Source organism: Amphibalanus amphitrite, unplaced genomic scaffold (genome assembly GCF_019059575.1).
Source record: "Amphibalanus amphitrite isolate SeventyFive unplaced genomic scaffold, NRLGWU_Aamphi_draft 000716F_arrow, whole genome shotgun sequence".
In the NCBI taxonomy this organism is placed as follows: Eukaryota; Metazoa; Arthropoda; class Thecostraca; order Balanomorpha; family Balanidae; genus Amphibalanus; species Amphibalanus amphitrite.
Genome location: NW_024882210.1, coordinates 12,268 through 296,761, shown reverse-complemented (window position 1 = coordinate 296,761; position 284,494 = coordinate 12,268). Strand labels below are relative to the sequence as shown.

At 52.9% G+C, this 284,494-nt stretch overlaps 10 protein-coding genes and 1 long non-coding RNA gene across 29 annotated transcripts; 6 read left to right on the top strand and 5 right to left on the bottom strand.

Moving 5' to 3' along the window:
* The first annotated feature begins 22,595 nt into the window (after positions 1-22,595).
* LOC122365125 (homeotic protein empty spiracles-like) lies at positions 22,596-33,466 on the top strand. 2 transcript variants are annotated; one of them, XM_043336085.1, is made up of 4 exons: positions 22,620-23,206; positions 23,246-23,324; positions 31,569-31,741; positions 32,516-33,466. In XM_043336085.1, exons 1-4 carry the CDS (start codon positions 22,730-22,732, stop codon positions 32,711-32,713), a joined length of 927 nt encoding a protein of 308 aa, XP_043192020.1. In that variant the 5' UTR covers positions 22,620-22,729; the 3' UTR covers positions 32,714-33,466. The 2 variants fall into 2 exon arrangements, with proteins under 2 accessions (XP_043192019.1, XP_043192020.1); XM_043336084.1 differs by having other exon boundaries at positions 22,596-23,324.
* LOC122365126 lies at positions 30,217-46,708 on the bottom strand. The gene is made up of 3 exons (XR_006253681.1): positions 46,622-46,708; positions 31,293-31,406; positions 30,217-30,900 (listed from the first exon to the last, which is right to left on the bottom strand). It is a non-coding gene; the product is annotated as an uncharacterized LOC122365126 (long non-coding RNA).
* Positions 46,709-59,152: 12,444 nt separating this feature from the next.
* On the bottom strand, positions 59,153-76,817 carry LOC122365129 (protein ELYS-like). The gene is made up of 3 exons (XM_043336091.1): positions 76,721-76,817; positions 68,047-68,918; positions 59,153-67,599 (listed from the first exon to the last, which is right to left on the bottom strand). Exons 2-3 carry the CDS (start codon positions 68,905-68,907, stop codon positions 59,803-59,805), a joined length of 8,658 nt encoding a protein of 2,885 aa, XP_043192026.1. The 5' UTR covers positions 68,908-68,918; positions 76,721-76,817; the 3' UTR covers positions 59,153-59,802.
* Positions 71,365-80,343, top strand: LOC122365131 (nucleoporin SEH1-like). Of its 11 annotated transcripts, none has more exons than XM_043336096.1 (2): positions 71,365-71,537; positions 78,746-80,343. In XM_043336096.1, exon 2 carries the CDS (start codon positions 78,814-78,816, stop codon positions 79,903-79,905), a length of 1,092 nt encoding a protein of 363 aa, XP_043192031.1. In that variant the 5' UTR covers positions 71,365-71,537; positions 78,746-78,813; the 3' UTR covers positions 79,906-80,343. The 11 variants fall into 11 exon arrangements, with proteins under 11 accessions (XP_043192031.1, XP_043192034.1, XP_043192040.1 ...); XM_043336099.1 differs by lacking the exon at positions 71,365-71,537 and adding an exon at positions 77,021-77,057; XM_043336105.1 differs by lacking the exon at positions 71,365-71,537 and adding an exon at positions 77,032-77,061.
* Positions 80,344-80,623: 280 nt separating this feature from the next.
* LOC122365130 (mitochondrial proton/calcium exchanger protein-like) lies at positions 80,624-92,638 on the bottom strand. Its single transcript, XM_043336093.1, has 11 exons — positions 92,264-92,638; positions 89,286-89,795; positions 88,865-89,008; positions 87,822-87,959; positions 87,155-87,358; positions 86,487-86,633; positions 85,992-86,096; positions 85,213-85,638; positions 84,615-84,811; positions 83,323-83,473; positions 80,624-81,867 (listed from the first exon to the last, which is right to left on the bottom strand). The coding sequence occupies exons 2-11, from the start codon at positions 89,787-89,789 to the stop codon at positions 81,658-81,660; spliced, it is 2,226 nt and encodes a 741-aa protein (XP_043192028.1). The 5' UTR covers positions 89,790-89,795; positions 92,264-92,638; the 3' UTR covers positions 80,624-81,657.
* A 472-nt stretch (positions 92,639-93,110) lies between these two features.
* Positions 93,111-192,776, top strand: LOC122365127 (RNA-binding protein Musashi homolog 2-like). Of its 5 annotated transcripts, XM_043336086.1 has the most exons (5): positions 93,174-93,301; positions 127,207-127,324; positions 188,676-188,992; positions 189,186-190,028; positions 191,963-192,776. In XM_043336086.1, exons 1-4 carry the CDS (start codon positions 93,275-93,277, stop codon positions 189,990-189,992), a joined length of 1,269 nt encoding a protein of 422 aa, XP_043192021.1. In that variant the 5' UTR covers positions 93,174-93,274; the 3' UTR covers positions 189,993-190,028; positions 191,963-192,776. The 5 variants fall into 5 exon arrangements, with proteins under 5 accessions (XP_043192022.1, XP_043192021.1, XP_043192025.1 ...); XM_043336087.1 differs by having other exon boundaries at positions 93,111-93,514; positions 189,186-192,776; XM_043336089.1 differs by lacking the exons at positions 93,174-93,301; positions 127,207-127,324 and adding an exon at positions 178,497-178,711.
* Positions 192,777-204,972: 12,196 nt separating this feature from the next.
* Positions 204,973-208,469, bottom strand: LOC122365122. The gene is made up of 3 exons (XM_043336078.1): positions 207,682-208,469; positions 206,493-206,675; positions 204,973-206,248 (listed from the first exon to the last, which is right to left on the bottom strand). Exons 1-3 carry the CDS (start codon positions 207,801-207,803, stop codon positions 205,378-205,380), a joined length of 1,176 nt encoding a protein of 391 aa, XP_043192013.1. The 5' UTR covers positions 207,804-208,469; the 3' UTR covers positions 204,973-205,377.
* A 4,893-nt stretch (positions 208,470-213,362) lies between these two features.
* On the bottom strand, positions 213,363-236,248 carry LOC122365123 (oxysterol-binding protein-related protein 9-like). Of its 3 annotated transcripts, XM_043336081.1 has the most exons (16): positions 236,219-236,248; positions 235,029-235,180; positions 234,459-234,674; positions 233,807-233,983; positions 230,086-230,136; positions 229,400-229,505; positions 227,913-228,029; positions 227,131-227,245; positions 226,159-226,470; positions 219,510-219,641; positions 218,128-218,255; positions 216,720-216,894; positions 216,148-216,367; positions 215,101-215,222; positions 214,683-214,788; positions 213,363-214,341 (listed from the first exon to the last, which is right to left on the bottom strand). In XM_043336081.1, exons 2-16 carry the CDS (start codon positions 235,125-235,127, stop codon positions 214,261-214,263), a joined length of 2,157 nt encoding a protein of 718 aa, XP_043192016.1. In that variant the 5' UTR covers positions 235,128-235,180; positions 236,219-236,248; the 3' UTR covers positions 213,363-214,260. The 3 variants fall into 3 exon arrangements, with proteins under 3 accessions (XP_043192016.1, XP_043192015.1, XP_043192017.1); XM_043336080.1 differs by lacking the exon at positions 236,219-236,248 and having other exon boundaries at positions 235,029-235,470; XM_043336082.1 differs by lacking the exon at positions 236,219-236,248 and having other exon boundaries at positions 227,131-227,242; positions 235,029-235,470.
* Positions 220,399-222,496, top strand: LOC122365124 (uncharacterized PE-PGRS family protein PE_PGRS54-like). The gene has a single exon (XM_043336083.1). The coding sequence runs from the start codon at positions 220,435-220,437 to the stop codon at positions 222,238-222,240; it is 1,806 nt and encodes a 601-aa protein (XP_043192018.1). The 5' UTR covers positions 220,399-220,434; the 3' UTR covers positions 222,241-222,496.
* Positions 236,249-236,657: 409 nt separating the features above from the next.
* Positions 236,658-253,167, top strand: LOC122365132 (geminin-like). 2 transcript variants are annotated; one of them, XM_043336106.1, is made up of 6 exons: positions 236,658-236,828; positions 241,108-241,245; positions 241,543-241,595; positions 243,064-243,218; positions 244,999-245,177; positions 252,854-253,167. In XM_043336106.1, exons 2-6 carry the CDS (start codon positions 241,135-241,137, stop codon positions 252,884-252,886), a joined length of 531 nt encoding a protein of 176 aa, XP_043192041.1. In that variant the 5' UTR covers positions 236,658-236,828; positions 241,108-241,134; the 3' UTR covers positions 252,887-253,167. The 2 variants fall into 2 exon arrangements, with proteins under 2 accessions (XP_043192041.1, XP_043192042.1); XM_043336107.1 differs by having other exon boundaries at positions 241,095-241,245.
* A 17,221-nt stretch (positions 253,168-270,388) lies between these two features.
* Positions 270,389-274,982, top strand: LOC122365133 (target of rapamycin complex subunit lst8-like). Its single transcript, XM_043336108.1, has 2 exons — positions 270,389-270,483; positions 272,732-274,982. Exon 2 carries the CDS (start codon positions 272,752-272,754, stop codon positions 273,721-273,723), a length of 972 nt encoding a protein of 323 aa, XP_043192043.1. The 5' UTR covers positions 270,389-270,483; positions 272,732-272,751; the 3' UTR covers positions 273,724-274,982.
* The last annotated feature ends 9,512 nt before the right edge of the window (positions 274,983-284,494 follow it).

Sequence of the window (284,494 nt, the reverse complement as noted above, 5' to 3'; positions counted from 1 at the left end):
CCGATAACACATTTGAAGGAAAAACGCATCAAGGCTTACTCGGTTGTTCATATTCTGTAACAACTGGCCTCGGGCACTTACAGTTGAAGGCTGTCAACGCTATCAAAATCATTGAAATAAGCTTTCTGAGAGAAGAGCAAACATGCGTCCATTCTTCTGCATTATTTACTATTAAAACCGTCTTTCTAAGGCAGATTTTCCATATAACAACAAATTATTTCCGTGCTCCACTATCTCCTCGTTACGCTATTTGCTCTCCATCCTGCGCCGAGGAAGGTTCAGTTTACCTCCGGATCGCCGATCCCGCTCGCTGAGGTGGGGCGCGTGCCGGCGCGGCAGAACCGGCGCGCCCGGGACGCTGGCGGCGCTCCGCCCCTCGCCAGCGACGACAATGGCGCTGTTAATTTTGCATTGTGGCGCACAAGAATGGCGCGCGCCGAGGCCGTTGTGATCGCGCGGCGCGAATCGACTCCGCCGGCGCCCAGAGCTAATGGAGACTTTGGCCGCTCAATGAGCGCGCTAACAGAGCAAAAATGCCATTGTGCGCCGCCCTGGCGAATCACAAAACGGCGGACGCGTTCATCAATCTGGCGTCTCGTTATTGGTCCGTTCCGTCGTTTGAGCACGCCGTATGGGGCTCTGTGGGACAGAATAGGGGAGTCGGCGGGGAGCGCCGGCCGGCCGCTGGCAATGATACATGGCCCGTAAGAGAGTGCAGATAAAGTCACGGGGACACGACACGGCCAGAGGACGGGGAACCGACAGACACCGGGCTCCACAGTGCATGGTAGTTGGTGATGTGTGGATATTTGGAGACAATGGCGCTTTGGTGGGGGCCGGCGGACGACATGGATGCTCCATTTGGGACCGGTCGTTACAGGGGCTATTCAGAATTATGAAGCTGGTCTTTTCATGTAGTGAGATCGTTAAGTGCATTATCTGGTGAAGCGAACAACAGTGTGCGCTCTCTAAAGAGGAAAACGCGTGTAACCGACCACAGGGCTCAAATATTGATACCAGAAGTAGGGAAAGGCTCGGGAAGTATTTTGTGCTTGAACACCAAGAAATAAAGCTGTACAATGTACATTTAAGTTCCTCTTAACTGCCGAAGCGTAGGTTTTGTTGAATGGTGTCCAAGATTAGCCGGATAATACATCAGCAAAAATATTAATTTGATAAATTTTTATTTCTATTTCAGGTATTTTAATGCGTTGGAAAGCACAACAAGTGGCAAAGCCAGTTTTGTATCATTATATACAGCGTTTTGATACGGTCACCAAATATATGCTAGGGTAAAATAATCAAAAACTGCATAATTTTCATTCGCCATCCTGAACCTGAACTATATAGGTAACTGTTATATGGATGTGAATAAGAATTAGATTTATCTTCAACTTTATATTAATCCGATAGATGGTTTTCTCTATTCTACACCATTCCTGCGCCGATGTCGAATTCATCATCAGAGATGACATTGTGGCTATCAGTGGAGCCAAGCCCGGAGCCGGAGCCGCCCTGAGCCCGGCTGCGCGGCGCAGCGTGCGGTGATCGGAATATGAACGAGCCGATTACCATGGATACGGGACCGATCTCGGCACCGTCCGTCATCCGCCCCAACGCACCGGGCATAATTTCAATTATGGCGCTAAGCTTTATGATAAACCAACACAACAAGTCCATAACATTCTAATCACAGTCGTTTCACTCATTAAAATACTGAAATTAATAGGTTGGAACATCTATCTTGTGCCATTAAGATGTAGCGAAGCGCGGTGATACGGGACGGCTGGGAGCGGCGGGGTCTGAGCGTCCGACCGGGAGAACGAGCAGCGAACCACCTCTCAGGGGCCATTTCTCCGCACCGTATGCTAATACAAGCAAATGACGTGGGATTTATGTAAATTGGCACGGTTGCCGGCAAGAAAAATAATTTGTCATTGGTAATGCACTCGAGGAGTAATAAAGCGAGGCGCCCTGCAGTGCCGCGGGCAGGTACTCAGTCGACTGAGGGGGCTCAGCTCCGTTTGGAGTAGGCACCTCTCAGCCACTCCCCGCTGGTGAATGCGGCTCCATAAACCAACAATCCACCTTCTTCCACCTCCTGCCGGCTGGGAGAGCCGCACTGGATGTGTCTATTTACCTCCTGCATAAATAGAGAGCGAGGCATGATGGTGGCATACATGTCAGAAGTGGTTTTGAGAATGATTGCCGTAGATAAAGGAAAACCAACAACTTTTGTTGCAAATTGCAATTTTCAACTTTCATGGTCCGTCAAAGTATCCAAAGACGATACTGTGCCCCCGTTTGTTGCAGCTTGTCAGTGGTGTTCGCGAACCGCAGTCTCTTCTTTGGCACGTCTCTTTCCCTGCTGGGCAAACAATTAGGACCAGTAACGACCATCTGTGTCTCTTGTCGCCGGTCACACCAGTGCTCCTGAGTCCTGATCTCAGTCAGACAGACCAACATCTCTAATTGCAGGACAGTGTCTCTAATTGGTCGAGCTTGTTAGCGTCTGCCGTCCTTACGACAAATCAGCGTACCGATCCATCTACCTTTCCCAGGACAAAAGAGCCTCTCTGGCCACCACTCACAGGATAGACCAGCGCCTGCGTCCGCCGTTCCCAGGACAGAAGAAGTGAGTGGGAGCCGGGACGGATGGCGCTGCGGCAGAGACTCGAACCGGCACTTCGTCACTGACGGCGGCCGCGGCGGCGCGGGCCGCGGCATCCACACCGCGGCAGGGGCGGGTGACGTGGGAAAATGGCCGACCTGCAGGCTCTTCACTGATGGTGTGCGTTCTGTGCCGCTGTCACCAAACCGTGGCGACAAGGAGAATTTGTTTGATTGTATTTACAAAAGCCAGTGCCCGGTGAGAAATTGGAGCACTCTGACAGTCTATAAGTTGCGTCATCTTATAATCGTGCGCAACAGACTAATCAGCATTCAATAGAGACTGATTCACGAACAATCTCCATCGAACGTTGTCATTCGCAGTGCATAGGACCTAGTCACCTAGCACGTCATCTCACACTACCTTCCTGTTTTCCTTTCAATCAATCGTAGCAACACAAAGCTCGCGGAGCTCGCTTTTGTTATAATTGCCCGTACTCTCGTTATTATTGTGCATTTCCCTGCAACCGTTTCATCTCCTATGGACCGTGCCTTTTCTCCGACCATGCCTCATCTGCCCCCGTGGACAAGTGCCCCTCACGAATCTGCAGCCATTCTTCCGTATTTTCGTGGGTCCATACCCCGTTCCTTATCTTCCTTCGGTAATTATTATGTGCTTCTGAGTTTTCATCTTAATTCGTCCCATACCTACCACTAATCCCCCTCGTGTTTGCATGCTCTCATCCACCCACTACCCCGTCCCCGTGCCTTCTCCTTACGACCGCCCCGTACTCCCGTGGGCCCGTATCTTCCCCCGGCGGGTCGGCATCCAACAGCCCTATAAATTAGTGCATCGTTAGCCGGCGGTCCGGCCCGCTGCTCTAATTGGTGCAGCGTGATCACGTGACTCCCACACAACGTCCGCCATCGACCTACGTGATCCATACCGTGGCCGACAGCCATAAACAAATGCGCGCTCATTTGCGCACGAAGAGCAGCATGGCGGCGTGCGTCGCTGGCGTTAGGGGGGAGGGGGGGGGGTCAGACGCCAGCTCAGCGTCTGGGCGGGGGCGGGGGCGTCGCGCCGGTACGGCCCGTGCCGACCCGTATCATCAGCCAACTCGGACCGTGATTATCGGCTGAGTGAGTGCCGCCGGAGAGCCGTTAGCGCTCTGGTGGTCCGATCAGATGAGTATCGGGCTCCGTTTCATGGCAACTATGTGTATAATGTCGGTGATTTTCGGAGATCAATCTAATCGGTCACCATTAAGTTCCTTTAGAGGAGGCCACCCGGTCTGGCAGGCGGGCGGCGCACAAAAGCCGGCGCCGGCCATCTGTACTGCCAAGATAGTCATTAAGCATCGCTCTCTATACGAAAGTCTTCCAATCATTTTATGGTCTATGATTACATAGGGCCCAGTTGCGTTCAGATCCGCCGACTCCGACTCTGTGGTACGTAGACCGGCAGGCGCAAAGCCAGAGTCGCCGCTCGGCGCCGCGAACGGGCTCCTAATTGGCCTGGGCCGTGTTGGTTTGTATCCTCCACTTTGCGGTGATCAGTTATGACAAATGCCAGGCGACGAGCCTATAATGCCGGCATTGAAGGAATACAATCAATCCTCGCGCCCGGAATGCGACACGCCCCGGCCTTTGTTTATGGATGGTCCTCTTGCGGCGCTATTCCCTTTAAGACTAATGAGATCGGTTAGGAGCCATTATGTAGGCTCGAGAAACGATACCTAGGCAATTAACGAGTGCTGCATATACTGCGGAACAAGATGGAGTAAGGCACCGGTGCTCGATCACCGGCGGAGCGGCGCCGGCGCAGCGGCCGTCACCGCCAGCACACGCCGCCAACACGGCGCATGAATAGCTAATGGGCGCGCCGCCACCGGTGAGCGAAACACAGCGCATCCTAACGAGCCCGGTCGTTTATTTACACCCACGGCCGACCCGCGCCGGCCGCTGATGAGGCTTTTTCAGCCTAATGTGGGCCAGCTGGAGCGGCCCGTATATGGCGAGAGCCGGCCGGCTGCTGCCGCTGCCCCTGTCCGCCGCCCACTGACTGCTGTAACTCGTCCTTCGATAGACAGTGGAGCTCGCCCTTCCAACGCCTCGCGCCCCAGACTTGACATCACCCTTCCATCATCTCTTACCCACAACTCGGCACCCATCTTCTACCGTATCCCTTCCACCTCCTACAGCTCATCGCCTCCCGCCCGCCGCCTCTTGTCCACCGTCCGCCTAGCCCCTCCCGTCCTCCGCCGCCGTCCGCCGCCCAGCCGCCGTCCACCACCGCTGTTCAGAGCCGCCAAATACCTGCTTCTTCACAGCTATCACACTAATTCATGCTTGCCATTACAAGATAAATATTTGACTGGCCATTAAGTTAAGGTAAAATCAGCTAATGACAACCCCTTCCACGATGATTACAGTGATTGGGCGGCGCTGTTCAAGAGGAGGATCCCCGAAAAAACGAGCGACTCGGGCGCGGAGGACTGGCGAAGAGCCCCAGCCGGCCGCACCACAGCCCGTCAGGTCCCAGACACCACTACGGCCAACAAATAGGCAGCTGAGGCGTGCAAAAACGGACGAACACTGGTCGTCACATGTGTACCTGTCGTCAATGATACGGGCGCAGCGAACGAGCCCTCATGGCAGGGTGGCATTGGTCTGTGGGACTGGCTGTAGGATCCTGGGTGAGTGTGGACTGTGGGATCCTGGGTGGGGTGGACTGTGGTCTGTGAGACTGTGGATGGGTGTGAACTGTGGGAATCTAACTAGGTGGGTGTGGACTGTGGACTGTGGTCTGTGGGACTGTGGATGGGTGTGTACTGTGCAATCCTGGGATGAGTTGTGATGCTGAGGGTATAGGTACCGGGGACGTTTCTGCTAGCTCGGTCGGAGCTAGGTAAGGGATCAGGAGGTTAGTGTTACTGCTGGAGACTGATGGGAAAGTGCAATGATTGGGACAGCTGCAGGACTGCAGCAGGTTCCGTAGGACAGTCGCAGTTTGAGGGTCAATTTGCTGAACGGTCGTGGGGTCCCATCCCGAACAGGTTAGTCGCGCTCTTGCTTCCTCACACTTCACACACCAAGCAACCAAGCATCATTCAATCAACGAGCAAAATGACAACCATCTCGTACTTAAGTACATTTGGAAGTGAGGGCCATGGAATAATCCAGCCTTGTCATTCAGTGACATTGGTCAAAGGTAATGAATTCATGAAAGAGGAACACGCTATCGTATAAACTTTAATAGACATTGACCAGCGCTGTTCAATGAGGAGCCGCCAAAAGTGGGCTGAAATATAAAGCTAACTTGCCCTTGGCCAACAATGAACGCCATTGATGTCCGCGAGCCAATGATCAGCTCAGCCAAACCGTGAATTATGTTTCCACTGAATGAACAGCGCTGCGAAAGGAATTCATTAGCTACCTTTGTTCCTAGCCTCAAAGACCAATCACTGCTTTTCCCACAATGGCCCACATAATGGTTCTCACTCCGCATATTACGAAAGGTTAATATGATAACTTGTGAAACATAACGGGCTTTGAGTATCAGGAATGGAAACGATCGCCCTATAATTGTTTCCTCGTTACCCAAAGCCCAGACTGATTCATCCCGTGCGCCTCATTTCGTGAGATTCATCACTTTCTAATCATATTCCAGTGCGTGTAAGGCTCTGTTCGATATGATAATCGGGTAATACGAGCCAATCAGGCTTTCACCGACCAATGAGCGGCCGTGATGACGTCAGTGGAGCAGCGCCGTAAGGAGGGCGGAGTCTGATGAAGTTGCCGTGAGGGCGGCGGCTGCGGTCGCGCGCCGCTCGGGGCCTTTGAAGTGATCGCACCGATGGTGATTAGACGATTCACCGGCGAGTCGTTCGGCCGGTCCATAGCCGTCACGTTCAGAGGCCGTTTCGGTCGGTCGGCGCGCTCAGCTGCCACCCGGATGGCTCCATTGAGGCCGAACGAGCGGCCGAACGATCACCGTCCGTCCCCGCAGAGGCGACACTGCACGCTGCACAGCTGTGCTCCCACAGCTGTGCGATGTCGTGTCCAATACATTGTGGTGGGCTTTCCGAACGGCACAGGATGTGTTCTTCGAACGGATGGACTCGGCACATGGGCACCCATAGCGACCCGACCGCGTGGTCTGAGCATCCACAATGAATAGGTAATGAACAGGCACTCAAAGCACTCCTTCTTGGAGATTGCAAGACGCTTTTCCAGATACTAGAGAAAGCCGGTGATTCGTCCTTTCGAATTAGCAGACATTAATGAGCCATGCCTGGTCGGCAAGCACCCTCAAACCAGAACGATCAGGCGACCGGCCCGGTATCACGAAGTCCCAACAGTCCGCGGCGAATATCACACATTGCAGACCTTCGTATCACCACAGTCTCCGCCATAGCCTAGGTAAATATTTTTTGTAAGCTCCGTCGTATGACGTCTCCGTGCAGTGGCAGGCGCCGATGGAGGTCCCCGGCTCATCTGAGAGGCTGAACGCTGCCGCAGACCGTCAAGGGGTCGCCGCCGTCGAGGGGTCGGTGAGTGTCTTCGGCCACCCACGGCCGGCGTGCAGCCGGGCCCGGAGGCAGCAGCGCGGCCCGATTGAGATGTCACTGCACGACGCCGGTCGCATCGCGATCGGTTGGTGATGGAGTGAGCTGCGATACTCACAGTGCGCTGAGAGTCGAGACGGTTGCAGTGAGCCAGGATGGTTGCCACGGCCACAGTGCGTCAGGATGGTAGTAGTGCGCTGCGTATGATGTGACCGTAGGAACTAGGAAGGCAGGACGTTGGCAGACGCTGCTGCTGATGGAGCGTCCACCTGAGGAGGAATGAGCGGCGACCGACCGTGCTAGGGCCACCTCACCCCACCCGGAGTGGCAGGACAGCAGTGAGCAGACAGCCTGGACAGCATGCGGCAGAGCGGAGACTGACCAGTGCAGCGGCAGAACGGGCTGCAAACGATCAGATCAGCAATTCACCCTGATGAGCCGAAACATTTTTCCGTGGAGGAAGGAGCAGAAGCATGCTGACGTTTAAAAATATAGCCTTCTTAGTTGAGCTTGGGTGTTCGTGGTTTTCAGGACTCAGAATATTTGAGTCTTTAAGTCACGGTTCTTCGGTGCAGCAGGCTTCACATCACAAGCACTAGTCGATCAGACCGAAGCCACCGATCATAGAGGTCACAGGGCACCGCTTTCCAAAACAGACTACCAGACTACATATGACTACATACATACATATGTATATGAAATTTGGTCTTGACTTTGTTTAGAAGAGAAATTCTGAAACCAACGTCGGTAAGAAGCCTTCCAGATTCTATAACTGAGGAAGCGTCCATCGAAAACCATCCACAATGGGACGGCTGTGTGTGAGGTAAGTGGTAACTCTCCGGGACTGTGGAGCGGTACGGTCAGTGACTAGGAGACTGCCTTCCTATCAGAAGCCGTCAAATTCCGGGACCGGACGGGATCACGTAACCTGCTGAGGTCACGACTTGACCGGACATGGTTGGGAGCGGGTCGGCGCCGGCCGGTCCGGCAGACGCCACCACACGGGGCCGATTAATACATCTTGCGCCGCATTAATTGATGGTGTCGCTCATTGTTGTACTGCACACGAGATTCTCGCCTAATAAGCAGGCCGTCTCTCTCGCCTGGCTCTGTTACACATTCTCCCTGACAATCGGGCCCGCCCACTAATTTATGACGCCTGAAAAGCGCGCCGACAAATTACTGTTTGGACGACGGCATCCTTCAGTACTTATTACATGATATTTGCGCTGTGATGAAGCACCGCGGCGAGTGTTAACCCGCGCCGTGCTGGGGGGGGCGTTTTTACGCCCCCCCCTCAGGTTTTTCGCGAATATCTCAAAAACGGCGGCGCGCAGCGCCGCCGTTTTTGGTACACGTGTTCCTACATCATTTCCGCACATGTTGTGAAAATTTCAGACCTAGGCCGTTCAAGGTCAGGTCACCAGGTCACGTCAAGTGACCTTACCTCAGAAAAAGTTCAAAGGCTCGCTATAGCTACACCGACTGAACGATCACTTTGAAACTTTCAGCGATTGATATGAGTAACAGTATGTATAAAATGTATATCTCGGATTTTTGATATCTGTGACCTAAGGTCAGGTCAATTTTGCGACCTCTCCATTATAAGTCAATGGGAGAAAATTGAAATGCGCCTCTTTTGGACGAATATCGTTCAAAACGCTCTCAAACATCGGTTCATAGGTAAACATGACACACTGAATAGGAAAAATGCACCTGTGACCCCTCTGTGTGCCCCTGAGGTCATCTCAGGTCATGAACGGTCGCCAGCAGTTTTTTGGCTATAACTTTTGATAGAGACGTGCTAGAGCGGTGAAAACACGTCAGATGTGTTCAGCTCGACGATACGGATCGACTGATATGCAACATGACCCTTTTCGGTCAGGTCATGACCTTGACCTGAGGTCAAATTTTCAAAATGACCTTTCAAGGTCAACAAATAGTTCATTCGACGCGTCTCGACGAGAGGAACACGATGCTGGCAAAAGTAATGTCATGGCGCTTATGAGTCAAAAGTTATTGACGAAAAAACGTTTTTCGTAAAAACGGCTATTTTTGGAGCTTTTGCCCTCTAGAGGCTAAACCGTTGACCTGAGGTCAAATCTGAGAACATTACTCAGAAAGGTCTGTAAAAGGGCTATCGAATGCGCTTTTCCGCGGCGCTGTAGCTCTATCGGTTCCCGAGATAGCCGTTGGCAGTTTCCAAAATGTTGAAATAGTCAACATTTTACCTTTGGTGACCTCTGGTGACCTGACCTTTGACCTGACCCAAAAAATGACCGAAGTGTTTTCGTCCTTATTTTTGACGCTCTTTCGAATGCCGCTTACCGCGTGTCGCTACGTGGCCCAGGAGCCGAGTTAGACGGGGGGGCGTGAAAACGCCCCCCCCCCAGCACTCGGCGGAAAGTTCAGGCCACCAGCACGGCGCGGGTTAATTTTGTGTTTGCCTTTGGCCGGCGCGGGGCGGGCGGCGGTGTCGGCCCGTCTGGGCGTCCATTGTCCGGCCGCTGAGCGGTGTCCGGGGCGGTATACTGCGGTCGGCGGCGGATGTAGCGGCAGCCGGGCAGTGGGCGGAGGTGGGGCGGACACCGTCTCACCGCCGCCCGGTCCCGCTCTGAGCACCGCCGCCGCCGCCGCCGCCGCCGCCGCCGCCGCCGCCGCCGCCGCCGCCGCCGGCGCCGGCCCCGACATTGAATTTAAGGGCGCATACAGCCGCGAAGCACTGTAATGACCGCTGATCCACAGCCACTAACTTGGCCTGACTCACTGTGATCACATAGGAAATCTCGCCGAAAATTGGACAGCTATGGCAGGTGGTGCACTATCATTTATAACGGGCATGGCTTAAGTGATTACACAATTTATCTCATAGCCTTATTGCTATGTTTTATGGTACTTATCTTAGTATACGATCGCTAAATAACCAAGCGTGCATATGCTTTCACTCCTATCGGTAATATTCACGTGCAGGTCTTAATATGAAATTGCAATTTGCAGGCAACCTTGCATTAATTATACACGTGGACCCGGAACATCGACTTATGTACATGTATGCACGCTACAGCCTTCTACACTTCTAGTAAAACATCTTGTACAAAAAGAAAAGTCCATATTTTGAGTCGCCAGTTCTGATCATTAACACATTAAAAAGCACCAACGAAAACTTTTCCACCTTTCTTTTTCTTGAAACCACTTAAGGTGCTAGAAGGCTGGAGACTGGGGGATGCACGCTGTTTGGTTCGTGAGTCGTGAGCTTCTGCTAGTGCAGCATCAATCAATGTAGGTATGTACGCTGTAGCATACATTATTCCCCTGCCTGCGAGACCAGGGAAGAGGGTCGCTTTTGGTTCTCAAGGAGTGTGAAATAATTCTTGCATGGCACAGCATGTATTATCTTCCGTTTATATAAATTTTCAAGCGAGTACCTATATCCGTACCAGTAAAAAGACGCAGGCGGAGTGTTCAGATAATGCCTGCGTAGAACGCAGTGCTACGCAATAAGCTCTGCTTAGCGGGCATTCTATCATCTAGTGCGCACGGTGCGGACTACATTTCCGTAAAAAGTAAAACACAAAACCACATCCGTACCCAGACCGGTGTGCCTCCCCGAAAAAGTTTCATGTTGCGGTCATTGTCGTGTCACAGGGCAACAGACAAAGGGCAGCCCTCGCTGATTATACGTCAGTCACATTAACCGTTAACACAGTCTTAATGACAATTAAAATGGGTTCACACACTGAAGCAGTGTGGGACAACTTTCTGGCCTGTAAAAACCCAGCGGCAGGCTGCCAGCCGTGCACTCACTGCTGTTCTTGCTAGTTTTCGGCTTTGTTCAGCTTTGTTCTAACTGCGTCTTTGTGTTCGGTAGAGCAACCCCATTAACGTCTGTTTGGAGCGTCACGTCTGCTGTGACAGGTCACTTCGGGGTCAGGTCTGCCATGACTGGTCACTGCGTCAGGTCTGCTGTGATAGGTTACTTTGGTGTGAGGTCTGCTGTATTCACAAGTCATTCACTGTCAGGTCTTGCGTGTCAGGTCGCTGTGGTGTCAGGTCTGTCGTGACAGACCACTGTGTCAGATCTACTGTGACAGGTCGCTGTAAAATCAGGGCTGTTGGTGTCACCACAGTTCGCCTGTCTAATGTGGGACCAATTGCCACGCAATGCAGTGAGCTAGCTCCACCTGACCAATGATCACTCTGGTCGACAATCAAGGGCGCACACAAGGGGGGGGGCACACGGGCCCGTGCCCCCCCCCCATTCGAGTTGGGGGGGCCCAACTCGAAGGAAGGGGCCCATTTGAGGCGGCCGAAGGCCGCCTCAAATGGGCCTCTAACTAATCCTTAGACCACCGAAGACCGTGTACAAAGGACCCTCAAATGGCTTAAAGGGCCCTCAGATGGCCTCGAAGGGCCCTCAGTTAGCGTCATAGGGCCCTCATCTGGTGTCAAAGGGCCCTTAGATGGTGTAAAAGGGCCCTCAGATGGCCTTAAGGAGCCCTCAGATGACCTCAAAGGACTCTCAGATGGCTTTAAAGGGCCCTCAGATAGCCTCAAAGGGCCCTCAGCTAACGTCAAACGGACGTCAGAAGGCCTTAAAGGGTGTCAAAGGTCCCTGAGCTAGCGTCAGAGGGCCATGCCCTTGCGTCAAACGGCTCTCCGAAGGCTCTAAAGGGTCCTTTGCTGGTGACAGATGGCCCCCAGCTGGTGCCAGATGGCCCCCAGCTGGCGCCAAATGGCCATCAGAAGGTCTCAAACGGTCCTCAGCTGGCGTCAAGCGGCCCTCAAAAAGCCTCAAGGAGCCCTTAGAAAGCCTCAAGGGGCCCTTAGAAGACCTCAAGGGCCAAGGCCTTAAAGAGCGTCAAAGGGCCTTGAGCTAGCGTCAGAGGGCCCCCCAGCTAATGCCAGATGGCCCTGAGCTAGCGTCAAACTTAAAGTGCCCTTAGCTGGTGTCAGAGGGCCCCAGTTGGTGTCAGAGGGTCATCCATTGGCGTCTAATGGCCATCAGAAGGCCCAAAAACACGATCCTCAGCTGGCGTCCAACGGTCCTCAGCTGACGTCAAGAGGCCCTCAAAAGGCCTCAAAGGCCCCTCGACTGCTCAAAGGGCCCTTAGAATGCCTCAATGGGAACTCAAGAGACGTTAAACGGCCCTCAAAAGGCTTGGAAGGGCCCTCTGCTGATGGCAAAGGGCTCGCACCTGAGTCAATAAGAGCCTTGTCAAAAAACGGACCTGAGAAACCTTGCCGGCCCTGGTTATCTGCGGGACTCCTACACTTACCTGAGTGGCCCCCCGTTTACTGAGGGGTCCTGGTTATTGATGGGGTCCCTGGTTACTTAAGGGGCGCCTGGTTACCAGAGGGGCCCATGGTTACCTGGTGAGCCCCTGATCAATTGAAAACCCCTGGTCATCTGAAACGCCCCTGATTACCTAAAGGGTCCCTAATCAGCTTGGATTCAGTGACATAGCAAGGGAGCGAGGGGGTACGTGCCCGTTCTCGGGTTTAGGGTTCCTTCGAAACCGAGGGGCCCTGCGGCGCCAGTTGGTAGCAGAGGGTTCGCGCTGGCCGCACTTCAACTCGGAAGGACACCACAGGGCTTGTGAGGGCACGTTATTGGCTCCTATGTAGCCACAGTTATCTTGATAAAGGCCCAATGCCGGTTTCTGAGAGACCTCGCCGGCCGCTCAGGGCCCTAGTAACGGCCAACGAGGCTGCTATGGCTCCACATCCGTCTGTGATAGACACACGGTCCACACTAGTGTTTCTAAAGGCACCCACAACGGCAACTGCGAGGCCCCTCGCCCCACCTCCAAGGGACCCCCACCAGCGCATCTTAACCCTCGCCCGTATTGGTGTTTTTCCAGCCGCGAACGTATAAGGGGGGGGGTCCGTTGGACCCCCCCCCCTTGCCGTTTCGCCCCTGATCGAGCTAGAGCTTCGCGGAAAAAACGAGCGTGTTGCCCGTGACGAGAGGAAGCCGATGATACCCAGTTTTAAGGTCCTAGGTCATTGATTGACCTTGCAGGTCAGGTCAATGACCCAAAAGTCGGGATTATCGGGACCTGTTAGAACGTCGTAAAGTGTGGCTGCTATGGGGTTTTTCGGGGCGCTGATCACGAATATCATGTTAGTTTTGACCACAGATGATGTCTTTATGCATTTAGTCCAGGTCGGGTCAGGTCAGGTCAGGTCAACCAGTAGGGGTCCCGCCGGGTATTCCTAGTAGGTGTCAACCGCCTCTGACAGCTTCGTAACATGTTACGAAGGCACCAAAACTACTTCGTAAATGTTCATATGGTTGCTAAATTCGAATTCAGCTCCAAAAACTGGCCTAGAAACATGTAAAACTCGAAAAAGTGAACCGAGGTCACCAAAGGTCAATGACCTGACCTGACCTTCAGGTGACCTTGACACCCACCCTAATGCATGGGGGCAACATCATATCACATGTTTGAACGCTTGAAACCACGAAAAGACTGCAAACGCGCGGCTAATGCGAGCCGACATACGCCGAATCGCGATTCCGGCCAAACATGGTCTCGAAAAGTAGGTCACAGGTCAAAGGTCATTGGGGTCAGGGTCATGAAATTTGCAGGGTAGGTGTAAAATTGATTAACGCGAGGGTACTGAAAGTTTCGTTGCGATCGGCCGCTTTTTACGCGAGTAATTCGCGAAAAACCATGGGGGTTGGTCCGTTCGACCCCCCCCCCCCCCTATACGGGCGAGGGTTAAGGGCCTACATCGGCGGCTCTGAGAGTCCCCACACCGACGCCTCTGAGGGCCACGTACCAGTGACTCTGAGGGCCTCTTACCAGCCTCCGAGTGTCCTTGCCAGCCTATGACGGGCCACTTTCCACTTGCAGGCCATTTTGCAGGGCCACACACATGCCAATGATGGCCCCACCAGTGTCTCTAAGCCATAAGACCCCGCAACGGTGCCTGTGAGGACCCAACACCAGCGCATCTGACGGCCTTTCACTGGCACCTCTGAGCGCGCCACACACCGGTGACTCTGAGGAGCTCGCTCGCTTCGCTCGCTCGTAAAATACCATGTAGGCATTAGTGTACATTAGGCACACTCCTCGGGCATAAATGATACTTTTGCTTGCCGATTTTCCACATTTTCTCATGCAAACACAGTTTTAAATAGACCCGTCTGCCAGTGAGACTGGACCCACCGTGCCTCCCTCCTCCCATCGAAAGGTCCTGGATACATCCTTGCCTGAGCTGACCCCGGGCCCCCGGGTGACTCGCGGGCCCGAGGTCCGCGAAAAAAAACATGCTAAAAAAACATGCTAGCGTAAAAATATATATGTTTTGAAAATTAACCTGGTACCGAAGTAATTGTTTTACCTACCATGCATTGACAAACCAATTGCTCAGCTTCAAACCAACCGAAATATAGCCCCGGGGCCGTAATTTTTTTTTTTTTTTGGGGGGGGGGGGCCTTTGGCATGGGAGCCCAGTTCAAAGGTCGTGCCCCCCCCCCATTCAAAAATCCTGTGTGCGCGCCTGTCGACAATTGATCACTCTCCGTCTACTGCACTGGGCGGAGTGGCCGCCCGTCTCGACTGTCACTCCAGTTAGTCCCCACAGTTAGCTCAATCAGTGGACCACGGCACCGCCCCTCTGAAATCCGAGCAGGAACCGAGCCACCCGCCGGCACTAACCAGAGGGAGGGAGAGCAGGAGCAATCACACGGCTCACGGAATGCGTCCCATTTGCGGTGAAATGTCGGCCGTGACGCGCCGCCGCCGCCGCCGCCGCCGCCGCCGCCGCTCTCCGAGACGCCGCTAATTGGGGCTGACGGGAAGTCTCGGCGGTCAGATGCTGCCGCTCGCACTTCCTCGGTATTGACGCACAATGGCAGCGCGCTCTCGTGGCCATTCTTCGTGACGGCAATCACCCAATGATTTAATTGGTAATTGGCCTCTGGGACGGGCGGCGGGCGTCGATTTGTCCCGGCACGCCCCCCGCCGCGCCCTGAGCCCGCACGCGTCCCCAGCGCTCGGGCCGCGGCGTGTAATCAAATTTGCACGCCTCCGGTAGGGCGTCGCGAGCGGCACAAAAACGACGCAGCGCGTCACGTTCGGCGCAGGGCGCAGAGACTGCCGCCGTCGGCCGACCGCTAACGTGGTCACGGTGTGTCAGAGCAGGGCGGCCCGGGGCGGACGGGGTCACACGAGAGGGAGGCACTCGGCGGGCCTGTTAGTGGGAAACTGGGGCCGTCTGCTGGGGAAGCGGAGCTCGCCGAGGGCGGAGCTGACAGAGCTGCGGCAACTTGCACAAGTTGTGCTGTGTCTTTGAGTTGAAAGACCCTCTCTACTTATGAAAATTCATCTCTAAGAAGACGCTTTGTGAAAGTCTTGCTGGATGTTTTGTAATTGGAGTCGAATCGAAAAGAATTCATATATCAACTGGTGCTGTAGGGGCGCAGAAGGCCAGAGAAACGACCAAAATAAATCATTCCAACCGTTCGGCCGTACGTACCTCTCCTTCCACACCCCTATCCTATCACAATGGACTAGCACTGAGATGTCTCAATAGAAAATGTAGAGCATAGACCTTTGACCTCGCCATACAACGGTCTATGGTAGAAGGTACTAGAGATGTCAATCGGATACCAGCTTTTTGGTATACCGATACCAAACCGATACCAACTCGGTATTTGGTACTTCAATCCTAATGTGTTTGGTATTTTGTTGGTATCATGAACCCTCGCTAATGTTTAAGCGGCTAAGAAATCGGTAAAAAGTTGGTATTTTCCTCATGTTCCCAAGTTGGTTTGGTTTCGGTATTTCTCCACGGTTTTGGTTGGTATTTGGTTTGGTATCGGTATTCCGATTTTCCGTAATTGACATCACTAGAAGGTACAGGTCTCGCGGGTTTTAGCGGTAGGTTTTGCACCTAGAAAATTTAGTGTACTTCAGGCTATATCTTCGTCGCCTTAAGCTTTTAACTGTTGAAGATGCGATCGACTTGTTGGTTCACAAGCCGGCCATGATCCTTTGAAATGGCTTCATCGTAGATCGATTAGTTTCTGAGATATAACCGGAAATGTAAAAGTGCAAAACCTACCGCTTAATCTCGCGAGACCTGTACCTACAGGCAAAAACTAAAAAGGGTAAAAAGTGGCTTCAGCTTTTCACCTCGCTCGAATACTCGTTATATCCATGAGCCCACAAATATGTACTATTCTTGAGACACTGCCAAAACCATTTAATTACGAATAGATTGCTACTGTCACGGCAAGCTTTGCATTTCATCAACTAGCTGATGGTTGATGGCCTTCCTACCTAAAGTAGGTAACTGGTGAGCATCAGACGGTAAGAAAACAATCACTATAAGCCTCTACATATTTTCGAGAAATGAAGAGATTACCAGCGTAAACTGCCTTAATTGCTAAGACAAGCATGCCGTTATTTTCGTCTGATGTGCACCTACGTGACATACCGATGTGAGCAAGCAAAGCTGCTGTCTCTGTGCATAACTAGGCGTCTTTGTGCACTTGATGATTATGAAGAATTGGTAACTGCTTGTGTCTTAGTTGCATTAACCCACGCCCCACTGGGGTCTGCGTATAACACGCCCTACTGGGGGGGGGGGGGCTATTCATAGCCCCCCCTCCTAACTCCGAAACTACTGGGCCGATCGTCAAAATTCAAACGGCGTCTGATAGCCCCGGAAAAACTGTCGAGCGAAACCTAATTTCATTGACCTCGAGGTCACCGATAACGTCACAGGTCAGGTCAAAGTAAAAATTATTAGCATTTTGGCTTGTTTACGTTTTGGGCTCTGGCCGCCGTCTTACAAGTCAGATCAGGTTCATTTTTGGCTCAAACACTCATGAATAGATGCTCTAGATACCCTGAGGGTACCAAACTTGTACTTTGATTTTCAGGTCAAGGTCAGGTCATCACAGGTCACGAAAATATTACATCATGCGTCGGTCACGTGACGCATGTTTTATGGTCCATTTAGGCCAAAGATTTCGAATTTGATGTCGTCTGTGTCATTCGAGGTCATTTTGAGTCGAATTTACCCTAGGTCAGGCCACGTTCAGGTAAAAAAAGGTCAATTTTGGAAGTTATAATTTTTCAACAGAAAAGGTGTCTATTGGAAGCAGTTTGAGCTCAGGAACACGATGGTGCTATTTATATTGGCGTACGATGTCAAATACGTGGTGAAAAATCGATTTGAAAAATTAATAATTGTGAATTTTTTGCAATAATGCGTATAACTTGGCCATTTTTGAAGATATTTGGCTAAAACTTGCTAGGGCTAGTTATAATAACGCGTTCTATCACATATATTCCGTTTTTTTTTTTCGAAAAGTCAAAAACTTTTTGAAAAAAATGTAAAAATGTAAATTTTCAATTTTATTATAAAAAAATACAAAATTTTCAAAATTTCGAAAATCCGAGATAGCAGTGTGATAGTGCAGTCTATTCTAAGTCCTCTCAACCAAAGAAATTGGATCTAGATTAAAAACTGAGCCCTTGGGAGCGATTGCCGTGGTTCAATGTTTTGCGTCGAAATCGGCCGAACATGACGTCACTCTGACGTCATTTCCGGCCGACCTGTGGTAGCTACGAAGTTCAAATTTTGTCAAAAGGTGTCAAATTGATGCATCCGAAGGTACTGAAAGTTTGGCGTCGATACATCAAGTGGTTTGGAAGTTATTGCAGAAAAACGGGAGGGGGGCTATAAATAGCCCCCCCCCCCCCAGTGGAGCGCGGGTTAACCATATGAATTGCTCGCAACTCAACATGCAGGCCTTGCAAGGCTAAACATTTCTGCATATGTAGTATGGCTAGTGGCTACCTGAAAGATATCGGGTTTGCGCACTCTGAGCATTTTTCTTCTAACGGGCACGCCTTAGCCCGTCCAACGGCTATGAGTGCTTGGACCGCTAGAATCAAATTTCAAACATCACCAATTATCGAATGATTGTTAAAGTTACATGCAGTAGCGCCTGTCTGTTTTACTCAAAAATGTGTAAGTCTGGGGTAAGGGCTGACAGTTTGCGGTCGGTCTAATCGGTGACATGGGGATCTTATGCGGCTGACAGCTTCTAGTATTTGTTGATTGATCGGAACTACTTAATAATGCAGCTGAGGATGCAGCCGATCTCTGGACCACACGTATGTGACTCCAGCTTTGAGTGGAACTTAAAGAAGAATGAACAGTTTTGTTATCCAATTACATTGTAAAAAGGAAAGGTAATGAGCTACAGATTCGATTGAGGTTGAATGGGAAGACATATTCGATTTGTGGCATCTTGTGGAGGACTTTGCGTTAAATGTCTGACTTTATTTTTGGTTTTAGATCTCCTGGTTTTACGGTCTTGCCTAGCCAGTTGGTTTCGCCGTTATTATGTGGTTCTTGTTGTATTCTTTTATTCTGTGGCTTGTTTTTTATTTTAGGTCTCCTGGGTTTTACGGTCTTGCCCAGTCAGTTGGCTTTGCCCCTATTTTGTGGCTCGTGTTGCATGTTCTTTTTATATTCATACGATTATAAAAGATTTTAGTTGAGATTTGTTTCTAGCGATTCAAACACCCACAGACGTTGGATGGGCTAATCGTAGCCAAGAGTTTCCAGACTAACGTCCCCAGATTGGTTGGTGATGAACTGAAAACATTGCAAACTGTTGTTGCCTGACTGATTTGGCATTTGTGTAATTGCTTCGTGAAAATTAGCTGTTAGTTTATATAATGTATGTGCATAATGCCTAGCGAACTGATTCGAAATTAACTTCAAGCATAAAACGATTCATGACGTTTTAACCCGCGCCCAGATGGGGTCTGCCGAGCAACGCGGTCTGATGGGGGGGACCATTTTGGCCCCCCCCCTCAGATCTCGAGAACCACGCAACGTAGCGACAAGCGGTAAACGGTGTTGGATAGCCCCAACGGGGAACTACCTTGTGACCCAATTTCATTGACCTCGGTCAAACCGATGACGTCACAGGTCAGGTCAAAGGTCGAATTTTCACCGTTTACAGGCATTTCAAGAAATGCGTTGTAAAATCGAGTAAAATGCATTTCATTGAAAATCATCGATGGGAAAGTGTTCTTCAAACACATATTTTGCTATTTGAGGTCACTGATACCAGGTCAGGTCACAGAGGTCAGGTCACTGGGGGGTCACAATATGAAAGTGTCGTGTGATACATGTTTTATGGTCCATTTTACATGACAAATGCGATTATGTGGGTCAGACAGACTTTAGGGCCAGCTTAGGTCACGTTTTGGTCAAGGTCAGGTCAAGGTCAGGTCAAAGTCAGGTCAAATTAGGTCAAATTTCAAAGTTGATATTTTTGCATAAAATGGGTATCGATTCGATGCAGCTCGTCACGGGGAGTTCAATGGTGGTCTTCGTTTTGCGCTACAAGGTCTAGAATTGCTAAAAATTGAGTTCAAAAATTTGACGTCATCAATTTTTAACAGTTTTTTTCGCTATAACTTGGCCAAAAAAAGAGGTATCGATCTAAAATTTGGTATGTATATCGAAGAGCGCAGGGACTATCACATATATTCCAGTTTTTTCGAAATTCGAAAATTTTTTGGAAATTTTTTGAGTTTTTCTAAAAAAATCAATTTTTTGATTTTTGGGGGTCAAAATCCCAAAATTTCGAAAATCCGAGATAGCAGTTTTGTAGCGCCGTCTTTTGTCTACACAACCACATAAAGAACTTTAAAATTGCTTGTTAACTGTAGAATTTGTGAGCGTTTAAAGATGTCGTGTTTTTTGCTCATTTTTACTCGAACATGACCTCAGTTTGACCTCAATAACTCCTGACCTGAGGTGACCTGTGACTTGAAATTTTGTGTGAAGGTGTCAAATTGATGCCCAGTAAGGTACCCAAAATTTGGCGGCGCTGCGCGCCGCCGTTTTCTCGCTATTTAAGAAAAACCACAGGGGGGGCAAAAATGCCCCCCCCCCCATCAGGGCGCGGGTTAATAATCGTTCTAACGTAAAATGAACATGGTTATTTTGCTTATTATTTGGCAGGGCAAATGGTACATTCGAACAGCAACAAATTCGAAGAATAGCTTGAGTACCAGCAATGCCACCAAAATCTGGCGTTTTGATAGAGCCTCCTCAGTCCTTTAGAAACAAAATAGGATCACTGATTTTTGGCTGTCGGATTTCGTCCCCGTCTTGAGTTGAAATGTTTATAGTTTCACAAGATGTGGACGAAAGTCCGACAACCAACATCAGTGGACAGTGATACACCTCGTCTAAAGCATTCCGAAGAATCACACAAAATAGTTTATACAATGCATACCAATGCTGGGCAAGGGTTCCACACTGACACAAGCCGAATGTTTAGGGACCCACGGCATTAGCGTGGTTTTACAGAACCAAGCAGAAGCCAGGAACACCACAAGAACAATAGAAAATTAGCATGGGCGCGGGAACCGGGGGGCAGTGGGGGCAGCTTGCCCCCCTAGCTTTAGGGCCGTGGGGGCGGTGCCCCCACAACTTTAAGACGGAATACCGCACTTTTTTGCAAATGTTTTCGTTTTTGTTGAAAAAGCCGAGGGATGAAAAATAAGTGGCCTAAAACCGGCGAGAAAACTAAATTTGGGGGTAACCTAGGTTTATCTCTATCATGGTGTGCCCCCCCCCCCCCAGTATGAAAGTAGTTCCCGCGCCCCTGAAAATTAGTCAACACTCTGGGCACAGAAACAGAAACGGCAGTATAGTGCCTTGAACTTAGTGCGATAAGCGCAGTACAGATTTAACGTCACTCAGTAGCTCAGTAAATACACCGGAACACTGGGTGCAGACTACACCAGTTGCTAAGAAAATATAGCAACACATTAGATACTGACTACATGAGTAACTAGCAAAGTACCTACACCGAAACACTGGGTTCTAAGCACGGACTAAATGAGCAGCCTAGTCACGAATACCCCGAACCACTGGGTACGACCTACTCTACATAGAAGCGTAGTTAATGCACCGAAACACTTGTACACAGGGATGCGGAGCCGTAAAAATTTCAGACGGCTCCGGCTCCAGCTCCGCCTCTGGAGAAAAAAAATCGGCTCCAGCTCCGGCTCCGGATCCGGGTGAATTGTCATGGCGGCTCCGGCTCCGGCTCCGGCTCAGAGTAAAATGGTCCGGCTCCGGCGGCTCCGGCTCCGGCTCCGGCTCAGAGTAAAATGGTCCGGCTCCGGCAGCTCCGGCTCCGGCTCCGGCTCCAACTCAGTACATCCCCTATGCGCAGGGATGTACTTTCCACGGAGCCGTGGAAATTTCAGACAGCTCCGGCTCCGGCTCCGGCTTCGGAGAAAAAATCGACTCCGGCTCCGGCTCCGGCTCCGGGTGAAATGTCATGGCGGCTCCGGCTCCAGCTCCGGCTCCGGGCAAAATGTGCCGGCTCCGGCGGCTCTGCTCCGGCTCCGGCTCCGCATCCCTGCTTGTACATATTACATGATTAGCGCAGTTGTTACACCAAAACACTGGGAACGGACTGCACATCTATCTCAGTGAAAACATCAAGACACTGGGGATAAAATACATCAGTAGTGCAGTGGCTACACCGAAACACTCGTTTAGAACTGTGTAAGTAACGCAGGCAATGCAGCGAAACACTGGGTAGGTACGGAGTACGGATTACAGCAGTAGCGCAGGGAATACACCAAAATGTTGTGCACTAAGGACGGGCTTCACTGCAGTAGCGGGGTGGGGAAATACACCCAAACACTGGCTATATACGGGACTACACCAGTCGGTCGGCCGGCTCTCGCTGGGACGGCCGTGGACCCAGAGCGACAGGCAGGGGGACGGGTGGAGGGCGCCGTCTGCGGCACTCGCCGTCAGCGACGCTCGACGCTCGACGTCAGCCGCCACCGCCGCCTCAAAGGCCGCCGCTGCCGACGCCGTGTGCCGACACGGACGTGCCACTAATCACAACATTACCATACGGCCTGCACCGTGCGCCGTTTTATCCTTATGTCATTACGGCAGTGATAGATGGTCATTGCCGGCTAATGGCAGCGGCCAGGCCACGCCCCCGCAGGTGCGCCGAGGCGTGGCCTGCACGCCGCCGGCGGCGGGGCGGGGGAAGCCGCCCGGGGCGCCGGGCCGGGGCCCTGTCGCCCCTCTGTGTTCGCAGCTGCTGTTTCTGCCCTATCAGTCGCCGTCCCCCGGCCGGCCCACGCGGCCCGCGCTGCCTGCCCGCTCAATTGGCACACTAAATCGCATTAATTTCAATCTGGCACGGCGTAACCAGCCCTGTCGAATCCGCCTCCGGTGTCGCCTGGCGCCGGCGCCGGCTCAACTGCGGCACTGCCACCTGGCGACGGGACGAGGAACTGTGCAGGCTCCGCCCAGCGCGCTCTCGACCAATCGGAGGCCGGTATTAGGCCGGCTCAGATTGTGCGGGAGATAATGAACCAATCCGTGTCGAGTTTTAGATGTGTAATAGCCGCTAAAGAAATTGTTAAGTGTTTGTTAGCTAGTCTTGCCCCGACCGGCCGGCGGAGGGTAGTGTCGCCGCGTGCTCTCGCTCTGTGCCGCCGCCGCCGTCGTCCGAGATGATGGCACCGCTGAACTTCTCCGCGCCGGCCGCCAAGCCCAAGATCGGCTTCTCGATCGACTCTATCGTCGGCGACGACTCGCCGGCCGAGGAGAAGCCGCGTGTGTCGGCCGCCGGACGCGTGTCCCCGGCTCGCTCTCCTCGCTCTCCTCGCTCGCCGCGCTCGCCCGGCTCGCCGGCCGGAGCCGCCTGGTCGCCGTCGAGCCGGCCCCGCTCGCCGCTGCGCTCGCGCTCGCCGGTGTGGCAGCGCGGCGGCGGCGGCGGGCCCAAGTCGCCGCCGGTGGACCTCGAGTCGGCCAAGCTGGCCGCCTTCCACCACCTGCAGAGCATGCAGCAGCTGCACAGTATGCGGCTGCACGCGCCGGAGCCGCTGCACCCGGCCGCGCTGCGGACGCCGGTGCCCGGTCTGCCCGGGTTCGGTCTGGCGCACCCGCTGGCTCTGCCGCGGCCGGCGGTGTCGGCAGCCGGTCAGCCGCTGCCGCCGGCGTTCGGACCGCCGCACCTGGGCGCCGGCCTGCCGCCGCAGACGGAGTACCCGCTGCTGCCGTGGCTCTACTCGCGACAGGGACGCCTCTTCCCCTCTCGGTTCCCAGGTGAGTGCAGACTGCTGCTCGTGGTTGTGATCGTGAAGTGTCAGAACCGACCAGTCTGGTCTGGTTCGTAGCGCGAACTGCGTCTTGCGTAGTGTCATGTGTCATACGGTTGTCAACTGAGTCGTGTAGTGTCGTGTTGGCTCTGGTGGCAAGGCTGCAAGCTGGGTAGATTTGGTTTCCGTTTAATGCTGTTCTCGGTCAGATGCTGTTTTGGGTTCTGTCAGATGCTGTTCATGGGTCAGACTGTCTTGTCGACTCCGTCGTGATCATGAATTGTCAGTTGTGCACTGCGGCACGCTCAGAGCAGGTCAGTCTCAGGTCAGGTCAGGTCGAGTAAAACTGAATCAGGTCAGGCTGGGTCAGATCGAGCCCCGTACCCATCAGGCCGATCCAGGCTGGTTCAAGTCAGGTCAGATCTTCCCTGTCGACAGTCAACCAGTCTCGCCATCCCATGTGCCGTGTTCCCCGCCGCCACCACCGCGTGCATCCGTCCCGACTCAGACTGTGGAAGGGCTGCGCACCGCGGCCCGCTGACGCCGGATCGCTCTCCGGCCAATGTCAGATGTCGCCCGATGTCAGATGTCAGATGTCGATGTCAGATGTCAGATGTCGTCCATCATAGGCGGACGCCGCCGCCGACTCCGTATGGGGAGGACAGTGCAGCTCGCGCGGAGACGGACGCCGTTTTTGCCTGTCTGCTATGACGTACAAGCCAAATTGATTTGGTCCGAGTCCACTATCCATCATGGAGAGATGCGAATAGATCCTGTGCGGTGGCTGCCCGTCTCACTTTTGTGTATTAAAGCTTAGGTTTTTGCAACAGAAGGCTGGTAATCGGATGGATCAAGCAGGATTATGCTAAAACGTTTCAAGCGGGCGGTTGCTACACATTTTTGGCACACTACATTACCTGAGATCCTAAAGCTAGTGGCTTTTTGTTATCACATTCAACCAACCAAAGTCAAACTCGGACGTGCTCGCCGATAGGAATGCACCAATGGGAATCACCAAGGAATGTCTTACCATGTGGCAATCATTTACGCATGCGGCACCTGTAACAATATTTAGCAGCAGTTCGTAAGTGGTGCTTTTTGTGTGCGCGACATGTAGGTATACGCGAAGAGCGCCAAAGAAAACGTTCATATGCTATTCGAATGTCTATTATATTTGCTTTGATATAGCTAGTCACATATGTGGACGTCATTAAGAGACTCAATATAAAAACTGTCAATTTTCAGCAAGTTCTTTTGCTTCGAGAGTACATGAACCTCCAGGCTTCACGAATCAAACAGTTACATTAAAGGCTTACCGGTTTCGTCTATTGACTTCTTCAGCGCCGTGAAGTCAACGGCGCTTCTTCAGCGCCGTGAAGTCAACGGCGCTGAAGAAGTCAATAGACGAAACCGGTAAGCCTTTAATGTAACTGTTTTAATAGTTTGATTCGTGGAGCCTGGAGGGTCATGTACTCTCGATACAATACTTGTCCATTTATAACTACAAAAGTTCTTTTGCGTAGGCATCAGTATCATTTCGGTCTTTTCGCCGAGCATTTGCACTTAAAGCCCAAAAGCACATCGGACAGCTGCGACAGAAATTATGTCATCTGTCTTCTGTTGACCTGACATGACCTGATAACTTTGACGGCAGAGGGACTGCGTTTGTTTCCAATACCATCTGTTTGCACCATGTGGAACACATTGATGCTACACCGTTCCTACCTTATGTAAGACAGCACACCGTTTACCGGTGAACTTATATGTAGGTATGGTTGCAGTTGAATCTGGGAATGCCACCAGTGTGTAGGTATATCTTGAATCTTTATTTGCTGAGCACCGAGCCTATGATGTGACATCTTCCACGTTATAAGTAGGCTGGTGAGGTCTAGCTTGCTCTATTGATCTAAAAGCGAGAAAGCAGGAGGAAGTGGCTTAAGCGCAGTAAATTTATTTTATTTAGAAATTTAATTGTTTATTCAGAACGTGGTAATTACATTGCTCGATTTGTGCCAGCTGTTTGTCGCTTATTCGAGGCAAAGGCACTATAGAACGATGGTTATTAATGTTAATTGTTGAGGTAAAATGTGTTTTATATGTTCATTGATTTGCGGTTGTTGCCATTTGGGCGAGGGTGCATTTGTTTATGTATCCCAAGGGTAGTGAGCTGGTGTCATTAATCAGCTCTAATGTCAGGGACCAAGGAGACACCCCCATTGTTTGGCCAGTAGCCATTCATAATCTTCTATGACTTGTCACATATATGGAATGTACCCATCACTTTTTCCACACAATGCACCATTTGAGCAGATATGTTGACAAATGATTGTAAAATACTTAAGTGGTTAATGAAATACAGACGTGTTAAAGTTTGCAACATTTGTGTAGCTTTTAGGAAACCTGCAGTAGCGGCGGAACACCTTCAATTAGGGGGGGGGGGGGCACTGCCGACTTTTGGTCCCATTCTTTCCATGCAACGCCCATAGGGCTTATGTCAAAATGCCAAAATCAAAGGGGGCACGGTGCCCCGGTGCCCTCCCCGTTCCGCCGCCTATGGAAATCTGCACTGTGCACAGGTGCTTAGCATCCTAAGACCTTTGGCGTTTCAAGGCGCGGCCGAAATTTCGTTTCTTTCTTGCTTTTGTGGATATTTATAACAACGCAGACCTTATAGAGCGCTAAGTAGCGTAGGAAGTGCTACGTCCTCAGAATTGAGATATTGTAAAACATATGCATAATAACGCATACGTGCGCATACATGTAAATACATATCATATCTGTATGTATGTCAGCTAAATTTGAAGCCATCAGTTTATTCTGTGATTGACTATTGACATTTACAATGGTGCATTTAATGCATAAATAAACGAGCGGAACGGAATGACAAAAAACATGTTACAATCTGTAGTATTCATTCAACATACAAAAGTTGAAATGGCATAATACAGTGGATGATAAATTATCTATAGGTATGCGAGCACAATTACATTCATTTTGTTTGTTTCTGTACTTATAACAGAGACAAGACTTGGTCTTTATAGATGGCATGTCAAGCGATACTTTAATTGAGCAATTATACATTGCTTAATGCTTATTTCCAAATTTCTCACAAAGGCACACCTCGCGTGCTGCTGTCGTATGACAGAAAAAAAATGCCACCTACCCTTGTCACTTTTTAGACCTGCTTCTCATATTCCGTAATTTATTATGCACTTTTGTACTTGCTTGTCATTCGTGTTGTTGATGTTTGACTGGTGGGAATGGGAAAGCAAATCATCTGCGGGAAAAACAACGAATTAAGACGAATTCATGTGTAACGAAATATTTTACTGACGGAAATGGAGGTGATTTTAACCCAAAAGGTGCGGAGAGTCGAGAGAAGCATACGTGGTTTAAGATTATTGTATCATTGTCTTAGCTTTTCATTGGATCCAATCAACCCTTTGCAATCAGAGCTTTGAAATCCGGCATAATATGAAATTGGTCAAGCAGGTAAAAATATGTAAACTTATCCATCATTCATCGTTATTGTCGCCCATCTTTTATTTGCTTGTATTACAACTTGACTTATGTTCAATTTTTCGACTGCATTTATTGTCAAACACGGGTATTCAATTATCAATTGTTGTAAACTGATAGGTAGGTAGCATGTACCGTGTGTCCTTTACCTGTTAGGACTTTTACCAACCACTTCTTCGTATAAGATATGACTCTTTCTTGAGATCAGGTATTCTTTATTCTGGCAATGAAAAGCTATCGCACTGTTTACGATTGTGACAATGAATGCAGATAGTGCACACTTGGCTTACTTTAATAGGAATCGCCGTTATACAGCATATTTACTCACATGTTCGTCGCATTGAATTTAAAAATATGCCATGAAACGTGAATCACTTTATATGTTCGCGTCTCATCTGCCCATGCGTCCACTTCAATGAGTGTTACCTGCAGCACAGTGGATACAAATATTGTTGTAACTAAATACAGTTACCATCCGGAGCACATGGCTCATGGACAAAAAACGCTAGCAGGATGGATGACAAATTCAAAACGATCGACCAAACTTCCCAGCCCTCTTCCGTCCTATGACTCTCCCCCTCCCCCCCCCCCCCCACACACACACACATCCTCCTCCAATGGTGGTAACGTTGTTCTGTTAGAGATGCAGCTTGGAGGCTGGAGCACTTCCCACTGTTTCCCATGGCGATGGCTGTTCCAAGCCGAACACTGCTTTCCCTTAGCTGCGACTGGGCTGACCAGACCAAACGCACGCAGCCACCCAATCAAGCGCCACGCCGTAACTTCATAGGCTTAACCCGCGCCCCGTAGGGCTACCGGCGGACCCTACCACCCGTAGGGGGGGGGCCGTTTCGGCCCCCCCTAAGATCTCGGAAAGTTACCGGCCGATTTTCAAAATTCAAACGGTGTTCGATAGCCCCACCCGGGAACTACCTTGTGACCAAATTTCATTGACCTAGGTCAAACCGATGACGTCACAGGTCAGGTCAAAGGTCAGATTTTCACCGTTCACAGGCATTTCAAGAAATGTGTTGTGAAATCGAGTTAATTGGTAATTTATTGAAAACCATCGATGGTACATTGTTCGTCAAACACATACTTTGCTATCTGAGGTCACTGATACCAGGTCAGGTCACAGCGAGGTCAGGTCACCGGGGTCACAATATGAAAGTGTCGTGTGATACATGTTTTATGGTCCATTTTACATGACAAATGCGATTATGTGGGTTAGACAGCCTTTGGGGCCAGCCTAGGTCACGTTTTGGTGAAGGTCAGGTCAAGGTCAGGTCAAATAAGGTCAAATTTCAAAGTTGATATTTTTGTATAAAATGGGTATCGATTCGATGCAGCTCGTCACAGGGAGTCTAATGGTGGTCTTTGTTTTGCTCTACGAGGTCTAGAACTGCCAAAAATTGAGTTTGAAAATTTGACGTCATCAATTTTGAACAGTTTTTTCGCTATAACTTGGCCAAAAAACGAGGTATCGATCTGAAATTCGGTATGTAGATAGAAGACGGTAGGTACTATCACATATATTCCGTTTTTTTTGAAACTCAAAAAACTTTTTGGATTTTTTGGCTAATATATCCAAAAAAAATGTTTTTTTGATTTTTGGGGTTCAAAACTCAAAAATTTCAAAAATTCGAGATAGCAGTTTTGTAGCCCTGTCAATTCTACACCTTTTATGTCTTGATCATTTTTCTGTATCTTCAAAGCTGTAGGCCTGACAGGTCTTCTCGCGAAGGTCTTTTTTCGGTCGAAAATGACAGAACATGACGTCATTCTGACGTCATTTGTGGCCAACCTATCATAGCTTCTGGAAAATTTTTGGTCACAATGTGTAAAATTGATGCCCGGAGGGGTCCTGAAAGTTTGGTGGCGATATCTGAAGCGGTTTAGGAGATATCGACCGAAAAGTACAGGGGGGGCCGTTTCGCCCCCCCCCCCCCTACGGGGCGCGGGTTAAGTAAACGTTGTTTATGAACGCCGGCCTAAACATGATGATTAGGGGAGACGCGCGCGCCGCGCGGGCGTCCATTTTGGCGTCAGTGACGCCGGCGAGCGGTCGGCGGCGGCCGCCACCTGTCCTACTGCGACTCATTATAACTGTAATCGGAACATTGGCGCCGAATTAATGTAAACAGCCGGGACAGTTTGATTATAGCCGGCCGCGAGCGGGCGCCGCGAATAGCGCCTGACGCTCTCCGCTCAGCGCGGAATGCACACAAAACGACGCGACGGCATTCTTGGGGCATTAATGGCCGGCAGAACCCTTTGTAAGCGGTGGCTAATAACAGGGCACGGCGCGGCCTCAGCCGCCGCCGGCCGTGTCCCCGCAGCGCCGCGCGGCGCGGCCCAGCGCGGCCCAAACAGCCGGCAGAGCGACGGGGCGTCCTGTCGCCGACACTAATGAGAAACACGGCGTATTACTGGCGACCGGGGGCGGTCGGCGGCGGACATACCCGGCCCGCCCCTCCGGCTGACCCGCTCCCCTCCCCACGGCCGGTCAGGGGAGCAGAGGGGACAAAAAATCCGTGTCGCTGTCGCCCGCCGGCCCCGTCGTTACCGAGCCGCGTCGGGCTCCTGGCACTGTGTTTAGCGACCGTCGCTGGACTGAGTGTCTGGACGACCTGGAGAGACCCACTGGAAGAGCGCCACGTTGACTAAGGCCACTGGAATTCCGTCCCCACCGCCACTCAGACACGCGGATACTCCCTCCCAGACAGGCCGGCGATCGCTCGCTGCCGCCGGCTCAGTTGTTTTCGCGTCGGCCAGTCATTTAGCCGATAAGGAATGTGTAATTCAATCAGATGTGCAGCATGCGTGATAAGCTGGGCTTATTCACCGGACTTGATTGGTAAATATCGGTTGTTCTTTCACAGTCGATAACCATACAGTCCTTGAAACGTGACTGGATTTCTGAAAGCCACTTTACGGAGTTTAATCAGCATTGGTGTGTATATCACCAGGCTTACAAGGAAAAAGCCATCCAAAAGAATGCATCTAAAATACAATTAAAAACACCATTAGAATTATGTCTTGCCATAGCAACTTTCTGTATGCGTATTTGGTGTTAGCTGTCGAGAATGAGATACTCAAAACTGTCGTCCGTTGTATGCAGCTGATCATAAAACTCATTTCGCCAGACAACTTGTATCGAAACGATGTTTGAGTTATTAGGTATGCTTTACCAAACGTTTTGAAGGCGGTAATGATCTCGTTAAGACGTGTTAGAATCACCTTTGAAGTGACCGGTTGTTATGACGTGCCAAGGAATGTAACAGGAATATTAGAGCGCGTAACTGGGTTTATCTTTTCTCAAAAACTAACACCTCCTCGGTGTTATGTTCATGAATTGGAAGCTTCGCGGTCGCGAAAAATCTAATTCTCATGGTATATTCAGCTGCACGGAAACAGTCCCGCTTCAACCTCAAAGGCTGTTGTCGATGGCGAAAATTACGCTGCATAATCCATGCGTTTAATAATGAGTTCGTCACTTCGCGGAAGTTCAACACGGCCTTCTCGTGCCAGCACCGCCTTAGCCAACCAGTTTTGTGGTGGAAACATTACTTAATTATTATTGAAATTTGACAAATGACATGGTAACTGTTTGATGGGGCACGGACCCAATGTGCGGCGCCGGCCGCACGTCTTAAATCCACACGATATTGGCCGACAGTGCTGAGTCATAAGTTAGAGCCGGTGACTGCTCATGCCATTTGGCCGAATAAGGCTGTTATTCCGCGGAACGTCCCCCAATGTGGCGATTTCCTGCGGCCATAAAATGCTCATAGTCTTCTATCAACGAAAATGGCCCATAAAGTCATCACCATCAAGACATAGGACGTTTAAAATGATCCTAGATAAGTCGTCAAATTTGCAGCGCGAATGGCTGAGCCGTTTCGGATGGCACCGGGGAGCGGCGACGGAGCGCTGAATCGGCCGTCGGTGCCGACTATAGCCGGACAGCTCAGCGACGGTCGACGGTCGGCCGACGTCGGCGACCGTCAGTGGACGCCCATCCCGGGTCGGTTCAGCCGGGAGAACCACCTCCCCCGGCACGGCTGTGAACCATGCAAATTACTTCATGCTCCACACAAGTGGCGAGCACAGAGAAGGTATAATAGCACGCAACATTACAAACTGGGAGCTAATTCGCCTTTGTTGCTTCATGCAGGCAATTATTTAACCACTCGTGTCTTCAAAGTGATTTATTCTCGTCACATTGAGAAAAAGACCATGGGGTGTTTGAGAATGGGACGAGCGAGTATAATGCAAATGGCTCTCAGCTGGCTGCCGATGGGTCTCGTCACGCGATCGAGACGCGGCTAGCGGCAGCAGCCGCTGAGCAGGGCCTCATGGCAACCCACCCGGCCAGGCGGGCATACCGATCCGGAGAACCGACAGTAGCGGCGCTAATTAACGGTACGGCGACTGTGCAGCGCCGGCTACTCACCTGTGGATGGTGTCGCCATTGTTGCGGTCTTCCTGTGGCAGTTGACATATCGCCCGACAGTCAGAGCTTCGTTTTCATTCATTCGCCTGTTGTTCCCCTTGGTGTATCCGGTAGCTGTGCAACACAAAGAATTTGTGTCACGTTTGCAGTCGTGACATTCATGTCAACACTGTGTCACGATGTGATATGACACCCGTTAACAGCCCCCCCCCCCGTTGTACCCATAAAGCCAGTGTCTGTTCAATACGTCTGACCCTTCTCTCTGTTCTCCCGCAGGTCCCGAGTTTCCTGCGTTTCTCCTGCAGCCCTTCCGGAAACCCAAGCGGATCCGGACGGCGTTCTCTCCGAGTCAGTTGCTGAAGCTGGAGCACGCCTTCGAGAACAACCACTACGTGGTGGGCCAGGAGCGCAAGCAGCTGGCGCAGGCGCTCAACCTCTCTGAGACACAGGTAAGGAGAGCGGTCGGGGATAGGGGCGAAGGCTGGCTGCTAGTAGGGCGGCTAACTCATGGGGGGGGGGGTATCATAAAACAGACACGCACACTGCACAGTCTCACAGAAGGCTCAGTTATGATCTGTGGACTGTGCGTGCCTCCGTGGCGTTCTTTTTGCCGGCAGCTGGTCTGTGACCCTGTTGGTCTGTGACCGCCGGCTGTTGGTCTGTGCCCGCCAGCTGTTGGTCTGTGACCACCAGTCGGACTGCCCGTATCTGGGAGCGTTCTCGGCTCCCGGTCGGACCGTCAGCGACCGCTCAGCCGCCGGTGGCACTCGATGACGGCTCATGCATTCCACATGAGCGGCGCGCCACTGCGGGCCAGCCGCCGCTCGGGGACCCTAAAGCCGCCCAAAGTAATCTGCGCCGCCGCCGACCGGCGCGCCACATATGAATCGTCGCGCCGCGCCGGCGGCCATTTTAGCGTCCGAGTGCGCCGTTATCGCCGCAAAGAACGAGCAAATAGTCTAATAAAACTAACGACAGCGCCGAGATCCATGCCGGCGGCGATAAATGAGATAAAAACCATTAGGCCGATTCCGAAAGGATGTTCTCCCGGGGAGAATGGTGCCGAAGAATAGGCCGCCATCCAGCTGCCGGCGCTGTCATAAATCGACGGTCTCGACGAGCACGTCCCACATAATGGCGGCACGATCACGTCGCTGACGATGATTGCGCGCCGGAAGCGGGTCGACGCCACTCGCTAACGACGTCTCTTTGGTCTGTTCCAGGTCAAAGTGTGGTTCCAGAACCGACGCACCAAGCACAAGCGCGTGCAGGACGAGGAGGGCGGCCCGACCAAGTCCCCGGGCGCGTCGGTCGCCGCCGCCGACGCCGCCGACGATCAGACCGACAGTCTGCTCACCTACGAGGAGTCGGACGACGAGAACATCGACGTCGACGCTGCTGATAAACCCGAGCAGCAGTGAGAGCTATAGGACCGATACCGCGTCCGTGCGCGCCGGTGGTGGTGCTGACGTCACGCTAGCTGAAGCTGCCGGCGTTAATGCTGGAGCTGATGCTGGCGCTGACGCTGACACCACTGGCGCTGACGCCACTGAATCTGGCACTGACGCATCTGACGCCGTCATTAGTGCTGGTGCTGAGCTGCCCAGAGGTAGCTGGATCACCAGCCAGAGACTGGACGGCAGACTGGGTGCACCGCAACACTATTTATTTGGCCTAGGCGGCCGTATGGACAGAGGCTGGTGCCCAGTGCCGACTGAATAACCCCTATACCATGTGATATTAATTTCCCAGATGCTACTCTATCGAACTCTGATAGGGCGTTCGTATTGTGTGCTCGACTCTAGAGGTGCCCGACCGTGGTGAAACCAGAGACCGTTGCCAGTCTGATTATTTTCCCAATGTGATATTTGTTGTAGACTAGACTAGAGTATAGTATTTCTTGGCCGTTCAGTGGCAGCTGTGTGCGTGTGTGTATGTGCCAGTTCGGTGTTGTACATATGTCTGTGTCTGGTGACGACCCGCCATCTTTGGGCCCACTACGACCGAATTTGGTGCTTACTGACATATGTACAAAATGACGTATATGTGTGTATGTATTGGTTATTAGGAACGCTGATGTTAGAAGATGATAAGAAAGTCTTTTGGGACCTATATATGTAAAATGTGTGTCGGTGGTCCTATCGAACAAATAAAACAATGATAGATAAAGAAAATCTGGCAGTTTTAGGTATATGGGTTTGATAGGGTACACTTTGTAGTTCAAACACAGCGGTCTCGTCACTTACATACACCACAATCTAAGCGTAGGTATGAATCATGTCCAAGAAGGAATTCAGTTGCGCAAATGCTTCAAGTATTCTCAAAATGAAGTCGACTTTGATCATAATTAAGCCTCATTGATGATCGATCATGAGCGTTTTTACAGACAGCCTATCTAACGGCGATAACAGAAAAATGACCGTGTGTCGATCACTTCAGAAGGACAAGTTCTAACTTAAAATAGTAAGAAGTCAAAAGATTACCGTCTAAGTCAACTATTTCTTCAGGCGAGCTAATTAAAGGGCAAAGTTTTTAAAAGTTGAATGATAACATTGGGTGCAGTGATAACGAAAGCAGACTTTTAAGAGTACCTGTCCAGTAACGGCTACCAAATGTCCGAGGAGCTTCAGTTAGAGACAAAACATTTTTCAACCTGGCACCACCAGAATTGTGCAGCTATTAGGCTGAGGCCAACAGCAAAACCCTTCTGTACACTTTGACAAATCCAAGTAATCCAAGTGATAAGTGGCCGCGCTTCATCACAAACTCAAGTCACTGAGCCTGGCTCGACACTCAGCAGCGCACGTCACCAGCAACATAACGTTACAACGACTATCACCTCAACGCACGATGCCTGTATTTCGCTTTTAATGCTTTAACCTACTCTTACACAACGGTAGACATTAGCGCATGTACCAAAATGTTAGGGTAGATGCCTAACTGCCTAATCTGTCCAGAATTGGGCAGCGTTTGACAAATGCACATGGGTGCAAGCTTATCTTTAAAGTTTTTTCTTACTGTTCGGTAACTGTGCTTAGGCAAATGCTGATAACGTTGACAGATGGCTTTATCTGGACAGTTTCTTTGACAAATGATTTATTGTTAATATGCCTTATAAACAAGAGGTGCTCGTATCATCAATAACTATCGCCGCCAATGACTTACCCATCTAAATACAAACTAGTTTTGACGGAATCATTACCCTAACCAGTAACCATGAATCAAGACACTTTATTTCAGGCTAATTATATCGAATTCATCTATGAATGAAGTGAGACAATTTTTTTTTACTTTTTTGAACATATATTTTTGCAAAGTTCCCATGTTTTGTCTATTGAAGTCTGGTTCGATCAGTTGCATTATTAGCAATCATGTAAACTAGGGTTTGGGATCCATTAAAAAATCAAATGTTTCATATATGTGTTTCCAATCACACACCAGGCATCAATATCAAATCAAATAAAAACAGTCAAATCTTAACTATCAAGCCTAATTTTCACTTATCATGATTTACAGCGTACTTGATACAATTCCATGCTCTGTGATTGGCTAAGTAACGTGGAAGCAAAGTCTAAATCATGATAATATGTGGTAGAATTCATCTTATCCATATAAGTAAAACAGTGACAGAATTACGCTTGAACCAATCTTAGGTTACAAATGATTGTGACCGTACTGATAGAGCAGAGTCGTTCCAAACTCTTCATATGTCTGACCATCACTCCCACTGGTTACTGCCGACGAATGAAAAATATACGTTTTTGCGTAGCACGATTCATGTGAACAAAGAGAAAGGTTCCATGGGTCGCCCAAAATAGACACAAACAGATGACCGATTTAACGACGTTCTGGTCAGTCGGACATTTTTAGCACCGACTCCAGATTGTGGAGGACTGACGTCACGCTACGGAAGATTTGGTTCACCGCTCATGAATGGCAGTCGCCTTATCTTGTATTGCATTCTACGCCGGTGACAGGTAAGGCTACGGATCCATTAATCAGGCTTTGAGTTCCGGAAACGATTGCGCGACATTCCAGACATGAGCTGTTGTGTGGTAGGACCGGGGACAGCGGACGGTCGCCGAGGGTCCTGCGTGTCTCGTGGACCACGTGGACCACGTGGGCGTACGTCCCCTGTCTGACGGACCCCCTGGCCGTCTGACGGACCCCGGCCGGTATCGTGTCCCCCATCAGCCCCCCACGCCGACCCCGGGAGCCCGATCGGACGGCCGACTGTGATCCCAGTCACGCCCAGGCGACTTCCGTAACCCATTGTCTTTCAATCAGAGGGGACCTTTTAAAGCGACATAATCTGGTGTGAAGCCGTGGTCTATGAGCTGTCTGTCCCATCACTAGAGGCCCGCCGCTCGCCGCCCGCCCGGACGGACGGACGGACGGGCGACCGCTGCCGCCATCTTTGTCGCCGGTGCGCCGCGTGTCACTGGAACAGCTGACACTGACACCTCTGGCCTGACACAGCACGGCCTGACTTGACCTGACCAGGGACACCGCCTGAGCTACGAACGGGCACGACATGAACGCAGCCACCATTTCACCGTGAGGGCGCCCCTCTCCCCCTCCCCCTCCCCATCACCACATCGTGAGACAGAGGCAGTGTGACGTCATCCCTGGGGCGAGCTGCCCACGTCACAACCGGTGTAAGCAAACAGGTCTGCTGTCAAAGGCTGCCGAGTGACGGTGTCGGACGGCTTAGGAAACACGTAGGGGCAGCGGGGGAGTCGGATACACGGTGATTGGCTAGTTACACGGGAGATTGCGTTAAACAGCAATTGGTTGGTTACACGGGGATTGGTTGCAACTTGCACGGCGATTGGTTAGTTACACGGGGGAGTGGGGCACACAGCGATTGGTTAGTTCCATGGGGGAGTGGGGCACACGGCGATTGGTTAGTTGCAAGGGGGAGAGGAGTACACCCGCTACACCGTGATTGGTTACCACAGGGGAGTGGGGTACATACATGGCGATTGGCAGCAAACTCTTTTGGAAAATGTGAAGAAATGGAGAGGGTGTTTTAGGCGGCTTCCAATACGGGAGAGGAAGAGAGAAAAGAAGGAAAGAGGGTACTTGCATGCTGCGGTTGACTGGCACCAGCTATCGATGCATCCCATATACCTACAGAAAATTCCCAGAGATACAGCAAGCCAATGCAGTTCAATGTTTGAGGAAATCAGATAGGGTGATCGCCTGCTACGACAGCTTCGGCGCGTGTCAATAATAAACAAATGTTTATCGGCCTATATTGGATCATGTAGCAGTAGTAGCCCAACGGCAAAAGAAAGGGAGGAATGCGACTTATCTATCGATGCCCTTTTCACGATGCATTGGCGGTTTTGGGTCCAAACAGGCAACGGGTAGCATGGTAAAGTCTGAATATCTTGTATTGCAGGTATCAATGCTGATAAATTTCCTTTATACAAATCAGGGCATATTTTAACATACTGACTGCGTCCCATTTTGGGACGCAGCCCCCTGCCTTTGGGACGTAGCCCTCGCGAAATTTGGACCACTGCGTCCCACACTGAAATGCCACGGTTTCAGCCGAAAAGTGCGAGCAAAAATAAGTAATATGCCTCGGTCTTTTACTGTGTAAAAGATGTTGGCTTTCCGATTGCTTTGTGCCCTGATTTACTATGTACCTAAGCACATACATGCCCTCTCCAGTCCTTGTGCCCTGCCCTACCCTTGGTCATACACCTTATTATGTTCTTCCCTACTATACCCCTAAGATATGTGCCCTGCCCAGTGCCCTGTCCTTAGGTCTTGTACCTTGCCCTGTCCTTTCTTCAGGCCCTGTGCCCTGCTCTGCATTCAGGCCCTGTGCCCCGCTCTGCCCTGCCCTCAAACACGATACTTTATATATTCTGCCTGGAAATTTGATGCGCTGCCTTCCCGTCTTTTGGCCCCGTGCCCTGCCCTACCCTAGTTTGGGGCCCCTGCCCTTCTCTGCCCTCAAGCCTTGTGACACGTCCTGCCATCAGACCCCGTGCCGCTGCCTTGTCTTCAGGTACTGTGCCCTGCCCTGCCATCAGGCCTTGTGCCTTCCCATGTCCTCATGCCCCGGCCCCGCGCCCATCCTCGAGCCTAATGCCTTGCCCTGCCTCAGGCCCTGTCCTGTCATGTTCTGCTTCCAGGCCTCATGTGCATTGCCCTGCCCTTAGACCCTGTGCCCTATTCTGCCATTAAGCCTTATGCGTTATATCGCCCTCAGGCCCGTGCCCTGCCTCGCCCTAAGTTGCTGTGCTCTGCCCTGTCGTCAGGCCTTGTGCCGTCCCATGCCATGAGACCCTGTCTCCTACTCTGCCCTCAAGCCCTGTATTCTGCATTGCCCTAAGGTCTCGTGTCCCATGCCCGCTCTCAGGCGCTGTGCCCTGCCCTGTCATCAGGCCCTGTGGTGTCTCCCGCCCTCAGGTCCCGTGCCGTTTCCCGTCCTCATGCCCCGTGCCCTTACCTGTCCTCAGAACCCGTGCTTTGTTCTGCCTTCATGCCCTGAGCCTTGCACTGCCCTCAGGCCCCATACCCTGGCCCTGTTTCACCGGTGATAGCAGCACGCTGCTATTACACGTGTCAAATTGGGTTTCCATGGAGACATCAACAGGCCCATTGCTCAAACACTACCACAAGTATGACGTCAGCTCGCGGAATTTGATAGCAGCGTCCGTGAAACACCGCCCACGTCTTGTCATACCTTCGGGGCCCGAAGGTATGACAAGACGTGGGCGGTGTTTCGGGCCTTGTGCCATACCTGTGTCTTATGTCTTGCTCTACCTTGGCTTTAGGTACTATTTCTTGCCCTGCTCTGAGATCCTGCGTGTTGCCCTGCCACCAGGTGTGTTGATCATCAGGTGTTCTAAGGCCCTGTGTCTTACACTGCTCTCCGGCCTTGTGTAATGATAGCCTCAGACCCGCGCCTTGCCTTGCCCTCGGACCCTGCATCCTACCCAGCCCTCAAGTATCCGTCTTATCTTAGCTTCATGGCCTGAGCCTGCCCTGTCCTTAGGGCTCAGACTCTGTGTCCTGCCCTTCCCTAAAGTCCTGTTTAGAGATGTCAAGTTGGAGCCCGCAGGCCCGGAGTCTGGCCCAAAATCCGGCCCTACAGGGCTTTTGCATGCACAGTGGATTGTATCATTGTTTTGAGGTACCTCATCGAAACGCATCGACTGATATGCGACATGATCTATCTTGGTCACGAAATGACCTTAATGTGAGGTCAAGTTCTGACCTTGACATTTCGAGGTAAAAATGAGAGAAGAACGATCGTGCAAACGAAAATTCTCTACCTTTTTTTAGTTTAAAAGCTTTTCATGAAACCTATATTGACAAAAATTGTAATTTTACCCGTTTTTGGCTATGGAGCCTTAACCGTTGATCTGAACTCAATTCTGACGAAATATTGACGAAAGAGCTGTTCAAGATATATCGATTGCTTTTCTCCTATCGATTGCGCCCTCCTAGCTATCATAGTTTTTGAGACACCGGCACGTTTTCCGAAAAAAAATATCGCATCATTGCGAAGTTTGACATTTGATGGCATACGGTCAGATCAGGGCCGTCATGGCCGTCTGGCCATAGGAGGATATAGAGGGGGCCACGGGGCCATGCTCCCCCCCCCCCCCAAAGCGCCCGGAAATGGCACAAAATCGACACATTTCTGGGCATAATAATTAAACAAAGGAACTTCCATTGGGAAAAGTTTGGGTTATATTACGTGATAGGCAGTAAGGAAGCGAAATCCGAAGCATCCAAAGCATCCGTTCATCCAAAGCATTAATCTATGATGGATTTTTTATGTAGCTTTAAAATCCGATGATTTCTTGTCACAACTTGGGTACTGTAAACTGTTTGACCTTACGTCATCTAATTTTTTCAAACACATAGTATCTTCAATGCAAATTGGCAATGTTTCACACGTCAACTTCTATTTTGAATCGATTGATAAGGGTGAAAAACGCATGAAGAGACGTAGGTATGTATCACATTTTAATCATGTGCATATTCATTTTTATTCTCTAAGCATAGGTACAATTTGGTGCGTCAAGGGAGGTCAAACACGCCCAACGCCGTTCAGGAAAACGAGTGACTAACAACAATGTAAATGTCATTAAATCGCCGGTCCGCCCTTTGAATGCGGATAAAGAACGCACTACGACTGGGCGAATTTCGAGACTGGCCAAAAGCAATCACAGCCCGCTCCCAATATCCCGCTTGCAGTGCCCCTCCACCAGCACAGTACACAATGTATCTGTATGTACATTATCTCACTTGCATTATATACTATTTCGCTTGCAATGTGCCCTTTCCGATCAAAGCGTGTGCCCTATGCCACCTTTGGGACGCAGTGAAAAATCCTTAAAATATGCCCTGATACAAATGGTTAGAAGTAGCAATCGGAAGCAGACTCTTTCTTGTTAACTGTAAAGGCCTCTTGAATGGGCTCATGTCTTAATTAAAATGTTAAACGGCTTCAAAATTCCACGTCATCTGTGTCCAGGTTACCAGGGCATCCCAGCCAGGAAGCCTGACTTATAAAAACAGACTCCATTGGTCCGTAGAATTGAGTGGATGACCTGAATTGTTAAAAGGTTGATGGGGTTACAATTGACCGCATACTGCATATCCTACCTCATGGAACCGAGAGACAGAAGTGAGTAAAAATGGACTCAGTTTTATAGAATGTCGCTGGTTTGAGGGGCAAAGGTATGACTTGGACGCAAGGACTGGTTTTATGCTGAGGATCCACGTCTCCTCCGCCAGGACGCGACCTTGGACCAGCAGAGAGAGAGAGGCCCTTTTCGAATGCGTCGCTCGATGTCCACCTGTTCTGTCCACTTATTCACCCGGAACTGAGGAGTTCGGTCCGACCGGTAATAGCGTCCGAGTAATTAGACTGGCAGCGCGGCGGCGCCCGACCATCACTCAGAGGCCGCGACCCGAGACCCCTGTACCCCTTCCCCTGCACCCCTGCACCCCTGCCCCCCCCCCCCAGTAACGGTCACCAGTGACGGTGTCACCAGACCAGCCTTCATTAGAGGCGCGCGGCTATTTTCGGCGGCACCGCTGAGACGCACCGCCAGCGACGGCGCCGGGCTGCGGTGACGATCGCCGCCCTGTCCACCCGTGATGGGCTCACCCTAATTGAGGGGATCACAGGAGTCGGCGCCGGGGTCAGTGCCGCCGCCGCCGCCGCCGACCGCCCGTGGAGCCGCGTGGACGGCGCCGAGCTGATACCAAGTGTCGTTCCTTGTCGCCGAGTGTCATCAAGTGTTGAGGTCTCCGGGCCGGCGCACCGCCGGCGCCCACTATACGTGCTTTGGCTGATAATGATCGATCCCTCGTTGGCGCTGCCGCCACCGAGTTCACGACGAATAGGTAGGAAAAAAGGAGGGGAGAAAAAAAAATATGGAGTAGGTCCCTGTGTCGCGCCGTCACTCCTCTCCTCTCGCGGTCGCGGCCGCTCCCCGACTGAGCTCCCCATGTTATTGCCCGCCCGTCGTGTTTGCGCGCGTCCGTCCCCCGGCTCAGTGCCGGCTGGTCGCGGCTGGAGCCCTCAACGGGTCTTATCGGCGGCGGCCGATAAGACGGTCATTGAGGTCTCCGGGCCGGCGCACCGCCGGCGCCCACTATACGTGCTTTGGCTGATAATGATCGATCCCTCGTTGGCGCTGCCGCCACCGCCAAACCCGCCAAACGGAGAACCCTTCGCAACATAGGGCAATCGACACCCCGGAAACACCAGGGCAGCGTGACTCGCTGGATCTCGTTCTTGTGCTCAACATGAAGTTGCAAGAGTGTCTTTCGAAATGGCTAGAAGCAGATGGCTGGCCAGCTTATGCAAACGACACAGCTATATATAAGTAAAGGTGATAATAGCATGTGGGATGCCCAAGCAGATACCTAAAGCGCGGAATACCTAATAAGCATGAACATTACGGTCACTTGGGTGAAACATCAATAAACCAAATCGTTCAAACGCCATCAGCACGTTCTTACGTGTAACCGCCTGGGGATATCCAGTGATACGCCGTAACTCGCGGGACAAGGAAAAGTCCGCTACTTGGGACGTCACACGACGAAGCGGCTCGCCGAGGGACACGCTGACACAGGGCAGGCCACGCCGCCGACCTGACCTAACCCACCAGGGCATTGTCGAGCGGACCCCTGCTAGACCAAGTCACCGAACGGACCGAACATGCCAGGCCCCGGCCGCCCGGACCTTGTCAGGTCACGCCACTCGCCGAACCGCCCGAAGTTCCCAGGTCGGTCGCCGTCCGGGCCTCTGCCAGGGCACGTCACCGGACTAATCTAACTCCAGTTAATGGCCACGCCACTCGCCCCAGGTCATTGCCGTTCGGACCCCTGCCAGACCACGCCACTTACCGTACGAACTGACCTTACACTTCAGGTCATGTCGAGCGGGCAAGGCCATGTCACCGAACCGATCCAGATTCCAAGGCATGCGGTCCGGACCCCTGTCAGGCCACGCCACTCACTGAACGGACCTAACTCCCAGGTCAGTCGCCGTCCGAGCTCCTGACAGGTCATATCACTCACCCAACTGGCCTGACCTACCTGATCATACGCCGGTCGAACCTCTACCAGGTTACGTCACCGAACTGACCTAACTTCCCCCGACCTCCTTGTCCCAGACCACTGGCGTGTTCCAGGCCTCCACCCCCGGGCGATAGATCGGAGCGGGTACCTACCGTCTCAACAGCCGTAATAGGCGCCGCTCTCGTGCCGCTGTCCCATCTCCTCCCCCCCCCCCTGGCCGGCCGAGCCCAGCGAAGGCACGCCGCGTTGGGCCGCGGTGCCGCCTGGGGCGCTCCGTCGCTCCCCCTACAGGCATATGACACTCGCTCCGAGCCCGCCGAGCCAGCCGGCGGGCGCCGGCCCGAAGTCCGCAGCTGTATGGGACACTCCAAGTCAGTCACGTGACACCCCCCGCCAGGCGCGAGGTGCCCAGACGCGTGCCCCAGAGAGTGTCCCGACCGACGCCGAGGGCCGACCTGCCGTAAAAGGGGCCAACGGTCATAATCAGCTGTAAGCGGCGGCCCGCTCGCGTCACCGCTGCCCGTTGACGCCCAGCGGCCGGCGCTGGGCCAATGAGAACAACGATCCCAGTGCCGGCGGTGCTCCGCCCGCCGCCTCGGCGCTCCCACGACGCGGCCGCTAGGAGGGGGGGGGGGAGGGGCATCCCGATCGCTAAGGCCGAGCCCACGGGCGATGAAGGCATCTCACTGCTGCCAGCGGCTGCTAGGTACTGGCCGCTGCCAGTCCCTCCGACTCATAACATATGTCTAGGGGCACATCACTGTTACACGGATGGCCGGGAGCCCGGCCCACCCGCTCGCCACCGCGACGGTCCGTATTGTCTCAGGACGGTCATACTCGTCCCGCCTTCCCCTCCCCCCGGGCCCCCCTCCTCCTCCCGGCCGACCGTCCAAGCCCAACGAGGGCGGCGACCCCGCCGAGCCGCCGCGCCGCGGCCGACCCGGCGCGGCGGTCGCCCGACGGTCATATAACACGTCCCGCGCCGCCCCGGTCGGCGCCGAATACGGCCTGCCAGAAAAGGACACCGTCGCTCATAAACCAGCTGTGGACACAAACCAGCGGATCCCGAGACGGTGACACGCCGTCTGCGGCGTGCCGCGCCCGTGGTGGACGCCCGCTTGCGCCGCAGCCAGCGTCCGCCGCTGGGCCGCTCTGGCCGGGTCGTGTGAGAATTATCCCCCAACCCACTCGTCGGGTCAGTCACTATTCTGGCGCAGGCCAGACCAGCCGGTAAGCCACCACGGCCAACCCGGCAGCCACCGGCCGGTTGGTCATCTGGCGTTACCAGGCCAGCCGCCTCAACCGATCCATTACCACGTAAAGCTGGGGCGCTATCCGATCACCCGCCGCGGTGACCTATGGCCCGCTCGCCCACCGGCCGGACCAGTTCCCAGGTCAGGGCCGATGCGACCGCTGCCAGGCCACGCACCGAAGTGACCTAACATTACCAGGCCATGTCGCTCAGACCCCTCCGTGTCGCCCGCCGTACTGACCTCTCATTCCCAGGTCCGTCGCCGATCCGGCCCCTGCCAGGTCTACCGAACTGACCTAACAATCCCAGGTCAGTTTTCGAGCCCGTCTATGGCAAGCCACGCGCCGCTGAAGTAACATTTCTCTGTAACCGGCCTCACCGAACCGGCCTCAGCCCGAACTGGCCTCCGCCAGGCGTCGTACCGAACTGACCTAACATTCCCAGGTCCGTCGCCGAACCCAAGTCAGTCACCGAACCGTTCCGGCCGAGCCGGCCTCGCCGAACCGGCCTCTGTCCGCACCGGCCTCTGCCAGGCCTCGCGCCGAGCTGACCTAATATTCCCAGGTCAGTCGCTGAACCGGCCTCGCCAACCGGCCTCTGTCCGCACCGGCCTCGCCGAACCGGCCTCTGTCCGCATCGGCCTCACCGGACCGGCCTCACCGAACCGGCCTCTGTCCGCACCGGCGCCGTCACTCCGCCGCGCCGGCGACTGTCGCAGCTAACGCAGGCAAACACCCCCGGGCCGGTCCGAGTGCCCGTCACCCCGGGCCGGTCCACAGCGCCCGTCCAAACAAGTCGGCGGGCACCCCCGCCGACGCCCCAGAAACCGCCCCGCGCGTGTCAACACCGGCGCCGCGCGGACGGGAGACCGCTGCCCCGCAACCCCCCCCCCCAGGCCGGCCGCCACGTGGACGGGAGAGATAGAGAGAGAGAGAGAGAGAGAGAGAGAGAGAGAGAGAGAGAGAGAGAGAGAGAGAAAGAGAGAGAGAGAGAGAGAGAGAGAGGGAGAGAGAGGGAGAGAGGCGATAACGTCTCGCGGAGCGTGAAATACAAGACGGTTCAGTTCGGCACGAACTCCGACCCGGCCAGAGGCGTGAGCACGACCACGCCGGTCCCGCCGCGTGCACGGCCAACAGCACGGACCCGGGCGACAGTTCCGCACTGACTCCTGCAATACGACCCAAGTCGGTGATTGCATAGCCCCCCCCCCCGGCCAGCGCCACCGCGCGCGCGCCACGCAATCCGACCCAAGTCGACGATTGCATAGCCTCCATCCAGCGCCACCGCGCGCGCGCCTTGCAAATCGACCCAAGTCGACGATTGCCTGCCTCCGTCCAGCGCCGCCGCGCGCGCGCCTTGCGATCCGACCCGAGTCGACGATTGCGTGCCTCCGCCAGCGCCACCCCGCGCGCCACCTTACCACTCGGCCCCGTCCGCCGCTGACCTTGTTCCGCACTGACTCCTGCAAACCGACCCAAGTCGGCGATTGCATAGCCCCCCCCCCCCGCCAGCGCCACCGCGCGCGCGCCATGCAATCCGACCCAAGTCGACGATTGCATAGCCTCCATCCGGCGCCGCCGCGCGCGCGCCTGCAATCCGACCCAAGTCGACAATTGCATCCGCCTTGCCATGCATATCGACCCAAGTCGACAGTTGCATGGCGCGCCAGCAATTCGACCCAAGTCGACAATTGCATAGCCTCCATCCAGCGCCGCCGCGCGCGCGCCTGCAACTCGACCCAAGTCGACAATTGCATCCGCCGCTTACCTTGCCATGCAATTCGACCCAAGTCGACAATTGCATAGCCTCCATCCAGCGCCGCCGCGCGCGCTCCTGCAATTCGACCCAAGTCGACAATTGCATCCGCCACTTACCTTGCCATGCAATTCGACCCAAGTCGACAATTGCATCCGCCACTTACCTTGCCATGCAATTCGACCCAAGTCGACAATTGCATAGCGCGCCAGCAATTCGACCCAAGTCGACAATTGCATGCCTCCATCCAGCGCCGCCGCGCGCGCTCCTGCAATTCGACCCAAGTCGACAATTGCATCCGCCACTTACCTTGCCATGCAATTCGACCCAAGTCGACAATTGCATGGCGCGCCAGCAATTCGACCCAAGTCGACAATTGCATAGCCTCCATCCAGCGCCGCCGCGCGCGCGCGCCTGCAACTCGACCCAAGTCGACAATTGCATGGCCTCCGTCCAGCGCCGCCGCGCGCGCTCCTGCAATTCGACCCAAGTCGACAATTGCATCCGCCACTTACCTTGCCATGCAATTCGACCCAAGTCGACAATTGCATGGCGCGCCAGCAATTCGACCCTAGTCGACAATTGCAAAGCCTCCATCCAGCGCCGCCGCGCGCGCGCCTGCAACTCGACCCAAGGCGACAATTGCGTCCGCCGCTTACCTGCCATGCAATTCGACCCAAGTCGACAATTGCATAGCCTCCATCCAGCGCCGCCGCGCGCGCGCCCGCAATCCGACCCAAGCCGACAATTGCATGCCTCCCCAGCGCCACCGCGCGCGCCACCTGCGACTCGGCCCCAGCCGCCAGACCCCTGCAATCCGACCCAAGTCGGCGATGCATAGCCCCCCCCCCCGCCAGCGCCACCGCGCGAGCGCCATGCAATCCGACCCAAGTCGACGATTGCATAGCCTCCATCCAGCGCCGCTGCGCGCGCGCCTGCAAATCCGACCCACGTCGACAATTGTATGCCTCCGCCAGCGCCACCGCGCGCGCCACCTCGCAACTCGGCCCCGGCCGCCACTTGCCTTGCCCCCCCCCCCCCCCCGGCGCCCGCCGCCCCCCCGGCGCCCGCGGCCTCCCTACCGCCGCGTACCCCCCTGCCCGCACCCGTGTTGCTTCCCCGCCCCGCAGCCTATCGCTGCGCCCACCTGCCACCGGTCATCCTGCTGTCCGCCACCTATCTCCATTGTCGTTGTCCTGTTGTTCGATCCACTAGGCCAAGTATCCGCCGTGCACACCGTGCAACACTCAACCGGCGTCTCCTAAGCCAGAGCACTGCTCTCCGCACTTCCATCACAAATATGGAGTAGGTCCCTGTGTCGCGCCGTCACTCCTCTCCTCTCGCGGTCGCGGCCGCTCCCCGACTGAGCTCCCCATGTTATTGCCCGCCCGTCGTGTTTGCGCGCGTCCGTCCCCCGGCTCAGTGCCGGCTGGTCGCGGCTGGAGCCCTCAACGGGTCTTATCGGCGGCGGCCGATAAGACGGTCATTACCGAAGGTCAAGGTCTCAGTTTTCAAAAGTATCTACATATGAAGCCCATCGGCAAAGCCGCGGACACGATATAATTACTTAGGAACTAGGAAGAGAAACCAAAACATTTACAAATAATGATTCATTGCTCAGTAAGCATACTTTTTATGTATGCTCAACTTTTATGAGCATAAATTACAATATTTTCATAAAACTAAGTTGAAAAGAAAAAAAGGAATTCACCAAAGGAATAAGGCGCATAACAATACTGAATAAAGTACCTACCTGTAAACCAGGTGTATTTCTCAGCGCGCGACACACGCAGCTACATAATCACAACTGTTCGGACCTCGGTCCACTCAGGTCGGCCGCCCGACCTTGACACCGGCTCGGGTCGGTCACGTGATCAGCGCCTCGCCTCGGGCGCCGTGGGCCACGCAGCGGTCCGGCACGAGCGGTGAGTCAAGGGGTCAGGGGATGGAGTCTGCTGCACCCGCTGGTAAAAAAGCCTACCCAGTATCCACTCTGATACATCAAATAAGCCGCCTTAGGATAATTACAGAATAAGCTTTGCATCAGCTGAAGAAATATCGGACGTGCCTCATTTATCCTCAATAACAGCTCAATTTCTTAGTGCAATGGCGGTTAACCTGCCGAAAGAATCTGATAGGCTGATAAAGATGTATCGATTATCGATAGCTATTACAGGAATTTACACAATCCTCCATTTATTAGTACTTCGGCTTTCAATAGCGTTGCCTGTATAAATGGAGAATAGCATTATCTGTGTCCGATTAAGTCGCGCGGAAGGTCGTGTGACTTGTTTAACAGCCCAACTTCTGGGAACACGACCATTTGCAACCGAACGGCACATGCCAGACTTCGAATCGCGAGATCATTAATCTATGTAGCTATCTACCTAAAAGCTAATCTATTCAGTAAACACTAGGCATGCGGTATGTTAGTGAGGTCTCAATTAGACCTGCTAATTTGTGGTAATGTCAGCATTGTATGCTAATTGAGAAAAAGCGAATGCCTTGTGATTGAATTCAAAAGGCACTCATGGAATACAGTAAAGTTGCACATCGCAAAGACCCGTCCTAGCGTTGATGCACATAGCTAACGATGCGACGTCGCTCTTTTACCCCGCCTACGCCTTCGGAATCCCGATAATGAGAGTGCGGGAAATCGAATTCAGGGAAATTAACTTTACCATATGCATCTTCTACCCGGTTTGTTTTGGCTTCGATACACGGCCAATTTGTTTGACCATTGCGTATTTATGTACTCCAGCACCCATTAACCTACAGATAATGCAGAAAATGTCACGGGCATGCGACTACTGAAGATCCACTGACGTTGCGCTGTTACATAGCACCGTCACAGCCCACAGCACTTTCGTTAATGCCCAATTGGGTAGGCATGTAAGCACTGGTGAATCCAGTGGTCTTGTGGTCTTGAACGGTGGAAACAAGAACGGTGGAAACAAGAACGAAACAAGAACAAGTGGAAACAAGAACGGTGGAACTTGAAAGGTGGTCTTGAACGTCGCGGCGGTTAGGTACCCGAAAAGAGCTTCTTCATGTTCTAAAAACTCATCGGATTAAATGCTCACTGCTGTGCAAGTTAAAACAAACTTTACCACATAAACGTTGTTTAGTTTTCCTTTTGTTCTCGAAAAAGGCATTTTTTGTCAATTTCTGGAATCTGGCGCCACAGCGAGGACATTTCCCCTACATAAGGCCCCCCCCCCGGATCTGCCAGTGTATGTATGTTGCAGCGGCTGCCGGCTCTTATAAGTCCCTCATCTTAGCGTGAATTATTTATTCGAGGAAGCCGGTGACATTTTGTTTTCAGGCAAATATCAACATCGATGAAAGATTTTCAAAAAAGCTAAGCGCTTGGACAGATTGACAAAAAAGGAGCAGTTTTGCTTGTTTCTTACTTTGAGGATGTTTCTAGTAATTGTCAGAGGGATGTGTGTGGTCGCCGGCCATGCGAGGACGTGATGCGATGTGGACATATGCCTGGTTATAATTATATGTAGTTTGTTCTTGTTTGTCATTTTTTCAAAATCAAATGGACGCAATTACTTATTGTAGCCGGCTGCATGCCTATTGACAATGACTCTCAACAGGCCTCTGAAGTCCTGTTCTTCCCTGAATGGTATGCTTAGTGCAATGATTGATGGCCGTTATTATGATAAATTAAATGAGAAATAATTCACCGGGATACAATAGTACTGCTGGCGCTGTTGTAATAATGTAATGCTATCCCTGAACCCTACTCCATGGGCTCTACCAGGCCATTTTCCAGGAGTAAATTATTACTATTCTAACTTCAATTGCCGTTTCATTGCTGTTTTGGTGTATTTGATCTACATATATGGTGATATACATTTACATATCAGTTCCTATAGCACTGGTCTTTAACCCTCGCGGAACCGGGTGGGGGGGGGGGGGGGATTTCGCCCCTCTCCCCTGGGAAATATTAGTGATAGCTCCCAAACGGTTAGGGATAGGAAAGAAAAACTTTTCACTGCCTTTTCCCCACCAACTTGACATCTTCTGGAGTAAACAAATTGGACCTAGCCCTCTTGATGAGGTCACAGGGTCGATTTTTTTGGACCCCTGCACGGCAAACTTTGGCGTCACAGACGTGAACTTAAAAAAGCTGCCAAAAATAAAGCTTTAGAGATAGAGATAAATTGCGAGGACGACTGTGTAGCGCTTGACCTTGTTAAAAAGGAAAAATGGTGAAGGTCAGAGGTCAGGTTAACGACCACGAGTTGGGTTTTAGTTGTTGTTGTTTTTTTAATAACTTCAACAAAATGATCCTGGAGCTCCGGCAGTAGCACCAACCCATTCATATTGTTAAGCAATTCATCTTGTCAACTCATCTTGTCATCTTGTCTAGTCGAATGACATTTGTTTGGCAAAGGTCAAGTTTTATGTTGAACTCACGTGATGTTGGGTCATTGGGTGCTTTAGAATCGTCACGTTAAGACGTTTTGTTTGGCACCGCTTATGGTTCCGTAGCTCCCTTATTTACGGAGTTAGACAAGCAGGCGAAAAAGGCCCCCGGCTGCGGTAGTTGAGATTTTCTCCGCCCCCGAAGTTTATCCCCCAGCTTGAAGTGTAAGCAATGCAGCATATTATTAGACTTTTGAAGTTCCTTTCAGAAAGTGCCAGCTGAATTCTGAAGGAAGGATGGCGGCATCCTACCCTGGCCCTGCCAACCCATTTTTCTGCTCTCGGAAAGGGAGGTCACCCACCACTGACCTGACCTGAAGGCTCAGCTCGACAAGCACAGCGGGGGGTGGGGGGGGGCACAGAACACAGGGAAAATGTGACCGGAACTTGCGCGCTTTGTAGATCGACATTCACTGAATGAATCCGGGCTGAAGCTGGGACGCATTTGCTGTTTTGATGGACACTATTTTATCAGACTAAGTGTGCAATCGGACAGCAAGGATGCTTAAAGGAAAAGGGCCACCTTCGTGAAATATGAAGATAGGTATCGTTGTTTTCCATTTTGACATTATTATTTTTCATTTTCTTTTTAAAACTGGTGCCAGAAGTGCACAATTCGCGAAAAAGTATTTAAAACTATTTAACATATTGGTACTATGTTGATACTCTCTACGGCACCTACTGTATGATGGCATAGCGATGACGTCACACTCAAGCCAATCAGCGTTCAGAAGACAGACTCGTCGGATTGTGTCAGATAAGCTGATTGGTTAAAGCTGAGCTGGTTGGAGCTGATTGGTAAAAAACCAAAGCCTCGCCGCGGGTGGCTGTATTGTCGGATAAGAACGCATTCCTGGGATAAGGACGCATTCCTGGCGTATTTTCTTTTAAAATTGCCGATAACTACGAATGGAGGCCGAAATCGGCCGTAAGGAGGTAAACAGATAGGTTTTCGGTCACGGGCTACAAGATGGCTATCTCAGTTTCAATCCCCATGTTAAAGGTGGCCCTTTTCCTTTAATTAACCCGGCACCGCCTGGGCTATTTCCGTACCCACGACAGCCGCGGGGGGGGGGGTCGGATCCGACCTCCCCCCCCCCCCTGTTATCTCGAGAACCAATGGTCGCATCGAGCCCCGCGAGGCGGCGTTCGAAAGGTCTCTACGAGACCTTCCCAAAGCACTCTTAAGATTTTAAGATTGAGGTCAAATTTTGGGTCAAGGTCAGGTCAAAGGTCAAATTCTGGGGTTTTGCATGATTAGGCTCACGGACAGCGGAATCGACAGCTGCTGCTCGAAACTCACCAAAAATGACCTCAAAGACCTAGTGAAGGTACCATGTGCGTATAGGGGTCATACTAAGTACGGGTCAAGGTCAGGTCAGGTCACGAAAGGTCACGGTTTTCACTTTCTGCTACATGGGCGTGCGACACATGCTTTATGGCTTATTTTTCACGCCGAATCCGATGGTAATGATTATATGTGACCCCAAGTCACTGTGCTGGTGATAAGTGTGCATTGAAAGCATAAAAAAATCGTTTATACCATACATAACTAAACGAGGGCTAAGAAAAAAGTTCAATTTTTCAACTTTTTATTTTTGACATAAAAATGCACTTTTCCAGACGAGCTTTGTCCCAGGAATCTAGTGGTGCCATTTGTTTTCACATGCGATGCTCAGAAGTGCCTCTAATTCACGAAAATGCTTATGACGTCACCATGCCCTATGCATATTGGAGCTATTTTTTACAATTTGGGGGTCAAAAATTAAGATAGAAAGTTGAAATTTGGGACATTTAATGTTCTAATAGAGCTCTATAACATATATTCCGTTTTTTTTGGAAATTCTCAAAATTTTGGATTTTATTAGCTGTTTTCCAAAAAATGTAGTTTTTTAAATTTTTAGGGGTAAAAAACGCATTTTATGGAAAATCCGAGATAGCCATTTTAAAGAACTCGTTGAGCTGCGTCTATTCATGTCCTTAATTTGCAACTTCCAAAACCCTGATTTTTGGCGATTTTTTAAACATTTACCACTTTTTGACTGAAAACGCCATGTAGTTACGTCACTAAAATCGATATATCTAAAAAAATTGGAATTTTTTTCTTAAAAATTGCACAGAAAACGTCAAATTGATGGGGGATAAGGTATGCCAAGTTTCAAGTCGATAGCGTAAGCGGTTCATAAGTTATTCAAGAAAAACCGAGGGGGGTCGGATCCGACCCCCCCCCCCAGGCGGTCGCGGGTTAAGAAGGGATGATTATTTGACTTTGGACGTCCAAAGTCTTTTCCAAGGTCCAAAGATTTAAGGTCCCTCCTCAGGGAAGACTTTGAGCGATTATTTTAAAACACGACAGACTGTGGATTCTGGTGACCGGTATCTACTCAGATGACATTTCAACTCTGTCCTTACGGTAAATACGTGCAATAATTTCAACGTGTCTGAATCATAAAAGTACGCTCTTTAAAACCGTATTCAACCATGTTCGGAGAGGTTCATTCATACCATGACCGACCCGTAATGGCGCCGTCCCAAACTGCCACTTTATTTCTATGGCTGGCTCGCTGCGACACATTGCATGAGGTGATACACTTTTAATCTATTCTAATTACCACCGTGTAACACCATGCAGCGTCCATTTGAGACAAATTGGCTCGTCCATGATGCTAATCGGATCCACCGGGTCTATTTGCCACGAGCCAATATGAGGACTGCACACGCTAACGACTGTCGGTGGCGCACGGCCTGGTCGGTCGCTGTGGGCGGCGGGCCCTGGCTGGGTGACCACTGACCACTCCTCGCTGGCTGCCGGGTGTGGACGGTTTGGTATAAGTACGGCTGACCGGTGGCAGTGGTCGCCAAGCAGGGCTGGGAAGCGGCTGTGGACTCACAGCCCGGCTAAGTGACCTCTGTGGATCACACAGCCCGGATGGGTGGACTAAACATTGTGGACGGTAGGCCGGGCCGGGCGGTCCACCGTATGCTGTGGACGGTAAGTCAGTAGGTGCGACAGCTCTAGACCACCTTATAACGGCGTGACGTGTAATGACAACTGACACCGCTTCAGTTCTGGAGAATACAGAGAGTGACAGCGGGCTTACATTGCATTGGGGAGACGTAACCACCAACCAACCGACGCCTGTGAGCTTGGCTGAGGGTCTTAGCGACTCGGATTGAGGTGTGGATCAGGGACAGCATCAGACCTCGGCGAACCACATATGGACCATGCTGGACCATATGTGGTTCGCCGTGGCCTGCCGCTGTCCCTTTTCCATGGACCACGTGGGAGTAGTAGCGGCGAAACACCTTCTTCAATTAAGGGGGTGGGGGCACTGCCGACTTTTGGCCCCATTCTTTCCATGCAACGCACATAGGTCTAATGTTAAAATGGCAAAATCCAGGGGGGCACGGTGCCCCGGTGCCCCCCCCCCCCGTTCCGCCGCCTATGCGTGGGAGAACGGACCACAGTCGACCACGTGGCACAAACTGGCTCATGGACCACGATCGACCATGCGGTACTTGCCTACAGACCATGACCAAACGCGGTCGGATTACGGTGGCTGGTCGGTCTGCTCAATTGCTTGTCGTTGAGTCGGTCGTTCCTTTGACCGGTTAATTTGTCGGTCCGTCTGTCCGTCGGTCGGTCAGTTGGTTGGAGGGTGGTCTGTAGTTTGGCTGGCGATATGTTCGTTGGTTGGTCAGTCTGTCGGTCGGTCCTGAGGTATAGTTCGGCTAGCGAGTGGCCACTGCAGCCCCGACTGTTCCGTCGCTCGCTCGGTTAGCGGATGGCCTGCAGCGCCGACTGTCCGTAGGTCGCTCGGTTAGCGGGTGGTCAGCCCAGCGGGTGGTCGAACACTCCTCCCCTCTCCGTGTGTGGACAGCTGTCGGCGTCGACGCCGGCACCGACGCAGATGGGGGCTCTAATGAGAGGTGACGACGCGTCGACATGTGCGAGGTCATCCATCGTCGAGAACGACGGGCGACACCGGCACGCGGTCAGCGGCGGCGCGGCAATTAGGGCTGATTTGCCGCCGCCGAGCAGCTGTGGAGACGCCCCCTTCCCCTCCCCATCGGCTCCCGGTCCCCTGAGGAGGAGGGGACGGGGAGAGAGTCAACACGACGCTCCTTCGGTGTCTTCAGTTGATCCGACAGCGGGAAGGGGCGGTGGAGCAGGGCGGGGATGGTGCGTGTTTGAAACGTGTCGTCTTCCGGTAATATGTTATTTCCGCATCTAAGCCAAAGGGAGTATAATGTTTTTTGTTCCATTAATCAAACTGTTCTAAAACCAAGCGATATGAACGGACCGCACTTTTCGAGGTTTTATATTGCAAGAATGGGGTTTCATGCGCTTAGAATCATATAACCTCGCTTACTATATTTTTGATCGTTGCCTGTATCTGTTATTGTCATATATTATAATATGCACATACCACACATATTAAGTCGTCTAAAAACGCCTTCTTTCGTACCATTCGCCGGCTGTCTATAGATCGATCCGTCCTCGCCACCAGCTGTGTAAAGGGAGAAGACCGTCCGTTCCGACCTCGACTCGGAATCTCCAGGAACGCAGGCAGCGGCCAGCCGTTTTACGAGTCCCCTCACATGCCCAGCGATATTGTTTTCCAGGCCGTAAAACTTCTTTTGTTCCGAGCTGGCCCAAGTCCTTAAAACTGTCCAACCGGGCGATAGATTGCCGCATGGTGTTGTCCAAAGCAGGTAAATGAGGTGATTTAGTCCACGGATACTATTTAACCCTTTACGGCGGTTTAATGAACCTGGGCGATGGAGTGTCGGCCGTCGGCTGGGGAGCCACAAGGCCGGTCCGTGCCCGAGTGAGACGTATCTGTCCGCCCGACAGCCGGTCACGGGACAGGGGAGCCACGGCCGGAGTGCCGCCATAAAACACCGGCACCAGCTGCCCTACTCGGCCGCGGGAACCATTCCTGTGGTTTGCTCGAGAAGCCGAACTAATTTAGAGCGTTTTAATAGTAGGTCTCAGATGCCTCTGCAAATTAGTTTCTACACGTTTTTGGAGAAGGATGCCAGCAACGGCGTGATGGGGTCCTTACCGTCGCAGCTGTTCTAGGCTTTCAATTTTTTATTCATTATCTTCTATCAAGTTTTTCTTCGTCAAATTCCCAATTCACTAACTGAAAATGTATGAGTAGGCAGACTTCCTCGCGATATACCTACAAATAAAAAGATCGTAAATAATAAAGATAAAAAGTGTAATGATTATTTGCTGCGCGGCTAAAAAGAGATCGGTTATAAATCGTGCCAATTATTGTAGGGATAAATGAAATACTACTGTTCACGCACTTCGTAGATAGGAATGACATACCTACATAGTAGGGTGTCTCGAAAAATAAAGTTGACATGCCTATAGTCCAAAACATTTGCAATCGAGTCTGCTGGTTTCGAAAATCGCAATTAAAAAATTATGAGCCATTGTCTTCAACAAGCGCAGTCGCGATTTCCAAAAGCTTGCACCTACTCTTCGGGCGTTGCAGTCTCCATTGGTTTTGCTTGGTGCTAGTGGCAGTAATAATACGGCGGTTTTCACGGAAGTCTCAGGCAGAGTTCGTGGGTAAAGAGTTTAATCGTAGTTTCAGGTCGGTAGTTAATTGACTTTATTTAGTGTAGACGTTGTCGATACACTTTTTAAAGTCACGCCTGTAATGCGACCTTCGCTTCAGCGCAGCTAAACTCTGGACAAACCACGTCCGGCACCAGCCCATAATCTCAGTTGGAACTCGGACCAGACACGCTAGGACGCCTAGTCGACACTCGAGCCCCTCGAGCCCAACCGCGGCAGCAGCACAGTGATAACTTTTGTCTGCTCTAACCCCATAATCATAGTACCCAAGCCACAATTGTGAGCCGTCTCGTGTCCAGAGCCTACTTGCCACTTGGCGAGGACGTGAACGACGCCCGCTGCCGCCTGGAGGCTTGGTGAGTTTCACCTCGAGGGGCTGCGGCCGCCAGTGTTGATTTAACTCTCGTGATGGTGTCGACAGTCGATGTATGCATTGGTGGTGAAGTTCCTCATTCATTCTCAGGCCATGGCAAAGCCCGGTCCAAGTACCCGTAACCAGACCGTGGTCCCGGTCCTGAATGTCCACCTAGCAGACCTTCCTCCAGCTCCAATGGTCTCTTACACTGGCGGATCTGCAGGGAGGGGGCATTTAGGGCTATGCAGTATGCGGCCTCAAAGGTTTGGCCGCATACTGCATTTAGGGCTGCAGTATGCGGTCATACCAAGCAGTATGCGGCCTCAAAGGCCTAAAGTGGCCTGTTTGCCCCCTCCCACAAACGATAATGAAACATAGTTCAATCAGTGCGTGGCCCAGGAGCCGAGTTAAACAGGGGGTGTTTTACCACCTCCCGGCCCGCAAAGGTTGCGCCAAGCACCGACCCGGAGCGGGTGAACTGGTCGACAAAAGCAATGTGAAGTGTTTACAAAGTGATATAAAGGCATGAGTCGGGTGGGTTACCATTTCTACATTTTTTTTTTAAGTGAAAAAATGTTCATCGTGTCAGGGCTGTGACGAAAAATAAGTGGCCTAAATCCGATGAGAAAATAGGATTTGGTGGTACGCTAGGTTTGGCTCCTGCATGAGTTGCCCCCCCCCAAAAAAAAAACAAATCTGGATCGGCGCCAGTCTTCCTCGCACGCAGCTTCCATGGAGAAGCGATGTTCTCCGATGATTCCTGAAGCAGAGGAATGCTGCTAGCGCAGAAGAGTGTCGCAGAAGCGTGTCGGCCATGACGGCCGATATCAATGTCAGCCGTGCGAAGTCAAGGCTCGACCTCCCACTTATCCGGACAAAAAAAAAAAATGGAATGGAGTGCGCTCAAGAGCAAGACAGAAACGTAGAAAACGCCGCCTATCATGTGTGTTGGCATTCTTACTGCATTTTACCTAGTCAGCGACATGGATATTAGCTTTTAGCATAACCTACTGTCAGCAGGATGAGTATCACTCAGGTTGGCAATTTTTGGATATGTTGGGCTAGGAAAGTGCTTTAGTAAATGTTTATGCAACAAATGTATTGATTCGTTGAAAGATCGCAAGCTGAAGCGAGAACGCATTTATACAGTTTACGTGAAAATAACAACGAAGAAAGTCTATGGAGACTGCAACGCCTGAAATTGTCAGGAAAGGGTTACGATAGACGAGGTGCGCTGGTTCTGAACATTAAATGAAAATTTTTTAATCATCATTTCATGTCATAATAAGGCTAGATGCAAGTGGTTTTTGCTATAGGAAGTGAATTAATTTTTTGACCCCACTTTCGAGACACCCTACTACATAGAGTCAGACCATTATTCGCCTTGGTCAGTGCTTCTTGAAATTCGTCTTCGCCTTGAACGAAGTTTGCTGTACTATCGAGCACACGTATCAAAACGGACAGGTTGACACTAATCACGTCTCACGATACCTGGACCACAATAAGGCGAAAACGAACAAATATCTACTGCTATTCCATTTTTGGAGAACACCGGTCCTGCTGGCCGACCAAATAACAACACCAGCCTTCCTACCCTGCCCGTGGTGGACCGGCCTCAGATAGAGAGATAGCCACTAATGAGCTCCAATAAGGCGTGATTAAGCACGCGGGCCCGACCGGTGCCAGGGAGGCGACTTGTTAGCGCGCGCCGAGCGGGTGTGTGTCGATTTATGGGGCCGGCGCCCGTTCACCCGCCCGGGACGGAGACGGCGGACGGTGGTCGGCGGGAAACCAGCCGCCTCGGGTGTCGGTGGGACTCGGGGTGGTGACCGACTGGTGAATGAGAACAATAAGTGACCGGTGGTGCACAATCCCGCGACAGGTCTTCAGCGCAAGCGGAGCTTGACCGTCGCCGACAGCGCCATACATTTATACCTATATGTACCTAGAAACCACAGGATGCGTTTTGTGGTGACCTACATATAGTTTATCAAAAGTCTGTCGTAGTCGTATGGGGCAAAAATGACAGCCCGACGGTTCAGCCAGAGACGTGAGACGGCACTGCAGCCCGGTTAGCTAGACCGGCGCGACCCGGTCCAGCCGATAGCATGGGTGACCTGGGCCAGTTCGTCCATTGATGCCGCTCATTCCGAACAGCAGTGGTCGCGCCGTTTTTTTGGCGCGAGCTAGGCATGCGTGCAAGGGCGGCACGTCTGCTCCCATTGAGGCACCGGAGGAACGGCCGTTTATGGAGAGAGAGAGAGAGAGAGAGAGAGAGAGAGAGAGAGAGAGAGAGAGAGAGAGAGAGAGAGAGAGAGAGAGAGAGAGACAAAGAGAGAAAGAGAGAGGAGAGGGAGAGGGAGAGGGAGAGAAAGAGAGAGAGAAAGAGAGAGAGAGAGAGAGAGAGAGAGAGAGAGAGAGAGAGAGAGAGAGAGAGAGAGAGAGAGAGAGAGAGAAAGGAAGAGAAAGAGAAGAGGGAGGGACGGAGGGGAGAGGAGAGATCGAGAAGAGAGAGCGAAGGAGAGAGGAGGGATAGGGAGAGGGACAGGAAACGGAGAGGGAGAGGAGGGAGAGAAAGAGCGAGAGAGGAAGAGAAGGAGAGAGAGGGAGGAGAAAGAGGAAAGGAGAGAGGGAGAGGGAGAGGGAGAGGGAGAGGAGAGATAGAGAGAGAGAGAGAGAGAGAGAGAGAGAGAGAGAGAGAGAGAGAGAGAGAGAGAGAGAGAGAGAGAGAGAGAGAGAGAGAGAGAGAGAGACCGAAGGAATGAATTGAAAGGGTAGAGTGAAGATGCTACGTTTGTTTAAAAACGAGAGGCATGCACATTACCCGGTGCCCCGTTAGGTAGAATGCAAGACTGAGGCCACTCGTGACGGCAGGCAGCTTCAGAAGCTGGCCCTTGAGAGGATTCGATGGTCTCAACTCAGGGTACTTACGATCTTTTGGGAGCAAATACCATAGAAGCGACAGATAAGTGTCGGTCCGTTGAAGCGGTTGGTACCGTCCTTCGGAAAGAGAGAGGCTATCAGGCCCTGCTATCCGAACTGATGCCCAGCCGGGTCAACTGGAGCTCCTGCCCTCCTCCGCGGGGGGAAGGGGGGGGGGGGGGGGGGTGGCTCAGGGCGGGGAGAGGAGTGCGCCGTGCCCAGTCGCTCGGAACAGCGCTCTAATAAAGCCATTCGGCGACGATTTACGGGCGTCCGAGCGGCGTTTAGCGCTGCGAATTAGGCCCGTGGCGGCGGATCGCTCACGGACGGCCAGTCTGACGGCCGCCGACAGACGGGGCAGCCCGGCGCGGTTCGTGTCCAACAGCGATTTGGCGGCGCGCGAACACCTCCCAGAGGCGCGGCCCGCCCCCGGCCGCCCAGAGGTCAAGCTGCTGACAGCCCGAACTGGGTTAGCGCCAGTTTAATGCCGTGACCTCTGGCCGACCGCGGTGTGGTCAGAAAGGTTCGTGACGGAGTCATGTGGCGAACGGCGGCCGCTCATCAGCCGAGCGATGGTGAGCGGGCGATGGGCCGCCGGCGGACCTGCTGACAGCTGAACTAACAGCTGACGGCGCCAGCTGCGGATCGTTCCTCCCTGGTTACCGAGCAGACAGACAGCCAGCAGTGCCCGGTCAGCTCCCATATCAGATCTGTGCGAACTTCTCGTCACCTGTCAAATCCGTGTGAACCTGTCACCCGCAGGGAGACAGCCGCCGACTCTGCACGCACTGCCTCCCAGCCCGGGGGCGCTACGAGCTGGCATTCATCATGCAGGGCGCTACACGCCCAACAGGCTCTCAGCCGCCACCGAGCCTCCGGCGCTCGAATTTGCACATGCCCATTTGTACAGACGTATCTGCAGACAGCAGCTCTCTGCGAGCACCGCTCACGGCCATTCGTACACTACAACAGGCGCTCCTCACGTTTATTGTAGTAACTCAACTTAAACACATTCACTGACAAGTTTTGGCGTCGGTGACAAATCGTTTAACAGAGACGGACAGCACTGCGAGCCACTGAACATTTCGCTATTCATGATACGAATCAAACGTCGTCGGACCACGCGGATGCAGCCGGTGACAGCGCTGAGAACGACAGTCCTGCGCGGCTCCCCACCGGCACTGACCGCCCAACGCCCCTGAATCTATCCCCAAATCACACCGTACACCATTGTATCTGAGCTCGGATCGCGTACAAAACCGACGCAAAACGACCGCAAAACCGAGCACACAACGCTATCAACTGAAACGTTCGTTCCCTGCGCTGAGAAAGCCACACGCGACGGGCCGGGCACGGGACAGGCGAGACGTTCGGAACGACTGCCCAGCGACGATGGCATGGACAGCGAGACGGTCGTTATCCAAAATACGTTTGACACATACAAGCGTGACCCGTGGTGGCCACTGAACAATGGACAGTCCCCCACCCCCTCCCTCCCCACGTTCCGACTACCTCACACATTCATACATGAACACACTGAGCAGCTGACCGACCATAGCCGGTCACAGTCGAACATCACTGACGGTACGCCGCAGATGGCGCCCCAGTCGCTCCCAGGCGACTACCAGAGCCGCACCGAGCGGCGGGGGCCAGTGCGCTGGCGGGTGCGCGCGATGGAGGCCCGGCGGTCGCGCGGCAGCGGCTCCTGCTCCGGCGAGTCCTCCGAGCGGCGCTGGATCTCCTCCAGCTGCTCCTCCGTGACCAGCACCAGCGGACTGCCGGCCTCCTGCGGCTCCGAGGGCAGGCGCGTCGTGCGGCGCCGCCGCCGACGGCCGGCAGCTGCGCCCGCCGGCGGCGGCATCGCCTCGGCCGCCGCCTCAGCGATAGCTGGCAGCGCCGAGCGGCGCGCGGCGGCACCCGCCTGACTGCGGCGGCCGACCGCGCGGCGCACAGGCGGCGACTGCTCTCCGTCCGACGGCGGGTCCTCGTCCTCGTCAGCCGCCGCTGCCGCCCTGCTCTTCTTCGTTCCGCGGCCTGTTTTCGTCGCGGTGGGTGGTGTGGTGGGCTCCGAGCCCTTGGCCGGCCGCCGTTTGCGCCCAGAGGCGGTGACGCGCGTCTCGGGCGGCTGCTCCGAGACCGCCCGTGTCGGCAGCCGAGCCGGCGAGGACGGCTGGACGGAGAGACTGCGCGCGCGGGTGCTGCGCGCCGGGGAGGCCGGAGGCGCCATGCCGTCGTCCTCATCATCCTCCACGTCCTCTGAGGAACCCCGCAGTCGGCGGGTCTTGGACGCCCGCTCGGGGCTACCGCCAGCCTCCGACGATTCACTCGCCTGGGACTGTTTTCTGGTGCGTTTGCTCGTAGAGGGAACAGGCACATCTGCTTCAGAGGACTCAGACATCTTCCTGGTCCGTGTGGCTCTCGCCGGAGTCGGCTCCTCAGCGGCCACACTCTCAGACGTCTTCCTCGTTCGCCTTCCGCTCTGTGTGGTGTCTGCCGCCGTATGTTCTTCCTGGCTCTCGGAGGTCTTCCTACTGCGTCTGGTCTTCTTAGCTGTATCCAAAACTAATGGTTCCTCTGGCTCCTCAGAAGCTTTTCTGGTACGTCTGGTCTTCTTTGTTGTGTCAAGAACCGTTGCTTCTTCTGGCTCCTCAGAAGCCTTTCTGGTGCGTCTGGTCTTCTTTGCTGTGTCCAAAACTGATGCTTCTTCTGGCTCCTCAGAAGTTTTTCTGGTACGTCTGGTCTTCTTTGCTGTGTCAAGAACCGTTGCTTCTTCTGGTTCCTCAGAAGCCTTTCTGGTGCGTCTGGTCTTCTTTGCTGTGTCCAGGACTGCTGCTTCTTCTGGCTCCTCAGAAGCTTTTCTGGTACGTCTGGTCTTTTTTGCTGTATCCGACACTGATTGTTCTTCCGGCTCCTCAGAGGCTTTTCTTGTACGTCTTGTTTTCTGAGCTGTGCTCTGGGCAGTCGGCTCTTCTGGTTCCTCAGAAACTTTTCTGGTACGCCTCGTTTTGACGGTGGTATCAGGGCTCGCCTTATCTTTGGGCTCTTCGGAGACATCTCTGGTTGCCGCTCCCTTCTTAGTGGTATCTTCAAACACCGAGTCATCACCATGTTCCGATTGAGAAGCCTTCCTCGTTCTCCTGCCCCTCGAGGTCGCGGGAGCGGTGGCCTGCTCGGGCTCCTCTGACACCTGTCGCGTCCTCAGCCGTCTGGATGGTGTGGAGACCGGCGACCCAGGCTCGATCGAGCCTCCCCGCAGCGAGTCTGTCTCTGCGCCCGCCTCCTCGGGCTCCTGCGAGACGCTGCGAGTCCGCGCGCTGCGTCGGAGAGGCGTGGCCGGACCCACCGAGCCCGCCCGCGACCGAGAGCTTTTCCTGGCGGAGATCGGCGCCTGCTCTGGCTCCGCTGAGGCGCTGCGGCGGGAGCTCTTCCGCGTGGAGGTCGGTGCCTGCTCCGGCTCCGCAGAGGTGCTGCGGCGGGCGCTCTTCCGCGTGGAGGTCGGCTCTGGCAGAGGCTCCTCAGTTTCGCCTTCTTGTTCCTCTGTGACAGCGGCGGTGTCCGGCTCAGCGGGCTCACCGCTCGCCGCTCCGACACTGCGCCCTTCGGGTACAGGTGAGAGAGGATCCACGGCCGCCAGAAGACTGAGTCGGGAGCGGGGAGTCACTCCACCAACGCTGCGCCGTACGCTGCGCCGCGCTCTGGACGGGGTGGTCAGAGTAGCGGCCGAGTCTGTCGGCGGCGATGAAGGAGCCTCCGAGGGGTGCTCCTCAGCCACCGGGGAGAGCGACGGCTCGGCACGCGCAGCCGCTGCCGCCGCCTGTCTCGTTGGTGGAGATGAGGTTGGCGTGGTGATCTTGGCAACGGGCGACGTGGACTGTCCTGCCTTCTCCGGAGATCGTACGACGGTCTTCTCTTTCTTCGGCGACGGTGTCGCTCGCCGAGTTTTTGGTGATGGCGTCGTGTCCTCCTCCGCTGAACCGACCTCCGGAGAGGACAGCGTCCCCGCAGCGGCGGCAGGCACCACCGGATCCGACCCACCTCCGTCCACTTCTACTGCAGGCTCAACGGCTGCCTCTGTGGACTCAGCAGCAGTCTCCCCGGACTCGACGGTTGCCTCAATGGTCTCAACAGCCGTCTCCTTGGACTCGACGGCTGCCTCCGTGGACTCAACAGCCGCCTCCATGGCTTCGACGGCTGTCTCTGTTGTCTCAACTGTCTTCGTGGCCACCACCGCGGTTGTCTCGACGGCTGCCTCTGTGGGCTCAGCAGCTGTCTCCTTGGACTCGACGGTTTCATCCATGGTCTCAGCGGCTGCCTCTGTGGACTCGACGGCTTCCTCTGTGGACTCAGCAGCAGTATCCGTGGCTTCGACGGCCGTCTCCACAGTTTCAACAGCTGTCTCCATTGTTTCCACTGTCTCCGTTGTCTCAACTGTCTTCGTGGTCACCACCGCGGTTGTCTCTGCAGTCTCGACGGCTGCCTCTAACGGCTCGGCGACTGTCTCCGTGGTTTCAACTGTCTCCGTGGTTTCAACTGTCTCCGAAGTCACCACGGTTGTCTCTGCAGTCTTAACGGCTCTCTTGGGCGACTCGCCAGCTGACTTGGTGGTTTCGACGGCCACCTTCTCCGTGGTTTCAACGGTCCTCTCCTCCGTGGCTTCAACAGCCATCCCCGTGGCTTTGACGATAGTCTCCGTGGACTCCACGACTGTCTTCGTGGTCTCTAAAGCCGCCTGGGTCTCCACGATTGTCTCGGCTGTCTTCTCAGTGATCTGTTCGGCGGCCCCCGAGCCGGCCCGCCGCCGAAGACTGCGCCGAGGGGTCAGCAGAGGCGACCCGGCCGTCGGACTGGGCCGGCGCAGCAGAGACGAGCGAGTCAGACGGTCGGCGGGCGGCGAGCGCGGCGGACTGGGCGCCGCCGGCTCGGCCGGCCCCTGCTGCAGCGAGGTGAAGCCGGTGAACTGCGCCGGCTCCTGCTCGTCTTCACTGTCCGACTCGAGCCGAAGAGTCATACTGGACACCGCCTCCGAGCTGTTTGAAAGCACACCAGAGGTGATGGCCGCTCCCTGCCCGATCGTCGTAGACAGATCAGGCAACTGGAGAGCCTGGTCGATCCTCTGCAGAGCTTCCTGCAAGCCAGCCGGCGGTGCCAAGTAACTCTCCGACATCGGTGATGCCTCCTCGTCGTCGTCGTCCGGGACGCCGGTCACCCACGCCGTCCGTCGCTCGACCGCAGACTCTCCGTCCGGTGTGGAGCGGCGGCGGAACTCGGTGCTTCCAGTGCTGACCTGATCACCACCCGACACCACCTGAGCCTCCAGCTCAGCCAGCCTGCGGTCCAACAAGTCACTCTCTGGCGTGCCGGTCACCCAGGCGGCCTCCCTCACAGCTACCGGCTCTGCTCCTGACGTCACCTCCGGCGCTGGCGACTCGCGCTCTGGCGTCTCCTTCCCAGCAGAGACCGTGCCGGGTCCCGTCAGAATCTGCGCTTCAAGCGTGCTCAGTGTGCGATCCTGCGTCTCACTCTCCTCTCCAGTGACCCAGGCAGTCCGCTTCACAACAAAAGGCTCTTCACCGGCCGCGTAAGTGGAGGTATTCTCTGGTGATTTCTCAGGGCACGGCTTCGCCCGCTGAGGGCTGCTGTCAGCTCCCGTCAAAATCTGGGCTCCCAGCGATTCCAAGGCACCCTCCGCCGGCTCGTCATCAGCCATTGCCGCCAGACTGGTGAACTTGTTACCGATCAGTGGGCTAAACTCTCCAGACGAGTTGGACTCACGCCGCTCGCTCTTCTCTGATGACGCAGCGGGTGTCTTATTGTCCTCGGACGGAGTGACGGGCTCCTCCTCATCTTTTTCTGACATGGCTGGTTCTTCTTCAGGCGCAGCAGTCTCCAACTCATTCTCTGAAGCCACTGATTTCTGATCTTCCTCGGACACGATCTGGTTCTGTTCGCTTTTCTCCAACAGTGCGGTCGGCTCGGTCGCTCGTGCACTCACGGACGATACCTCAGTGTGAACCACAGCACTGACCTCGCTACGCTCCACACGCACGCCCGACCTGTCACCAATGTCTTCAGTATCACAGACAGTCGCCCGGGTTGACCGATGCAGTTCTCGGCGCGGACTAGGGGTCACCAGATGAAGCTCTGTACGCGGACCGACGGCTTCTTCGTGCTCCTGGTCGCCGACGGTACGCCGCTGCAGCTCCTGCTGTGGAGTCGAGTGCCGCTGTCCAACTTCATCCTCATGCGCCGGAGAGCCCTCGCTCATCGTTTCGTCGTCGTCACCAGTATGTGATCTGCGCGACACATCGCCACCCATGGTCACCACGTCACTCTCATCATGCCAGGAACGCTCTACTAACTGCAGCTGCCGCTCGCGGCCGAAGAACTCGAGCGTCTGCTCAGCTACCGTCGGGCTCGCTTCGAAACTGTAGAACTCACTGTCATCTAGCTCACTAGCCAGCGATTGACGTTTGCTCGGCGGTGAGGCTGGTTCGGGTGTAGGCGGTTTTCGCTCGGCGGCAGCCAATACCTCAGCCATAGCGATCCGCGGCTCGGGCAGACGGCTGATGCGCGGCGCTAGCGGTGCCGGCGTCTTCCCAGGTGTGAACAGAGACGCCAGTCGGACCGGCGCGGGAGTCGACGGAGTCTGAGAGTGCTCGGGAGCCACCGGGGACGCGGACGAGAGGACCGGAGCACGCAGAGGAGCCGGCGTCTTCCCAGGGGTGAAAAGAGTGGCCAGCGGCGGGGGAGTATGATCAGCACGGCTCTCCTCCAACGAGCGGCGGCCGCGCAGCATGCCAAACCGCAGCTGCTTGGATGGCGTGTCCTCAGTGCGCGAGGCGCCGCTCGATTCCAGGTAACGGCGCACCTTGAGAATTGACTGCGGCGTCCTGGTGGCGGCTGGAGTGGTCATCTGGGGCGTGCCGGGCTCAATGTCGGAGCGGCGCGGCGCCCGGCGCACAGGCGGTGTCTGCAGCAGGCGCCGCACGTCGGGCCGCAGCGGACGTCGCTGGCCGCCAGCCGGACTGTCGAATACGTCATCATCCTCCGGCAGTTTCCGCTTGTGGCGAGGACGGAATGGCGTGGCGGCGACCGCCGGAGTCGCTGGTTTCTTGCCGTTCTGTTCGAGTACCTCTTGGATGAGGATGGCGCGCGAGCGGACGTCGGCCGGCACCTGGTGTAGCTGTGCCGAGAGTGGGCGGCGGCGACTCGCAATGGTGCTGTGACGGGGAACTCCAGCCGACGGCGAACCGTCGCGTCGGTGGATCAGCGTCGGTAGCAGCTGATGGAGCGACTGTCGAAACTCGGCCCGCGCCGGGGCAGGGGGCGCAGCGGCGGCCGCCAGTCTCCGCTGCAGGTCGCCCGCCTCCCGGTACCGGCCCCGCTGTAGGTAGAACACGTGCAGCAACTCGGCACACTCACGGTCGGCGTTCTTCTCCAGAAACTGGATGAACTGGCGCTCAAGCGCGGCGTCCAGCGGCTGACGCATCAGCTGCGTGAGCAGGCGGCGCTGCTTGCAGCCCTCCAGCAGCCACCCAGTGAGCTCGTCGCCTCCCAGAGGACGGTGGCGGCGCTCATAGCGCAGCGCCTCCGTCACCAGACCGTTATCCAGCAGCACGCGCAGGTGAAGCCGCAGATCGGCGGCGTGCGGCGCCGGTAGGTGGCGCGCCCGGGCGTACTGTAAGGCAGCGCGCGGCGCCTGCTGCGCCAACAGCGACTCAACCACGCGCCGGTGCTGCCAGGCGCTGAGGTCCGCCGGCCGGACCAGAGGGTCCATCAGGAACACCAGAGCAGAGTCCACATTGCCGTGGTCCAGGTGCCAGAAGGCGTGCGTCAGCTTGATCAGGCTGGGCGGCATGGCGAAGCTGGAGGGGAACGACTTGAGCGTGTCGTGGTGTTCGTCGGACACGAGTCGGCTGAGGTCGAGCAGCAGATAGTGCAGCAGGCGGTGTTTGCGCACGTCAGTCACTCCGTCCAGCAGATAGGCACGGGTCAGCGCCTGCAGTGAGCGCGGCGGGTACGCGCCGTCGCCGTCCTCCTGCCAGTAGGCGCGCAGCGGCTCACCCAGCTCCTCCACCAGGCCGTCCACCATGAGCAGGCGGCGACCCAGCTGTCTGCGCCGCTCGGCGTACCACTGCGCTAGCGCCGCGCCCGGGTACGCGAACTCGACTGACTCGCCGGCCTCCTCGTCAGCCTGCTCGGGCAGCAGGCCGGCGTGACACAGCCACAGGATCACACCCGTGTGCAGACTACGCACACGCAGCACGTAGCTCTTGGACTCGAGCTCTGCGCGGCCGCCGTCAGTGTTTGGGGTTCTGGCAGCCATAGTGTCTAGCACTGTGACCATACCGTCCAGCTGAGCGCGCAGTCCATGTAGAATGGCCAGATCTTCGTCAGAGAGATTCCCGGCGCTCATGTCAAACAGCGGTACACACGCTGCGTCGATGCGCGACACCACCTCGACGGCGTGCTGCCAAAGCCAGTTGAGTAGCGCGCGCAGGGTGCAGCCGCCCGGGTCGGAGTCGCCCGACGACCACCGTGTCGCACACGACGCCAACAGCGAGCTGAAGCCGCGCTCCAGCGCCAGAGTGAGCAGCGTCTCGCGCTGTTCGGCCGGGGAGACGGCACCGGCGGACACCAGACCGAGCCGGCGCGCAGCCTCGTACGCCTGCAGGGGCTGTGACAGCTGGGCGCCTCCAGTCGCCTGCAGAGCGCGTAGCAGCTGCTCCTGCGGTCCGCAGAACGACATGGTCTGCACACCCACGTCCAGCAGCAGGGTGGTCGTCAGCAGACCCGAGCGCGGCTCGGCGGCGCGCACCGACACGCCCATCACGATACCGTCGCTGGCGTCCAGCGAGAAGAAGCGCAGGTACTCACAGCGCTCCAGGCCGGCCGCGTCCACGCGGTGCGGCAGCTGCGCCTGGTACCAGCGGTTCAGGTCGAACAGCGCCAGACAGGTGCAGGCCGAGGCGCCGTCCTCGGTCCACGCCTCCCAGGCCAGCGCGCAGCAGGTGCCGTCTCGCGGCGCCAGGCTGTCGTCTCCGCCGCCGCTGCTCTCCAGGCCGGCAGCCGGCAGCGCGAAGGCCGACAGCAGGCAGCTGGCCGACACCCGACCGGCGTCCGGCTGCTCGGGCGTGGTGGTCAGATCGTACACCAGCTTCCGACCTGCCTGCTGGAGGCCGCGGTAGACGGGTATGCCTTGCTCCCAGGACCGTTCTGTGTAGAGTAACGCGTACAGCGCCGCGGAGGCCACAGAGCCGTTCATGTCGTGGTAGGCCGGCACGCTGTTGATGACCCACAGGTAGACGAAGCGGCGCGGGTCGTTCTCGGGTTCCAGAAAGACGCAGCCGACCACTGGCAGCTGGCCGGCCTCGTACCGACTGGCGAACTCTAGCTGAAGTGTCTCCAGACTCCACACCTGACGGTGGCACAATAGCAGCTCACAACGCAGTTTGAGAACCTAACACAGTATGGGAAATTCACAAAAATACAGACAAGATTGATTCTAAATGCAACAGGGAAATAACAAGGAGTACAGAACTGAGTTGTCTTGTTACGTTTTGCCTTAGGACTAAAACATTTCTGGCTACAGTGGTTCCACAAAATTTGCCCATACAAATAACAGCAATCGTTGGGAAGTTCAAAGTATAAATGTGTCAGCTGCCAGCCCTGTCACAGTTAACAATTTATCTATAATAACATACTGTAGAATCACAACAGCGAAGTAACACTAAGCAACACTAAGCGAGCAAAGTAAAACACAATAACATTCCACATTCTACCTCCTAGTTCAATTATGAGCAGCTGACAGAGAATACCGTCACCCCGCTCCCGCCCGTTCCTCCCCGCAGCCCCTCCTCCATACCTGGAAGCATCCGAAGCTGAGACCGACGACCAGGCTGCGCAGCTGGGGCAGCCAGTGCACGGTCGAAACCCAGGTGTCGTCGGCAGGCTGGGCGTGCTCGAGCCGGCCCGCCGCTGACCGGTGCTGGTACATGCCGCCCTCCACGGCCGCGTCGTTAAGCGGCAGACACAGGTGGTTTCCGAGCGCCGCCTGCTCGTGGCGCCGCTGCGCCGCCGCCGGCTCCAGTACAGTGACGTAAGTGGGCACGCCAGGGTTGCGTTCGTCTGTGTCCACTGGCCCGTCCAGGCAGAGGTCGAGCAGCAGCACGAAGCCGGCCTGCGTGCCGACGGCCGCCAGCACGCCCATGGCCTGTAGCGGCGGGCACAGGTCGACCGAGTCGGTCGGCGCGCGCAGCACGTGCAGAGCGGTCACCTGGTGGGGCAGTCGGACGGCGCGCACCACTGCCGCCGCCGACAGGTCGAACACGCACACCATGCCGCCGCCGGTAGCGCCGGACGAGTCGGAGCGGCCGCCGCAGTCGAGACCGACGGCCAGCAGATGGGCGGCGGCCGGGCCGACCGCCTCGGCCACGGAGCAGACGGCAGTCACCTGTGGCGGAGCGCCGTCCGTGCAGTGCGCGCCGAACGTCCAGGCGGCGCGACGCGCGCCCGTCCGGCAGCAGAGCACCTCGAGCGCGGCGCCGTTGGCCGCCCAGGCGAGCCGGCCGCCGGGCAGCGGCTGGCCGAACGGTGCACCGGGCGCCTGGTCAGCGGCGCCGGCGGGGTCGGCGCCGGGCCGCGCCGCCGCCTGATGTAGCCGCTGGTGGGTGACGGCCGAGAACGGCAGCAGCCGGTGGCCGCCGCTGGGCGTGACCACCACCATGGCTGCTCAGTCTGCCAACAGTACAGTCATAGACACATTAGGTAGGTACTCAGTTACATTCAGCATGACACAGCAGCACAACAGCACACACAGATAACACAGGAGCTGGGTCTGGGTTTTGTTTAGCATTGAAAGGTTGCTATTGAAAAATTGTCATTTCACCATAAAGAGGCATTACAAACACATTTAGAATACACTGTGATTGAGACATAATGCAGTTCTTACAGTTAACTCAATGTTCATTGTTCAGATGCTTGAAATGCTTGCTACTCAAATGATCAAATAAAAAAGTTCACATAAATTATGCAGAAATAAATATACAGCAGCCAGCATGAAATGAGATCCCAAAGACAGAACTTGCTCATACAATTCAAAAATAGACACTTTCATTGAAATTGTAACAAGTCCTATCAGCTACTACTATTAGACATAGTAAATAATAATGCAGTGACTCTCTAGGACATGGTCATTTTCCACAGTACCCAGAAATGCAGGCTCTGTATTCATGCATTGCAGCTCAGTAAGGGCTAAGGCAAGCACGAAACCATGGCCCATGGCATGGCTAATGCACAGAGAAGGTAGGTAGGTGTGTACCACAGGAAAGCTACAGCAGCCAACTGCCAAATTGAAGTAGTTGCACATGACAGACGTCAGACCTACTAATGTTGCCTGCTAATTGTTACAAAATTAAATTTGTCAGAAATTGCACAGATCCCAGGACAACCAATCACAAAAACTGAGATGGTCCAGGCCAATTGATGGTCTTCAAGCATGGAATAATGGTGAAAAGAATTGCCCATAGAAGCCTCTCATTGAACTAACTATTTTGCATTCATTCAGAGTTAACAGTTCTGAGAAAATCTCTCCACGCTACCTCAGATCTATGCCTCTCAATGAATCAGATCTATGATCACAGTCGGGCACACTGTGGTAATTCCGATCCATTTATGGAAACGTTTCCATTTTTGGAACAATGTTCCAAAAATGGATACGCCGTTTCCAAAAATAGAAACGATCTGTTCCATAAATGGAGACGCTGTGTGCATCGCTACCTTTAAAGCAAACTGGGCATTGATTGGTGCAATTTGGCATGCGCAGGATGCCACCAATCGACAGCCAGCATTCTAGTTTATATTCCTGTTCTCCGACTTTCCGATCAGAAAACCGGAAGTTGACGAACGAGGCGATGCTTATAACATGTTGATGTGATAAAAAAATTCACACGTTTTTCTAATCGAAAATAATAACATTTATGAATGTTTTGAACAAAAAATAACGTTTTTAACAGACTACTGAAAGACTGACCCATTGATTGGAACAACCACATCACCGGGAACTTCAGTTTTTCATTCATTTTCACGCTGCGTTTTCCGGTGTACCAGCGGCCTGGTGGTCGTCAATCTTTGATTAAATCGCATGAAAGTTGTTGCAAAGCCCTATTTGGAGACTTAAGTGGGCATTTTATGATATTTCAAATGTGCTGAATATGATCGTAGGCTCGGATCAACGTAAATATCCGTGCAAATACGTAAAAAGCAGGATGGAAATAAGGTCTGCACCGTCGTCACACCAAATACCGTTGTATTCTGACGATGAATTTATTCATTCTAGCTCATGTGTAACATTTATATTAATTTTATATATTGAAATGATATCTACGCTTTATGTATTGCCCACTTTGGACCACATCTGTCCAGTAGTTTCTGGGAAATCTTAGTTTTAGTTGACTTGAATGTGCTCCAGTTGCGGCGCGCAAGGTATTATTATCGAACCCGACGTCCAAGGTAACTGCCGAGAGCCGAGATGCTAAACCAGTCCCAAAACATCAAATTTTTAGTTTCATGTGAATTTTAAAAACACATTTAAGCTAAGTTTGCACACATTTGAACTTCAGCGTTTCTATTTTTGGAACATCGTCGTTTCCATTTTTGGAAACTAAGTCTCCATAAATGGATACGATTCAGGAGCATTTTAAAGACGTGAATTTTAATGCATACGACAGCTTTCCATGCAAGAAGACAAGTGCTTTTGGTGTATCTGAGCTTGTTTTACGGTAAACAGTTGTTATACATCGAATCCAGCCACCCTTGGCAAGAAAATATGTGTGGAGATGTTAGCGTTTCTATTTATGGAACGAGCGTTTCCATTTTTGGAACAGAAGAGTAGTCAAAATTGGAAACGTTTCCAATAATAGAAACGTCTCCATAAATGAATCGGAGATTTGGTCATTGGTCGCGGACTTTTGGCGGGAGCGGACGTCCCTCGAGAGCTCTGGCGATCTTGGATTATTGCATCGATCTTTTGTTTCTCAAGAATGTGGTCTATGAGTTTTTTATAGATACTCATCTCACATTCTGCACATAGCTAGTTGAACTGGAAGAGAATAATTTTGATCTTCACTCGAGAAGCAACCAGCCGTTAGGGGCGCTGGTATTCTCTGCGTTGGTATGCCGACACTCCGCTCCCCGGAGCGCCCGGGGCTACGGCGGAATAACAGGAACGAATCGGCGTCCCCGATGCGAAATGTGTCGACGAGAGGCGTTCGAGTGGCTGGAGGGGCAGTTGGGGATGCAAATGAATCTGTGAAAACTGCAACTAAGGGCAGAGGCGATCAGAAAGCTGCAAAGAAGGTAAGAGATCGGGGCTCGGCCAATTCTGATGTTGGAAAGGAGCAAGTATCGGGGGAAAGGCCTACTGGGCAGGATCAGGATGGGGACTGCGATCGCGGCCGAGACTCAGGATCAGTGGATCTTGATGGCGTTTCCCTTCGCGGTGCATGTTCTAATGTGATAGCTGATGTAAATGTGTCCCGAAAGGAGAAGCCCCAGGGGGCCAGGTCAAAGTTGAAGGGAAGAGAAGTCGGAAAACTAGAAAATGAGGTATTCAAACCATTCGGACCCCCATCTCGTACCTCCAGTGTAAGCGATGCAGTTGAGGCTGTGATTTGCTCGGGTGGCCCATCAAAATCCTGCGGCAGGCCAGTATCTGATGATGATGAGGGAATTCTCTGTGATGCATGCTGCCTATGGTTCCATGCCGACTGCCAGGGTGTTACCGAGATAGAGATGAAAGCTCTGAAGAGGCATAAGTCCCTGGCGTGGCTTTGCTCAGCATGTAAGGATGGTTTCTCAAAAACAGCCCACCGCTGTGGCTGCTGCACTCGTGTTGAGACCAGACTGTGCCACCTAGAGGAAGCTCTCTCTGAGCAAGCCAAAATACTCATGAAGGTGGGTGATGGACAAGAACACCTTGCAGATGTTGTCAAGGCCAGCAACCAGAAACTGGAATCCACAGTTCTCGATCACAACGTCACAGTGGTCCAGAAGGTCAGGGATGATGACGATAAGAGGCAGCAGTCCTACGCTGATATCGTCAGGGGATCCTGTGTTGAGGTGATTGAGTCTATCACATCCAAGATTGAAAAGATTGAAAAGTTACCAAAGGAGCAGCAAAAGACATCTGTTGGTCCCACACCCTCCCTGCAGATTGTGGGCATAGTGGACAGTGTCCTAGACAAGGAGAAGCGCAAGAACAATGTGGTTGTCCATAACCTGCCTGAATCACCAGCTGAAACCCATGCTGATAGAGTAGCTCAGGACAGATCCAGGTTTGTCCAGCTTGTTAAAGATGAGTTCCATCTAAGTGTCAGTGTGACCAAGTTATTCAGAGTTGGGAAGCCCATGACGGGCAAGCACCGCTTGCTGATTGTGACCCTCGACAGTGAGGAAACTAAATGGGAAATTCTCCGCCAGGCACCCCAGCTCCGCCACAGTGAGTTGTGGCCAAGGATCTACCTTTCCCCTGACTTAACGAGAGAGGAAAGAGAAGAAGGACGCAAGTTGAGAGAGGAACTGAAGAGACGCAAGGACAATGGGGAGCTAAATTTGGTGATTAAAAATCGCAAGATTGTAGAAGGAAGCAGAGTAATGAGACCTGGCTCTGGGTCCAGAAGAAGGGAGGCAGCAGCCCCTGAAGTCCAAGACCCACCTGCCGCGATGAACGGTGACCACCCCACACCTTTGCAGACAACCTTGGCTAATCATGGTGACAGGACCTCCTGACAGAATCAGGGTGTGGGAGGCAGTGAGGCCACAGCCCCATCAAACCGACCAACGCAAACTGCTCGGACGGCCTCGGTGGTCATCCCAGAAACTGTAGATGTTCCTGCAGTTGTTCCTTCTAGCTCTGAATCTGAATCTGAGGAAGCTGCATGACTGTCTCAAGACAGGAGAAGAGATGAGAAGGCTGGCCTCAGCTTTCTCTATACTAATGCTGACCAATTTCTCAACAAAAGGGATGAGCTGTGTATGCAAATTGCGGGCAGTCAGCCTGATGTTATATGTATCACCGAGGTCATCCCCAAGGCACAGACACTTCCCATAGCTCCAGCTCAGTTGGCCATTCCCGGATACATCCAGTACACCAACTTTGATCCCTCAACTCCAAATCTCGGGTCTAGTGGTATTCGTGGTGTATGTTTGTTCATTGCCAAAGGTATTCAGGCCTCAGAAATCTCTTTCTCTGGCAATGTTTTCACTGAGCAGCTTTGGCTCAAGATCAGGCTCCTTGGAAGTGATGCATTGATCTTAGGCGGCATATACCGAAGCCCATCAGCTGATGCTGCATTGACAGGCCACCTCTGCAACCTACTAGTTGAAGTCAGCAACGCCAAGCCATCGCACTTATTAATCATGGGTGATTTCAATTTTGGCACCATCGACTGGAACTGCAACATGTCTACAGCACCCCCCTCTCATCCCTCGCATACATTTCTTGAGGCTGTGCGGGATGCCTACCTATTCCAGCATGTGAGGCAGCCTACTCGCTTCAGACATGGATTTATTCCTCACACCCTTGACCTGATATTTTCAAATGAGGAGGGCATGGTCACAAATCTAGCCCACTTCCCTGCTCTAGGCAACAGTGACCACGAGATACTGCGGTTTAACCTGCACTGCTATACGTCCAGGAGAGACACCCTAGACAGCAGGCTCAACCTTCACAGAGGAGAGTATGAGAGCATGGCCAGAGACCTCCAGAGTGTTGCATGGAGGAGCATGGATCTAGCTCCCCTGGAAGATCACTACAAGTTCTTCTCGGACACCCTGAAGCTGACGATGACCAAGCACATCCCGAGGCTGAAACAGCACCGAAAGAAGAAAAGTATCTACATGACAAGAGAGGCATTGACACTCAGGAATAGAAAAACAAAACTGTGGAGGTGCTACATCAGGACACATGCCGAGGCCGATCACACCCGCTTCACTCGAGTTCGCAACGACTTGCGCAGTCTGACAAGAAGACTCAGGCGGGACTTCGAAAGGCAGCTTGTCAGCAACCTCAAAGAAGGGGTTAAGCCCTTCTGGCGATATGTCAACTCCCGGACCAAGACAAAGGCGGGGATCGAAGACCTCAAGAAGCCTGATGGCTCCTTGGCCTGCTCTGATGAGGAGAAAGCGGCTGTGCTCTCCGAGGCTTTTGCCAGTGTGTTCGTGAGTGAAGACTGCTCGAGCGTTCCTGGCCTGACATCTCAATGGGAAGGTCCCCTCCTCGAGAGAGTCGAGGTAACTCCTCACATGGTCGAGAGGAAGCTTCGCAACCTCAAAACGTCAACTTCCCCGGGTCCCGACGAGATCCCCTCGAGAGTCCTTCGTGAGCTGGCCATCCCACTATGTGTTCCCATCAGCTCGCTGTTTGGGAAATCGCTGGAGAGCGGCGAGCTCCCATCCGAGTGGAAGAAGGGCTCTGTAGTCCCTATCTACAAGAGTGGCAGCAGACAGGAGTCCACAAACTACCGGCCAATCAGCCTGACATCAGTCTTGTCAAAGATACTTGAAGGATTTGTCCGGGACAGGCTTATTCAGCACCTGACCGAAACGGGACAGCTGAATGATGCTCAGCATGGTTTTCTCCCGAAAAGATCATGTGCTACTCAACTCCTGTCATCCCTGGAGGACTGGACGCGGCTGATTGAGAATAAGGAGCCAGTTGACGTCGCCTACCTCGATTTCCGAAAGGCGTTCGACTCCGTCCCCCACCAGCGCCTACTTCGGAAGCTGCACGGCCTTGGGGTTCGAGGGAATCTGCTGAAGTGGATCGAGGCCTTCCTCACCGGACGCAGTCAGCAAGTAGTCGTGAACGGTGCCAGGTCTGCTCCTGTTTCAGTAAGGAGCGGCATCCCTCAAGGTTCGGTCCTGGGCCCGACTCTCTTCGTTGTCTTCGTCAACGACCTCCCCGATTGTGTCAAATGCCATATCAAGCTCTTCGCGGACGACGCAAAACTGTATGCGAGTCCTTGGCTGGAAGGAACCCAGGGCCGCACCCAGATGCAATTGGACCTGGAAAGACTCGAACACTGGTCCACGACTTGGCTGCTGCCTTTTAATCAGAGGAAATGTAAGGTCCTGCATCTGGGGTCCGGCAATCCCAGACACGAGTACTCCCTGCTTGGAGCCCCTGTCGCACAAGTTGGGGAGGAGAAGGATCTGGGAGTCATCGTCGACGAGCAGCTGAAGTTTCGGAAGCAGGCTGCCACGGCCATCAAGAAGGCAAACCAGATCCTGGGGATCATCAGGCGTTCCTTCGAGCTGCTGGACACTCAGACGTTACCCCTTCTCTTCAAGACGCTGGTGCGCCCCCACCTGGAGTATGGGAACATTGTCTGGGGACCCTTTAACAAGGAAGACCAGCTTCTTGTGGAGCGAGTACAGCGCCGAGCTACCCGGCTTGTCGCGGAGATCCGTCATCTTCCGTATCAGGAGCGCCTCAGCAAACTCAAGCTTCCATCCCTGCTCTACAGACGACGCAGAGGTGACGTCATCATGGTGTACATGCTGATGAACAACCACCTCAACCTGGCAAAGGACGACTTCTTCCAGCCGGCTCCTTCTACAAGCACCAGAGGTCACTCCATGAAGCTAGCGAAACCGACAGCGCTGACAAGAGCTCGGAGAAACCACTGGAGCGTCCGGGCGCTAAACGACTGGAACTCCCTGCCTCCCCACGTCGTGACGGCGACCTCTGCTAACGAGTTCAAGAACCGGCTTGATAGTCACTGGTCTGATCATATTTATGACATACCTACTTAAGCTAGAGCAATAACCGAGATTCAAAGAGCTCGATGAGAACGGGTCCAAAAGGCCTCTGGCCTCCCAAAGTCCCGCCAACAGTAAGGTAAGGTAAGGTAAGGAGATACCACAGTGCGCCCGACTGATCATGATCCCAGATCATGGATCCAAGATGGATCTTGAGGGTTTTTCTCAGAACTGTAAACTCTGAAGGAATGCAAAATAGTTGATTCATTGAGAGGCTTCTATTAGTCATATTTTCCACATTAATCCAAAGCTTGACCATCAATCTAATGGCCATCTGTTTTTGTGATTGGTTGTCCTGGGATCTGTGCCATGTCTGCTATTTGGTTTATGTGCCATGCCTAGTGGACCAAATGCTAACTGGAACTCTCATGCTGAACCAAATGGCCAAGTAGCTGCAATGTCGCATGCATTGCTTGGGAATTGAACCACCCTAGCTGCATTGCTTGGGAATTGAACCACCCTAGCTGGGTGGTTCAATGAACCACCCAGCTGGTGAGACAGCTCAGCCAGGAAAATAGGGAAATGTAGGCAAATACACATTTGATATAAATAACCAGATAACAGTACAGGAGTAATTTTCATGTATATTGATATTACACTAAACCTCGCAGATATATCATTTAAAATGTAGATCGAGATATCGAGATAGGCTCCGTGGCCGGAGACGGATTTGTAAGCGATCTTATTACAATTGTGAATGGAAATTACTACCAACTTACTTTAATTACGTGCAATAGTAGTCAGCTACTAGGGAAAGCAGCAAAACATCCCACTAACCCCTAAAAATCCCAAATATCGGCCCAACAAACCCCAACCCCATACAAAATTTACAAATCGTCCAGCGAGCTCCACGCGCGCTCCAACGGAAACTAAAAATCATATGTTAGCTTTTGGTGATGTCACGAAAAGTTAGTCAGCAAATCAGCATGCAGCATTTTGCCAAATATATGGAATATGACGTCATATTTAGCAAATAATATAGTTTGAGATAAAGCCATTGTTTTCTACAAAGCTGGCGCGTTTGTGTTAAATACCGGCGAAAGATTTGTATTGGTTGTAGGTATTGGATTGGTATTGGTATTTGATTGGTATTGCTTTGAAGCGAGCTGCTGTTTTTCGCGTGAAGAGTTTCAAGCCAAGATACGGTATATAGCTATATACTCTGGTATATAGGGCCTTGCAACTTGCAAGATACGTGATCTTGCGATAGGTAGCCGATAGGATGGCCTTGATAGAGGGTGCCGAAAGTAACTAACGCTATCTCGGATTTTCTTGGAGCATTGAATCCCTTCCCTTGACGGTTGATGTGTGAGTTGAAGCCTTATCTATTATGCATATTAAATTTTGGAGGGTTTGTTAATTTGTACTTACCCAACACTGCCGCTACTGGTTTAAGTGCTGAAAAGTCAGGAAGAAAAAGCTGTTAGCTGATTGATAACAGTGGTAGGTACCTACCCACCACACCAGCCTACACACTATAAGTTAAGCCCTGGGTGCTAAATGTGATGTTCAGTGTCCTTAATTTGCCTGCCTCACCACGCAGTAGACTCGAAGCCTAACATGCTCTATTTCCATTGAGTCCAACTCCAACTAATGCCCTTCTGAGGGACGCCGGTGAAAACAGGGCGCCGGAGGGCATATTAGTCATGTGATATTTGGAATTTACCCCGCTCCAAGGGCCTTCTATATGCCAAACGTCACGTGTAAATTTCACGAACCTTGATCAAATCGCCCCAGGCGCCCTGTTTTCACAGTCGTCCCTTCTGAGTTCTGCAGCAAGTTTGTCTGAGAATGCATTGAATGTAAACTCATGGATTCCGGTTTCCATCTCCCTCAGAACACAGAATCACTGACAGAAGCTGAGTAGCCACACTGGGCATGAATATCAGATGGCTCTAGTGTTAATGACAAGGTCCCAGCCACAGCCAGCAAACTTGGTCCAGGCCATATCTGGTTTTACTCTGGCAGCTGGCTAGCTCTGGCATTTACTCTATCCAAAGCATGGGCAAGGTCTGGAGCTGTACTGGAGCTGACTGGTATGATCCCAGAGCTTGCCCGCTTTACAGCCGGACTTATGCCATATCAGCCATGCCATACCTCAACCGTACTTCAGCCACAGTAAGCCAGAGCAGCTATGAGGCAACCGGACCTGGCCATAGCACGCCGTGGCAGGGAGCTCTAGGTACTTGAGCTGGACGACTTGGTGGTCCGAAACCATACCAACTCTGAAGCGCTACGCTTTACAGCTAAAGGCCTGGCTACACTATGCGTTTTCTGCGTGCGTTTTTGCAGGTTTGCGTGTTTTGCGTAATATCGTTCTAGGAAAAAAGTTATAAACAATATAATTTTTACTTTGGTTATATACAAAAGCTAATATAACTCTTATGTAACTAAAATTTAAGGTGAAAAACATCACAAAAACGTAATATCGTTCTTTTTTCTAGAACGATATCACGCAAAACACGCAAACACGCAAAAAACGCACGAAGAAAACGCATAGTGTAGCCAGGCCTTAAGACTGGCTAACTGGAATAGAGCCATCGACCCAAACCCCCTGTTCTGACTGCATTCCGTTTACACCAGCCCAAATCTGGCATGTTGGAGCTGCTGGGGTAAAACAAACTTGAGCCAAACCAAATTGCTGGCTGGGGCGATGCTAAGGTGATATCTTATCAACTCTGTATTGACACACATTTTCATTGATTGACCTGAGTCACTCACTTCTCAAACCTGTCTTGTTTCAGGAGTCAGGACCACAGCTGCTGTCCTGTTTGGCACAGGGCCTGTCTGACATCACGTCTGGGGCTCAGCCATGAGTACCTCCAAACATCGCAACTTTGAGTCAGGCCACCATGACCTGATCAATGATGTGGCATTTGACTTTTATGGCCGCCGGCTAGCCACCTGTTCCAGCGACCACACAGTCAAGGTGTGGGACCAGAATGAGCAGGACCAGTGGCAGTGCACGTGCTCGTGGCGCGCTCACTCTGGCGCCGTGTGGAAGGTGACCTGGGCACACCCAGAGTTCGGCCAGGTGCTGGCCACGTGCTCGTTCGACCGCACGGCCGCCGTCTGGGAGGAGATCGTCAGCGACGCATCCAGCGACCACCACCAGACGACGTGGATCCGGCGCGCGCCGCTGGTCGACTCGCGCACCTCCGTCTCGGACGTGCGCTTCTCGCCGCGCTATATGGGTCTCCAGCTGGCCACCGTCTCGGCCGACGGCGTCATCCGCATCTACGAGGCCATGGACGTGATGAACCTGAGTACGTGGTCGCTGGAGCACGAGCTCAACATGCGCTGCGCCGGCTCGTGCATCAGCTGGTCGCCGGCGCCGTCGTTTTTGTCTCAGCTCCTGGCGGCCGGGTCCGAGGAGCCGCCCAACGCCACAAACCCGCACACGGGCGGTGCTAAAGTGCTCGTCTTCGAGTACAGCAAGAGCGCGCGCAAGTGGAGCAAGGTGCAGAACCTGACAGCCATCACCGACAAAGTGCACGACATCGCGTTTGCGCCCAACATGGGCCGCTCATTCCACGTGCTGGGCATCGCGTCGTCGGCGGTGCAGATTGTCGCTCTGACTCCGCCGGCCGACGGCAGCGGGCCGCTGGAGGTACGTGAGCTGGCGCGGCTCGAGGACCACCGCTCGGTGGTGTGGCGTGTCGCCTGGAGCATCACCGGCACCATCCTGGGCTCCTCCGGGGACGACGGCTGCGTCCGACTCTGGAAGGCCAACTACCTGAACCACTGGAAGTGTGTGTGTAAGCTGCTAGCCGACAGCGGCTCGACGGCTGGTCGGGAGGGAGAGAAGAGTGCTGCGGGATCAGTGTCGGCCACCGCGCTGTCCACGGCCAAGTACTACAAAATGGGGACCATCAAACACCCGAACGAGGTGGCCTGGCACTGACAGCCAGCCCACTTCGCATCTTCAAGCACACGCAACTGTGCGGCGGCGATTGATACTTTTCGAACCATACGGCAGGGGCATAGCCGACAGTGATGGGTGAACCAGAACCGTGCTATTGCCGTATGTACAATGTACATGCATCACCGCCTCTGTCATAGCATTGTGTGTCGGTTGCGGTCGCCGACTCGCCACGCGAGTCAATTCGTGACAGCGGAAATGCGGAGCCTACGCCGGGATGTCCATACGATTTGTGTATCTTCGCTGACCGGGCCTGGTGTGCCATGGTGTATGTAGGTCGGCGTGTGCCGCAGCCTACCTCACACGGTATCGTATGGGTTCGAACTTGGGCTGTCTCAGGCTCGTTCAGTGTTCACCATTCAGTGATTATGGGATGATGTTCATGTATGGATGTGAGAGCAATGTGATCCGTAAAGTGAATGCTTGATGTTTGTGGAATGATGCTTGGCTGCGCACGGTTTCTGCGCGTACGAGGGAGGGAGGGAGAGGGTGAGGAGCGCCATTCACTGTTACAAGGGGCTACGATGACTGGGATACTGAGCTGCCCGCGCGCATACAATTACTCGCAGTGAATGCCAATAAAATGCAAACGATTTAGCTTACTATTTTCAATCGAGACCCCTTCTCAATTTACAACTGCTGGCATCAGACTTGCCTTAGTGCCGTCTGTTCCATCTGAAATGCATATCAAAAGTCCATATGCTGTTTATCTCGCAGTCTTTGTATTTTCCCTGGTATCCAGTCAGTCTGCGAGACATGGGTCGACGAGTTAGCGCCGCGAACGGCGGCGGTCGGCCACCGAAGAAGGCTACCGATTCACCAGAGCCTCGGCGACATACACAGCAACAAGGAAACTCTCGGACTTTGGCGACAAACGTGAACAAGCGTACCAAAGGCGGAGGAGTTTCTAGCGGCGGGTCGGCCGCGGTTCGCAGGGCCGGGGTGGAATCACTGCCGCGGCCGGAGCCATGGTCTGGGAGGCCGGTATTGACGTCCCGCCGGCGGTCACGAGGTAGGTGCAATACCCTCATCTGATGCCGTGGTGCGGAGCGCCGCCCGGCCACGCCCGCACGCCCTTCAACTCAAACTGGCGCACATAATCAGCACTGCGGTAGACAAGACGGTTAAATAAACATAACTTAGCGGACGCGCACGACTACAGGCCCCTACCAGCGAAGGCGACTCCGGCTTTCCTAATTCGCCGAGCTATCTAGATGCCTCCGCGGCGCTGCAACAAGTTCTCATCGCGCATTCATCACTTGACGTTCGGTACCAGAACCACGTAACAACCGGGTCGGCCTTCGCCGCCCACCCCCGCCGTATGGAGTCTCAGCATCTCAATCGCTCCATTCCCTCTTCCCCAGCAACCCCAGTACGACGGTCGGACCAGCCGCCCGACGAGACCATTGCACGCGCGGCTGGCAGGATCGTCCGCAGCCCGCAACCCCACCGGTGCCCTCACAGGCAAACAGTAGCATGGCCAGACCAACACAGCCGAGACAGGCCGATTCAGGCAATACCGGGTCCAAAAAGTCGGCATGTATCAACACATTTGAACCCAAAATGGTAGCCAACCATCCACTAAACAATTCATATCTCTCCAAGTACGGATTCAACAATGTGCGCTACTCGTTAGCGACAAATGCCGCTTTTCTATCCCCGCATACAATCTCATTGACTCCTACCCTCCCTCCCGTCCCGTCCCCATTCGTCCTAGATGCTCCCAGCACAGCGCTATTGCTTCTGCTCTTCCTGTTTCTCTTTCTCGAGCGCGGCGGCAGCCTCGGCAGCAGCGGCAGCGGCAATGTCCTCCGCCTCCTTCTGCAGCGCCTTCTCGATTCGGCGCTCGAGGTCGAGCACCTTCTCTCGATCGAGCAGTTCGATAATCTCCTCCATCTGTTTGCTGCTCAGCTTCAGGTTCTCTTGTCCCATTAGCTCGAGCACCTGTGGCAGAAAGACAGAGGGAGGACGGTCAAAGACGGAGGGCAACAGTCAGTGTCGGGCGGCGCTGGCGATATCAAGGGTGGACTAGTGTGCGAGTGCGAGGTCGGCAGATGGCGGGACCGTCGGAGGGCAGCAGACGGAGGGCAGCAGTCGGTGTCGGGCGGCGCTGGCGATATCGAGGGTGGGCTAGTGTGCGAGTGCGAGGTCGGCAGATGGCGGGACCGTCGGACTCAAACGGGGGATAATTGCACCATCACAACAGTGGGGTATTGGACGGACTTGAATGCCGCATAATTATAGTGCAAAACGTTTCTTAAACCATAACAATGGGAGGCAACCCGTGCAAAAGCTGTGCGCAAAACGAACTAAAAACACCACCGTAGTTTTAGTGTAAACTCTAGAATGAGCAGAGCGGGTTTCTGACTTGGCAACAACTCTGAACCAGACGGACAGCAACGATTCAGCAACTACAAACGGGATAAAACGAACTGGGGGACTCAATAAACAAAGAACGTAGATCAACCGAAATCAACCATTCAAAAGTCGCATGAAATCGTTCCATCACCAGTGTCAGTAAACTTTCAAACCACCGCAGTTCACAACTACGAAGGAGGTAATCTCCACCCGGTCCCTTCACGGAGCGGAGCGTCCCTTGGCCTGTGAACGGTCCTGTGAGCCACGTCATGGACACGAGAAAACACAGGCGCTACGAACACAGGAGTCACGGTGACCGGGCGGCCGGACGCTACCTCTCGCCAGGTATCACGGTAGCCTAGACCGTACGAATCGAGCAGCTGTTCACGGAGACGCTGCATGGACACCGGGCAGATCTGTCGACGGTCGCGAGTGCCCGCGTCACCGACCTACTATAGTTCACCGACCTCAGTTACAGTGATAACGGGCCTGTGTCACCGACCGTATTTACACCGAAACCGGGCAGATCTGCCCGCGGCCGCGAGCGCCGGCGTCACCAGATGACGCCACTGACCATCACCAGATGGCGCCACTGATCATCACCCGGCACAGTTACACTAGCACCGAATGGCGAATCGAGAAGTCGTCCGAGGCTAGCTCAGGTGTCTAGCCACAATTACGGAGCAGAACACTGTTTCAGAGAGCGCTGAAAAGCTGATGATGTCGCCCAACAGATATGCTTCGACACTATGTACCATACCAGGACGAATCGATCACTTCCTCGACAAGGACATTCACAAAGTGGTCCCGATAATAATGAAACATTGAAACACTAACCAGCAATGGTGATCTGGTTGTGCCAAGCACTTAACAGTGACAGTGGCACCACCGCTCACCGATACTTCAGTGAATCTGCACCCCTTGAGGGATTCAATACCAGGCCACATAAGGACCAATGATGTCCAGGCACGGGTCACGTGACAAACATTACCCATCCGCCGGGTTCATCCGTATTTTCCTTCCCCAGGATATCATACTCACATCATACACATCCTCGACGCGTATCGAGCCGTCCTGATTGTCATCCATCTTGGAGAGCACGTGCGCCATCGTGTTCAGCTTGGTCTTGTCGGGCACTGACTGGATGTGCTGTAGAGTCTGGATTAGCTCCTGAATGCCCACCTCTTCGTCACTGCAGAATGAAGACAGACATGTTACGAATATAGCATTTGCCAGTTACTGATCGGAGCGGAGTGAGAAGAGGTGAAAGGGACGGCTTATATAACAACAGACACAAAGGAAAGTCAGAAGGTTTCCACTGCGAGCATCTAAACGCTTTCAGATGGCTTATACCACCAGTAAAACGCCTTTTGGGCGACCAACGGAGCGAGCGAGAGGATGGGCCTTGCACGTGCGAAATTGCGAGGGGGTACCTCCAACTAGCTTGTGCACTGCACCCTACTAACCGGTCTTTAGCGATGTGCCAAATTTCAGCGCAATCGGCCTAGCCGTTCTCGAGATCTGGAAGCGGCACACTGCACGTGCGCACGTGCAAGCGGGGTCCAAACTGACTTTTGCACGGCACCCTACTAACTGGTCCCCAACCGTGTACCAAATTTGAGCGCAATCGGCCCAGCCGTTCTCGAGATCTGGGAGCGCCCCCTGCACGTGCGCACGTGCTGTAGCACCCCAACCTTAACACATGCAGATGAATTATCTGATGGAGACCTAACTGTGTACCGAGTTTCAATTCAATCGGCCCAACCGTTGTGCCGTTATTGAGGTTGCAATTTTGGGGGTTCTTAAAAAATGCCCAACTTTACCACGCGCCACGTGCGGTGGTTGGCAAGAACGCATGGTGGCCATCACACCACAGAACTTTTACGTCCAAGTGACATTCAGTAAAGAAGACCGCTTGTCAATCGGATGTCCCGTTCCTAAGATATTAGCTTTTGAAGAGAGTCCCCACGGCCGGCCGGCCGGCCGGCCGGCCGCTCATACTCAGGATTTTCCCTTAATTCAGTATGAGACTCCGCTCGCTTCGCTCGCTCCGTAACTAACACACAAAGTAAACAGAAACGCTCCTAGATCCAATACAGAACGCATAACAAGAAACATGTTAATGTTTCCATAAGCTTGTTCCTTCTTACCTCAGCTGCCTACGGAATCTGCTTATAAGAACTAAGTTCGCGATCACCAACCAGCCCCGGACCGTGCGTAACACAGTAACCGGCAGACCGACGCCAGCAGCTGACAGACCCAGCTGTTAATTACACTAGCAAGTGAACAAACACCCACCATGGATACAGACCAAACCGAGCGGCGGCACCGACCTGCGCTTGGCGTCGAAGCTATTGGCCTGCGCCACCTGCAGTTTCTTCTCCTTGGCCTGCAGCTTGTCGACCATCTTGTCTAGTGAGCGGATCATGCGGTTGACGCTGTACTGGAGGCCGCGCGCGGCACGTGTCTCCTTCAGGTCCGTCATGTCCTTGCCAGCCTTGTGCATGATATCGCGCAGATCTTGCAGGTCCTGAGGAGGGATGGAGGCGAGGGTCAGTCACCCAGCGTGCAGAATAAGTAACCACTGTCCACTAACAGCGATAGCTTAGTGCTAGCAAAGGAATTAGCACTGAGACAGTACGCAACAAATTCATCTACCGAGTTGCAACTTGCAAATGGTTTCGAAATTGGAATTCAACAATATTGACCTTCAAAATTATTAAGCTGAACTACCTACATCCCCCTTCGGCAATCGGCCTACAAAAGTGGACTGTTTGCTGCGATGGTTTACAATCAAAAGGCAAACGCCATTCGCCCCCGTCACAGTATACGTGAAACTATTATATGGCAAACTGTTGTGACGGCCGGGAGCCGTACTGTTCCACTGCACAACCCTCCGGAGAGCCCGCAGCCGTAGAGCACGTCACGTACCTCCTGGTAGTCTGCCATCTCCTCCTTGATGTCCTCGAGCTCCTCCTGTTCGAGCAGCGGCCGTCGCCGGGTGGCTGCCAGGGTCTCCAGCGCGCCCTCCAGCTCGGAGACGTCCTTGGAGGTGAGCTCGCTCTCCGCCGGCGCGCTGTCTGGCAGCGGCGCGGCGCGGTCCACCAGCGTGGTGGAGGGCGCGTCCCGCACCGGCTCGGCCGTATCCGCCGCCGCCGCCGCCGCGGCCTCCGCCTGCAGACGCTCCTGCGCCGCCTGCTCGGCCTGGAGCCGCTCCTGCGCGGCTGCCTCGGCCAGCGCGCGCGCCTCGGCGCGCTCCTCCAGGATCTTGCGCTCCTCGTCCTTAACGACGTCGACGCGCGTCTTGAAGTCGACGCGACCCTCCCTGTCGCCGATGGCGGCGCGGGTCGCCGTACCCTGGGGGCGGGAGGTGCGGTAAGTGGCAAGGAAACGCAGGTCGTCACGCAACAAGGTACTGGCCAGACGAGCTTGAGATCTTCGATCACTACCTTTGATCATGGAAATTAATATCGGCAAAACAGTGCATGACAAAAACAAATGTGGAGGTAAAATTGTATGACAAAACATCATTAAGCTTGATATTTTGATTTTCTTTGTAATTTCAAGAATTGTCAAAAGAGACCGCTACATCGAAGCCCACGATCACATTGCTCGATCCAGTACCCACCACTGTCATGCAAGATATGCACCACAGCCATACTCGCATCCCCTTTTCCCGCCAGCGCCAGGTCCCGGAGGGCGGTACGTACCACGGCGTCCGGCAGTCTGGAGATGGTGACCTTCAGCTGGTCACTGGTAGGCAGGTTCTCCGGCAGGTACAGCGCTCGGGAGAGGAGCAGTAGCGACGGCGGCACCTGGGAACGATCGGACGTCGTCAGACACAGACAGACAGACACGAGCATATTCCGCAGCAGCTCAAGGTGATGGGTGCTGAAAGATGCGTCCGGCATCCACCCGGCGACTGAATTGCAGGCTGACTGTGAACAACTCACGTAGATTTCAGCGATATACACCAAGTTATCTAGCTTCTAGATATGTATGCCTAATTCATAATTGCCTTGTCACCAACTAGTTAGAGCCTCACGATAGTTACTAGTTAGAGCTTCGCAGTTGAGAAAAGTCAAAAGGGCACGCACTGCTGATGCCTGACAGAACACGTCGACCCCAGCACACTCTAGTGGCGGATCCCGTGACTACTGCGGAGCGGAGTCGAGGTCAGGTGAAGCTGGCAGAGCCCGCCGTACCTTCTCGTTGAGGCTGAGGTCGAGCCACTGGGAGAGCTGAGAGCGCAGCCGCTGCTCGGAGACTCCGTAAGCGCGCATACCGCGGGCGCGACAGGCCGCCTGCAGCTCCTCTACGGTCAGCGTGTCGACCGACTCCCGCTGGATAATCTGGAAAAGAACAATGGGAGGGAAGGGATAGTCAACATCTATCGACTCCCGCTGGATAATCTGGGGAAGTGGAGGGATAATCTGTGTCAGCGTGCCGACCGATTCCCGCTGGACAATCTGGGGGAGAACATAGCAGGGGAAGGGAGAATTAGTTTTTATCGACTCCCGCTGGATAACCTGGGGAGGCGGAGAGGTGTCAATGTTTATTAACTCTCGCTGGATGATCTGGAAAATGAATTGGAAATTGGAAAGTCTATCTGTCGAACCTAACTGGAGTGCCGGAAAAGATCGATTAAAAACAAAAACAAAACAAAATTAGCACACCTGCATTAAAATCCACATAAAGGCGACCATCATCTTGAAAAGTTGTATTTAATTTGAGGCTGTAGGAAAAACATTTACGGGGCTCCAACAACGGTTCTTCGACCGTATCAATATCAAATACAGGTAAAAATACATGAGCAAGTGGCGTATAGTCGCGCGTGGCCGGACAGGCCGCCCCGCTCGCCCCGACTCCATACCCGGTCGTCGGCCTTCAGTCCTCGCAGTTTCATCTGTATGAGGAAGCGGAGGAAGTTGTTGGTGCCGAACGGCGGCACCTCCAGCACCCGACAGAGAGCCGCCAGCTGCGGCCGGTCCAGAGAGTCGAGAGTCACCTCGTCCTCAAACAGCTTCGAGAACTTGAGGATCTGTTCGTTGGAGGCCTGCTCGCCCGACGTCCGGATCTGAAGGCAGATGAGGGGGGCATGAGGAGCAAGACGACGGGGACGGGGAAGAGTCAGGCATAAGAGAAAGGACGGCATCGAGCTTAACTGTGGCCAAAGCACGCCGAGGGACAGTTGGTGTTTGCAACGTCTTGCAGATACGCACTACACACAACGCACACCAGCCACGAGATGGTGGCTTCCTGGCAACAAGTCTCGTGAAAAGCATTACACATACCCACCACCACACTGACGTATCCCTGCCAAGCGACCCACTGACATCAATATCATCCATCCATCGATGGCGAGAAACAGGGCAGGCCTGCGTAATCGTATATTTTATTTCTTCACGAAAGTAAAATTAATATAATTATATCAAATATTTGCAAGAATAAACGAAAAGTTCGAGTAACTTTCCCACATATGAGATCAATATTACTCCGCAATTTACTCATGGGCATGCGTTCTATGAACTAGGTCTCACCTCTTTGAAGAAGTCTGCGAACTCTCTGGCCGAGTCGGAGTAGTGACCCTTGCCCTTCAGCGCCATCGAGTCCAGCGTCTTCTGAAGGAACTTGGCCGTCTCCAGCTTCACCTTCAGCACCTGCTTCATCTTGGCGTCCTGAAAGGTACCTATATATCAGCCGAATCCATCATAATCTGCGTCTCTGAACCCTCAGAACTGTGCTGCAGGTATGGGCGAAAGTTTTCCGTTACAGCGAATATGCAACCTACGATATCATTATCACGCTATTTGTTTCATTACTTATTCGCTAAGTGATCTTGAGCAGTGCAACTAATGAAATCACTCCATGCATATCATCAAACTCTAAAAAATAGCGCTAACGGCTTGGTAGGTAACCAGAATGGAAAACGAAATTAGGCTGCCTATAGAATATGAGTCCGATGTCCACCGTTTACGAGTAGGCCACTTCACGATGAGCTATCACTTGTTTCGCTGTTTTATTGTCATTATCTTGTTTGTGCTCTCTGCGTGCTCATCTCTCAGCTGTTGTATATGCGCGCAGATCCGAACACTCTCCTCCCCCTCCCCACTTCCCCCTGTTCCGCGAATCGTGCCGTTAGCGCCAGGCGGCAACAGCGGCGCTCCTCTATTCCGAGATACGTGACGTCATAATAGTGATGACGTAACACGGTCCGACACGGAGGTGCAAATCAGACCGGCACACCGGACAAGACTGGTAGTCGCCAGTTCGTGCATACCCGGCGGGCGGGGGCAGGGGCGGGGGCGGGGACAGGGCCGGGTGCTGGGATGGGCGGGTAGCGGTAGTGAGGCGTCGTCAGCTAGAGCGGCTGAGCGGCGGGCGGTTCCTCGAAATTCGTCAGCTGGTTGGCGCTGCACTGGGCCGGCACGTGACCTACAGTCTGCTCATCACGCGAGCGGGGGGGGGGGGGGGGGGGGGGCAGGGAGAGGGTGGTGAGGCAAGCATCCACTCACCGTCTACAAAGGGCCCTCCACATACCGTCTGCTCAGACCGAGCCGTTGTTACCCAAGTTGCTACCCACCTCGGCGTTGGCTGTCTGGAAGGTGGACGGCAGCATGTTGGGGAACAGCTTGATGAAGACGGGCAGCAGCAGCTCCATGAACGGGATGATGATGAACACGGAGAAGGGCAGCACCCGGAAGAGATCGCCGACAGTGCGCACCAGCTGAAAAAGACGCGAAAATGCGTGATTATGTGTAGTACGGAACTTACTCGGAGTGGACATTTTGGAGCTGGGGATACATTTTTGGATTACGCATTAAGGAAAAGTTAGGAGTGAAAGAGGACTAAGGAAGGGAGGGGAAGTGAGAGAGTGGGAGAGTGAAGAGAAAATAATAGATAAAGGATAAGAGAAATGACAGACAGGAGCTGAGAAGTGAGAGAAGAGGGACAATACAAAGCAAAACAGCGAGAGAAGGTAGAATGAAAGAGAGAATGCTCACCTGTCGATTTTCTCGTCGGGACAAGCTTTCTCCGTTCAGTACCCGCCAAATGAGCCTTCTTGAGATGTTTATATTGATGAAGAGCAGCTTGAAGCCGTGGTAGTAGTGCTTCACCTCGTCGACGAACCGGATCCAGAGCGTCCTGCGCGGCGGCTCTTTGGGCTCCACGGCCAGCCGTTTCTCGGCGATGGGCTCCTGTACGATCACGGACGGCACGCGCTCCTGGGACGGCGGTTCGCGCGGCGGAGGGGGTCCCGGCGGCGGCTCGGACGAGTCCTTCAGCTGGCTGCGCAGCGACTCGACCGACTCCTCCACCTTGGAGGAGGGCCGGTGCAGCTCCTTGTCGAGCCGCGGTCGGCCCAGGTGCAGCGGCCGGTAGCCGGAGCTGGTGGGCGCCAGCAGGAGCACCAGGTCAGCGGGCCGCCGCCGGCGCACGGCCGGGTACAGCAGCAGGCCGCGGCCGGCCGCCCCGGCACGGCACACTGCCACCCAGCGGGCCGACATGGCCGCCTGACGAACAACGGCACTGAGCGTTAGTACAGCTAGTGCAGTCACGTGAAAAAAACATTGCTCCCAAGTCCCAGTCCCTCCATCCATTCAACCACAGAACACCACAGGCCAGTCACTGAACAGTGAACACTATCACAGGTTATACCTTGGCAGTGCCTAAACAGTCATGTCCAGCACAAGCAAACTGCAAAACCATACAATATAGCCACACAAACCACCTAACCTAACTCATTCCTGTTCTTGAATGTCATTGTGGATAATATCTACCAAGTACCAGCCAAAAGTGTCAACTGTCAATAACTTGTTACAGAATACAAGCTTCAGCCTTCATCCACCTACAGAATGCCAGGCTTTGTATACACTTTAACCCTCGCCGGCACGGCACAAGGGGGGGGGGGTTGGTACGACCCCCCCCTCGCGTTTGGCCCCTGATCGAGCTAGAGCTTCGCGGAAAAAACGAGCGTGTTGCCCGTCACGAGACGAAGCTGATGATACCCAATTTTAAGGTCCTAGGTCATCGGGTGACCTTCCAGGTCAGGTCAATGACCCGAAAACCGGGAAAATCGGGACCTGTTAGAAAGTCGTAAAGTGTGGCTGCTATGTGGTTTTCCAGGGTGCTGATCACGAATATCGTGTTAGTTTTGATCAGAGATGATGTCTTTAAGCATTTAGACCAGGTCGGGTCAGGTCAGGTCAGGTCAACCGGTAGGGGTTGTGACGGGTATTCGTACTACGTGTCAACCGCCTCGGACAGCTTCGTAACATGTTACGAAGGCACCAAAACTACTTCGTAAATGTTCAAATGGTTGCTAAATTCGAATTCAGCTCCAAAAACTAGCCTAGAAACATGTAAAACTCGAAAAAGTGAAACGAGGTCACCCGAGGTCACCAAAGGTCAATGACCTGACCTGACCTTCAGGTGACCTTGAAACCCACCCTAATGCATGGGAGCAACATCAAATCACATGTTTGAACGTTTGAAACCACGAAAAGCTTGCAAACGCGCGGTTAATGCGAGCCGACATGCGCCGAACCGCGATTTCGGCCAAACATGGTCACAGAAAAGAGGTCACAGGTCAAAGGTCATTGGGGTCAGGGTCATGAAATTTTCAGGGTAGGTGTAAAATTGATCAATGCGAGGGTACTGAAAGTTTCGTCGCGATCGGCCGCTTTTTACGCGAGTTATTCGCGAAAAAACCTTAGGGGGGGTTGCATCAACCCCCCCCCCTGTGCCGGCGAGGGTTAAAGTGCAGTAACTAGATTTTTTTTTCAAGAAACTGTCCTGATAATTCCTACCTTTGAATATTGCCTATTGGGCTTTGTGGTGCTAGCAGCATAGCTACTAATGTTGATCACCCACACCAATAACTAGCATTACATAATGCACATTGCACATTGCAGAGTATATGCAACCAGTGGTGAACCACTAGCATATACGATTTGATATCCACTATGTTATCCATTTTGATTATCCAATATCCATCTACCTTTGCAGCACACACTGTAGAACAGGTGAGCTGCACAGTGATCATATGTATCTACTTTTATCCACTACACAACCACTTTTTCTCTTCATAGAATGTTCGATATTTGAAATGTCACAAAACATAAGATAGATATCTTATAAAAAAGAGCTTTATTACCACCAAAACTACCAAATCTTATGTAACACTATCACAATAAACCCTGCAACTGGCAACGCACCATCAATTATTGCTTTTGACTACTCATCCCTTTGTTTGCTCATTGACTATGCTCATGTTTCACCTCTGTGCAATGTCCAGCAATAATGCATTTCTATTGTCTATCTAGAACAGAACTAATAAAACAGCAGATAAGCAGGAGAATGGCAAGGAGATAGCATGGCAGCAAAGCAAACAGCAGAAACACAGTAGATTTGTCTAATCATATCAATATCATGAATCCTTACTTCTAAGGTAAAACAAATGTTTTTATTATTCAGGCAGTCAACCACTATCAAGTAAAAAGCAGTAGGTACTTCCAGCACGACAACTGAAACCAGTTCAAGTTGTGGATTACGCCAAGTGGGGTGACTGTGAGCTTAAATACAAATTAATAATAACCAAATGCTTGAAAATATATAAATCTCTCTGCAAAACATCTCAACAACTAGGTACAGCCCACCGCTAAAGTAATGTAGGGTTTTACCAATCTCAACGGTTGGCTTTGACTGGCGATTGTTTAATGCGGAGTGATCGAAAAGAAGATGTCATGTCAATACCTAAAGTTGCAGCTGCAAGGGTGACGATACATAGGTATAAGCTACATTCAAAGTTTCACTGTAATCTGGCTAATCGTTCCTAAGCTTCAGAAGCAGAACATACCCATGACTGAAACCCCACATTACTTCTGCTGTGGACTGTACCTGGGTACCACTTACTTATCAATGAACAGAAAGCCGATAAATATTGTATCAATATTTGTTGAAGCATGGCCAGTTAGCTTACCTTTTTAAATAGGTTGCTCCTTGTAAGGAAGAAAATGCACACTTTTATGAACCTATATCAATAGTAAGCACTCTTCAGCCTTCAGGTACAATTTATATCGAAAAATGCTCACATAAGTAGACAAAATTGAATGCTCTTGTTTCGAGAATCCAAACCCTGAATTGGAATGAATATGCCTATCCTAATTAATGTAGTTGAAAGCTTTGCATGTTAATAAAGGCAGACGAAATTTCGAAAACACTTAAAATGAAAACGAGTAGCTAGACTTCAGCAATCAGAATCCAATCCAGAGTCATCTTGCCACTTTGACTTTGACTTGCAACCGCAACTCACAACACACACACACACACACACACACACACAAGAAGCAAAATATCGGCTTGCGTCATGTTGGCCGCAGCCGCATCGTGAAAAGTGGAAAATGCTAGTCTAAGGCGCTGCAAATTTTGAAAGAAAGTCATATTTGCAATTTGCAAGCATTGGATGCATCTTTTAAAGCCATTTTCATAAAACGAAGGCGTTTTTCACTATTTAAAGGGTATATCAATATTTCAGTCCAGAAAACCCTTAATATTTACCTAGAAAGAGTATAATCTATCTTGAAGCAACTTTCCTTTTCTGTGTTTTGATCGTCTTGATAAGTCATCATTTATGTTCTATAGATGGCTTTGGTTCAATGATTCCAGAAAACTAGATGGTTTTATTAAAAAAGTGAAAGATTAGTTGAGTTGTACAGTGTACACTTACAGTCACAGGATAATGGATATTGCCGAAGTCTACATATTTCACAGCATTTGATTTCAGTGAAATTAGAGACATCTGGCGGAGTGATATGAAGCTCTGCTTCGGCTTTCTGCTGCATGGTGCCGTGCTAAGTCACTTGTGAGCCGCGAATTGGCCGCGAACGGAAATGTTGTGAATTGTGATCAGCGCGGTGGCTGTTGAATGATGATTGGAGTCTCGGCAATCCGTGTGGACAGTTTGAGTTGTTAGAAAGGTGGATCAACATAAATGAAGATTTCGTGGAACTTGGAAGTGGTGAGTGCCGAGTGGTGACAACCTGAATCATGATTCTGTCTCGGTCAGTTCCTTGCTGAATGCTGCGCGCGTCTTCATCCCAGAGCCCAACCAGAGCCGCGCGCGCGGAGTTTTACCTAACTTGCAAGTTGCAAGTGTAGAAAGCCGATTTGTTTTTCAAATGATGTCCTTGAAATAACGATCGAAGACTGACGAACATTTACTCGCAAAATGGTAAGTATATCATTTCAATTCGATGTTAGGTATTTGATGTGATTGATAAATGATATGTGACTTGTGAGTGATGATAGGCATGCGATTTGTGAATTTGTTCCATTCCATTGGCTTCCATCTCGAGTCCTTTCTTCGTTTCAGCTTTTGATGACAATTTTCGTTTTAAGTCAACCATCCTCCTCGTGCTCTGGACCATTGACCGACCCATCCCATAAAATATTTGTACCACGCTTCGTTTCCAGTTTACCTGCGTGGCGGCACGGCTACTGTATTTTCTCACTCCTCCCTGCCGACAGCCGGCGTGCGCAATTCCAAAGCATTAACCCGCGCCGGGCCGGTGCTCTGAGATTCCGCGCCGGGCCGCGGGGGGGGGGGTGTTTGAACACCCCCCCCCCCTTCTAACTCGGCTCCTGGGCCACGTAGCGACACGCGGTAAGCGGCAATCGAAAGAACGTCAAAAATAAGGACGAAAACCACCAGAGGTCACCAAAGGTAAAATGTTGACTATTTCAACATTTTGGAAACTGCCAACGGCTATCTCGGGAACCGATAGAGCTACAGCGCCGCAAAAAAGCGCATTCGATAGCCCTGTTAAGCAGGGATGCGGAGCCGGAGCCGGAGTCGGAGCCGGAGCCGCCGGAGCCGGCATATTTTGCCCGGAGCCGGAGCCGGAGCCGGAGCCGTGAAACAATATAGCCCGGAGCCGGAGCCGGAGCCGGAGCCGCCAAAAAAGGGGGCGACTCCGGCTCCTTTTTATTTTTGAAGAGGAAAAACAATAATTGACCTAGTTCGGTTTGACAGTACAAGGCAGTAAAACATATCGTACTATTGGTCTCAATATAAGTGCCCAGGCGACCTGTAGTTTTGATGCGGTGAATACCCTCACCCTCGCCACAATGTGAGTGGGGGTGGCGCTGGCTGGGAGGAGGGGTGCACTCGGCCCGAGTTGTGGCGAGGGTAAGGGTATTCGCATCAAAACTACAGGTCGCCTGGGCCCTTATCTTGAGACCAGTAGTACGTCATGGGCCATCAAGTGAATGAAAAAGCCGAATATCCCCAGTATCCCACATGGTACGCAATCAACTTCCTGTCTGCTCCTCCCCCCCCCCCCCTCACGTCTACTGCATCCCCAGAACATGAGGACCGGTCATCAGGTGACGGCCATTGTTTTTAAAGGGACTATCCCACCTTCTAAAATGTTGTTAAAACCAGTTAAATTGTGCCCGACTTTATAGATTGGATGACAAGGAACACGGTTCTGGCATTTATTTTTTCATTAAACATCTTAGGCTTCCCATATTCCAAACACAAACTTTCAAATATGTGACGTCACAGCCCAAAATTACCTCCTTCCCCAGGCCACATTACTGTCATAAAGCTGATTCTTTTTACTCTGTAGGCACCACAACGAAGTTCAGACCAAGTTTTAAGCGATTTTTAAACGAACAAACCCATTTAAATCAGAATGACTAAACGAGGTGACGTCACACTAACGGTCGCTCCATGTTGAAGATAGGGCCTTGTACAAGGCCCATTTTCAAATGAAGGGAACGAATTTCTTCAACACCAAGAGGCCGCGGGGGTTGCAACCTAGATAGATAGTGGTTTCTGAACCTCGCCGCAAACTTGGCTATCTCAACTCAAACCCCATGTTAAAGGTGGGATAGTCCCTTTAAGCCAGTGCAGTGGACTGCGACTCCCAGCACCGTCTCTTCCCACCCCCACCCCCACCCCCCACCCCCCAATGCAGCCGAGATGGGTGTAAGCTTACGATGGTTCAGTGAACTCCGATTCGCGGCGACTGCGTTTCCAATGCCATCGCTTCCTAGTCCTTTGTTCTGCCAGTTCTCTCCGAGGTGCGTTTGCGCGGGGACGCGGTGAGCCGGTCATGGCAAGAGTAGGTAACGCGTATAACCAATCCAATTTTTCTTCCACCCGTATTTAATTGATTGCAAAGGGGATGTACTGAGTCGGAGCCGGAGCCGCCGGAGCCGGAGCCGCCGGAGCCGAACCATTTTACTCGGAGCCGGAGCCGGAGCCGGAGCCGCCATAACATTTCACCCGGAGCCGGAGCCGGAGCCGGAGCCAATTTTTTTCTCCGGAGCCGGAGCCGGAGCCGGAGCCGTTTGAAATTTCCACGGCTCCGCATCCCTGCTGTTAAGCACATGTCACACATAGGCGGCGGAACGGGGAGGGCACCGGGGCACCGTGCCCCCCTTTGATTTTGACATTTTAACATTAGCCCTATCCCTACACTGAGAAACACTCAAGCCTATCCATGGTTCTCGGAGACCATGCAGGGGTCGTTCTGGTCTTGTATGAGAGCCTCAATTGGGGAGAACTTTGTTTACAGTTGTTGGTCTCCAGTTTGGTAAAGTTCTCAGGTTTTTCCCGTAACGTTCTCGAGTGAGAATGGTGTGCTATCTTGAACGAAAACTTTGCCCGGATAAGGTACTCTTATACTGCGGGATGATCTCCCATGAGAACCTTTACCAGGTCATGAGATCATAAACGAACACAATGCCCGCTCATAATATGATCCTGTATGGTCTCCGAGAACTTTACAACTTAAGAGCGCCGGCTTTCCTTGCACGGCATTCGCGCTCACGACCCATTCCCCCCCCCCTCCCCTCCCTGTAGAGCGCCAGCTTTTCATGGCACAGCATCCGCGTTCTCGATCCTTCCCATTCCCTCCATGCACAAACAAGGTAAAGAACAGGCATGTATATTTATTGTGTCAGATGTCAAAAAACTCACTCTGGAACAGAACATGCGATGCAATTTTTCGATGCGAACATTTTGTTTCAAAAGCTGCCCAAACCCTCTCGCTTGCCGCCCCAGTCAGTACCGACCAGCGTGCTGAGTTTCAACTGAGTCGTTTAGCAAGAGACCATAATATCTCCCGGTGCACGACGGCTCAGTCCCTTTACTTTACTTTTAACACGGAATGCAGGTAAGTGCAAAAATGCATGTCAAGCGGCGCTCCCCACGGTCCACAGACTGTGCGAACGATGTACAATTCAAACACTGTTAAGTACAGGCACGTACAATAGTTACACAGGCACAGACATTAAAAAGTTAATGCAGGTAAAATGTATGGGCTGGCATGTGAACACTACCGACGGGAGTCCATGCGAGACCGAAGTCTAGCCATAGGAGCGGCGGAGGCGACGACAGCCGGTTGGCCGCTCTAGACAGTTTGCGCAGCTGGTACATCTGGCTGGGAAGGAGCTACTCCAGCATGGCAGCCTGCTGACTGCTGAACCATGAGCGCCATCAGACGCTCCAGCTGCTCGTTGTCTCCCATCACCGGTACGAGCGATCCGACACGACGGTGTTAACTTCTGTGCGTCTCTGAATCGGTGTCGCGCACAGGGTCAATCTCACTCGCGTACTGGCCACGCATATTATCGATTACACCACTATTTCACTATTTCACTGTGGCCGGACCGTCTCGGCGAACACGCCTCACCTCACCTCGCGGCACTCAGCTGTGTTGACACCAGCGCCGCTCGGACGATACTGACCCTCGGCCGCTCGGCCCGGCCCGGCCGGTCAAGGTCGTTCAAGGTCACGGCTGTCAAGGCGCGACACGCGTGACCCAGGCCAGGACACAACAGGGACATTTTGGCGTTGTGCCCGATGAGTTGCCTCACTTCGGTGTCCAACATTGAGAGCATCGTCTCCACGGCTTCTTGCTCTGAAAGGGAGAGTAAGACAAATATTAGAGAAACGGCAGATTTCTGTCGTTTAGAAACGTTCAGAAACGCTTAATTTCTGAGCCATATCCTCAAAGCACACGGATTGGTATTTAAGCAGATTTTGCTAACACTGGCAAACAGATGGCAATCGCAACTTAAATCCCAAAAATGGGCAATGGCACACAGATTTTGCCACCTCCCAGAGTAGGTAATTACCTTTGCTGTGGTTACTCTCAAGCTGTTAAGTGCACACAAAGACATACAGAAAACAAACTCACCATGAGACGTTCGCGCAGTGCGCCAGACACCAACTCGCGAAAGGAACAACCACGCTGCCGGCAGCCTTCGCAGTGCTTTCGAGAAAGGAAGGACCGGAAGCACTGAGGCATTATAGAGATGTTCCTTAGGGATATCCATTTAAAGTGGTTTGAACTGTTAAAATCGATAAACATCGTGTCATATAGTAAGGCTCTTTTTCATTAAAAATTATTTCTTCTACTGAAAAATACATGTTTTATTTTTATCAATAATTGCTATTTTCCTAAGCGAAAATGGAATCGCAGCACTTCAAACTGCTCTACTCTTAACACAGCGCCACCTACGCCTTAAGTTTCCTTCTGTGCTGACATCTGTCGTCAAAACACGTCAGCTGCGAGAACTATAAGGAAAAAAGTGAGAAGTTTACCATCCTTTCTGACCGAATGACTGCTGGTTCGAATCTCATCGCAGACCGACTGTTTGCGTTACACGGGTAGCTAGACAACTTCCAGTACTAAACTATCTCGGTCAAGACCAAATCCACTCCTGAAACCGAAGTGGAGACCATGCACAGTTCTCGAGAAAGACCAATTCCTCAAAGCGGCAAAATGGAAACCATCGAAGGTGCTCAGGTGAGTACTATCAGTATAAGTTCTAAAATGTGTTTCTCAGTGTATGGGCGTTGCATGGAAAGAATGGGACCAAAAGTCGGCAGTGCCCCCCCCCCCCCTTAACTGAAGGTGTTCCGCCGCTACTGATGTCACATGACCCTCCGAGATGACCGACGGCTGAGTCACTATTTGAGCGGATGGATGACCCGTCCCAAACTGGCGCGTTATTTCCAGAGGGCCCTCCGCCTGCTTCCAGTATTTGGCATGCTTTAGCCTGTACGAACCTAACCGCTCCCAAACGAAACCGTCAGAGGGTCAGGCGCGGATACAAGGGGGGGGGGCCATGGGGGCCATGGCCCCCCCTTGGCCGATTTTTTTCAAAAATAAAATAAAAAGTTAAAAAGCTGAAAAGGGGGCCTCCTGAAAATAAAGTGGCCGAAATCCGATGAGTTTTTTTTTTAACCTACCCACTTAGTTATTTCTTAGAAGACTAGCTGAGAAGACTTCTTTGTTAGAAGATTGGTAAAACTTTTCATAACTTGGAGGTCTCTTATACTCACAGAAATGACCACTTTTACAGGGCCTCCTAACCTGCACAGAGGGCCTCCAAGCCTGCACAGATGTTGAGATGTTGACTGAACAGCTAGATAAGCTCAATAGACGCAGTTTTTTTGGGGGGGAGGGGGGGGGGGGCCCAACAAGTGGGAAGATGGGGCCTCCAACAGGTGGGATTATGGGGGGGCCTCCTGGTTTCTAATGGCCCCTCCCTTGGAGATTTTCTGGATCCGCCCCTGCAGAGGGTCAAGCATTATGACTGACAACATTTTACTTTTTTGGAAGTGGCTTAAAGAAGAGACTTTTCTTTTAGCTGCTTTTTTGTGATGTTTCAGCTTCATTTGGTTAGGTAGGTATAGGTACATACCTACGCTAGTATGATCAGCGTCGTCAAGAATGCAGAATTTGATCTCAGATGACCTTAATGACCTGACTGAGCCTCGACCCGCCCTAAGATTGGCCTGATTACCTACTTAGGCAAGAAACCATTTTATGTTTTTACCATTTTCCCGCGTCCTACCAAACCTGTGGTTCTGCTATGCCTACACACATGCTCATACCGAGCGCACTCACCACACACTGGCAAGCCTGGCGACAGCACGGCTATGCCATTGTATAATGTAGGTATTCATGTCACCAGAGCTCAGCGGTCAGTCCATTGAATACATTTCATTGCTGGTGGGTGCGTGGTCACGACCGCTCGCAACAATAATCAATCGAGGTGCTTGCTCCGCGCCTGTCTCCATGTATCGGTACGCATACACAGTGTACATACGCAGCGCACATGTATTATGGCAGCATCGTTCCTGCCGCTGCCGTGTGGTGCCAATCGGTCAGCCATTCAGTCTTCATCAATGGAACGAATGGCGCCACCGTCTGATTGCGGCTCCGTAGGCTGTTATTAGTTTTTTTTTATTTCATTATATTTTGTAGAGAGCATGTGGCTATGGATGCGGTCGGCTGGGTGTGAAATAATGCTTGTGAGTATAACACACACACACCTTCGCCAGTTGAGACCCTTTTCTGCTTGCGACTGTAGCTGACGGCACAGCGCTCATCCCTGGGGTTAAATGATAAGTCTCCTCTGACTTGGCATGATATTCAGCATAACGCCCATCTTTGCTACGGCTATTATATCCTACGCCTTTATGCAATGCATGATAAAAAGTACAATTTTGTCAGCTACATGTCCTTTGAAAAGCTAGATGGTTGATTGTATGAATGACTCGACCTTGGACATTCGCCCGGCTGCGGCAGTGCGGCCTTGTGTGGTCATACATAGGCTCAGACTGATCCATATCGTGTCTAAAAGCCATTGGAGCTGAGGTCTGGGAAACCCTATTCATTCATGCTTTGAATACTCGTCTGAGGACGTTAAATCGTGCTTAAAAGATGCCTATTGTAATGCCGGGAACGATGTTAGTCGCGCTGTCCTTTACATTGCTTTTCGTTCCTGGCTGATTTTCTGAATGCTTGATACGATGTGATCGACCATAAAAACGGAGCCAGACAAATTTGACCCCGTAATCAGGGGGAGTGGGGCGGCCGGCCGGCGTGCTGACGTGAGGCCCTCCCGTGGCTCGCCTGATGGCTCCACCGGCTCCGGCCGACACCGCAGATCTATGGCCGTGGTCGGAGCCGCGCGGCCAGCCATTTGTCCGTCGCACGCGCCGCCACCGCCGGCCCGCGGTGCGCGGCCTGTTGTTGTTTTTCCACGGCCCGCCGGTGACGGGTGGCCGGCGTCCGTGACATGCCGTTCGTCTGCCGTGTGATCCCGGTCTAACCCCCTCGAGGGTCGGGTCGGCTCTCCTGCCGCTGGGGACCGACCGAGCGCAGACAGCAGGTCGACACCGCAGCGCGTCGCCGTCGTTTGGTCGATGGGCCACGCACACGCCACGTACCGGCGACGGTGACAGCTGGGGTTCGGAGACGGTCGTCCCTGCGGAGACAGCACTGCCTCGTCTACAGGAGAGCTTTTCCTCTTTCGCGGACGTCTTTGCCGGCGCTGACGGTCCAAGCCAATGTGGCGCACTTTCAGCTCAACATTCATTGGATATTGGCCTCGCTAGTGACTGTCGCTTCCGGCTATCACACGGACTCGACTCGTTCATGTTCGCGTAAGCTCCTCCACGGACGCACACGTTTCAGAGTCGGATGTCTTGCGGCACAGTCTGTATTCAGGCGTAGGTCTCTGGCGCCATCTATGAGCAGGACTATAAACTACTTGCCTGCCTTATTCCCTCGCGGCCCTCCAATCATCCGGTCAGTAAAAACGTCTGTATGTTGACAGAGTATACAGACGAATGAGCTGATGATGTTTGCGGCATTGCGATTTATTTGATTTGACGCTTTTGGCTGCTATATGGAGGAAGGAATACAAAGGGGTTTGTGAATAGAGGACGGAGGAGCAAAAGAATACGGTCCAGCATTTAATTGCACGCTTTCCTGAAACAAGCCATTTTTCAACATTGTCTATAAACATCCTTCCAGTTGTTTACACAAGTCTATAGCCTTTTCTAGGATTTTGTGAGATCGCAGTTATTTCAGCTATAGTCCTTTTTACTGCCTGTTGATGGCAGTTTATCCTCGCGGCCCGTATTTGTCTTGCCCTTGAGAAGCCGGCCGTAAGAGTTTGTTGATGGTGTGGCATTATCGGTGACACCCACACCGCTAGCGGCTGCTGCGCGAAGTGTAAACACCGCCATTACGGCGCGGTGACGCGGCCGGCCGGAACGCTGCGGTCTGTGGATAGACGGACTGGACGTCAGTCTGACGGTGGAGGCCGGCTCGGAGGTGCGGATGGTGTAGATTCCCTCAGCTGAGGGTGGCGGAAGGCCCCTCCCCTGCACCCTCCCTGTTTGTCGGCTACTCGGGGAGGGGTGATCTCTGACGGATGTGTCTGGCGCTCCCTCCCGCCGCCGCCGCCGCCGTCCTCACCCCGACCTTTACAGACGGGTGTCGGCGCTCACGGCTCTGCCCTGATCTGAATAAGAAGGCGGCCGGGCCTAGCCGAGGGCTCGACTGAAGCCTACTGAGCCGGCCGGCGTCTACGGGCGGATCACGGGCCTTTGTTGCTCGTGCCGCTGAATGCTTCATTAAAACTAAACACTCTGTCTGATATAGGTTAGCATAATAAGGCAGATGAATTATGCACATTAGCTTAAGAGGTGGGACTGCAATATGTTTTGGTGTTGACGCAATGTCGAACTGAAATATTCAAGCAGCGTCTTTGCAGGCAGATGAGTCACGAGTGTATTATTTTGTAACGCACTTAAAGTTGCAAACATCCATATGAGTCCCGGCCTCTTATGGTAGGTAATATCTGTTCCGCGACGGATTGTTATTTGTTTCCTAGCTTTACTACCGCGCGTCTGCGTGTACCACTGCTATAAGAGCACGCCGAAACGCTGTCTCCTGGGTATGCAATAACTGGGCCACAGTGCTGTTACCAGTCTGTGCTGGAGTCCCATCTGGTTGACACGCGCTACAAAGGAATGTAAAGGAATCTCCCAACGGGCCAAATGCCGGAACAGACGGAACGAGTGTTCAACCATACGGGACGAGTGAGATAAACACGTAAGTAAAAGTTTCGGGATGTAGGATCAGACGTGTCGAGTTCACCGTCAGGCTAGCGTCTAAAACCAATCTGGTCTCAGCCCGCTGCGGAATCCACTGCCACTGACTTATTCTCCTCTCCCCCTGTGCTGCTACGCGGCTGTGCTACTGCCTCGTTTCCGCTGTGCCGCTGCTGCAGGCCTGCCGTGCTGTTGCGTCTATATTGCGCTGCGTCGGCGACAGGCGCTCCCTGTAGGCGGCCGTGGCCGGTTTTTCACACCCTGTGCTCAAAGTACGCCATCCATCGGAGCTGTTGCCATGCCTCGGCCGGGGTGATGTGGCTCCGCTTCTCAGCATCGATCGGCCGCTCGGACGGCTGCCCCGCCGGCTACCGGCCGCTGCAGCCGCCGCGGCGGTCCGACGTTTGTGACGCTCTGCCGCTGCCCCCGGGTGGTCGGAGGCCTTGCTTGGAGCTACCGCGCCGGTCTGCCGCGGCAGGGTCAGACGGGGCCGGAGCTGGGCTGACTTGGTGGTGTCCGTATGGACTGTGGATTGTTCACTCATCAGACTTGTGATCAGCTCAGTTGAGCCGGCTCAAAAATCAGCTCAGCTCATGAGCCGGCTCAACATTTTGCCAAATTGTTGAGCTGTGAGCTGAGCCGGCTCAGTAATGCATTAAGCTGAGCTGCTGTCTGAGCTGAGCTGAATGAGCTTGAGCTGAGCTGAGCTGAATGAGCTTGAGCTGAGCTGAGCTGAATGAGCTTGAGCTGAGCTGAGCTGAGCTGAGCTGAGCTGAGCTGAGCTGAGCTGAGCTGAGCTGATTGAGCTGAGCTGAGCTGATTGAGCTGAGCTGAGCTGAGCGAGCTGAGCTGAGCGAGGTGAGCTGAGCTGAGCGAGGTGAGCTGAGCTGAGCGAGCTGAGCTGAGCGAGCTGAGCTGAGCGAGCTGAGCTGAGCTGATTGAGCTGAGCTGATTTAGCTGAGCTGAGCTGATCCAGTTCTAGTAGGTACACTGGAAGATGATGAGAACGGATAAAAATATAAAACCGAATGCAATGTGCATTGAATATTGATACACTATAAACACTAGAAACATGATAAACTGGAAATAATATTATATACAAACCAAAGACGTCACTAGGTGAAAGGCCATGTAGTTCGACACCGCAAACTGAAGCGATCGGTCGGGAAATCGCTACATTCCTCTATTGCACCCCGTTCGCACCGTTGTAAGCCGTTCGGTTGGTATCCTTATCCACTGCGGCGTGATGTCCCGACCTGTGTCCCGATGATTCGATGTCCATGACCAATCAGCACACGCATTGCCGTGACGTCATTGGCCGGACCCCGACACGTTACGGAGATATGGGTGGCATTCGGCATTCGGCAATGGGTGGCATTGAATTTAACTGAGCGGAAACTGAGCTGAGCTGAATTGAGCGGAAACTGAGCTGAGCTGAACGGGAACTAAGTTGAGCTGAGCTTAGCTGAGCGGAAACTGAGCTGAGCTGAACTGAGCTGAGCGGAAACTGAGCTGAGCTGAGCGGAAACTGAGCTGAGCGGAAACTGAACTGAGCTGAGCGGAAACTGAGCTGAGCTGAGCGGAAACTGAGCTGAGCGGAAACTGAGCGGAAACTGAGCTGAGCTGAGCTGAGCGGAAACTGAGCTGAGCTGAGCTGAGCGGAAACTGAGCTGAGCTGAGCTGAGCGTGAGCGGAGCGCAGCCGGTTTGAGCGGAACGTGAGCTGAGCTGAGCCGCGTTAAACTGAGCGGGAGCTGAGCGGGAGCGGATAAGACGGAGTTGAGCTGAGCGAGCTCACTTTTTTCTTGAGCTGTCACAAGTCTGTCACTCATCACTGATTTCCCGTAAATGGCCAACAATTGTTTAAACATCAGATATCAGTACACTGAGCCCGAATCTTGAATTCGGCTGACGCGGGCCGCCACAAATGCTTGCATATTGGCCCGGTACTGAGCTGGAAATGGAATTGCGGCTTTATTGCCTGCACTGCTCCGGAAAGTGGTTCGAAATTGAATGACAAAGCTATGTGGTACTAGAAGAATTTGTTGAAGATCGGGAAACAGGTTAATTTTCGAACGAACGGATTGATTTAAATCATGCTGGCCGTCAAATTACACGATAAGTGAAGTATCGATGATTCGATGAGCTATTCTGGCTCGGCCATGGGACTTTTAGCTGATGTGGCCCGTGCTGTTGGCTGCCCTGCCACTCCCATGTGTCACCCTGACCGGGCCCTCCCTGTCGCCCCGTGGGGTATTTACTGGGGCGGTCGGTATCAAACGCCTGCCGTCCTTATGAAGTGCCAGTGGTGTCTGGGCCGCGGCTGTATGTCTTCACGTCATGTGTATGGCTCCTGTGTGGTTATCAGAGCCGCACAGCAGCCCATAACTGCAGCGCCTGGGGCCGCCGAGGAGAGATGACTGACATGGGCAGTGCCTCGGATAATTTGCCGCCTCTTTTGTGTCCGACTCGTTATGATTTACTGCCTCCATTCGTTCGTTGACTAGTTGAGAATGCAATGCAACAAGAAAATATTATATTATATAATAGGCTTATAGAAAATAGCCTCCATTCGTTCGTTGACTAGTTGAGAATGCAATGCAACAAAAAAATATTATCTCATGCCCGTGAGTTTGTAGGCCGTTATACCATCATTAGGCATTAACATTCGTGCGAATCATCTTGCGGTAGTCTGGCCGTGCTATTTTAGAATGTTCGTGATCTTCTGGCTCATTGTCTTGCAGGCAAGTTGGTTGCCTATTCTTGTGCCTTGGTGGCACTTCTGTAATACCTTACACTGTCGGGCTTCACTCTATGGCCTTGTAACTTGGAATTGTGCGATATCTTTAGACGTTATTACCATCTATTGCTGTTTCTTGGACGTCTTAGGGCGTCGCCTTTGGGAAAATGACTATGGCGTTTTACCTTGCTGCTGATGTGGTTTTTTCAGGTGGTCACATAAGCATGCAGCTTGGAAAATGTTAACTCTAGTGGGACGGCTCTGTAAGTCGACTGCCTGAGCAGGCTCACCGCAACCCCGCCTTCCCCTTCCCCGTCTCCAGACCGGTGCGTGCAGCCAATAACGCCCGCAGGCAAAACAGATTCCAAATGAAAATAGCGCGCGTCTATTTCTGTGCGCGCGCGAGCCGAGTGAGACAGATGGCGGCGCCGACAATGGTGACGCCCGCGCGGCGCCTCCCGGCCGCGGAATGTCCCCCGGTGTCGGCAGCGACGAGCGACGGCGGCGCGCGCGGCACTCGGCGGCGACCGACAGGTCGCGCTGACGGATCGGGGCGCGCGCCGGTCGGAATGTGGCCCAGCGGTCTCCCCCGCACCGCCAGCGTCACCCCCGTGCCACCTCTCCGTCACTGGGCCCTCCCACCGTCCTCCTGCCCCGCCCCTTCATCAGCGTCGCCGCGGGGAGGGGTAAGGGGGATGTCGGACGGGCCCTCCGCGGTGACACACGCATTGGCACCGACGCCGGCGCCGGCGCCGGTCGCGTGGTAACCTCACGGCACTTCACATGTACTTCGTCTGAAGTACTTGTGACTGTTATTCCGTGGGGCCATCTGCGGGTACGGAAAAAGCCACTAGTCGCGATACTGGCTGGGCGCGATCTGACTAATTTCAATGGGTAGTTGTAACCTTAATTCTCCCACTATTTTGTTAAAATCAATGGTGAGCAAGCGGCGAAGGCTTGTGGCTCAACAGTAATAAATCGAGCAGATGTCGATGATTAATTAAGCTATCCTCGCCCTCACTCAACAACGATCAGTGCTGACTGAGTGTTGACTGAGTGTTGATCCAGTAGAGGCTGCAGACTGGGGCGTGAAGGTCCGCCAAGCTGTGGAGGCCGCGGTTGCGGCGGAACCGAACTGGGGGCTACCATGTCCTGCTGGCTGTCGTGCAGACGAAGCGATGGGTGAGTGGAACTAGAGAACAAACCACTCATCTCTCCCGGGGATCTGATCTACTCGAGCACGCACCGCAGTCGGTGGCCTGGTGGACGAGCTGCGGCTTTCTGAAGAGACTGAGACGAAATCGTGGCCGGACGCCAGTTGGGTGACAGACGGCAGCGCGTTGGTTTATCGGCTACGGCCCGCATGCGTTTGCAATGGTGATTATAACGCAGAAGCCCATACCGATGCTAAGGAATCTCAGCAAGATTCTATAGTCTCTGAAAAGCTCGACAGCCAACGCGTGCTTTTGCTCCTGATCATTTATGCTATGCCAGCTAAAAGCCAACAGCATCCCGGATTCCACAGATATGCCAAATGTATTACGTTGGTGTCGTGCGTGTCTCCACATCTGCAATCGGTATGTCTGCGTCTGCCCTCGTTAGTCCTACGCGTGCCCGGCGGCTGGGCCGCAGCTGCGGTCGCTCGGGCGGCGCCAGCGAACCGTTTATCGCTCACCGATCGCTCATAAACACCGAATCAGTCGGTAGCCTCTGCGGCCGCCGCCGGCTCATATATCAGAGAATGATGTTCCAAACAGGCCGCACGCCTATCGACCCTGACCAGAACGAACCGGTTTGATTGAAACCAATCAATCTGTGGGTGCTTGATGTTTTTTATCATTGTTGAATAATTTGTTTTTGAAGCTCATTAGTGCCTCAAGAAAATATAGTGAAATAAATGGCTGCAAATATTTGTGAATTGCCTGTTCAATTCATTATTTTATTTGTTTCTGTACGTAGTGCCTCGAAGAGCCTGTGACCAGACCACTGCCTGCTGGCAGGCGCGCAGTTTGACAATAACCCAGGCCACATTTCGCCGAGGCCGCCCAGTATTGACCACACCCGTATATAGTTAACATCTGCGTCGTCCGCTGCGCCGTCGGGGCCGACGACGGTCAGTGTTTCATGGCGCTGTGGACCGCCGCCGCTGATTGTATCTCCGGCCGATCTCGTTTGCCGCGCCGCTCGCTGATGAGCCGTGGCTCCGCTCCGGCGCGGCGTGCCGATTCTGGGGCGCTGCGCGGTTCCGGATTCCGTGCTGGGCCCGACCCTCCGACGGACGAGGCTGTTTTCCCGTCGGCAGTGCTCTGTTTTTGGAAGCGGCCGTCGACTGTTTGCGGTAATACCGCCGCTGGGAGCGGCAGGCGCGCGCGGTATTTGGTGTAATGACTGCCTGGGGTCGGAGATTTGTGGCCTGACGCTGACAGACTGGGAGCGTACGAGTACATGCATGCATACAGCAGCGGAAGAGGGAAATCGATCCCTGAGTTACATAGAGCTGTAGCGAAGTCAGTTCATGAGATCATTGGCTAAGGAGCACGGCTCAAACTCATCGGCTTCACTTTTGTTGGAATAAATCGGTAATCGTGTTACCCACACGGTTAGAAATGGTAGCTGCACCGGACGCACAATTCTTGCTTACGGTTATGTTGACAATCTTTTCGACAAATTTCCATTCCAAGAAGATAATGATTTTAAATTTGATTTCAGCAATATTGTCCACGAGAAAAGAATTTACGTTTTCGCACAGTGTTCCGTACGCAACCTAATGGTCCTGATCACGTTCGAATAGCTCGCATATTACGTTGATTCCCAATGTTCCATCTCTGATAAGTTTTCAACGTTAACTAATGCTCAAGGGGAAAGTTTTTCTCAATCTACTTTCTTCCAACTCGCCGGCTTCTCAGATCGGCTGTGCAGTTGTTTTTGTGAACTTCTTCCGTCACTGAAGTCTTCAGTGATCCGGCTCAGTCTTTGCAAGTTTCTCGAATCGTCTTTCGATCCTTCCCTTGGTCGGCGGCTTACTGAGATAGGCTCGCTTTTGTCCGTCCGTCAATCCGCTCACTTTCTCATCCCTCTGCCCCCTCGCTCCCGACTCTGCCTGATGTGAGCCGCTATCGCTCGATCCAATGTCTGAGTGGTTTTGGAATTCGTGAGTAAAGTACGGTGGAACATCTGGGTTAAATTGGCAACAGACTCGACACCTGGGTGCGGCTGCAGCACCAGTTTTGGCATTTTTTTCATCTGTAGGTGGTAGATCCAGTATTGAGGTACATATAACATTAGACCATTCATCTGAAAGGCCCCAGTCACTCATATTGACATGGTTGGCCTGCCTCATAATGGCTCGTTTTGCAGCGGGCGCCATTTTGACGCTGCCAGCATTATGTAGACTCGTCACACCAGTAGGTACGGCCTTCATTGCGGTCGTCAGCGGGCCCCTTCGGCACGGCTGGATGGGGACTCCGGCGGCGGCACGGCCCCATTCAGAGAGCAGCCGTCGCAGTATCACCCCAGTGGTCGTCCCCGGCCGGATATGGCCCATGACTCCGCCTCAGGGCTCTGACGTGGCACGATCAGCACCTGCCCCGGTGACTGATGGCCCATGGGCTGCTCAATGGCTGTACCGCTTGGCGACCGCCGCTGGCTGCTCTACGACATTGTCTGCAGCGCGTATATTTCCACAAACGACCTCCGTGAGACTGTGTGTCAGCCCTGAATGGAGTCAGTAAGGTTCTGTCGGACATTGGTCCGAACAGGGGCGGTCGGGATTCTGATGGTGGTCTGACTTCGCTTGGAACGTTGAAAAGTGGCTCGGGACTAAGCCACGCCCCTGGTCTCGTCCGTTCATTCCATGCCCAGCCGGGCAGCGGCTGCGTCGGCCACTGACCGTCGGACGTGAGTGGTAGTGAGCAGCAGTTAGGTCGTGCCGCTCGGCTATTTCGGCAGCTCAGCCCTCGGCGTTCGCAGAAGTCTGGTCAGTGAGCCGGGCGCCACGCCGTCTGGCGGGCTCCGGCCTCACAGCGCTCGGTGCCACGGCGCTCCACCCATCAATAAAGCGACAGCGGGCCAGCGAGCGTGGTCGGCCCACGCTCAGATAGGCCTGAAATCGGGCGACAATGGTGCAGTCTGGCTCTTAAGGGGCATGCAAAGCTAATTCACTGTTCTAGATTCTGTGGAATTGTGCGAACCGAATAGCAAACCCTACCGTATTTGGCGTTTTTGCCGGCTGCGCCCAGAGCGGCCATGCTGTCGATGTCCATCACCAGGTTTTACGTGGGCCGCTGCTGTCGAGCCGCAAATCTCCGACCGCAGAGTTGTATTCCGGGTTCCCGGTAGCGGGGTCGCCGTGGGACGCCATCGGCAGCGGTCGATGGTGTGCGGCTGAGGCGTCCGTCCGTGCCTGGCGCACCACCAGCAGCGGTGCACCACCCGGAGCCCTTTGCCGGGCCATCTCCGGCCGTGGGTCGAGTACACGCCGGTAACGAGGGCCCTGATGACCGGCTGCCTTCCGCCGGCCGCCGGTCGGCCCACCATTAGCAGTCGAGTCTCGGAGTGGCCTCTGCACACAGCGTGGCGGTCCGATCGCGCGCTAACACAAAGAGACTGACTCCGACCGTAGCACCGACCAACTGTACCAACCCTGACCAACGTACCGGTCTACAGAACTGACACCGGCCATCTTATCCTGCCCGTAAAACCAGCTCTCAATCACACACTCTGTCCTAGCTCAGCCCAGCGAACCAGTCCGAACCACATCAGCCCAGCAACGCTCTGGTCCGCCCACATTCCCCGTCCGCCAGTGTTGCTGGCCGAGCCTGTCTCCGGCCCTCTCAGTGACCATGCGGGGGCGTTACGGCTCATTTCGCCCGGATGGGTCGCCGGTGGGCGGGGACGGTATTGGAGTGGCCGCCGCCCGGCGCTGTCCTCTGTCCGGCCGTGCTCCCCGCTCGCCGCTAATGGAGCTGTCCGCCGCCGGGGTCGTCCGTACCAATGGGATGACGCTCTCAGCGCGGCCGGCCGGCTCTCTGACACGGGCACCGAGCTGTGCAGTTTCTGCGGCCCTCACCTGGGGATGACTCTGAGCGGATTGGACGGAGCGGGCCGGTAAAGACCAAACATCTCGGTACTTTTTGAGGTAAATGGATTTCTAAGGTAGAACGTCACGAATCCCGGCTTTTGTTTTATTAGCTCGGAAACGGTCAGGGGAGTTGACCGTCAAACGTCCAATGGACAGCTCAGTATATTGATTCTAGACGGCCACTTTTCGAGAGCCGTTAAGTTCTGTGTTCAGAGAAAATATAACAGTGAAACATTGCCCATTTACCGACCGGATGTTTCAAGTGCGCTGGCATCGGCGCACAATATCAGAACGTCTTCAATTGAAAAATATTTTCACAATGTCACGACTTCCTGTAGCCGTCCACCGCTCTGCTACTTTATCTCTGACAAACGGTCACTGCCCTCTGGATGTCTCCCTCAGACTAGAAGGGTCAGACGCCCCCGCTCTCCGCCTTCAATGGCTGTAATAACGTGCAATGCAGAGGCGGTCAGATACATCGACGCTGTCGGTATCCGCGATAATATTTGAGATATTGTCGGCATTGACGATATAATGATGTGTGTCGACACTGTCGAGAACAAAATGTCAGTTGCAGTTGCAAAGCCAACTTAGCTTACAGCCAATATGTACAGTAGCGGCGGAAGTCCCTCAATTAAGGGGGGGGGGGGGGGGCACTGCCGTCTTTTGGTCCCATTCTTTCCATGCAACACCCATAGGGCTAATGTTACAATGCCAAAATCAAAGGGGGGCACGGTGCCCCGGTGCCCTCCCCGTTCCGCCGCCTGTGAATATGTAGATAAAAGTGCGATGTAGAGAATCGCTTAGATGTTAACAACTAGCCATAATTTCTCAAATAAGATTTGCTTTTTTGTTTCTTTGTCATTTTATTTCTGTATAAGGAATACCTATTGTTTGTCTCATGACGAACTGACGAATGGGTGCAGGGCAATTGCAGCTGCTATTGTTCAGGGACCGGCAGCTACTACTGTTCTACGATCAGCAGTTGTACACAGTTGCCACTGGTCATAATAGATAGGTAGAGCTTAGAACAGTTTTATCCTGGCAACAATTCAGAAATATCCGCTTCCGCCTTCCACATAGGTGCATCTCGTCATTTCTACCTTGATCCTGCACATGTGTTTGAAATTGAATTAATGTAATGTTTCGTTGATGTTTTTATTGATTGAGCATTATCACTATACGTTTTCAAGATACGTTTGTCTATTACGACTTACGAGTCGATGGAAATCACGCAAATCGATGCATCTTTTTGCTGGATTGAATTGTTGACGTGCTTTAATATCAATGCAATCCTCAAATCAGAGCATATCGTCCGACTCCTTGCATGCGCCTTATCAAAGGGCTACGAATGACCTTTGTCACCTACCACCCAAATTAGTATAGCGAGCTCATTTAAGGTCATGTTTGATTTTCATAAATGGGAATTACCTCGTAAACACTCGGCTTTGCACACCTGCTTTGCATGTCATTAGACCGTACTGGATATGCTACGGGTCAGTGACTTGCGATGTGTACTGCGTAGCGTATGATGCTTACAGCCCTGGGGCCGTGGGGGACCCAGCCCTGAGGGACTGCCGAGACGCTCGCGGCCGAATAACGCCGAGCAACACGCTCTTGCTCGCTCATGCATATCAACACTTAGATTCAGTCGAGCGGCTTTCCTTTGTGACGCATTTCCTCCACTGAAATTGCCAACTTCCTGTGGAATGAGCTGTGAACCTTTTTCCAAGAAGTATCGCCTTTGACAGTGTTGCCTTCGCGCCCACATGCGCAGTCAATCAAAACGCGTGGAAGATGCGTCACAGTCAGCTTCATTTGAGCACCGCCATAACTCCAACAGCTCACATTGGCAAGACCGTAATATTGAGCGATGAACGTCAAACGGCTGTCCCGGCTGTCTGTGTGACAGTAGCGGTGCCGTGCATGCAGTCCAGTGCAAAATGCAAATACTTGCGACCGAATCTCTGCACGGCACACCGTGAAGCTAAGCTACTTAGTGTCAAGGTTCGTAAATAGGTTAGTGTCTGGGGTCGTTCGTGATGCGCTCTCATGGCACTTCGTCTCCCACGGAGACTCGTCTCGGTCTCCGACTGAGACGAAGGCACGCGGTGACACGCTGATATTGACACGACGGTGACACTGCTGTGGTAACACTGTCAGCGGCCCGGCCGGCCGGCCGATGACAGTATTACTCCTCCGAGTTAATCAGCCAGTACCGGCCTGATATTACGGCACCGGCGGGATTATTGGTGTGTGACGGAGACTATCCGGTCCTGCGGCCGTCCACTGAGAAAACAGTGTCCCGATTTTCGGGCTCAGAGACCAGTTTTCGGGCTAATGTACCATATTCAAAACAGACAGCACATTTCGAGAATACTTTCTGAGCTAGCGCCACATGGGCTCATACGATCCCTTAAATCGGCATCATTGATCGCAGAAACAGAGCTCAGTCAGTACCCATTATCGGTGTCAAGCTCTAAAACTAGTCTCACTATGATACCAGTTTTCAGCCTGATCCCCATTTTCGAGCTCACCTGATTCCAGTTTGAGGGCTCAAATTGTGTGGTGAAGCCAATATTAGGGCTCACGTCATCGCTTTTCGGGGCTTTGGTAAAAGCTGGATTGCGTCAGCTGGCTGGCCAGCTGACGACGCACGAAAGGTATTTAATTTTAGATATACCTACCTAAGCGCGGTAGTAGGATGGACATGAATATTTCAAATGGCTTTAAATGAAAAATTGATTGGTAAATATTCATTCTTTTATATCTAGCATTGATATGTAAGAAGCTCTGCTAGCGCCACCATACGGCGCCAGCTGGCAAAAAATCCAGTTAATACCAGAGCCCGCTTTTCGTCCGATGCAGCCCCTCCTCCCCCCTCCCCCGTGTCCAGCAGCTGCGAATAAGACGAAGCCGCGGACAAACTTTTTTTTTTGCTCGGCCAGCCTAGCGCCAGTCTCGAGCGGTGGGACAGTTAACCGGCAATTTTGGCCGGGATGCAAAAGTTACGTTAAACCGGTTTATGTTAACCCGGGAGCAAATAACAACGTGGGAGCCTATCTTAGGTGTGGCAAAGCTAACGGATTACTTACTTGTTGCCGAGGTGCCCAAAGAAGGTACTGGAACCGAAAACACAACATTGGTTCATGTATTTATTAACATTCATACACACAGTCATACTTGTGCAAGGTGTCAGTGTTCGGTTGTGGGGTGTAATAGCCAGGGAAAAAGTTCTATGAACTGAAAAACCCGGCGCCTATTACTTCGCAACATGGTTGTGTATTCAACATGAACTGCAAGGAGTGCAGACGACATTGCCTGTGCTAACTTAACGTCTCACGGGCAGCGCCGCGCTCTGACACCTTGGTCCCAGAAGCGGCGGCGTTTCTGACCGCAAATCGCCGGAGAGCCGGTCGACGCCGTTGAGGGGACTGAGCAGGCCGCTGCCAGCTCCACCTTCACGTCCGCGCGGCGCAGCTCGGTGTGCGGCGGCGGCTCATCGCGCGGGCCGCACCCGTCCGTCCGCTGCACGAGCCGCTTTTCGATCCGACAGCGCAACACCGGCACGCCATTGTGCTGGCTGAGCGGCGGCAGCGGCACGTAGGCAACAAAACAGTAGAAATCGATGGGCCTGGATCGGCGTTGCCAGCAACGCCGGCAGCGGCGCGGTGGGAGGCGCCAGTGCCGCCGTCGGGGACGTGTGCCCTTCGCTGCGCTCATTCGAGTTGGCCGGCCGGCCGCGCGGCGTAGTCCTTTTGACACGGTGCGAGAAGAGCCGGATGAAGGTGGACTTTTTATTGGCGTTGCTGGTGCTCACGCCGCCGGCGTCCAGTTTGGGCGGCAAGTCCGAGTACCAGGAGTCGGACAAGTCCCGCGCGAACGCCGCCAGCCGGTCGTCGTCACTGCTGGCGGCGGCCCGCCGACGGCGCTGCCTCAGAATCGGACGAGTCGGTGGTACTGAGCACCTCGCGGGACGGGTAGCTGGGAGTGGGCCGGCCGCGGCCCCTGCCAGGCCGCGCCACCTTCACCGGCGCAGCCGCCTTCAAACTGCCCTTGCTGGGCGGCGGGTTGGTCGGCGGAGGCGGCAGCGGTGCCTCGACGTCAGTCCGAGTCGCTGTCACTGGGCGGCCGCCGCGGAGACGGCTTCTGTTTGACCCGCAGCCGGCCTGGGCCGGCTCGGCGCCCTCGGCCGGCGGCGCGCGCCGTTTCGAGCGTTTCACCTTTTCACTGTTACTCTCGCCTGGTCCTCAGCGTCGAGCGGCTCGGCGCTGTTCGGTTTCATGTGGCCCATGCTGCTGGGAAACTCGGGTGGGGACAGCTTTCTGACTGGAGTGCCGTCGAAGATGGAGGAGACGGGGGTGCTCGCAGAGTCCTTGCCCAATGCCCATGATAGAGCCGAGGCTCCACTGGACGCCCAGCTTAATCGGGCTATCGCCGCCCTCCTTCTATGGTGGATTCTTCGGCCCCCTACAGCCACTAGGGCCATCATATACTCCCAGATGGCGGCACCTAGGGGATGAGGGGGGGGGGGGGTGTCTGGGCCACTTGTCCACCTCGTGGCGTCGCCAGCGACGCCTGCGAGTCGGAGCAAATGATTATGGGGTCTTCCTCGAAGGACGGGTGCTTCAGGAGATGTTGCTTTGCCGTTTTGGGCGCCACCATCTCAGATCGGTAAATGGAGCAAATCCTCCCCGCCGCCTCCCGCAGTACCAATGTTGTACTGTCTGGGTGCTCGGTGAGGACCCCAGCGCCGCCTTCCTATTACTCCCCCGGTCGCAGACCCGTCGACCCAGGCCCACGTCGCACGCTGGGGGAGCGCTCCCAGTCACGCCTCCGCAGCACTCCTCCTCGCTGTCGCGGACGCCCCGATCGGCAGCAGGTCCAGGTGGACCGTGACGCCGTCTGTTGGCGTCTACGGGGGCAGTCTCGTGGATAAGCGCGCCTCGGCGGGCAGCGCCACTCCAGTGGTCCCACACCGCTCCCCCGCGCTCTCTCCAGCCGGTCACTGACTTCAGTCACGGTTGGGGGGGGGGGCTTCCGCCACGACGCGGCGGGTCCTCCGACGGGAGGGAGAGCGCCTTCGCCAGTAGGCGCGATGCCAGCGCATCCCTCCTCATCTCTCCATCGGCACGACGCCCGCCTCGGCCCTCACGGCGAGTCTTGGAGCATGGAAATCGGGCAGCCAGTGATGACTCATGCCACCATCAGCATCTCCGCCTCCAGGACGCCAAGATGTGTGGCCGCAGCCGCAGGCAGCCACGCCGACCCCGCTGCCCGCATGCCCAAGTAGTCTCGAATCGCTGACACCTCTCCTGAAACAAGAGTGGTGTCGTAAACTTAAACCCCTTGCTGGAGCCCGCCAGCCGCGACAACACCGCCACACCAATTTTTGTGACCCCGGAACTTCCGTCCCGAGCCTTATTTCACGGCACGATGCTACAGTGCGCTACACGTATTGTGGTATTCAGCTTCCATGGAAACATCAACTAATTTGGACGCTCAAACATGGGAGTCAGGAGTGGTTAAGGCCCAGAGCGTTCTGTCTGGTTTATAAAACCTTGGCCAGCAGATGTAAATGTGCTTTTTGTATAAGTGGCTTAATTTTGACGCAAAAGGGCACTAACCTTCGGTGCAAATAATGCAGAAATTTCAGCGCAAATTGCAAAATAGCTTGCGCCGAACTTCGGCGCATGACGGCTTCACGGGCGTCCGGCGTACCATATGGATGTTTTCCAGTTTGGGCTGCAGGTTTTAGCTCTAGGTTTTAGACTATAGGTTTTGGGTTGGGTTGGGCTGGGCTGGGCTGGGCTGGGCTGGGCTGGTTGGGGTGGTTGGGTTGGGTTGGATTAGGTTAGGTAAGTTTAGGTTAGTTTAGTTTAGGATAGATATGAATACCTATTTTTTGTAAGTTGAATTACTTTTTTCATTTTGTAGCATCATATGCCTTCCATCTTTGAACTGCCATATTCAAGCACCAGAATAAGTATGGACTTGAACCTTTTCCAGTCTGGATGCCTGTATGGAAGTTGTGCAAAATCATGCAGTTGAAGGTATTGTAACCACAAATAAGAGCTCATGACTCAAGTCTCAACTTGTCCATAATTGGTTATCTTGATGTATACTTGTAGACCCTTCCTCTTACTTGGCACACAGGCATGGTGTCACAGTGTTCTAAAATTGGATTTCAATTGGGTGTCCCAATAAAAAAAATCTGAAGACAAAATGAGATAGATTTAGTCTTTCCGCAAAACTGCATAATGCCATTTTTTACCTGATTTTGTCAGAACCTTCACAGGATCTGAAATGAAATGATGTAGAGTAGATGCATCAACTGTCAAGTCATGCGTAACCTGGCAGCTGGCTGTTGAATCAAACTTTTGACATATTTTTTTAGGAAAGATGAAATAAAGCCACTTGTCATATTTTTAGGATGAAAATATTTTCCCCATCATGTGTGGTTATTCACCTAAAATTCTGAAACATGGAACACTGTCATACCAGCATTCCATCATGTCAACCAGCATTCCGCAGCATGTTAGCAGAAGCAGCAGCATGTTATAAGTATATGAAAGATCCAAATAGGTTGTAGGTTGGTAGGTATTGGTACTAAGTTTAACTTAATAGGTTAGTAGGCAAGGTTTAGGATTAATTTTAGTTGAGCATCAAGATAACCATTACGAACAAGTAACAAAATCCTTACCTACCCTTGAAAGCATTGCTTCAATCACATCATCACGAAGAACCAGACAAAAATTTTGCACATTCTTACACTATTTGACATCCTGAATCCAGATATGATGCTTTCATGTGGCGCAAATACAAGAAAAACGAATAATCAAACCCGTGCGTATTCGTATCAACGGCGCCACAATTGTAGATCAGACCTTTTTTTGAACAAATGCCACCACAATTTTAAGTGATAAGGGATTAAAATGGCATGAGCATCAACATCTTGATTTTTTCTAAAAGATAGCGATAACTGATAACTAATAACTTACCATTCATTTTGAAATCACGGCGGTAGGTACACCCAAGGCTATATAAACCAGGTAGAACGTTCCCGACGAAAAAGTACGTCTGTCAAACTAGCAGCGAGCAGCGAGCAGCGAGTCCAGCAGCGAGAAACGGGCCATCCCGATTTAGCTGAAATTTGGCTCACAGAGCCTTCTCAGCACGCTGATTCCGAAAATCATGGTCTCCAGGGTGGAAATATTGACCGTTCTCGAGATAGAACCCTCTAAAGTTCTTACCACCCATGACCGGGCCATCCCGATTTGGCTGAAAATTGGTTCACAGAGCCTTCTCAGCACGCTGATTCCGAAAATCATGGTCTCTAGGGTGGAAATATTGACCGTTCTCGAGATAGAACACTCGCAGCGAGTCCAGCAGCGAGAAACGGGCCATCCCGATTTGGCTGAAATTTGGCTCACAGAGCCTTCTCAGCACGCTGATTCCGAAAATCATGGTCTCTAGGGTGGAAATATTGACCGTTCTCGAGATAGAACCCTCTAAAGTTCTTACCACCCATGACCGGGCCATCCCGATTTGGCTGAAAATTGGCTCACAGAGCCTTCTCAGCACGCTGATTCCGAAAATCATGGTCTCTAGGGTGGAAATATTGACCGTTCTCGAGATAGAACCCTCTAAAGTTCTTACCACCCATGACCGGGCCATCCCGATTTGGCTGAAAATTGGCTCACAGAGGCTTCTCAGCACGGTGATTCCGAAAATCATGGTCTCAAGGGTGGAAATATTGACCGTTCTCGAGGTAGAACCCTCTAAAGTTCTTACCAGCCATGACCGGGCCATCCCGATTTGGCTGAAAATTGGCTCACAGAGCCTTCTCAGCACGCTGATTCCGAAAATCATGGTCTCTAGGGTGGAAATATTGACCGTTCTCGAGATAGAACCCTCGCAGCGAGTCCATTAGCGAGAAACGGGCCATCCCGATTTAGCTGAAATTTGGCTCACAGAGCTTTCTCAGCACGCTGATTCCGAAAATCATGGTCTCTAGGGTGGAAATATTGACCGTTCTCGAGATAGAACCCTCTAAAGTTCTTACCACCCATGACCGGGCCATCCCGATTTTGCTTAAAATTGGCTCACAGAGCCTTCTCAGCACGCTGATTCCGAAAATCATGGTCTCTAGGGTGGAAATATTGAGGGTTCTATCTCGAGAACGGTCAATATTTCCACCCTAGAGACCATGATTTTCGGAATCAGCGTGCTGAGAAGGCTCTGTGAGCCAAATTTCAGCTAAATCGGGATGGCCCGTTTCTCGCTGCTGGACTCGCTGCGAGGGTTCTATCTCGAGAACGGTCAATATTTCCACCCTAGAGACCATGATTTTCGGAATCAGGGTGCTGAGAAGGCTCTGTGAGCCAATTTTCAGCCAAATCGGGATGGCCCGGTCATGGGTGGTAAGAACTTTAGAGGGTTCTATCTCGAGAACGGTCAATATTTCCACCCTAAAGACCATGTTTTTCGGAATCAGCGTGCTGAGAAGGCTCTGTGAGCCAATTTTCAGCCAAATCGGGATGGCCCGGTCATGGGTGGTAAGAACTTTAGAGGGTTCTATCTCGAGAACGGTCAATATTTCCACCCTAGAGACCATGATTTTCGGAATCAGCGTGCTGAGAAGGCTCTGTGAGCCAAATTTCAGCTAAATCGGGATGGCCCGTTTCTCGCTGCTGGACTCGCTGCGAGGGTTCTATCTCGAGAACGGTCAATATTTCCACCCTAGAGACCATGATTTTCGGAATCAGCGTGCTGAGAAGGCTCTGTGAGCCAATTTTCAGCCAAATCGGGATGGCCCGGTCATGGATGGTAAAAACTATAGAGGGTTCTATCTCGAGAACGGTCAATATTTCCACCCTAGAGACCATGATTTTCGGAATCAGCGTGCTGAGAAGGCTCTGTGAGCCAATTTTCAGCCAAATCAGGATGGCCCGGTCATGGATGGTAAGAACTTTAGAGGGTTCTATCTCGAGAACGGTCAATATTTCCACCCTAGAGACCATGATTTTCGGAATCAGCGTGCTGAGAAGGCTCTGTGAGCCAATTTTCAGCCAAATCGGGATGGCCCGGCCATGGATGGTAAGAACTTTAGAGGGTTCTATCTCGAGAACGGTCAATATTTCCACCCTAGAGACCATGATTTTCGGAATCAGCGTGCTGAGAAGGCTCTGTGTGCCAAATTTCAGCTAAATCGGGATGGCCCGTTTCTCGCTGCTGGACTCGCTGCTCGCTGCTCGCTGCTAGTTTGACAGACGTCGAAAAAGTGGTGACAAGCGATAATTAGTAGCCGCGACCCTCACTTGTTCAAAACTATATCCGCAAGCAGCATTTACAGGCTAGCGGAAATCGACCAATCGGCGTTCGGCAATACTCGACGCTGATTGGCCCGATGCTCGTGACGAAATTGCGGGGGACTGTAGCTATTCCCCTATGGCGTTTAATAGGCTTACGGCTTTTGAAGGTGATTTATACCAGTTTTTGTTGGTTTTGAGGCCATTTTTGAGCTTGGATATTCTTTCTGTGACTTTTGACTGTGTAATAATGACATTTAATCATAACATTTCTATTTACTACCGGTGTCACATCGGCCAAAAAGACCGTAAGTACATGGCATAGACGGACCACTGCTGATGGGGCCACACATGCCGGCGTGTGGTCATCGGAGGTCCATGAGGGCTCGACATAGGCCCTTCATGGGTCGGTATAGGCCCGGTGGGTCCAGTGCAAGCCTATCAGGGGCCGGTGCTGACCCAACAGGGCCCAGTGGCATATAATGTAAGGCTGTCTAGGGACGTTGAGGGCTCATGGGGACCATATAGGACCAATAGGGACTACAAAAGTCAATCAGGGGCCATTTAGGCCAATAAAGGCACTTCAGGGGACTTGAAAAGGTCATTCAAGAGCTGCGGTGGGCCCATGAGGGGACGGCACTGGTCCAGCAGGTGCAGTCAGGGGATGTTGTACGGGTTTCTCAGTGGCCCATTTGGGCATATCAGTGACCAATTTGGACCCAGCAGGGGGCTTTGTAGACCCATCAGGGGCTGGTGATGGTTCATCAGGGGCCAGCGTTATAGTCCATCGGGGCACGGCATATGCCCATCAGAGGTAATTGCGAGCCCACGCTGAACAATGATGGCCCTTCAACGGCCCCTAATGAATCTACATTGACCCATGGGCCATAATGTGTCATATATGCCCCTATGACAGGCCTACTCAGACCCCTGATGGACATTCCCGGCGTCTAATGACCCTATACTGAATGCTGATGGGGCTCTAAGTTTCTCCAATAACCCTTCGTCAACCCATTATTACCATACGCTGGCACTAGGGGCCCCACATCAGCCGCAGGGCAGTCCGTGCCATGACAGCATGTCTTTTCGGCCGATATTACATCGGTAATATTTATTAAAATCATGATTTTATGGTGTCATTATATAGCTAACAGTCATAAGAAATATATTTCAACTCGAAAACAGCTCCAAACAGCATATAATTTTAAAGAACCCCCTCCGAAATCCAAAAGCCTATTCGGGTCCATAGAGAATAACTGCGGTCCCCCACAATTTCGTCACGAGCGTCGGACCAATCAGCGTCGAGTACGGCCGAGCGCTGATTGGTGAATTTTCCGCTAGCGTGTAAGTACTGCTCGCGGAACAAGAGTTCGTCGACAATCCTCCACAAACGTCTGTCACCATTTTTCGTAATGCTAAACAGCCGGAGCGTACCCCCCTGGGTACACCAACACATGGCACTGAAAACAGCAAAAGACGGAATGGCGGAATGTCGTATGGAGCCCTAAAACGCAGCTCGAATTGAGCCCGAAAAGGAAGACGAACTGATGCCGCTTTCGGGGCTCATGTACTTTAAGCCCGAAAAGGGCGCCTAACTGATCCCGATTTTAAAATCATACAGATTTGAGCCCTGTTTTGGCACTCATATGAGCCCTTATTCAAAAATGTTCTCAAAGTGTTTTCTGAGTGTCTCCGCTGTCGGGGAGCTCGGCTTTTCTTGGCAGCACTAATATTGGTCTGTGCTTATGACCTGGGTCTGTTGGATGGCCTGAGTTTGCTGTGACTTTGGTGCCAGTGGCTTGGATTTCTGTTCATCGAGATGTGTGCACAACGAGCCTAGTTGGCACTTGGCGTGGCGTGAGTCGATATGTGTCTGCAACAGTGTCCTGAGTCTTCAGACTGGCCTGTGGCAAGTACCTGGGTCTGCAGCATTCGTATCGCAGTAACTAGGGTGGGACCTGGATCCCGCGGCTTATGCTCGGCCCCTATCCCCTTCTAACCAGCGAATGGTCTATCTGCCTGGATCGTCTGGATAGGGGCAGTCGGCTCTTCCCCTAATGCGAGATAAAGACGGTTACGGCAGTCATCGGATGCAGCAACACGACGAAACACCCTTGACTGGTCTGACAAGCGCCAACTGCCGACCGCATCTCAGTCGTTCTGCCTCTGCCAGTGGTGCCGCAGCAGCTTGGCGCAGTTCTCTGACGGATGTTTTGGCCGCCATTCTGGACGCCGAGTTTCAATCGGTGTGTTTTTCTGACGGGGATCGACTCGGCGAGGCGACCGATGCGCCGCGACCGGCGCCGGAGTGCGCTCGGATGGAAATCACGGCACGGGATGCGCCGCTATGGAGCCAGCCGAACGATAAACCCGCCCTAAAACGGCCGTAAAAGCCAGACAATCCCATGTGAAATGCTGTTCGTGATAGACTGCTCCGCTGAGGGTTATACATGTATAAAATGTGGACCGAGCGTGCCGGTGCCGTGAAATAGTGCCATCTGAACAGGGTATCGCTGTTATTCCCATGTTGACAGAAAGCCAGGAAATTGACAGTAGTTGAGGAGGCTGATTTAATCTCATTTGGGAATATATCTGCCTACTGCCACAGAGTCACCGTGCCACAGGAGAGGCATCGCACTTCCTAGCTTTTTGTTATTGACCGTATCCCAAATCTTTCACATAAAACGAAGTGCATAATAATTAGTAAGAATAACACATCTATTCTCCCTTATCATGTATTCATACAATTTCACATAAAAAAACGAAGTGGCAGTGTTATTTTGCGCTGTTAATTTAGTCTCGGGCTCTTCCTTTTAATGCAAACAAAATACATTGATATGTCACTGAACAATTTTGTTACATTTTCAAATTATAATATTGGCAAAACAAGAACTATCCTACATATTGGGGTAGGTGAATGTTACAACGTCAGTAGGATGTTGGTGGTTATTTGCTTGAGTTGAGTACACCCGCCGGTACATCCCGGTCTGATGACAGCCGTAACCGAACCGGCAGTACTGTGCTCGTTGGTCGGGACTGTCGGATCTCTCCCAAATCCCGGAATGTCTGCCCCGGTTATCCAGTCGAATTGTGGGTCGGGTTTTCATGTGACTGCTGACGACATCAGTTGTGCAGAGTCTCGTCAGCGGTCAGATATGCGTGTTAGAGCTGCTCTGCGAAGCTCACGGACTTCAGTTTTACTATGCTCTGTCCTTCTAAAGGGTCAAAGCTGCTGGTGGACCTTGCCAATCAGCTACTGACCGGTCACTGCTGACGGGCAGTCTCTCGTCCGACCATCAGCCGATCTGCTGACCGGCCCTCAGGCCAGCTTAGCGGCCCTCGGCTGCTGACGCCTGCTGACCTCACTCAGTATCTCTGCCAACCATCAGCGGGCGTCATCAGTCATCGCGCCGTATCGCCAATCATCGGAGCCCGGTCATACGCCGCGGCGTTTTTACTGTGGAGATTCGACGGAGTACAATGGCCGGAACAAGGCGGAGATCAGCCCTTAAAAACGGACACGAGTCACTGCGCTCTGAAGGTCACATCGGGTGCGCAGGATACATTGCCAGTTTCTGATGCGTTGGTCAGCTTTATCCAGTCATTGCATTAAATTGCTGGAAGGAATCATTATTTTGATGTTTAAAAGACTTCAGTGCCAGTAAAGTGGACAATATATTTGAGAAGTTCATAAGCCATAGCATTCGTCCTCAACATCAAGACGAACGACCTGGATTAAAATCAATTTTTGCTTTTTCGCTTGTGGCTCAGTCCGCTTTGACGAGAGTCTGTGCCTCTGTCAGCGTCCGCTGTGAGTGGGTGTGTAGTTTTTGTCATGGTCCAGCGCTCGGTCCCCGGTTCTCAGAGTGCCCAGGTACTCGGAGCTCCTCCCTACCGTCCGTCGCCCCCGTCCGTCGTCGCCCGGCTCCCGGAATAATCAGGTACGTCGGCCAGAGGTCGGTCTCGATACTAACGGCCGGTCGCGCGGCGCGATGGGCCCGACGCTCGGAAATTGAGCGCGCCGTCGCCGCCATCGGCCTGGCAGAGCGCGATGCATTTGCATCCAGACGTGGGCCGATTGCCCCGATGCCGGAGCGGCCGGGCGGCGCGGCGGTGCGAGCGGTGCGCCCATTTACCTCCCGTTTCCCGCGTCCGCTCGTTTTGGCCGCGGCGCCGACTAGCTACCGTATTGAAGCAGTAACTCGCAGTTTTCAATTTGGCGCCGTTCCCGTCGCTTTTTTCGACGTCCAATGTTGCCTCCTCGGGGGACTGGAAATTCAACTGCTGCGCAGGCTCGCGCTGATTTGTGACTTTAATTTGACGCGCCGAACTGTTAAGCGTCTTATCCCTAATGGGAAATCATCTAGATTCATCCTGCGGGAAAAACACGATCCGAGGAGCTGTCCTCGTATGAAGCGAATCTTAAATTAACGATTACGTTGCATTAATGTGGATTGACGTAGTGCAGGCTGGATCCTGGTAATTAATTGGATGGAGGAGGGGAATCCCGCTCATCAAGCTGCTCATCAAGCTGCTCATCTGTAGAAACGCAATCCGCGCACTTTTTTGCTCGTTCTGAGGAAAAGGCCAATAATAAGGAGTTTTATTTTCAGTGCCTGTAAAACTTCTCCACAATCGGTCGCTTCTTCACGTCATTGCCACACTTTTTGCCGTTCTGCTTTGTTACGGAGCGAGCGAAGCGAGCGTAGTCTTTCCTTAGATTAACGGAAATTTCTGAGTATGAGCGGCCGGCCGGCCGGACGCTTTTGCGAGGCTTATATCTCAGCAACCACTTGACCGATTTACACGGGGTAATTTTTGTAGGGTAGCTTCATTCCTTCTACCAAGTATTGGACTATTCCCGAAGCGTGTGGGTGACCCCTTATGCACGTGCCACGTGCAAAACGAAGAGGTGTCAGTTTTGTAATTGTTGCAATATCTTGGTAACTACTTGGCCGATTGCGCTGAAAGTTGGCATGTAGGTAGGTACCCACTAGGCACTGCATATCCATGTGCCAGAGTTGGGGTGCTGCTGCACGTGCGCACGTGCAGGGGTCGTTTCCAGATCTCGAGAACGGCTCGACCGATTGCGCTCAAATTTGGTACACAGTTAGGGACCGGTTAGTAGGGTGCCGTGCACAAGTCAGTTGGGACCCATTTTGCACGTGCGCACGTGCAGGGTGCCTCTTCCAGATCTCGAGAACGGCTGGGCCGATTGTGCCCAAATTTGGCACATCGCTAGAGACCGGTTAGTAGGGTGCCGTGCACAAGTCAGTTGGAGGTACCCCCTCGCAATTTCGCACGTGCAAGGCCCACCCTCTCGCTCGCTCCGTTAGTCGCCCCAAAAGGCGTTATACTGGTAATTTTTACTTCGTTTTGCTATCTTGCCACTTTTTCATCTAGGTACCTTTTCTTTTTATGTAGCCCTCCTCCTCCTCCTCCTCCTCCTCCTCCTCCTCCTCTCTCTTCTGCGCGGTCGCGGACCGCGCCTTAAGGCGCGGCCGGCGGGGGCGGGTCGGTGGCGACCTGCACCCGCCCCACTCTCTTCAGATAACTGATGATGTGTTGGGCCGGCCCCGAGAGCACTTCCGCCAGGGTCGGACAGTGCCCCCAGAAGCCGGCCCTCGCCGCCACGTGTGCAGGGCACCCGGCCAGGAGGTGCTCCACGTCCTCCTCCTCCTCGCCGCAGGCTCGGCAGGTCGGGTCTTCGACCAGGCCGAGGCGATGAGCTGTGGCTCGCACCAGTGGGCAGTAGCCGGTGCGAAGCTGGGACAGGGTGGCCTGGCCCCACCTGTCCAGCTCATCGTGGCTCGGAGTAGGTTCTCGATGTGGGTGCCGCTGCGCCCTTGCGGAGGCCAGCTCCGATGTCCAGCGACGGATGGCTGTCCGCGCGCTGGAGAGGTCGATCGGGGCCTCCTCTTGAGCGCAGTCGGCGGCGGCTTGATTGGCGAGGCGGTCGGCTGCCTCGTTGCCGGCGAGGTCGGCGTGGCCCGGGACCCAGTGCAGGGTGATATCCTTCCCTGCGGCTGTCAGCGCGTCTATTAGGCCCCAGACGCGCTGACCGATGGCCGACTGTTGGTCGTCCGGGCCGCGGCTAAGTAGCTGGAGCCCCGACCGGGAGTCTGTGCAGAGCAGCACTCTCTTGATGAGTGCTTTAGAGGGGGCCGGTAGCTCATGGAGACACGTCAGGGCCTCCGTCATTGCCACCAGCTCCGCCCTCATACTGCTGCACACTCGACCGGCCGGTGCCACGCACTCTATTGTGCGTCCCTCGCGGTGAAGCTCCAGGATCGCTCCACCGCCGCCTTGGATGGTGCCTTCCTTGGCGGATCCGTCCGACCAGATGGTACAGTCTGGATCGGGGACGAGGGCCAGCGCCGCTAACGCCGCCTCCTTTCTCTTTTCCGGCAGGTCTGTCCTCCTTGTGGGCTGCGGCAGGTCCAGCACGAAACGGACGGCGTCTCCACAGTGGTGCCAGGGTGGTGCGCCCTGGTAAAGTGCCAGGGGCTCCACTGGGAGGTCGCTCAAGCCCGCCCTGTCGCAGACCCACCTACCGACCCGACGGAAGCATGGCTTGAATGAGAGGGTCGCGTCTTCGTCTGCCGGTGGCGGCGGTGGCAGACCCGCCTCTTCGGCAGACGTCACCGCGCGCCTCCATGCCTCGTGGGCCCGGTAGCGGAGTCTCGGTGGTGGTGTCTTGTCCAGTAGGTTGCGAGCGGGGTCTCCCGGAGGTAGACGGACTATGCGCGCGTACTCGCCGGCTGCTAGCTCCTTGGCACGGAGTGATAGCGGAGGGAGGCCTGCCTCCGCCACCAGGGTCTCCTTATCCGTGAGCTTGATGCAGCCGGTAATCAGGCGCGCACATTTCCGCTGCTCTACCTCCAGGCGCTCGCGAACAGCCGGTGCCGCATGGGTGAAGTAGATGGCCGCCCCGTAGTCGAAGAGGGAGCGCACGTAGCTCTTGTAGGCGATGCGGAGTGTGCTACGGTGGCTTCCGTAGCTCCTTCCGGCAATCGCTGACAGGCAAGCACGGCGCTTTGCCATCTTCTCTCTGAGGGCGGCGATGTGGGCGGCGAAGGTCAGCTGGCAGTCCAACTTCAGGCCGAGGAAGGTGGGCGTCTCCTCGTAGCCTAGCGGATGGTCGCAGAAGCTGAGCTGGGGCTTGACCTTGCCGCCGCACTCCTTGGGGTCCAGCGTGAAGGTGGTCATCACGCACTTGGATGGACTAGGTTGGACCTTCCAAGTCTTCACCCAGCGGCTGACCTCGTCCAGGGCCGGTTGGAGCCTGTCCGCACACTCCTGCAGAGAGCGGCCCGTCGCGAGAAGGGCCACATCATCCGCGAAGAGGGAGACCGTTGGGCTCGAGTCTCCGGCCCGGAGTTGGTCGTCGATGTCGTTGCAGTAGATGAGCCAGAGGAGAGGGGCGAGCACGCTGCCCTGCGGCAGGCCCTCCTGGAAGACCCGCCACCGGGAGGCTGTCGTACCCCATCTCACTCTAGCGCGCCGGTCGCTGAGTAGGGCCCTGATCCAGCGTGTGGCGCAACCCGGCACACCCAGTCGCCGCATCTTAGCGTACAGCGCATCCCGCCACACCCGGTCGTACGCTCGCGCGTAGTCCAGGAGGACGAGGATGGCTCCTCCTCCTCCTCCTCCTCCTCCTCCTCCTCCTCCTCCTCCTCCTCCTCCTCCTCCTCCTCCTCCTCCTCCTCCTCCTCCTCCTCCCTTCGTCGTCAGCTCGTTAGCGGCTGCCGAGTGCTGATCACCGGCCCGGCGCTGCCCGCGCGTGCCGATTACCCAAATTAGCCGGCCGGCGAGGGCGGGCGCTGGGCGTGTGATCTGACCGCGGTCCGTGTCTGCTCCAGGCCTCGGACCCCTGCCGGATCGCCGCGCCTACAGTGCTGGGCGGACGCCGACGGCAGATCGGCGTGCGACGCTTCACCGCCGCCGCCGGGGTTGCTGATATCGGCGAGGCCACTTGTGGTGAGTGCAGACCACCGCAATCGCGGGTACGTTTGGAAACATAGTTTGTTGTGTGCGTGTGTGTGTGCTCGTTTCTCTTTGATTTGCGGAGATGTTAAAGAAAAGCATTGGTGATGGATAAAAGTGGATCGAAATCTGCATTCACAACCTGTGAAAGGGAAAAGCAGAAACTTTTAGTGCATATACGACTGAGGGACTCGTATATTCTCGTACATTAGTGAAGGACACAGCTTTGACCCGTTAAATAATGCCATGTTGGTAATGTTTCTGATTTATTTACGTATGCACGTTGATGATCGCATTGCATATTTCTTGTTGCCTTCCTGTAATGGTGTGAGCTTAAGCAGGGCATGTTAAACCATCGAAAAGATTTGCAATTCACTTAAATCGTCGGAATGTGAAATGGGATATTGGCGGATACGGGGAACGGTGGTCGGTTGAGCCGTGTGACCTCAGCCCGGCGATTCTGGATTGTCTGCACGGCCAAGTGAGTGAGTCCGCTACTCCGGCCTGTGCGACTGACGCAGCCGGCAATTCTCCATTTGCCATTGGTCTGCTGTGAGCTCTCCGCTCCAGCCGAGAATATAATCGGCTCTGACGGCGGCCGGCGGTCCCGGTCGACTGGAACGTGCCCGATGACGCTGGGGACAATCGACCGGTACCTCCCGGGACGCTGCTCCGCCGCGGTCACAATCACACCGCCGCTGCTCCCCTCCTCTCCCCCTCTCCCGGCACGGAGCATGAAATCGCCGCACCGCCGCCGTGCAGTCTGACGCACCCACGCCTGCTCCACCGCGGCACCGACACAGCCTTATTGCCTCTCCGGCGGCAGGAATTAGCATTTTAGCTGCGTGGCCCCGACGGTCGCTGGTAGCCGCCGCCGCCACCGGCCGCAGGAGTTACGCCGCTTATCGTGTTTTATTTCGGAACGTTTGGCCCGCGGCGGAGACGACGGACGTTATGGGATGTCAGCGTGGGATTTAGAGTGGCCCATATATTTCAAATCTTGTTATTGTGCTTTATAGTTTGCAATTCGTTTTCATTTCGAAACTTTTCACTAATGCTGGCTCAAATGATAATATGAGACCTTGGATCGTTGTAGAGAAGACACATTGTTCGAAGTTAACATTAATTGTTGTGTGGAGTTTGAAGTTTCCGTACCTTAAGCGATGCCCTCGCATTGCCTCAAAGTCAACTTACAAATGGTATTTGCTGTATCTTGTTTAGCTCTAATTTCAACTTTAAAGTCGCAGTGTAAAAGGCATCTGCTCGATTAAAAAATACATTTTATATCAATTTAGCTCGAATAGATTGAATAGACGGATTGACAGAACCGAAGCCCACACGAAGCAGAGCTTGTTGCGCAGGCCCCGACCCCTGCCGTCCGAACGCGATATTAAAATGAACATTTATTTTTGTAATAATCCCTGCTTCGGTTTGGCATCACTTCTCCAATCTACCCTCTCAGTTTGTATAATGTGTATCTCTTCTAATCAGCACTACACTGTACCCTTCCAAGCACCACCTCCTTGCAGCCCTTCCTTTCAACCTTTCAACACTCGCCAGCACCTTCCTGTGCGCCATCCCAGGCCTTGCACCCCTTGACAATCCCCTACACCCTCCCTCTAACACGGTGACCGCTGTGGAGCCGACCGTCCAGCTGTCCAAACCAGTCCTGCAGTGCAGCGGGTCCGGCCGGCGCCTCGCCGTCTGCCGTAGCGGTGGCGGATCGGCCGGCCGGACGGCAGTGTCGCGGCCACCAATAGTATCGGCCTAGTCTTGGACATTGGACGTCCGAGTGCCTACTTACAGGATAGTGAGCCACGGCAGCCAATGGTACCGGCCGGATGGCAGTGTCACGGTAGTCATGGGTATGCGAGTACAGTCACCAGCACTTGCTACTAATCACCTCGTTTTTGTTCAGCAGTTTGAAGACCGATCAATTCTCAGTCGCGCAAGATACGTCAAACGATCCGTTTGGTCCTCCGATTTTCGAATATCTTACTTGTTTTTGTATATTCGAAGCATTTTGGGATGGGGAGCCAAAAAACCTCTTTTCTGCCCTGAAGTGTGCCCCAAGAAGTCGTAGAACCTAGCCCCGCCTCTGATCCACAGACCACTAGTGCCATCTCTTGTCAGCCGAACAAGCCGCAGAAGTAAATAATGTCACGTGACCTTTGCACACGCTACAATTACTACGCGGCTGTAGTGGGGGAAGCGGGGCGGAGGCGTGGAGAGGAACGCGATCGGTCGGCTGGGTTCAGGTCGCCGGGGTCAGAGGTCATCCGCCGGAGGGTGTTTGAGCGGTTGGGCCGTGTGGGCTGGCCTGCGGAGTGGGGAGCGCCGGGACCTGTCTGGAAACCAGCCCTACAACGCTGTGACAGTCGAGAATATTGTGAGGAAAGAGAGAGAGAGAGAGAGAGAGAGAGAGAGAGAGAGAGAGAGAGAGGGAGATGGACAGGGTGAGAGAGAGACAGGAAGAGAAAGAGAAAGAGAGAGAGAGAGAGAGAGAAAGAGAGAGGAGAGAGAGAAAGAGAGAGGAGGGAGAGAGACAAAGAGAGAGAGAGAGGGAGAGAGAGAGCGAGAGAGAGAGCAAGAGAGAGAGCGAGAGAGCGAGGAGAGAGCGAGAGAGAGAGAGAGAGAGAGAGAGAGAGAGAGAGAGAGAGAGAGAGAGAGAGAGAGAGAGAGAGAGAGAGAGAGAGAGAGAGAGAGAGAGAGAGAGAGAGAGAGAGAGAGAGAGAGAGAGAGAGAGAGAGAGAGAGAGAGAGCTAAGAAAGACTGGAGGGAAGGGGTAACGACGGGAGGAGAGAAAAGAGAGAAAACTGAAAAGGAAAGCCAGAGAGGGTAAAATGAGAAAGAAGGCAATGGGTAAATCAGTGAGAGGGAGCGAGAGAGGAAATATCTATTTGTGTCAGCTTGTTTCACATGTAAAATGTAAATTTGCTTTCCATCATTACAGCTTGGGATTGGAAATTAAATCTTACCATCCTTATGATAAACCCACGTTGACGGGATGCAGTAGCGGCGGAACACCTACAATTAAGGGAATGGGGCACTGCCGACTTTTGGTCCTATTATTTCCATGCAACGCTCATAGGGCTAATGTTGAAATGCCAAAATCAAAGGGGGTCACGGTGCCCCGGTGCCCTCCCCGTTCCGCCGCCTATGACGGGATGGGGACGCTTTTATGGTCGTCGTTGGGAGCTCGGGACTAATGGGGTCTGGGGATGATGTTGAAGGTTTCGCAAATGTTTCATAAAAGAGATGCTATTTTTTGCACAACCTATTAAACATTTTTTTACGTTTGCTATGAAAATGTTAGGCCCAGTTCCTTCAAGATCAGGTCCACGACTCCACAGCTTACAACAGGAGCTAGCTAACATAACAATTAACCCGCGCCGTGTTGGTGGCATGAACTTTCCATCGAGTGCTGGGGGGGGGGGGGGCGTTTCACGCCCCTCCGTCTAACTCGGGTCCTGGGCCACGTAACGACACGCGGTAAGCGGCAATCGAAAGAGCGTCAAAAATAAGGAGGAAAACACTCGGTCATTTTAAGGTCAGGGCAAAGGTCAGGTCACCAGGATTCAGCAAAGGTCAAATTTTGTTGATTTCAACGATTTCGAACAACCGACGGCTAACTCGGGAACCAATAGAGCTACAGCGCCGCGGAAAAGCGCATTCGATAGCTCTTTTAACGCTCTTTCGCCAACATGTCCTCAAATTTGACCTCAGATCAACGGTTTAGCCCCCAGAGGGCATCGCTCTGATTGACCTCAAATTTGACCTCAAATCAACGGTGTTTTTACCGCTCTAGCACGTCTCTGTCAAAAGTCAAAGAACTGCTGAAGACCTTTTATGTCCTAAAATGACCTCAGGGGCACACACAGGGGTCACAGGTGCAATTTTCCGATTCAGTGTGTCATGTTTACCTATGGACCGATGTTTGAGAGGGTGTAGAACGAAATTCGTCCAAAAAAGGCGCATTTCAATTTTCTCCTATTGACTTAGGGGAGAGTGGGGTAAGATGCCCAGGGTGGGAAAGACGCCCCACCCCCTCTAGCGACGAAACAAAGAATCGGACCTGGAAATTAATATTCTTAGCGTAAAGCGGAAGCCTGCCTTGTTAACGGCACAAAAAATTGCGAAGCTCAGTTGGGCAACGGCTGGCTGGTGACTGCATGTTTTTTATTTGCTTTCAAAAAATATTTTGGTGTCAGAACATTGTAAATATCAAAGAAGGTAAATAATTTTTGCGTCCCTTGCTATAGTCGTGATACATTAGCATGCGTGTACTGTGTCCCAAACAGTTTGTTTCATGGTGTATTTTTATGGCTAACAAATTGTACTGATTTAATGTTACTTCGGTACCTTGGGGTAAGATGCCCCCCTGTCCTGATGGGGAAAGACGCCCCCCTAAATCCGTAGGCTGTCCTTCAAGCAGCCCGTCAAATCATTTATTACATACTTGTGATGTAGACAAAAGCCGATCTGGGACTATTGAGAGTCCAGTACGGTCGGCTGCTCCCCATGCCGGTCTCTCGGCCCACATAGCGACTTTTTGGGCGGCATCTGACTCTGAGAGCCCTCACGACGGCCTCTGTGGGCCCAATTATTGGCTCCAGGGCCCCTCACGACATCCTTTGAGGGCTCCCACGTTGGCCCCACGGGCCGCACTGGCATTGGAGGTCCCCACGATGGGCTCGAGGGCCCTCAAGCATCACGAAGACCTATAAGAGCCCCACAGTGGTCTCCGAACGCCACCACGGAGGCTTGTTTGGCCGCGCTGGACTATGATGGCCCTAACGATGACCTCTGAAGCCCCTTACGACTACTTTTGAGGGCCCTTATGATGACGTTTGGTGTCTACTGCAGGCTCGAAGGGACTATTGATTCGTTCAGGCGATTCACGTGCCCATTTATGTCACTTATAGTGCAGGGGGCATCTTTCCCAACGTCAGGGGGCGTCTTTCCCACCCTGTGGGGTAAGATGCCCCCTTTCACTTCTTCAGGAAAATGCTTAATAGCAAAAAAAGTAATAATATTTCAGGCACGAAAGTGTGATATTTTTGGAGAAAAATGATGTCGGCTTCCATTGAAACTCCAAGTTTTTGCTTTCCCATCGTCATTTTCGAATAATATATGACATAGTAAAACCCTGGGCATCTTTCCCCACTCTCCCCGATACCTAATGTAGCAGTCGCAAAATTGACCTGACCTTAGGTCACAGACATAAAAATCCGAGGTATCCATCTTATATACATACTGTTACCAAAAGGATTTACTGAAAGTTTTAAAGTGATCGCTCAGTCGGTGTAGCTACGGCGGGCGAGCTTTCGATTTTTTTCTGAGGTAAGGTCACTTGACGTTACCTGGTGACCTGACCTTGAATGACGCTACGCGTCGCGTCGCCGTTTTTGAGATATTCGCGAAAAACTTGAGGGGAAGGGCGTAAAACGCCCCCCCCCCCCCCCCCCCCCCCCAGCACGGCGCGGGTGGTCGACATAGTGACTCGGACTGAACAAATGCCTTTAACGTTTCAACGGTTGAACAAGGTGAGAGGATTGAGGTAGGCTTGTATCGGATTTTCTTCTGCTTGTCGGTAGTTTAGGTTGAAGTTAATTTTGCGAGCTGTCCATAATCATTCAAGAGGGTAATTCAGCTGCACATCGTTCGGGTTAAAGAAATACCAAACATTTTCAAATTTTGCAGTAATGAGCCAGTAGTCTACGAATATATTCAAAAAACAATTAGAAAAAGAATAAGCGGACCGGTTTCATCTATCAAAGACTTCTTTAGCGCTTTTTCAAAAACGTATAAGAAGAAAACTAGCACAGTGAAAATCGTTTGAAATAAAATTGGATTCAGTAAGAACTAAGAACTTCATTGTCCGAAAACCGCTGATAGTTGATAGCTCAATGACACTTAGAGGCTAGAGCCGTGCATAAGAAGGCGTGAAAACACTCTCCTCATCTCGTTCTATTAGAGAGGACCATGTCATGGCGTGAGAAAGGTGTTCTCAAAATAAATGACACTGTATGAGTGAATAAATATTCCACGCCCCCTTGGGCTATTGACGGACCCTACCACCTGATCGGGTGGTGCAGCCGTTTCGCCCTCCACCTGAGATCTCGGAAAGTTACCGACCGATTTTAAACATTCAAAGAGCGTTCGATAGCCCCACCAGGGACCTACCTTGTTACCAGGTTTCGTTGACCTAGGTGCAACCCATGACGTCACAAGTCAGGTCAAAGGTCGCATTTTTTCACCGATTTAGTCTAAGGAATGCGTTACAGTCAGTTAACACATCAAATAAAAGGCATGTTATCGAAAAACATAGATGGAGCGTTGGTTGTCTAATACATATGTTGCCTAAAGAGGTCATTGATGCCAGGTCGGTTCACAGAGGTCAGGTCACTAAGGGTCACAATATGAACCCAACTATGCTAGGGTCGTGCGATACATGTTTTATGGCCAATTTTACATTTAAAATTCAATGGTGTGGGCTAGACAGCTATTAAGGCCAGTTTAGATTACATTCTGGTGGAGTTCAGGTCAAGGTCAGGTCAAAGAAGGTCAAATTTCAAAGTTGATATTTTGCATAAAAGGGCAGGCGCGGATCCAGGGGGGGGCGACGGGGGCGGCCGCCCCCCCCCCCCCCCCCCCCCCCGACATCCGAAAAAGGCGCCCATAGCCCGCGGCAGAGAGGGTGCCCCGAGCAAAACAGAGGCGACACAGCAAAGGTTGAGCAGAAATAGGGCACCTCCTGCAGAAGTTGGGCTCACCAAGCAGGAGAGCGACGCCCAATTGCCCATTTCCAGCAGATCAGAGTCGCCCCAGAAGCAGATGGGCGCCCCCAGCAGAAGAGGGGCGTCTTATTACAAGAATAAAAACATGCCTTCTGTTCAAGAGGGGCACTCCTGACAGGAGAGGTGTCCCCCTGAAGAGGAGCGACGCCCCAGCAAAAGCAGAGAGGCGCCCCCATTCCAAGAAGAATAGGGGCGCCCTAACAGCAGATAGGCGCCCCAACAAAAAAAAAGAGAAGCCCATAATAAAAAATGGGTGCCACTGGCAGAAAAGGGGCGCCCCCGGCAGCGGAGGGGGCCCAGCAGGAGAAAAGAGCCTCCAGCGGGAGACGGGCGCCCCAGCGAAGGGGGGCGCCCCAGCAGAAGAGAGGAGCCCCCTGCAGGAGAGGGGCGCCCCCAGCAGAAGAGGGGCGCCCCAGCAGAAGAGAGGCGCCACAGCAAAAGTTGATCAGAGATGGGGAGCCTTCAGCAGAGGTTGGGCTCGCCAAGCAGGATAGGGGCGCCCCATTGACAATATCCGGCAGACGAGAGACGCCCCAGCAGCAGATGGGCGCCCCAGCAGACAGTAGCTGTTGGGCGCCCCGGTAGAAGAGGGGCGCCTCATTACAAGAAGAAAAGGAGTATATTCTGCACAAGAGGGGCGCCCCTGATGCAGCGGAAAGGCAACCCCAGCAGAGGGGCTGTGCCCCAGTAAAAGGAGAGTGGTGCCCCGCTCCAAGCAGAAGAGGGGCGCCCAAGCAAAAAGAGGAGCCCCATAAGAAGAAAAGGGGTGCCTCTGGCAGGAGAGAGACGTCCCCCGCAGTGGAAGAGCGCCCCCAGAAGAGGCGTCTCTAGCAAAAGATAAGTGCCCCTGCAGGAGAGGGGCACCCCAGCAAAAGTTGGGCAGAAATGGGGCGCCCCCAGCAGAATTTGGGGTCGCCGAACAGGAAAGGGCCGCCCCATTCACAGTAGAAAAGGGACTCCCCAGCAGCAAAGGCGTGCCCTAACAGAAAAGGTGCACTCCCAGTAGAAGCGGGACGCATCAAGAAGAAGAGGGGCATTTCTAGCAAAAAATGGGCGTCCCAGATAAGTGGGCCGCCTACAGCAAATTGGTCGTTCTTAGAAGAAATGAGGCGACTTCAGCAAAGTGAGCCTCCCCATGACGATGACGGATTGGGCGATCCAAGCAGAGGTTGGGCGCCCCCGGGAGAAGTGAGGCATACCAGCATAGGTGAGACGCTTCCAGAAAAGAGGGACATCACCGGGAGAAGAAGGACGCACCAGCAAATGGAGGCCACCTTTTTGCTTATCTCTTTTGCTAACGAAGCGGCGCCAATCTACGACATTTAACCCGCGCCGTGCTAGTGGTCTAAGTTTTTCGTGCCGTGCTGGGGGGGGGGGGGGGGTCACGCTCCCTCGTCTAACTTGGCTCTTGGGCCGCGTAGCGACACGCGGTAAGCGGCATTCGAAAGATCGTCCAAAAACAGGACGAAAACAACGGTCATTTTTTAGGTCAGGTGAAAGGTCATGTCACCATAGGTCATCAAAAGTAAAATGTTGCCTATTTCAACATTTTTCTCGAAACACCGGCACATACCTAACTCGGATACCAATACAGCTATAGTGCAGCGGAAAAGCGCATTCGATAGCCCTTTCAAAGGTGTTTCCGTAACCTGTCCTCAGATATGACGCAAGGTTAACGGTTTAGTCTTCGGAGGGCAAAAACTCTAAAAATAGCCGTTTTACGAATTAACAATGTCTTCCTGTAATAACTTTTGACTCAAGAGAGTCTCGACGTTACCTTTGCCAGCTTCACGTTTCTGTTCGAGATGCGTCGAATGAACAATATGATGACTTTTAAAGGCAATTTTGAGAATTTGACCTCATGTCAAGTCATGACCTGACCGGGAAAGATCATATTGCATATCAGTCGATCCGTATCGTCGAGCTGAACACAACTGAGTTTTTTATCGCTCTAGCATGTATCTATCAAAAGTTATTTACAAAAAAAACAGCTGTGAACCTTTCATGACCTGGGATAACCTCTGGAACATAACTAATGAGTGGTCACACCTGTGCAATGTTCTTATTAAGTGTGTTAATTTTATCTGTATCCCAATGCTTGAGATTGTCTAGAATGGCGCTCGTCCAAAAGAGATGCCTTTCAATTTTCTCCCATAGACTTACCTATACATAATAGAGAGGTCGCAAAGCTGACCTGACCTTAGGTCACATATCAAAATTCCGAGATATACATTTCATGAATATTGTTGCTTTCATCAACTGCTGAAAGTTTCAAAGCGATCGTTCAGTCGGTATAGCAATGGTGAGCATTTGAACTTTTTCTAAGGTTAGGTCACGTGGAATAACCTGGTGACCTGACCTTGCATCACCCGGGTCTCACATTTTTACAACATGTGCAGAAAAGATATATGATAACTGATAATGTATACTAAAAACGGCGGCGCTGCGCGCAGCCATTTTAAACATATTTGCGAAAAACCTAGGGGGGACGTGACAACGCCCCCCCCCCTCACGGCGTGGTTAAACTCTCGATTTTGACGACGGTTTGGCGCCCCCGGGTTGCCAGGTCGCCCCTATTTCAACTTGCCGCCCCCCCTCCCGAAAATTCCTGGATCCGCCACTGTAAAAGGGGTATCTACTCGACGCAGCTCATCACAGGAAATCCAGTGGTGGTCTTTGGCTTGCTTTGTGTGTTCTGCGACGGCTAAAAATTGAAATTGAAACTTTTACGTACCTAATACATTTTAAATAGTTATTTTTTTGCCATAACTTTGCTAAAAATGGAGCTATCGAGTTTAAGTTTGGCATATCTAGAGCAGATAGTTATATAACATAAATTTCAGTTTTAATTTTGAAAGTTGTTGGTATTTTGGGGGTGTTATACTTCTATAGTTTTGATGGTCAAAATCAATTTTTGTTTGGAAATAAGAGTTAGCAGTTTGGTAGCGCTGTTTATTTTACATCTTGTTGATCTTGAATATTTTTCGTTATCTTCAAAACGGCAAGCGTGACAGCTCTTCCCGCTAAACCTTTTATTGAGTCGAAAATGACAGAGCATGAATCCCTCTGACGTCATTTGTGACTAACCTTTCATAAGAGCTCTGGAAAAATTTGGTCACAAGGTGTAAAAATGATGCCCGGAGGGGCCTTGGAAGTTTGGTGGCGACATTTGCTATACTTTAGGACAAGGCCCTAAATACACTTTAGGAGATATCGACTGAAAGGAGAGGGGGCCGTTTCGCGCCGCCCTTCCCCCCCTCAACCCTTCCCAACGCCCTTCCCTTTCAGTTGCTGCTCTCACAGAACTCTTGGTTATATTACAACGTAGTGGAATTGTAAGTGGCAGTATGAGCTTCCTGCCAGCGCCGGACCAGAGTTTAAACATGCAGGCTGAATTTTAACATTGAACTTTTGAATTTTTAAACCGTTGAGCTTTTTAGAAGATGTATAAAATGTTCAGCTCCTTTTTTGGTCCATCACAGCGGGTTTGTATGTCATTTGTCAACCAAAATCGAATTAAAAACTTTTTATTTGGCCTGGCTACCTCGCCAACTTCTTAACTGGATCGTTTAGTAGCTTTTGATTGGGCACTGCCCACGTTGTCTGTCTAGCTTTTCGTGTCATAGACACTGTCTATGACACGAGAGGAGGCTGCTGACATCGTTTGTCGCGGTTGGATAATACCAATCCACGTCCCAGTGGCTGCTCGATCGCACTTTCCCTGGCCCACCTCTCCCACCAGGCTAGACTTTGCCCGGCACAGCCGTCGCCTCAGTGCCTCGGGCGGTGACCCGTTCAAAGGGGCTCACAATTCGTATGGTGCCGTGGCTCTCAAACCAATACAGAACAGTGAAACGCAAAGGCTCACTTTCCATATAAGGCGAACGGCTGATTCTGGCGCCGGGGCTTCATTCATGCTAAGGCGCCCAATCACAGCGCCGCATTTCAGTTAGTGTCGGGCGCAAAAGCTACTATGCTCCGCCCCTCCATCACGTGACCCTGCCCTCACGTGGCCTCAGTCACGTGGTGTTTCCACTTCTTGGCGCATGGCGGCGCTAGTCTCGCAGGGGCGGTGGTAGCTTGCTCCCCCGCCGTCCGGGGGTGATGGGTAGCAACTGCTGGTGACTGTACTTACAGAATAGTGAGTCACGGACGGCCAATAGTGTCGGCCGGACGGCGGCTTCACAATGCGCCATTAGTGTCCGAGTTAGGGATAGTGAGTCACGGACGGCCAATAGTGCCGACCGGACGGCGGTTTCACGATGCGAAAATAGTGTCCGAGTTAAGGCCGCCCCACACTGGAACTCGCATGCGGGTTGCGAGTTTTTGGGTTTTCGGGTTTATTCAAGTTCAAATCATACAATCTAAGCTGAGTGACCCACACTACCATCTAACAGGCGAGTCTGCATGTTTTTAGCTTGCGAGCGACCTTGCATCGCATTCCAATAGTTGATTTTGAGTCAACTTTCGATTTTTCTCGCTGCGAGGTCTGCGAGTTCTGCGAGGTTTGCGGGTTTTTCGTTGGAGAGGAATTTTGGTTCGTTGCGCTGGTATTGCAACTATGTGTAATTTTCTGAAGGTGTACCGGCTTCACTGCATTCATGAAGTTACCATAAAGAACGATCTAATCACTCTATGAATTAGTATTATGCCCGCAAACTCAAAACCCGCAAACTCGCAACCCGCATGCGAGGTCCAGTGTGGGGCGGCCTTTAGGGATAGTGCGTCACGGATAGCCAATAGTGTCGGCCGGACGGTGGTGTCACGATGCGGAAATAGTGTCCAAGTGAGGGATAGTGAGTCACGGACGGCCAATAGTGTCGGGCGGACGGCGGTTTCACAATTCGCCAATAGTGTCCGATTTGATAGAGTCTCTGACGGCCAGTAGTGTCGACCGAACGGCGGTTTCACAATGCGCCAATAGTGTCCGAGTTAGGGATAGTGAGTCACGGACGGCCAACAGTGTCGACCGGATGGCGGCTTCACGATGCGACAATAGTGTCCGAGTTAGGGATAGTGAGTCTGGGGCTTCCAATGGTGTCGGCCGGACGGTGGTGTCACAATGCGACAATAGTGTGCGATTTGATAGTGAGTCACGGACGGCCAATATAAGTGTTGAGCGGACGGCGGCTTCACGATGCGAAAATAGCGTCCGAGCGAAGGACAGAGAATTACGGACAGCGGGTTACGGATAGCAAGTTACGGATGACGAGTTACGGATGGCGAGTTGTGGATTGCGAGCTACGTCCGATGTGGACGGCGAAATATGGAACTTTGGTTACGAACGGTGCCTACGGATGCAGGCCTACGGGTTGAACTACGGATTGCGAGCTACGAATGGAGAGTTGCGGATGATGGTTTACGGAGGGCTGTTACGGACAGCAGGTTACGAGCTCTTAGCCCGCGCCCCGTTGGGCTCTGCCGAGCAACGCGCCCCGTTGGGGGGGGGCATTTTGGCCCCCCCCCCCAAGATCTCGAGAACCACGCAACGTAGCGACAAGCGGCAAACGGTGTTGGATAGCCCTATCAGGGAACTACCTTGTGACCCAATTTTATTGACCTAGGTCAAACCGATGACGTCACAGGTCAGGTCAAAGGTCCAATTTTCACCGTTTACAGGCATTTCAAGAAATGCGTTGTACAATCGAGTAAAATGCATTTAATTGAAAATCATCGATGGGGAAATGTTCTTCAAACACATATTTTGCTAGTTGAGGTCACTGATACCAGGTCAGGTCACAGAGGTCAGGTCACTGGGGGGTCACAATATGAAAGTGTCGTGTGATACATGTTTTATGGTCCATTTTACATGACAAATGCGATTATGTGGGTCAGGCAGCCTTTGGGGCCAGCTTAAGTCACGTTTTGGTCAAGGTCAGGTCAAGGTCAGGTCAAATTAGGTCAAATTTCAAACTTGATATTTTGCACAAAATGGGTATCGAATCGATGCAGCTCGTCACGGGGAATTCAATGGTGGTCTTTTTTTTGACATACGAGGTCTAGAATCGCTAAAAATTGAGTTCAAAAATTTGACGTCATCATTTTTGAACAGTTTTTTCGCTATAACTTGGCCAAAAAACGAGATATCGATCTGAAATTTGGTATGTATATAGAAGAGCGCAGGGACTATCACATGTATTCCGGTTTATTAGAAATTCGGAAAATTTTGGATATTTTTCAGTTTTTCAAAAAAAAACAATTTTTTGAAAAAAAAATGGTCAAAAACCCAAAATTTTGAAAATCCGAGATAGCAGTTTTGTAGCGCCGCTTTTTGTCTACTAGACCATATAAAGAACTTTGAAATTGCTTGATAACTGTAGATTTGGTGAGCGTTTCAAGATTGCATGTTTTTTGCTCATTTTTGCTGGAACATGACCTCAGTTTGACCTCAATAACTCCTGACCTAAGGTGACCTAAGACTTGAAATTTGGTGTGAAGGTGTCAAATTGATGCCCGGGAAGGTGCTGAAAATTTGGCGGCGCTGCGCGCCGCCGTTTTCTTGCTATTCAGGAAAAACCACAGGGGGGGAGTGGCCAAAATGGCCCCCCCCCCCCAACGGGGCGAGGGTTAGTACTAATGCAATGTAACCATTGCGCAGTGTACTCAATCATCGGGCAAGTGGTTGAGCATTCGAGCAGTGGACACTGAACAGAGGACTAGGATTAGTTCGTTCCGAGTTCCATCTCGCTGACCTTGATCTAGGCCGCCGTAACTCGCGTAAGTCAATTCATCATCATGAAATGAATGGACCGACGAAAAGTTCCGACCGCCAGCCACACATTCAGACGCTTCAAATGATGAATTCGTGCATTCTCTTGCATAATGCTTTCGGCTCCATCAAATGTTCATCAACACCAGTTACTTTTTTGTCTATCGTGCTGTAATTCGATTTATATCCACATCGGATGTTTGGTTCGGTGCGAGCGTGCCAGCTTACACCGTTGTTCCTAGATGGCGCTGGCCGTTGGCGCCTGAAGGTAGGCTGTGCCGCACGACAGGCTAGTAGCGCAGTATGTGGGCGGTCGAGGTTTTCGTTACGTGAAAGTTTTGCTCTTGAATCGCGACGCTGCTGCTGGGAATAGAACTACATAATTACTTCTGGAGCATTGCTTTCTAGCACCCACATTCGACATTTTGCATATTGCACATCATTGCCATTGACCTACCCAGCCTTTGCGTATTCATGCCTATAATATCATTCGCAGAGCCATGGGATGGAACGGCCTGCATGTTGGCCGTTTTACTCAAACTCCCTTCGGACCACCAGCCTGTGTAATGAGCGTTCCAAGTTTGTTCCACCGGTCACCTGTGGGCTGTTTCGGCCGGACATGTCCTCGGTGGGCCACCGCACGCGATGTAAGTGCCCCGTCGTGGGCGGCACGCCGCAGGGGTATTTCCGACTCGGTAACCATCTGCGTCAGGTGTGTCCGTTCGGTGAACGGCCGGCTGAGTTTGGTCTGTGTGGGTGGCAGTTGAGCCAAGAACAGACCGGGACCGGATCAGGCATAACTAGACTAAAATGGATGGCACAGTGTGGCGAATGGTCTTGGTGACCCGGACCGTCGTCTGTGTGTACTCATGTATGTATAGCTACGACGGCAGAGTTTGTGGCTCAACTCTGTGCCTAATCTCCAGTCTCAGTCAACAGTGAAGTCACTTCTCTGACGGTCGCTTTAGGGATGACGTCATCAGCCTCCAAATGTCGGCCTCTCGACCCCTGACCTCTGCCGGTCTCGGACGGCGGCGGAGCCACGGCGTCTGTTGCTCCAGTGCAGCGGCGGCCGAGCCACTCCATGGCCGCTGTGGAGAGAGTCGGCGACGAGTCTGGACCAGCTCAGTGAAGTTCAGAGAGAGACAGGGAGACTTCCCCGCCCCTCCCCACCCACCAGCGAGTCTGAATGGCCGACGACGCTGCGGGACCGACCGCTCGCGGCGGCGGAATGGCAGACGCCGGAACGACTGGCCATTATGCAGAGCGGCGGCGGATGGCCCCGGACGGCCCCGGGCACCGCCGGCAAATCGACACGGGCTCAGCCACAGGCTATCAGCGACGGGACCGTCGCGGCGGGATCAGCGGCGCATGGCCGCCGGTCGATGGGACGCGGCTGTCGCTCGTCAGTGCGGCAAATCCACCTCCTCAGAAGACATGCATGCGTCGTAGCGGTGTTAGAAGCTTTGTTGGCCCCAGCATTCAATGGACATCTATATTATCATCAGAAACATTATACGAACATTTTTATTATCAGAAGAAACGTGCTCTACGAATATTTATGTTATGTTACTTTTATGTTAGCACATACGTACCCTTGTACCCAAAATCAACGCAAAGTAACGGTCTCAGTCGCACAAATACGTATCCAAAGCAGTGAGAGGGAGAGGGCGGCGGTCGATTCGCATTCAGCGCATGGTGCGCCATTCCCGTCCTTGTGCCATCTCAGGCTAGCGGGGAAGTCACAACAGGCTACACTTGCTTGGTCAAATTCAAATCCCAGCTGATACATGGGATTTCGCCTTCTTCTCCATGATGACTGAGGAGGTATTTTAGTTACTCACGACAATCTCCCACGGAGGGAGTTTCTAATCAGATTCCAATCGGCAGCGGGGAGTTGATGCCTCCTGTTACATGTACTTTCACCACGATCGTGATGTTTTCGGTGCTCAGTCGGTATATGTATCTTGGCTCCGGCACGTTTGTTTTGAATCACGGTATCCAGACGCTCGTGGTTATGACCATATCCTGGTCGGTTTTCGTGGCGGATGACATCAGCGCCGGCCGTCCAGCCCTTCGATCGCGGTCGCGCACGACTGAGGACCAGTCTGCAGCAATCTCCCTCGGCGAGTAAAAGACGAGTGTCGAATAACCGACAGAGCAGCTCTCCGTGAAGTAATGAGAGCGGACGTCACAAGTTAATTGGGCGATTAATTAAAGCCCGGCCTGATAAAATGGAAAGCAGCCCGACTCGCCGTCGGCCCTCCAATGTGGAGTCTTGCAGGGGTTTTTCCACTGAACGGATGGCTGGCTTGTCTGGGGAAAACGAGAAGGTAGGAACAGGATTTAGAGACGCGGGAGGACAGGGTACAAAGTACGGACAAGGACTCACGGACAATTCTGATGGTAAATGAGGACTGAGTCGGATAGGCGGTACGCATTGGGTCTGGTGTGTGGTACGGTTGGGCTCCAGACAGGATCTCCCGGGCGCTTCGGACACGATCTGACACTAGTTTGATGCACTGGCAGTGGTTCACCGGCCCCAGCTATCCGTCAGGCCTCGTGTCACCTCACCGGGCACAAAAACTGGCCTCCAGTGTCGTTAGTGGGCCATTTTTGGATCGGTGCGAGCCGGACCTGTGAGTAATTCGCCGATAGTGGCGGCCACTGCACAGTTCACCGGTTTCTACCAAAGAGCTGTGCGTTCAACTGTGAACTGGGGACTATCACAGACTGACCGATCCATCCGACAGGAGTCGACTGTTCCCCCGATTTTTTGTGTTGTCTATATCATCTTTCAGTTGAAAGATCAGTTGAAAATCGAATGGGACGCGGGCGCGCGTGTGGCTGTTTTGAATGCGGATGGAGTTCTTGGATCTGTTTTTATTTAGGAAGTGGCTCCCACCAATTGGATTACTCCATACTCATTTGTCCCTTTTCACCACAAAGTAGGCACATTTAGCGGGTCCTTTTCATCAACATCCTTCGAACGTGCTTCGACGCCTCAGGTTGATGATTTCACCGCTAGATGGCAGGGCTGCGTGGCGCCTGAAGATATGCTGCACCGCAATACTGTAAACCGGTCGGCACAGGACTTCTTATATGGAGTCACCGGAGCTCATCCCTTAGTTAGCCGGATTTGAAGAGGTTGCGGTTCTCCTCTTTTCGCTGAGAGCGCCTTTCAAACTGAAAAAATATTCTCCCCCTAGCAACCGTACCATCTTAAATTGGAATTGAGCGTAGATAGTCAAGCTATCACTGTTTCGGAAAATGACCTGCTAACTCACATTTGCCGAGAACTTATCCAAAACTTGTTGGGCTCGAGGATGATGAAATTTCAAGCCCCTGAGGACCTGATGTGGCTCGTCTCAGAGCGAGGTTGTACGGTGGCCAGAGCCTGGGTGATGAGTTCTCCCACCGCTTCTCCATTCAATATACACAGTGGGGCCCGATCTGTTGTGGCCCGCAGACCCAGTCGCATTTTATGCCGTTTTTGTCCTGGCGGCTGGCGGCCTGGCGCCCCTGGGCGGTCGGCGCGGATTCAGACAAATATCTACACGCAGACCGGTTGGAGAAACACTGTCTCTGAGGCTAGGGGCCCACAGTGGTAGGTTTTCGTACGGGATGTATTGCATGTCTTTTGTCGTTTTGTTTGGAAGGCGCACGGTCGCAATCACTCTTTGGGACATGCTTTGGCCTCCAAGAGCCTGTGTGTTTATAATAGTGCGTAAGCATTGCGAACATGGCGTGGTATGGAGACATGAGCTCTCCAGATACCACAACACCACAGGGTAACCGACGGTCGTGTTAATTCAGGGTTATTGTTGGGTTTGTCGAGTCACGTAGTTAATCATTCCAAGGCATTTGTTTCGTAAAAGGTATTGAACAAAACGTGGTCAGAAAAACTGTGGCATCTGGTCATTTGGGTATGAGGATGGTTGTTTAAACTGATTGAGGAAGTAAAAACAACGCCGGCCTTCAAATGCTACGAGGAAAACAGGTGTCTGAATGTTCAGTTAGAACTTCTAATCTAGGACTATTTAAGCAAGGACCTATATATAAGCAGGTGAAGATAAATCTCATTACAGGACCAAGAACCAGAAATAATTCAGAACCATTCGTGGTTAAAATCAGCCCTCTCAGGGCTTTGTTCTTGAAAGGATGTGCCGGTATACTGGTAGTTACGGGCGTCACTTGTATTCACGGGAGCCAGCAGTCCTTACGTAAACTTTCTACTAGCATCTATGTGCATGTATTTTCATCGGCTCTTATCTAGCATGTGGATTGTAGACTCAGTGGAGGTCACTGGCGACAGTCGTGGTGACCTGTGTCTTACTCTGTGGCTGGTCAATGTTTGTGATTATAGACTGTACGCAGTTGAATTACTATTTTCAGTATCAATCTGTCCGTGTGCCACTATTGCATGCAGGCGAAATCTGTCTGTGCTGTCTGTGGGAATATGCCTCTGTTTGTAATATGTGCTGCTATGGTCTGCGGACGTCTGCCTCTGTACCGTCTGTGTGGGACCATCTCCAGGAGAACGCTGGCGGACATCAGCGGGACGGGGGATGCTGAGACGACATGGGCGCGGTGCTTCGGGTCCCGTTCGTCCACGAAGCTGCCGCCGAGGAACTGGTCATTGTATTCTGCTATGCGCTGCGGCAGCCGCCAGCCACCGTGTCACTACCGCGGCCGTGGCCGCGGCAGCGTGCGTCCGCCGCAGCTGAGCTCATATCGCGCTCCCTCGGGACAGTGGTGGTGGCGGCTCCATTGTGCTGCCCATCGCCACACGCCGCGGGCAATCTCGGTGCAACAACACAGCGCCCTCGCCCGGCCTCCGGACGCCCGGGTCCGTCCTCTGTCCCGGAGAGCACACACGGCCCGAGACGTCAGCCGTCACTGACGCTGAGTCACGTCATCCCCGCCGCCAGTGACGCGGTGAGTCAGCCATCAGTCGCTGGCCTCTCCAGCCCCCCTCGGGCCCGAAATAGCCATCGTCACACCGCCGCCACGCCGCTATTGTTGGGAGAGACACCGGGCGGCTGGGAGGGTCGCGCTGGGACGGGTTGGAGGAGAGGCTAGTGGTGGGAGGGTTGGAGGAGTGACACGTGTTGAGAGGGCCTGGCCTGAAGTGGGAATGGGTCGGCGGACCGATTTGGAATGGATAAGAGACTGTAGTAATGACCCGCAACGGCTGAGTTGGTTGGTGAGTAGGAGGGGATGAAGGACTTGCCCCGTCCTCCGTCGACCTGCCTCGGCTGGGGAGGGCGCCGAGCCGCGCGGTGTGGGCGGATTTCGCAACGCGTCGGGTGAGCCGTGATGGAGATGAGGCGACGGGCCGTGTCGGCGGGTTCACCTCGCGTGTCGCCGCCCGCCCCCGGCAGTTGTCAGCCGGACAACCGCGCTGCATACTGGCGCGTCACAACACGGCGCACGCTGCACGTCGCCGGCGCGCCGCTGCACGTCTCCAGCGCGCCGGACCTCGCTGGAGCATCGCACCGCGGCGCGGCGGGGCGCCGATCTCTCTGATGGTATCGCGCGCGCCCCGAGCTCGGTGCAGCTGGACCACTGCGCCGCTCGGTGCTCTGACGGACGTGAACGTGAGGCGGCGCCGGAGCACGGGTGCCGCCGCTCCCGGGACGCTCGCTCTATCGACGCGCCGTTATTGGCCTGTAACCAGCGCTGGACTCGGCTGAGACCGACGCCGGTCGATGCCCAACTAATATCCCCGCCTCAGCGGCGGCCGCCGCTTGGGATGAAGGCGACGCCAGCGCCGGCCGCCCGCCAGAGGTCATACTTCACAGTGAGACCTGCCGGTGACCCGAACGCTGGCGGTGGGTGGCCTGGCTGACCTGACCGGTAGTCATGTCAGCTGGTGACCTGACAGTCAGCCCCTGACGGTTCGGTTTCTCTTTGACGCCGCGTTCCAACCGGCATCCAATATCGACGCTCCAAATCCCAGCCGGTCTCTCGCATTGGCATTCATCGTTGGACGCGCGGCGGATTTGTAAATACAATGGGTCGGACGGCACTGCGGACGCTCGGCCGTGCGCTGTGGTTGGTCCGGTCTAATATCGCCCTAATGGACTGTTGGCGCCGCTGTTCATGGACTAATTCGGCTCCAGCACGACAGCTATTCTCCGGGATGTGATGGCATATTAATGTCCTTATTAAAACTTGTCTCGGCTGCTAGCAGCGAGTCGATTCGATCGTGGTGCATCTGAATGCTGAATGAGTGGTAGCATTGTGGCCACTCAACCAGCACTTTCTGAGAACCTCTCATTAGATTGGGACTCGAACTACCAAGCCTAAAGCTGGAGGGCCGGGGCCGGACGTCCGGTTCTGACACTGACGCATGTCTGTGTGTGTGTGTGGTGCGTGCGTGTGTTGTGTTTTCGGGACTGTTTTCCATCGTGATGACATGTTATATGGGGCGGTGTAGGGCGCGCCCACTCGACAGCGCTAGTTTGTGAGGGGTGCTCGGCGCTGAACGGTTCCCGGCCACGCCGCCCGATAGTGAGCCTAGTCTGCGGCCAGATTCACAACCGATGGACCGTCGGCACGCTACTCGGCCGCCCTCCCCGCCCCGCGCGCCTATTACGCAAATGAAACCATCACGCTTAGTGGCCGCCGTTTGCTGGCCGCCGATGTTGGGCCTGTGTGGCGAGCCCCGGCGCGGTGTGGCTGCCTGCCACTAGGCTCGGCAGGCCCCCTGCCCGCCGTAGCGCGGATGCAGCTACCAATACTCGTAATGAGCCGCCGCAACTCCACAGAACCCCACCACCTGATGTCTCATTAGAGCTTTATGGTCTGAGTTCGCGGGGCTCAGACATGGTACTATTTAAACGACCGTTATTTAGTGCGGTTTCGAATAGGCGCATAATTGGGAACGTCTCAGCAACTCCATAAATGTTTCGAGTACGAGTCTCGCTGCGGTTGTAGTAAATAAACAACTCGAGTTTTACGAGACGGCTGGGCGGCAGTCATCAAACTACGACAGACGACCATTTTGATGACACGGCCGTTTGGCTGGCGAACATGAAAGAAATGGTTTATCTCTCTGGCTTCATGCGAATGGGAGCTGGGAGTTTGAAATAATCCATGTCATGTTTTCTCTCGGTTGGGTTTACAGTTCATAGTGTTCTGCTGACGAATTAGCTGCTTTGCGGGGTTCCCTAGCCAGGGCACTATGGAATGCACTAGATCTCGTTCGTGCCGGATGGATGCCGATCCGCAGCTCCGATCGCGATCCAACTCCATCTGTTCTCTAACAGATCACACCTGTATACCTATATGAACCCGCCGTCGAGTCCCGCTCTCCCACCACCACCCACCGCTCACCGGCGCGCCCATGGAACCCGCTGTAACCCACCCACTCACCGAACGCTCCCCGGCCGGCGCGGTGGTCGCTCACCTCTGACCCACCACTGACCCGTGGTGCCAGTTTTTGTGGCCCACCACGGTCTGCCGCTCCGATGTCGGCTGAGAGAAACCCACGGCCTGGTCTGGGTCTGGTGGAGCCCCGAACATCCTCCCCCCCCCCCTCTCAGACAGGTGAGGATCAGCCCCTCCCCTCTCGCCGGCTTCGTGGAATGCTGCAGCTGACGCCGAGCTGAGAGCCAAAATGGCGCACGACGCTCGACAAGGATCAGCCGGATTGTCTCCGGCGTCTCCGTCTGGTCGGTCTTTGTCTCGTATCGGCGGCCGAGTCGCCGGGAGTTGAGCTGGGCGTCGGCCCCGGCTGCGGAGGTAGGGAGGGGGTCACTGGACACCGCCGTACGCGAGGGGCGATCCATCCAACTGTCCCCGGGAAGCCAGAGCAATGCTCTCCGTCCGCCCTGAAACCGTACACGGCAGTGTCAAACGGGTGCTATCCGAGGAGCTTTGTCACGCACGGGCGAGACCGCCCGGTGTCGAATGGATGGCTTGTAAGCCGGATGTAAAACCTAGTATGTTAAAGGCTTCAGAGGTAAATCACCATCTGCGTAAAGAAGCATCTGCATACGTCAATGACAATGCTTCAAGGGTAAATGCTGCATGTGAGGATTTTCGAAGCATCGTCGGGTCCAAAAACCCAGCATGATGATTATTGGAACGATATTTTTTTCGGAACGCAATTGCATAACTATGAAAATTGTATTTACGAGAAAGCAAAACAGGATAAAGTGGATAGTCCATAATACATATGTCTTATTCCTATAGGTACCTCTTTTCCAATTCACCAGAGATATAAGTTCAGCGAACTCGTCTCCAGTCCACCGACTCGTCACCTGATCCAGCTGAGCCCCTGATATCGGCGGCGAAGAGTCGAGGGCGAGTACCGCGACACATCTGATGACTCACGGTGTCAGTCTGGAAGTACCGGAGGGCTCTCGGCTGGTGGAGGCTCGTGTCGGTCGCTGGCCCTCACCTGTTCTTTTCGTCGGGACTCAGCGGCAGCCGATATGAGCACGTCTGGCATCGTTCGTTAGCGGGCGAGATTCGTCAGAAATCTCCAAAGCCCTGTGAATTGGCGCAGGCTCGGTCGTGCCCGGCCACGAGAATAATAACTTTCAACAGGACCTTTTGCCTCGCCGAATTCAATCTGGGAACTAAGCGAGAAATCTATCGTGTGATTTAGTACAGTGGTGCTGGCAGCCGGAGAGGCGACTTCCAGCGGCCGGACCGATGAGCATTCGAGTATTTGCATTTCAATGCATTCAAAGGAGTCGGCTGTTATCGTGTTTTTGTTCGGTGGGCGTTCGTTAAAAATACAGTGGAGGCTGCGGCCAGAACTGGCGTCTGGCCGATATGGTGTGCAGAGTTTTAGCATACTTGTGTTTTTCATCGGAACAACAGGCTACGTCTGAGTTTTGCCCGATACCACTGATAAACAAAGTCAGGTTAGAGAATGTTTAATGCAAGAAGGAAAACAATAAGGATGTGCCAACTTTCCGATGTGGTTATCTTGAGGCCCTACTTACATTCGGGGAGTGAGGTGGGGGGGGAGGGGTCGTAAAACTAATTCAAGTTAAGACTTTTTTTGTAAATTCATTTACGCTATTTTTTCACAGTTCTGAATCACAAATATCTTGCTCCTGCCTTGCTCCACAAATGCCTTACATACAGTCAGGGGCTGGACGTGTTCGTCAGTATTCTCCTTGAGAAGGTCAAGGGCTGGGCGTGCTCTCCAATGCCCCCCCCCCTTTGGAAGGTCCCAGGGTGCCCCACGCCGCGCTCCGCCCGTCCCTTCAGTCCTCCAGCCGCCCTGTTGCAGCGCCCCGGTACGGCGTCGTTGGGTTCCATAAAGCCACCATCGCCTCCGCCATCGCCACCGCCGCCGCCGCCGCCTTCTCGTCGTTAGCGTCGTTTTCCGAACCGGAGCTCGTGTCGACGGTCGTCGTCTGAGGGGCTCAGCCGGAACGGCGCGGTGGCTGCGGCGTTTAATACGGCGACAGCCGCCAGCCGAGCGGCGTAATTCGACTGTCGCGCCCCCGGCCTGGGCTCGGAACGGGCTCTGTTGCCACGGGTGCTGGGGAATCGCGGCGCCCGTGGTGGGGTGATGTTTTGGTTATCCTGCATTCTGTATGTTCATGTAGAAAAACACTGAAAGGCACAATAAGTTTTGACTTTTGCGGAGAACTTCTGAGAATGTGGTAGGTTTAAATCATAAAATCAAAACTGACCTTACACATTGTAGAAGATGTAGAAGAAAAGATCTGGGCAACACTTTGGTAGACTCTATTCAGGTCTAGCGGTCCACGACGACTCAACGGTACACGAACGCACACAACATTTATACAGGGGCATCACGTCATATCACGTCATCAATCATTCATCCCATTGGCTCCCCGTCACATCATTCTTCCCAGTACTACTGACACAATGCCTCGGGCAACCCCTCCAGTCACACACTGATCAGGTTCACTCTACAGTCACTCCATACGACATGATTCATTCACACTCACATGACCGCTGACTACACCTCCACCTGATTATCAGTAATCATCATCATTATTCATCATCAACATCGATACATTCGCTTGGCACACTCTGTCCATACAGCTCTTCCGGGGCTCTTCTCACACGTGTACTACGCCGCAGTACGGTTTGGCCATTCCGTTCTCGTTGGGCTTCCGTAACCTCACTCTGAGCGTCCTCCCGTGCACCGCTGAACGTCTCACTCGGAACGTCAGCTGCATCTTCACTCGTCTCCACCGGTGCTCCCGTATCGGGTGGCTCGGGAGGCGGGGGGTCAGTGTCCTGTCCCGTCCCCGACACCGAACCAGACGGCTTCTCGTGCAGCCGCAGCGTCCTGATCTCTGATAGGCAGTCTTCAGGTTCGGACTCACAGTCACTCATACTGTCTGTGTCGCCAACCTCCTCAAACCGTCGTCGGACGCAGCGCACATGCCACGGGGCACCATCCACCTCCACCAGTGGTGCCGGTAACAGTCGGGTCACCACGCCCCGCCGCGACACGTCCGTGCACCGCGTCGGCTGACCTCGGCGGCGTATCCACACAGCGTCACCGACCTGGAACGCTTTGCGTGCACTCTGGACGCCATCGTCCACTTTGGACACCGCTCGGCCGGGTTCGTCGATGTTCAGCGGGAGGTCGTGGCCAGCGCGCTGGAAGACAGCCGCTGCAGGAGCGCTGCTAGGGTGCATCCCGTCACGAGGCGTGTCGTTATAGCGGTGCACTGCTTCCCCGATTGTACAGCCTTGTCGGGCTGCCATCACCTTGACTGTCCGATGGTGGCGCTCGACGATGCCGTTGCCGCCCGCCTCGTGCACCGCCCGGAAGCGCAGCCGGACGCCCCACCGCGCGGCGAATGCCGCCATCCGGCGGCTGCGGAACTCCGTGGCGTTGTCCAGCAGAAGCTCTGCAGGCGCGCCTCTTTCCAGGAAGATGTTTTCCAGCTGGTTCGTCACCTCAGCCGCATCTGACCGGCGCAGTAGTCGCCAAATTCCATACCGGGATGGTCCACAATCAATAACAGTCAGATAGGACCGTTCCCGGTAGTGCGTAACGTCGATCGCCAGCCGTTCCCACGTCAGCGGCACACTCAGTGACCCTTGCTGCCAACGTACCGGTGCTGGGTCAATGGACTGGCACACATCACACTGTTGGATCACGGCACGCGCTGCCGACCGGGTGGCACGGGCGTCTTCATTCCGCCGCACGTACCAGAGGGTCCGACGGACTCCCTGATGTCCAGTACTCTCGTGCACTGCGCGTATCCGTGCGAGGTCGACATCCGGCCGTGGGTCCGCGATTACCGCGGCAGCCACCGGCCGTGCGGCAGGCTCTGGGTCCGGTGTTTGGAGCCACTCCTTTGGCACACGAGTCAGTGCATTCGCCAGGTTGTCTGCGGACTTCACCAGGACGACTGTCAGCCTCAGGTTGAACTCCTCCACCAGCTGACGGATGACGTCGATCCTCCGGCGGATGAGCATCTCCCCGTGTGCCTTCGTCCGCAGGTGCGAGCGGCCGGTCAGGGCGTCATCGATCCATTTGTGGACCGTAGCCGAGTCCGTACAGAGATCGATGATGGTGATGCCCCAGGCGATCGCCATGTTCACGCCGCTGAGCGCCGCGTCCAGTTCAGCCATGTTTATGTGCATCGCCGCCTTCGACTCAGGCCGCAGCCAGCTCGCATCCTCCACGACGCCACCCTCGGGGTCCTCCAGGACGACACCGGCAGCGATAGAGCTAGCGTCCGTCCAGACCACCAACTTGTCCCCCTTCAGCCGCCATGGGCCTCGAGCCGGGTCACTGTCGTTCAGTCGGGCCACGACATGATCGACCTGCCCGCGCAGCCCCACGTCCTCTGTTGGGTCGTCCCATCCTGCTGTTAGAGCATTGACGCGCCGTTTGAGCCACGCGGCCGCTGGTCGCAGCCATCCCACCACTGGCAGATGGGACACCAGCTGACCACACCAAGCAAACACAGCCCGACGCGTCAGGACTTCCGGGGGCGCCGGCACTGGGTTGTCACGACGCCAGCACAGCTCTCCAGCGACCGCACTCACCCGCAGTCCGAGCAGCCGTGCTCCCTCCGCCGCCCGCTCCGGCGGCTTGCAGTCCAGGCCGTAGCGGGCGAAGTGCTCCACCACGTGGTCCGCGCTGACGATTTCTTCGTCCACCAGGAGATCGTCCACATAAGGCAGCACTCCTCGGGCCACCACTTCATCCTGGAGCAGGACGGCTCGTACCACGGCCTTCATGACAGCCGGTGCGATGCTCAGGCCGAATCCGATGCGAGTCAGGCAGTATCTCTGACCTCGCACCTCCACCGTCTGGTACGGTCGCAGCCGCCGATCCAACCGGAGCTGAAGGTACGCCTTCCGCAAGTCCACTACAGTAATGCGAGCGCCATGCCGCCGCCAGCGACGAAGCTGATCGGCGCAAACGTCCGCATCTGCAGTGTGTGCGATTATGTGACCATTCAGCTCACGGTAGTCCAGGACAGGCCTCACCTTGTCCTGATTTGGCTGCGGGACCGCCATCAGAGGAATTAAACCTCGGACTGGGCCATCCACCCGCTCGTCGTACGGCTGCAGCCATCCTTCCCGGATCCACAGCTCCAGCTCGGCGTCATATGCTGGTCGAGCTTCCGGCGGCACGGCATACTGGGCGACCTGGTTCTGCAGATACTCCGGGCCTTCCCCGTCTGCCCACTTCCATGCCACCGTCCACTCTCCAGTTTGTGCCTCGAACCGGGCCGAGAAGTCTGCTGCATCCAGCGCCAGCCCCTGGGGGTCGACCTCAGCCGCCGCCGCCGCACAGATCCGCACGTCTGTCGGCGTCCTCAGGCTGATGCCACCCAGGGCCGTGATGCCCGACATGCCCAGCACCATGTCCACTCCCAATGGACGATCAGGCACAACAAAGGCTGCGAGCGTCACTCGTTTGCCTTGGCACTCCATGGTGACTTTGGCCGTCCCACTACACCGCAACGACCCACCGTTCACAGTCCTCATCATCACCGTCCGCGGTGTCCACTGCTCACAACAATCCTTGTGCACGAGCGTGTCTGTGCAACCAGTGTCCACCAATACACGCCGCTCACGACCGTCTACCTTGCTCTGGATCACAGGGAGGACGCGATCTATTGCTCCGGGGACAGTGCTCGCGCTGACACGTCCCCCGAGGCGTTTGGGCAGGCCGCGGCGAGATGACCCTCAGTCCCACACGTCCAGCAGCGTCTGGGACGAGGTGGGCGCTTCGGTCGCTGCCGCCGCTGCAGATCATTGTGAACCGCCGCCACAGCTTGCGTCTGGTCATTACCAAGCACCGCCCGCGCGCGGGCGACTGTGCTCTCCAGACTGAGTTGCTCTGACCTGGTTCCTGCTCGGATTGTGTCCGCCACGGACGCCGGCAGACCGTTGACGAAGGCAGCTACCAGCTGTCGGTCCGTCACGCCGCCGAACAGGGCAGCATAGCGGCGCAGACCTCGCCAGGAAGACATCAGCGCTCTCCCCCGGCTCTAGCCGACGTGCGACGAATGCTGTGTGAGCCGCGAAGTCGTCCATGGCGAACGCCTTAAACAAGGCGTCTCGTGTCGCCGTTGCTGACCGGCGGTCCACCGCGGACAGCTGTGACCACACGGCGAAAGCACCACCTTTCAGCCGCATGGGCAACACCTCCGCCGCCGACACACCGCGATACTCACAGAGCAGTGACGCCTGCGTGTGCCATTCGACGACGTCGCCGCTCCCGTCGTACTCGTCGATGAGGCGAGGATCGAGTCCAGCTCCGATCCGGACCTGCTCAGATCCCTGCACCACAGCGCCCGTCTCTGTCGGTGTGTCCATGATGATGCCGAAACGCCGAAATAGCTTGTAGAAGATGTAGAAGAAAAGATCTGGGCAACACTTTGGTAGACTCTATTCAGGTCTGGCGGTCCACGACGACTCAACGGTACACGAACGCACACAACATTTATACAGGGGCATCACGTCATATCACGTCATCAATCATTCATCCCATTGGCTCCCCGTCACATCATTCTTCCCAGTACTACTGACACAATGCCTCGGGCAACCCCTCCAGTCACACACTGATCAGGTTCACTCTACAGTCACTCCATACGACATGATTCATTCACACTCACATGACCGCTGACTACACACATTTATTTAAAATGACATTTTTAGAATAAGAGACATTTTTAGGAGACATTTTTAGAATAACCTGCTTTAACCCTCGCCCGTAAACGGCGATCTGCCACCTTCGCCCATGCAGGGGGGGGGGGTTGGTGCGACCCCCCCCCCTTGGCGTTTGAAAACGGAGCGTCGTAGAGCTTAGCGGAAAAGACCAACGGATTGCTCTCGCCGAGATCTCGCGATTGGTGGTATATTTTTTGGTCCTAGGTCAACATTTGACCTACTTTTGACCGGTCAAAGGTCAAATTTTCGGAAAAATAGACTTTTTTCAACTTTCCGCGGCGACTGCGGCGAAACGGTGGGAGATATCGACTTGAAACCTTCATTATGGTGTTCCTTGATCAATTCTCTATCGTTTGGTATGTATTTCGTTTCCCTAGCTCTAAAAATGGCGCGTTGGGAGCGCCGGAAGTCGGCAAGGTCACAGTCGGCGGCAGAAATTCGAAAAATCAAAATTTAAATTTTTGAAATCTGATTGTATTTTTGGATTTGGGAGGTCCATTTGCTCCCTATAGAAGCTAATATTGCTGCATATTCCCATTGAGGTGACAAGAATTAGCAAAATAGTGGTTCGGGCGCTTTTCAAAAATAGTACCGGACGCTGTTCCTCTTGTGACGTCATAGCTCCGTGACCTGACCTGACCCGGTCAAGTTTCTTATACCATATGATAGCCAATACTTGCCCCAACATGCATGGGAAGTTTCATCACGATCCATCAACCGATGTCCGTACCACCGGCAGGAAACCTCGGGCGTTGGCACTCAGTTTGTGAAAATCCGGCCGGAGGCTGTTCCCTTTGTGACGTCATAACTCCGTGACCTGACATGACCCGGTCAAATTTTTTTTATCAAAAGATGCGCAAGGTTTGCCCCATAAGGTACCCAAAATTTGGCGGCGCTGCGCGCCGCCGTTTTTGCACTATTTCCGAAAAGCCTCAGGGGGGGGGGGTGCACCAACCCCCCCCTACATGGGCGAGGGTTAATACACTGTACCTTTTTGACTTTTGTGTTCACCTTGCTTCGGGCCACTGCCTGTGCTGTTTTCAGGCCCATTCGCAGTTGGCCGCTGTTGGTGTCTCTCGGTGGTTTACCCAATATACCCTGGTTTTACCGACCTGCTGGCGGTGTCAGAGCTCAGACTCGGTATGCGTCATCGGAGTGGCGCCCGTCATCGGCCGCCACCGATGACGGATGGCGGCCGACCGCTCGCTCACCGTGCGACACCGCCCTGCCGCCCGCGGGGCGCGCCGGGCGGCGGAGCTGACCTACCTCAACCCGGGCCGACCGTGCCGCGTGCCAGCCGGTCGTGCTGCCCCGCCCCCGCCCCGCCCCTCCCCACCGGCTACCCACGCGGCCGGGGCGCGGTGTTGGGAGCGTGGCCGCCCTGCAGAGGCGATGGGCGAGGGCACTGGTGAAGGGAGCGAGTGACCTGGGTGACCTGAGCTGGCTGAGGGAAAGGCAAAGGAAGCGGGAGGAGCAGAGGTGACTCGGAGAAAGCAGCCGTGGGCTGCGGTGGTGGTATAGGATCTGGGTAAAATAGCCACTCGACTGAGCAGAGCTGTGTGGGTGGGCGAGATGATGGAGCACACCTGTGGCGTGCTATTGCGACTTCAAAAATACCTGCACGTGACGCCCGCGATTCGGGACCACGGCAAGACAGACAGCACCAATGTCGTGCCGGCCCTGCTTCGGACGCACCGTGGGCGATGGTGAATCCCTCGACTGGGCGGCTGGCTCGCAGTTCGATTCGGCCGGCCGCTGCGCCGAGCCGGCCTGTCATCCACCATCGAGAGTTATGGCGCAGACCGGCGCCGGCTGCGGGCCGGGACTACGATCGGCTCTGCGGGAGGTCTGGAGACCAGCGCCGTGCTAGGCTGGGAAGGGGGATGTGTGGGACGGCGGACACGTGCTGCTGCGAGGGGGCAGAATCAGGAGCTGAATGGGCTGTGTGGAACTGTACTGTCTGACAGTCGGCGCTGCTACTCGAGCCTCCCGCCCCTCCGGATGATATTCTCATAGTACGCCCCCTCTGAGCCGTCTCTCTCTCTCTCTCTCTCTCTCTCTCTCTCTCTCTCTCTCTCTCCTCTCTCTCTCTCTCTCATCTCTCTCTCTCTCTCTCTCTCTCTCATCCTCTCTCTCTCTCTCTCTCTCTCCTCTCTCCTCTCTCTCTCTCTCTCTCTCTCTCTCTCCTCTCTCTCTCTCTCTCTCTCTCTCTCTCTCTCTCTCTCCATCCCCCTCTCTCCCTGCATGAGTCTGCCCCTCTCTACGCTAACCCTCAGCCGCGGCTGCAGTGACCTACCACCGCATGGCGGCTGTGGCCCAGTCTCGCTCTCACCGCCGCTGGTCGGCTCAGGTGTGCGTCCGTCGCCGGTTTTGTGCGCCCCCACCCCTGGCGGCGGACCGGAGTCCAGGATCAGATGCCGCGGTGCCGTGCCGACCGGGCACCGAGCAAAAACTTGGCCAACGCCGCTCCGTTTCACCGAGCGGAGACCTGACCTGCTGCTCCACCCGACCTCGGTGAACGCTGGGCAGCGGCGGCAGCGGTCTCAGAATACATAGCATGCAACAGAGGGATGACACAGGGTGTTATCTGACCTACCCTTGGCAATGGCAGGTCCAACCTTACCTCATAATGTATCAAGGTCCGCTGTCCTTGATGTTTGGTGGCACTGTGGTGCGCCTGATTCTGGCTTTGTGTGCAAGGATCTGATGGTGTTTGGGCTGATCCATCATCCGTGTCCTGTTGTTATTGTGAGTTTGATTATTCCCATCCTGAACTTGGTCGTGTGCTCAGTCCCAATCATGGACTGTGGCGGTGTGTGATGATTCCGATCTTGGGCTGTGCTGGCCGAGTGATCGGTCCCGATCCTTGGCTGTGCTGGTAGTGTGATATACCCAATCATGGACTGTGATGCAGTGTGTGATACTGATCAGTCCCGTCCCGGTGAATGCGGCGGCCGGCGCAGCGCAGAATTGGCGCCCACGCCGCCGCTCATCAGTGCGATTCTAGCGGCGTGTCCGGCCGTGCATCCCTGATGGGATTCTGCGCCGGCGGGGGCCGCTGATTGGCGAACGGACACCGCAACGGGGACTCTATACGGTCATAGGCAGGGGATGGTCGGTAAGGACTGTGGTCTGAGAAATACCGGCGACGTACGACTGGCTTCAGCAAGCGCTAGTTCAAATTTCTACGTTATAAAATCTAGCCTTGATGCATTGAGTGGTGAATACGTATTGAGGGGCATTGATCTATTGAATTTCTGCGCGTAAAATCAATGGCGCCCTTTCACATGCGTCTTTAAAACAGCCAGTAACGCAGACTTCGGGTGAAAACCACGCGATGCAATGCAGCCTCAACCTCACTCAGGCTCAATCACATACAGGACTCTCATCTCTCCAGGGATCACTCTGCGCCTCCATACCAGTCCACCTCAGGGCCGCCTCGGTCCGTCTGTGGTGCGCCGGTGGCGTGTTTTACCGTCTGTCGCCGCCGCTCTGTTGTGTCTGGCGAGTGAAGACGGTGCTGCGGAGGTGGCGATTCGGCACGTCAGGCGCCTCCAAAACACAGACGCTCCGTGCCCTGCATACGGTCGAGAGCGGCTCGGTGGGATTGGCCGCTACGGCTGCAGGTACGGACTGCAGACTCAGCCGCAGCGGTAGATATGGACTGCAGATTTAGCCACAGAAGCAGGTATAGTAATGGCTTATTCGGGTTGCATTCCAAGATAGAGGTTGGTATGGGCTTCAGATCCAGAGGCAGCAATACAGGTATTGGCTGCATTTCCAGATGCTGGATTCCTGTCCGGACTGCAGCCCCTATACAGACAGGCAGTCGTAGGCTACAATCCCAGTTATTGCAGCTTGTGCCGGCTGCATTGATAGGTGCCGGGTGCTGCAGCCCAGTCTCAGCCGCCTGAAGACTCACACGTGTGTACCCGATGGGGTTCGTGGGCGAATGGAGTTACCACTACAGCCTGGGCGACAGCGAGAATAGATCGACACTACGGTGTGTTGTGACAGGAGCCGCCAGTTACAGTTAAAGCACTCGGCGTATGCAAATTGGGAGGCGCTGAATACCGATGCAACACTGGTGAAGTCGCCTGGCCGGAACATAGCATGAGAGAACACGACGGATTTCCGACAAAAGCAGATGTCGTTTGGTAGGTAAATAGGTAGTCTCTTGTTGGACCATGATTGCATAGAAAAATAGACAGTTAAGCTTTGTCGTAAATCGATATCGAACAGAGCGAAGATTCGACGGCCGGCCATCAGGGTATCTGCACGTCCAGGTCCAGTGGGTGGTCAGCTGGAACAGAGGCACAGTTCAGTATGTGGTCAGGAGTCCGGCCTGCCGACTGGCTATCCCGACAGTGTCAGCGGGGTGATGACAGTCTGACCTGCGACCGTTCGCCCCTGGCCGGGTATCTGAGACGCCGAGCTGAGCCGCCCCTGCCCGCCACTGACGCCTGTTTACCGCGACCTGTCAGCGGGGTCAGTGGCGGCAGCGACGGAGCCAACTCTCCACCGGCGCCGGCGCCGGCCGCTACTCGCCTCCGCCCGGCCCGTGTGTCATTACCCGCCGGTGTGTCGTCCCTCTGACCCGGGGCTGTCGGCGGGTGGGCCGGGCCACGATTAGGGACCGGACACTGCTGTACAGATCAGCATTACCGGCGTCATTAATGGTTGCCGAGCCGATTTGGCTGACGCCCAATCGGCGGCCCTTTCGGCTCCTTCGCCGGCCGAGGGCTCCCATTATTGCCAACATCCGGCGGCCAAAAACAATGAGCGTCGTCTGAGTGCGCCCTGTGCCTCTCAGTTCCCGTAATGCATTATCTGCGCTGATCGCCGTGCATTTGTTTTACTGACAACGATGTAACATGTGGGGCGAATGATGACGCTGTATACATACACATCAGGATATATATGTTGCGGGCCAAGTGCGAAGGCTAGTGTCCATTCGCGAATGGCCTAGTCCAAGTGCGATAACGCACTTGGACTAGGCCGTTTGCGAATGGACTAGTCCATGTGCGTTATTGCAGTTGGCCTAGGCCGTTTGCGAATGGACGGGCGTTTATGCTCCCAGTCCAAGTGCGAAGTCAGGCCAAGTGCGAAATATCAAAGTGACAAAGTGACATCAACTTGGCAAGTCAACTTGGCATGTGCAAAGTCCCGTGTGAAACCTTAACCCTGTGGTGTGTGGAGACCTAACCCAGAGTTGCGCCAGCTCGCAGATCTGCTCCGGAGAACAAACTAAACATATAGACGCAGTGGCGTCGCCACGGATTTTCGACTAGGGGATCTGGTCGGACGGTCAGTCAAAGTAATCCCCACCAAATACTGAAAACTCCTCGGATTTAGACAATTTTATTTTGAGAATGCACCAAAATCGTTTTTAAAATATTTTATTTATTCTTGATCGATTTTCGTTTTCCGCTTCGAAAGAACAAGTCGGCTAGGAAATTGAAAATACAAATTTGTAACCATGAACGATGATTGCTAAATATCAAAAGTGTGTGTGTGGGGGGGGGGAGGGGGGGGGGGCGTCGGACCGGCATATGTTCAAGAATGTGTGTGTGGGGGGGTCCGGACCCCTCCGACCCCCCCCCCCCCCCGTTGGCGACGCCCCTGCATCGACCAGCGGTCCCCCATTCATTCGGAATCGTACCCCAATCCGAGGATCCATGCTTCTGGCGGCTAAGTGCAACGCCACAAACCCGTCCGTTCGCAAACGGCCTAGGCCATTCGCGAATGGCCGCGGCCATTCGCAAACGGACTAGTCCGTTTGCAAACGGACCGCCATTCGCAAACGGCCTAGTCCATTCGCGAATGGACTAGTCCGTTCGCAAACGGACTAGCCTTCGCACTTGGCCCGTAACATATATATATCTAACGTATTAGCGATGCTTACGGTATACAGACAGTGACATGTATTTTAGGAAATGAATCCTTAGCTGATTCCATGAATCTTGATATGGTATTATATGGGATCATCGAGCTATTATGCTATCAAGCCGCTTCGAAAGAACAAGTCGGCTAGGAAATTGAAAATACAAATTTGTAACCATGAACGATGATTGCTAAATATTTTACCCACCCACATATCTCATAAAGCCACAGCTCCATCCCCAGAGACCAGGCGCTCATTGTGTTATTTATCTTATGCTGCATGTAGCCCAGAATCGTGCATTAGCCGAAAATCCGTCAAACGCGTCCCCGCGGCCCGTCCCGAGCACTGAGCGACGCTCTGGTGATTGATGAGGCGCGCTTCATCAGTGCGGTTGCCGCGGTGTAAATTAGGACTAATGACCCGCGCCGGGACTGATCTCGTGGTCGACTGGGAGCTGCTTCTGTCGCTGCCGCCGCCGCCGTCGCCGCCGCCCCACCCCGCCCCACGCTGGGGTAGAGTCTGTCAGAGCCTGTGTGCGCCTTGGTGTGCGCTGTATATACCTATAGTGAATATGCACGCTGTGGCCAGCGGCCGTGCCTCTGATGCTCATTTAATCGCTTTTGGATGACGCCTGTGTAATGACCCTCGAAGATGCACGCGGCCGCTGCTCTCCCATGCCTTCCGTCGAGAGACCGCCCGGGGGCAGACGACGGGTCCCCCCCCCCCCGCTGCCCTCCCCCTCTCAGCCACTATCCGTGGGGGCCGGGAGGGGCGAGAGTGAGATGGCCGGGCTAGCTGCGTTTTCACGGGCTCGCGACATCACTCAAAATAAAATAATATGTCTAGTGAACATTTAATGAGACTGGCTCACTCTGGTTTTGCAGTGATGTTATTTGCTACCAGCCTCGAAGCAAAAAATGGAGGAAACTGAGACTTTTCTGCTGTATTCCGCCTTGCGCTACATTCATTCTTGGTGTTTGTAATGTTCATGCAGTTCAAGTATAACAACGTGGTTTTATAGATTGTAGGGCAGAAGTTGTAGCGAGTGAAACCTTTGAAGATTGGCAGCTGAGATGCAGCTGCTGTATTATACTTACCTTTTTAAATAAAGTAAAGGGCATAACAATGCTCAATGAATAATCAAATAAAAAGAAAAAAAGTGTTGCTGCTTTAATTCGATTCCGTCCGTTATCTTGAAAGGCATTATGTATCACATTCCCCTCTGAACTGCGTGTTTTGTATTTCTCTACGAATGTGCCCTCTACCCCACCCCATTTCGGTAGAAAGTAGACCAAGGCGTGGTCTGTTGCCGACTGACCCCGGGCTCCCAGCCGCTGCTGCCCCGGTCAGCGCCAGCCGAGAATATTGAGTGCTGTAGAATGAATGACCCCTACCACCATGGCTCGGCTTCTGTGAGACAGAATTGGGAGCTGAGAGCTCGGGTCAGGGTGGGATCTGGCCCGGTCAAAGCTGGGGGATTCTGACCTGGGTCGGACTAGCTAGGTGATGGGCGAGGTAGTCAGTCAGTAGGTGACTGGAGGTCGGGATCCACAGTCCACAGATGGACTGTGGAGTGTGGATGGTGAGGGTCGGGGTGGATTGTGGTCGACGGGTCGAGATCGAGACGGGTTGTGGTTGGTGGGTGGTTCTGGGTTGAACTATGACACGGGTGACCAGCGCGACGGTCAGGGTCGGCCCGGTCGCTCCTGTCCGGCCGGGGATGTGTTCCGGTCTGTTCGTGAACCGGCCGGGGTGGTGTGTCCCAGTCCGTCCGTGAACCGACCTGGCCGTGGCTGCAGTCATGGCTACTTACATTCATTGACGCACGGAGCTCCGACGCGCCAGCAGCTCTCGTTATAAGAGCTGCGCTCGGGGAGGACAGGCCTCTGAACGACTTCTATTTGAGTCTCGAGAGCACGTGCCCACGAACCACTTGACCTTTCCTTTCCTTTCGAGAAGGCACAGTTCTATTTAAGTTGGGGCGTGAGGTGTCCGGCCGCCTGAGCACGGTTCGTAGCGGATCGACGGCTCAGTGTACGGCCGTTATGATACATCGATAGACCAGCGGATAGCAGTGGGAACGTTGAAGCTCAACCAGGTCGCCCGTCGTGCGTTGGTCTTTGCTACTTACGTTTCAGCGACAATTTTCGTTTTTAGCCTGTTTGCCACTTAGTAAACGGCAAGGCGTGTCGACAACAGGTCTACTGCATAATGTTTCATCATTCTTTGAACTATTACACCATACCCAGAAATGGATACGTGCAGGCTGTTTCGCTCACGCCGGTTTTGAATTGGATATCAATCATCAAGCCCAACAAACTTGATGCTCAAGAAGCTATATCTGTTTCTGGCCGGAATTAAAAGCCCCCACGGCCGCGCGGTGTCTGAAATCATCAGGTTCGCGTCTCTGGACTGTGGGCTGGGCATCAGTCGTCGCTTTATGTATGCAGTCGGGGGCCATCTCCGGCGGTAGGGCCTCACAATAGACCCCTCCGTCGCATCTCCGGCCGATACAGAGCCCGCACTAGCGATACGGACGACCCGTCCTCACGGCGTGCTATCTCGGCACACTGCATCGCCGTACTCTCCTGTCCTGTTTGTTTCTGTGGACAGAGAGGCTCGCACAATGCGCTACACTCGCCGGCCGGCTCGCTCGGACCATCATCCACCTATAGCAGACTGATGGAGCGTCCCGGCCGCAGAAAAAGCCGCCGATTCGGCGCTGCGGTCACGCGCGGCGGCGCAGACGGAAATGAGCGGCCGTTCCGCTCCAGCCTCCGCGCCCAGAGTGGCCACTGGTAGTGGGACCTCGGCCAGACGCGGCGATGGGCAACCCTCAGCTCAAAGGTTCGGTGCTCGGCTCGCCTCATGGGTGGGTTGGACCGGGCTGGTAGCGTTGTCTGACCTCGTTTGGGTTTCATCTGGTTGGGAAAGAGTGTTTTCGGTCCATACTGGTCTTTACCGAACCATGGGATAGGTGAATGGAAAAAGAAACTATAATTGTAATAGGCAAACACAAGCGCCGTCTAGTGAAGGCACCTGACTGTGATAGGGAAGATCCCTCACAAAGCACAGTGCCCGAAGCCGCCAAACCAAACAGTGATCATCACACTGCCCACGACGGCTGCGGAGACGCTGGTTTTTCGGTGACTCCTACTCCGACTCCGACTCCGGGCAGAGCTGTCGATTTCGACCGACTCCGACTCTGACTGACTCCGCAGCCCTGGTAGGTCTGCTGAATCTGTGAGTTTCCGGTGATTACGTCTCCGCTTCCCAAAATTGACTCCGACTATGACTCCGACCCCGGGTAGAACTGTCGACTCCGACCGACTCTGACTCCGTAGCCCCGCTGCCCACAATATCACACACTAACAGAAACAGCCTCGACCAGCAGTATAGCGGCGCAGTTCAAGGAACGCCAACATATTGGACAGAAGCTCTTACCAGTTACTGTCACATCTGAGTAGCCGCTCTGGTCATCACACTTTTTGTTTCATTATATTTCTATTTTCGGGCCGCGAGACAAATGATATCTTTTCATCTGCATGCAAAGTAACCTCGCTTCACAAAGTATTGCTACGTCCGTGATTGGTTTGCCGAGAGCGCTTGTAACTCTCGACTCGTGGCGGATATTTGTCCAGCTCCCTGGCCAATTGCAGAGTGTTCTCTCTATATGAGCGTCATGGCAGAGCGGCCCTCCGTCACTGACGACTGCAGAGACAAACGGCCTCTGTTGGAAGCGGCCCGGTCGGTTCTGGTGAGCTACGACCAGTGTGTGGGGATTGCGGTTCAGTTCGGGTGCGCGGATTGCGGTCCAGCCGATATGAGGATTGCGAGATTTTGATGCGTGTGGATTTTGACTCATTTCCGTTGTGTGGGTTAGGGCTCTATAAAAATGAGTGTGACGGTGTGATTGAGACTTAGTTCGTGTGTGCGGGCTGCGAACCAGCCAGGAGATTTATGCGAATTGCGGTTCTTGTGCAGATTGCGGATCATCATGTGTGCCCGTTGCGACTGCGGATGAAAGCACGGTCGTAGCCAGTGATATGACTAAATTGGCATCATCTTTAGATGCCGCTTCAGAGCTGAGAGACACCAACCGCAAAATGCATCATCTTCTTACGTAAGGAGCTGCGGAGTACGACTAGTGTGGCGCATTGGTATCTCGCTACCACTTTACGACCTGTGGACAGTTTCATTCATTCTGAGTATAACATTTGTTGTGACGAGCACCTCAGCTCGCCCGTCAGCGGTGCTATACTGCTACCTCGATTTACGGTCATCTGATGTCATGCTGAAGGGTAATCTTGTGACTGGTGCCGCCGGCCGACCTCTGAGACCGCCGTGTTATTTCTGCGGCATTCCCTGCCGGTTTTCAGCGTGTTTACATTGAGACCGGGTGCTGTGGATGTGCAGTGCGTGGGCAGCGGATACTGACACTGACCTCGTCTTACGGATCACGTCAGTGTCAACGGCTGCATTACTGGATCGGTCAGTCATCACTACCACATCACTGCGGCTCACGTCAGTCAGTGCGGCCATGACATCGGCGCTGGTGTAGGTTTTCTGGGTCCAAATTGCCAGAGAGACCCTTTCGAGGATACTCTTTTTATCATAGGTTTAGCATAGCTAGCATAGCAGAGTGGAGAGCTGTTCCGTGAACATCAGTGTGTCCTTGATCACCCATCGTCGCTCTTTCAACGCGGAGCCCACGAGCTAGGCTGTGCCGGACAGAACGTCCTGCGCCCTTTGATCAGACTGCCGGCTAGTCGCCCGGACCATCCCCACCTGTGTCTGTCCGGATCGTCCCCCAGTACCGGCTCGTGCCATCGCCCGCGGGCCGGCCGGTGACCTCCCCACGGTCGCTCTGTCACAGCGGGTGTCCACGTAGCCACCTCCTACCGAGACGATCGGTAGTGAGTTGTGTCCGTCCGTCCGTCCCCCGCCGAGACGGTCTCACCCCGCGCACAATCTCTGGTGTGAAAATTGGGGTCATGCCAGGTCAGATGGCACGCGGTGTCAAGTTAGGCTCCTGTGTCGGCTGGGAGAGTGGGATGTCAGATGATACCCCGTCTCTGTCTTCTCATGTGACGCCCGGGGAAGTGAGGGATCAGATGGCACGCCGATACGGTATAATCCGCTGTCCGGACGCCGTCCAATGCAGACAGAGCCGCCGCGCGCCCGGCTGCTCTCCAATGGGAGTTGAGCTCTTATCGCACCAGCCCGCCGCCCAAGTTAGGAGTCATGTTGCCCGCGGGGGAGACGGGCTAACTGGCTCGCCGGCGCGGCCAGCGCGCTCCTCATGGCGGCCGGCCGTCGTCCCAGCCGAGTGGAGATAAGAGGAAGTTATCCGAGAGCGGGGCGAGTCGGCAGCGGCGGCCAACTGTACCTGGAACTTGCCCTGCCGCCGAGTTAGATAGTGTTCCGGTCGTCATGACATGGTGATTGCTGCCGTCGAGTCGGCCTCTGTAGACGCTGTATGGTGCCGAGTCTGCTGTCTTTGATGAGACACTCGAGCAAGTGAGCATTACTGGGTGCCTGCAGTTCCCAGCGCGATGGGCCTGACGAAGAGAGGTCACCTCACACAGGCTTAGTCAATGTCATCTCACTTCAATCTCATAACTTCCTCATGCTTGGTTGCATGGTGGTTTTAGTCCGTTTTCTCGCATAAATGCATTTCATGTAGGTAATCGCTTGTCCGATCATGTTATTTCACTGAAGCTTTTTTTACTTTGTAACTGTACTGTAGGTACTGTGTATCGCATTGAATGAAAGTGAATGTTATACGTTTATCGTTATTTTCCGAAGTTTCAGACTGGTTTCATCATTCGTGCAAATGGTGCATGTTTTTTATCTTTCACTGGATAGGTAAGTTTTGTTAGTGCATGTCTTTCCTCCTTATCTTTTCTATATAAGTGCGAGTGCGCCCGATGTTCTATCATATCAAATCACAAACGCCATAAAACACGACGTTTGTGACATTTATGTACTCCCGCTTGTGGACTCAGCGAAGCAGGGCTGTTGTCGATGCCGGTTGACCAGAGGACATGTGCTCCCGGGATCAGCCGAACGTCGCACGCTGATAAGTCATTGTCAGCAATCAAACGACGGCCGACGATACAGTTCAGTCTGCGTATGGCCGCCACCAGAATCGGCTACCAGCCCGGTCTGATCGATTCCGTCGGCAGAGCTCTCGGTGCGCCGCTGGTAAATAGAGCTGCGCACGGCCGGCCGGCCGGCCGGCGGTCCGGCCGCGGCGCGCGCCGGCTCCGGCTCGGCTCCTCCGCTCCGCCGCCGGGTCGATGCCGTGCCCACCTCGGGCCGCGCGCGTCACCGGCCCTGACGCCATCGTCGGCAGCGGCGCGGCGACGCGCTCAGTGCTCGGCGCGACGCTGACCGGGACGGACGCGCACGGAGAGCGACGCGGCGCCACGAGCAGAGCGGACCGACCGAGCAGCGAGCACGGCAGCAGGAGGCGCCGCCCGAGCCGCCGCCGCGCGCAGTGGCCCGGCCCGCCGCCGCCGCAGGGGAGCACGGCACAACGCGCCGCCGGCACCGGCACCAGGTGGGTACAGCGGTCTGCGAGACACGGCTGGTCGGCCTGCCGCGCAGCAGCCCGCTCCCATTGATCCGACGGACGGCCGGAGAGCGGCCGCTCGCCGCCGGTCCCATTTGTGGCCACCGATGGCGTCAGCGGGTGGCCGCGGCGGGGCGGGACGCACTCGAACATCGGCGACCGATAGCCGTTGCTAGGCTACCAGTGTTCTGTGTTTCCGTATGTATAGGCCGTCACCTTCCACTCTTCCGATAACATCGGCGTCGTGACACCGGCCGCGGCTGAGGACGTCTTGGGGGCGGTCGAGACTGCTTGTCGGGGCCGTGAGGTGTGCCGACTGCATCAAACATATCCGCGAACCTTAGCTGGCGTTGGAAATAATGAGACCTTAGTGCCGGCCTGTTGCTGCCCGTGGCACAAAACCGCCAGTCGCGACCGAATGGGGCAGTTTCTTCTCCGTCCGTCCACTCCAGCTATCTGTCCGCTCGGTCGTTCGGGCCGGCCCGGTTCGTCCTTCGTCCCTCCTCAGACGCGACTGGCCTCTCCGGTGGCAGAAAAACTGGCCAGGCGGAGGCGCGCCGGTCTGCTGTTTACGTGTCTAACCTCGTGTGTTTACCGCCGCTCCGTTCGGCTGTTCGTTCGAGGACCCGCACTCGGCCCGAGCGTGCGGTCGAGCGTGCGTGCAGCGGCCGTGCGGTCGGGTGTTCGGTTAGAGCCGCTCTGATTGCAGGTCGGGCGGGCCGGCAAGCCGCGGGCCTTTGCCTAGTCAGTAGGTGTGATTAGTCCCATCGAACAGTGTCACTGCAGACCAGCACGAGGTGTGGCTGCCATCTGCACCGTAACATGTCGTTAGTGTTGAGCCGGCGCTGTTGGCGCCGATTCGGTCTGATTATGTGCAGCCGGTTTGGTAACTCAATCACCTCACAGTTTAGGGTTCGGATCAACACGGGCAACTATCGTCCAAGACGGGGTCTGCTGGGACCGCAGATTGGCTGGAATCACGAAATCCAGCGTCCGACACGTCGCCTGTTGGAGTCCCAAATTAAACGGGTATTACGATGTTCAACATGGGCTTGATGGACCCAAGATTGACCAAACGTTTACCTGTCGGTTAACGTGTTGATGGTACACATTTACTGACATCATAACAAAGATATTTAGCACTCTAAATTATGTGGGCGCTGATTAACCGGGCCTTAGTGAACAGTGGTGTCAGATTGCCGTTTCATGTTTTTGTGAAAAATTGCTTTTATTATCTCTTTTAGTCCAGACTGTTAAGTTTAGTTTATTAAAGTAATCGTCGACGGGTATCTTAAGACGAAGTCCTGCAATAAAACAAGTAAACAACAATAAAGCTGTAGACCATACATGGTCGGATGTCTTCGAGCATGGAGCAATAAGCTGTCAATTTTTTTTTTTATCAAGCAGCGACTCAGCATTACGATTATAGCGATGCAATCACACAGACTACTATTTGTTACGGGATTCGGTTTCACTCCCTGCTCGTGTTTCAACCACCGCCGGTGGCAAACTCAATCATCACTTTCGTGTCTGCGGGCTGTTCGGGGGTTATGTTTTGTTTGCACCGCAGCGCTGCAGGCTGTTTTGCCCATCTGTTGTAGCCCGACAAGCGCTGTTGGATTGTTCTGTAAATGCGTTGCGCTCACTGGCACACGGACGAGTGTTCTCTCCAAATAGCAGAGCCACTAACGGTGCTGCGGGCCCGGCGGACGCCAACACGTGATGCCGCCCTCACAAAACCGGGTCCTGCGTGCGGTGCTCGGCCGTTTTTGTGGCCGTGTCTTCCAGTCTCGACGGACCGTCTGCGGGGGAGAGCGACGGTGGATCTCTGCAGGAAGAGCATGCCTACGGGAAGACAGCTGACGTTGGCTCGTGAAACACCGGGCTTTGAGCCGTGATATACCGGGACTTAGCTCGTGACATACTGGGCTTAGTTCGTAACACACCAGGCTTGGTTGGCACTTGGCACACTCTTTGCTCTGTTCATCTAGCCACTGGTCTTATTTAGTAATAGATCCAGCCCGTACCCAGTTATGCCAGGCTCAGTTAGTAGTCCATGACATTGAACTGTGGCAGCAGCACGCTGGGCTCGATCCGCTCGTGACGCACCATGTTTGGTCCGTGATCTGCAGCCACAGCGTGACCACCACAGCCGCCTGAGGCCGTGATTCACCGTTCCACTCCCGTGGGCCATGTCCCTCTCCCCCGGAACCCTGTGTAGCTGGTCGCTGGTCACTTCCAGCCGCGTGTCCCGGAACGGGGCGACAGACGGACTCGCTCCAGCGCTCTCTGACCTTGGCCGTCCGGCCCGTGAGCGGCTTTGTTACCTTTGGCGGCCGGCGGAGCGGTCGGGACACGGTTTTTGTGGTCCCTCTCCACTGAGCGAGGTGGCGGTGCGGCGCCTTGTCGGCGCTAGGCTGGTCTCCGAGTGGGTGAGAAGGCGTGACGCTCGATTGGTGTCCCTGGACTGGCGCGGTGCTGAGGTGACGTCGATGTTCCTATCCCTGTCGCGTCGCCCTACTGTCTTGCCTTTCCAGTATTGGGCTCCACCGCCATATCTGCCTGTCTGTCTGTCCTTCCGTCTGTCTGTCTGTCTGTCTGTCTGTCTGTCCATCTCTTCTTCCTCTCTCTCTCTCTCTCTCTCTCTCTCTCTCTCTCTCTCTCTCTCTCTCTCTCTCTCTCTCTCTCTCTCTCTCTCTCTCTCTCTCTCTTTTTCTCTCTCTCTCTCCTCTCTCCTCTCTCTCTCCCTCCCTCCCACCTCTGTCTCTCTGATTTACGGTGCCACCACCCGCTTCTCTCCCTCCACGCCCTCGTCCCACCGTTTAGAGCAGACGGCGCGGCGGGAGTCCCACCGTCCAGCCTCCCGCCCCGCTAACGTCGAGCTCCACCCGTCTACTGTCCTACTGGTGTCAAAGCCGGGGTCGTCCGAGCAGCCGAGTGTCTGGGTGCCGTGAGAGACGCTCGGCGTTTCCGGGAGACATCCGACTGTTCTGTTGTGGTGCGCTGGTCAGGTCGAGCTCAGGCCAGTGAGTGCAGCGCTGCTGTAATTAGCTCTGGTAGACAACAAAGGGGGCGAAATGCATTTCACCAGAATGCGGGTGGGATGCATTGAAGTGCAACGCAGACCGCGGTTGACTGCATTGCAATTACCATTTTCCGATTGGATTTACCGACCAGACCGATCAGTCTTTTTCGTCGTGTGTGTGTTTTTTTTAAGGGGCGCTGGCCAATAGGGCAGTGACTGTGCGGCTCCTGAAAGATTCCTCCTATTTGTAAAAAGTGAGTACACTACAAGATGGAAATTTATTAGGTTAATATTTATATTTCTATTCATTTCTCAAACTCTTCTGCTGCCTCCGTCCGATTTCACCCACCGGTGTATCAGCACTGCTCGTGTCCTGTTATCGTGTTTAGGCACCATTCATCGTATGACACAGGATCCGTTTCGTTATGATATTAGTGCGATCTAAATGCCGGCTACTGTCACGTCTAATAGGGGGTTATTTTCCACTTTGTTTACACGCGCGCTCCTCGGGTCGGTCGCCACCAGGCTCAGCCAGTAATTGGCTGTAGGTGGCGGTTCAGACGCCAGCATCTATCATGGTTGTCGGGTGTCGTCCCGGGGAAAATCATTGTCCCCAGCACACTAACGACTCGGTCGGCCGTCTGGTGGCGCCGCGTTTATCATCTCTGACATGAGGAGCCATCAAGGTGGCGATTTGGGCAGCGGTTACGACCGAAAGTGGTAGTCGGGTTATTTAGGCGGAACTCATGGGCTGCCGTTATTATACTGCTAACGGGGGACATTGTCACGACAGAGTCCCAGCGGAGGAGACATGGTCAGGTTCTTGACGACACCGGAAGCATATTTTTCGTGGAGAGACGTTTAATGGTGCACGAACAGCGGAAGGGCATGTAGGCAGCAAACATAGCGGGCGGGCGATGTTTTCTTACATCTGGGTGGGACAGCAGCTGGCGCCGTGTGCTCCTCTCATATACCCCCTGGACCCCAAGCCTTCCCCAGTCTAGCCGACACCATTTATCCACTCTAGCTCCCTGGTTCATCCCTGTCCGCACCCCTTCCTCCAGCCCAGTCGGCACGCTTCGTGCAGCTGACGACACCACGGCCCGGAGCGCTGCTAGGGCTCAACTTGGCGCACAAGTTGGTGGCACGGCCGTTCCCAATGTTCTCACGGCTGACGGGGCGCGGGCCGCCATCCCCACCCCTCTGTTGTCGCTTCAGCCCCCCCCCCCGCCCCGCCCCTCCGGCAAGCTGTGTTCGGCCTCACGCTGTGGACGCCATTTGTCTCGCTCCCGGTGCTGACGCGAACCAATGTACGCGCGTTGTTTATCCAATTAGTGTGCTGGGCGATTCATTTGGCGTGGTGGCGATCGCCAGAAGCCGGTGCTGTGAGGACGTGCAGCCGACCGAACTAGAACTGTGGGTTGGCAGCACGGAGGAGGGAGATGAGTTTTAGAGCTGCCGCGGCTCTGTAGGATGGAGGGCTGCTCACTTGACATTTACCTATACTGGGTATGACGGTCAGTGTCTGGTACTGCACGAGCTGTCGAGAGGCAGAAACATCCTGTGCATGAGAAAAAGCGGCCAATAGCCGCTCAATTATCTGTGATTTATACTCGTAAATTATGCTCTATCCCGTACCCAATCAGTTATCACTTCTCTTGTTTACGCGCGAGCAAAGCGAATAAGACAGTTTGTTTTGTCCTACAGCATTATGTTATGGAATCTCTCTGACGAACCAAGTTCGAAAATGGTGCCACGAGAGCTGTTTGTTACTGGTGGTCAGTGTCGCGGGGCCGTGGGGTCGACCACCGGGTCCGCGCCGCTGACTGCCTTAAGTCTTCTGCTCGGGAGCCGTCGAGGACGACGCGAGCACTATCGGCGGTCGCAGCTCACAGTCGAGTACCCACAGATCCCCGCCGACAGCGAGCCCCCGAAATCGGCCTGAACCGTCGATAGGAAGCCACCGAAATCGGTTGGTCCCGCCGAAATCGGCCGGTCCCGACAGACAGCGGCTGGTCCCGCCGACAGCGCTCGGTCCTTCAGTCCTGCGCGCAGCTTGGTTTGCCTGATACAGCCTCCGCAGCTCGCTGCAGAGCCGCGGCGCCGACGGTATCGGCTGATTTATTGGACGCTGCAATTCCGCCCGGTGAGCTATGGCTGACGAGAGGTATCTATTGGAACATCCATAGGTATCAATTGGATGCTGCAGGCTTGAACGAGCCAGCGCTATTGGAGCTTGTAGGATTATAGCAGATATTGATGGCCCAGTCGGAAAAGAAAAGACCGTGTATGATTTGGAGCACCAATGGATCTAGGGAAATGATTGCTGCTCTGCCGCGCGATATGACAGGGCTGTTATCTATCCAAACAGATGAAGATATCCTTCTACAACACTATCATCCTCCAGCGCATCTCAGGTTCGCAGTACGCCGCACCGGCCGGGCTGTGCGCACTGCGCTCAGCTCATCTCGCACGTAAGTACCCTTGAGGACATGAGGCTGCCCCGACTGGTCAGCGCGGTCAGCGTGCCGGGCTGCCGGATGGGCGCGGCCATCTTGTCGTCTCGGCTCGTCTCGGCTCGCTCGGTCCCATTTGGCCGAGTGATGGGCCGCTGGGCGCCGGCCGCCGGCTGACCCCACTATTCCCGTCGACAGTTTCGGACGAGTCGGAGCCGCTCAGAGGCTCGGTCGACGCCGCTATTTTCCACAGACTGTGCCCCAAAAAGGATGATTTAGCACTCACATAAAGATGTCGAGCGAATGAAGTCAGGGTATAGGCGACCGTCGAGTCATTCCATCCCCGGATCGGGTAGATAGAATTGAAGAGTTGATGAGAACATGCCTCCCATATATGTGACTCTCTCAGAGACGCTTTCGTTCCGTTGAGGCTGATGGTACTTCGAGTGTCTTGTCATGTAGTTAATGTCCGTGCAACAAATGAGGGGGTTGGTAGTGAATATTTTATGTAAATGTAATTCTCGTACCGGTTCCTTTGTGGCTGTCTGTGGAACGTGGATTTGGGAACAGACGAGTAGGGTACGTATTCTGGCTGCTGCGGCACCATCGCAACTCCGTGCTTGATTGGAGGTGGGTGTCCTTGTTTTATGCAACGTTGGGAGCTGTACGAGTATTGGGTGGTCCGATACCGGCCCTTTGTACGAGAAGGAGAAAACTGTGGAAAAGCGACCGTCGCTGAAATGCCAGACTGGTCGGCTACCCTGGCCCCCGGAAAAGATTCGATTCGCCAGCGGCAGAGCCACTGAATATTTTCCATGCATCACGTAACGAAGTAAGGCTTATACAAGATATTTTCATACCGCGAATATTGCAAAATAAATGCAGGACATAGTCTACAGTTCCTGGACCCACTTGCTTGGTGGCGTTGAACTTTGCTCCGCGCGAAATGAATAAAAATAAAGCAGGCGGCTGGATCCGGCCGTGTATGCTTTTTAAAGAGATCCGGCGTCCGAGGAGCTTGTCTGTGCTATGGACTGTGCAGCCATTGTCCCTTAGGGATTGTCCATCAGGAAAATCTCCCAGACATGGCCTTGTTTAGGACTACCATGCATGAACTGATGTGTAACTATCGAGGAGTATGCCAAGAACTGCCCCCGCTCGGCTGGGCGGTACGGGCGTCCGGCGCGGCCGCACGGAGTGTCTGCCGCGGTGGTCGCGGGGCGCCCGTCTGTGCGCCGGACGCAGGGCAGCCGGCCGGCGCTGAGTGTGGCCAGTGCGGTCCCCTCCCCCGGGCCGTGTGTTGACAGCGGTCGACACCCGGCGTGTTGACAGGGGAGTCGGGCGGTGGCTGAGGCCTGTTCCGCCCTGTCCGTCCTACGAGGGGCGTGCGGTGCCCCTCACTGCCCATCCTGACGAGGCAGTTCCGCGGCGGCCGGCAGCTACACCTGTCCGCCGCCCAGCTCCCTGCACACCTGCCGCTCCCACCTCCGGCCCTCGGACGGTGGCCACAACACTGCCGCTCCGGTCAGTGGGATTTGCCGCACATAACGTGTATGGAACGAGTGGACAGTCAGGAACTCGTCCTGTGAACTCGATGGCCTCACTGTTCCAGGCACCGCGCTGATGACCTTTATCGGTGGTCTCAGGTAGAAGGGAATCCACACAAACTAAACGAAGCTCGACGATTGAGTAACCTCCGATAATCCCTGGACGATCCTAAACGAGATATCCTATCTAAACTGACCTTCAACGCTATCTCAAATAGTAGAAGAGAACTGCAAATAACAGTATGAACTCTTCCCTGGAACGGCAGTTATCACTCCCTAGGCCTCCCCGAATCCTTTCAGAGAGCCGTCGCCAAATGAAGTAATCTTCTGCACAGCACGCCAGATCGAGAACAGATGTCGGCCGTGCGACCAGGCGGACTTACTGGAAATTGGATGTCTCATAAACACTGCGCGAGTATCGGGGGGACGGCTGTGGAGGACAGAGTACTCCGCGGAGGACAGGGCGACGGGGCGCGGTGGCGACCCCCCGACCCGTCCCCACGTGCTGACTCCTGACTCAGAGCGGTCGGACCCGTCAGCCTTCAGTGGAAATTCACAGCTGAACCTTTGATATTTATGTTGCACAGACCATCCATACCAACTGTCAATTACTGACAGCTCGTTCCAAACGAGGCACTCGAAGGCTCTGTAAAGTGGTAGAGATGCTGCTCTTTAGCTCGAATAGGAGCGCGTGCCCTTTGGTGCGTTTTACGGCCCTATACTCTGGAGCAGTGTATGAAATATAAGCCGCTCTGTCGCACAACAGTGCAACCCTACATGTGCCGCTCCGTCCTCTGCAATGTAGTCTTGTGTTACGGCTGTGTATGTCCTGCTCTGCTCTGCAGCTTTGGCCTGTGTTACAGCGATGAATGCCCTGTTCCGCTGTGCATCACCATACGCGCCGCTCGGCCGTCCGTCGTCCGTCGCGGCGCGGCGCGTGGCCGATCGATGCCGCCCTGTATGCCACCGCCGCTCTATGCGGCGCTCGGCGCACTCTGATCCGCCGGGGACAAGGCCGCCCTATTGACAAATAGCTCGGCGGCCGCACAGGCTGCCGGCCGGCTCTGTATCGGGATATGGGCTGGGCTGCTGACCTCGCGAGCCGGTCCCCAGAGCTGCCGAGCAGACTGGGAGAGAGCGGAGAGAGTGGGGGAGCTGGGACCGAGATGATGGACTCGGCCGGACGGGAGGATACCGGTGATAGATAGCGACCAAGACGGAGAGGAGCCGCCGGTAATGGGGAGCACTGGCAGATACGATGACACTGACATACTGTGGAGGGCCGGAGAGAAAGGATAGGCAGTAGGTCGAGTGGAATTAGATAGAGGAAAGACGATGGAAAGGCTGGAGTTGTAAAGGATAACAAAGGAGTGTTATGTAATCTACTTCCGACAGTGTGTTATATGGTGCAGCGTCTCCATTGCACGGACGGCGGGATGATAAGCATATGTTGGAAATGTTGGAACGTAATCGGATTTGGAAGACCAATGACTACCGGTGTGATGGCAGCGAGCACTCTTGTTGCTATATCGAGGAGTGCCAACAGAAGCACTCAGGAACGTATATAGAGAATGTCCGGCGCACATACCATTGTATGCGGCGAGTGCTGACGTCGGCACTCGGCACTCCTGTCTATAAGGTCCGGCACTCATACCGCTGTATCTGAAGAGTGCCAACTGCCACGCTGACACTCAGCACTCCTCTTGATGAGGTCCGGCACTCCTGCCGCCGTATCTGAGGAGTGCCAACGTCGGTACTCGGTGGCGCCGGCGCCGGCACGTGGCGGCGACAGATCGCACACCACAGGGCCGGCCTGGTATGTTGATGGCGTCAGGTGGGTGTCGGGCCGGGCGCGTCGCCAAGTGTCCCTCGCCTCGCTTCCACTGGCCAGTGGCCACCGCCGGCCGAGTCTCGGTCCGCACGGCTGGTGCGAGCAGATGTGATTCAGCCGCGGCAGACGGCGCCGGGTGGGATGACGGGTGCGCCCGGGAGTGACGGCCCTGCCCACCGGATGGATGGAGGGTTGAGGGGTGCCCTCTCCACTAAACTGATGGGTGGGAGGTGCCGGACGGGTCAGCAGGGGTTCCACCATCACCACCTGCCGGGCAGCACCAATAGCCGCCCTCTGTGGTAACCCTTCCACACCTGCCCAACCGCAGCACCAGCCCAGCCCGAGGGTAGTTCTCCTCACCGAGCCGCTCCATTGGCCCGCCCGCCCCCCGGGGTAATCCCTCCACTCCTGCCGAGCCGAGTCATTAACCCGCTCAGTGACATTGCACGCCTGATTTGGGCCGCCAAATTAACTGGGTGGCGCCGAGCCCGGTCTTTTTACGTTTCCTGTCGGATGTTTTTGCCGAGCTCGCTGTGAGTGCTCAGTTGTTTGCGTTCATCGGATGCTCAAGGAATTTTAATTGAGGTATTTTAATGCATGGCATGAAGTTTGCTAACTTGAACTTGTTTGAACTTCCAAGTGTCTAATGCGTATCGTGTGCACGGGTGTTTTTTAAGGTGCTCGCTTTTATGTTTACTCAAAAACATCGCCGCAGCGTTGCTAATTGGGCGCAATTACAGTACACTGATTTTTTAACGGTCTGCGATGGTTGGTAAGTTTCACGTTCGTCGTTAGTTTTACATCCCTGGCATTACAGTAAGTGTAATTTCACACCGTCTGCGGTAGAATTCTGTCGGCTTCATTTCGCTAAATTCCGGAGACACGCACCATTGGACTGCGTCCGGTTGGGACGCGCGCCGGGCCGTCCCGGGGTATACCACCGCTGAGGAGGGGAGGGGGTCTGCCAGCTACCGATAGGAGTCGGAGCGATGGTGGACCCTGCAGGGAACTTTGCTGGATCCCTCCGGGCTCGTCGGCTAGGGAACTTTGCTGGATCCTTGTCTAAAAAAGGCTCGCTGTCTCTGGGTGCCCCGGCACTCAGCGCTAGAGCTGAGTTTGGGCGCACCGCCCGGGGACCTACCTCTGCTGGATCCCTCTGAACGTGCCGCCCAGCCGGTGGATCTGTGAGTGCATCCGGGGAGCGCTGCTGGATCCCTGGGCCCGCCGACCGGGAGCCTACCTCTGCTGGATCTCTGGCCCCGCCGCCCGGGAACCTACCTCTGCTGGATCTCTGGGCCCGCCGCCCGGGGAGCCGTGCTGGATCTCTGGGCCCGCCGCCCGGGAGCTCTGCTGGATCTCTGGGCGCGCCGCCCGGGAGCTCTGCTGGATTTCGCCGTGTCGCCCGATCGGCCGCAGGTGCCAGCTGGCGCGCGTGCCGTTGTCGCGCTGCAGTGCCGCTGCTGTGCTCGTGCACTACCGAGACCGTCCCCGGCGGCCTGCCAGGTGCCCGGCGCGGCGCCGCCGTCTGCCGGCCCTGCACTGTGCCGGCCAGCTCACCCTGTCCCGCCGGGCTGTGTGATGTTCCGTCCAGTTCGTCGATGTATCGCTGTTTCCTACAAAATTATGTGAATTGATTTAACGGTAACGATCGGAATAAAGCTGCCGTTAACTGACAGTGAACCCAGACATGTGTTGGGCATGCGTCAGCTCAACCAGCAATGACTTGTCTAAATAACCTTCTAACGAAATGCTTGGTTTTAACCACTCTATGCCCATGCTACCACTGAATAATATCTGTGGGAACTCTGGTGTAGAACATCAAAATGGAGTCTGGACCCAATTTATCATATCACATATTTATTCATTACAGTAACATTTTTTTTTTCTGACAACGGAAAGCTCTGATTAACACTGATGTGCATGAAACATTTCGAAGCTGTTGCCGGTTACAGCTATCATTTATTTGTCGTTGCCACCAATGCCTATCGCTTATTTGCAGTCTTGAGTGTGCCTTGGCTTCTGACCCGTGCTGCCACGCCCGGTCTTCCCTTTACCGGCTATTTCTGCTCCACTCCTTCCCGACCTGTCGCTAAGCTGGTGTGACGTCACCACTGCGACCCCGGGGCGGTCGCCCACGTGACCGAGACGTCCAATCAGAGGCGCCGGGTCGCGCCGCCCGCCGCGCGGGGCCGGCCGCGCGCGCAATGCGAGCTCAGTGATCGAGCGGGGCGCGTGTGTGAAAATCGATTATCACGTGGGCCGACAATGTTTGTGCCACCTCCCCGTGTGCGAATGGGTCGGCTGCGTCGAGCAGCAGCTCGCGCCCGGGAACAGCTGAAGGGGTTTCTGCCGCTGGTGTCGCCCTACCAGCTGGTGTCCGCTGCCTCCTACAGAGCAGGTCAGTTCGTGGTCAGTCGTGCCCGCCGTCTTAGGTAGAACGGGTCATCACTGTCAGTAAGGACAATTTTGGAAGGACAGCTCTGAACTGTTTATTGATGCCATTATGCTGCGCTGTTTGTGATATATCTCAACATTTATTTCTTTTTATCAATTAAATTAAAGGTTAAAGAGCCACCCCGCCACTGAATTCTCCTGTTGTGGTTCACCCGACTCTGCTCGACATATTGATCTTTGCAGTGCTTGGCACGGTGCAGCGTGCTTATCAAAGAAGTGTAATTGGCCGGCTTCCCTAGCGAGAGGTCAGCCACTGTTGCAGTGTTGTTCTTTCCTTCGTGTGTCGCGGAATGATGCCCGCTCACGCCCACACACAAGCCGCCACGATAGGGGCAGAGTCAGATGAACTATTGAAGTGCTCTCATTGTGCTGTCTCTGCTGTCTGGCCGGGCGGCTGCTCTGACACGCGATATGAATCACGGCGGGCACGGACCGTGTTTGTACTTGTACTCTGACGGTCAGCCCGGGTCGGGCGGCGGTCGACGTGGCTAGTTCCGGCCGAGTGGACCGATTGATGGCTGTCGCTTCCGCCGGCAGCTGATGCTCGTGACCTGTCCCTGGGATGGGGAGGAGCGCGGCACGCCATGCCAGTCGACCGGTCCATTGTGCCGTCAGCTCCCAGACGTCGGCCGGCGGGCTGTCGGAGTGGACAATGGCATGGCGGTCTCGGTGCGCTGACGGACGGCCATGGTGCTGGCCGCTGGGGCTGCTGTGGCTCCCGACAGACAGGCGCTGTGGCTCCTTTGCGGCTCACATGGCTGGGTAGCCTGTGTTCCTTCCGGCCCACCATGGCTTCTCGTCTGACCTGGAAAGGTCAGCTCTGGACCGACCGACCGGCTGGCTGGTCAAAATGGTCAGGAACTGCGAGCTGGATGTTTCATTGCAGAGCGCCGGCAATGAGAGCCCTGCCCGGTGCTCACCGCTCGCTCCGCACTTTTCGCGTGAGTCGGAACCCGTATGGTCCGTCTCCTAGCCTGAGTGACGGCGCTCATTTCCACGTTCTTTGCCGGCTTGCGGCCCAGTACCTCATTGGCCATGGCCAGGCCTGCGCTGCCGGCTGGGCGCGCTAATGTATGTAGTTAGCCGGAGTCTGCTAACATCCATCTGGCTCGAAACGTGTTTGTTAATGAGAACCTCTCCGCCGGCTGATTGAGCACCGCTGCAACTGTAGGGGACTGGCGATATTTGCAAATATCTGCCCGGCGTGACAGCCTGAGGGGGGTTTTATGAGCACGTCCGCCGACGTGTGACATTCGACTCACGGCTGCCAGTTTCGGCTGTTCTTTATTGCCACCGTAAAACGGATTGGGAAGTTTGCCGGCAGCCCGAATCCCTCAGTGCCCCGCACTTTGATGAATGAATGTTTGTGCTCCGTGACCTTTCATCATCATCTGGATTAAAACTGTCTGGGTGGCGTGATCAATAACGCACTGAAGTGTTCCACTTCCGTGCGGCCGGGTCTCGTTTCTCGTTTGGACTGGCAGCTGACGAACTGCTGGTGGTTGCACCACCTGCCTGATTTACTCGATATGGACCGCAGTGCTTGCACTGGCGAGATTTTCGCTGCTGGGGGTGACTGGTCAATGACTCTGGCCTCCATGGTTTAACCGCTGGTCGTCATTGGTCAGTGGTTAGCAGTCGCTGGTCAGTGGTCGCTTGGTCTTCAGTTGCCGGTCAATGGTCACCGGCCACTGATCTGACCTCAATGCCCGGTGACTGTACCGTCTGTCTTAAAAGTACCGCGCAAAGTAACTGTGGATCCATCAAGCCTGACCGAGGAAATGCCTGCTAAAGTTGAGTCACCGAAGCTAATGACAGCCTCGTCCATCCCCCAGGTGAATTGGTTTGGTGACTTTTTAAATTATAGCAGGCCCTTCTTCGGTCAGGCTTGATGGATCCACCGTCACTTTGCGCGGTACTTTTAAGACAGACTGTACATACGTATAATAACCCGCGTCTCGTGAGGTCATCTGCCCCCCCCCCTCCCCGCCTCACCGCTGCCCCCTCCCGTCTATTTAAATCCCCTCCCCAATAGAGGAGCACGGGTCCAGCCGGGGGTTCGGGACCCCTGCCGGCCGAGGGCGGACGCCGGCGGCCCACTCGCTCTAGCCGTGGGAGTTGCACAGTCCGGCGGCTCCGCTCTCCCGTATGGAGATTGATCGGGGCTGGACCATGGTCGCGATCGGTAGCGAGGCTGGGCTGGACAGCGGTGGACGGCGGGTCTGGTCTGGACGGCTCAGGGGCAGTAGCAAACTGCTGGGCGGGGCAGCGGTACCGTGTGAAATTACCGAGAGCCCGGCCTTCAAACGGTGACCGAAGGCCGACCGGTGTAGCAGGGGACAAGGGGAGGGATCGGTGAGCGAAACGTTGAGGGAACCGGTGGGGGTGGGGTGGGGGGGGGGACCGATGGAGGGTAGGTGAGGAAACCGGTGGGAGACTGACACGGGACCAATGGGAACCGGTGCAGCACCACGCCGTAGCCTCTGAGCGCCAGCCGTGGTCCGGTTGTCGGACCTGCCCAGGACGGTCGAGGAAGCAGCCATTGACACGAAAGAGGTAGGCACCTATTCATGACACGGCACCTATTAATCTTTTTTCTGACTGAATGCTCACCAACACATTTGTATTGGTGGTTTAGTCGGTGGTTACCGACTTATGAGGCGATTTACGTCGAAAACGAGCTGTCACTCGCACCTCAATTCCGACATAATTTGGGGAATCCGATCTAATGCACATTGCACATTGCACAACTGCTTCGGCTGCATCAGCTGAATGTAGCCCAGTGCCACTACATGGAATGCTTTCAGCCGGCGAACTTTGCTTTGAAAATGTTCTGTGTTTGAATGTTTGAGTCTGTTGAATGTCTCGACGGGCATCATGTTGCTTCGGGTCTGTGCGTGCTTTGGGGGGGAGGGGGTGGAGAGTGTGTGGGTGGTACTGCGATGGTGAAGACATGACCGTGTCGTCAGCCGGCGTCGGGTGACTGTGTTGCCTGATGCGTTCGATCCGTAATTTGCCCTCTGTCCAGAGGAGGGCCGAGGGCGGTGTGTGCCTGCGTCGCGCTCGCCGCAGCAGGCCTGCACGCGCGATGATAAGGCCGGTGGTGCGTCTGGTCCCTGCTGATACCCTGTTCGTCCATCCTACCCCACCACCCTGCCCACTGCCTCCGACCCTTGGCCGCTGCGGCCGCGGCCGGCGACTCGCCATTCAGTAGCTGTTTGCGGTATTTTCGGTGTCGGCGCTGTCCCCAATCCCGCATTCCTCCCGGCGCGGGCGCTTCCCTCGCCCATCGCTTCCGGGGGTCGGCGGGCGGGCAGAAGGGTCGACCCCGTCTCCGCCGGTCCGCACCCCTAGGCCCGCCACCCGCCCGCCCGCCAGGTGGGGCTGTTTTTGCCACTCGCCAGATGGCCTTCGCTCCAGCGGCGGCGGCGGCGGCGCCCGGCGTCCCCTCGTCAGTCCGGGCGCCGCTCCAGTCGAGCTCGGTCGAGTCAGTGTCGGTCTGTGTGTGTCTGTGTGCGCGGAGAGAGCTGTCGCCGAGCAGCCGAGCCGGCTGGGTGCACCCGGCGCGGGCGTGTGTGTGTGTGTGTGTGATCGATACCAGGCGGGCGGCCGTGCAGCGCACAGGCTCACCGCCGACGGAGAGCTCAGCCACGAGAGGTAAGACGGCGCCCGGCTGCGTGGCACCGCGCCACAGAGCTGGCAGTGTGCGGTACCCGCCGCAGACACGCAATGATGCCTGCTCGTACGAGCCACACACAGTGGGCATGCTGACCTTGTGTGGTGCGCAGTATGGGTGCGTGTGCCACCAACCTAGCACGTGATGGTTCTCTGCCAGAACAGCGGCTCCCTCCTGTCCATAGTCCACACGCAGTCTGTCTGGTCTGCCAGCTATCTTGTCTAGCTCTGGCTGTCTGCATGGTAGTCGGATATTGTCCGTTCCCTGTCGCCGTTGATGGACGGACGAATGGCCGGTAATGTCAATATTTTTACCTCTGATAAATGCTTGCTTGCTTGCTTGGTCGGTCGTTGTTCAGTCGGTCGTTCATCGCTCTCGCGGAGCTGCGAAAAACGGCTCTTGAAACGGTGTCTGGCCTGCCCTGTGTGCTCCGCTGGCTGTGGCTGGCTCCGGGCTCAGCGGCGGGCCCCAACCAGACGGGTGCGCTAAGCCCGGCTCCCCGCCGCGTCTGCCGACTGGTATTGTTGGGAAGGTCGGACGGAGGGGAGCCCAGGGGAGACCGCCGCTCCTGTCCCCTGTGTAGGCGCCGGCCGGCCGCTGGAGTCGCACAAAGGCGCGCGGCACTCGGCCGGCCGGCGCCGAGAAAAACACCGAGGGGACGACCGAGCGGCGGCGGCGCGCGAGTATGGTGACGTCACAGACGGACGTGGAGGGTAGGACGGGAATGGTGCGACAGGGGCATGGTACACATTACGCATGCTACATACGGCCACTCTGCTACAGGAGCACACTACAGACGGCTGCGGAGGGCTGGGATGAGACAGGGGCGCGGTACACATTACACATCCTACACACGGCCGAAGGGGAGCGGGGAGCTGTGACAGGGGCCCACTACAGACAGCCGCGGGGAGCGGAGACTGGGCCCGTGCGACAGGCGCGTAACACACGGCTGCTGGTCTGGGCGGCCGGCCGGCTCGGGGCAGCTGCAGACTGGCGTTCAGTCACCGGCCGCGGTGGTCCTTTGGGCTCTGGCCGTATCGGTCTGCAGGAGCAGAAGGGCAGATGTTCTGCCGTGGACCGCCCTGGGCAGCCGGCACCCTTCCCAGAAGGCCGCCCTCCGCCCGCCGCCCGCCGCCCGCCGCCCGCCGCCGGGCGGGGTCGGGGGCGGACGTGCGTGCCAGCTGCTCGTCGTGCTCCAGTGAAGAGAGCGTGTCGCCCGGTAATTGGGCTTATGAAAACGTCAAACCCGACATAATGACCGCCACCTAATGTACGGCGGATTTCCAGGGCGCAGATTTTATTTACTGAATGCAATGAAGCGTCGTACCTCGGCGGAAGCCGGGGCAGATTAATGGACGGCATCACGTCTAACCCGTTCGCGGTGGCTGCTGGGTGCCACTGATACCGTTCACACGGGTCAGCTGTGGCCCGATGGCCGGTCTCCGGGGGCCGGTAGGCGGCCGTGGTGGTCGCACAGAGCTGAGGTGTCTGTCGGTCACCGCCGCGCCGGCCGGACGCGCTGTTTATGTGGTCCAGCAGCGCCGCCCTCTGTTATGATAGAGCTCACTCTGCAGACGAGCAGGGCCGGTTTCCAGCCGTTGGCGGAATCTGTGTCCGATGTCCTCTGACCTGCCGGTCCGCCCGCTCGGTCGGTCGCTTGGTTCGTCCGCCGGCAGTTTTTGCCAAGTTTGTAGCTGCTATGCTCGGCGCTGTGGCATTACTTCTATTGATTGCTAGATCACTGGTATTGCTTTTGCTGCATCGCGTTTCACTTCAGAGGCGCAATTGCCACTGCAGAATTTAAACGGTCGTTTGCTCAACAACGCTGCATTCGCCGCCAGCCTTTGACACGGCCCATTTGTTGATCGTCGGGCGGTTGCCGCCGATCATTCTGCGACCATCGTCGGCTTATCGCCGCTGCCGGTCAGAGATGTTTTGAGACTAGTCTGGCTGGGTCTGGAGCGGTGTGATGTTATTGACAGTGATTTGAGACTCGCGCGGTGGCTGACGCCCAGCTGGCGCCGCCCCCGCCCCCGCCCGCCGCTCTCTGACTCGCCGGCTGTTTTTCTGCGCGGCCGCTGCTCGCTGATTTGCGTCTGGAGGCATTGAGTGACTAGTCTAATACTGGGATGGATTGGCGTGCGTCGGCGGACGCCGCCGGGTCGCTTTGGGTCGACTGGGGGTGCTGGAAGGGGGATGAGGCTGGTTCCTTGGAATGATCTGTGACTCGTGAGTGATCTTGGGGACGAGTGCCTTACACGCTACGAGTACCCAGTTATTTTGTATTCTTTTAACACCTATGAATATTGGGGATGCTACCAAGCTAGGTCATAGTTAAAGTTATATACCCAGGAAATGGTTGTAAACTCGAATGGTATGAAGCATCTACTTCGCTTTGCAGTCAATCAGTCCCGGCAATAACCCGGAATTATTAGTTTTACGTAACACGACACATTTCTGGAAACTCATCTTTTCCCCTGACGTTAGGTCAAGCCTAAGCAACATGTGCTTACAAATCCCCGTATTTCATGTCCCGGTATTGTTATCTAGTCTCGCGTCATGGTTCCGTGATCTCTGTGTTGTCGCAGTGTTATCCTCTTGTCTCGTTTCCCAGGACTGCCCTCTAGGCTCTAGTATCATATTACGGTTCCGTGCTCTCTTGTCTCGTGTCGCAGCTCTGGTCTTCTGTCTCGTGTCGCAGCCCTGTCCTCTCGTCTGGTGTCACAGCTCTGTCCTCTCGTCTGGTGTCGCATCTCTGTCCTCTCGTCTCGTGTGTCGCAGCTCTGTCTTCTCGTCTGGTGTCACAGCTTTGTCCTCTCGTCTCGTGTCGCAGCTCTGTCCTCTCGTCTCGTGTCGCAGCTCTGTCTTCTCGTCTGGTGTCGCAGTGCCGTCCTCTCGTCTGGTGTCACAGATTTGTCCTCTCGTCTCGTGTCACAGATTTGTCCTCTTTGTCTCGTGTCCCACGTCAATCCTCCCATCTCGTGCTCAATGTCCGGGTCCATCGGCTGCTCGGCCGGCCTCTGACGCAGTACCGGCTTCATTAGCTGCCGGCGGCGCATCGATTTCGGCATTAACTAACCGGCGACGGAGGCTGCAGGCTCGCATGCCGGCCGCCATCAGAGAGCTGCTCCGTCCGCCCCTCACCCCTGCCCCCGGTCCGGGATCGAGGCCGAGTGGGTAGCGGCCGCTCCCCGGCCAGGGACGGGACGGTCTCAGATCATCCCGGCCCCGTTCGGCGAGTCAGCGAGCGGCCGAGCCGGCCGGGGCCGAGGTAAGAGCCGCCGCGAATATCGAGTGCTGCTCTCAGCTTTCTGCGGAGCTGGCCTCCCCGGCGGGTCGCTCCGTCTGAAGGGAGGACCGCAGTGCTGACGCCGGGTCTCGTGGTGAGAGCCGCGGCCCGTTTTTGGCTGACTGGGTCGGCGGATCGTTCAGCCCGGCCATACCCGATATGGTGGTCACTGGTGACTATAGGACGGAGGAGAGGACAGGACCGGTTTGACTCGGGGGTCGGTGCGTCTGGCTGTCACAACTCATAGGTCCGATGTGTGTGACTGGAATGATGGGATTGTGGCAGGTCTCCTGGATCTGTGACGGCCATTACGCCGTCGGCAGACCGTGTCTGGATGCCGGACGGAATGTCTGTATCGGATGCCGGCTGGAGAGAGTTTGGATGCCGAGCATAGACTGCCGGTCAGTTAGTGCTGTGATGGACGCTCGGTAGGGTCCACACAGATGGCTCGGCACTGCTCTCCAAATAAGCAGCTGCCGGAACTACCGGTCAGCCGCCGCGGCGCCCGCTGTGATATAGTTCGGACGACCTCTCCGGCACGCCTCCTGCAAATAAACCCCGCGCCACGGCCGGCTCCACGTGGTCCCGCCGGCCGGCCGGCGCTCTTGTTGCGTTCCGCAGCGGTCGGCGGCGCGGCGGCGACCTTGTAAACCGGCGGCGGCGGCGGCGGCGGCGGCGGTGGGCGGGCAGTGAGGTAGGTCGGCGGACCGGTACCGGTATATCGACCGGCGGCCAGCCGTCTCCGCCTGTCCGTCCGTTCGGACCCCGAGGGAACGCACTGTTCGTGAGCCGCGCTGTCTCCAGTCGGGTCTGGCGTGCGGCCCGGCCGCTGACGGTGCCGCTGAGTAGCTTCTGCCGTGAGCCGGTCCGGACGGCCGGGCAGCCCGCCGGATGTGCCGGGCCCATCAGCGGCCGGCTGGGCTGTAGTCTCAGCTGTAGAGAAGCTTGGCTGATAATGAGCTGGCTGTCATTGAGCTGACCTGCCGAGCTGAGCCGCTGCTGAGTTGGCGCTTCTGAGTTGGGCTGAGTCGTGTCCCTGCTGATGTGAACTGAGTCTCCGCGCTGCCGAGCTGTGCCGCTGCTGAGTTGGCGCTGCTGAGCTGAACCGCTTGCTAAATTGGGCTGAGCTGACTAACGTTGAGTTGCCGCTGAGTGGTGTCTCTCCGAGCTGAGCTGAGTCTCTGCGCTGCCGTGCTGAGCTAGGTCACCGCAGAGCAGCCAGCTGGGGCGCGTGACTCACCGAGTCAACACATCCGTCTGCCGTCGGGACCATCAGTCGTGTGGTGTGGGTGGGTGTCGGTGTCGGTGTTGGCACCGCGTCCCTGTCGCCTCGATCCGCCCCCGCCCTGCCCCGGATCGGCCGACTGGGAGACAGATCGGTCCGACCCGGCTCGGTCCTAGCCCGCCCCAGTTCGCTGGACCAGACTATAGATCGGTCCGACCCGGCTCGGTCCGCCGGGGTCCGTCCTGGCCCGCCTCAGTTCGATGGGCCGACTGGCGTATAGATTGGTCCGACCCTGCGCGGTCTGTCCTGGTCCGTCGTGGCCCGTCCTGATCCGCTCCAGTTTACTGGACCGACTGGCGGACAGATCAGTCCAACGCGGCTCGGTCCGCCGTGGTCCGTCCTGGTTCGTCCCAGTTCACTGGATCGGCTAGCTGACGAATTGGTCCATCCCACCCTGTCCCCGGTCCGTCTCTAGGGACAGGTCGCCCACCGTGGGTGATCTGTATCAGCAGTCGGTAACTAGGTAACGTGCCAGACACCCTCCGGCCCCACCTGGCTGTCAGTATCGGTCTGGCCTGACCGCTGCCCGCCCCAGCTCCGTATTGACGCTTGTCAGGGTCAGTGATGTTCCTCGTCCGTCTTGGGTCATCTGTAGAGCAGCGGTGGGAGGGTGTGAGAGGGTTCGATGTTTACGGAGAACCACGTCCAGTCGGTGTTGATTTGTGGGCCCAGACGGGATGATTCGAGTGACGGGTCGTGTCGGGCAGCCGGCCGCCGCAGCCATTGGAAAGTGGCCCGTTAGTAACACGACCGAGTGAAGGTTATACCAGATCCCTGATCCGGCCTTGGTAGTCGGCGGCCGGTTATTCGCCTTGTGAGGCGGGATGTGGTGGTGGGCTGGTGGGGATGTGCGCCGCGTGACTTGTCTGGTAAAGAGGACAACTTTTGCCGTTATCTGTCCAGTGTGCGTCTATGGAGGATGGAATGAGTCAACTTGGTATTTCTTATTTCTTCCAGAGGCCGTCCATAAATTACGCAACGCTGTACGCATGAAGGGGGAGGGAGGGCTTTCGACCGAACGTAACGATAGCGTAACAAGGGGAGGGGGTTTGGGTACACTGTAACGTTACAAAAGCACCATTTAAACTTAGTGATCGACGTAGGCGAATAAATCAATTCCTACACAAATGTACCGGAGAACCGTGAACACCAACATAAAGCCAAGTTTAAATTAGTAGTCACTATCAATTTTACTTAGGCTGCAATACTGGCGTTTCTGCGACGTAACAGACTCAGAACGCAAATAGCGGGACATTATCAATAATTGAGCAAAATGGTCGGTTTACTTTCAATGTAAAAAAAAAATGTTGTGTGGAGCATGATATATCTCATAAAAAGCAAGAACAGTGAAGTTTTTCACGTTACGGTTTTCATTAGCATAACAAGGGGAGGGGTCAAGAATTGGCCCAAAAAAGCGTAACGTAATTTATGGACGGCACCCAGTAGTCTGGTGTCTGACCATGCTCCGTGTCGGTCCGTGTCTGATCATGTATGACCCGTGTCCCGCATCTGTGTCTTACCGTGCCTTGTTTCTGAATGCCTGAATGAATGTTGTTTCTGTGTCTGGCCGCGCCCGTGTCTCCCGTGCCCCGTGAATGACCTTGCCCGTGAGTCTCGTGCTCCGTTTCTGACCTTGCCGTTCCGCCGTCTGCCGTCAGGTGACATGTCTCTGATGGTGGCCAGTAACGGTCTGCTGGGCAGCGCGCCGGGGCCGGCCGCGCCGCCTCCGCCGCCTCCCACTGTCGCCCTGCCGCCCGTCGGCCTGGCGAGGTTGGACGCCAAGCGGCGCGACAGCGGCGACTCCGAGGCGCGCTCCACACACAGCTCCAGCAACAGTACCACGGAGGAGCACGCGCCCAACAAGATCTTCGTGGGCGGCATCAGCTTCCAGACGACGCCGGAGAAACTGCGGGCCTACTTCGCGCCGTACGGTACCATCCTGGATGTGATGGTTCTCAAGGATCCGGCTACAAACGTGAGTGTTGGCGGCGGCGGCTCGGTCTCGCTAGCGACTGGGGTAGATGAGCGGGGTAGAGGCGCGCTACGGCGCGCCGCGCTATGCTAGATGGGGCCGTGGGTAGCGTTGTGGCGGCTGGCGTAGTGGTAGTTGCGCTCTCGGGGGAGCGGCGGCGCGGGCGGGCCTCTCACCGCACGGTCGTGTGTTACAGAGAAATCGCGGCTTCGGCTTCGTCACGTTCGCCGACATCGAGTCGGTGAACAAGGTGCTCAACCAGGAGGAGCACATGCTGGACGGCAAGAAGATCGACCCGAAGCTGGCCACGCCCAAGGGCCAGAAGGCGGCCGGCGAGCTGCTCATCCCGAGGAAGGTGTTTGTCGGCGGAGTCAGCCAGGAGACCAACTCGCAGGAGCTGCTCGAGTACTTCACACAGTTCGGCAAGGTGCTGGAGTGCTCACTACAGATGGACAACAACACCAAGCGGCACCGCGGCTTCGCGTTCGTAACGTACGAGAATGAAGAGAACAGCGCGCGCGTCGTCAAGAAGCACCACCACGTCATCAAGAACAAGACGGTCGAGTGCAAGTACGCGCAGCCGAAGGAGACGATCCAGGCGACGGAGCGGGCCAAGCGGGCGCAGCTGATCTCTGTGATGCAGTCGGCGGCGGCGGCCAGCGGCCCGCTCTCCCCGCTGGCGGCTCAGATGCAGCAGGTGCAGCAGCACTACTCGCGGGTGATGACCGCCGGCGGGCCGGCCTTCTCGGGCCTCTCCAGCTTCCGGTACTCGCCGTACTCTGTGCCGGTGGCGGCGCCGTCCCCCTCGCTGGGCCAGCAGCTGGCCGGCGGCCTGCCGTCCGGCGTGGGCGCCATGGGCGGCCCGGCGGCGCTCTCGGCGGCCGCCCTGCAGCCCACCGCCGCCGCCATGCCCTACCAGTTCGCCAACATCGACGTCTCGGGCCTGCAGGGCCTGGACTGGAGCGCGGCCGCCGCGCCCCTCTACGGCATGTACACAGCCTAGTGGCGCGCCGGAGCGGCGACGTCGCTCACCGACGAGGTGTGTATGCTGGATGTCTTTCATGGTTGTGGTAGACAGGCAGCAGCGTAGAGTAGCCGCGAACGTTTGCTCAGCCGGCGCCCGACTCCAGACGGCCGGACCGTGGCGGACAGAGATTTCGAGACAATAAGCATAAGTTTTCTCAGGGGTTTTAAGTTATTTATTGTCGATCCGTCGCGGTGGTGTGCGCGTACTTCCGACTACCGACAGGCAGGGCCGGGAAGGAAGAAAGGTGTCCGCTCAGATCTCATGTAGAGTCAGGTAGTACAACAAAGCGTCACATCCGCATCTTGCCAAACGGCCATCTCCGATTCCTACGCGCGGTGTCGCCCAGAACAGTGTGTTTAACTGTTGTGCGCCGCTTGCCGAGCTTGAGTGTAGTCACGAGCTGTTCATGTATAGCAGGTCTTCCACTGTCTGGGCGCCTGGCCGCGCTCCGGCGGACCCGTGGACGCCTCTGTTTGTCCCCGGCCGCCGCCGCAGTATTCTTGCGCGAACCCTCGTGTGCACAGCATATCAGTCACTGGACCTCACGTGTTGTAGTAATAACCATGGCAATAAGGGGCGGCGGCGGTGCCTGCCGGCGAGCCGGCCGTACCCTGACGCCGCTCCTGGCCACCCACCCGCGCGGCTCGGCTCGGCGGCCGGGCGGCGGCGGCGGCGGACCGGTCACCACCCACTCTGAGCTGCCGCCGCCGCCCGCCGGCCGCCGCGCCGCGCGCCCTCCGGTGCCAACCAGCACGGCGCGCCCACGTGCAGAGCACAAACTGTCTCAGTGCCAAATACTCCCCTGTCTGCCCATCTCTGTCTAACATGTCGTCATAGCAATAACTCGCAGATAGTCGTTTAGTTTTGTAAATGCGTACTCGGTGTTCGGCCGGCCGTGGCCGCGCCCGATCTCCCTCTGTATTCGAAAGGAATGTGTTTGGGGCGGCAGCGGCGGCCGCGGCGGGTCCGCAGCGGTCGGCCGCGCCCGCCGCTGCCTCCATAGCCGTAGGTCTTTCTTGGCCGTGTCCCCGTTGCGGCCGTGCGAGGGCCTCCCGCGGCCGCCCTCCGTTCAGCAGTCTCTCTGTCTATCTCTCTGAGCCCTCTGTGTAGCCCTCCTATTACTATAGTGGTCAACTTTGTGACTAGTTAGTCGTAGAGGCCGCGCGGCGGGCTGCGCCGACGCCGGCTGTTTTGTATATAACCCTGCGGTCGGGACTCGGCGCGCGGCCGGCCCCGTCGCCGTCGCCGCCGCGGACCTGGCATGGGTCAGTCGTGTCGTGTAGATCGCTATGTAGTTGTTCAGTGGCTGAACTTTCGTTTCTCCTTTTATCCTAGTTTCCAAGCATTGTAGTAGTTCTCGGTGAATAAACGTAGATACGTAGTGAGGCTTGTGGGCTCTTCTCGAGCGGCGGTTAACCAGGGTCGGGGGGCATGGGCGGGCGGCGCCGGCCAGGGCGCCCGCACCCGTCTGCTCGTCAGGTAGCTGGCCGGCGAGTCGGGCCGGCCAGTGTACCGCCTACCGGTAGTGCTTCCAGCTACAGTACCGGCAGTGCCGTGCCTAACAGCCAGCCTAGTGAGCGCTTGGCGGCCGCCCGCCGCCCAGCCAGCATGCTCTCTCTATCTCTGTTTCTGTCTCTCTGTGTCTGTGCGTGCCCATGCTGCCGGCGCCGGGCGGCAGCCGGCGCGGTAGCAGTTCCCACCCGACACTCGCCGCCAACACTGAACACTCCGACACTCAGAGAACTCCTGACACTCACTCAGAGACTCGCTGACACTCAGAGGACCACGCCGGTTCGCTCAGGGACCGGTTATTTTCAGGGATTGGGCGGGGAGCGTTTGTACCGTTTTGTATGCACTGTGTTTGTATGAGGTGTCTATTGGACCGCGGAGCCAGCCGTTGCTGCTCCGTCGCGACGACCATCGAACTAAGTCTGCCTTATTTTCAGTATCTGTGCGCTCACCGGGTGTGCTGAGCCAGCCGGGCCGGTAAGAGGGAGCGACATTCCAGAGGTGCTCTTCTATCTAGTCTAGCCGCGGCAGCTAGAGGTCGATTAGCTCTCTGTAGACGGCAGTTTTTGATGAGATAATCAAAAGTCTGTGTTGGTATGAGGGAGGGCGTGTGTAGGGGTGTCGAGCAGACCAGTATTGGCCTGCGCTGGCGCCCGCAGTCGGTCTCATACTGGACCGATACGGGGGGCAATGGTCCCGTAGGCGACCTCTCAGCTCCGGGGCGCAGCGGCCGCCGACTCAGGGCGGCCATCGCCAGCCGCCCACAAATCACACCGGACAGTCGTGTTGCCATGGCGACGCCGATGATTTATCGCCCCGGGCGCAATTCGGTCGGCCGCCGAACTTGGGTGAGCTGGTGGCCCGCGCGGAGGCGCCGACGCCGCCCCCTAGTGCGGTCGAGGTGGGCGCCTCCGCCGGCGGCGCCGGCACCGATCACCCAGCTTCCAGACAGCTCTGCCTTATCTTTGCAGTGTGTGCGGTGCGTGTGCTGGTATATTCTCTAGGACCGGACGCGGGCTGCGACGCGCCGGGCACGTTCCTAGTCGCGAGCTGCCGGCCGGTCGGAGGGGGGCGGCGGCCGCGGCGCCGCGAGCTGCCGCCCACCCTCGCCGGTCCGGCTGCCAGTAGAAACTCCTGGTTGTGATTTCCTATATAGAGGATCGACATAGGCGTGCAATATGTAGGCGCAACGTCCGGCCTAGCGGACGGTGTCGGTGTGTGCTCCCTAGAGAATAAACGTTGACTAGCGGCGCTGGTTGTATTGTGTAGTCGGGTCCGCGGGTCGGCCCAGTAGTGGGTCGGCCGGCGGGCCCTTTCAGACCGCAGTCTCGGGGCTGGCAGGGTAGGGTAGATCAGGCCGGGCGGGACGGGTTTTTGTCTTAGTAGAGAGCGGCCCTGGCCAGCCGGCCTACATGTGTCCGTCGCTGCTGGGCCGCACCGGGCTGGGCCGTCCGGAGGGAGCGCCACAGGAGTGTACCCGGCGCGGGCCGCGGTGTCCAGCTGGAGCTCTCAGCTGGCGTGGCCACGCGGTGAGACTCGGAATGTGGTCTCTCCTGCAGGTGACCGGCGGCCGGGCGTCGACACCGCCAGTCGTGGCCGTCCATAGGTAGGGCCGACGGTGCCAACTGCCAGTACTCGTCTATAGGTGGGAGCAGTTGTGGGAATATTGAACTGCGACTAGTTTAGCACCTGTAGCGATACCAGCAGAAGAGAGCAGATAGATTCGGCTCAGTTGTACGAGTAGGTACTCAGACAGTGCGCGCAGGACTGTTAGAGGGTCAGACAGATTTTGCCTAAGAAGCATCAAGTATGCTTGGACTGGTAGCTAATTAAGTACTTCACGTTTAGGCCAGAACCACTTATTAGTTTATCATTCTCGAACATTTGAACCCCGTTGTTTTAGGGTTTCCCACCTGTCGAATCGATTTTGGGTGAGACGCCGCCAAGTTTCACTTCCAAGCTTTAGTTTTAGCTCCCATTAGCTTGTTTAATCGGTCGGGCTTCCGTTCATTACTAATATTAGTAACCCGGATAACTTGTCAGCCAGATAGTTACCCAGTAGGGGCTGCAGAGAATCTTCATCGCCAAGTTTTGCGGGACTAGTGTCGGGTCTTATGTAGGCGTTAGTCATTGACAAATATAGGTAGTACGTATATTATATGATGGAATAAGAGTGTTCGTTTTTGCATAGAAGTATAATTGTAAGTGCACGTCCGCAGAGCTCAGTATCCTTCAGGGTTGCATGTGTAAACTATTTCGCAGCTTTTGATATAGTTAAGACGGGGGACGGCAGATAACGTAGCAGGACAGCAAGACGCATTACTGAAGGTATTATGAATTTGGTGTAGCTATAGAAGGAATTCTGAGTTACAGCTTGTGTAACTGCCCAATTTAAGAATGGCGATAGGAGAATGGGAGTACGCCCAATTTTGGCATTTCATTGAAAAAGCTTACAACCAGTCTTTATAGGTACATCAATCTTTGTTTCCTAAATGTTTCAGCTGAAGTATTTTCTGCCGTTTTGGGGTGATTGTCTTTGTTCGCCTTGTTCTGTAACGATTGTTTCGATCAGAGGTATTCCGAGCCGTGCTTCATCGAGCAGATTGCACAGCGCACATTGATCGTATTAACCCCGTGAGCTGTGAACTGCTCACTGTGCGGCGTGCACTCGGCACAGCTTGTGCTGAGTCGTCACCTTAGAAACAAATGTTACTAACTTTAGTTAGAGTTGGCTGTCACCTTCCGTCTCAACGTGTCTGTCTTCTTACCTGATTAGGGCGTATATTTATTGCCTGCAGTTTTATCATAAACTTCCTTTGCCGACTGCTTCACCTCACTTTTCCTAATCTATGCTGTCTTCATCAGCTCATCTGCCCTTACCCGTGCCGTTAGACACAGTACCGTCTGACTATATTTTACCCGTACCGTGAGGCATTATACCGTCCCACTGTACCCGTGCCGTTACATACATACTTCCGTCCGATTGTACCCGTGCATGTGTACGGAGCTGCCGCAGTTGCACCGCTCCCATATCGAGCCGATGTGCCTGACCTACCCCACTGCCGACGTCCGTGGGCGTCCGCGCGCCGTGCGAAACCGGTTTGGTGTGTCACGTGGATGCACCGCCCGGCGCCCACCCCGGCCCGCGCCCGCACCTCGGCCCCGCCGCCCGGCGCCCACTCCGGCCCGCGCCCCGCACCTCGGCCCCGCCGACCGGCACACGGCGGCGGGCTGCGGCGGGCGGCCTGGTGGAGGATAGTTTCTTTTTCACAAATATCTTGTTTTAAGGGCAGTTAACCTAGCTAGCTGGATACGATGACTTCCTGCATTCACAGGTACTTGACCATGTCGGGTCGTGCATGCCTTGAAGTTAGATATGTATATAAACTCCTGTGCCTTATTGAAAGCATCTTATGTAACGATTTTATATTTTTCAATGCTCGATCACAGAAGCTGTTTGATACGATTGAAGAAGTTAGTTATAGGACCTGTTTTTCCCACGTCGAGAACCTTGGAATGCGAGGTTAAACTTTCAACACTTTTTTACATGTAATCAGAATATGTATAGTTTGATTTGAGTAAGTGTACGAGACAAGCGTGCCTCGTTCTCAACTATGTAGTTTTGACTGGCGGACTGGCGTCGGCTAGAGGTGCACGCGGTCGAACATTTTACCCATTTAGTCATTATTCATAGGGAAACGGTCGTGCTCGTAATTATTTAGCTATTCTTAAGTTGTCCGCGTACAATCTTATTTTTGCGACCGCTTGTTCCTCTTCCAGTCAACTGCCGTAGCGTTCCATCCCGCACGTTAAAGCTATTTCATTTTATTCCGACTTATAATTTCCTTCTTCGTACGTGCACTTTTGTCTCACTCGTTTGTCAGGAAACCTCAGTTACCTGGACTATGCACAGGCCTGTTTCTGTATCTTAAGTATAAAATCTTTTAATTATTTATGACCTAGCTGCTCATGCCTATGCAGATATATTCTATTGCATCGTCCCCAAATGTGCTGTATCCATTATAGTCGTCCCCCCCCCCCCCCGGAGACGTGTCCAGGGGGTCATAGGGTCCGTCTGCCATGTAGCGGCTCGGATCATTGCTAGTCCCGCGGGCCGCCCGAGAGATAACTCGGGTCCCTGTGTGCGCTGGGTCCGTTCAGCCATCAGCCGTCCTGCCGACACGTGCTCGGGAACTCCTGGAGTTCGGGAGTTGGCACCGGTGACCGCCTACCGGAACACCTCGGGAGAGAGAGAGAGAGAGAGAGAGAGAGAGAGAGAGAGAGAGAGAGAGAGAGAGAGAGAGAGAGAGAGAGAGAGAGAGAGAGAGAGAGAGAGAGAGGTGATAGTGTCCACCTCGGGAGAGAGTACCGGAGGAGTTGATAAGGTCATCCAGCGCCGGCAGTCCCTCAGGTCAGCCGCCAGTGGAGATCCTGACGCGCGCCGTAATGCAGACCCAAATAGTTTGGGGACGACTGGGACGTGTGTTTTCCAGCGTTGTTTATATTTAATATTGTGTGAGTTGGTCAAGGTGACCATGGATCGCAATTGGATCCGGGGACTCGTGTCAAGAGAGTTCGTCAAGCGGTGTCTGTTCTCAGTGCATCGCGGTGTGTGCACTGTGCTATGTGTTTCTTGATGACGTTTGTAAGGTAGGATAATAGCATTAGTGAGCAACTGGAAATAGATATTTATAGTCGAATAAAAGCATTGTACTCATGTCATATTAAATACAAAAATGATTTGTTCTTATTCGAAATGATACGACGCCGAATGGCTTTAGAAAATGCCAGGGCGTATTATAAGGGATTTTCACTGGGTCGGCAATCACAATTAGGGGCGGCATTTTGCACTCATAGGGGCGGCACTTGGCATCTGAGGGGGGCGGCATACCTACTGATATTTAATGACCAAAAAAGACATGTTCGACGGTTCTTTTATAAATATTTCTAAGTAATGATTTCAGATTCAACCTAAGCTCAGCAGTATTACGTTTATTTTTCCGGGATATAGTATTTCTCTCATCATAATGCGATAAATGAACTATAATTTGACTACAAAAAAAAAATTAACTGAGGTCAAGTTCATGACCTCACCAGAAACAAAACATGTTGCATACCAGTCGATCCGTATCGTCAGCTTAAAATATTCACGGTGTTTTATGGCTCTATCTAGAACAGTGGTCAGCAGGTCGCACGAGTGGTGCCCACTTTATGGGCGCTGGACGGGGCCATTACCCCCACTTGCCATACCCAATTGCTTACACGGCAAGGGTCGCTGATATTCGGCCATATCCTTTGACGCCTCTATTTTTCTGCATAGGTATGAATAAAATGCAACACAATTAACTCTCTTTTTTATGGAGAGGGAGAGCGGGTGGAGTAATGATGAACTCGTACATTTTTTATTTGTTAGTTACTCGCGTAATGAACAGCGTATTGCAACGATACGTTCATCCCTCCCCCCCCCCCAAGTTAATGAATGTTATACCTAACTACTCAAACATTTTCGTGACCCCAGTGACATTGTCATTGAGTTTTTGAAATTTGAATGACTTTCACTCGGTAACTTTCTCTCCGGCTCGGCCGGCGGACAAAACGCAAGCGAAGACAATGCGGGGAGTCCGGTGCGCTACCAACTGAGCTACGGAACAGGCAAATGCTCACCATAGATATACCGACTGAACGATCCCTTTATAACTTCAGCGATTGATAAGACAAACAGTGTGTAACTGTATATATAAAATGGAAGTCTCGAAATTGCGATGTCTTTGACCTGACCAAAGGTATAAGGACAATTTTGCGACCCTTTCATTAGGTATAATGAAATGGGAGGAAATAAGGGCATGTGCCTCTTTTTATAGGTAGACAAATGTCAAAGTTAACGAATTTAAACATCACATAAGAAAACAATTAAAAATGACACACTTAATCGGAAAATTGCCACCCACGACCCCTCGTTATGTCCTTGAGGTAATGTCAGGTCATGGAAGGCCTCCAGCAGTTTTTTCAATAACTTCTGATAGAGACATGCGATATGCCTGAGCGATGAAAACACCTTAGATGATTTCAGTTTGGCGATACAAATCGACTGATATGCAACATGACCTTTACCAGTCAGGTAATGCCCTGGACCTGAGCGCTAATTTCCCAAATGACATTTGAATGTCAAATAATAGTTCATTCGACGCATCTCGACGAGAGGAGCACAGTACTAAAAAAAAAAACAATGTCATAACTTTCATGAGTCAATAATTATTACAGTAGAAAGGTTCCTCATTAAAACAGCTCAGTAGAGGGGCGGAGGGGGTCCACTGTCCCCTCGAACCCTCCCCGGCCCGGCACGGGTTAAACAAGTTGTGCTCTGGAGGTTAAAGGGACCCTCCCACCTTAACATTAGATTTGAGTTGAGATAGCCAAAATGGGGTCCCTGGCTCACAATTACCGGTTTCGGCACTCACAACATCGAGAAATGCCTTAAATCGGAAATATTGAATTTCAAAATTGCAGCATTTTGATTCAGAGGGGCTAATGCTTAGGAATACCCCTCTGAATGTGTGACGTCAGCGCAGATATCTAACGATTTTTAAATGTTTGACTAAAACGTTTTGTAGCACGCGGTGGCATATGCTATTTGCGCGCAACATCTGCCGCAAACGCCGCACTTCTAAAATAAAGTCGCTAGAAGCAGCGGAGATCCCAAAAAAGTAAACAAAAGTAAAAGTCTAATATCTTGAAAACCGGTGAATATTTTTCGGTGAAATTTAGTAGATATTCGTTTTCACTCTTTCTGAACCGAGCGACATCACTTTCATGCCAATTCATAAACTTTTTTGAAGGTGGGAGCCGGGAGGGTCCCTTTAAGCCGTTGATGTTAGGTCAAGTCTGATGACTTTATAGGAAGTAGGAACGTTGAAGAGCTATCGAATGCGCTTTTTCGCGGTGCTGTAGTTCTATTCTTCCCCGAGTTATGCGCCAGTTTGTCAATAAATGTTGAAACAGACAACATTTCACCCACATTTCACCTTTGATGACCTCTGGTTACCTGATATTTGACATTTGACTTGACCTAACCAAAGTACGGTTAACCAACTAACCCAAGTAGTTTTTGACACTCTTTCGAATGCCGCTTACCGCGTGTCGCTAAGTGGCCCAGTAGCCAAGTTATAGGGGTCGGGAGGGGGGTTCAAACAGCCTCAGCCCGGCGTCGGTTAACCCTCGCCCGCACATACCATTTTCCCATCATAGAACGCACATGGGGGGGTGGTTGCCACCCCCCCCCCCCCCTCGCCATTTCGTTCCTGTTGGAGCTAGAGTTTAGCGGTAAGACCAAAAAGATTCTTTGGGAAGAGACGAATCCAATGATACCCAGTTTTACCTTCTCAGGTCAGTCATTGACCTTCCAGGTCAGGTCAAACTAAAAAATGTTGCTGTTTTGGGTCACCGCTGGATATCAAGTGCGCTGCTTATCATATACCGATGACGATGCTGTTTTCTGGTGCCAAGCCAGCTAGAACCTCTTTGTCACACTACTCGACCAGATTTTTGCTGCTGAGGTCATTTCAGGTCAAGTTAGGTCAAGGTCAATTATATGTGTTTGTATGTCTGTGTGTGTCTGTGTGTATACTGATGTGTGCACCGATTGTTTTTGTGTCCATATTACATGAAATCATGATCTGAGAAGCTTTTACCAAAAATGCTGTCAAAAAAAAAATCACAAAAAGTAAATTCAGCTTGCCTAAAACGCAATTATCTTAGATGACCTAGGTTGACCTTGACCCTGACCTTGACACATGTACCTCGTCGAACAACATGTTCCATGATAGGTGGGAGGTAAGACTGGCAAAAAAGACCGAAATCAAGGTGTCAAAAGCTCACAAGGCCCATGGCAAACGCAAGATGTTGAGAATTGGCCATTTGGGTTATGACATGACCTGAAAAACAAGGTCATATCTCCGAAACCAAAAATCACAGAAACTTGAAATTTTTAGTGGACATCAAGAAAGGATAGAGGAGCAGCTATACGAAAAATCGGCCTTCTAGCTCTAAAAATGTTGAGTGCAGAGCAGAATGACTACCTGGGGGGGGGGGGGGGACTGCAACCACCACCCCCATGTGCGGGCGAGGGTTAAGGGAAGGCACTATCATTTTGGGGGCGCAGCAGATATGCTAAGGGACGACAACATCATTTCGAGACGCGTCACCAATTTTTTTTAGGGCACTTTAACCACTTTGAGGGGCACCACCGACACTGTGAGGAGCGCAATTATCTCGTTGAGCGTTGAGGGGTGGCACCATTACATTGAAGGGCGCCATGTGAGCAGTGATGTGGGGCAAAATGACAATGAGGAGCGCCTCCGATACTTAAAGAAGAGATGCCACCATTACTCGGGGGGGGGGGGCAACATCACTTTTATTTTGAGGACGCCACCCACATTGTAAGGGGCGGCACTGTAACTTTAAGGACCGCCGCGGATACTTTAACCCGCGCGGGGCTGGGGGGGGTAAATTTTACCCCCCCTCGCGAATTTTTGCGATATCTCAAAAACGGCGGCGCGCAGCGCCGCCAAATTTTCAGTACCTTTTCTTACATCAATTTGACACGTTCCCTGAAAATTTGAGCGAAATCCGTCGGAAAATTTTTGAGAAATTGACGTTTTAGTGACGTCATGTTCGCCATTTTCGCCTCAAAAACGGCAAAAGTTCAAACGCCGCTAACATCTTCATTTTTAAAGGAATCAAGACGTAACAAAAAAGGTTATGCGTAATTTTACTTTGTCTATCAAATGGCTATCTCGGTTTTTTGAAAATTTTGGATTTTGGCCTAAATTTTTTCAAAAAATTGACTTTTTTGGGAAAATCGTTATAAAATCCAAAATTTTGAGTCTATCGAAAAAACCGGAATATATGTCACAGACGTGGTATATGTGCACCTACATACCAAATTTTAGAAGAATCGGTTCAAAAATGTGGGAGTTATTCAAAATTTCATGACGTCACGACACACAAATTTTTTGAAAAATGACTTTTTTGGAACTTCTGGACCTCGTACGGAAACAAAAATAGCACCATTCGATTCGCCGTGAAAAACTGCATCAGATAGACACCTTTTTAGGCCTTAACAACCAACTTCAAAATTTGACCTCACTTGACCTGACGTTGACCTGACCTCGACCTGAAATTCATCCAGAGGTGGTCCATATCACTTATTGAGTGTGCCTATTGAATTCTATGAGTAAAATGACCCATAAAACATGTGTCGCACATGCCCTTTTCTATATTTTGTTTTTTGGTGACCTGACCTGACCTGACCTGACCTTGACCTTGACCTCTGAATGATGTTGTATGCAACTAATATTGTCTTGGTAGCCTAAGAACACATTTTGGGCGATCAGTCTCAGTCCATGACTCCATTCTTCGGCAACTACTGTGCAAGGCCGATACTGTAGAAACTTGCAATTTGTACCCTTGACCTGACCTTGACCTTGACCTCAAACTTTAAATTAAGTACATGTTTTTAGTAGTTCGTGATGAGAGCTTTCGATTGGCGTTTGAATTTTCCAAATCGGACCATTAGTTCGGGAGATAACAGGGGGGGTAAAATTTACCCCCCCCCCCCCCAGCCCCGCGCGTTCGGCTGGAGACCCCAGCCCCGCGCGGGTTAAGGGGCGGCTCCATCATATGGAGGGGCGCTACAGATCGTTAATGGACGGCAATAGGTATGATAGTTATTTAGGGACTCCGATACTTCGAAGGGCGCCACCGTTTGTTTGAGGGTTACATCATCACTTTAAGGGGCACCACCGATATTGTTCGGGGCGCCACCGACATTATAAGGGGCGCCACCGACACTGCCAGGAGCACTTTGACCGGCGTTACTATCACATTTAAGGGCGCCGTGAGCACATTGGGGGCGGCACCATGACGTGGAGGGGCGTTACGGAAGGTTTGAGGGGCGGCAACATGACATTGAGGAGCGCCTCCGACACTTCGAGGGACACCAGCATTTCTTTGAGAGGCGGCACCTTGACTTTTGAGGAGACACCACCGACACTGTAAGGGGCGGCACCATCACTTTGAGGGGCGCCACGGATGGTTTGAGAAGCGGCACCATTATGTATATGGAGGGGCGCTACAGAAAGTTAGAGGGCCGCAACATTGTATTGATGAGTTCCTCCAAAACTTTGAAGGGCGCCACAGACACTGTAAAGGGCGGCACCAGCACTTTTAGGGGCGGCAGCATCATTTTGAGGGGCGCCAACGACTCGTTGACAGGAGACACCATCACATTTAGGGGCGCCACTGGCACTTTGAGGGAGGCACCATCACATTGAGGGGCGCCACCGATACTGAAAGTGGCGGCATCATCTTCTTGAGGGGCGGCATCATCTGCTTGAGGGGCAGCTCCATCACAATGAGGGGCTATGTGGATACCTAGAGGGGCGGCACCATTATATTGGTGGGTTCCTCTGACACTTCGAAGAGCGTCACTGACACTATAAAGGGGCGGCACTAACACTTTTAGGGGCGGCAGCATCATTTTGAGGGGCGCCACCGACTCGTTGGCGGGCAGCACCATCACATTCAGGGGCGGCATCATCTTCTTGAGGGACGGCATCATCTTCTTGAGGGGCGGCATCATCTTCTTGAGGGGCGGCATCATCTTCTTGAGGGGCGGCATCATCTGCTTGAGGGGCGGCGCCAACACTTTAAGGGGCGGCAGCATCATTTTGAGGGGCGCCACCGACTCGTTGGCGGGCAGCACCATCACATTCAGGGGCGCCAACGGCACTTTGAGGGCGGCACCATCACATTGAGGGGCGCCACCGATACTGAAAGGGGCCGCATCATCTTCTTGAGGGGCGGTATCATCACATTGAGGGGCTCCACAGATGCTTAGAAGGGCGGCACCATTACATTGAGTGGGGCTACTAACATATTTAGGGGCGGCACTGTCACATTGAGTTGCGGGATCATCACTTTCTATAGACGGCTGCTTCACTTTAAGAGGCGGCATTATCATTTCGGAGGGCAGCAGCCTCACTATGAATGACAGCACCTAGCCTGCATGCCTAGAGGGGGCGGCAACTGGGTCGGCAAACGGCTGTCACTGGGTCGGCATTCTCCGTGACTGGGTCGGCAATTGCCGACCCAGTTAACATGTTAAAATACGCCCTGGAAAATGCTCCAAAGCTGCGTAACTTTTTTAGGGTGTAGGTAGCATCAGGACGTTTGTACCTGACGTTTGTATCACGATGGTTAAACATACGTTTATTGGAGCGAAAAGAAAATGTGATATGTACGGTAGGTAAGTGACGAATGCGATTACCGTTTTACGCTGCCTAGCGGTTATTGCCTATATTTTGTTTCCGTTTGTTGTTATTTGCTCTTCACCTACTGGCTGTGACCAAAACACTTTTGAGCGTGACAATGTCTGCGAGAGAAGCGAAAAGCGTCCGGAAGAAGCTAAAGGCTAGTTTAGATACCTTCTTTGTTGCTTTTTGTTAGTTTTGATTGGGTCGTTAGCAGCGCTAGTTGAGTGGACCGTGGGGTTAGGTATGTGTGTTGTTTGCACTGGTAGCGTGGGCTGTACTGCGTACACTGTCCGGTGCTGCCGGTATTACTGGTCCTGACTTGACTGCCGTGGCTAGCGCTGAAGCAATAGCTTGATGTGCGGCGAGCGAGCGGAGCCCGAGCAACCACGGGGTGGGCTCTGGTCGCGTCCCGAGTCCCCGACTGAAACGATTCGATCATAGTCAACGGTCTGCAGAACTGGCAACTTGAAGTTCCTGTTCTTGCCGCTAGATAGCGCTAGGTGTAAGCGCCTGATATGCTGTACCGCATGACACGTAGTTATTGTATGCTCTCGCTAGATAGCACCACGTGTAGCTAAGCGAAGGTTGGGTCATGCCTGGTAGGGGAGTGTAGTGAAAAATGAGTTATATGATAATCACAGTGCTCTCTTCATCGGGCGAGCCATCCTGCTCGCCCGAGAGAAGACCTTAGGTGCTGCCTGAACTCGGCGGCTGCCAGATCTCTACTTCAACACGGATGACAGCGAGTGACAACGTGACGCTCCCGGCTGGCTACGGGCTACGGCCACCGCTGCTGCCTGCCTGTTGATTGGACCGTGTGGCCAGAGCCGTGCACTTACTTCCTCAGCCCTCCATCTCTGAGAACCGGGAGCGCTGCGAGGACGGTCAACCCGAGCCAGAGTCCAGCGGCAGCTTCTGACAAATGCGTGGTAGATAGGGCTGCTGTGTGCCGCAGGGCACTTCGGCAGCCGCGGTGGTGCCATTCTGAGTCTCTTTGGGTGCAATGTAGCCTGTAGGTATGTGCTTCGTTCATTGTTACTGTGATGCTATTGGTGCAAGATTGTGAAATATCGTGACGGTGTGTCATTGGCATTCAATCCACTATGTGATGCGTCACTAATCACTCCAGTTGTTGCTGTGTCGTTATTGGTTCGGTCATGAGGTGTTTCTCATTCACTTTATTGTCACTGTGCTGCTGTAGGTGCGGCAGTCTGTTTTCTGCTGTGTTGTCTGTTGACGTACTTAGGTGCAGTGTGTGAGATGTCGCCTGCTATGTTTCTGTGTCGTGCCTCTATTCTATGTGTACGATACCATGTCTGTCCATGTCGATCCTTTCTGAAGCAGGATTTGTAAGATGGGTAGCCTGTCACAGAGGCGACCTGTGATTTAGCTAGTGTAAAAACAGTTGATATTCGACATATTCGTGCTTTTCGTACAGTTGTAGACGTTCCTAATCGAAACTTAAAGCCTGCCGTCCGTCGCGATCTAGCTTCAGCAGTGCCTACCTGTCGCCTTATTTATACCCCTTCAGTGCGCTTCTCCATTGACTGCTTGGGTGGAGTTCAAATAATATTAGATTGTTCAAATGAAAAGAAATGTTATATGTTCACAATAAACTATTAAAAATACTCCGCGCCTTTCACAATGACTTTCAATGTGAAAGGCGCATATTTTTTTTTTAGATTTCTAAAAATAAAAATGTGACCCATTCGCCGGGCGGGTTTTTGTTAGCAGCTCGTCACGACGAGCTCCGAATTCGGTATTGGCAACGATGACTGAGTGGGAATCTGGCGCTCTACTGGCCCGGATCGTGATCTTGTGTAGATGACGATCGAACTCGACTGAATCCGCCCTGTCATCATGGTTTGCTATAGTTCAGAGGATTGTGGGGCTGCGGGGCATCATCGTCCCTAGATGCGGTGACTCGTGGTGACGCGTAATACGAATAAGTGACACGTTACACTACGTAAAACGTTTGATTGTAGTGAATGTGCAAATAATTAGATTGAAAAATATCTGTGGGGAACGAGTTACTTAGCGACAGTTCATCACGCTGGCGACAACATTTTACAATCACCAAATCGGTGCGATCCACGCTGTCCACGCATATAGGTTCCGTCGTGCTCCGGGCAGTGTATTAGAGATAGGTCGGTCTTAGCGGCAATGAAACTCTGTATCCAGAGTATAGTTTAGGAAGATGGCAAGTCGGGCTATTCGCCGCACACTGAGCATTCATACACGATGTCGCGAGGGAGACGAACACTTGCGACTCGGGCGGTGGGTTAGCGTTTTCTCCGGACTTCACTCAACTCTATCCCTGCATGTTTATTTTATTCGATGACATTGGTTTTCACCCGCTTATAACATGTCTCACTCGGCATCCCTGATCCAAGGCGGCGTAGTACCCCGATCAGCCGCTGTCGGCGCCACGGTCGCTCTGCTCGTTAGGTGGCGGTCGACGGGCAGAGCACCGAGGGCCGTCTGGCGCTCTCTCTGCTAGTTATGGTGAGAGCGGTGTGCCGGGGCGGCACCATCCACCCTCACGTGCCCGGCACTACCGCGCGTACCGACTTCTTTACACCATCGATGAGGTCGCAGCGCTCTTTGGAGCCACACGGGTAGTGAACGTTGGCGTCAAAGTGCGGCGCGGCGCGGCGCCGACGCACCAGCAGCACCTCATACAGCAGGCTGACGGGCCGGTCCACGCCGGGGAACCGGTACCTCTCCGGCACTATCTGGTTCGGCTCCGAATGGACTACATCGAACCCGAGCCGGCGCAGCTGGCGGAACACGGCGCGGACCTCGCGATAGAAGGCCGCCTCGCGCTCGGGCAGCAGCCGCATGTGCAGCTCCAGGCCGAGCTGCTCCACCCGGTCCAGCACGAACATGCGGTACATGCTCTTGAGGTCGACCAGCTGGTCGATGAGCATGTCCATCTCGCCGCCCTCGGCGTCCGCCTTGAGGTACTGGATGGTGCGCCGCCGGTGGCCCAACGAGGCCATCAGGTGGTCCAGCACCAGGATCGACCAGCCGTCGACGCTCGTGTGGTTGTTCCTTCCGATGCCGATCCGGTGGAAGGTGATGCCCGGCTCGAACCGGCCCTCCGCCTGGTCCTTCATGCTGGGGTCGAAGCTGTGCACCTCACAGCCGAGCGCGGCGGCCGCCCGGTCGAACGACCACTCGTTGTTGATGCCGATCGAGTAGACGAGGCAGCCGGGCTGTCCCAGTGTCAGCGGCCGGTCCAGACAGGCCATCTTGTCGCCGTCGTGGCCACCCTCCGGGTACTGTCGGCCGCCGAGGCGCGTCAGGTTGGCACAGTGTGCTGTCGGGTGCTCCAAGAAGTCGAACACCTCCCGAAGTGCAGCCAGCTCGTCCTCCAAGAATGACTTCTCGCTAGCACGACTGGCGTACCTGGGGAGGGGAGGGGGAGACGGGCGGAGGGGAGGTCAGTGGCGTGGCTCAACTGGGAGAGAATCGATGAACTTCCGGAGGGATTTTACCGTAAAACGGCAGATGGCAGAAAAAAAACAGCTCATCGGTGTTATGGACAAAGTGACGGAACTCAAGAATTTAATCCCCGAATCTCAATTAGGAACTACATGAGGCTCAGTAATTACCAAGAGCCTCGGACATTATCTTTTTATTAGCCACTTACCAAATATTACTCGACGGCTCCGTCTCAACCAAGTTGAACATTCTGACCACACGGGACAGTTGTTCTCTCTTATCATTGGATGCACCAGCCGGGAACTGCGAGCTTATATCCTGACTGACGGCGACGCCATCTACATTCAGTCTGAGAGAGAAGTCGTCCGGTGGCGCTGTCGTTCGGGTTAGCCTGTGAAAACGGGAGGCAGGGGTTAGAAAACGACCGAGTCATCCTGTGGACATGGGCGGTAGGAGTTGAGGAACGATCGGGCTAGCCCTTGGGCACGTTCGGCTCGAGAGGTTGAATAATCGAGTTAGCTTATAGAAACGGGAAGTGCAGGGGTCATCACCAAACTGTCGAATTAAGGTGTGGATGCGGGCCGCGGGCGGCAGGGATCAGCCAATGATCGAGCTAGCCTGAGAGCACGGGCGGTAGAGGTGAGCGAACGGCAGTTTGTGGAGGCAGGCGGTAGGGGCTACAAAACAATGGAGTCAGGCTGTGAACACTGGCGGTAAGGGGCAACAAACTACCGAATTAGCATGTAGGCACTGCCGGCAGGGGTTAGTCAACGACCGGGTTAATTTGTGGCCAGGCGATAGGAGTTTGCGAACGACCGAGTTTATTCTGTGAAAGCGGTTACCGATCGACCGAGTTGGTCTTTGGGCAGACGATAGGTGGCGGACAACCAGGCTATTCTGTAGAAACGGACGGCCAGGGGTCCAGGGCCGTCGAGCTAGCCACGAACGGTACTAGCTAGTGAACGATCGGATAGTGTGGACACTGGTGGCAAGTGTATGAGAACGATGGAGTTAGCGAATAGCTTTAGAGCACGGGACTAACAGTGAAGTTCAGCGGTGCTAAAAATATACATATCTCTCAGAACCGACCGTTTGAGTGACTCCGTCACTCAAACACCGTCCCACCGGAGCATTCCCGTTTCATCAAGAGGTGCTTCGTCACTGCAGTGTCGGCTGTCGACCCAGTCAAATGTCTACCCCCCCCCCCTTCCTTCTCAGCATACGGCTTTGAGATGGTTTCGATAGACCGAAAGAGCCAAACTCAACAAAGTAGACAATCTAGCTGGCAAATCAACATACATAGTCGGGTATGGTCGCCTTGACACATCCCGCATCCGGACTGCTCTACATGATGCCAATACCGATTGATTACACATCCACTCCCGTTATGTTCTAACCTTTTGAAGCGTGGCGAGCGGCTGATGGTCCACACGTTGATCAGCAGCACCGACACGGCGATAGCCAGAGCGAGCTGCCGCGGCCGGATAGTGGTCACCAGCCGACGCAGGATCGACGCCATGTCACCTGACCCCGCAGGTCACTGACAGCAGTACACTGTCACTGGCAGGTGACACCGCAGGTCACTGAGGCCGCTACACGGTCAGCGACAGTGGCTGTCCGTAGCAGGTGACCCCAAGCTGCGACAGCGCACGTAGTAAATCCACGTCCCACACAGCCACCGAAAACTATGCACTTTTATCGTCACTGGTTCACTGAAGTACGTGACCCCGCAGGTCACCGAGGGCGGTACACTGTCACTTACAGTGGCTCGCTGTCAGTACGGTCACTGATACCACAGCACTGTCAGTCACCTGTTCACTGACAGCGACACTGCAATTCACCGATTTCACCGATACTGGTGACCCGTACAGCGGATCACTGTCACTGATAACTCCTCATTCCAGCAGATACACCAAGCCCGGTACCTACTGGTACGCTGTTAACGATGCCGATCCATTGACACCAATTATTAAACACAGTCTCCACTTAGTCACTAAGTGACCCGTACGGTCACCGGCACTGCCACTGGAACACAGAGAACACAGAGCACTGACACTGACATCATCCTTGCTATCGCCACATTGCCACTGCGACCGCTGCGCTCTGCTCGACTTCGCCTTCGTGACTAGCACTTGGACGGGGCGTGAAGCCCTGAGCCTCTCCACTTCCTCCTACCACCTGCGCTGCTTCGCTGACCGTGTCGGTCACTGGCGCTCTGCAACAGCCGGGCGCGGCGCTTCTGCACACCGCCGCAGGCGCCTCCGACCGGACCGTTAGCCATTACCGGCCGGCTGACCTGCAATGGAACCGAGCCGCTAGCTAAGCGAACCGTGGGATGGCATGGATGACCGAGTTGGCTCCGACGGGCGGCGTTCGTCTGCACCGTGCGGCGACCACCGGCGCAGCGGTGTGCACGGTGCATGGTGTGAGTGGCGAATTCACTGTTTGAGCAGTGATCCAGTGACGGCTGTCTGGGCAGTGTGCACTCGGTGTGAACAGTAAACATTAAGCCACTGTGTGAGGCTGTGAGATCGGCGCTCACCGTGAACTCGGTGTGAACAGTGAGCGCTTAATCACCGTGTGAGCAGTGCGAGAGGCGCTGCCGCTCGCTGTGCAGTGTGCAGTGTGCACCGCTGCGCACAATGCGGTGAACTGCGCCGGCGGCCGGTGCTGTAGGCGTCACTGGAGAGTGGAGTATAATACCGTCGGCAGCGACCGGCGGCCGTCAGAGCGTGAGCGAAGAGTGTCTTTACTACCTAAATGGCTTATGTAACGCCGCGAATACCCAGTGGCTGGATTACTGATGCCACCGTCAATTTACCTACGCATTTTGGTTACAGCGGTTAGCGTGAATAATAACGTGCTGGGAAATTGAGATGATTTGATTCACTCAGACCGTTATTCTAACCATGACACGATTTTCGATGCAGTCTATGTCACTTGCAAAACACGGGCGATGGATTCATCGTTTAGGTACCGTAAAGTGGGGCTATTTGAGACAGTGGGGCTATTTGAGACAGTAAGGTAGTGGTTTATTAAAACCGCTGTAAAATGAAAACCGTTTGATATTTTTCGTCATTTTTGCTTAGGCTGATGTGGAATTGGACAGTGAATGACCTGAATAGCATTTTTGAAAATTTCGAAAAGTTTTGAAAGAAATTTAGCATAGAATACGAAATACAGAAAAACGCACAATTTAAGTTGCTCGAAAAGGACCCCTACCTGCAGCTTAACATGGTTGAAGTTTTGACAGCTTCGCTACTGGATCTATCGTTACTAGCGTTTTACTTATAGGCTAAGCACATTTTTCATGAAAATATTATACATTGTTAACGTTACTGCCGATTGCGTAACCCATTGTCTCAGAATCCCGATGATGCCCACCTGGTCAAACCTCAACCGATATGCCTAATAACTACTGATAATGGTGATGCCATTGCACCCGAGAAGACTTATCACCATCGACTTGAAGTGCATCGAACGTTCGACATGAGCAACACCGCTGAATCGGTCGTGGCCATAAACGTGCAGTGGGTTCATGTTGGGTACTTTTAGCAGCAAGCAATATTTACATGTTCGTAGTATAACATAATGACCCTTTAGCTGGTGACCAAACTAGTTATTCTGATGAATATGTGCTTAAAATGTGCTTCATCAGTCACTGACTTAGTGACAATCAACACATGTCTGCCTTGGTTGACCAGAAACACCATTGAAGATTACTTAACACAAGAACGTCCTGTTAGGTGAGCCTATGCAAGTACACTTGATGTGGTAGGGTAACCGGCCAATTGATACAGCGTGCAGTGATCGAGGAAAATCGGCATAAAATCAAAACCGCTTAACATTTTTCTGTTATTTCTTCGCACGAAGATGTGCAATTGAACAAGGAATCATGCAGACCATTCACTGAAATGTTTTGGGAAAGATTTTAGCTCGTTTGATTCATTACAGTGTGCTTCATTAGGTAGCGAGCCTGTCTCAAATAGCCCCACCGACTTTCAGTATATCTGTTTTCACGCCACCAGGGTTATATACGAAAACTTTCTTTCAAAATTTTACTGTCGTTGACTTTGAAATGGTCCTCAATGATCATCCTGTCATTTTGAAAGTTTAGTGTCACATCATATTATGATAGCCTTAGCATAAAGTGATGCAATTTTATAACCTACCGAAATGAAGCATCCTACGAAAAAGGAAAAGATCGAATACAAAGGAAATATTACTGTCTTTGCAAAAATAATTTTTGCCAGAATGATCAAAATTTAACTTCCAATCGCATGGCGTTTAAAAAATTATCTCTAGCGTGACCAATTTTCTTCAATTTCTTCGTAACTAAAACTGTCTCAAATAGCCCCACCCTATGGGGCTATTTGAGACAGGCTTTAACTAACAAAATATCCTTAATTACTATCACTAGCTGAAGCAAAATGCACCTATATGAAAGAGCTCACAGGGAACTACATTTTTGCAATTTACATGCTATAAGAAATATGAACCGCCTTAAAGGGAGAGGCCAAAAACTGTAAAACCCGTTTCAAATAGCCCCACTTTACGGTACTTGTCGGTTAATAAAGCGAATACTTGTCAAGCTAAGGTTTTCTGTCGTTGCAATAAAAACCTGCATAAAGTGAACATTGACAGTGCACTTACACGTGTCTTATTCTCATGCGCATTACGATGAGCGGTTAGTGGGTAGGCATTATTTAAGTATTTACCTTAAGTAAAGGTCATTAGATACCCTTTCGAGTAATAAGACCCTTTACTCAAGAGGCGCCTCCTCCTCTTCTGATGAAGACGAGTTGGCTGCCATGCTTGTTGTCGCCATAAAATGACGACCACTGTTGTTAGTGACAGTAGCTACTGTTGTTAATACGATGAGTAGCCACTCTTGAGCATTAGTAGGAGAAGTTGTAGTTAAACTTGTCGGGGTGGTCCTTCCATTCTTTCCCAAGTCTGAACTTAAAGACATCGACATTTGGTGCTTCAATAGTGTTCCTAGACAGCTTGTTCCACGCCCGAGTCACTCGTGCCGCGAAGAAGGCTTTCCTAGGTCCCAACTGATGCTGAACCTGCAGCTTTTGACCATGACTTCGGGTGGTACGGCTAAGAGAGTTCTTGAACATGCTGTTGCGACAACACGAGCACTCTCTTTGGTAGTTCACCGTGTCGAAGCCTTTTAAGATTTTGAATGTCTCGATAATATCTGATCTTTGCCTTCGGAATTCAAGGGTAGGCAAATTGAGGCTTCTGAGACGATCTGAGTATGACAGGTGAGACAGCCCCTTCACCAGTCTCGTTGCCCGCCGTTGCACCTGCTCGAGTGCGTCTTTATCCTTCTTAAATTTGGGGCTCCATATAACATTATCGTACCAACTACTCGTTATTTTCTTTTCATATCTTCCGTGAAAAAATATATATTATCGTCTCCAATGAGCCCTGTTTTGTCTTTGCGTAGCGCCGCAGCACGTAGTACCTACACGCCAAATTTCCTAAATCTTGCATAGAGAGCCAAGGGGGATAACGCTTTCTTTAGAATTGGAAGCAGACCGAGTTGTCGCCAACATTGTTTTCTTTAACACTGTTCAGGTCATTATTACTCACTAGGGGAGAGCGGGGTGAGTTGTATCATGGACAAGTAGTATCAGAGCGAATTTCGCCAAAACTATCCGCCAGATCGCAGACTTGACGCCACTGTTCGGGACGCCGCGTTGCGCGCCGTCTTTCCGTGTTGTGCCGTCAACAAGAGTGGACGCGTTTTCGGGCGAGTAACGAAAATGTGTTTTGATGGGTCCTTAGTAAGAAATGCGTTCTTTAGGAAATATATGTTTTTGGCTTTTATATGTTGAGAGCTTTCTATTGTTTTACCACTATAAGTGAGAGTCAACATTGCTCTTAATCACAACATAATTCGTTTCGCGCAACGAAACATGGCGTATAGCGTTTCATAGACCTTCTCTTGAAATGACGCACTTGGACAAGTTGTATCAGAGTGTGGTGGGGAATGTTGTATCAGTGCTACTACAACAGTGATGTCAGTGATATCAGTGATATCAGTGATATCAGTGATAGCAGTGATACTACAGTGATACGGTGATAATACATTTAGTTTCGGACAAACAGATCGCGTTATGCGCTTATATTGAAGAAATGGTTCAATGATTTTGCTATAGGGTCATCCGTACCCTTCAGCGACACCAAGAAATCGTTGATCTGCTGGCTGGAGCTGGACGTCGCTATTCAGGATACTTTTCTTGTTCTCTGGACTGTGTAGAAGTGTATATACAACGTCACACTTTCTAATCATAAACCGTTGATACATCTTTACCCACCGTGCGGTACAACTTACCTCACTAGTGAGGCGAATTGTATCAATTGAAGTGGTCCCATTTAAAGCGAGGTGTAGGCAAGATAAGAAACCTTAGCGTAACGCGCAGGAGAGTGTATGTAGACAAACGTTGAAGCTTTCCTTTGGTATAGCAACGGTCATTCTCCTTGTTAAATCTAAGGAGAAATTTGACCTAGAGTAAAAACTGATACAACTCACCTCGTTCTCCCCTACACCGACTGTTACGGAACAGTGTTCCAGGATCCCGTTACGTCGATACTGCTTGAGGAAACATGAATAACTCGGCGCAAGTATCGAGATAAAGCAGATTTAATTATGCAGGTCTAGTCGACTGAAACCGGCAGAGCATCCGACTCTGTGGGAATAGCCGGGTGGTGCTCGAGGTGTTCCTGTCCTAAATACAATATTGTGAAGTTCGTGCATGATGCATAGCTGACCCTGGTGCGCGGCTGATGAGAACATCTGTAGCCGTTTGAAGTCACAATTTGACCAGGTCCGAGAGTCAATAGAACGGGTCGTTTGAGGCTACGTGGATAGGTTGAACTTTCACCTGCAGTTCTGCAGGCTAACTGTAGTTTCCGAATCGGACAGTAGCATCATGCAATATGCAACATCACCAACTTTGTGTTTTAGCTACCCGTTGCCGACTGACACAGCACATCCATTCAATACGAGGTGACGCGCCATTGGTTCCACAATGTAAAACTCCGCACGTAGAAACAAGCTCGATCTCATGTCTCAATTCGTATTCACATATCACAGCACATACGGAACAATGATAAGCCACCGGAATAGTGCGGTAGACCATTCCACCTCCGATACAGGGTGGTCGGCCGCGCGCGTCCGTAACTGACTGATACAGAGGCGACCACCACCGCCACCCGGCCGCGCCCATCACTCGCTAAAATGCCTCCATCAAATGGAATAAACTGCAGACTGTGCCCATCACGACCGCCACGCGATACACCCCCTGTCCCTGACGGCGCTGAGATGCGCAGAATAACCGCCCGGGACACTGTCACGGTCCCTTCGATCGATAACCGTACCCCAGATACACACCAGTGACCCGGCGGGCGGCCCTCGGTACGCCCGCCCTTGGATAGCCTCCGCACAGGACACTACCTCCGCTACGTGGGGCCGTATTCGATACAGCGAGCCTCCAGCGGTACCCAAATAACTCACAACTGAGGACCATACTCGGTATAACGGACCTGACTACAGTGGGTCCCTCCATTTCGGAGCAGAGGAAGCCTCTCAGGAGTCTGTCGGCGGATGGCCGCCCTCCGGAGACAGATCACAGTCGCCGGTGACCGCAGGCCGGCCTCACTCAACGGCCAGTCACATAACTGACCGCTCCACAAATGGAAGGGAGAATATTGATTCCTACTCATGATACTAAACTGAAGGAACAATCCTGCCTCTCCGCGGCAGTAATTCTTCTTGACCAGGTAGTACTCAACAAGTACATATTAATCCATTGCACGCGCCGGAGTCTGCAGTGGTCTCCGGCTCCGTATGAGAGCTCAGTGCCCCGCCCCGAGCGGTCCGGCCGGAGCCCCGTGCCGCCCACTCAGCTGTGGTGCTGGTCGGAGACGGTGCTGTGGGCCGCCGGCCGCCGCCGCCGGTTTCACGCCGTACCGCCGCCGGCCGCCAGCCGCTGCTGCAGTGGACGGTCGTAGATCCAGTTCTCGTCGAACTTGTGGAACAGCTGAGGGCGCAGAGGGCGGCGCGGGTCAGAGGGAGGTAAGGTGTTGATGGGTATGAAGACGATAGACACTGTACAAGGAGGAAGTGAGGGAGAGTGGGGCTCTGATTAGGCCGGCTTTGGCGGAGCTCGACGAAAGCAGGTGATTTAGATCGAGCTGAACAACACAGCTGACTGAAGCTGGTGGTCCAGGCGCCACTCGACAGCCAGAACAGCATGACTTATCCCTATCTTGCCGGCCTGTGCTCTCGGCGCAGCATTCAGTCCCTATGTTTATCCAAGTCCGAGATGGATAACCCGCAATACCAGACACACCATCCCCTAAACATTCCCCGATTACGTACCTTGGTCTCCCACTGTAGGTTTCGCTCCTTCCGCTGCTTGGCCTCGTCCCTCTGACGCTGCTCCAGGAAACACTTGGCGTCCGTGGCCGCGTCTATGTTGTTATACCTAAGAAATGGAGCAAGATCGCCCATCAGACAGGCTAGGCGTCCATATGCGTCTAGGCCATCAGAAACGGCCATCTACATACAGGGACAGTGTCATTCAACGAGCGCTCAGGATGTACAAACAATATTGAGAAAAATAGCATAGTCTAAGCGTTGAATAAAACTGCATAGTTTGTAAGTAGTTTGACGTAGACATCTTAATTCAGAACCCTTGCCGTCCCACATCTTTAGCCCACTACAATTTATTCTGGGAAACCCAGGGACACCAGCGCGGCCGAGTGGTCGAGCATGTCTGCCGGCCGGCGTCGCTCACTTGAGGTTGTAGGTGACCTCCTTCCAGAGCCGGCGCGACTCGTACTCGTCCTGTTCGGCGATTGGCAGAACCTTCTTCTTGGTCAGCGGCGCCGTGTGCGTGTCGATGAACGTGGTCGGCTCCTGAAGCCGAGAGAGGGGTAGAGGGAAGTCAAATGGAGACCGTGGACACATAAGCTAACTAGAGCAGGGGTAGAGCTGTGTAGGAAGCAGGGTTGTGCTTGACTCATGAGTCGAGTCAGAAATTTGACTCAACTCTGACTCAAATGAGTCAGGTTTGAGTCGAGTCGGATAAAATGTTGAGCTGTTGAGTTGAGTCAGAGTTGAGTCGGACAAAAATATTAAGGTGTTGAGTTGAGTCAGAGTTGAGTCAGTAAAATAACTTTTGACATTGAGTTGAGTCAAAAACATTTAGGAACATGAGTCAGCTGACTCATCTTTCTAGAAACAACATATATAAGCTTTTCATCTACCCCCCCCCCCCCCTAAATAACTTAGGCCCCTGCTACCAGATTTTTTTTCATCCCCCCCCCCCCCGCTTAACAACTTTTTTATCTGAGTCAATTTTGAGTCCACACTTGACTCAACAAAAAATTTGAGTCAAGTTTGAGTCAACTCATATTTTCATTGAGCCGCTTGAGTCATGAGTCGAGTCAAAGGAAAAAATCAGCTCCTTGTTTGAGTCAGAGTTGAGTCAGGGCTTTCTGAAGTTGAATGATGAGTCGAGTCGGCAAATTTTTTTGAGTCGAGCACAACCCTGGTAGGAAGCCAGTGGTGGTGAGTAACTCGACCGCACCCGGTGCACGCATTTCTTCCTTATTTCACTACGACCTCCTGTTCTCCTATCCTCCCGCTCCTCCAACCCTGATGCACGTCCTGGCGTCCATCCCCAGTGTTCCTGGCTTTCCCACAGCCACCATAATTCTTCCTCATCGTCCCTGGCTCTCCCACACTATCTCTGACACTCCTTTAACACCTCTGGTTACCAACACCGTCCCCGACATTCTAGCCGCCCTACCACAGGCTCCGTCCTCTCCGCCCCACTCACCGCGCCGTCCTGTTTAATCTGCATCACACCGTTCCAGGCGCCCTCCACGCGCAGGAAGGGCCGCCGCGCGCCCGGCTCGAACGCCTCGGCCACGATCCGGTGCTTCTTGCCGCCGTAGAAGGGCTTGGTGAGGAACTCAACGTTGGCGTAGTAGCCGGTCTTGTTACAGGAGATGGTGATGGCTCCTCCGAGCTCCACCCACGGCACGCTCAGGATCGACCTAGAGATGAGGCCGGCCGGGTCAGTTCTGACAGAACAGGACACCGAAAGGACTGGTAGTCTTGTGGGTTCCAACTCGTAAACAAATAATACGATTAGGACGAGATAAAAACAATGGTTAATTATTGAGACATTAGTCTTTCGTCGATTCAGTCTGCCCATATGTCGTAAAAGGCAGTCATAATGTTCTTTTGACTCAACAGCGTCATCAACAGTGTTGCTGATGGAAGCATGGTGCGAACAAAAGCGTTGTTGTTCGTGAAACTGAGGCTAAATCATACAAGACGCTGACGTATGGTCACTGCCACTGACCATAGACTAGTCCCACCAAGAGCCGGAGCCGGAGCACCCACCTGCCGTAGCCGCTGGGGAAGCTGAGGATGTACTCCTCATCCCTGTCCAACACGGAGACGCACGCCTGACCGATGTTATGGACGCCGATACTGAGGCCGAGGAACTTTGACTTGGTCCAGATGTGGCCGCACAGCGACACGCGCTTGTCGTAATGCTCCGCGTAGAACGCAGACACTGCAATCGGAACAGGAACACGTCAACTATGTGGAATGGATACAATTAAGTAGACTTGGATAATACAGGCGATAATACTGTAATCTAGTCAGGGATACAAGCACACATCCGAGTTTAACCGTATATACTGACAGGCATCAATTATGACAGGCACCAGTGTCATAATAAATGACAAGTGGCAGGCGAAAAGCTAAGGTGGGAGGAGAAAGGTGGGGGATTGGAAGGGTGAGCCTACGTCCGTGTCACGACCCGACGATAGAACCGACATCTATAGGCATTCAGTGACTATAGGAAGCTCAGGAACTTAGTAGCTCAGCCAGACACCTCTTTTGAACAGTTCTATCGTCTAAGCGAAACCATTCTTCAACCCATTGGAACGAGTTAAAAGGTTTTAGGTACTAATAAGTTGCGTGAAGAAATCTGACCACGCTGAAAAGTTGAGAACTGTTTATAAACTAAGCGTTTTAATTTAAAAAAAAAACTCGGAAAATAGCGAATGTTTGGATTTTGGAGCAAAGTGGTCATCTATGACACATTCATGATTCAATACACATGACACAAGACAACAGAGCTTGCTGAGCATACGGGTAGAATGTCTGTTCCATTCAGGGCTGCAGGGTTCCCTGAGGACTGAGGGTTAGCCAGACAGTTGATTCCCTCCGACCGTTGGCCCGTCGGGCGATCTGGCGCCAGGGGCCAGCCGCGTGACACCGAACCGGTCGGCACTGTCACATCGGCCGGCGCTGACCTTAGCCGGCCGCCCACACGGCGCCGCCAGCCCAGCCCGCTGAGGGGCACAGTGCTGACTGCTGGGTCAGTCAGCCGGCGGCGCTGGTAACTGCTGCTGAGCCAGCCAAAAGCCAGCTTTGGTAATGCATCAGTCGATTTGGAATTAACTCAACGTGCGTAGCTCACGCAAGGATGGTAGAGCTCCGCGCCATCCTTCTCAGACGTGATAAGCAACGTTATCCCTCATATATCCCTCATGAACCGGGACCCCTCCCAATCAACGTAGCACACCCATATTCACCGGGTGAGCGGGCCCTCCCTTATCGGGTGAGCGGGTCCTCACTTATCGGGTGAGCGGACCCGCACTTATCGAAAGAGCGGACTGCAGTAGGCGAGCGAGTCCTCATGGGTTAAGTGAGCCCTCATTCACTGGGTGAGTGGACCCAAAATTGCGCGGTAAGGGAACCTTCACTCACTGAATAAGCTGAGCATGCCCTCACTCACCGGGCGGATGGTGTGACACCTGCTCGGCCACGAAGCAGACCTGGTGCCGGCCTCCCCAGGGCACTGGTCCATCGGTGACCGGCGGCCGGCCGGCCGTCGCCGGTTGGTCCGGAACGTCAAACACACACCTGAGGGCGGCAGCCAGGGTGGCGCAGTCAGCGAGGGTGGCGCAGTCAGATCACACGCGGATATCCGGGTCGGTCGGCTGACAGCGCACAGTGACATGAGGTCGGGGCGACGCTAGTGACGCGGCAGAGACATGTACGCCGCTCGTTGTCATTTTTTCAGCATCCTGCCGGTTTACCTAAATTTACCCATGCTGTACCAAATTTATCGGTTTACCCATGCTGGCGTTTCTTGACCTCAATTAGTGAACCGCAAGGCGCAAAGACAACGTGGGTTCAGCCTATGAGAGGCCGAAAAACGCCAGCAAGCTGGTAGCCTACTGATGAAAAACGGCGAACGAACAGCTCCACAGTCAAGGGGAAATATAAAGGCGAACGGAAGGGGGGACGGTTCACCGGGCCGGCCACAAAGATCACGAGACCAGTGATCTTTGTCATAGCTATAAGGGTGTGTGGTAGCACAATTGGTGACCTTAGCCAGTTTTCATTGACTTGTAATTATCTGTTACTCTAAAAATCTGGGCAATCTGAGAGTCCGATGACTTCTTTTCGCAAGAATGTCGAGCGATAAGGTTGAAAAGGATCGATAAATGTCCGGTGATCACTAAAGTTTTATGCGCCCTCGAAGTTCACCAGCCATCGGTGCCAATTCGAGCACTGCCCCACTGTTCGGTTGGGCCTGCTGCAATTTTGATAATGGCACAATCGGCCACAACACAAACTAGCAGTGAGCTATTTCCTAAACGCGTATTTAAAAGAATCTCCGATACGCTGTTGAGCAGATTTCCACGTCTGCTAAGTTGCAGGGACGGAGTTCGATTCGACCGGCCGACATCTCGGTAACGGTGACGACTCGTGGGACCGTCACCGTCACCGCGGCACAGGCCACCGAACCGCGTGACGAAACAGCCCGTCACGACCCGCGTGACGGAGCAGAACCGAGCCGCCGGCAGATCAGCGCCGACAAATGTCACGGCCGCCACAGTGACGGTGTCGTGACAGACAGACACGGCGTGACGGTTACAGAGACCGTGGCACCCGCGGACCCTGTGACGGTTCCTGCGAGGGGTCCACCACAGGCTCCGTATTTGTTAAAGACACGGAAAAGACCGAATACAACTCGAGACACCGCCCAATAAGAGTACACCGACATCAACAGACATTAGTTAGAGAATAGAATAGCTTGAGGCTTGCGCTACCTTTCGGTAGATACACACTTTTCTATACCCATCCGTCTTTCGACGCGCTTCAACTGACCTGAACGTCTCGCCGATGATGGGGTTGTAGGGCTTCTTGGCGACCTCGGACTTGCGTCCAGCGTGGAACGCCGACAGGTACCATTTGAGCACCTGCACCAGCCGGTCGCGCGGCGTAGGGCAGTCGGGTATGCTGCAGGCAGATAATACAGTCAGAGTGTGGAACACTGCACGGTGTTTAATAGTCTGGGATACTGCGGGGTAAACAGAATACTCGTACAATCAGATTGTATAACACTGCCACGCGGCGATGGACAGTCGGGGATGCTGCAGGGTGCACAGAGAATACAGTCGGAGGGTGTAACACTGCACGGTGTTCAATAGTCGGGACTCGGGGATACTGCAGCATAAACAGAGAAGGGAAAGCCAGAGGGTGTAGCACTGCACGGTGTTCAAAAGTCGGAGATACTGCGGGGTAGAAAGAATTACAGTCGGAGGGTGTAACACTGCTCGGTGAATTTGAGGACACTCAATGATATTATGTTTAATTCCTGCAACAAAAATAAGTCTTTAAATACATAAAACTACACAAATCTCGAGAAAAATATCGCTAAGAGCAATCATTAGTAGGCAAATAACGTTGAATTCACGTCGTGGTTCGCGCTTACGTAAGGTTAAACTCCATTTCTGCCTTTCAGCAGATTATTAACCTGACATTATAATTGTCGGGCGCGACCTCAGGAAGTTTCGCAGAGCCGCCAATGAAAACGGCGGCTCGAGCGCCGGCCCTATGTCCGGGTAGCCTTGACCTTTTCTGGGCCGGCCGCAACGGCGCCACCTGGCGACAGCCGTTGGCGGCCGCGCTGATGGATATACGTCGCAGCGCGCGGCGGCGGCGGTCCGTGGGCGGCGTGGGCGGCGCCGGCGCCACCCTATATAGCGGCCCCGGCGGCGACACGTTGCCAGAGCCAGTCGCCAGCGTCACTATGTTCTCGGCCCATCTCCTGCTGATCTGCGTGGCGTGCGCGGCGGCCGTGCCGGTGCCGTCGTACAAGGACCAGGCGCCGCCCACCGAGCCGCCGCCACCGCCGCCGCCGTCAGAGGAGCCGCCCGCTCCCCGGGCGCAGCCCCAGCTCGGCCTATCCAGCAAGTCCAGACAGCGCCAGACGGGCTACACGCGCGGCGGCGCCGCGGTCAGCTCCACCGGCGCCACACAGGGCGCCGGCAGCCTCGACCTGGCCATCGACGGACCGGGCGGCTTCAAGGCGCGCAGCAAGGCGCTCGTCAACTCGGGCGTCTCCGGCGCCGCCGTGGCCGCCGGCAATGGCGGCTTCAAGCAAAAGTCCGAGTCGGAGACGGTGGGCACCGTTGGACTGCAGGGCCTGGACATCAGCACATCGAGCCGCGGCGCAGGAAAATCATTCGGCACGGCCGGTGTCACCCAGAAGCAGGGCGCTAACGGCGGTGTCAGCGGCGCGGCGCGCGTCGGCGGAAAGTCTGGTCACGCCAAGGTGGCCGGCGCGCTGAAGGGCTCTGCCACCTCGTCCAGCGGACTGGACGCCACCAGCTCGGGAGACAGCAAGTTCAAGGGCGCCAACGCCGGCAAGACGTCTGTCAAATTCAACGTACCCAGCCCGGACGACGCGCTGCCCAGCGGCGTGGCGCCCAACATCGGTGTCGACTCCGACTCGCTGCTGAAGCAGCAGGGCGGCGCCGTCGGCGACGCCAGCATCTCGACCAACGGCGGCACGCAGGGCGGCGGCAGTCTGGTGGCCGGCCTCCGCGCGCCAGGACTCCAGATCGACGGCAGCGCCGCCGCCAAGTCGGGCGTGTCCGGCGCCGGCGCGCTGGTCGGAGACGGCGGATTCGCGCAGGAGAGCATTGCCGGCACTTCGTCCAGCGGCCGGTCGGACGGCCTAAGCGTCAAGTCCAGGTCGAACGGCCGTGGCAGCGCCGTCGGCAAGGTGGCCACCCGCCAGGGCGGCTCCACCAGCGGCGGCATCTCGGGCTCAATCGTCACCGGCCTCGGCACGCCAGACGGCAAGTTCAGTATCAAGGGCAAGCACAAGGGCGCCGCCAAGGGCTCCATCGGCCATTCGGCCTCCACCGATGGCACCGGCTCGTTCTCGGCCATCAACGCCGTTGGCACGGACGTCAAGTTCGACGTGCCCAGTCCCGACCTGGCGCTGCCCGGCCAGGGGGGCCTGCCGTCGGCGCCAGCCGACACGCCCGTCTTCAAGCTGACCAGCACGTCCGACATACTGCAGAAGGGCGGCAGTCAGGGTGGCGCGGCCGTCTCCGGCGCCGGCTCCACGCAGGGCTCCGGTCTGGGCACGGTCGACCTGGACACGCCGCACCTGCAGCTCGACGGAGAGGTGGTGGCCAACTCGGGCGTCTCCGGCACCGCCGGCTCCCAGGGACACGGCCTGTTCGGACAGGATGCCAACGCGCGCACCGACGCCATCGCTAACGCCGACGGCATCGAGACCAGGACCAGGACCGGCGGCCGGGGAGTGACCGAAGGACGGGCCGCCACCGCGCAGAAGACAGGCGCTAACGGCGCGATCAAGGCGCGTCGCGACATCGTCGCCCAGCTGCCGGGAGAGGCTCTCGGCGTGTCGCTGCCCAAGGGCAAGGGCAAGCAGGCTCCGGCCGTGCGCGTGGGCAGCAAGGCGCAGGGCACCTCTGCCTCCAGCAGCGGCCACGGAGCGTCCAGCAGCGGAGACGGCCGCTTCAAGACCGAGAATGACCGCGGCACCAAGGTCCAGCTGACTGATCCGCTCACCGGCTAGGCACCGTCGCGCCGCGCGACGGCACACCTTATGTAGTCTCATCCCCATGTGGGCGCTGCGCCATCGCCTCAATGGCGCCACGCCTACCGCTGAGTATATCAGGAGCGTTGTGTCCACTGTTCAGGAGGACTGTATTCGCGCGCGGCTCTCAAACGGAACCGCAGCAGTGCCTCTGACGGGTGGATAGTCCATCTCATGTGTGACACTCACTGGTCCGATTGTATATACACAAGTAAAATACAAACTGTCCACCAAAGCTCAACGTTTTCATCTACGTAACTGAGTCATAATCCAACTGAAATAAATGGTCAAGGAAAACTGAGAATAAACCATCTTACCAGAATCCAAACTACTTACAAAGATGGCTTTCAAATGGCAGCTTTCTGAGGTTTCCTTTCGTTTGTCTTGTAACAAATATACGGAAACATCATCCGCCGACCACCGTGATTGTGAACATTACTTGACTGTCAGTAGTCATGTTTCTTTCATTCGAAACAAAAACAAATGAAGCAAAGAGGATACGATGTTGTTTATTCACATCATTCCACATCTGACATCAGAACATCTTTGTGCCCGTGATATAAACTCGGGTTAATGTGCGTGGAATACCTTTTTTACCTTTTTGTGGAAAGTCAAAAACCAATTAATGCTTTAGGTTGCATGGACAATTTCTAGTTTTTACATAAATCAGACCCACTGACATGCTCAGATAGCGTAGTTAACACCAAGAGACGATGTTACACATTTTACGCGGAAAAGATGGGGCAAACGCTCGAAAAGATTTGACGAGAAATGCCAACAGTTTCCATCCATTAACCCACGCTTTACACAGCGCGACTTACTGGGGGAGAGATGGGTTAGCCATCCTGATGTGCGAGGCTAATCCAGAAACAGGTTATCTTGAGGAATGTGACGAAATAAGCCAGGTTTCAATTAACTGGATATCACTGACGACTGATGACGTCACAGGTCAGGTCGCATAAAAATGTTTCATGCAATGGTGATGCGCTTCGAACATTTTATTACATCTAGATGTGCCATTTTAGACAAGAAATGCGATGCCTTTTTGTTGTTCCACAATCCACATGCACTATGCACGAAGGTTGAATTAGACTTTACAGGGGTGTGCGCTAGAATCCGGAAAAAAAAACTAAGGAAAAGAACTGAAGTGTTTATTTGGTATCGCAAGGCTTCACTTCAAAATTTTTACTTTTATAGCGAAGACTGATCCTTCCTCTGCACTATCGTTCGACTTAACCCCCTCCAGCTCCAATCACAGTCTCCACAGGAAGCCGGAACCTGCCGCAGGCGTTGGTGACCTGCTCCCGGGTCAAGTTGGTCACGGCCTGGATAATGGCGGTCCTCAGGGAGTCGAAAGTGTTGTGAGTTCCTTTGTTGGACTCTCTCTCAAGTCTCAAGGACGCCCCACAGCTAGTGGTCGACCGGAGTCGGACACAGAAGATCTTCTCGCAGAGAAAGAAGCAGATCCGGCCGGCAGTTCTGTGCTTCAAAGAAGTGATGAGCAGCTCACATCTCTGAGTTTCCTGGTCTTTATGACTTCTGAGAGCATCTGCCTCACCTCGAGAACGTAGCTCATGATATCGGAGATCCTCGTGAATGGCACGAAGAACTGTTGCCCTGCGCAGATTGAGCCTCGAGGTCACCTTCTGCATGGGCAGGCTCGGACCTTCTCCAATAATGGCCTCGGGCTGCTCCAAGAAGTCCTTATTCCGCTTCCGAACCTCGAATCGGCCCTGTTCCTTCCTCTTGGGAGTCAGAGACTCACTCATCGTCTCTTCAGACTCTTTGAGCAGCTTCGCAAAGTCGTACACGGTCAATTTCGGGAACTGAAATAAGTCCAAAATTTCCTTGGGCGCGCGGCCGCAACGGAGGGCCACAAAAATTGCGGTGCGGCGCTCTAACTCAGAGGACATTTCTACTTATTTTGTTTCCGATCGAAGGCGACTCAAATCACAAACCTATGAGGAAAAGAAGAGTGATATATTTAAAAAAGTTTATATGATACACCAAGTTTAAGTTTTCCGGATTCTAGTGCACACCCCTGTACTTTATTGATCGCACCTCTGATCCAATAATGCAGCGGTCGACACATATCGCACACATATCGCGCTTGGGATAGATAACCAGATCGCAAACTTTACACCTCATTCGTCTACGAGCCAATAATAAGCCCATAAAAAATACTCAAATCGTAGAGTATTTATCAGTATTTACGCGTCAGTATTTATCCCAACACTTTTGGTATGTTCGATGCCCTATGGCTTCAAGAAAGCATTTCCTTCCTCAGATATATAAATAAACTGTCATGCGAGATCTGAACAAGGCACGGTATCATAAGGGAAAATCAGCCCCCGTTCACGAGCTCGAGAATCCCTTTACCGTGACGTCACCAAGGCGGTAGAATCTCCCTTCACCCATAGGCATGCATGCAAATTTCATCATCTTTCGAGCGAGCTGGAGAAAAAACAAGGATTATGTGTCATCAAAAGTTGTACCAATGTAACAATGAGTTCGCCTAATTACGATAAATAAAGCTGAAACTAAAAAAGAAAACAGGACTATATCGAGCCAGAATCAGCAATTCAAATGACCCCTTCATTTGAACGTGAAGGATTTCCTCTGATGACGTCACCACGGCACCTTTATTTCCCTAGTGAGCCAACCTGAGTAGTAAGGGAATCTTGGGGAAAATGTTCAGAAAGCAACGCATGTTGATGGAATATTGAAACATCAATGCTTGCTCTGTATATGCATGTAAATCTAACAGATGGTTTTATTTAACCGCAATGACATTGAATCAACGGGTGGCATGTAAAAAGAAACCTCAAGTGCACATTATCCATCACCAAACTGCTTCGGGATTCAGCGACCTTTAGAATGACATTGAGTTAAAGCCGGCAGCGACTAAAGGTTCCGCGGAGGAATTTCGAAATAGTGCGTGGGCAATATGAGCTGCGTGGAGCTACCGCACGCACTGACACATTTACGACACACTCTTTTTCGGCGAGCTATATCAGTTGGACACGACGTGTTCGATGTGATCTGACATTTAGACCGTGCACCGTACCATTTGCGCCGCCAGGGCGCTCCCTGGGATCGAATCGTGTCCCCCTCCCCTCCGTCAGTCAGCGAATCAGACCCATCCGGGTAGTGACAGCCGGGTCGGTGCAGACTGTCAGGAAGACTATGTAGGGGAGGGAAGTCAGTCTGCTCCGGCCAGGAACGGCTAGGGTCAGACCGGTAAAAGCAGCGGAAGTGAGTTCGCAATAGCGCAATGCACAACGCACGTAGCACTAATTTCACCTCAGGGGAGGGGATTCCATCAGAAGGTTGGTTACTCCGCGCAAATCAGCTGCACCTCGCGGGAGAGACATGGGCCTCTTAACTTTTTAAAGACCTCTTATTGATAACCAAGTTTGAAACAAAGAGACAGGTCCCTTCCATGAATGCCTGATGAATGCTTCTTTTTTACAGCGAAACCAATACTGAAAAGACAGTGCGCCATGCCTATCAATATCGATAACCTTCCAATTAATAACAAAGGATATTTACATATAAAACCGTGAGAACTGTTTGGCAGCATGACGAATTTCAGATGATAAAGTTCAGATAATTTAAATGTAGAGTAGAACCGGCGCGATTAGCATCCTCTGTCGCCAGTGGCGCCACTACCAGCGGCTGGGGAGGCAGGACACGCCAACGGTGCCACGTCCGGAGGTGGGTGGACAGCCGGTCCCACCAGTGTCGGCAGAGGGTCAGTACTCAGTCCGCTAATACCAGTGGAGAAAAACCCACCCGACATAATTACCAGCGACAGGACAGGCCTACAGGCCGACACACACACACCCACCTCGTACCATTACTACCTGCGGCGACAGCAGAGGTCGTGACACCCACCTGGCAAACAGGTCCGAGTGCGAGAAAAAGTCGGCGTACATCTCGAGCAGAGATCGCCGCTCCAGGATGAAGGTGGGCAGCACGACGCGCGTCAGGTCCATGCCGATGCGCAGCTGGCTGAGCAGGTGGCTGACCACCGAGCCGTGGCCCTCCATCGAGCCCAGGTCGCCCTCCTCCTCCTCGTAGGCGGCGTCATAGTCGGCGCCGCTGGGCGGGCCCGCCTCCGGCGCCGGGGTGGGCGGCGCTCCCGCAGCGGCGCCGTCGGCCGCCGGCGGACGGACGGGCCGCGCCGGGGATGCCGGCCGGTGGTGGCTGGAGGGAGGGGGCGGGGCGGGTCAGAGGTCAGCGCGGTGGTGACTGTGGGGAGGGTGGGGATCTGGTCAGAACGGTGGTGGCTGCCCGCTGCGGGGTGGGGTGGGTCAGATCAGGTATGGTGGCTGTTGGGTCTGGGAAGGGCGCGGGTCAGGTCAGAGCGGTGAGACTGAGGGTAGGTCAGAGGTCAGGTCGGTGGTGGCTGTGGTTGGTCTGGTGGTCAGAGCTCAGGGCGGGTATCTGACGGAACGGGTCGGGGATCAGGGCGTTGGTGATTGAGGCACGGACAAATAAATGATAATGCATTTTTATATGTTTATCAGGAAGCACCTGCTGAGCATTCACTCTAACTTTGTCGTGTACCACATATTCATCCACCCATCATTCAAGTCCTTTCCCTCCTTTGGCCTTCTAGATGTGTAATCCGAGCTTGTAAACCTCTCTAGACTGCGCCGCATATCATTACTACCCACTACCCAGTGAGCATACCAGGAGCGTCCTCTATACTCTATCAGCAGGCACAACACAGACCCTGCCGAGTGCTCTGACCTGCCACACGCCGCACACCCGCTGTGTCACTCCTCCCCCGGCTTCCCCACAACCTCTCTGACCTGTCCGTGGTGTCCTACCCGTGCCAGTCCTCCCCCTCACCCATCTGACCTGCCAGCGGCGTCCTCCGTGTCGAACCAATCCTCGTCTTCCGAGCTCGAGTAGGACGTCTCAGGAACCTCCTGGACGAATCGTGTGATCGAGGTCGGGGCCAGAGTGGTCGCTGCTGCCGGTCACACATGGTGGGGTGGTGTCACTGAGGGCGCATAGCAGACGGGGTAGTGTCAACGACGGTCACAGTGGGAGAGGGGTCGCCACACGTCGTAGTGGACGGGGATAGTGTCATTGAAGCATTACAACGAGTGGAGGCACTCACCAAAGGGTCACAGCCGGGGCGAGGGGGTCACTACAGTCATAGCGGGCGGAGAATAGTAAACATTTGACAGTCATTGACAGTCAGGACAGGTTAACACAAGCGGCACAAGTACTACCGGACCAAGTCGCGCTCAGAGATGGCCGTTGTCATGGCAACGAACCGTCGCAACTATCGCAGCAGGCCCGCCCACGGCGGACGATCGTTTACGGCCCGGAAAGGGAAGGAGGATAATCCACACGAACAATATTACCACACGACACGAACACGGCTCGGCACGGGCTGGGAAGACATCGGACAAACTAATATCGCACGATAGAAAGGAAAACTAGCAGTGCAAAACTAGCCAGTGTGCAAACAAGTGACTGAGCCTTGGCGATCGCCATGCATTGGTCGGGTAGCCGAGACTCGCATAAAAGATAACATTTCCTTGGTTTGACATACCAGAAGCGACAACGAGCACCGCCCGCAGTCGGAGCGTGTGTAAGTCTCATCCCACCATCACCCGGTCGGTCCTTACCTGTCGGACGGCCTGGTGGCTCCCGAGAGGAGGCGGCTGCCTCGCGCACCTCCGAGCCGATCTCCACTCCGGTGCCGACCTCGGTGTCTCGCAGCACTCCTGGCGCGTTCTCGTCGGCTGCGGGGTCACACAGCGGTCATAGGAGGTCACAGCGGTAACACGGGGTCACACAGCGGGCACAGGAGGTCACAGGAGGGTCACTTACGGGTTACATGGCGTCACAGACTGGTCACAGTGAGATCATAGACCGGCCTGGGGCGTCGCAGACAGGCCCAGGGCGACAGGTCACAGACAGGTCCAGGGTATTACGGACTGGCTCCGGGCACACACATGTTACGGGCATCACAGACCACACAAACCTGCCCAAGGCGTCCCAGATCGGCCGCGGGCGGTACAAGGAAATACAGAGCACTTTCCCGTCACGAAAGACGAGCCGCACGCACCGGTCGCTGGACATTGGATGGATGGAGGCAGCACGACATTGACCACCAAGAGGTACATAAAATAAACTGCACCGACCACGGCCAATGTACGGATAAGTCACAACTCACAATGAGAGCTGATGGAGACATAAATCCAACTCGGGCTAACTTTAATAATAGTTATCCGGTAGGAGAACAGCACGTAAGTCACACAGATTACGCATCTCCGGCACGGAAAACACACTCAGCTGCTGGGTCAGCTGGCACTACGGTGCCCCTCCCTCCCTGTCCTCCCCACCTGGGTGCGCCGGCTGACTGGCCAGCCTCAGCACGGACATGGCTCTGGCGCCTCACTCCCTTTGGGTCGACGAAAGATAGACTACCACACCAGGAAAACAGGGCACTACCACCGGATATTGCGCCCGGCTAACGCCGAGGACCACACAAACTCGTCCGGCAAACAAAACAAAAGGCACCCGAGCTCAGCGTGCGCCACTCGATCGACAAACGGGACCAGCACACGCAGTCCTGAGTGGTCACAGCCTCCGCCGCCGGAAGAATACGCATCCTGTGCCAGTGTGATACTCCCACACATCTTCGTCCGCCCGTTGGAACCTACGCACATATCCTATCTCGCAAAAGTACCTTCGTTGAGCTCACGTTGTACGCCAAGTGCCTTCATCAGAATATGACCACAACCCTGGACGAACTTGATCAGCGTGATTAATGACGGTGGTAATTTGGGCAATAGAAAGGCAGTATGGTGGAGGGTATAAATTGCTGCGCTTGTGCGGAACTATATCCGTACGTAAAATTGAATTATTTCATAAGCGACATAAACTGCTGTTAACAATTTAACACACTCCTTTATAAATATTTCTCAACGATGACCCAGTTATGACCAGATAACTAAAAGGAAAAGCGACACGTCTAAAACACGATGACGCCATCACACGCTATCTTCAATCTTCATCCCAGACCACAGACCCCTTAACGAGGAAGCGCTTGTTCCACCTCTCCCCCCCCCGCAGCGACCGCTCCGTGCTGCGCCCCCGGTGCACTGACCTTCTTTGATGGCGCGGCGAACGGCGGCATCGGACCGGGCGGCGGACGGCGGCAGCGGCGTGGCGTTGCTCGGCTGGTACACGCCGACCACCGGCTGCACCTCGTTCTGAGCACACACGGGCACCCAGCGCGGTCACACACAGCCAGCGGCGCGCGCCTGCGCACCGCGCCCGATCGATGCTCTGACCGCCGGCTCGCACACAGACACACAAACATACAGAGCACGCAGGTCGATAGAGGACCTCTGATCTCCGGAGACGGTCAGGGCCATCCGTCAGGGTCATCCGTTCGGCGGCTGGAGCCCGATAAAGGATCCCTTACGGCCGTCACGGAAATATGGGGAGCTCCTCGGTCAGGGCTGGATAAAGGACTTTTGCTCATCCGTGAAGGTCGTGCGCAGGACGGCCGGGGTCATATAATGACATCCATTAGGCGGTCGAGGTCATAATAGTGAGCGCTGTGGCTTACGACTAATTGGCTCAAATGAAAGACCTCTCCCTCCCCTATGACGGCCCGGATCAAATAAATGTGCGATGGTCATAGCTAATACGTTTCAAAGATCGGTAGTAAAAAGAGGGCAACAATCGACGGTCGGAGTTAGATAGCGAGTCTTGTCCGCGGTCATGGTCAGGTAGAACACAAACGAAGTTATTTCGACTGACCCCGAATGCCAGCGACCCGCTCACCTTGGCTATTTGAAGGCGTACGATCGTATGTTTGATGGCATCCAGCATGTCCTGGAACAGAGTCAGACTCGGTCACGGATAGGGCACCGACAGCCGGTACTGATAACTACCGGTCAACGCTCCTACACACCAGCCCAACAGCTTCTCAGAGCTAGGGGCTGCTCGAAAGGCTCGTATAATTGAATGACTTTGACGTTATACACAGTAGGGTGTGTCATCAGTAACAGAACCAAATGCCGTAAAGAAATTCCTTGGCACTGAGACCTGCAAACACACGGCATAGCAACCGTTTTTGCAAAAAATTAAAATTCGTGCGGCGCCAGCCGTTCAAAGTTTTGGCGCCCGGCGTTGCAGTCTCCAATGCTGAGCGTCACCCAGCACTGCGAGTAACACCAAGTATGGCAGCAGGTAATAATGCAAAATAACTACCGCTGAAAATGATGCTTTTGAGCGCTTCTAAGGCTGATTGTTGCAAAAAGCATGTCATTAGAGTGTCCAATTACTGTTTTTATTGTGCTCAATGAATTAACCCTCGCATGTGTAGGGGGGGGGGGTCGGATGGACCCCCCCATGGTTTTTTGCGAATAACTCGCGTAAAAAGCGGCCGATCGCGACGAAACTTTCAGTACCCTCGCATTGATCAATTTTACACCTACCCTGAAATTTTCATGACCCTGACCCAAATGACCTTTGACCTGTGACCTCTTTTCCGAGACCATGTTTGGCCGGAATCGCGATTTCGCGTATGTCGGCTCGCACTAGCCGCGTGTTTGCATGCTTTTCGTGGTTTCAAACGTTCAAACATGTGATTTGATGTTACTCCCGTGTGTGTCAAGGTCACCTGAAGGTCAGGTCAGGTCATTGACCTTTGGTGACCTCGGGTGACCTCGGGTTACTTTTTCGAGTTTTACATGTTTCTAGGCTAGTTTTTGGAGCTGAATTCGAATTTAGCAACCATTTGAACATTTACGAAGTAGTTTTGGTGACTTTGTAACATGTTACGAAGCTGTCAGAGGCGGTTGACACGTACTACGAATACCCGTCACGACGCCTACTGGTTGACCTGACCTGACCTGACCCGACCTGGTCTAAATGCTTCAAGACATCATCTGCGATCAAAACTAACACGATATTCGTGATCAGCACCCCGAAAAACCTCTTAGCAGCCACACTTTACGACTTTCTAACAGGTCCCGATTTTCCCGACTTTGGGTCATTGACCTGACCTGGAAGGTCAACCAATGACCTAGGACCTTAAAATTGGGTATCATCGGCTTCCTCTCGTCACGGGCAACACGCTCGTTTTTTCCGCGAAGCTCTAGCTCGATCAGGGGCCAAACGGCAAGGGGGGGTCCAACCGACCCCCCCCCCCCTACACATTAGAAGCTGGCAAACGCCGCACACATGCGAGGGTTAAATCGAGCATTGCTACTGAAACTAAAGAAAAAAACTGCCCGATTTTGAGAAGCGGGCGGGGTGGAACTGGAGGCGGAGACGGGAAGTGACTCAGATTCGTCTTCTGAAAACACCGACTCCGTGGCATCCTCTGGGCGGTGCTTCTTCTTCTTCTTCTTCTTCTTCTTCTTCTTCTTCTTCAGCATGTCATCTCGTGTGACCTGGCCCGTCTCCACCAGGAAGTCCCGGATGAGTCCAGCCTCGGTGGAAAGGATCTCCCTCAGCGTCGGCAAAGGGCCCCACGGGCGGGTCCGTGGCCCCTGGTAGGCGGGGTAGTCGACCAACAGGTGTTTGGCCGAGTCCGGTTCGTCGCAACGGACTTTCTCGTCAGACTCGGCCGGACCGAGTCGGAATCGGGTGTCTCCGGTGAGTGGGGAGCAGCTCACGCGGAGCTGTGCCACTGTGATCGACGCTCGGCGGTCCAGTTCTCTCTCCGTGGCCCAGAGCGCCACATCGTCCGCATTCGCAGATGTGTACCTCCAGTTCCCGAGCCGCAGTTATAGCCGGTCATACGAGCCTGCAGGGTTAGCATCCGATGGCTGCGCTGGTCCTTCAGGAAGACAGCCTCCTGCTGAGTGACTCAGTGGGCGATGAGACTTGTGCACCTGCTCTGAGAGTTGCATTTGCATTTGGCGATATCCAGGAGTTGTTGAATTATGCAGTGGCGGCGCTTTGTTCTTTCCTGTGTCTCTGGTGTTTTGTTCAGAAGTATGTAGGGCTGTCTGTAGGGCTTATAGCAGTCCCTTTTGATCACTTTCGTCGTGTGTTTTACATAGATCGCGAACAGGGATTCCTTCATTAGTTCAGAGTTGCCTTGTCCTTTTTTTCGCCACGGCCCTAAATGCACTATTTGTTGGATTTCTTCTTTGAGCATTCAGCCACCTGACATAACTGAAGGCCTCTGCTTTAGTCAGCAGTCGCTGTTGGGACAAAAGTGCCGGCTGTCCTATCACGAAATGTTTTGTACGCGGCCGTGTCACTTTCGGCAGGGCCCTATGCTATCCGGATCATAACTCACGAGGCGAAAAAAACGTAGCTGATTAGGAAATGCCCATACGACAATTATAGCACGACACAGGGAACCAGCAAAGCGCCGCCACTGCATAATTCAACAACTGGATATAGCCAAATGCAAATGCAACTCTCAGAGCAGGTGCACAAGTCTCATCGCCCACTGAGTCACTCAGCAGGAGGCTGTCTTCCTGAAGGACCAGCGCAGCCATCGGATGCTAACCCTGCAGGCTCGTATGACCGGCTATAACTGCGGCTCGGGAACTGGAGGTACACATCTGCGAATGCGGACGATGTGGCGCTCTGGGCCACGGAGAGAGAACTGGACCGCCGAGCGTCGATCACAGTGGCACAGCTCCGCGTGAGCTGCTCCCCACTCACCGGAGACACCCGATTCCGACTCGGTCCGGCCGAGTCTGACGAGAAAGTCCGTTGCGACGAACCGGACTCGGCCAAACACCTGTTGGTCGACTACCCCGCCTACCAGGGGCCACGGACCCGCCCGTGGGGCCCTTTGCCGACGCTGAGGGAGATCCTTTCCACCGAGGCTGGACTCATCCGGGACTTCCTGGTGGAGAAGGGCCAGGTCACACGAGATGACATGCTGAAGAAGAAGAAGAAGAAGAAGAAGCACCGCCCAGAGGATGCCACGGAGTCGGTGTTTTCAGAAGACGAATCTGAGGCACTTGCCGTCTCCGCCTCCACCCCGCCCGCTTCTCAAAATCGGGCAGCTTCTTCTTTAGTTTCAGAAGCCATGCTCGATTTAATTCATTGAGCACAATAAAAACAGTAATTGGACACTCTAAGGACATGCTTTTTTGCAACAATCAGCCTTAGAAGCGCTCAAAAGCATCATTTTCAGCGGTAGTTATTTTGCATTATTACCTCCTACAATACTTGGTGTTACTCGCAGTGCTGGGTGACGCTCAGCATTGGAGACTGCAACGCCGGGCGCCAAAATTTTGAACGGCTGGCGCCGCACGAATTTTAATTTTGGTGGACTCGGATATGGATGAAAATTCATTATTGATCAATGTGCCAAGGAAAAACCTTACGGCGTTTGATTCTGCGAGAATCACCCCCTCGATGACACACCCTAATACACAGCTGTTATCCACCAAAGGGTCGTACGTTTTGAGTCAATCTACTTTGACACATCCTGTATCAGGCCTAGATGCTCCGCTGGTACCTACAAATTTCCATTAAGACTGCCGTACGCCTAAGCTGAGACCACAGACAGCGTTCTGACACTCACATTAACATTGTCGATGATAGTGGTCAGCCGGTTGCGCTCCTGGCTGGAGGTGCAGGCTGCCTGTCGGCGCTCGAGCGCCTGAGCCTGCTGAATCAGCAGCTGGAGGTAGGCGTCACTCTCTACCAGCTGACGGTCGAAGTCGGCCATCGTCGGCTGCGGCAGCCGCGGGTCCCAGCGCTGTCGGAGGGACATAGACGAGTTAGACGGGAAACCGGGGGTCCCAGCGCCTAGCAGGGTATATAGGAGTTGGACGGGAACTGCGGGGCCCAGCGCGGCCGGCAGGGTACATAAATGGGAGTTAAATAGGGAAAACAGTGCAGCCGGCAAAGCACAAAGATGGGAGCTGAACAGCTATATCACAACGTTCGTCGATTTGGGGCCGACCATGACCTCATGCATGATGAACTAGCCCAGTGACCAGGCAGTGCAAACAAAATTCCAGGCCATGTTAAAGAAAAAAAATGAACACAGTGCCATGGCAAATTTAGACCCTATCTCTTTCCGCGTCTTCAGGATTCGTATAAAAAACTTGGGACAAATTGTATTGCCCGATCCCCACCCTAGTGCAGGCAAGAATGAAGAAACTTAATCGTAGATATCTAAATTTGGAACTCTGAGCACCTCTTCCAGACGCCGGGGCACACACACACACCTTGATGCGGTGGTTGTTGTGCGTCAGCAGGGAGATGGCGTTCTCGAGCGCGCGGATCCAGCCGTCCCGCTCGTCGCCGTCTCGGGCCTGCAGGTGGAACGTCTTGCCGTCGACGGTGATGGTGAAGAGCGTGTCGTCCTCGTCGTCGATGCCGATGACGGCGCCCTTGAGCCGGACGCAGCCGCGGCGCGCGTTGCGCATCATCTTCTCCTTGGACTGCGGAGGGCAGCGAGGAAAAGGTGTTGAGTTACAAGCTCAATATATACGATACGCTCACAAAAAAGACACTGGAGAATGTCTTTATGATACAGTTATAAGTGCCAAAATGACCTCGTAATCGGCGCGCCCCTAACCCTTCCCCCCCCCCTCCAGTTATAAGTGCAGGCAAGATACAAGAGTTAGGAGTGATAACCTGTATGCCCACATTTTTGGGTTATTTGAATAGCATTTGTCAAAATGAATATACACTTAACATCATAAAGACAATGAATTTGCATTTTCAACTAACAATATTGAATATACGTAATAAGGAAATCAGCAGCAACATACCCAGATGTAATAATGCCTTACCGTATAGTAGGAAAAAAGCCCCGCTTGTTCATCAAGAACAAACCAGCGGATTTGCCAGCCCTTCATCACATTGGTCCACTTGCTTAGTGCTCCCTCCATGTCTCCCTATTTAATGCTTAAAAATTCTTCAAAATACAAATCCAAAATTCATCCTGCAAACCAAACTATTACATCAGATGCATCATGTAACACAAGAAGGTTGCGGTTGGTGGCAGGCCGTAGCCAGGCAAAGTCAGTGAGGGAACCGGCTGTGCGCGGCTATCACCTGGTGAATAATCTCGCCTGCAGGCTGCACGGCTGGTGTGAGCACACCCCTATGGGCCCTAAGTATGTGCCTCACCTGCACATACTTAGGGCCCATGTGCTACAGACTCCAAATTCTGCCATAGAACAGGAATTGTGTGATCAGAGGGTAGAGGGCAGGGTCAGGAGAGGTGCTGTAGCTTAGGTTTTAGGTTGTAGGTTGCAGCTAAGGTTTGGTTAAGTTTGGTTTGGTTAGAAAGCATCTCTGGGTATAGCGCCTCTCCTTGGTGGCAAAAAACAATGATGCCTGCTTTAACTTTTAAGAGTACCGTCAATCCTTCCCTTCAATAGGTTTGGGCTAAATTCATAAAAAAGAAGTATGTGGCATCCTTTGCAACCAGTAGCGACGGAACACCTTCAATTAAGGGGAGGGGGGCACTGCCGACTTTTGGTCCCATTCTTTCCATGCAATGCCCATAGGGCTAATGAATGTTAAAATGCCAAAATCAAAGGGGGCACGGTGCCCCGGTGCCCTCCCCATTCTGCCGCCTATGTTTACAACAAACGTTTCTTGACGGTAGGCGCATGGGCAAAATAAACATCTCCATATTCGTCATGCTTTTTGTCGATCTAAATTGCCTCTCATTGTGATCGCCAACTCAACCTGTGATGGGTCCAGGGTCTGTCAGGGGACAATGGTTTAATTGATATTGGTATTGTATGACCAATATATACCTATTGATATTGGTATATTGATATTGATTTGTAATTTGTTTGGCACTTCGCCAGATTTTTGTCTGAATGGATGAGTTTCAGTTTTGGGTGGCTGTACGCATCAGCATGGGCACTGTCAGCCTAAGACACCGTTTTTTTAACACCGTTGATCCCGGAAAATTATTCGATTTTCCGGATGCCAAATTTGAATTCGCACTTAATTATAAACTGACCAACGGGGTGCCAAGCTCCTAATGTATTGTTTATGTTGCCCCAAAGCTAGCTGAAAATGACTCAATTTCAGCGCACTTCTTTCAATTATTTCGCTCACCTGTTTGATTCGGAGTGGGCAGTTGCAGCAGTTGCATACGTAGCAGAAAACAGCCAATCAGCGTTTCATGACATCGTAAAAGAACAACTCCACAAGAGTTGAACCAAAGACTAGATATTTATTGTCATTTTTATAAGTTTTCTATTTTATTTTTCTATTTAATTAATGGAAAGGAAAAATTATTTCCAGCTTTTCTGCTGAGTGTGCAGTAACTCATACTGCCAATGTAAAAGTGCCATTTCTATTTTAGGGAAAAGTTGCTACCATATCAAACATAGGTGCTGCCAAATCAAGCTAACGTTTTTGAGCGCGGTGCTGCGAGAGTTTTGAGTTGTTGAGTTGTTTCGGGTTGGACGCTTGAGCCGGTTATATCGGTTATATGGCCTTGCTTGAGCCTGACAGCTACGCGCCCTAATCCACGAAGAAGAAGGAGAGTTGTTTCGGCCACAGTGGGTTTCGGCCAAGCTGCTGCGCGCCCTTTACTCTTCAACAACAACAACAGAGTTGTTCCGGTGTGTTCGATTGGTTTCTATATATATGTTTTAGGGCCTTGGTTCTAATCGTGCTAATGAACTGATATGGCCTTGACTAGGATATATAAATGCTGTGTTAGGCAATACCGGCAATACCTAAGTTTTTTTTGTTAGTGGAAAGATTGTCACTTTTTGATTTGTTCAATATTCTGTGGGTCGTCACTCGACACTTGTCAGATTGAGATTGACATATGTTTATGCATGTATAGCAAATTGATACTCAGGATTTGATTCTGTTGCGCGTGCAACAGAATCCTGCAGGCGTCTGCCTGCAGGTATAGACACTTGCTGGAGCCGCCCATGGCCCAGTCACTAACTGTTTGAATCCAAGATCCCTAATCCACGGCCTTGGGCGGGTCCAGAAAGGCTATCTTGATTTCAGAGATCTGATGCTGGGGGGCGTACCCCTGAAAAGTCCAATGCCTGCAACTCATTGTATTTTAATTCTTATGCTTTGCTGGCTGGGTAGATAGTAGGTACCTATATATATATATATATATATATATATATATATATATATATATATATATATATATATATATATATCAGTTGGTGACATACCAGGGAAATAAGCTAAAATTAGAGCGCTCTATTTATTGCTCCTGCCCCATGTTGAAGAGATACCCCTAAAAGCGTGATCTTTTATCGGCCCTTACGCAGCAAGGCAGTAATTCTCAGACCGGTGGATGGTATCAATAGAAAGAGAATGCGTCAAAGATTAACATGAATTAATTAACATAACATTAAAATGTTAATTAAGCGTGGAAATTAGTCCCAAACATAAGCTAATTATTGCTCCTACCTCGGCGACGGCGCTCCCCGCAGTCGGCGGAGAAGCTAAAATAAAAGCCACCATCCTCCTCCGTAAGTCAATTTTAGAGCGGCCGAGTGGGCCGATGCGGGGCCACCAAACTGAGGTGAGACGTGGCTAGTAATTGCAAACCGCCATAGAAATCAATATCTTAAGACGTACAATATGGGATGATTACTCTGAAGCTGGAGTGAAAGCATGAGTAGATTGCAAGAAACGAAATGCATAGATTGGTTGAATTATGTACAATAGGCACAGCTCAGATAAAGCCATTTCTATGATGTTGACATATGACATAACCCTTCCTCTCCTCACCTATGACCTAACTCCTAAGTGCATTGGCACAAGGCCCTATATACCCATTGGCAGTTACCGGCATAGTTTTTGAGCACGAGTGTAATTCGCCATCGGACCGCAATACATGTTGCCAGGGTGCTGCAATTACAACGAACATACGAATACTGCCTTCATTTGTAGGCGTTTGTTTTTTAGGCGGTCTTTGACGTGCAAGGGGGGCGGGGGCATACCTGTCGACAACTTGAGTTTCTCCGAATTTCAAAAACTCCCAGAATTTCAATTCCTTATGCACTGTTGTAGGTACAGCTATGTTCACAAGTTTCCGTTTCCTCCTGTTCTAAAAAGGATGATATTTGTCGATTTCGTGCGTCGCTGATAGGAGGGTGCGTTTAATAATTAGGCCCAACGCTTTCTGCATCCGCGAGTACCTTCAAAAGGGAACAACAGTTTCCATTTATTACACTATGGGACATGTGACAAAATGACCACTGGAACACGCATGAAACGGAGCTCATATTCCTAAAAATGTCTACAATCACTTCTTTTCTGACACTATTAGCAAATACCATCTCAAGTTAGGTGGTTGACAGACAGTCAATGCAGATCTGGGGAGACTGAGTGATGCCAATTCACCACTTAACTGATAATGAGGGCCGAGGGAAGAGAAACATGCAACATGCACAACTGACAACTTGACAAGTGACAAAACACTACCACTATTGCGCAGTGCACAACAAATTACAGCAGCCAGCCCAAAAATGCTTTTGGTGGCTAATTGCAAAACAAGTCACTAATAAATGTCTTAGTTGCAGCTGAACACTGCACAATAATCACACTGTTCACACACTGAGTGAGATGCCACAGGTGGTTTGAATCACACTTTGGTTCAACTGCAAATCTGAAGTGTTGTCATGAGGTTCATGCCTCCATGATCACAGCACTTTGGTTGTGGTTGGCATAACACTTGTAGTCTGCAGAGTTCCACATGAACTGCAGACACCTCATCTGGTGGTCTTCATGTTGCTCAACTTCTTCAGGAGGCAAATGTCGACCACCCAGCGGAAGCATGGTCCTGCAGAAAAGAAAGGTAATGCATAAGGTACAAACATTATCTGCTGAAACAGCTCCTTCTGTTGGCTGTTATTAAACTTTTAACATAGGTAACATAACAACATGTATTCCATGTATATTACATTTGTTGAAGTAAAATACTGCCGGCTATTTCAAAACCAGAAAATGAAATTATATTGAGGCATAATTCACCTGCTCAGCGATCAGTATCAAATAATAATTAATTTAATATTAGGCATATTCTATATAACACATTCATAGAATATTATACTTCACGTTACAAGGACTCACAATCTTTCTGTTGGGTGTTTGATTGACGCATTAACTAAGTTTGTCTTAGGTTTTATTATTGCAAAAAATTCATATTGCATTTTTGTATGAAAATACTGCCAGCAATAACAAAACAAGAACATGAAATGCCAATGAGCAAGCCGCCATTCCTTAAAATGGATTACTTTGAAAGGAATTTTAGTTTCTTTTAAGGAAAAGGAGAAATGATTATCAGGTAATTATCAGAAAACCACTCAACCAGCAAGTGGCTGGGTGGTTTCACAGCAAACATCAAGCCAAAACATATACTTACATCTATCTAACAATTGAGCCATTTGACTACTACAAGGATATGTGAGCAAAATAAGAATCCAATTATCCAATGTTGACTTCCTTGCAAAGTTTATGCCTTATTTTATGAAAATGTGTCACTAGAATATGATACTTATCATCGAATATTATTTAATTTACGATTTATTTCGATCGGAATGCACATGGAGTCCCGCGCCATTTTCGTCGGCGATGAATATGATCGTGTTTCATGAAGAGATAAGGGGTTTCAATGGTCTTTCAAAGCAATAATTTGATGCAAAAATTTGTAGGAAATAATATGAAGCTGGTTCAAATGGCCATCAACCATTTAAAACACCGAAAATACTCACGACTCCGTCCCGACGACCACGCAGCACCGCGAACGCCACACTACTGGCACAATGCCAAAACTGCTGTCACAGTGGAAATGTTTTTTTTTTCTCGATTGCAATTGTGGAATTATTTATTAAACAGAAGATGCTCTTTCCGAAAAACCGACTGATTTCATACACAGATGCATGGAAAATAAAAAAATCCCGGTAAGTTTATTTGTATTGTTTTGTCGATTTTGACATGCTCCTAGTTTGCAGCCATATTTCGATATGTTCTACAGGGAGTTCAGAATTATTTCAGGACCAATCTTTTCCTCATTCATTTTCCCGTCGATCATGAAATTTTTAGAGCGGAACAATTGGTTTCCAGGCGGTCCGAGCGATTTTCGTGAGAAGGGTGCAAAAATCGGCGTCATTTTTAGAGCCTCGACACCAGCTCAACACAGGACCCTATGGGAGACGGTGAAGTAGCGGGAGCAATAAATAGAGCACTCTAATTTTAGCTTATTTCCCTGGTGTGTCACCGACTGATATATATATATATATATATATATATATATATATATATATATATATATATATATATATATATATATATATATATAATAATATATATATATTATATATATATATGTATTATTATATATATTTATATTATATATTTATATATATTTATATTATTATATATTATTATATTATATATATAATAATATATATATATTATATTTATATATATATTATATATATATAATAATATATATATATATATATATAATATATATATATATATTTATATATATATATATATATATATAAATATATATATATATATATATATATATATATATATATATATATATATATATATATATATATATATATATATTTACAATAAGTCTGATTAACCTTTTAAGCATAAATTTTGCATATTTTTGCATGTTTTGACCTTCTATATCCAAATATGTTACATAAGTGTGAAGATAAGAACAAAACATAATCTAACCTGACCCAACCCTACCTACTTACAAGGACCAGGGGACACCACTTGAAGCTTGAGAAGAGGGTAGGTAGCCCACCACTTAAAGCCAAGTTTTCCAGGCATAGGCATAGATATTTGATTCTTTAATATCATTACAAAGTTGTGCATTTCAGAATCAGATTCAAGTCCAGAGGGAGAGTTAAAAAATATACAATGAAGGAGCTGCAAGTCCAAAATGAGAATGCTTTGCCAGCTAGTAGTAAGGAAGGGAAGATGACTAAGAGTTCTAGGAGAACTCCTTTGTCTAACAAAACCAACAAACTGGTAAGTGGTTATATTAGAAATAATCACTTATTTTATTTTGTACCTATAGTCAGTCGAGTCTTAAGATGAGAATTATGGGTAGCTGAAAACTGTTAAGTGTACATATACTTGCTTATTTTACTGAGCTACTGTTATTTTTTAAATTTGCCAAATGAACTCAGCATTGTCTAGTGTATGGACAAATGTGATGAATTTGTTTACCTACTTAATAATGCTGGTCATGTGTTCAGCACAGAGAATATGTTTTTTTGTGTTTTATTGCTGATGTTGACATGTAAAATCCTCATTACATTTCAGGCACAAAATGATGCCAGTAGCACACTTTTGCTGAAACCCAGAAAACACCATGGGTAAGTACAAGTAGCAAACAATCATGTTCCTAACCAGTTTGTTCTCTAGATGTGTCGGGTCATTGTATTTTAGGTAATGCTGATCAAGTTTTTGCTGGTAAGCGTGAAGATGAAGTACAGTGAAGATAAAAAGCATATCTAACCTGACCTGACCCTACCAACTAACTTTCAACCTTGGACCTACCAACCTACAACCTACAGATCTAATTCTACAAGCTACTAACCCAAAATCTACAACCTACAACCTACTAACCCTCCATTCAGAGTCAGATTTCATCTACATATATACCAGTTTTGTCCTCTAAAATGCATATGTGTATTGGCATTTGTTTGTGAACTGTAAGATGTGTTTGTGTTTGTTTGGCATGCTATCTAATATATGTAACATTTGGCATAAACATAAGCATTGAATGTTATCTGTCTGAGCCTTTAACAATGCTTAGTTGTATAAATTTTGGAAGGAGCATTGGTGGCACCTCATGATTTCATCATTGTTGACAGTCCAGGGGAGAAGGGCACTCCCCAGGACTATGGGTCAGCCTATGTAGTATTTCATTTCGTTACAAATAATGCAATGACTGAGCAATAGAACTCACAGATCCTTTGTCATGTTGCAAGTGAAAGATACCCCATTTTACCTGTCAAATGTCAAACCTGTCAAACCCTCTCAGTCTCAGGTCAGGTCAACAATAAATGTTGCTTTCATCTACTGTGATAGGGATAGTTGGGTGCTAGCTGCTATTTTCAGTTCTTTTTAGTCGATAGATTGAGGAATTCAGAGCCCACCATATACATACACAGCTTGTTCAATGTGTCTTAATCTGTTTACTGATCGTCAAATTCCGAGCTCGCGGGAACTTTGAAGTCAAAGTTTACCATGGCCACATAGCTGAGCATGATCTGTTTTGCCCACCGACCTCAACTGACCATGGATGATCCCACCAGCGACACACCATCTCAGTCATGTGAAATTATTGTTACACCTTTACTTTGATCACACCTGTCGAACACCGGAGCGCAACACGAATCTGCTTTTGCTCTCGGGAGTCTGATACTCCACGGTGTGTCTCGAAATTGATTTCTTCTACCACCGCTTTGTAGTTAAACATGTGATGATCGGTCCCTCGTGTGTCTGCAACTCATTTTCCTCCTATCCTGACACACTTCATGATTAATATGTTAAAGCATCCCGCACACCAGATTGTCCAGCATCTGAGATCTTGACACTGATAAAACTCCAAGTCTTCTGCAGTCCGCTTACGAGTGGATTTTTGAAGGCATTCAGCTGCATTTTGTCCAGGTCGCACTATAGTACATACCCTGGGCCAGTTAGGTATTGATGATCAGTGACAAGTCAGAATTCCGGCCGCAGACCTTTCTTTCAGAACCCTGGGAGACTGTCCTACCACCATTTCCTAGCTAGAGCGCCATGCATTCTCTGATAACTGATGTACGTTGCTGTCACCAGGCTCCGGGTGTTTGAGGAGACGGCCGCTGAGGAGCGCGCCGCTCCTGCCGCCCGGCCGGTCACCCGCTGCACCGTGAGCACTCAGACCGATCCCGATGAGCCGCCGCGAGGCCAGGAGTCGGCCGTCGACCGGCTGGTGGCCGATATGTGCGCCGGTGAGAAGCCCACCTGGACTGGGTCACTGTGTCATGGCTGCGTGGCCACTGTGCTCGCTCCGGCCTGATAGTAGCTACCGTAGCTACGACGTTGAGGGCTTAACGTTGGTTGGGAGTTATTTTCACATCTGTTTGGCTCTTTTTGTCGCTGGTTGTAACAGCGCAGCGTTTATATCGATATGAACGACTTGGGGATGAATTAGTTGAAGTTGATACTATTCTGGTCTCTTTATGACCTAGACCATTATTATGCTAATAGAGATATTCTGTGCAAAATCAGACGCAACCTACCGTTCGCTTTTCTAATAAGCTGATAGTACCTACGCTTAACCCGCGCCCCGTAGGGCTACCGGCGGACCCTACCACCCGTAGGGGGGGGCCGTTTCGGCCCCCCCCCCCTAAGATCTCGGAAAGTTACCGGCCGATTTTCAAAATTCAAACGGCGTTCGATAGCCCCACCCGGGAACTACCTTGTGACCAAATTTCATTGACCTAGGTCAAACCGATGACGTCACAGGTCAGGTCAAAGGTCAGATTTTCACCGTTCACAGGCAATTCAAGAAATGTGCTGTGAAAGCGAGTAAATTGGTAATTTATTGAAAACCATCGATGGTACATTGTTCGTCAAACACATACCTTGCTATCTGAGGTCACTGATACCAGGTCAGGTCACAGCGAGGTCAGGTCACCGGGGGTCACAATATGAATGTGTCGTGTGATACATGTTTTATGGTCCATTTTACATGACAAATGCGATTATGTGGGTTAGGCAGCCTTTGGGGCCAGCCTAGGTCACGTTTTTGTGAAGGTCAGGTCAAGGTCAGGTCAAATTAGGTCAAATTTCAAAGTTGATATTTTTGCATAAAATGGGTATCGATTCGATGCAGCTCGTCACGGGGAGTCTAATGGTGGTCTTCGTTTTGCTCTACGAGTTCTAGAATTGCCAAAAATTGAGTTTGAAAATTTGACGTCATCATTTTTGAACAGTTTTTTCGCTATAACTTGGCCAAAAAACGTGGTATCGATCTGAAATTTGGTATGTAGATAGAAGACGGTAGGCACTATCACATATATTCCAGTTTTTTCGAAACTCAAAAAACTTTTTGGATTTTTTGGCGAATATATCCAAAAAAATGCTTTTTTGGTTTTTGGGGGTCAAAACTAAAAAAATTCAAAAATTCGAGATAGCAGTTTTGTAGCCCTGTCAATTCTACACCTTTTATGTCTTGATCATTTTTCTGTATCTTCAAAGCTGTAGTCCTGACAGGTCTTCTCGCGAAGGTCTTTTTTCGGTCGAAAATGACAGAACATGACGTCACTCTGACGTCATTTGTGGCCAACCTATCATAGCCTCTGGAAAAATTTTTGATCACAATGTGTAAAATTGATGCCCGGAGGGGTCCTGAAAGTTTGGTGGCGATATCTCCAGCCGTTTAGGAGATATCGACCGAAAAGGACAGGGAGGGGCCGTTTCGGCCCCCCCCCCCCTACGGGGCGCGGGTTAAGTGTCACATATGCTATCGTGCTTAGTTGTATGTATGTATGCATGTATGTATGTATGTATGTATGTATGTATGTATGTATGTATGTATGTATTGACATCAAAAGCCTTCCACATATGGCGTGGTGATTACGGCTTTGGCGTGGCGACACTAGTTGCGATCCATCTGGCGTGTAGCTAGTTTCTCACGGTTTTCATTTGGTGGCGTGAGTGTAGGTTTGTACGAGTAAAGCGGTGTGTGTCCGTATAAGTGAAGTGGTGTGCGGGTGTGCCGTGCAGCTGCCGAGGAGCCCAGTGGGGAGTACTGGCGGCAGCTGGCCGAGAGCCGGCAGCAGGCGCTGGAGGAGGCCCTCCAGGAGAACCAGCAGCTGCACGAGCAGCTGGACACCGCCCGAGAGGAGATCCGGCTCATGCGCGAGGCGCTCGAACAGGCCGAGGGAGTCGTGGCCGCTGTTCAGGTGAGTGGCGCGAAACCGCCCGTGTCACAAAGTTATAATCTGATTTTGGAAGCGTGAGTTTAAGCATGGTGGAGCTAGAGCGTCCCCTGGTGGAGCTAGTGCATCGCGGAAGAAACGACCCTGTGCGCCGTTACGAGACGCACCGACTGATACCTGATTTTAAGATCTCAGGTCAACCGGTGACCTCTGAGGTCAGGTCAAGTGGCCCAAGGTACGGGTTTGGTTTTTGGTAAATAACTTCGCAAAAAAACGGCCGCAGAGCCGCGATTTTGGCATCATCGTGTTCGTCTCGCACAGGCGCGTCGAATGGTATACTTTTTGTTTGGGTGAAGTCAACTTAAGGTGTTGACCTCGGGTCATGGTCAGGTCAGAAGCCTCAAAGTCACGAAGCTGGTCGAAGGAGGTGGTGTTGCATATCATTCGATTCGGCTGGCCTTCCAGTCTCCAGAGTCCATTGGTGTCTTTCCCGACTCGCTAGCTCAATTTGATCAGGGGTTATTGACGAATAACTTATGACCCTTGTGACGTCATAAATGACGCCATGCAAGATCAACAATGCAAAAGTAAAGCATCTTAACTTGCAAGGAGTGCATGATATCACGATTCCGTGTGGGCGGGATAATTTGATATCGTTCCCGACGCCAGAATAATTTTTCCCCATTGACTTATAATGGTGAAGTCACGTGATCGACCTGACCTCATGTGACCTTTAGAAAGAAAAAAAAAACGAGATAGACAAGCTGTGAGACCTCTGCTCATCTGGCACTGAGGGCGTTACGAAGTTGCGACATCTGAAGACCGTGCAGAGGTTCGTCTATGACGCCATAGGTCAGTGACTGACCCGAAAATGCGGTTGGTGTCAAAAGATTTAGCTTGAATCAAAGGTCAGGTATAATGGGGCATTCCACGATAGATCGACCAAAAAAACTTAAAATTTACACCCGCATATTTTATTTTTTGCTTAAAATTGGTCTAATGGGTTGTGATGGGCGGGGAACCCAGCTGTGGCAAGGATTTTTTTCTTCGAACAACGGTATCCGAGATATAGCCTCGGGCAGTTCCTGGAGGTCACGCTGCAACCCAGTGTCCTGAAATTTATTTTTAGGAGAGTGTGATTGAAGCCGCAAGGACGTCAGTATTTCAAAAGGACGTCGATATCGGTGCGGAGCCTCAGCCACTGAAGATCCCTTAAATCTCTTAAAATTAGCGATTTTCACTAGCAATTTTGACTAATAGCATCTGCAGGCACCTCAAAGGATCATATATAAACACAAAGGAATGCCAGTTTACCCCTAGTACAATATAAATTTCAATCATTCACCACAAACACCAAAACAACACTTTGAAGATGTCTAGTTCTTGTCCATGATCGTACACAAGTCAATAACAAATATGCTTCAACAAAAATCAGCCCAAGAGCCAGCGGCTATCACTAAATATTGACGTCATAAGAGGGATATTATATCGAGCAAGAGGAGTGACGTAAAAAAGCAGACGTCCAAACAAAGAGGTGGAAAACAGTTAGGAATATTAATTTCCATAGCTTCCTGTTATGAAATTCAATTAAGAAAACTCCAAGGTAGACGCTGAATTTTTCTTGGCTGGAAAAAATGTGAAATCATTGTGCACTTTTCAGTTTTGTACCGACGTCGATTTAATGGGAATGACAAGGTCAATCGACGTCCCCAACATAACGTGTATTTTTAAGCCAAGGACGACATACTTTAATTAAAACTGTTGAAATTCGGTAACTTTATTTTAATTCAAATAAACAAACACAAACTTTTTCCCCAACTACTATCAACATATGCAAAATTAACTACTTTTGAAGGGTAGGTTCAAGGGGCAGCGCTACCCCGTTACTGTGACCTTCTGAGGGGAAAAAATAATTAAATATGTTACAGTGATTTGATACAAAAGGTATGTTGTGTGCTTATAGATAAATGTCGAAGTAATATATTCGCATGATTCATTTTTATCTATACACTGCACAGTTACTAAAACTGAAAAGTGGAAAACGACGTCCTCAGATCCCTCTATTCCAACGTCTTTTCTCCTTCATATGACAGCTATTACCTTCACATGATAAAGGAAAAAACTATACATATCTGACGCACAGAAAACGAAAATAAAACCGCGTTGTTTACTGTTGGGCGGTTGGCCAGCGGTCTATGGCCTTGCCAGCGGTGTAGGAAACGGGAGTTGAGTATAAGAGTGGGTTTGTGAGGCCTTGGGATATATTTATTATCATTTTGCATAGCTGTGTTTTTAGGCCACAGAGGTGATATTTCTTTTTGTTAGTTTGCTTTTAGTGTTCGATATACCTGTCGACTTTTATCTGTCAGGGACGTCGTTTGGCTTTCCGGGACGTCGCAAAGAGAATCTGTTCGGGTGTGGGTTTCCACCCAAATTCACGAAAATCAGGACACTGCTGCAACCCTATGTTTGACGGCTTATAACTCAGAAACTATTGGTTTTCTATGGTAAAAACTTGATATGGTTCAACTCGCAATCAACCAAAAAACGTTTTGGCTATCTCGGATTTTCGATTTTTGAAAATTTTGATCACGTGACATCTTGACCTTTTTTCGAAGAGTGACCTTGATATTTTCCTAACTGAAAGTCGCAATTTTGTCTGATGACGATTAAAGCCTTATCAATTGTCATTCATATGCGATAATAAAAAAGTGGCTTTCGGCCTGCGTTGACCTCAGGTCAGGTCATTTTTATGACCTTCCCATTATTACGAGCGGGACCGACAGCGAGATCTCGAGAACAAAGCAAGATAGCGACAAGCGGTATACGGCACAGGGTACACATGGATAAGGTCTACAATTTTTACTCAGGTCATTTTCAGGTCAGGTCAAAGATGACGTCACAGGGGTAAAAAGAAAGTCTAAATGGCGGCACTACATGTATATGAAGTTTTTCTCGAATAACTTTCGAAGTATCCCAGCTAGGAACAAACTAATAGCACCATCGTGATCCTCTCGTCGATCCGCATCGAAACATGTGTATGTTGACCTCGAAGGGTCAAGGTCAAAAGTTGACCTTAGGTCACGTGACCTTAAGGTCATCATATATATCATTCGATGGGCCATGACGAGCTGAACACAATGAGCCTATCCGCGCGGCTGTATCTCAAACCTGTAAGGAGTTATTAGCAAAAAAACATTTGGTGACCTTTAATAACGTCACATGACCCAAGACCAACGTCACAGTTGACCAAGAGCAAAAAAGGTCTCAAGGTAGTCAAAGTTAGTCGCATTTGGAGTCACTCATGGTATATTAGGCAATTCTGACGCTTTTTAGTGTAAAAATAAGGGAGCTGATTTTTCCCCAATTGACTTATAATAGGGTGGTCAAGAAATTGACCTGACCTCAGGTCATCGGTATCGAGATTCAAAACGAACTGGCGCTAGGTGAAAGCAAACGGATTGGTGCTTATTCTACGTCCCTTTCTTTATTAGATCAAAAGGTACAGCCAAAAACGGAAAATTATTGTGTGTTCAACGCGTGACCGAGGATGACCTTTCAGCGGGTCACTGATACAAAGCTGCACCAGTTCCATCAATAATAGCCTAACTCAACATGATTCAAAAGTATTTGAACCGGTCAGATGCGTTTCGGTGGTAGCCGATATTTCTGCCATTGACTTATAAAGGACAGGTCAAAAAATGACCTGATCTCAGGCCGATGCAGACCTGATGCAGGCCGAAAGCCACTTTTTTATTGTCGCATATGAATGACAATTGATAAGGCTTTAATCGTCATCAGACAAAATTGCGACTTTCAGCTGGGAAAATATAAATGTCACTCTTCGAAAAAAAGATCAAGATGTCACGTGATCAAAATTTTCAAAAATCGAAAATCCGGGATAGCCAAAACGTTTGCTGGTTGATTGCAAGTTGAACCATATAAAGTTTTTACCATAGAAAACCAATAGTTTCTGAGTTAAAAGCCGCCAAACATAGGGTTGCAGCGTGACCTCCAGGAATTGCCTGAGGCTATATCTCGGAAACAGTTGTTCGGAGAAAAAAAATCCTTGGCACAGCTGGCTTCCCCGCCCATAACAAGCCATTAGACCAATTTTAAGCAAAAAATAAAATATGAGGGTGTACGGCTTTCGTCGATCTATCGTGGAATGCCCCGTATGCCAAGTTTCATCTCTCTTTATCGCCAGCGTGTTCGGAGCTATTGCGAAAAAGACCCTATGGGGGAAGGGGGCGGCAGTCGTCACCCCCGGCCCCCCTCCCCCTCGGCGGGCGAGGGTTAACCTGCGCCCCGCTTGGGGGAGGGGGCAGAATCTGCCCCCTCCCGTTTTTCGCCAATAACTTCTAAACGCGTTACGCCAGCGACGTCAAACTTTCACTGCCTTATCATACGTCAATTTGACACTTTCCCTGAAAATTTGAGCGAAATCCGTCGGAAAACTTTGAGAAATTGACGTTTTAGTGACGTCATGTTCGCCATTTTCGCCTCAAAAACGGCAAAATTTCAAGCGCCGCTAACATCTTCATTTTTAAAGGAATCAAGACGAAACAAAAAAGGTTATACGTGATTCTACTTTGTCTATCAAATGGCTGTCTCGGTTTTTGAAAATTTTGGATTTTGGCCCAATATTTTTCAAAAAACTTTTTTGAAAATAATTATAAAATCCAAAATTTTTAGTAGTGTATCGAAAAAAACGGAATATATGTCAGAGAACTGGTTTATGTGCACCTACATACCCAGGGACGTAGCCAAGGGGGGGCGGAGGGGGCGCCCGCCCCTCCCTTGGGGTTTTCAGGAGGCCCCCCGAAAGGATTCAGGCCAACGTGGGCCGAAGGCCCACGTTGGCCTGAATTCTTTCGGCCTGAATCCAACGTGGGCCCACGTTGGCCAAAATCACGTCGGAGGTGAACGAAATTCACCCGGGAATCTAAAAAATGAGGTCAGAACAATCAGGGCCCTCTGACCAGCCTGACAAGTGACAGCTAGGGCCCTTCTCATCTCCTGTGAATAACCACTAGTGTCTGTGTCTGACCGCTAAGGCCCCTCTGACTCCTCAGTAGAGAGGAGGCCCTCTGTGGGTAGGAGGCCCTGTGTAGAGAGGAGGCCCCCTTAGAGAGGAGACCCCCTGTAGAGAGGAGGCCCTCTGCAAAAAGGAGGCCCTCTGTAAAAAAGAGGCCCTCTGTAAAATAGAGGCACTCTGTAAAAAGGAGGCCCTCTGTACTCTGTAGAGAGGAGGCCCTCTGTAGAGAGGAGATCGTCTGAAGAGAGGAGGCCCTCTGTAGAGGAGGACTCCCTCAGTGAAAGGAGGTCCTCTGTAGGTAGGAGGCCCTCAGTAGAGTGAAGGCCCTCTGAAGAGAGGAGGCCCTTTGCAGAGATGAGGTCCTCGGTATAGAGGAGGTCCTGTGTAGAGACGAGACTCTGAAGAGAGGAGGCCCTACATAGATAGGAAGCCCTCTGTAGAGAGGAGGTCCCTGTAGAGACTAGAGAGGAGGCCCTCTGTAGAGAGGATGCCCTCTGTAAAGGAGGCCCTCTGGAGAGAAAGACACCCTCAGCAGAGAGGAGGCCCTCTGTAGATAAGAGGCAATCTGTAGAGAGGAAGCCCTCTGTGGCTGTGTTGGTATTTTTACGATGGATGCAATTACCCAAACCATTTATCAGACCGTGGTGATATTCCCATAGCCATGCTTCGCACAACTCATAATAATTTATTTGACCGGGAAATTAATATATACCTATCCATCGATTGTTTGTTTCATCTACGGCGTAAATGAAGCAAACCACCTGGACCATAGGAAAATTTACTAACGAAACCATGTTTTACTTACAGCAAGTAAACGTGGCATCATTCACACATAAAAAATTGATAACCGTATAGTTTTAATCTTGCAGACGTCAGTCAGGTCAGAATCGTGACAAGCCTATTGGAAAATATAATGAACTGTGTCCTGCTTCGAGAAAACGAATCAAAACCACCCAATTCCTTCTGAATTAGGTACGTCAGGTCAGATTATCTGATCTGTAAGCACCCAGGTGGCATTTACTGACAGGGGCACCGGGGAGGATCATCTGAGGTGAGGTGAGGTCATCAACAGTTTTTAGCCAATAAATCACGACATGATGGGGCTAGATAGTTGTTAGTGTACCAAACCATTCGCCTGGTCATGACGCGCCGATTGGTACCCAGCGTGACCTTCCTAGGTCAGATTTTGAAGTTGAACTATCTATGTAGGTCGTTATAAACCATGTTATTTGTTATGACCTCTGGCGACCTCAATATTGACCTGACCCAAAAAAGTTGTTTACAAAAGTTGTAAGTCGTTCAACGAACTATCAAACGCCGTTGCCGTTTGTCGCTACGATTCGTGCTTTTCGAGTTCTGACGGGGGCCAAAAAGGCCCCCGCCCGATTCAGTCTTTCAGAGCCCGCCCGGAATACGGTTAAGCGCTTGAACGATATATGATAATACACCAAGTGTTAGGTACTCTGACCGTCATCCAGTATCCATCCATTCCTCGCAGATCCTCCCCCCCCCCCCCCTCCTGCTGCGGTCCGGCCGCCGGCGCCCGAGTTTTTTTTTTTTTTTTGCCAGTTACCATGCCACTGGGAGACTTGTGATATGCGTATGTTTCTTACCGCGACAGCGGTAAGAATAAAGAAACATACCAGTGCGCTGGCCATATGAAAGCTGAACAAAAGTCTGCATTATGTTGTATATGTAATTACATATGTAGGCATGAGACCCTCTGTAGAAAGGAGGCCCCTTTAGGGAGGAGGCCCTCTGTAGAAAGGAGGCCCCCGGGATTCCTCCGCCCCTCCCTTGGCCAAATCCTAGCTACGTGCCTGTACATACCAATTTTTAGAAGAATCGGTTCAAAAATGTGGGAGTTATTCAAAATTTTATGACATCACGACACGCAGAATTTTGGAAAAAAAAAAATAATTTTTTTGGAAGTTCTAGACCTCTTACGGAAACAAAAATAGCACCATTCGATTCGCCGTGAAAAACTGCATCAGATAGACACCTTTTTAGGCCTTAACAACCAACTTTAAAATTTGACCTCACTTGACCTGACCTTGACCTGACTTTGACCTGAAATTCATCCAGAGGTGGTCCATATCACTTATTGAGTGTGCCCATTGAATTCTATGAGTAAAATGACCCATAAAGCATGTGTCGCACATGCCCTTTTCTATATTTTGTTTTTGGTGACCTGACCTGACCTGAACTTGACCTTGACCTTGACCTTTGAATGACATTGTATGCAACGAATATTGTCTTGGTAGTCTAAAACACGTTTTGGGCAATCAGTCTCAGTCCATTCTTCGGCAACTACGGTGCAAGGCCGATACTGTAGAAACTTGCATTTTGTACCCTTGACCTGACTTTGACCTGACCTCTGACCTACTTAAGCAAAAGAATTTGGGCTCTTAAGATCCGCCTTGTTGAGAGCTTTTGATTGCCGTTTACCCCGTCTTTCTACGACCATCGCGGGTTCGGAAGTTCGGGTTCGGAAGGTGATTATTGATGGAAATTGATTGACAGTATATCGTGCACAAAATAAATTTCCTACGATGATTCGAAAGCGACCATTGATGTGTCTGACTTTGGATAGTGTATGACCAGCTGATACTGAGCTGTGAGCCGCTGTTGTCGTTTGTACTGATGTCCGCCTTTCTTTCAGGAGTGGTCAGACGAACAGGAGCAGGCGCAGTGAACGGGACCGCTGAGGGGTTCCTCGTTCACCTCATCTCTGCGTTATCTCATCACGTCAACCAGCCCAGGAAGTGAAGGTGTGTCGCAGCTTCGTGTATCGGTTGTGCCTGGTCTACACTGTCGTGAAGGAGAGTAGTGTGGATCGTGCTCATTTTTTCTGCGGGCCGTCCGTCTTATGCCTTGACTTACTAGTGCTGATAGTACAAAAGGAAAAAATGCATTTCACTTGTACCTAGGTTGTCACATAAGTGTCCATATTTCAATAAACAACATTGTATTTTATCTTTTTTATTTCATATTGAGCTTCAAATCTCTTGAGGGATAAACATGAACACCCACCAAAAATAATGCCCAAGACGGTCACTTGAACAATGATTCTATCTAGTAATGCATTCTCGTGTTATTTGTCATTATTTCCGTAAGATAGTCGTGTTCGTGGCCGATAGTTGCGAGCCTGTGTCACGGGTGACCGGCGGCGCAGAGCGAATTGGGGCATTGTGAACACAGGCAGTGTTCACATCATCTACCTTTACTCCATCTTCGTTCGACGCCAGACACAACAAAAATGACTGATCGCAAAATTATAAGAAGAGATAGGACAGCCGTTCGTTTAGGATGACAGCACCTTCCGCTTCTTCTGGGCGACGTCTTTCTCGATAGGGTCGTCGAAATACTTGTCGTTTTTCTCCTGGGACGTCTTCTCTGCTAGCACAGTGGCGGCGACCATAGCCTCCATGTCTTCTTTGTTGTAGTACTGGTTCTGTGGGCACGACGGGGCGGGACACATTATCAGAAGGTGCAAGCAGGGTCGCGCAAGAGAGGTTCTGTAGAGCCCTTCGTCTCTCCCCTTCCCTGGTTAACCGTATTACGGAATATTCCTTATTCAAGTGCGCGTCAAGAGGATCAATCGGCACCGTGAACAGTCCACGACTATTTACTATGCAAGTCGTTTTGCACGACGTGAATTCTGCTGGTCTGCTGAGTGCCGAGATGAAGCTTTTTGATAACTGATGTGATTTTTGGCGTGCACATTCATCTTCCTAGCGATACGGTTTACGACATCTTAGGCACTTTGCAAGATTTCAGTCATCTTAGACGATATGTTATCTTTTTACTGCGACCAAAGGGAAATCCTAATAATTGCCTCCGTTTGCAAGATCTATGTGTAAAACACGCTGGTGGTCTCAACAATCGTGCTAAACCAATTGCAGTCGGTCAGACAGATGTCAGTGTCGATTTACGGCAGTAATCGGCCGGTGCCGACAGAACATTGCTGCTCATGACTGACCGATCGAGGCGATTGACTGGCTCGCTGGTTTCGAGGAAGACCGGAGGGCTACCCAGCTTCAATGTTTATTGCAAATTGAATATTGATACAAAAGCGGGCAGACGTGTCAGAAATGGAACTCACGCGGCGCAAACCCTGTAGGATTTACTTCGTGTATGCGTGATGTGATCGAATTGCCGAGTCCTAACAGTAAACTGTCATTCTGTAAACAGGATCGCTCATCCATGCGGCGAACTTTCCAAAGCACACACGTGAACTTTTGTCTGTTCAGCGCGGCTCAATGTCCATCTCTGAGTGTAACGTTCACGTGACTTTACCTAACGAGTTTTACCATCCCACTTCCTAGCAATATCTAAATCATTGCCTGGCAATTGCGTTGCCTAAGACCGAGCCGAACACCAAACTAAGCGGGGTCTTTTAATGCAGTAATGCTCCTTCCATGCCGGTTACCGGCCGGTCGATATGTCGCCCAGCGTTGCCGTTTGGCCTCGATGCCGCACGGCCTCGAGGTCACGGCTCACCATGCGGTGTGGCACACGGCGCCAACACGCAGTTCTCAATGAGCTTGAAGCTTTTGAATAACGCGTAGTATTTCCACAACCGTCTACAAGGTGTCTCAAAAGTTCGCTTACAGGTACCAGCCATGCTTTTTTGTCAATAATTCTGAATCAACATGAAATTAACAGTCGAAATTTTGCATGGGCATTGGTAACAACCTTCCTCAAGTAGCTTCATTGTTTTCAAGCGCATTCGACCCTTCATGAGCTCACAAAAAGGGTTCACCTCTGACCATGGATCAGGCATGAAAATGGAGGTCGCGTACTCGGGTCGGCTGAGAAACTCTCTGCTTCACGAGTAATGGGAATGGTTAGGTCGGAAATGACACATGGCAAAGTGTCGGCGAGGATGAGTACAACATGATGGTCATCTAATAAAAACGGTGGCTAAAATTTTTGAAGGACAAAACCATGCGAGACTAACAGCGTTTTGAACGACCCTTGTACCGCAGCAGACTCGTGCTCCGGAAAGCAGCTGAAAATGCAGTCCTAACTATTGAAAACTGACCAGAAGCTCACAGACAGAGGTTACCCAGTTTCAAAAATTGCAGGTCATCATAAAATAAAGACAAAATATCATTTAAAATTGTTTATAATATCTATAACGCTAAATTTTGAGGGAAAATAATGCGAAAATCGTCCATGCCGAGGACAAGTGACCTTCCAAAAGTGTCAGTTAATGTAAAGTTTTATCTAACGAAGTTTCAAGAGGCAGATCTGGAGCAAATAGCTTTCTTTTACACACAAAATCCGGACAAAACCGCACGATGGACAGGTTTTGGCCGTTTACAAAGCAGAACCTCTCCTGAGGAAAACACTCCGGAACCCAGCGAAGGTCTTGGCATTGGGAATGACGAGCGCTCGGGATTTGCAAATTTTGCCAAATGTGTCTAAGCAACAGATGGCCGACACATTCTGCTACGATATGCTGCGAAAAATTTGCCCCTGGCACTTCCCATTTGTTCAGGAATGGGGTTGTTTTGAAAATGAAAATGGTGCTTGGGAGGTCCGCGCCAGTCATTCATGAAGGAGTTAGCGCCAGAGAAGACCTACAAAATACTCACGGATGGTGTCGATGCAAGCTATCGGCTTTCAGGGAGAAGCGGATGTTGCCGGGGAGCTCGTCAAACCTAAATCCGACGCAGAAACTGCGGGGGATTCCCCTACAAGAGCTTGAAAGCTGGTAACCTTTTATCAGCCTCCGGCAGCTGACGGAGTGACGAAAATCGGTATGGGCAAATATTTTTGGAGATACAGCAAAGGGTTTGGTTTCCAACCTTCCGAATCAGTTGTCAAAGCATGCATATTTGTCTAGTGTACACACGGACACCAAAACCTTAGATTTTTGGCCGGTCCTTATATGCTTTATTGACATGGGAAATGTGTAAACGAACTTTTGAGACACCCTGTATATCGGCATTGGCGGATTCAGAAAGGCGGCATTTAGCGCTGCGGGGTCGTATTCCATTAAAGGTTGCTGATTAAAAAATACTCGGATTTCGCTTTCGATGTTTCGATTTGCTGAATATAAATTTAAAGGGACTATCCCACCTTCTAAAATGTTGTTAAAACCAGTTAAATTGTGCCCCACTTCATAGATTGGATGACCAGGAACACGGTTCTGGCATTCATTTTTCATTAAACATCTTAGGCTTCCCATATTCCAAACACAAACTTTCAAATATGTGACGTCCCAGCCCAAAATTACCTCCTTCCCCAGGCCACATTACTGTCATAAAGCTGATTCCTTTTACTCTGTAGGCACCACAACAAAGTTCAGACCAAGTTTTAAGCGATTTTTCAACGAACAAACCCATTTAAATCAGAATGACTAAACGAGGTGACGTCACACTAACGGTCGCTCCATGTTGAAGATAGGGCCTTGCGCAAGGCCCATTTTCAAATGAAGGGAACGAATTTCTTCAACACCAAGAGGCCGCGGGGTTGCAACCTAGATAGATCGTGGTTTCTGAACCTCGCCGCAAACTTGGCTATCTCAACTCAAACCAGGGGCTCCGCCACGGTTTTGGGATTGGGGGGGGGGGGGGTCCGATCGAAAACACAAAACCTCGCTGGCGGATCCAGGGTGGGCATTTTGGGCGAATTCTTTCTGCCCCTGCAGCTCCCGAAGATGAGGAAAAATTGCCGCTTTTCTACAGCTCAAAGAAAACTTTATAATTCTATCAGAATAATTTTGCCTTAAACCGAAAACCAAGGCTCAATTTGCACAAGAAATCGAAAACCGAAAAGCGGAGCCCATTGGCACCGACATAGCGACCTCTCAAATCAACGTTTTTGAGCAATGGAGGCCGCTGTTGCGCGCTCCAAGGGCGGTGTTAGCCATCAGACAGCGCATTAGGCTCTCAGTGACTGGCATGCGCATCAGCTTGGGAACTCAGGGACCTTCATAGGCGCTCAGATATCTATGTACCTAGGCTCTTAGGCCAGTGCCGGGTCCTCCAAGGCCGTAGTTAAAGGAAAGCGCAGGGCTTTAGGAGTCGTTGAAGGGATTTGAAAGCCCTGCCCTCATACATATAGCAGTATAGAGCCCTTAGAGACTGACATTCAGTCTCTATGATCAGAGAGTGACCTAGCTTGACCTGAAAATGGATATCAAAATGCTGCAATTGAATCAAAGGTCAGGTTATGCAGGGGATCCTGTAAGAGTTGTGATTTGTAGACGTATCTCTACCGACCTGCATTCAGAGTCCTGTGCAGATTATTGCAGATTACCTCAGAACGGTGTGAGGCTGCTTAGACTAGTACGGTGCTTGAAAGACCGGCTAAACCCCCTTCCCCCAACACTATCGGTTGACCTCACATGGAAAAAGGATTCTCAGATCGCTTTGAAGCTCTTTTGGGGCGGGTATTGTGTCTAGGTGTCCTGCAAGCTGGACCTCCCTCACGAAATTATAGCCGAATTCTAGCATGCTGAGGTAATCCTATAGCAATCTTAAACGCATTCATTTTAATAACAAAATGGTAGAATAATGACACTCCCGTACCTACATATAGGTCGGCGAGAGTTGATCGCTTCGTGTGTCACATTTTAAGGGATCCCTACATTTCTAGATCTTAAATTCCTTAGCTTTGCGACTGTCAACACTGCACATTCTAAATTATTCAACACATTCTGTGAATGATTTAGTCATTCTTACGCGAAAACAAGCTTATAGGTATTCGGAATATTGGAGGGTACTGTACCCCCCCCCCCCCAGGTAAATTATTGAGGGGGTCCGGACCCCCGCGTACCCCCCTGTGGCGGAGCCCCTGACTCAAACCCCATGTTAAAGGTGGGATAGTCCCTTTAAGGAACTTTTCCAAAATCAGTATTCGAGTCTTTCAGTACGAAGAAAACGACAAAATAACGTCAGTTTCGGTTGTTGTGGTAGGGCAAATGTCCGGTCAGTGGCGCAGCCAGGGGGGGGTCAGAGGGTCAGCTGACCCCCCCGAAATTTCTGTCAGGGGCCCGCTCGAGAAAGAGAGGGAGAGAGAGAGAGAGAGAGAGAGAGAGAGAGAGAGAGAGAGAGAGAGAGAGAGAGAGAGAGAGAGAGAGAGAGAGAGAGAGAGAGAGAGAGAGAGAGAGAGAGAGAGAGATCCTAATCTACATAATCGGACGGGTCCGCTTCGAAAAGTGCCCACTGGGACACCACGGGTGAGGGGTAGGCCTGAGGCCCCCGGTGGATGGGTCCGGGCCCCCGGGTAGAACGGGCCCCGGAGCCCCGGGTGGACGGAGCCCGGGCCCCCGGGAGAACGGGCCCCGAGCCCCGGGTGGACGGGGCCCAGGCCCCCGGTGGATGGGGCCCAGGCCCTCGGGAGAACGGGCCCGGGCCCCGGGTGGACGGGGCCCAGACTGCGGGTGGATGGGGCCCGGACCCCCGGGTGGACGGGGCCCGGGCCCCCCGGTGGATGGGTTCGGGCCCCGGGAGTACGGGCCCCGGGTGGACGGGGCCCGGACCCCCGGGAGAACGGGGCCCGGACTCGGAGCCCAGGTGGACGTGGCCCGGGCCCCCGTGGGGATAGGGCCCGGGCCCTCGGGTGAATGGGGCCCGGGCCCCCGGGTGGATGGGGCCGGGTCCCCGGGAGAACGGGGCCCGGGCCCCGGGTGGATGGGGTCCGGCCCTGGGTGGACGGGGCCCGGGCCCCGGGTGGATTGGACCCGGGCCCCGGGAGAACGGGGCCCGGGCCCCTGGTGGACGGGCCCCGGAGCCCCGGGTGGACGGGGCCCGGAGCCCCGGGTGGACGGAGCCCGGGCCCTCGTGTGGACGGGGACCAGCCCCCTGTGGATGGGGCCCGGGCCCTCCGGGTGGATGGGGCCCGCTAGGGTGACCCGCTTGCTCCGCAACGCGAATAAGGGATATTTTCGATCGGTGGGCGTTTGGTTGGTCTTGTGTCCGTGGGTCATGTATACATTTCGGTCGGTTGTCTTTTGACGGCTAAGCATTTTGGTTTGGAAAAAAACATCCATCGCATCGAGGTGCTCGTGTCTGATAACCATGCGTCTACTATAGAACTTGTCAAGTGTATTTTATAGCATAGGTTGACGTAGGTCATTGAAAAATGAGAGCCATAGATGAATTGCCATGTAGAGGTTTGAAAAATTTATATTTTTAGAATACTGTTGCTCGTCTCGCAAAAGCGATGATTGGATCTTGGACAAAATTGAAGCTCTTTCCAACGTTGCCATTTTTAACCCGCGCCCCGTAGGGGGGGGGCCGAAACGGCCCCCCCTGTCCTTTTCGGTCGATATCTCCTAAACGGCTGGAGATATCGCCACCAAACTTTCAGGACCCCTCCGGGCATCAATTTTACACATTGTGACTAAAAATGTTTCCAGAGGCTGTGATAGGTTGGCCACAAATGACGTCAGAGTGACGTCATGTTCTGTCATTTTCGACCGAAAAAAGACCTTCGCGAGAAGACCTGTCAGGCCTACAGCTTTGAAGATACAGAAAAATGATCAAGACATAAAAGGTGTAGAATTGACAGGGCTACAAAACTGCTATCTCGGATTTTTGAAATTTTTGAGTTTTGATCCCCAAAAATCAAAAAAGCATTTTTTTGGATATATTAGCCAAAAAATCCAAAAAGTTTTTTGAGTTTCGAAAAAAACCGGAATATATGTGATAGTACCTACCGTCTTCTATCTACATACCAAATTTCAGATCGATACCTCGTTTTTTGGCCAAGTTATAGCGAAAAAAACTGTTCAAAAATGATGACGTCAAATTTTCAAACTCAATTTTTGGCAATTCTAGAACTCGTAGAGCAAAACAAAGACCACCATTAGACTCCCCGTGACGAGCTGCATCGAATGGATACCCATTTTATGCAAAAATATCAACTTTGAAATTTGACCTAATTTGACCTGACCTTGACCTGACCTTCACCAAAACGTGACCTAGGCTGGCCCCAAAGGCTGCCTAACCCACATAATCGCATTTGTCATGTAAAATGGACCATAAAACATGTATCACACGACACATTCATATTGTGACCCCGGTGACCTGACCTCGCTGTGACCTGACCTGGTATCAGTGACCTCAGATAGCAAAGTATGTGTTTGACGAACAATATACCATCGATGGTTTTCAATAAATTACCAATTTACTCGATTTCACAGCACATTTCTTGAATTGCCTGTGAACGGTGAAAATCTGACCTTTGACCTGACCTGTGACGTCATCGGTTTGACCTAGGTCAATGAAATTTGGTCATAAGGTAGTTCCCGGGTAGGGCTATCAAACGCCGTTTGAATTTTGAAAATCGGCCGGTAACTTTCCGAGATCTTAGGGGGGGGGCCGAAACGGCCCCCCCCCCCCCCCCTACGGGTGGTAGGGTCCGCCGGTAGCCCTACGGGGCGCGGGTTAATTGTCAAACGTATCAGGTTATGCAGCAAAAGCCGTGTAATTAAGTAAGTCATGAACAAATATCATTTTCTCCAGCGATTTGTTCCACATTGTTTTTAATCAATTATCTTTTCACAAATTTTCCTTGAGAGGCGGTACATTTTTCTTGCCAACAGGCGTTGTTTGAACCCGCTCCGTCTGACAGTCACCCGAAAATAGCGTTAAGTCCAAAATCCGTCCGAAACGTCAATTTTTCAAGCATAAGTGCCCTCACGGGTGCACGTGGCGCGTGCCATCCCTGCACCGCTCACTATTCGATAGCCCGTTCGATCCTCATTGTTCCCCATGCCGATCGGACCCACGGTTACCGAGATACTGCACGGGGACCGGACCCGTGTCGGTCAAATTTAGCCATTTTCGCCCAATTTTGCAAGCCTGTAAAGTCTATGACGCGAATTTGCACTTATTGAGCACGCGCCATGTGCTCACCACCGGCCCGATCGAGCTGAGACCCCTCACAGGCACGTTCCCCATCCTTGTTCTATAAGTTGCGCAAAGTTCAGCGCACTAGCGTAGGTGCAAAGGTCTGGCCTGTACCTAGGGTAATTGTACCCGGGGTACCCCGGGATAAGTAACACCATGCCGGGACCACGGTGACAGACAGAATCTACGTCACCAGTCACCACATCACCACACCACAATTCAAACCTGGCCCAAGGCAATACATGACCCATGTGAGCACGTTAACCCTCGCCGGCTCAGGCCCTTTTGCGTCCTTCGACGGCACAAGGGAGGGAGGGTACGACCCCCTTCCTCGCGTTTGGCCCATGATCGAGCTAGAGCTTCGCGGAAAAAAAACGAGCGTGTTGCCCGTGACGAGAGGAAGCCGATAATACCCAATTCCAAGGTCCTAGGTCATTGGTTGACCTTCCAGGTCAGGTCAATGACCCAAATGTCGGGAAAATCAAGACCTGTTAGAACGTCGTAAAATGTGGCTGATATAGGTTTTTTGTCGGGGTGCTGATCACGAATATTATGTCAGTTTTGATCACAGATGATGTCTTTATGCAGATAGGCCAGGTCGGGTCAGGTCATGTCAGGTCAACCAGTAGTGGTCCCGCCGGGTATTCGTAGTACCTACGTGTCAACCGCCTCTGACAGCTTTGTAACATGTTACGAGGGCACCAGAACTACTTCTTAAATGTTCAAATGGTTGTTAAATTGGAATTCAGCTCCAAAAAAGCTAGCCTAGAAACATGCATGCCTAACTTGAAAAAAAGTGTACCGAAGTCATCATAGGTCAGTGACCTGACCTGACCTTCAGGTGACGTTGACATCCACCCTTATGCATGGGAGCATCATCAAATCACATGTTTGAACGCTGGAATCCACGAAAGGACTGCAAACGCGCGGCTAATGCGAGCCGGCATATGCCGAACCGCGATTCTGGCCAAACATGGTCTCGGAAAGTAGGTCACAGCTCAAAGGTCATTTGGGTAAGGGTCATGAGATTTCTAGGGTAGGTGTAAAATTGATGAACGCGAGGGTACTGAAAGTTACGTCGCGATCAGCCGCTTTTTACGCGAGTTGTTAGCGAAAAAAACTTAGGGGGGGGGTGCATCAACCCCTCCCCATGCGAGGGTTAAAACCAAGGCTATAGAACTCCGTTAAAACTTCTTGTGAGCGAATTCACGTAATAAAGAAGAATAAAGGCACAATCTACTACAGCAGCCAATATATGGCTTAGGACAGGCACATGGGACTACTTAAATCTTGTCCGACAGAAGCAGGCAACAGTTCTGATTGCATTATATGCTATGCATATTGCGGAAAGGGCACATTTCGGCCTCGGAAGATACGAATACATACGTCATAGTAACATATTTCTGTGGTGGTCAATTTGCGTAAAAATTAAACACCGGGTGATTAACTACCGAGCTATTGTTCTATCCAAATTTTCTGATTCAAACTCGCTCAGGGTTATCGTGCAGGTAAAGGGGGCCCGCTCAGCAGAATGCGTATGAAATATGGAGAGATTCTGAAAAATGGGTGGGGGGCCCGTACACTAGGGGGCCCGCTTTGGAGGCGATGACCCCCCCGAAACGAAATCCTGGCTGCGCCACTGTGTCCGGTCCTTTCCTTGGATACCTGTCACTTATCGAAATGGCTTCATACGAAACCATATAAATGAATCAGAAGTCAAAGAACATTTATAGTCTGCATCGCAGCATCGTACATTTGCCAGCCATTTTACCCCGCCAGCTAGCCACGAGCCTAGAGCGGTCACATCGTCAATTACGAGGTAAAATAAGTAAACATCCCCTTTCTCGACCCGATCTGCGCGGCAGGCTCACCGGAGACTTGTAGCACATGATGGTGCCGTAGAGGACGGAGAGGCCGCCGACGCCCATCAGGCTAGCGCCCACGATCAGACCGACGTCCGGCATGGCTGCGACGACTGTCCCGTCTCTGGCTGCGGCGACTGACCCGTCTCCAGGTGCGGCGACTAACCCTAGCCGCGCAGAGCGTCGCGGCTGTGGCCGTGTTGGCCGCGCTGGCGGCCCGGTCGCCAGGACACCGATGGACACACAGGGCGCTGCTGGGAGACGGGGGACCATCGATCCGGTGATGGGGCACCGAGGGCGTACTGGGTGCCGGACACAGCGGAGTTCATACGCTCACCAAGCTGACCTGCGGACTGTGCAGTGCACACGGTATAGAGAAGGTACCGATCGACTTGCACACGGTACAGACTGCGGGTCGAACTGGCTTGCACACGGTACGGAGCTCGGCACTTGGCTTCTTACCGAATCGACCTGAACACGGTACAAAAATGCTTAGCATTGACGCACACGATCTATTCTATACTCTGTGCGCCATTGCATTGGACTGACCTGAAACAATTCGGTGTAGTGATAAACCACTTACCAGATGAGCTTTGTTGCCCTTTTACCATGGATATTATTAGCGTGACATTATGTTATGTTACGTGGCCTACGATCATTTCCCGACCCAGGGCCTTATTCAGTATTCCTTGTCTTCATTTTTCGACATTGTTTGTACTGCTGAGATGGTAGGTACTGTCTGCGTGTTACACTGTTCAGTATCATTTCCACTCTCGACCGCCAGACCTGGGAGGTATGTACAGTATATCTAAAAAGTATGTCCCCTGGTTTGGCTCTCCCACAGGAGGCGAATCGGTAACTTGGCTGAATCCCAGTTGCGGCACCCGGCCGCCAGGGTCGCTGCCGCGCGAGCGGCCTTGACCGCTCGCATGTCATTGGCAGTTCGGTCCCTCCCCATCTATACCGAGGTGGGGAGGGGAGAAGAGGGGAAGAGAGGGGAGGGAGCGGCATCCGCTCGGCACTTGGCGATACCTGGCTGACCCCGCGCTCCCTCGCTGACCTTTGTCCTGCCCTCAGGCGAAGCCCGACTTCCTGGCCTGTAGCGGCCCAGCGGAAAACCGAGCTCGCGGGGCGCGACTCCATTGGCCCAATCTTATAAATGGAATGCTGTCGTATTCACGGCTTAATAGTGATACCAGCAGTGGATGTGGTAAAATACAGTCCAAAATAAACGAAAGCACACGATTCGTGCATATTGCGCCCTCCCATTCAAATAAGCCCGCCCACTTTGATAGATGGTGTAGTTTCTTAGGGCGTAAAAGATGCAAAACACTACCGATTTTTTTTTTAGCTCGGCCACTGGGACCGACAATATACAATTGACTGAAATGCATGAAAACCATTTTGCATTTAGGTAATAGCCGTTTTCACCCAAACTTCAGCCAGTGACGCCCTGTCCATTCTAAAGCGTTTATAAGATTGGTCCCAGCACCCGATTTTATATGAGGAAGTGGTTTAAAAAGCATCTTATTTCTAACGAATTTATTATTATGGCCACTTTTACAGGACGTCTATAGAGCTTTGACTTTTACATTTCTTCCTCGTTCAGGAAAAACGTTTTAACCCTCACCGGACCTTCAGGTTTTCTGAATACCGAGGGGACGTTGGGGGTTGGAAGTGAGGAAACAACCCCCTTCGCCGATTCGCCCCTAATTGAGCTAGAGCCTCACGAAAGAAACGATCGTGAGCGTCGTTACGAAATGCAGCGATTGGTCTCCGATTTAAGGACCAGAGTCAGCCGATGACTTCGGAGGTCAGGTAAAGTGGCCCAAGGCACAGGTTCGGTTTTTGGTAAATAACTTCGCTAAAAATGATCGCAGATCCACGATTTTAGCAGCATCGTGTTTGTCTAGCTCAGGCATGTCGAATGGTATACTTTTTCTTCGGGTGAGATCAACTTAACCCTCGCCCGTATAGAGGGGGGGGGGGGTCGAACGGACCCCCCTCCCTCGGTTTTTCGCGAATAACTCGCGTAAAAAGCGGCCGATCGCGACGAAACTTTCAGTACCCTCGCGTTAATCAATTTTACACCCACCCTGGAATTGTCATGACCCTGACCTTAATGACCTTTGACCTTTGACCTACTTTTCGAGACCATGTTTGGCCGGAATCGCGATTCGGCGTATGTCGGCTTGCATTAGCGGCGCGTTTGCAGTCTTTTCGTGGTTTTAAGCGTTCAAACATGGGATATGATGTTGCTTCCATGCATTAGGGTGGGTGTCAAGGTCACCGGAAAGTCAGGTCAGGTCATTGACCTTTGATGACCTTGGTTCACTTTTTCGAGTTTTACATGTTTCTAGGCCAGTTTTAGGAGCTGAATTCGAATTTAGCAGCCATATGAACATTTACGAAGTAGTTTTGGTGCCCTCGTAACATGTTGCGAAGCTGTCAGAGGCGGTTGCCACCTACTACGAATACCCTTACTGGTTGACCTGACCTGACCTGACCCGATCTGGCCTAAATGCATGAAGACATCATCTGTGATCAAAACTAACATGATATTCGTGATCAGCACCCCGAAAACCCCATAGCAGCCACGCTTTACGACTCTCTAACAGGTCCCGATTTTCCCGACTTTTGGGTCATTGACCTGACCTGGAAAGTCAACCGATGACCTAGGACCTTAAAATTGGGTATCATCGACTTCCTCTCGTCACGGCCAACACGCTCGTTTTTTCCGCGAAGCTCTAGCTCGATCAGGGGCGAAACGGCAAGGGGGGTCCAACGGACCCCCCCCCCCCCCCCTTATACGTTTGCGGCTGGAAAAACACCAATACGGGCGAGAGTTAAGGTGTTAACCTCGAGTCAAGGTCAGGTCACAGCCCGTCAGGTCACGAAGCTGGTCAAAGAAGGTCATATTGCATATCAATCGATTCGGCAGGTCTTTTCATGTCCATTAGTGGCTTTATCGACACGGTAGCTTTAGTTGATCGGGAGTTATTGACGACGAAAAACTGATAGCCTTAGTTACGTGATAAATGACGTCACGCAAGATCAACAAAGCAAAATTGAAGCATCAGACCTTGCAACGAGCGCATGAAATCACGATTCCGTGTGCTTGAGAATTTGAGATAGTTGTATATCATTTCCGGACCAAACCCCATACTTATCGTATGATAAAGAACGTCAGTGTTAGAAAGTTAATTAACAATTTTATTTAGGATAGTTTAATTCAAGTGGGTATAATCCGACTTGACAATTTACTAGGAGGGTTTTGCAGCGCTATTAGTTCGGCATTTAATTATAAATCATTGCTAATTTCGATCCGGATATCGTTATTCAATGCTGGCCTTTGCGTCCTCAGAAAGTTGTTTATAGTCATGAAGGCTTGCATTGACCCATACTTTCCATTTTTCAGCAGTACTATTATTCGCCGTAGTTGACCAGGTGTTTTTCTTCAGCTCTCCCCTGAATCCTTTGGCTTAGACCTGGCGTATCACCCGTGAATCGCAAGACGCACCTACCACACACAAGTTCATGATCCCCACGAACCCACACCAGCGTCCGTTCGCTTGGTGCGTGACCCCCTTGACCTTTGGCCGCGACAACTGCCAGCTTGCTGGAGCACCCCTCCCTACACGCGCTGCCCCGCCCGCTCCCCTCCCTCACCCCCCCGCGGGGTCGTGTCACGAAGGTTCGGGCTTACGCTACTACCGGCCGCTGCGCAGCTGTCACCTAGCGCTTGGGAATGTGTGGTCTGGTGCGGATTCAGCCAACTACCGGCTCGCGACACCAGCGCCACGTAGTGGCGACGGTACATTCTTTTTAGACACACTGTACACTGTTCAAGGTCGGTTGATGTTTGCCCCGACTACTCCTCGTCCTCGCGCTAAAACCGTCTGACCTGCGGGCTCCCGCGGATGCTGCCACCTACGCTGCACCACCTAAGGTCGCTTGTTTTACCCAGGTGGCGCGGTAGTAGGTGCGAACTGCTGTCCGATCGGTCCGATCGTCATCGTGTCAATGTGTGCTTGCCGTTAGCGATCGAGGCGACGTAAGGTTTTGTACTGTGCTCTTTCCTATCTAATATCTTACGGCTGACTTGTTTTTCATATGAATGCCAAAAAGACGACACATTTCGGATAAGGGTTGGTTGGTCGGTCTATAGGTCAATGCATGCTCCCAAAACACGAATGGTTGGTCTTAGACCCGTAGGTCAGGTTAGCTGTAAAGTGTAAAACAGCCGGTTGGCTTAGTTATGTTGCATTCCCATTGAACGGCTGTTTTTGATTCATCCCGTCGTCGCCTGTTTGGTTTATTCCCGTGTTTTCCCCTTTGCCAGGCTGGCTGGTTTTTCTCCCTCGCGGCGTGCCGTCTCGCCGTTTGCCGATCATGGGAGACGGGGGGCGGGGACAGGACGTTTAGCCTTATGTAAGTTTAATCAGTAAACAATTCATCGTTAATACTCTTTCCGAATAAAAATACTGCTAAATATATTATGTTGCGCCGTGCGCGTCTACAATATTTGTCAAACACATTCGCAAGACCTGATGTGTTATTCTCTGCTTTGATTTACGTCCATTCAAAAAAAGAGTTACCGATTGCTCGGTGAGAGGCGGACGGACGGATCCGTGCAGGGTGGGTAAACCAGAACCGTGAAACACCCGTGTCCTGTGTGGTGAGTGCGCTGGTGGCTAGTTCCCACAGCTCACTGAGCCGGGTCTGGGCCCGGGGGCCTGGGACTCGGAGGTTAGTTGTCGTCCGTGGTACGCTGATCTCTCATCGGGCCCCGACTATCCTGGCCTGTTCTCGATAAAAACTAAAAGGTCACATGGGTCAGGGAATGTTCAGGGAAGGTGCTGGTAAAATGACGATTCGAGGGTACTGAAAGTTTCGTTGTGATCCGCCGCTTTTTTCGCAAGACATTTGTAACAAACATAGGTGGTCTATTCGCACCCCTCCCCCTTCCCTTCCTCTCGTCACAAGCAATACGTTTTTTACCCGAAGCTCTAGCTCGATCAGGGGCCGAACGTCCGGGGGATGGGTCATCCGAACCCTCCCAACATGTACGTTAGACGCTGTAAGGTCAATATGGGGATGGTTAAGTGACCTTGTTGGGTCAGGTCATGAGTCATGAATCAGAATTATTAGAATTATGAGTAAAAGTGTGTCCCTGTCCGTCTAGCAATCACAGGCAGTGTTTTACCTGCCTGTGGTGCTGGTATGTAATGTAACCCATATAACGGGTGTCTCTCCACCCGTCGGGCACGCTCGCTCCTCGGACGATTAGCGCTCGATCAGTGCCGTTCGCAATCGGTACGACTCAGAGCAGGCTGCCCATTCATCTGCCAACCGAGCCGCTCGGCCACCGACGAATTGTTCCGCCGCGCCGCCGCCCGAGAGCGCGGCGCCGCCCGGTTCAAGCACGCGTGCCCCTCGTTATCGGCCCGGTAAACAGTTGACTGTTCGCGGCGGCTCAGCTGAGCTCCTCTGCCCGACCGCGCCCCGGGCTAGGTAGGCATGTTGCCCCGGGCGCTCCAGCCTCCAGCTCCGCAATAGCTCGGCAGATCAACAGCCGCAGCCGTTTACCGGTTCTATTGCTGCGGGACGGTGCTAGTCGCTGGGGGTACGGGTCCGTACCGTTCATGTCGTGAGCCGTAGGGCCGGTGAATACTCGGATAATTCATTATCTGGATATTTCCTGGCGGGGTGCTCACTGCCCAGTGTCCCGACTCGCTATTCAGTGCGTTTGCTCCCACAACGTTACTGCCCACGAGTAGTGGGCGGGGTTCGGGATGAGCCATGAGTGAACCGTCAACTGTTCGTCTCGACTCGACGTGCGCTCACGTGGGATGCTGTGGTGTTGGTCGAGCGCCTGGATGAAGCTCCATTGTAGAGTTTTTGGCTGCCGCTACCGGCAGTCAAATGAGGCTAGTCAATACACATTGTTGAAAATCGTTGCTGAAAGCTTTATCTAACCCATCATCTGTTCACATGATAAGCATATAATTGAACCGAACGATTGACTTTTTCGGCTGACCGTCCACCGGTGACTAGATATATTTACGAGGGAACTATCTTACGGTGCCTTGGGAACTCCGAGTGACCGGCCTGACCGCCATCCCATCCCGGATCCAGGATAGTGAGAAGTGAGAACATGGTCCCTTGATGCGAATGGACTGGTCTTGAGGATAGATATAGCGTAGACGGATCTGAGTAAGTGGTTGACGGACACTGGAATCGAAACCATGTCAGCCAGTAGTGGTTGGCGAGGATGTAAGGGCACAGGACCGCCAAATGCCAGAGCCCAGGGACGACAATATTTTAGGTTTGGCCGCCACGTTGCACCCATCCTTCTACTCAAGAGAACCACTGCAGGGGCGGCGGAAGAAGGGGTCCAGAGGGTGCAGCTGCACCCCATCCATTAACTGGGAGGGGAGAGAGATTCCATGCAGAGTCCCGTCGAACCCTTACGTTTTCTCCTGAAAGCTAGCGATCGGGAAACGAAAGCCGATTTGGAATAATCGGGAAAGTCGATTACGGCCAGGACCCAGGAGCGCCCACGCCGGTCTATGGGTACCTACCACACCGGCTTTCAGCACTCCAAGCCGCGTTTGGTGTCCCATAATGTCCCCGAAGGGCCCCACAACAGCCTATGAGGGCCCTCACAGCAAACTCCCATGGAGGTTCCCACGGAGACTCCAAGGACCGCGCTGGCCTCTAAGGACCCATTAACGGTCTCTGAGGGCCCTCACGACGAAAGCTGAGGGCTCCTACGCGGTTTCAGAGGCCAGCCACGCTGGTCTCTGGCCCCTGAGCTGAGGGCCCTCACGCGACGCCCCTCTAGGACCCAACGCAGGCTCCAGGGCCCGTGCTAATCTCTGAGGGTCTCAGTCGACGGCCTATGAGAGCCCTCGCCCCTCACAACAACCTCTGAGGACCCCACGTAGCTGCAGGGGCTACGTTGGCTTCTGAGGGCCCCTTTGACGGTGACCTCTACGGCTCCTTCAGCATCGAGGGCCTCACGACGAGCGCTGAGGGACCCCACGGAGGCTCCAGGGGCCACGCTGGCCTCTCACGGCTCCACATGAGTCTTCAAGGGTCCTCACGACGGCCCCTATGAGTCTAGAGACTAGGGCCCATCGCAGGTCCGAGCCCCAGCAAAGGCACTAGGCAGTCTGTGATGCTGGCCTCTGAGGGCCGCGGAAATAACCTAATGGTGTCTTTAAATGTATGATTAAGTGGCTAATTTGCAATTCATTGACAATTATAATTTTTTAACTTAACCTAATATGTGGGTTTGGGCAAGGGTTTGGGGCTGTTTGGAAACGCTCATTGTGTACGTTTTTAATAGCAGTGTTTTATGGCAGTGTTTTAGAGATGGTTCAATGTTTGTCATGACTGCGCAGTTTTCGCTTCTAAACAATTTTCGCTGGTGATTTTTGCGTGTGTGTGTGCAGTGTGGGTTGGCGCGGTTAGAGGCGTTTATTCGATTTTTATTTTAAACAAGTTGATTTTAACAAAATTTGCACATTGGAGGCATGCATCAAATTTATTAGGTAGGCAGTTAGGGAATCCCTATTCCCTAGGTAATGTATCTTCCTAGTTTTGGTCCATTACCAATCTGACTCGCTGCGTGACTGCGGTTCCATGACAATTTAGCAAAAGATCACGTTATCACGTGCGTTATTCTCGGATTATGCCAATACACCTTATGCAAAAAGTGAGTGTATTTGTGACTTTGCGTGATTTTACATCACGCTTACACTCATATTTACAGCTGTGAATTCTGAGCTCTATTCGCCCCCGTTTATTTATCAGCAGGCTGCGAGCGTGCTGCTACTTCTTGGCTCCTCATTGGCGGAATTCAAGTGGTCTGTTCGTTAGACCAATGAGAGGCCAAGAAGCACCAGCAATAACTCCCTTATATGGGGAAAACTGACAGCACGCTGATATAAAAACAGCTACCGATCAGGGCCATGGCTAAATATGATTGAGAAAATCCGCTTTGAAAAGTTGGATTAACTTGTGCCGCAGATACATGGTCATTGAGGTATAGCCAATGAGGTGCCTGACACTGTATTTTAGCCCAAGCTACACTATTTGTGATCCTCCAGGAAATTAAGCCTGTGACCTATGTTATGTCGGGTATTGCAGGAATCGTTACACAGATAAAGTGAGATGATGTTTTTTCGTACTCCAGTGTAGATGGAGTACTTGCACTCAGTCAAGGAAATCATGGATGTTCAGTCCAGGAAGATGTTGGATAGTCAGGATTGCCCTTATCAACTATGAAGTTCAGACATCTTAACTTTTTGCAGAATCTGCATGCTTACTTGAGATGAGATAGTTGTTGGCGCACTTGGTGCCGCAAATGTAAATCCAAGTGACTTATTTAATAATAAATATTTTTTCATGTTTAAGTATCTGCCTCAAGGCTATAGAACTCCATCTGCCTAGTGCCTACCATTTATATTACAAAATAAATATGTTTTGAAGTAAATCTAATAACAACTAGCAAAACTACATTTATTGGCTTAACACTTGCTAGATGGCATGCTGATGCTTGCATACAATACCTTCACAGAAGTTCTGGAAAACTGCAGACACTGATTTCGAGGAAATCATACAAGCACAGATGTCTCTCTCTCTCTCTCTCTCTCTCTCTCTCTCTCTCTCTCTCTCTCTCTCTCTCTCTCTCTCTCTCTCTCTCTCTCTCTCTCTCTCTCTCTCTCTCTCTCTCTCTCTCTCTCTCTCTCTCTCTCTCTCTCTCTCTCTCTCTCTCTCTCTCTCTCTCTCTCTCTCTCTCTCTCTCTCTCTCTCTCTCTCTCTCTCTCTCTCTCTCTCTCTCTCTCTCTCTCTCTCTCTCTCTCTCTCTCTCTCTCTCTCTCTCTCTCTCTCTCTCTCTCTCTCTCTCTCTCTCTCTCTCTCTCTCTCTCTCTCTCTCTCTCTCTCTCTCTCTCTCTCTCTCTCTCTCTCTCTCTCTCTCTCTCTCTCTCTCTCTCTCTCTCTCTCTCTCTCTCTCTCTCTCTCTCTCTCTCTCTCTCTCTCTCTCTCTCTCTCTCTCTCTCTCTCTCTCTCTCTCTCTCTCTCTCTCTCTCTCTCTCTCTCTCTCTCTCTCTCTCTCTCTCTCTCTCTCTCTCTCTCTCTCTCTCTCTCTCTCTCTCTCTCTCTCTCTCTCTCTCTCTTCTCTCTCCATTCCTCTCCACTCCTCTCCACTCCTCTCCTCTTCTCTCCTCTCCTCTTCTGTCCTCTTTCTCTTCTCTCTCCCTCCCTCCCTCCCTCCCTCCCTCCCTCCCTCTCTCTCTCTCTCTCTCTCTCTCTCTCTCTCTCTCTCTCTCTCTCTCGTGTTTCCCTAAGATACTCTGTTCCCCTAAGATACCCTTGTCCCTTGACCATGGGCACACAATTTGATATGATAAAGTATTGCTTTGTATCCTCTGAATGATGGGAATTGGCATACTGTCAACTCTCAACAGTTTGTTGTTCAAATTTCGAATTCATATGGCAACCTACATACCTAACCTATGTCATTTGGATTAGGATGACATTAGTTGGCATGCTAGACATACTTCAATTTGATACTGAAAATGATGTTTAATGTGATATTTCATGCTTACCACAGTTTAACTTTTTACTGTAGGAAAAATGTAGTAATTTAAATGGTCATTGGGCAGTGTTCTTGCACAAATTGACGCCATCAATAATGTTTGATCATCATTTAGGCCTACAGTGAGGATCCATTCTGAGGAGATGCCATCCCTTCCTAGTGTTATGACAGCCCGCCGGTGTCCCCGTCTGTCTCAGGCTGCCCGCGCGCCGCCACCATGAGCGTCTGCTCGGACGGGGTGTCCTCGTCGGACGCCATTCTGCTGGCCACCGCCGGCTACGACCACACCATCAAGTTCTGGGAGCCGCACACGGGCGTGTGTAAGCGCACCTGCCAGCACCAGGACTCGCAGGTGAACGCGCTCACGTTCCAGCCGGACCGTACGCTGCTGGCCGCCGCCGGCTACCAGCACGTGCGCATGTACGATGTCAACTCCACAGACATGAGCCCCATCATCAACTTTGAGGGCGTCAGTAAGAACGTGGTGGGCGTGGGTTTCCTGCGCGACGGCCGGTGCATGTTCACTGCTAGCGAGGACCGCTCGGCCAAAATCTGGGACGTGAAGACCGGTGGGCTGCACTGCCAGCGCGTGTTTCAGGTGGACCAGCCGATGACGTGCATCGTGCTCCACCCGAACCAGGTGGAGCTGTTTATCGGCGACCAGGCGGGCACCATCCACCAGTGGGACCTGCGCTCCGACCAGCACGACAAGCTCATCCCCGAGCCGGACGCGGCGTTCCAGCACATCGACATCGACAGCAGCGGCCGTCAGATGGCCGCCATCAACTCGCGCGGCAGCTGCTACATCTGGAGCCTGTCGGACGGCGCCACCGACCAGGCGCCCGTGCAGATCACGCCCAAACGCCGGCTGGAGGCGCACACCCGATACGGACTCAAGTGCCGCTTTTCGGCGGACGGCCAGCTGCTGTGCACTACCTCGGCCGACCACACGGCCAAAATATGGTCCACCAAAGACTACTCGCTGGTAAAGACGCTCGAGTGGCGCAACAAGGACGAGACGCAGCGCTGGGTGTGGGACTGCGCGTTCTCGTCGGACTCAAAGTACCTGTTCACCGCCTCGTCCGACGAGCAGGCGCGCCTGTGGAACCTGGAGACGGGCAGTGTGGTGCGCACCTACAAGGGGCACACCAAGGCGCTCACCTGTCTGGCCTTCTCCGACCATGACTGAGGGACGCGTGCAATATACGGCAGTGGACGGGATCAGGGATGGTACGTTGTTACCTGGGGTCGGCACCCTGCAGACCGGGACGGTGTACACTTGCCGGGAAGGGGAGTCGTGTTATGTGGGTGGGAGATGACGCGCGGTCGCTGGGGTCGGTATTCTGTACGCCTGGCTGGTGCCCTTGTCGGGTAGGAGGGCCAGAGGGATGATGCTATGTCGCTGGGAACGCCTCCGTCAGGTGGGGCTAGTGTCCTTACTTTGGGAAATGTTACCCATCCGTTTGGGGTCGATAACCACTGTCTGGGGCCGTGTCTTGCCGAAAGGGACGGTGCCCTGCCGTAGGGGACGGTGCCCTGCCGTAGGGGACGATGCCCTGCCGTAGGGGACGCTGCCCTGCCGTAGGGGACGATGCCCTGCCGTAGGGGACGGTGCCCTGCCGCAGGGGACGGTGCCCTGCCGTAGGGGACGGTGCCCTGCCGTAGGGGACGGTGCCCTGCCGTAGGGGACGGTGCCCTGCCGTAGGGGACGGTGCCCTGCCGTAGGGGACGGTGCCCTGCCGTAGGGGACGGTGCCCTGCCGCAGGGGACGGTGCCCTGCCGCAGGGGACGGTGCCCTGCCGTAGGGGACGGTGCCCTGCCGTAGGGGACGGTGCCCTGCCGTAGGGGACGGTGCCCTGCCGTAGGGGACGGTGCCCTGTCGTAGGGGACGATGCCCTGCCGTAGGGGACGGTGCCCTGCCGTAGGGGACGGTGTCCTCCTTCCGTAGGGGACGGTGTCCTTCCGTAGGGGACGGTGCCCTGCCGTAGGGGACGGTGCCCTGCCGTAGGGGACGGTGTCCTTCCGTAGGGGACGGTGCCCTGCCGTAGGGGACGGTGCCCTGCCGTAGGGGACGGTGTCCTGCCGTAGGGGACGGTGCCCTGCCGTAGGGGACGGTGCCCTGCCGTAGGGGACGGTGTCCTGCCGTAGGGGACGGTGCCCTGCCGTAGGGGACGGTGTCCTGCCCTGGGAGGGAGTGCCCTGTCGGAGGAGGGCATTGCCGTGCCGTAGGGGAACGGTGCCCTGCCGTAGATGGGGGGGGGGGGGGTCATGGCCCTAAACTGCCGGTCGGCGGCTGCTCCGTGCTCCTCGTGCCGCTGTCCTTGTTTGTATTTGACTGTGTATGGCCGATGTCTTTGATCGATTTATTGCGTCGTGCAGAGCTTTGTATTCTTATCATGCATGTCCAGTCAAAATAAATGGATTGTGTAATAGTGCACAATGCGAACGGTAGTCCTGCCAGTTATCAGGTTTGATGCTAAGGCGTGATAATCTTTTAGTTAGCTGATCTTTTTACCAGGCTCGTGGAGTCATTACTCGATAGAAGTGAATTAAGATCGCGTATTTTGTTGTCCACTGAAATGCTTACGCTAGTTCTGGAGTTTCGTTTTTTTTTTTTTTAAAGAATGTATTGGCATGCCGTCTACTTGAATTATAGACTATACTCAACTGGATGGGCACTACTGTATTTAAAAACGTACCAGCCTCCTACGCATAACCTACGTATGCTAAGCAATGCCACCGGCGTTTTCATTTTAAATTCAGGAATTGGAGCAATATCATACTCGTCAGGGGTGTAATCATTATTGTGTGACCGTCATCGTTATTGAGCTGAGGTGGCTTAACTTGTGCTCGATGATGATGCTTCGAAAACGGTACCGTGACGTTTACAAAGGAATGCGTTTACAGAATAGGCGAGAGACAAGTTTGAAGAAATAGTATGCTCCAAACAAGTTTGGTGGTTTTCAACACATGGGCTTTGTGAATGCGACTGACGACTCTCGGAATTTCGGTTACGGCCCAAGAATTCGAGCAGTAGGTAATTATCTCCGCTCGTTAGGATATTGCGAAAAAATAACAGGTATGTGCTCAATGTAGGATACCTACATACGAGTATTCGTCCCAACTCCCAGTGCGGGTGGATAAGACATCTTAGTTTTGGTCAATTAGCAGATGTTAATGACGTCTGAATGGTGCACACTCTTGGTCGTTTTCACAGTAAATGCTCTCAAGAGCCTCTGACAGGACAGGTGACCGGGTCCTGTAAGAAACTTAGAAGCATTGAACCGGCATTGGAGTTAGGCCTACATTGGACCGGGTATTCATCTGCATTTGCACGGTGCAGACCGCCATCATTCCAATGGCGGTCGATTCTTGCTGTCCTGAAATCGCCGCTGTTTCCGGACTCTCCGCCGCAACTCGCTGTCCAGACGAAAATATGCTCTGGAGTTACGGATAAAGTAATGCGGTGCAGCATACCTGCAGGCGCTGAACGGTAGCGCCATCTCTTGACAGAATATGCAGATATGCGGTGCAGCATACCTTCAGGCGCTGGATAGTAGCGTCACCTCTTGAGAGAATATGCAGATTTGCGGTGCAGCATACCTTCAGGCGCTGAATGCTAGCGCCATCTCTTGACAGGGGATATACGTGCAGTGCAGCTGTGTGGTGCAGCGCAGCATACATTCAGGTGCTCGATGGTCGTGCTAGGTATCTCTTGATGGAATATGCGGCTATGCGGTGCAGCATACCTTCAGGCGCCAAATATGAGCGCCATCTGTTGCCAGTGAAGCGCAACGGCTTTGGTGATAAACACCTGTTTTTACATTTTCAAGGCATCGCGGATTCTCGCCGCTGTCAAATATAGTCACGTGACCGGTCTCACCCGAGGTGTTACCAGCTGACCTTAAACAATGAACACGTGTGCGAGCGGTCAGGTTCGAAATAATTGGCGGCTCACACTGGTCGGGCTTTGAGACAAGAGACCAAATTCAATTGCTTCCATTGATATATGGGGCAATGGCGGTGTTGACCCGACCAAGACGCTGATAGGAAGACGTCAAACTACAAAAAACGGCATCGCGTGTACCTGCATACCGAACCAAACCGTATGCGTTTCATGTGAATGACTTGTCACTCCTGTTCGTAGAACATGTCCAGTACAGCTGCATTGCACAATGGTGTTCTGGATCAGGGCATATTTTAACATACTGACTGCGTCCCATTTTGGGACGCAGCCCCCTGCCTTTGGGACGTAGCACTCGCGAAATTTGGACCACTGCGTCCCACACTGAAATGTCACGATTTCAGCGGAAAAGTGCAAGCAATAATAATTAGCATGCCTCGGTCTTTTAATATGCAATAGATGTTGCCTTTCTGATTGCTTTGTGCCCTGATTTACTATGCACCTAAGCACATACATGCGCTCTCCAGTCCTTGTGCCCTGCCCTATCCTAGGGTCGTACACCTTGTTATGTCCCATGCCCTACTATACCCCTAGGATATGTGACCTGCCCAGTGCCCTGTCCAAAGGTCTTGTACCTTGCCCTGCCCTTCCTTCAGGCCTTGCGCCCTGCTCTGCATTCAGGCCCTGTGACCCTCTCTGCCCTGCCCAGTGCCCTCAAACCCGATACCTTGTTGTCTTCCCGTCTTAAGGGCCCCTTCGGTGCTGCTGCCGGTTCGGGGCTGGGTCCGGATTTCGGGAAAATTGTGCATATCTAGTCCTGTGCCTTGCCCTGCCCTCAGATCCAATAATACTGATATTGATAAAAAAAAATCAAATGTAAGACTTTAGCTAAAGCTGGAGAAGGTTATCCATCCCTGGACCTGGGCGGAACCCAGGGAGGCGAGGCGAGTTATCACGAGCAACATAAGTGTCACCTTTAATCCCCTCCGCTCCCCCTCCCCTGTGGCACCATCCACCGCCCACCACCCATTCATGATTCACATTCGCGTAGTCGCCGTGCTGGACCTGTCGGAGCCGAGGCGGACGTGCGAGCCTGGATGTTAGGCTGACCCGGGCGGAATCGGCGCCCGCCCTTCCGGGGATTCCCGGCCATTGAAACCAAACCAAGGCCGTATAAGAGAGGTAACTAGAATCATCCCGCGATTTCCAATGGACCGGTCGCTAAGCATTAGCGTGACGTCACTGGTGGAGACCGGGCGGCGCCCAGCTCCAAGCTGTACGTCGGGTACATTTGGCACCGTATAGTTCCTATTACTGAACGACGAACGTAACGACAACTAATGACTCTTAATAACTTTTTACTCACCTAAAGCTGATTTCCTTGCCGGTACATTGCCGACCCGAGCCCCAGGGTTGACAATCATGGGATATGGGTCGGATGGGCGACCTCGCGACGGGAGGAGGAACGATTGCAATTGTTATGTTCCGTACCGCCGATTGCATTCTCTATCTGCACCCGGGGGAGGGGAAGCAGGGGGCACGTGCCCCATCGGATCAGGGGGCCTCTCGGGCCAGAGGGGCCTTGCGACGCCAATTGGCGGCTGAGGGTCCACGCTGGCATCTTTCGACTCAGAAGGGCCCCACAGGGCTCGGAAGAACACCTTATGTGCTCCGAAGAGCCACACTTCTTTCCATAAGAGCCCCACACCGGCTTTTTAATGTCCCTTGTCGGCCTTTGAGTGCCCCTTGCCGGCTTCTTAGGGCCTATTGGCGACCTCTGAGGGCTACTTGCCGGCCTCTGAGGGCCCTTACCGGCCTATCAGGGACCAGCAGCTCTAAGGGTTCCACACACGCCTGCGATGACCCCCTAAACCAGTGGTTGAAGGCAGGGGCGGATCCAAGGGGGGGGTCACATGGGTCATGGCCCCCCCCTTGAGGCCCGGGGGCCCAAAGACCTTCCAGGGGCACCACCGGCCTATCAGGGGTATCACAGTCCTGACAGGGGCACCACAGGACCGCCAGGGGCACCACAGGCCTAGCAGGGACACCACGGGCCTGGTGCCCCTGGGCTCTGACAGGACTGTAACGCCCCTGACAAGCCTGAAGTGTCCCCGGCTGGCACGTGGTGCCCCTGACAGGCCTGAGGCGCCCCTGCAAGACCGGTGGTGCCCCTGGCAGGCCTGTGGTGTCCATGGCAGGCCTGTGGTGCCATTGCTAGGCCTCTGGTGCCCCTGACAGGCTTGTAATGCCCCTGGAAGGACTGTGGTGCCCCTGGGCCCTGACAAGCCTGAGGTGCCCCTGACAGGCCAGAGGTGCCCTTGCTAGGCCTGTGGTGCCCCTGACAGGCTTGCGGTGCCCTTGGAAGGACTGTGGTGTCCCTGGGCCCTGACAAGCCTGAGGTGCCCCTGACAGGCCCATGGTGCCCTTGTTAGGCCTGTGGTGCCCCTGGCAGGCCTCTGGTGCCCTTGCTAGGCCGCTGGTGCCCCTGGCAGGCCTCTGGTGCCCTTGCTAGGCCGCTGGTGCCCCTGGCAGACCTCTGGTGCCCCTGCGCCCGGAGAGGACTGGTGCCCCTGAAAAGTCTGAAGTGCCCCTCGGCAGGCCCGTCGTGCCCCTGACAGGCCCAAGGTGCCCCTGCGAGGCCGGTGGTGCCCCTGGCAGGCCTCTGGTGCCCCTGGCAGGTCTGTGGCGCCCCTGGCAGACCTGTGTTGACTGGTGCCCCTGCTAGGTCGCTGGTGCCCCTCACAGACCTGTGGTGCCGCTGGGCCTTGACAAGCCTGAGATGCCTGGCTATGACAGGCTCGTGGTGCCCCTGATAGACCAGTGGTGCCCTTGCTAGGCCTGTAGTGCCCCTGGCAGGCCTCTGGTGCCCCTGCTACCCCTGCGCCCTGAGAGGACTATGGTGCCCCTGAAAAGCCTGAAGTGCCTCTCGACAGGCCCGTGGTGCCCCTGGGCCCTGACAGGCCCAAGTTACCCCTGCGAGGTCGGTGGTGCTCCTGGCAGGCCTCTGGTGCCCCTGGCAGGTCTGTGGTGCCCCTGGCAGGCCTGTGTTGACTAGTGCCCCTGCTAGGCCGCTGGTGCCCCTCACAGGCCTGCGGTGCCCCTGGAAGGACTGTGGTGCCCCTGCCCCTAGGGGTGCTCATGGGCCCAACAGGCCCGTTGTGCCCCTGACAGGCCTGTCGTGTATACTTGCTAGACCTGTGGTGCCCCTGCTTCCTGGCAGGCCTGTGGTGCCCCTGGCGGGCCTGTGGCGCCCCTACAAGGCCGTAGGTGCCCCTGACAGGTTTGTGGTGTCCCTGGAAGGACTTTGGTGCCCCTGACAAGCCTGAAGTGTCAAGGACAGACCCTTTAGACGCCAGGGTCAAGTTCGTCGGACTGACAACGATTTGCTTACCTGATAACGTTCCTGGTAAGTACTCATTTACTCAGCGTCCACAACATACACACGCATAGCACATTCATATATACAATTGCTTACAATTGGTAAATGTGGTTGTGGCTAAGAGGTAAGATAATGACTAAAAATAAAAAAATAAAAATAAAAAACTGAAAATGGGGGCACCACCAAAATGAAGTGGACGAAATCCGTTGAGTTTTTAATTTTGGGTATAGGTAGGGGCACCACTTCGATTCATGACCCTCCCCTTGGAGTTTTCCTGGATCCGCCCCTGGTTGAAGGCCCCCACAACGGCGCCTGCGAGGGCCCTCACCGGCGGCTGTGAATGCCCCACACCGGTGCCTAGCTGAGGGCCCAACACTGCCACCTCTGAGTGCAACCGGCACCCCTAAATGAGGTCCCGAAACCAGTGCTTCTTAAAGGGACCCTCCCACCTTCAAAAAAGTTAATGAATTGGCACGAAAGTGATGTCGCTCGGCTCAGAAAGAGCGAAAACGAATATCTACCAAATTTCATCGAAAAATATTCACCGGTTTTCAAGATATTAGACTTTTACTTTTGTTTACTTTTTGGGATCTCCGCTGTTCCTAGCGACTTTATTTGAAAGTGCGGCATTTGTTGCGCGCAAAGCAGCATATACCACCGCGTGCTACCAAACGTTTTAGTAAAAGATTTAAAAATCGTTAGATCTCCGCTGACGTCACAAATTCTAAGGGGGCATACCAATGCACTAGCCCCTTAGAATCCGAAAACTGCAAGTTTGAAATTCCATATCTCCGAATTAAAGCATTTGTCGATGTTGTGAGTGCCCAAACCGGTATTTGCAGGCCATGGCCACCAATTTGGCTATCTCAACTCAAAACTAATGTTAAGGTGGGAGTGTCCCTTTAAGACCATATATCGGCGGCTCTGGGGGCTCAACGCCGGAGCCGCATCGGACGGCCACTCACCGGTGACTTTTGAGGGCCCCACACCGACGACTCTGAGGGCCCCACTAGCGTCTGAGTGTACCTTGCTGGCATGGGTGTCGATTTGTATACTTTTGGGGGTGCTGCAGCACCCCCAATGCTCAAATGAGCACCCCCAATGGTTTTCCGGGCACCCCCAAATGTTCCAGTTAGCAACCCCAATCATTTTGTCCCTCAATAACTCCCACTAACTCTGCTTGAGGAAAATAATTCGTTCCGCAGTCTTTCACTACTAAAAATAAAACAATTACGCAATTTACAATGCATGAAATAAGATGTAAAGAAAAGAAAAGTTAGTCTTAAGAAGAAGGGCGAAAGAAAAGACGTTCAGTTGCAAAGACACTGGTGTGGGTCCGTCGTACACGAGTGTCTGATCCTTAGAGCTGATAACGCGTACCCTTTACAAGCCGGCAAGGGGCTCCAGAGACCGGCGACGGGCCCTCAGAGGCCGGCAAAGGCCATCAGAGGCCGGTGGTACCTTCAGAAACCCTGTGGGGTCGTCTTTAGAGACCGGCACGGACTCGGACGCCGATGGGGCCCTCAGAGTCGCCGGTGTGGGGCCTTCAAATGTCACCGGTGGGTGGCCGTCATGTGCACTTCTGAGGGCCCCAGAAGCGACGGTGTTGGGCCCTCAGAGCCGCCGATATAGGGCCTTAAGAGGCACTAGTGCGGGGCCCTCAGATATGGCAATGTATGGCCCTCCGAGGCGCCGGTTGTAGGGGCTTCACAGTTGCCGGTGATGGCCCTCACAGGCGCCGTTGTGGGGGCTCTCAGAGACACTGGTTTAGGGCCATCACAGGCGCGCGTGTGGCCCTCAGAACTGCTGTTACGGAACGGACCCTTCATAGGCCGACAAGAAGATATCAAGAGGTCACCGGTGCCTTCAGGAGCCTTGTGGGGTTCTCAGAGACCGGCATGGTGCTCTCAGACGCCGCTGGGGCCCTCCGAGCCACCTGTGTGGGACCGTCAGGGTCGCTGGTACCTGACGAGGGCCCTCAGAACCGCCCATGTAGGGGTTTTAAAGGCATTGGTGTAGGGCCTCAGAGACGCCGGTGTGGCGCTCAGGGGCGTCGGTGAGGGCCCTCACAGTCGCCGTTATAGGGGCCCTCAGAGAAATGCGTGTGGGGCCATTACAGGCGGGTGCGGAGCTCCTAGAGCTGGCGCCCTTACCCAGCCAGCAATTTGGTTCGGCGCAAGTCCGTTTTGCCCCGGCAACTGCGACATGCCAGACTTGGGCCGGTATAAACGGAACGCCGTCAAATCCGGGGTTTGGGTCGATACGACTCTATTCCGGCTAGCCAGTATTTGCTGTAGCGCTCCCGGGTTGGTATGGTTCCGGACCGCCAAGTCTGGCTCAAGTCAGGTTCCCTGCCATGGCTCAAGTCCGGCTCCCCACGACCAGGTCCAGCTGCACCCCATAGCTGCTCTGGCTTACTGTGGCTGAAGTACGGTGGAGGTACGGCGCGGCTGATGCGGCATAAGTCCGGCTGTGATGCGGGCGAGCTCCGGTATCGTGTGTCAGCTCCAGTAGAGCCCCAGACCTTGCCCGTACTTTAGCCGGAGCAAATGCCGGAGCTAGCCAGAATAAAACCAGCTACGGCCAAGACCAAATTAGCTGGCTGGGAATAAGCCGGTTAAGACCCCCAGAGTCCGACATGTGGCCCTCCGAAGCCGGTAAGGGGCCCTCAGAGGCCGCCAAGGGGCCCTCAGAGACTGGCTTGGGGCCCTTATGGAGATCTTAGTGTTGGTACTTGTGGGCCCATGAGGGGTTTTTACGAGCCCCGTGGATCCTTCTTTGTCCAAATATGGCCAACATTGACTCTTAGCGGCCAATGGCGCCTCAGGGCCCCTCAAGCCCGAATAACCCGAGGGGACCCTGGGCCCGAACCTGATGGGGGGGGGGGGGGCACGTGCCTCACGGCCCACCTGGCTACGCCACTGAGGAAAATCGTAAACCCGTAAATATCCAAATGCGATCACATGTCATTTTTCAGCGATCATTATTGGGATCGTCTGATTACCGCCAGAGCCTCGTAGCCACCGTTGCCTCCGCGCAATGTCCGCCCCTGCGGACCGCAGCGGCTGCTGCACCGGTGCTAATCGCCGTCATTGGTTTCTGTCACCTTATTACAGAGGTGTCGGGGCTGCTGCCATGCTGCCGGCAAATATACGACTTTTTCGGAAAGATGTTTATGTAATAAGGTAGCCAAGTACTCGGACGAGCAGAATGATTTTCAAGAAGAACGTTCTGCCCTTGGGAAATGTTAGTGGAAATCCCGGCATTATCAGTACCTATATGGGGATAACCAGCCCTGCCTTGTACGGTTGTGCCCCATGGCAAAGCTGCAATCTTTCACCCGGTGCAGGGGTTGAGCACCCCCAACCATTTTGAAAAATCGACACCCCTGCTTGCTGGTCTCTAAGGACTCCACAGGGCTCCCGAAGGCACCGCAGACCTCTTGAGAGCCCCTTGTCGGTCTCTGAGAACCCCTGTCGGCCTGTAAAGGGTTCGAGCCAGCAGCTCTAAGGGTCCCACACCGGACTGTGACATCCCCACACTGCAGTGTCTCTGAGGGCCCACAACGGCAACTGTGAGGACCCTCACCGGTGCCTCTGAGGGCCCACAGCGGCACCTCTGGGGGCCCGCACCAATGCCTCTGAGAGCATCACACCGGTATCTGTGAGGGCCCACACCAGTGCCTCCAAAGGCTTCATAACCGGCGGCCCTGAGGGCCCTACACGGGTGATTTTGAGGGGCGTACCGAAGGCACCACACAATTCCTTAGTCTCGCTGAGCTTCTATCCCAATCCCATACCGGCTTCTATCCCAATTCCGGCTCAACTAATTATCAGCCCCCTCCCTCCTCCATGGGTCAGCAGCGCCGCGCCGGTGTCGGGGGCCAGCGCCATCGGGGCGGCAGTCGGCCACGCGCACTCAGTGGTTAGCGCTTAGCACCGGCGGCTAGCGCACGCCCGGTGTGTTATCGGCCGTGAGCCGCTCCAAAACGGTTGCAGTAACTTGTCGATATAAGTAGTAAGCAGATGCAGAGATGCAGGTGGATAAAGTATGTGCCCTTTCCGATCGAAGCATGTGCCCTATGCCACCTTTGGGACGCAGTAAAAAATCCTTAAAATATGCCCTGTTCTGGATGGCGGCATTCCACTGAAATAACAGCTTTTGGGCGAGTTCATTGAACGTTTATTAGACGGTCATGGTTTTCATGTCGGTGGTCACGATTTCTCCCTTGATAAACCTGTCGCATATTTCCGTGAACAGTGATAGCACACGTCCCATTATATAATCACAAGGCGGCTGCTTGCATGCCGATAAATCCATCAGCGTTTTTGTTGCTGTTCCGCTTCTTCCAGCAGAGCCAGATCAGCCGAGAGGAGAGAGAACCTGTTGTCTTTGTTGGCGTGCTTGTGGACTGACCCGAGCCGGCCTCAGTCCCGGCGGCCCCGTCTAATCGGACATCGCTCCTGATCCGACCGGTCGCCTGTAAGCCCATTTACGCCCCCTGTCCAGCAGACACGGAGGCCTGTCGCACGGACTGTCCGCATGACGCCACACTGTCAACAACAACATACACACTGCATACACCGTCCCTCCGTCCATTGTCCGAAAATACTGCACCGTCCAAATCCATTCGTCCGCTGACTGAATGACATATACTGCATTGTTCCTATACGTCTA

Excerpts from the sequence above, each read along its gene's own strand:
- LOC122365130 (XM_043336093.1), bottom strand. The coding sequence starts at position 89,789 with ATGTCGGCCCGCTGGGTGGCAGTGTGCCGTGCCGGGGCGGCCGGCCGC. Across the intron at positions 87,359-87,821 it reads TCGCAGACTTCTTCAAAGAG|ATCCGGACGTCGGGCGAGCA; the intron begins GTGAGACCTAGT and ends ATCTGCCTTCAG. Across the intron at positions 83,474-84,614 it reads AGCTTCGACGCCAAGCGCAG|TGACGAAGAGGTGGGCATTC; the intron begins GTCGGTGCCGCC and ends TTCATTCTGCAG.
- LOC122365131 (XM_043336096.1), top strand. The coding sequence starts at position 78,814 with ATGAGTACCTCCAAACATCGCAACTTTGAGTCAGGCCACCATGACCTG.
- LOC122365133 (XM_043336108.1), top strand. The coding sequence starts at position 272,752 with ATGAGCGTCTGCTCGGACGGGGTGTCCTCGTCGGACGCCATTCTGCTG.
- LOC122365123 (XM_043336081.1), bottom strand. The coding sequence starts at position 235,127 with ATGGAGGGAGCACTAAGCAAGTGGACCAATGTGATGAAGGGCTGGCAA. Across the intron at positions 228,030-229,399 it reads TCGCCGCGCCATCAAAGAAG|CCGACGAGAACGCGCCAGGA; the intron begins GTCAGTGCACCG and ends GTGACCCCGCAG. Across the intron at positions 216,368-216,719 it reads TTCCCCAGCGGCTACGGCAG|GTCGATCCTGAGCGTGCCGT; the intron begins GTGGGTGCTCCG and ends CCTCATCTCTAG.
- LOC122365125 (XM_043336084.1), top strand. The coding sequence starts at position 22,730 with ATGATGGCACCGCTGAACTTCTCCGCGCCGGCCGCCAAGCCCAAGATC. Across the intron at positions 23,325-31,568 it reads CTTCCCCTCTCGGTTCCCAG|GTCCCGAGTTTCCTGCGTTT; the intron begins GTGAGTGCAGAC and ends GTTCTCCCGCAG. Across the intron at positions 31,742-32,515 it reads TCAACCTCTCTGAGACACAG|GTCAAAGTGTGGTTCCAGAA; the intron begins GTAAGGAGAGCG and ends GGTCTGTTCCAG.
- LOC122365129 (XM_043336091.1), bottom strand. The coding sequence starts at position 68,907 with ATGGTGGTGGTCACGCCCAGCGGCGGCCACCGGCTGCTGCCGTTCTCG. Across the intron at positions 67,600-68,046 it reads TCAGCTTCGGATGCTTCCAG|GTGTGGAGTCTGGAGACACT; the intron begins GTATGGAGGAGG and ends TGCCACCGTCAG.
- LOC122365122 (XM_043336078.1), bottom strand. The coding sequence starts at position 207,803 with ATGGCGTCGATCCTGCGTCGGCTGGTGACCACTATCCGGCCGCGGCAG. Across the intron at positions 206,676-207,681 it reads CGCTCGCCACGCTTCAAAAG|GCTAACCCGAACGACAGCGC; the intron begins GTTAGAACATAA and ends CCGTTTTCACAG. Across the intron at positions 206,249-206,492 it reads GAGCCGTCGAGTAATATTTG|GTACGCCAGTCGTGCTAGCG; the intron begins GTAAGTGGCTAA and ends TCCCCTCCCCAG.
- LOC122365132 (XM_043336106.1), top strand. The coding sequence starts at position 241,135 with ATGAAGGAGCTGCAAGTCCAAAATGAGAATGCTTTGCCAGCTAGTAGT. Across the intron at positions 241,246-241,542 it reads CTAACAAAACCAACAAACTG|GCACAAAATGATGCCAGTAG; the intron begins GTAAGTGGTTAT and ends ATTACATTTCAG. Across the intron at positions 241,596-243,063 it reads AAACCCAGAAAACACCATGG|GCTCCGGGTGTTTGAGGAGA; the intron begins GTAAGTACAAGT and ends TGCTGTCACCAG.
- LOC122365127 (XM_043336086.1), top strand. The coding sequence starts at position 93,275 with ATGAAGATTTCGTGGAACTTGGAAGTG. Across the intron at positions 127,325-188,675 it reads TATCGGCGAGGCCACTTGTG|GTGACATGTCTCTGATGGTG; the intron begins GTGAGTGCAGAC and ends GTCTGCCGTCAG. Across the intron at positions 188,993-189,185 it reads TCAAGGATCCGGCTACAAAC|AGAAATCGCGGCTTCGGCTT; the intron begins GTGAGTGTTGGC and ends CGTGTGTTACAG.
- LOC122365124 (XM_043336083.1), top strand. The coding sequence starts at position 220,435 with ATGTTCTCGGCCCATCTCCTGCTGATCTGCGTGGCGTGCGCGGCGGCC.